This window comes from Equus przewalskii, chromosome 15, assembly GCF_037783145.1.
Source record: "Equus przewalskii isolate Varuska chromosome 15, EquPr2, whole genome shotgun sequence".
NCBI classification, from domain to species: Eukaryota; Metazoa; Chordata; class Mammalia; order Perissodactyla; family Equidae; genus Equus; species Equus przewalskii.
In genome coordinates this window covers 74,900,710-75,146,407 of record NC_091845.1, presented here as the reverse complement: position 1 = coordinate 75,146,407, position 245,698 = coordinate 74,900,710, and the positions used below count along the sequence as shown (strand labels likewise).

At 39.9% G+C, this 245,698-nt stretch overlaps 1 protein-coding gene, 1 non-coding gene and 1 pseudogene across 3 annotated transcripts; 2 read left to right on the top strand and 1 right to left on the bottom strand.

Annotated features, from left to right (window-relative positions):
• The first annotated feature begins 64,790 nt into the window (after window positions 1–64,790).
• Window positions 64,791–232,792, top strand: PIK3CB (phosphatidylinositol-4,5-bisphosphate 3-kinase catalytic subunit beta). Of its 2 annotated transcripts, none has more exons than XM_070577567.1 (23): window positions 64,791–65,140; window positions 132,906–133,092; window positions 136,256–136,481; window positions 142,318–142,541; window positions 149,045–149,224; window positions 152,582–152,752; window positions 153,649–153,726; window positions 166,315–166,566; window positions 167,998–168,094; window positions 171,566–171,696; window positions 173,826–173,876; window positions 189,026–189,214; window positions 194,649–194,770; window positions 197,594–197,737; window positions 198,953–199,052; window positions 210,392–210,570; window positions 211,406–211,515; window positions 212,685–212,763; window positions 224,424–224,591; window positions 226,112–226,235; window positions 229,559–229,704; window positions 230,823–230,955; window positions 231,347–232,792. In XM_070577567.1, the coding sequence occupies exons 2-23, from the start codon at window positions 132,922–132,924 to the stop codon at window positions 231,482–231,484; spliced, it is 3,213 nt and encodes a 1,070-aa protein (XP_070433668.1). In that variant the 5' UTR covers window positions 64,791–65,140; window positions 132,906–132,921; the 3' UTR covers window positions 231,485–232,792. The 2 variants fall into 2 exon arrangements, with proteins under 2 accessions (XP_070433668.1, XP_070433669.1); XM_070577568.1 differs by lacking the exon at window positions 64,791–65,140 and adding an exon at window positions 65,520–65,650.
• On the top strand, window positions 82,553–86,266 carry LOC139076263 (bolA-like protein 2 pseudogene; annotated as a pseudogene).
• On the bottom strand, window positions 209,720–209,843 carry LOC139076294 (small nucleolar RNA ACA64). Its single transcript, XR_011527705.1, has one exon. It is a non-coding gene; the product is annotated as a small nucleolar RNA ACA64 (small nucleolar RNA).
• Window positions 232,793–245,698: the final 12,906 nt, after the last annotated feature.

Below are 245,698 nucleotides of genomic sequence, written 5' to 3'. Positions count from 1 at the left end.
AGAGTCCCACTCTCAGAGCACAAAAGATCCACCCAGAAATCTGGGATTACCTTGTTCCGGGAGAGGAGTTTCCAGCCCCTGCTGACAACTATCTCCCTTTGCTGGAGACCAGGGGAGCTGGGGTGCTGGGAGAAACGTCTTGAAAGAAAGCAGGGACCAGCAATGTGTCTGAAGAGCGGCCCTGGCCTGCTTGTAGGACCCAAGCCTTGTATCCTCATCTGGCACACAGGAGGTGTCTGTGACCTGGGTTTCTGTGTGCAGTCTCTTGTAACAGTTAGAAGTCAAACATGCCTTCACTTGAATCCTGGATCTTCCCCTCAGAAGCTGTGTGACCTCAGAAAAGCTGATCAACCTCTCTAAACTTCATTCTAAAAATTGGAATAATAATGCTGCCACATCAAGCTTTTTAAAGTATTTAAATAATTCCATCTCTTAGCCTAGTGCCTGTACAAAGAAATCCTCAATACACAGTAGCTACTGCTCCTACTGCCTCTGCAGTTGCTCCTGCTGTTGCTTCTGGCATTAGCTGTGGTCTTGGGGATCAGTGCAATTGCCCTCTCCCTCAACTCCTGACCCTATTGCTGCTGCTAAACAGAAGCTTGGGGCCTGGCACTGAGCCAGCCCCAGGTTCTCAGGGCTGAAGGAGTCACTTCCAGCGCTCTGGTTGGACTGCTCAGGACCTACTGACAATCAGGCCTGGGCTTGGGCTGTTTATACTAGAACCGTTAAAACAGGAAAATATGCAAACCCTTCATTCACAGGAATCCGGCTATTGTTGAGTCAGAAATGATATTTTTGTTTCTAAAATGAAAGGTACATTTGCTGCTTTACTCACACACGCACTTTTTTTTTTTTTTTTTTTTTTTTTGGTTGTGGCTACAGAGCTAAAAAGGCAAAGCAAATGATCTGGTTCATTTGACCAGCTCAAGCAGCCAACCTGGAAGGTCCTTTGGCCTGACTGCTGGTTTGCAAGAGCTCCAACAAGCCCGAACTTCACTGGGGTCTATCTTGTATGTTCACAGACTAGGTTCTTATCCATCTCCCAGACTTGAGAGGGACACCACCTCCATCTAGAAAAGAGGCTAAAGAGGAATTTCATAAATTACATTAATTCAGCCAGTCTGATCCCAGTAGACTCAACCGAACATCAAAATCTCAGGGAGGAAGTTTTTAAAGCACAGATTTCAGGATCCTCTTCCAACTGTAAAGCTTCTGCCTCTGTGGGGCTGGTGCATGTGTAGCTGTAGGTCAGTTCCTCCAGGTGATTCTGATGAAGCCCATGGAGCCCCCATTAGGGAACCACTGCTGTTCCCAATTGAATTGAAAGCTAAGGTTTCTCTAAGTGGACTCCGGAAAATACAGATTCCAAAGAGTCTTCCATTGGGACCACATGGAGTTACAAAGAGCCTGGTTCCAGCACCGGATGTGGGTGAGTGTATGTGTTGGGGGGGGTGAGTGCATGTTTGTTTTTGTGTGCTGCTGTTGTCTGCACACGTGTCAGGCCTCTTTGGTCACAAGTAACATAAATCTACGAGAGCTGGCCTAAACCAAACAGTGGGGAGGGTTGTTATACGGATTTGTAGGTGAGCCCTGGAGCCCCAGGCAGGTGGCAGTCAGATTTCCTGAGGGGCTAGAATAGGGGCTGAGGGGATGGCAGGAACCCAGGTAGCTTCCCTCTGCAGGGGAGCAGGCCTCTCCTCTGCTCTGTTCCAGGGAGGAGCCCAGCTGTCACCATAATCTCTGAGTCCCTAGCCCAACCTCCTGTAAGAGAGAAACTGGTCCACCTGGGTCAGGTCCTGTCCTGGAACGACACCACTGGTCCTGTCAACTGAAGCTGTGGGGGAGGGGGAGGGTCTTGTAGTGGCTTCTGATGGCCCCTCCCTGTGAGGAGGGAGAAATCATGGCACTCATTGGAGGTCAAGCAGACACCCCCAAAGGTCTGACTTGCTTCACTTTAGCCCCTCCAGCCATGCAACCAGGCCCTCAGGGGTTCTTGATGCTAGCTGCAGGCCAAAACTCACCTGGGGAGTCTTAAAAAATATTGTGCCCAGGCTCCACATCTGGGGTGGAGCCAGGGCACCAGGATTTTTCAAAGCAACCCTGGTGATCACAATATACAACTGGGGTGGAGAATCATATCAATAACCAAATGGGGAACCTACAGCCAATTTAGCCATTTCCTAAACACACAGTCTCAAAGTACAATTAGTTAAGAGGAAAATTATTAAAACCTAATGGGTTGCACATGGCTTATTTTCATCTAAATTGGAGACTGACATACTAACCCAAATTTCAAATGCCATGATTATTCACATTTGACATTTTCTAAACCTCTTGATGTAAATGTTCCCTTAAATTCCTAAAGGAATTTGCCTCTTCCGGAGATCCTGAGGCACTAGAACAAACAATGTCTCCCTGTAGCCTTGTTGACCCCAGACCCCCATAGACCACCCTTCTTTTCCGAGGTCTCCAGCTTGCTGGAGCAATCTCAGCGCTCCCAACGCTGAATCACACTGACCCTGCTTGCTCGGCCACGGGCCTGTGCCTCAGGGTTCCCACCCAGGAGCCTCTGACACGGAGAGGAGAGACCCTGCCTCCTTAGCCGAGCTAACAACACTGAGCCAAACCTTGTCCTGGTCCACGGCAGCCTTGAGGATTGTCTTTCTTTTGTTTTGTTTCCCCTCCTGGTAGGTTTCCTCCAAACAATTAATCAGCCAATCAGCAAATAGTTCATGGGCAGCGATGCTCGGAGTAACACAAGAAGTATCGCCCTGAGAGAACCTGACCCTGGCGGAAGCGCAACAGCGGCCCCTCCAGGCCAGGCCTTGCGTGGATCCTAAGGAGCGTGTTAGAGAAATCCCTTCCTCAGCTTCCTGGGTTTTTGGTTTGGTTTGGTTTGGTTTAGAAAGATTAGCCCTTAGCTAACATCTGCCGCCAATCCTCCTCTTTTTTTGGCTGAGGAAGACTGGCCCTGAGCTAACATCCGTGCCCATCTTCCTCTACTTTACATGTGGGACGCCTGCCACAGCATGGCTTGCCAAGCCGTGCGTAGGTCCGCACCCGGGATCCCAACCGGCAACTCCGCCAACGAAGTGGAACGTGCAAACTTAACCGCTGTGCCACCAGCTGACCTGGCTTCCTGTTCTTTTCTGGCCTAGCCAAGGGCTGGGACTCAGGCAAACCTAGAGGGTGGTGGGTGACAGGAAGGAGAAGGGAGCTGTCTTGCCTCGTTAGGTGCAGGAATGGAGGTCGGGAGGCTGCTCTTCCCAAGCCTGAACAATCCTGAGCTGTTCCCTGCCCCCAGAACCAGGGAGCAGAGACGGCAAGACGAAATTGCCTTCTGAAGCCTGGGAAAGGCCGTCAACACAGAGACCAGCGACTAACGGAGGATGCACACGGGGTGGGGCTGGGCACACAGACCACGACCACTTTGAGGCTACACAAAGGGCTTGGAGATGCCAGATATAGCCTAGGGTAGTGGTTTTCAAAATGTGGAACCATCAGCATCACCTGGGACCTTATTGAAATGCAAATTCTCAGATCCACTGAATCAGCAACTCTGGGGTTGGGGACAGCACTTCAACGCCTTCAGGGGATTCCGATACGTGCTCAAGTTTGAGAACCAGTGGTCGACTCCAGGGAGCCCAGGGAGGGGAGGCGCGTCCCAGACACCCCACACCTACAACACGTGATGAGTCTGTCTTCCCTAAGTGGGTTCCAGGAAGCCAAGCAGGACCTCAGATGTCACCCCAGCAAGAATTACGGCCACTGTCCTCCCCACCATCCACCCCCTACACCCTCTCCCTTTGGCCCAGAGGCCGGGGACTCCACCTCCCCGCCCCAGTGGGCGAGCAGTCGTCGGTGCACCGTCCCTGCCAAGCGTCGCGGAGTCCACAGGCCCCCGGGCTGCCAGCAGTGACCTTGCGGGGAGGAATGACGGCCGTGAGACTCCACTCTGACTTATTTTGTTCCATTCCGGGAGGAATAATTTGTTTCGTATTGGAATCAAAGCGCCTCTCGCGGCGCTTCCGTTTTATCTCGGCCGCCGCGGGGCCGGGGCGCGGCGGCTGCTTCCCATTAGGCGGGCCTGGTCCCCATTACGCGGCCGGCTCCGCGAACCGGGCGCAGCCCACCCGCCTCCGCCCGCGACACCCGAGCCCCACTCCTCCTCGCCCCAGAGACGAGCGGGACTGGGGGGCTGGAGGCGGCCCGGGGGTCCACACAGCTCCCCTCCGCTGCTTGGCTGTCGCCGTGCCTGCCATCACACCGTTAGCGGCGCTCCTTAGGGTCAGACGCGGCTCCTACAAGGACACTTTTAGGTCCCCATCTCTTCAGTGGAAGTAGGTCCCCAGGGCTCTCGGCTTTAGGCCCTGGGCCCACCAAAAGCCGCACCCACGGAGGAGAGCAGCGAGGGACCCCTCAACCCGGAGAGGAAAAGGTGTCCCCTCCACCTGCCCACAGAACCCCGGAGCCGGGCCCTCACGGCGGCGCAGGGAGCGCGGGAGACCTGCTTCTCTCCTAGTCCGGCATCCACTTCACAGACAGTGTAGACCGTCAATAGGGAGTACTGAACAGAAGAGCCACACCCAATCCCCCTGCAGACAAGGGGCCCGCTGAAAGCAGACCACCTCCCACCGGGGAAGGGCGGTCTGCACGCGCTGGCCAAAGCAAGGAGCTGGCCTTCCACGTGCTGCCTTCCCCAGGGCGGCAAAGGGTCTGCGCCCACCTGCACGGCTGGGAGAAACAGCCAGACGCCCCCACAACCGCCAGAGCAAAAAACATTAACACAAAGGCCCTCATGTTCTCGTCACATTTCACACTTCCTTTGATTTCATTAATTTTGTTTTTGCACAAACAATATTCTAATAATTATGGCGACTTAGAAATGGGACTGATGATGGCTCTGCTTCCATCCAAAACAAGAGAAATTCCACGCAGCTTCTATTACCCGGGATGATGAAGCCACAGGGGAAGGCAGAGTGCTGGTTCACTGCATTCTTGTGATAAATGTGAGAAAACACAATGTATTTTGTATGTCAAATCTTATAATTGAAGATAAAGTACAATTCCAGATTTTTGCCTAAGGGGGAAGAAAAATGGATGGAAAGCCACCCAATCACCCAAAGTCTGACCACCAATAAACCAATTAATTTCATTTTTCCGTGTTGCTACACAGTTTATAACTATTTAACAACTACACAGTTCATAACTATTTAACAACTACACAGTTCATAACTATTTAACAACTACACAGTTCATAACTATTTAACAACTACACAGTTCATAACTATTTAACAACTGCATGACATCTAGTCTTCTGGATGTGGCCTGATTTATTTAACTTCCCCATTTAGAGTGTTTCCAAGGTTTTCACTTATTTTTTTTAAAAATTGCAATGAGCATTTCTGATATTTTGCTGTTTCTTTCCTTTAAATTATTTGTTGAGGAGTGTAGACCATATTTTAGTAACGTTTATGTGATTATCTAGACAATAGATTTTTTTCCAGGGAATCTGAAAAATTCAGAATATTATAAAAATCAACTATAATCCCCAGACCCCTTTTGCCGCTCATCAGCTTTTCTCCCCTCCAGCCTCGCAGCCCGTGCACCTGTACACCTAGGACTTCAGTCACCTTCCTGCATCAGATCTTGCTCTGCATTTCATGGCTGTCTGTCTTTTCCATTATCTTTGATTGTAATATTATTGAAGGCAAAGATCACACCTTTGTCATCTGGATAATAACCGTAATAGCTAGTTTTTACTGGCTGCCTAGTCTGTGCCAGACATAATACAGCCTTATCTCACTGAATTCCCACAAACTATATTTTATTTCCTTTTACTATATGAGGAAAGTGAGCCTCAGCAAGATTAACTTCTGCAGGGCCACCCAGCTTGTAAACTGCAGCCCTGGGACAGAAGCTGACTCCACATTCATGCCCTTTCCACTGTAGGAACTTAGAGTAGAATTGCATTGATAGATAACTTCTAAAATCTTTTCTCGTCAGGCCAGCCAGGTGGCACAGTGGTTAAATTCGCATGCTCCGCTTCGGTGGCCCAGAGTTCCTGGGTTTGGATCCCAGGCCTGGACCTATGCACTTCTCATCAAGCCACGCTGTGGTGGTGTCCCACATACAAGATAGAGGAAGATTGGCACAGGTGTTAGATCAGGCACAATCTTCCTCAAGCAAAAAAAGGAAGATTGGCAACAGACATTAGCTCAGGGCTAATCATCCTCATTAAAAAAATAAAAAATAAAATCTCTTCTGATTCAGGATTATATTAATCTAGTTGGCATTAATCACCTGCTGTCTCTTTGCATCAACTACCTTATGCAGGACTTTATTATCTCACAAAAGAGAAGACTCGGGTTAGTGGCTCCGGGCTATGGATACAGTCACTCAAAGGCTTGGGCATGAGCTGTACTACTTGTCATCTTCCACCTCTGTGGACTGTAGCAGATCCAAGCATCACACTCAGATTTTAAAATGTCCAATGGGAAAAGGAACCATTTCTTCCAGGTTCTTTTTTTTTAAAAGATAGGCACCTGAGCTAACATCTGTTGCCAATCTTCTTTTTTTTCTTCTTCTTCTTCTCCCCGAAGCCCCGCAGTACATAGTTGTATATTCTAGTTGTAGGTCCTTCTAGTTGTGGCATGTGGGACGCTGCCTCAGCATGGCCTGATGAGTGGTGCCATGTCTGTGCCCAGGATCCGAACCGGCAAAACCCCAGACTGCAGAAGCAGAGTGGGCAAACTTAACCACTCAGCCACGGGGCCAGCCCCTCTTCCAGGTTCTTTTTCAGGAGTCTGGACCACTTTCCCAGAAGCCACAGAAGACCTCCCCAGTCATCTCATGGGCCAGGCCTGAGCCACATGCTTGTTTCTATTTGCTGCAAAAGGATGAGACCACCATGGCTGGCTCAGACTCACTGGGGTCTGGGTCTGCCCAGGAGGGAGGCCAGGTTTTCTGTGGTATCTGACTTATCTGCCTCCCTGAACAAAATCAGGGTTCTCTGAAGAAGGAAGAGAGGGGACAATGGTTGTTAGAGAGGCAGCTAACACCATAATCTAAAAGGAAATGTACCAAAAACATTAAAGGATGTGAGCTACGAGTGAAAGCAATTTGAAAATTTCCTCCCCCTTCTTGGAATATTATTGTCTTTAAACCTGTCTATAGTTGTCAATAAATCAGTTAAACGTAAATTGTCAAAGGATTGTCATTTAGTTAGACTATGAAGTTTCTCTGGGGAAAAGAAACAGGGGCTCCACTGTATGGCCCCGGGACTGGACTGCCGTCAGGGTCAGTGGCTTCTCTGCGTCTGGCCCCGTCTCTCTCCCAGACTGCCTGCTCCCTCCCAGGGCCTCCCTGCTTCTCTTGCACGTGCCCCTGGTCTCTGCTTTATCAACCGCTCCATCCAACCACAGGTTCCCTCCTGGCTTTGGTGCACACATGGCCACCACGGCCCCTCCAGCCCCCGCTCCCTCTGCAAATTGACAACCTCTCTGGAAATTCTTTTTTTTTTCTTCAGATTTTATTTTTTCCTTTTTCTCCCCAAAGCCCCCCGGTACATAGTTGTATATTCTTCGTTGTGGGTCCTTCTAGTTGTGGCATGTGGGATGCTGCCTCAGCGTGGTTTGATGCCATGTCCGCGCCCAGGATTCAAACCAACGAAACACTTGGGCCGCCTGCAGCGGAGCGTGTGAACTTAACCACTCGGCCACAGGGCCAGCCCCATCTCTGGAAATTCTTGATCCCAATCTCCAAGCGAGGTGACTCTGTTTGGAGCTGCTCATCCTGTCAAGACGAGCCACCTCAGAGGGCAAGGCCTAGCTGGCATCTGAAGCGGCTGCCCTGGGATCACGAGCTACCCCAGGTCCAGTCAGCTCTGACCAAGGAGGGGAGCTGGGTCGCTTGTCACAGAGCCTGACTGCTGAGAGCTGCCCCTGTGGAGGGCCAGAGGGGGCGGGGCGGGGCACTTCCCAGGAGAAGGGCTGATGCTGGGAGTTGATTTTGCTTTTCCAGAGCCAAACCTCTACTCCAGGTAAGTCAACTCCTCCCCTAATTCAAATCTGAGCATACCATAGGTGCTCGGTAAATACAAGCTGTCAACCTGTTGGTCAACCTGTCTCACGAACTTGTCATAGGCCAGTGTTTATCCAAATGTAACATGCATGCAGATCAGTCACCTGGATCTTGTTAAAATGCAGATTTTAATTCCCAAGGCCTGGGTGGGGCCTGAGCTCTGCATTTCTAACAGGCTCGCAGGTGGCACAGATGCAGCTCACAGGAGCACACTTTCAGCAGCAAGGCTGTAGGTGACCCTTGGGCTTTCTTCCAACCCAAGGTATTTCTGGTTGTAAGATTCTGTCAGCATGCGCCCTCCCCACCTGCCAGGCTGCCTCTGCCCTGCCCCATCAACTAGATACTTCTTCCTCCTTTGGTACCTTCGCTTGGGCACTTCCTCTGCTTGGCACATCCTCCCTTTGTTCCAAGCTCTCCAGACTACCGCAGCACTATTGACGTTTGGACCAGATAATCGTTCGTTCTGAAGTCAAGTATACCGTAGGATGTTTGGCAGCATTCCTGGCCTCGACCCATTAGATGCCAGCAGCCCCTCTCCCCCTAGTTGTGACAACCAAAAATGCGTCCAGACGCTGCCAAATGTCTCCTGAGGGACAAAGTCACCCCTGGTTGAGAACCACTGCTCAAAGACCTTGAGTGAGAATCGACATTTTCACAAGATCCCAGTGATTCACATGCACATTAAAATCTGAGCAGTGTTGCTCTAAAATACAGCTCCGGTCCAGACACTCACCCTCCCCTCTGGACTCTCACCGCCCTCACATCTGCGCCTCTCACCTAACAGGCCCTCGCCTCTCTTCTGTACTGGCATTCAGCAGTGGCTGGGATCCCAGTTTGAGCCTCACTTGCTCTCAGCGCAGGATGCAGGTGTGCCCGGAGGTAACACACACCCGAAGTTTTGCTCCTGCCTGGTGCCTCTTCTCCTCTCTTCCGCTGAGCACCTTCATTTTCTTTGGGGGAACGACCTCTCCCTCACTCTCAGTCCAGTAGTTCAGATGAGCCATACACACCCACCTCCACTCTCACGGGAGAGGGTGTATATTTCACCCCATCTTCCACAAGGATTGCTTCAGTGGCAGACAAGTGAATTAAGCGAAAGAGATCCAATTCCAGAACTTTTGTAGGGACGAAAGGCAAAGAGAAGCTCTCTTTCCGCTGAGACTGATAGCTATAGGGAAGACATAAGCCTGGAACTTTTGGAGGCACCCACATGGAGAAAGCCTGCGAGAGTGAAGCCAACGAAAAGGAAAGCAGAACAGACAGGAGAGAGACTGAGTTCTGACCACAGTGTTTGAGCTCCTGGTTCCAGCCATACCTGAAGACTTGCCATGAATTTTCAGTGATATAAACCAACAAATTTCCTTAAAAAAAAAATTGTAAGCAGCTTAAGTTGAATTTCCATCACGTGCAAACAGCAGACTCCTGACTAATAGGTGGGGCCTGTCTGAGGAGTTAGGTCGTCATAGCTGTATGTCTGGGTCCTATGGAGCCACAGGCTGAAGCACAAGTCTTTGTCATTGTGCCAGATCACCGGGTGTAACCCTGAGCAAGAGAGGGGGGCATCCTCCCACCTCTGCTGAGGTCACAGCCGGGCTCCAGGGAGACCACAACTATGTGGCCCCTCTGGATCCTCAAGGACTGCTGCCTTGAGAGGCTGGCAGATCCCCCGGACAGGAGAATAGTCTCAGCCATCACAGGCCTGAGCAGCAATGGAAGTGAAGAACCCTCAAGCGGCTTCACAGGCAGCCAAATTCCACAAGGGGGCGGGGCAGTCCAGAGCAGAAGGTGAGAGACATGCCTGTGAGCTCCCACGGAACGTTCCCTGGCAGCTCCGGCAGCCCACGGGGGCGGGGCAGTTTTGCAGTCAGTTGAGGTCTTGCATTCGGCGCACGGAGACTGAAGTCAGGGTAAGACCTGGGCAGCCTAAGCACCCACAGACAGGAAAGACTCTGTGGATCTCAGTTTCAGTAAGTTTTCCTGCAGATGTCCTGAGGAGGTAGCAGATGCTCAGAGGGGATGACCACAGGCTACACCTGTGACCCGGGCACTGGGTTTCCCAGCTTCGCCAGCAGGCCAACGGTCCTGGCAGGATCGAGGAGCGAGAACCAGCAAGCCTACCCTTTCAGGGAAGTGGAGGGCTTCCAACAGAAACCATAAGATATATTTTTTTTTCCAAAATGATTATATATTCCTTTTATAATCACACATATGTCTTGTCAAATCCAGAATAAAAAGAACAATATAGATTGGGGGAGGGGGAGTAGACAGGAGGGAGGGCCACTTGGAGCGCTCACACCATCCACGAAGGCAGGAAACTTAAGTGCCAACACCAAGAGGCACCATCCTGTTTTTGTCATTCCTTGGCCCTTCAAAACCTGATCCCAGCTTATCGTGCATATTTCCAGTGATCCAGACCCCCAACCATTAAGTGAAATTGACCAGGATGCTGCGTTAGGGGCAGGGCCTGAGAGCGGACTCCCAATACCTGGATCCCGCAGGCCAAGTGGCCCCTAAAGCGCGTCCGCGTCGCGGGCCGCGGCCACCAGGTGGCGCCCTGACTTCTGCTCGGGCGGCCGCCAAGTCTCGGCTCCGGCCGGTCCCTGGGCAGGGCGGCCACCCTCCCCGCGCCCGAGGGGACGTGCCAGGGCCGCGGGCCGTGGAGAAGCTCGATGCCAACACGAAAGTGCCGCCTGCTATGACCCCAAAGCCCCAGTACAGGGCCCGAGGGGCCTCGGGTCCCATGGAGGACCCTAGCCTGGCCCTCGCCTCCGCCTTCCGACCTGGCCGCCCCTCGCCCCCCGGGGTAGGAGGCGCGGACGATGAGACTCGAGCTGGGCCGGGGGAAAAACAAGGCCGTTCCCAAATGAGGGACCTCGCACTGGAGTAAGCACCCCGTCTTGCGGCTGACGCCGTGGGAGCAGGCGCCAGCACTCTGACCCTCCTCCCGCTTCCCCGCCGGCCGCCTACGCCCCTCCCTCCCGCAGCCCTCCTTCCTCTTCCCGCCCGGACGAAAGGAGAAGTGCCCAAAAGTCCGGAGGAAGCGGGACGGGAGCTCCTGGGGTTTCCAGCGCGCCCGCGGGAGGGCGGAGGCGTGCCCGGCGCGGCGCCGACTCGGGCCGCCAGGGGGCGCTGCGGGGGTGGGCGCCGGCGGGGCGCGCTCAGACTTCCTTAGGAGGGGCCGGGGACTGCAGCCCAGGGCCGGGGCGCCCCCCCCGCTCCCGCCCCCGCTCCCGCCCCGGCGGGCTTCGTCTCGGGCCCTGAGGCCGCTGCGCCCGCAGTCCCTGGAACGGGGAGTAATAGGAGCCTTCTCCAGCGAATAAGGCGTAATCTCCTGCTGACGCCGGGCACTGCTGATAAATGAGCAAAGAAAACAGACTCAGCCCCGCCCTTGTGAGGTTTATCTTGTGTTGTGGGGCAATGAACAGAACAGAAGTCATCTAAAGTAGCAATCGCTGTCAGAAGCGGGTAGACGCTATGGAGAAAAACAGAGCGGAGTAAGGCGGACGCGGAATTGTAGGGTGAGGGGTGCTTATTTCATGCAGGAGGTCAGGGGGGCCTCTCTTAGGGGAGGAGGACACTTCACAAATACCTAAAGGACGGGCCGAGGGGAGCCCAGCCTCTCTCTGAGGGAAGAGCAGAAAAATAAGGAACGCTTCACATGTGTGTTAAATAAACGAATTTTCGAGGCAGGACACCACACTGTGCTGGGGCGCCTCTGATGGTGCCAGGTGCCCTCTTCCAAACCTGTCTGTCCCCTTCCTTCCATCCATCCAACCATCCGACCAGCCCTGTGGTCAGCGGGCCTCAGGCACCTACTTGTTCTGTGCTGCACCTTACCCTGGGTACACTTCATTCCCATATCCCCTGCACCCAGGATATGGAAATGGGAAAGACATACTCCTTGGAGGGAGAGGCCCTCACTCTCACTCTGGTGGGACCAGAGAATGGCATGGCCTGCCTGGGAGAGTAAGTTGACAGCATCTCACTTTTAAAAATGGGCATCTTTTGATGCAAAAGCCTGTGTGGGATTCCAGGCCAGGCATTTCAGTATGGTGGCCATTACTCTGACTGGAGCAAGAGTGGCTGGGTTTTAACTCCAGCCCCATCCATTACCAACTCTGGGACCCTGGAATTATTCTTTACCTGTGTGCCTCAGCTTTCACATTTGTAAAATTAGGCTAATAATAATACCTAAGTTAGGGTTTTTGAGAAAATATATTGCAAAGGGCTTAGAGCAGTGCCTGGCCAATAGCGAGTGCTCATTAGATGTTAGATATTATTATTAACTTGGCCAACTGTCTGCACAAAAGTGCAAGCTGACCTGTTCACCAAATGCTCTTTGCAAGGTTACCTGCATAGCTCCATGCTGGAGCAACCTCAATAAAGATCCAGCAATAGGGAGATGACTGAGCAGATTGTGGTGCACCCATACTATAGAATAAAGCATAATTTTAGAAAGATTGTGCCAATGAGAGACATCTTGAGACCCATATCAGCAAGTCAAACCAAATGTCAAAAAGTGGTGAATCCTGTGGAACATTGGGATGTGTGTCATGGCGCTCTGAGGACCTCAATTCCTCCTCTGATAAGAGCTAATTTGACCTATTATCTGAATAGTTAGTCAATATCAATCAAAACTTTAAAGTCCACATATCCTCTGACCCAGCAATTGTACTTCTAGGAGCTTATCCTAAAGATATACTTGCGCATTTGAACAAAGAGTCATGAACAGGCAGGTTTGTGGCAGCAGTAGCAAAGACGGAAACAACCTAAGCGTCCGTCAACAGAGGAACAGTTAAATAAATGATGATGGCTCCATCCCGTGGAAGATTGCGCAGCCGTTAAGGTTAATGAAGCAGATCTCTATGTGCTGATGTGGAAAAATCTCCCCGGTGCATTTAGTTAAAAACGCAACAGGACCACAATGAGATACCACTTTATACCCATTAAAATGGCTAAAATTAAAAAGACTGACAACACCAAACATTTGTAAAACTGTGGAGCAACTGGAACTCTTATACGCTGCCAGTGGTCCTGTAAAACGGCACAACCATTTTGGAAGACATTTTGGCAGGCTGTGTTTGTTTTTGTTTTTCATAAAGTTAAACGTACACCCAAGTGAAGACCTAGCAAATCCCCTCCTAAGCATTACCCAAGAGAAATAAAAATATATGTCCTCACGTATTGTACAAAACGTTGATAGCAACTCTATCTGTAATAGCTCAAAACAGGAAACATCTCGAATGTCCATGAGCAGATGAGGGATAAACAAATTGTGGTATAACTGTTCAGTGATTCACACAGGGTTCTGCCTCCGGGGTTCTGCTCACTACTGTGAACTTAATCTCCCAGCCAACAATAAAAATAAATGCACTACTGATATGCCACCACATGAATGAGTCTCAAAAATGCTCTCTGAGTGAAAGAAGCTAGCACGAAAAGAGTTCCGTTGTTTGAAGTTCTATAACAGGCAATGCTAAGCTGAGGTGGTAGAAAGCAGACCAGTGGATTGGGGGAGCCAGGGCAGTAGGCAATAACTGGAAGAGGTCACCAGGGAACTTTCAGTGGGGACTGAGAGTTTCCATATCTTTTTATATATTTTTTTCTTTTCTTTTTGAGGAAGATTAGCCCTGAGCTAACATCTGCTGCCAATCCTCCTCTTTTAGCTGAGGAAGACTGGCCCTGAGCTAACATCCGTGCCCATCTTCCTCTACTTTATATGTGGGATGCCTGCCACAGCATGGCTTGCCAAGCAGTGCCGTGTCCGCACCTGGGATCCAACAGGCAAACCCGGGGCCACAGAAGCGGAACGTGCGCACTTAACTGAGCCACGGGGCCAGCCCCTAGTTTCCATATCTTATTTGGGGTTTAGGTTATAAGGGTATATGCATTATAAAAAGTCAGAAAACTCTTAAGATTGGTGCATTTTATCATATGTAAAATATTCCTCAATTTAAAAAAAGGAAATAAAAGCCCCAGCCCTGACAGTAAGAGCCAGGAAGGACTTGAGAGGGGAGGGCCCCTGAGGAGGAGCTGCACTGTCATGCTGGAACTCCTGGAGGCAGAAGCCCGTCGGATTCTGCTTTGTTCTTCTCTCCACGCTCAATGCCCAGTACAGGACGGAGCATGACGAGTATTTACTGAACACCATAGGGAAAGAGGAGACGGTGGGACATGCCCCCGGTCCTCCAAGGCTCACAACAAGCAGAAAGGACGGAATGTGACGGGGCAGACCCTTGGAGCGATGCTCGGGAGGACGGCGAGCTCCGTGGGTCTGCAAGGCTGTTGGATGTGCAGAGCCCGGGGCTCCCATCCTTTGGTCCCTGCTGGGGCTCCAGGCTGGGCCGCAGCGCTTGTTCTGGTAGATTTGGAACAAACGCAGGAGTTGGCAGGGGCCTGCTAAGACCTGTTCGTCCTCGTGTGGCTAGCTGAGCCCAAGAGCTTCCTAGATTTGTCCCGTCAACATACCCTGTGAGGCTTCTTATCTGGTTCCATAAATCTCGGCCCCCAGCCCATCTCCCTGCAGAGGGTCATCTTAATCCCGAACACCCAGAACCTTCCCCCTCCATGTCCTGAAGTCCACAGAGTTTAAATGAAAAGAGGCAGATTCCTTGCTGCTGAGGTTTCCTGTCCAAGAGCAGCCCGTTGGTGAAATGACTGACAGCAGACCTGACTTCACCATTACACCTGCCCCAATAGGAGAAGAAGTCACAGTGAAATTCCTATATAATCTTGGAGGCAAAAAAAAGGCATTTCCAACTATGGCTTGAATACAGAACCCATAAAATAAAAGACTGAAATAATTAACTAAATAAAAACTTTTTAAATTCTTGATTACAAAAACCACCGTAAACAAATTCAGAAGACAACAAACTGGGAAAACATTTTTCAATTCACATAACAAAAAAAAGAGCTGAATTTCTCTAATATAAAAAAAGGTCCTATAAATCAATAAAGACCAACCCCCAAATTAAAAAATGACAAAAGCTCTGAAAAGCAAATTATAGGTAAATAACTCTTAAACTTAAAAAATTCTCGGGGCCAGCCCGGTGGTGCAGCAGTTAAGTGCCCACGTTCCACTTCAGCAACCTGGGGTTCGATGGTTGGGATCCCGGGTGTGGACATGGCACTGCTTGGCAAGCCACGCTGAGGTGGGCGTCCCACATAAAAAGTAGAGGGAGATGGGCACAGATGTTAGCTCAGGGCCAGCCTTCCTCAGCAAAAAGAGGAGGATTGGCAGCAGACGTTAGCTCAGAGCTGATCTTCCTCAAAAAAAAAAAAAAATTCTCAATCTCACAACAAGAAAAATAAAATCACATAAAATTGTATTCAACAATAATTTTTACCAAAAAACCCCAGCAATTTCATAATGGCTAATGTTAACACAAATTAAAACAACATTGAGATACTGGTTTCATCCTTTCATATTGACAAAGATTAAAAAGGTTTTTTTAACACCTTGCGTTGGTGAAACTCTGGAGAAACAGGGACACTGAGGACAGAAGGCTACTTGTTCAATCTCTATGGAAGGTGATTTGGCAATTGTCTCTCAAATGACAAATGTGAATACCCTTTGACCCAGCTCATCCACCACTAGGAGATTATTATACAGGTGTATTCACATACAACTGGAATGTACACAGTTAGTCACCACAACATTGTAACATTGTCATCTCAAACCATTAGAAAAAACTGAAACACCCATGAATATTTAAACTAGTAGACTGGTTAAATAAATTATGGTACATTCACACACATATACACACACAGACACACACATACATACACACACTCACAACAAAGCGTCAGTAAAAACAGGATGATTAATCTCTTTAGGTACCGATTTGAAATGATCTCTGAGATACACTGTTAGATTTTTTTAAACCAAACACTCAAGGTTCAGAACAATGTGTATAGTTTGTTACCATCTGGGTAAACAAACATAATTGTGTGTTACGGTATCCGGAAAAATGGAAAACATTTGCTGTGCCCAGAAAGGGGAGCTTGGGTGGCTGGAAAATAGAGGTAAGAGGAAAACATTCCACTGAACAGTGTCCTGTGCCTTTTGAATTTTGAACCCTGTGAATAATTACTCAAACAACGAACGAAAGAGCCAGCCCTAGCAGGGCTCTCTGTGCATCCTATCCAAGTGCCACACTCTAACCAAAGCACTTGCATAATGAGACTTAGACAAATAAACTCAGCAATGAGGGTCCCTCCTCCAAAGGTCGGCCCCATTCTTGTTCTGTGTGTTGTCTCAGGGCGTTCCGTCTGGGCAGAGATCTGCGGAGGATTTGGTAACACTAGACCTCAGGTCTTACACAGGTGCTGGTCTGAGCTTCCTGAGCTCCTGCTGGGCTGGCCCTGGCCCTGCGGAATCAATGAGGCTCCCCAGAGAGGGAGGCCAAGGACCTGGTGGCAGGAGCTTAGAGGCTCCTAAGGAGGCAAAACTAATCCAGGTGGGAGAGTGAGTTGAGAGACAAGGCAAGAGAGCCTCGAAGTGAGCCTGGAGTGCAGACTGCCAAGAGAGGAAGGTGCCCCACAGTGGACCAGGAAGTTCTCCTGATCTGGGAACCAGAGGGTGGAAGCAGGAGTGGCCCCGTTTACCATCACTCCTATGACCCACATTTGTGCTTCCCATGCCTGCAACTCTGGGCTCTGCAAGGCTGGAGGTTCTAGTCCACAAATAGGCTGCATCTTGTCAGGGGACATGACAAGGGTCCCCTCAAACTACGAGCTACAGCTCCTCACCAGGATCTCACCAGTGAGAGGAGGAGTCACGCTCCTGGCAAGGGTAGTTGACCCTAATCAACAGAAGGAGGTAGGGCTGCTTTTCCACAGTGGACAAGAGGAACACATGTGGAACTCCGAGATCCGCTTCAGTGCCCCCTGGTACTCCCTTGCCACCTAATTGTGAGTGGACATGTGTAGAATCCCAGCCTGAGATGGGCGTGATTGCAAAGGGTCACGCCACCCAGTAAGCTACAGCCTGCAGAGGGGGTGGAGGGTGAGGGGAATTTAGGAGGAGGGAGGGGAAGGTGGAGGAGGGAGAGGATGAGTGCCAGTGCAACCCAAGATCAGCTGCAGCAATGGAGGCTGTAGCAGTCCAGTAACCTCCCTTTTCTGTGTCCCCTCAGAAAGAGAGGCTCCTGGAACCAAGGGGGGACTAACTGCTCCCTGGACCTGTATTTGTGCAGTGCAAAGGAGGGACCGAAGCAGCCGAGAGAACGTGCCTCTCAGAGCTCCACCTGCAGGAATGTGTTTGACCATCACGACTTCCCACAGGCTGCTCCCAGCCAATGACAGCACAACAGGGACACTAAGGCAGGCCTGTGCCCAGGAGAAGCGGGACTCCTCTGACAGATGACTTTGGCTCAAGGACTCCTCATCAGTACAGCCAGAACTTTCGGAGAACTGCGCTACATTCTAAGACTCCCTGTCTAAACTTCCTTCCTCTCCCTTTCCTCCGCAGAGGTCAGACCCGCATCACAGCTATGCTCTCCCGACCTCCTCTGGCTTTCTCACTGTTTCCCCTCTCAGGTCTTTTCCCTGAAAATCTCCTGGGGTCTAATCTCATCTTGGCATCTACACCTTGGAAGACCTGAAGAGAACCTGTTGCTATTGTGTATAAAACTCACTTCTGAGCTTCCTGGCAATCAAAGGGAAAATATTGTGTATGTTAATCATTAGTGCTCTTCATCAAATACTTCCAGTCCCCCTACTTCCAAGCACACTAGCATTACCCATCCAGGTTCATTTTTGCCTGCTGCCCGGAAAGCTAAACACCAAGACGACGAGATTGCAGCAGAGAAAGGGTTTACTCACAAGGCAGCCACGTGAGTAAGTGAGAGAATGAGTCTCAAATCTGCCTTCCTGAAAATGGAGACTCAGGGATATTTATGGGGTAGGAGGCAAGGTGGTCTAAAATGTAGAGACAGATGTTTGGAGGTGAGGAGAAGTGAGGTAATTGATGACCTGTGCAAGCGTAGTCAGACTCCATGCCTCTTCCTAGGACGCATGTTCACAAAGTGGCAGCGTGAGCTGGATCGGGGGGTGGAGTTTTGAGCCTCTTGATGTCAAAAGGTAGCTTATGGGACATCTGCATGGGCCCAGTTGATGAGTTCGTGGTCTCAACAGGCCTGAAGTGGACAAGGGGGTTTTAATTCCTGAAAACCAGCTCAAACACCCATTACCCTGGTGACCCAGGCTCCAGGGAGATGCTATCTGTAGGAGCCTACTAGGAGTCAGATAGCACATTGCCTGAGCAGCACAGTTAACAATGGGTGGGTAAACAGCTAAAAGCTATAATTAGTCATTGCAAAAAGGAAAAAGAACTTCAGTTCCTACTACCTAACCATCAATGGCTAACTGTTTGCCCATTTCACTAGGAGGACTGCTTCCTTGAATTGGGTGGGGCCATGTGACAGAGGAGTTGCTCTAAGTTAATATTTGGGGGATCCTTTTTATAACCATAACCCAGCCTTTTCTGACTAATATATATTGGATCTTATTATCTAATTGAGAGTTTGCCAATAGTGGCATGTGATATTATGATTTATAATGAGAAACATATATTTGGTCTTCATCCACTGTTTCTGGCATAGAGCCCCTAAAACTTTTGGAATTTCCTAGGTGCTGAGAGCCCAAAAGGTACCTTTTGTTATGTCAATGAGGCGGCTTTTGGAAAGCCCCTGGGGAAGGGAGCTGGCTGCCAGGGGAACCAACCATGTGGTTAGAGAGCTGGGACTTTCAGTGCCATCCCTAGCCTCCAGGGAAGGGAAGGGGCTGGAGATTGAGTCCAATCACGAACGGCAGATGATTTAATCAATCATGCCCACGTAATGAATCCCCCACAAAAACCCAAAAGGAAAAGGTCGGAGAGCTGCCAAGTTAGTGAAGCAAACACGGCCATGTGCCAAGGTGCTGTGCCCCAGACTCCACAGGGACAGGAGCTCCTTTGTTCAGGACCTTGCCCTATGTATCTCTTTACCTGGCTATTGATTCGTACCCTTTAATATCCTTTGTAATAAACAGGAAATCTAGTGAGCTCTGTGATCCGCTCTAGCAAACTGATCAAACCCAAGTAGGGGCTTGTGCAACCCCTGATTTATCGCCACCCAGTCAGAAGCAGAAGTGACACCTGTGATTGGCATCTGAAGTGGAGGAAGGGCAGCCTTGTGGACTGAGCCCTTAACCTGTGGAATCTGATGCTCTCTCTGGATAGATAGTGCCAGAGTTAAGTTGAATTGTAGGACACCCAAGTGGTGTCAAAGAACTCCTTGGTGGTGTGGGGAAAAAAACCCACACACATCAGAATTGGAGTTAGAATTGCCTAACTCCACTGTCGACATTTTGGATCAGATCACTCTTTGCTGTGGGAGACAGTACTATGCATTATAGGATGTTTGGCAGCATCCCTGCCCTCTACCTACTGGATACCAGTAACACTCCCTCAGTGTCACAACCAAAAATGTCTCCAGACATTGCAAAATGTCACTTAGGAGCGAAATCACAGCCAGGTGAGAACCACTAACGTAACTAATCAACTAATCGCAGCAAAACTTCACTTCAGAAAGAGAGCGAGTTTACAACGGAATCACAGAAAATGCTCAGTTAAAACCAGAGAAGGCAGAAAGAAGGGGGAGGAAAGAAACAAAGAACAAGTACAACAAATAGAAAACGGTTGCAAACACAATAATCACTTTAAATGTGAATTGTCTCAAGAGAATGGGAAGGCAAGCCGCAGACTGGGAGAAAATATCTGGGAACTCTGTACTTCCTGCTCAATTTTGCTATAAGCCTAAAATTGCTCTAAAAAATAAAATCGATTTTAAAAATAGGTTTAAAAGATGAATGGTCTAAACACACAGATTAAAAGACAGAGATTGTTAGAATGGGGGGGGGGGACCTACAGCTGATATTGTGCTTAATTGTGAGAAACTGGATGCTTTCACCCTAAAATTGGGAACATGGCAAGGATGCCCCCTGTGACCACTCTTATTCAACATATTCTGAGAGTCCTAGCTACCACGATAAGACAAGAAAAAGAAATGAAACGTATGCAGATTGGGAAGGAGTTACAGATGACAGGATTGGCTACATAGAAAATCCCAAAACAACTTCTGGAGCTAATAAACAAGTATAGCAAAGTGCTGTTCATGCCGATATAAATGAATGATTAAATAAATAAAGAGGGGGGAAGTGATGCATCTCCTATGCAGAGGAATTCCAAATAGTCTATGTTAACACTCTCCCATTGTTACCAGCTGAATTGTGTCCTTCAAAAAGATGTGTTAAAGTCCTAAACCCACACACTTATGACTGTGATCTTGCTTGAAACAGGGCCTTTGCAAATGAAATCAGTTTAAGATGAGGTCATTAGGTATACCCTAGTCCAATATGACTGCCGTCCTTATAAGAAGAGGAAAAGGGGGCGGCGAGGTGGTGCAGCAGTTAAGTGCACACGTTCCACTTTGGCAGCCTGGGGTTCACCAGTTCAGATCCCGGGTGCAGATATGGCACCGCATGGCATGCCATGCTGTGGCAGGCATCCCACATATAAAGTAGAGAAAGATGGGCACAGATGTTAGCTCAGGGCCAGTCTTCCTCAGCAAAAAGAGGAGAATTGGCAGTAGTTAGCTGAGGGCTAACCTTGCTCAAAAAAAAAAAAAAAGAAGAAGAAGAGGAGAAGGACACAGACAAAGGCAACAGGGGAGATGACTTTGTGCCAATGGAGGCAGACATCAGAGGGATGCATCTAGAAGCAAAGGAACACCAAGGATTGCTGGCAGCTCCAGAAGCTGGGAGAAAGGCATGGATCAAATTCTCCCCGAGAAGCTTCAGAGAGAACATGGCCCAGCTGACACCTCGATTTCAGACTTCCAGCCTCCAGAGCTGTGAGAGAATAGATTTCTGTCATTTTAAGCCCCCCAGTTGGTGGGACTTCATTATGGCAGTCCTAGGAAACCAACACACTCCTCGAGGGGCTGGGGCATAACTTCCCACTCCTCCAGTGTGTTGGGTATAGTGACTTCCTTCCAAAGAGTACAGTATGGAGAGGGGGGAAAAGAGTCACTTTACCGTGGAGGAAGCTGACAACACTACCTCAGCCGGGAGATCATGGTGGGTATCCACAGTGATAACTCAGGTTGATAGCATGCATCTTGATATGATGTGGTGAATATGGGACTTTATCTTTATGGTCTTCCTCCCCAAAACCTATAACCCCATTTAACCACGAGAAAAACCTCAGACAAATTCCAACAGAAGAGCACTGTACAAAAGGGTTTAGTACTCCTCAAAACACTCAAGGTCGTCAAGACCAAGGAGAGTCTAAGAAACCGTCACAGGGGGCTGGCCCAGTGGCACAGCAGTTAAATTCACATGTGCTGCTTTGGCAGCCTGGGGTTGGCTGGTTCAGAACCCAGGTGTGGACCTATGCCCTGCTTGTCAAGCCATGCTGTGGTAGGCATCCCACGTGAAATAGAAGAAGATGGGCACGGATGTTAGCTCAGGGCCAGTCTTCCTCAGCAAAAAGAGGAGGACTGGCAGCAGCTGTTAGCTAATCTTCCTCAAAAAAAAAAAAAAAGAAAGAAAGAAACTGTCACAACCAAGAGGAACCTAAGGAGGCATGACAACTAAATGTAATCTGGTGTCCTGAATGGGAGCCTGGATCAGAAAAAGGACATTAGGTAAAAATTAAGGAAATCTGGGTAAACCATGGACTTTAGTTAATAATTATTTATCTGTATTGGTTCATTAACTGAAACAGATGTACCACACTAACATAAGATGCTAATTGGAGAGGACACTGGGAGTGGGTGTACGGGAACTCTCTGTGCTAGCTCCTCAATTTTTATGTAAGTCTGAAACCGTTCTAAAAAATAAGGTCTAGTTAATTTCTTAAAAAAGATAACAAAAACACCAGTGCTACAAAGGTGTCAATATTCTCCCCAAAATGCTATAAAAATACACAGAATTTTTTTTTTTTTTGAGGAAGATTAGCCCTGAGCCAACATCTGCTGCCAATCCTCCTCTTTTTGCTGAGGAAGACTGGCCCTGAGCTAACATCCATGCCCATCTTCCTCTACTTTATATGTGGGACACCTGCCACAGCATGGCTTACCAAGTGGTGCCATGTCCGCACTGGGGATTTGAACTGGCAAATCCCAGGCTGCCAAAGTGGAACATGTGCACGTAACCACTGCGCCACTGGGCCGGCCCCATGAACAGAATTTTTTAAAGAGATCAAGTTTATTCCAGCATTTACTCTAAGAAAATTTGCCATTTAATCTTTATATCAGTGCTGATGGGCACTGTAAGGAGCCATTTGCTTTCTACTGAAGTCTTGTGTTCTTTGTAGCAGGATTGTTCCCCGTGTGACTGCTTCACTGGGTGACTGTGGATAAAGATGAGGGCGTGGGGTTAGGGCTTTATTCCCTGGAGTCACGTCTGCAGTGGACTGCACTTGGAGACATTCAGGATGGAGATGTCCTCCAGGGAGGCCCTCAGGTTTCCTGAGCAGGACCCCACAGAGGGTCTGCACCTCAGTGGGCTCACCAAGGACCCCGATCTGGAACCTACCTCTGCAAATTCAGATCCTCAATTCCGTGCCCTTTGCCCAGAGCTGATCCTCCTCCAGAAGGCTGGTCCCCCTGCCTGAGCTCCCCAGGCAGATGTGCAAGCCAGAATCTTTATGCATTTTTATACCAAGAGCCAAACCTGGAAGGGGCCAGAAAGCCAATCTGGCCTGGTGATCCCTTAGGAATATACAGAAATAATAATAATCCTGGCTAATACCGAGCGCTTGCTATGCAAGCATTTTAATTATAACAACTCCTTATCTTCACAACATCCTTGTGAGGTAGATACTATTATTTCCCCACATTAAATTTGGAAAATGAGGCACAGAGAACTTTAATAACTTGCCCTAATCATATAGCCTCAATGGCCTAGGCAGAATTTGAGCCTAAGCCAGCTGGCTCGAGACTCTTGATCTAGACACTATAGGGACACTATAGGGATCTAGACACTGTGGGAAGCCAACTGTAACCGAGAATTTCATGATACTCTATGAAATCGAGGAAGAGGGAAGCTGGAGGGATGTCTTGTGCAAGTCATAATAAACTATCCCAACCCCACTACTTAATACATTTGTAGAGAAAGAATAGCATAGGGATTAAAAAAGTACATCCTGGGGACCAGCCCCATGGCCTAAGTAGTTGAGATTGGCTCGCTCCAATTTGGCAGCCAGAGTTCAGTTCCCAGGTGTGGATCTACACCACTCATCAGCAGTCATGCTGTGGCAGCAACCCACATACAAAATAGAGGAAGATTGGCACAGATGTTAGCTTAGGGTGAATCTTCCTCAGCAGGGAAAAAAAAAGTGTGTGTCCTGGATCCAGACTTCCAGAGACCAAATCCCAGCTCTGCTGCTGACTTGCTGTGTGCCCAGGTCAAGTTACTTACCTTCTGTGGTTGGCAGAATAATGGCCCCTCCAAAGATGTCCATGTCCTAAGCCCCAGAACCCATGAATGTATTAGCTTATATCACAAAGGAGGATTAAGGTTGCAGATGGAATTAAGGTGACTAATCAGCTGACTTTAAGATAGGGAGATTGTTCTGGGTTATCTGGGTGGCCCCAATGTAATCACAAGGGTCCTTAAAAGTGGATGAGGGGGGCCACCCAGTAGCGTAGTGGTTAAGTTTGTGCACTCTGCGTCGGCAGCCCACTGTTTGAGGTTTGGATCCTGGGCACAGATCTACACACTGCTCATCAAGCCATGATGTGGTGGTGTCCCACATACAACATAGAGGAAGATTGCCACAGATGTTAGCTCAGCGACAATCTTCCTCAAGCAAAAAAGAGGAATATTGGCAACAGATGTTAGCCCAGGGCCAATCTTCCTCACCAAAAAAAAAGTGGATGAGGGAGGCAGAGAGAGATTCAGTCAGCATCAGAGAAGGAGATGTGACAATAGAAGCAAGATCAGAGTGATACTATATGAGAAGAACTTGACCCACCATTGCTGGCTTTGAACCTGGAAGGGGACCATGAGGCAAGGAATACAGGTGGCCTCTAAAAGCTGGAAAAAGCAAGGAACTGGATTTTTCCCTAGAGCCTTCAGAAGGAGCACAACCCTGCTTACACCTTGATTTCAGTCCAGTGAGACCCATTTCACACTGCTGACCTCCAGAACTTCAAGCTAATAAATCTGTGTTGTTTGAAGCCCCTGAGTTTTTGGTGTTTTATTATAGCAGCAATGGAAAACTAATGCACCTTCTCTGTGCTTCAATTTCCTCCCTTATAAAATGGGGAAAATAAAATGATCTCATAGGGTCATTGTGATGATTAAAGGAGAAAATACAGGTAAACCCTATGTGCCCAGTACATAGCAAGTTGCTCAACAAATGCCAGAAAAATGGTAAATCTAAACAGTTGGGGGAAGGAACCACAATGGATTCTAAAAACATCAGGTGAAATGTTGTTTAGGAATGGGATGCTAGAATGGTGACCAAGGTTACCCCATCGTTTACATACTAATTGCAAAAGGGGGAAGTGCCTTTACAGTGGAGAAACCTAGCAACCAGCATCTGGACTCCGCTTCAAACGTAACATCACCAAAGGTGGAACAACCTGACATTGACGTCCTTCCTGATTTGATGCAGATGATAAAGTACAGCATCACCTTTGAAATACTTCTTACCAAAAAAGTTAACGTGAATCTAATCAAGCTATGGAGCTGACTTTCAGTTTGCAGGAAATTCAAGGAATAGAGGAAGAAGTTAAATAACAACATGAAGAAACACTGTCATGTCACATTGTCCTCCAGGAGCCCAGGAGTCTCCCATCTATGGCGCTGCCATTGTTAGCACACCTCCTGCGAGGAAGGGGATGGGAGCATGCAGGATCTTGTAAGACGGCTTTGAATAGGCCACGCCTGAAAGTGGTGTACATCAGCTTCCACTTACCCTTCTTTGGCCATAACAGCCTGACTGCAAGAGAGCTAGGAAAGGTGCCTGGGAGCTTGGGAAGGAGAGGAAAGGAGTGTGGTGAGCATCTAGCAGATTCGCTGCACACGTAACACCACTTACCCCCCAAGTCGTGTGGGTCTCAGCATGGCCTCTGCCAGGCAATCCAGAGCCACGCACACCCTCAGTCCCGTGCGATTCCTCGGTCTGAGATGGACCAGCAGCCCAGTGTCCTCCTTTCTCCCCACATCCCCCACAGCCAGTCAATCACCAAATACCAACGTCTGCATCCTTACATGTCTCTAAATAGCCACCACTTCCAATTGCAACTGCCAGAGTGCAACAGCCTCCCATGGGGCTCCCTTCCTGCAAGGCTCCTGCTCTCAGGGGGCTTATCTTCTTTGTAAGGCTGCAAGTGAGCAAATAAATAAATGGACAAGAAAAGATAATTACGGGTGCTTAAAGGAACCACAGGCTGAAATGGTAAAGAATGACTATCTGGGTTGAGGAGGAAGAGCTGATTTACGCAGGGCTGTCAGTGAAGGCTGCACTGAGGAGGCAGCTGTGGCAGACAGTATTATCCAGAAAAGCAGCATTTCCATTTCTGTGTGCTGTTGCAAAACCCTGCCACTCCTCCTTCCAGTGGTAGACTCTATGCTCCCTCCACTTGAATTTGGACAGGTCTTTTGACCTGAAAAATTAATAAGATAACAACAGAAGTGATGCTATGTGACTTCCGAGGCTAGATCATGAAAGACAATAGAGCTTCCACCTGACTCTTTTGGGACACTTTCCCAGGAACCCAAACTATGTGAACAACCAAGGCCCCCAGCCTTCAACCCTGGTTTAGCTGATAGACAACTGCCAGCAGCAGCTTGCCGGTCATGTGAGTCAGCCATCTTGGGAACAGATCCTCAGTTCTCACTTGATTTGCCCCAGCTGATATTGCGTGAAACAAACGTGTGTCTTCCCCATCAAGCCCTGCTCCAATTAGAGATATATGAGCAAAATAGATGACTGCTGTTTTGAAGCCACTAAGTGTTGGGGTGTTTGAATATGGAGCGATAGTACTGAACTGAGGCCTAAACCCTAAGAAGCCAGCCGTGAGAAAAGCTTCCCAGAGCATTGTTCAGCATCGCCAACAACAAATCCCCCAGCTCTAAGACAGGAACATGCTTGGCACGCTGAAGGGACAGGGCTATGTGGCTGAGGGGGAGAGCAGTAGGAGATGTGACAGGAGAGAAAGGCTGGAGCCACACTGTGCAGAGCCTCAGGCATCAGAAAAGGATGTTTGAAAAGTATTAAAAGTTCATGAGGCTGGCCTGGTGGTGCAGCGGTTAAGTGCGCACGTTCTGCTTTTGCGGCCTGGGGTTCGCCGGTTCGGATCCCGGGTGCAGACGTGGCACCGCTTGACAAGCCATGCTGTGGTAGGTGTCCCACATATAAAGTAGAGGAAGATGGACACGGATGTTAGCTCAGGGCCAGCCTTCCTCAGCAAAAAGAGGAGGATTGGCAGCAGATGTTAGCTCAGGGCTAATCTTCCTCAAAAAAAAAAAAACGGTTCAGTGGGAGCCTTTGGAGGGTCTGAAGAGGGGGATGGTGGGATTTGGCTTGTCCTTGAAGGATGGCTCTGGCTGCTATGAGGGGGCATTTGACAGGACAAGAGTGGAAGCAGGGAGACCAGTTAGCGGACCCCTGCCGTGTCCAAGATGAACACAATTGTCACTAAGTGGTGGAGAGCGGAAGACAGATTCTGGCCATATTCAGTACAGGCAACAGGCCTTGCTGATAGATAGGGTAAGGGGTGAGGGATAAGGAAAAATAAACGCAAGCTTCTCGGTTTTTTCCTCAAGCAGCAGGTGAGTAATGGTGCTACTGTCTGGATGGGGCAGGCTTGGGGAGGAGCAGGGTTGGGGTGGGGGAAACTTCCTTTTCCCTACAATATCCGATTTCAGGGTGGTTATAGAAAGAATTCCAGCTGGTTAAATAACTCTCACTACGCAGTTACGGGCAGGCGAACGCAGAGCTTCTGAGTCTGGTGGGGGCGAAGATTCTGATAACTACTTGGCTTTCCTTAAGAATTCTTTTCTATTTATTTGTTTGTCTTTGTAGCTTTAAGAGCCGTGCAGTGTGAGGTTATTATAATTACTATGGCAAAGATCCCAGTTGGAAGCTAAAACACACCCGAAGGAGGAAATGGAGCTCAACATGTAGGGGACCCAGCCAAGCACTTTCCCCAAACCACACTCCATTCGCCAGTCTGGAGAAGAGCCCCTGAGTAACAAAGAAGAGGGAAGGAGGCCACAGGCGCTTACTGAAAGAATGGCTAAAAAGAGTCAGGGGATGGGGGTCGGTCCCGTGGCCCAGTGGTTAAGTTCGTGCACTCCGCTTGGGCGGCCCAGGGTTTCACCAGTTCAAATCTCGCGCGCGGACAGCACCACTCATCAGGCCATGCTGAGGCGGCCTCCCACATGCCACAACTAGAAGGACCCACAGCTAAAATATATATACAACTATGTACTGGGGGGCTTTGGGGAGAAAAAGGAAAAATAAAATCTTTAAAAAAAAAAAAAGAGTCAGGGGAAAGAACTAGACTGCCAGAAGGACTCTGAGAGCAGGCAGAAGGCAGAGGCCATTGGAAGCAGCTGCTGGGTCTCCTACAGGGAGAGGGAGAAGGAGGGGCATGGGGCGCCCAAGAGGACAGGGAGGGATTCCAGCCCATGCCACACCTGGACGCCTTCCTGCTCTTTCCTCTCCAGCCCCAGTTCCAGGAGTTTACCCAATCCATTCAATGCCCTCCCTCCCCAGGATGCACCCCCAAAGCTCAGAAGGAAGCTACTCTCTTCACCTGGGCTTCAGCAAGGCTCACGCACCTGTCAGGGCTTCTGGGCGATCACCTCACAGGAGCCCAGGTGGGACTGGCCAGCAGAGGGAAGCAGGGTCTCCAGCCAGGCTCTGTAGGAGCAAAGGACGGGCCGTCACAACACGACTCACTGACCGGGAGCACCTCTGCTAATTCCCACTCAGCCCAATTCCACTGACTCTGCTCTCCTGCATTTTCACGTTGTTTCATCTTTCCTCCCCGTTGTCTCCTCCAGGGGACCATAGTATTTTTGTGTGTGTGTGTTTGAGGAAGATTGGCCCTGAGCTAACGTCTGTTGCCAATCCTCCTCTTTTTGCTTGAGGAAGATTGTCACTGAGCTAACATCTATGCTAAAGTTCCTCTGTTTTATGTGGGATGCTGCCAGAGCATGGCGCGACAAGCAGAGCTAGGTCTGCGCCTGGGATCTGAACCTGCACACCCCAGGCTGCTGAAGCAGATCACGCAAACCTAACCACTATGCCACCAGGCTGACCCTGGGGGCCCACAGTATTTGCTATCCAAGTACTGCTTCTTCCCACTCCCTCCCCCCAAAAAGGTAAGGGGTCTCAAGCTTAACCATGAGCTACCAGAGCTACCAAAGAGTCAATGATAAACCATACCTGGGTGTTACTTCACTTATTCACTCAATTATTTATTGAATTTATTTATTGAAATTTATTGAATTTGTTTATTTATTGAATTTATTTATTCATTCGATTATTTATTGAGCTCCTACCAAGTATGATCATTAAGAAAGCTTCTGCAGGGGCTGGTCCAGTGGTGCAGCAGTTAAGTTCACACATTGCATTTCTGGGGCCCAGTGTTTGCCGGTTCGGATCCCGGGTGTAGACCTATGCTCTGCTTGGCAAGCCATGCTGTGGTAGGCGTCCCACATATAAAGCAGAGGAAGATGGGCATGGATGTTAGCTCAGGGTTAGTCTTCCTCAGCAAAAAGAGGAGGATTTGTGGTAGATGTTAGCTCAGGGCTAATCTTCCTCAGAAAAAAAAAAGAAGGCTACTGCAGTAATCCAAGTAAGAGATGATGGAGATTTGGACCAGTGTGGTAGCAGTGGGGGTGACGAGAGGTGGTTGGATTCTGGATGTATTTTGAAAGGTAGAGTGAACAGGTTTCCCTGACAGATTGGATGTGAGGTACAAGGGAAGAAAGAAGAGAAGGATGCTTCCAAGGCTGTTGGCCTAAGTATCTGAAAGGGTGGTGTTGCCATTTTCTGAAATAGGACACACTGCAAAACAAGCAAATTGAAAGAACTATGGGCCAGCCCAGTGGCGTAAGTGGTTAAGTTTGTGTGCTCTGCTTTGGTGGCCCAGGGTTCACAGGTTCCAATCCCAGGCTCGGACATAGGACCGCTCATCAAGCCATGCTGTGGCAGTGTCCCACATAGAAAATAGAGGAAGACTGGCACAGATGTTAGCTCACCAACAATCTTCCTCAAGCAAAAAGAGGAAGATGGGCAACAGATGTTAGCTCAGGGCTGATCTTCCTCACCAAAAAAAAAAAAAAAAGAAGAAGAAGAAGAAGAGAAAGAAATAACTACATCAAGAACTTCATTTTTGTACATATTAAGTTTGAGATGCTCATTTAGACATTCCAGGAGCAATATTCAGTTAGCAGTCTGGAGTTCCTGAAAAAGGTCCAGGCTGGAGGTAAAAGTTTTCAAAACCTTAGCCTGCCTTTCTCTGCTCATAAGCAAAAAGAAATGTTGGAATCAGAGGGAGCTGGCAGAACTTCAACGAACAAACATCAGAAAGTGGTTGGCACTGCCCCGCAGAGTTGGAGAGTGACCTCTGTCAGAGACTAAACCAGATAATGTATCTAAGTGTACTTTAGAGCTTCCTCTAAGCTTCTGTACAGATGGACACCATCACTGAAAGTGTCTGCAGTTGTCCCCTGCCCCACAGAGACTGATGTGGGAATAATCTTACGCCCTTGTAAAATGGAAATGGACCAATGGCCGTCCTAGACCCCTTCCCTCCTCAGGGGTCCGTATTACTATTGAAAACCAAATCTTTTAAACATTTTATTTTTTCCTTTTTCTCCCCAAAGCCCCCCAGTACGTAGTTGTATATTCTAGTCCTGGGTCCTTCTGGTTGTGCTATGTGGGACGCTGCCTCAGCATGGCCTGATGAGCAGTGCCATGTCCGCGCCCAGGATCCGAACTGGTGAAACCCTGGGCGGCTGAAGCAGAGCGAGCGAACTTAACCACTCGGCCACAGGGCCAGCCCCGAAAACCAAATCTTTACCCTTTCCTCCTTCAATAAACTTCCTTTCTCTCTCTTCCTTCACTTGGCCTATCCCTTCTAGTTACAAAACAAAAGCTGTCATTTGCAATAATGAAAATAGACAGAGGGTAGGGGGAAGGGAGTAGGGAAGAGGGTATGACCATACCTAGGAATGGCCAAACTCAAATTTCTTGTTCTGTGTATTTTTTTTAATTTTAAAAATTTGTTGTTTTGTTTTAAGATGTTTGCTGTCAGTATAATTATTGTTCTTTTGTAGGTTATTGGTTTAGGGGGATTTTTTTGTTTTTTTAATTTTTTAAAATTTTACCTTTATTTTATTTATTTATTTTTTTAAAGATTGGCACCTGAGCTAACAACTGTTGCCGACCTTCTTTTTCCTTTTCTTTTTTTTTTTCCTGCTTTTTCTCCCCAAATCCCCCCAGTGCATAGTTATATATTTTAGCTGCGGGTCCCTCTAGTTGTGGCATGTGGGACGCCACCTCAGCGTGGCCTGACAAGCGGTGCCATGTCCGCACCCAGGATCTGAACTGGCGAAACCCTGGGCAGCAGAAGGGGAGTGCGTGAACTTAACCACTCGGCCATGGGGCCGGCCCCTGGTTGTTAGTTTTTTTCTGTGTGGATGCTTGGGTGGGTTTTGTTTTTTGGGTTTTTCTTCTCAATGGACTATTTTAGAGTAATTTTAGGTTTACAGCAAAATTGAGTAGAAAGTACAGAGTTCCCATTTACCCCCTGACTCCTATACACACACAGCCTCTCTCGCCACCAATATCCCTCACCAGAGTGGTACATTTGTTATAATCGATGAACCTATATTAACACATCATTATCACTGTCAGTCCATAGCGTACATTAGGGGTCACTCTTGCCATTGTACATTCCATGGGTTTGGACAAATGTATAATGCTATGTATCCACCACTATAGTATCATACAGAATAGTTTCCCTGTCCTACAGACCCTGTGCCTGTTCCTCCCTCCCTCCTCAATAACCCCTGGCAACCACTGATCATTTTACCAGCTCCATAGTTTTACAAAATTTTGCATTTTTCCAGAATGTCATATACTTGGAATCATACAGTAGGTAGCCTTTTCAGACTGGCTACTTTCACTTAGTAATATGCATTTAAGTTTTCTCCATATCCTTTCATGACTGGATAGCTCATCTCTTTTTAGTGCCGAATATTCCATGCATTGCTGTGCAATGTATACGTTGTACTGATGTACAGTTTGTTTACCCATTCACCCACTGCCTTCAGTGGCTGGTTGTTGATCTCAGTTGCTCTCTGGCTGCTTCAGAGATAGTCTCGCTGTTTTTGATCCTCTGCAGTTTCCCTATGAAGAGTGTAGGTGTGGATTTATTTTTATTTTTTAATTTTTACTTATTTATTTTCATTCTTGAGATTCATTCTGATATCTGAATCAGAGGATTCATATTTTTCATCAATTCTGGAAAATTTTCTCAGGCATTTTCTCTTTGAATAATATCTCTTTTCCACTTTCTCTATTCTTTCCTTCTGGAACCCGGTTGTCTGTATGTTATATCTTCTCATTATATCATTCATGTTTCCTAACATCTCTTGGTCTTTCATACTTCATTCTGAATGATTTCTGCAAATCTATCTTCTAGCTTATCAATTCTCATTTCAATTATATCTAATTTGCTTTATGACATGTTCATTTAGTTTTTAATATTTTTAAATTGTAAAAAACACATAACAGAGGCTGGCCTGGTAGCATGGTGGTTAAGTTCATGCACTCCACTTTGGTGGCACAGAGTTCGCAGATTTGGATCCGCATTGTGGACCTATGCACCACTCAGAAAGCTAAGCTGCGGCGGTGTCCCATATACAAAATAGAGGAAAGTTGGCACAGATGTTAGCTCAGGGCCACTCTTCCTCAAGCAAAAAGAGGAAGATTGGCTACTGATGTTAGCTCAGGGCCAATCTTCCTCACCAAAAAAACCCACATAACATAAAATTTATCATCTTATCCCGCTTTTTTTTAAAGATTTTATTTTTCCTTTTTATTCCCAAAGACCCCCAGTACATAGTTGTATATTTGAGTTGTGGGTCCTTCTAGTTGTGGCATGTGAGATGTCGCCTCAGCATGGTTTGATGAGTGGTGCCATGTCAGCGCCCAGGATCTGAACCGGTGAAACCTTGGGCCGCCAAAGCGGGAGCGTGCAAACTTAGCCACTCACCCATGGGGCCCGTCCCCGACTTATCCATTTTTAACTGTCCACTTTGGTGGTGTTAAGTATATTCACATTGTTGTGCAACAAATCTCCAGAACTTTTTCATCTTGCAAAGCTGAAACTCTATACTCATTAAACAACTCCCCATTTTCCCCTCCCCCTGGCAACAACCATTCAACTTTCTGTTTCAGTAGAATCTAACTGCTCAAGATACCTCATATAAGTAGAATCATACAGTATTCATCTTTTTGTGACTGGCTTTTTCGCATAGCATGGTGTTCCCAAGGTGCATCCATGTTGTAGCATGTAACAGGATTTCTTTCTTTTTAAGGCTGAATAATAATCCATTATATGCATATACCACATTTTGTTTATCCATTCATTCATCGATGGACATTTGGGTTGCTTTCGTGTTTTTACTGTTGTGAATAGTGCTGCTATAAACATGGGTGTGAAAATGTCTCTTCAAGACCTTGTTTTCAGGGGCTGGCCCTGTGGCTGAGTGGTTAAGTTTGTGCCCTTTGCTTCGATGGCCCAGGGTTTCACTGGTTCAAATCCTGTGTGCGGACACGGCACCACTCATCAAGCCATGCTGAGGCAGCGTCCCACATGCCACAACTAGAAGGACCCACAACTGAGAATACACGACTAGGTACTGGGGGCTTTCTGAGAAAAAGGAAAAATAAAATCTTTAAAAAAAAAAGAGACCTTGTTTTCAGTTTTGGGGGCTATGTAACCAGGAGTGGAACTGTTGAATCATATGGTACTTCTATTTTTAATTTTTTGAGGAAGTGCCATGCAGTTTTCTGCAGCAGCTGAAACATTTTACATTCCCACCAATAATGCACAAAGGTTCCAATTTCTCCACATCCTCACCAACACTTGTTATTTTCTGCATTTAGGGTTGCATGAGGTTTGTTCGGGACAGAATAAAGCACACATATCCTGGATCAACAAACATCGACCCCTCAGTGTTGAAGTTCCTCATTTTGGAGGGAAGTTCCCAACCACCCCACTTGTGGCTAATTGTTCCCTGGCCAACCTGAGATCCCGACTCCCAAAGGGGCAGTTCTGTGGATGTGTGACAGTAAGTTGTGGGGCAGTGTTTCTCACAGCTTCTGGAGATCAGTCCCCAGAGAAACTTGAAAATAGAACTCTGGAGGAAATTTGGGGGGAGAGAAGGACCCCTGAGCAGCTGAGGACCACAGCTACTTCCTCAGGGTGACCACAGACAAGCTTGTTCTTCCCCTCCAAGGACGAGAAATCCTCTGCCATCCTCAGAGATGGGGCCCATCTGGAGGAGGACCCTAATCAGAGAATACACTCAGCCTTTAGAAAATGGTGACTTTCTTTGACGGAAAAAAGGCTGCACTGGGAGTCTAGAGCTCAGAACCCTTTGGCTCAGAGGCTGTGTGATGTTAAGTGAACTTCCTCCAGGAGTTTCCCTTTTCAGGGAATACAGCTAATTCACCTGCTCTGGACGCAAGGCTGAGACGACAGCTCTCAGAGCTCTCTGAACGCCCGTTCGGATTCAGCTGTGTCTTGCTTTTTTATCATCTTTATAGAGCAGTGAAAAATCCAGTTTTATGAGATATCTTTGCATTACTATGTGGTTCTTTCCACCACAGCAAGCCAGGCAAAATATGACTGTGTGTGAGCCCCACTCAGGGAAGTATGTAGAAGCAAAATGACTCTTGTGCTATGGTAGTGAGACTCCTGGGTGGGAAGAGGGAAAGGTGTGCAGGGCACGAGAGTTTCTTTTTTAAAAGTTAGCTCAACGTTATTGTTATATTTTCCATTTAATGGTAATATTTAGGCACAAATTTAAAACTATACAACAGATTCTTATCAATTATTCAGGTTTACATAAGAGAGCAAAATACGAAAAACTCACCAGTCTATCCTCCACCACCCAACAATTTGTCGCGTAGTGTTGTAGGCCAGGTACTCCAGGAAACACACTCTGCGACAAATTTGTGTGCAGGTGGTTTATTGGGAAGTACGCTCAGAAACACTGTCTGTAAGGGGGTAAGAGAAGCCAAATGAGGCGCAGAGAGAAGTTAGGTTGCAAAGCAGTTGGTGTTGCAACAAAGGCTGCATGTGGCATTCTTTTGGGGCGCTCTGAAGCTAGGATGGCTCTCTGTAACTGTCCCAAATTGGGGCAAAGGGGACATGCATTTGTACTGCATAATAATCAGTCATTGGATGCAATCTGCCCCAGGGAGGGCCTTAAACTTGGCAGAGCAGCTACATGCAGCCAAGGGCGATGCCTGGAGAGGCACCCTGCATAAGCTGTCAGCAAGCAGCACTCCTGGCAACTGGATGAAGGGCCTTGGTCCCAAGGAAGGGCATCTGGATAACACCCCACAGTATCCAGGACACCCCTACATTCCTATTCTCCTCCCCAGAAACAAAAACCATGACAGTTACATGTGTATCCCTCCAGACCTGTGTTTTTTTAACTCATATACATATATTTTTTCAAACACAGGCATATACGTATGTACGTTTTCTTTTTCTACTTCAAGAGACTCATAAGATACGCATTGTTCTATTGCTTTGTTCACTTCTTCGGGGATCTTCCCATTGGGTACATATAGCTCTCTCTCTCCCTTTTTTTAAACAACTGTGTAAAATTCCATATTGTGGATGTTTACCTTCCTCAAACGTTTTTTGACATCTATTGGAACAATCATATAGTCATTTTTTTTTAAGATTTTATTTTTCCTTTTTTCTTCCCAAAGCCCCCCAGTACACAGTTGTATATATTTTAGTGGTGGGTCCTTCTGGTTGTGGTACGTGGGACGCTGCCTCAACGTGGCCTGACAAGCAGCGCCATGTCCATGCCCAGGACTGGAACTGGCAAAACCCTAGGCGGCTGAAGCAGAGCGCGCGAACTTAACCACTCGTCCCAGGGCTGGCCCCCATGTAGTAATCTTTAAGTTTATCTGATTCTCAAGATTGTTTGAACTGAAAATGCATGAACATGGCAAAGAACATTTTTTTAAATAGACAATAATGAGGAGAGTTGCCTTATCAAATAGCAAAGCATAATAAAATGCAATAGTAATGGAGACGATGTGGTATGATTGCTGGAATAGACAAATAGATAACAGAATTAATAGAAAATCCAAAACCAGACTGCATGTATATATGAAAATGTATTCAGTTTGTAATAAAGGTGGCATTTTCAAAGCAGTGAAGTGCAATGAGTATTCAGTGCCTGGTATTGGGCAACTGAATATTTAGAAATTGTTATATTTTATTTCTTGCCATATACAAATAAAAATTCCAGACAGACTTAAGAGAGCAGTATAAAAAACCATTAAAGTATTAGAGGAAAATATGAAAATATTACACAAACTCAGTTTATAATGGAAGGTTTTCCCTAAGTATGAAATGAAACCCAGAAACAATGAAGGAAAAATTTGACTGTTTTTATTGCATAAAATTTAAAACCTTCTATGCAACGAAAGACACGCACAGCAAACAAAACACAAGATTAAAAGAAAGTGATAAATTGAGAAAATATATTTGAAATGCATGTAATCATCCAAATCACTAATACACAAGACATATAATCAATAAAGTAGAGATAGTGACGAATTGTAAAAGACAATAAAGATGTAATTTATAGAAGAGATACAAACATCCAACAAAGAAATGAAAAGTTACTCATCCTTGCTAGCAATCAGAGAAACGTGAATTAAAACAACATAATACAATTTTGGGGGGCAGAATTATCAAGAATGTAAACATCAGTAATATCTATCACTGGCAAGGCTACAGAAGAATGGGTGCTCTCTTTTATTGTTGAGCAGAAAATAAACTGGTAAAGCCTTTTGGAAGGGCAGTTTAGCAAGTTCTATGCAGAATTTAAATGGATATATCTTTGGCCCATAAATTCTATTTCTCTGAATTGAGCCTAAAGAGATACACCTACACAAGGAAGTACATGCAATAATCTTGAATGCAGCATAGTTTATAACTGCAAAAGATTTGAAATGATCTAAATATCCTTAATGAGAACATTTAGTCAAATTACAAATAGATTTATGCTATAAAATACTAAACTGTAGTTTAAAATGATGTAGAGATAGAGCTGACATTGAAAAGTCTTCAATGCATAGTGTTAAGAGGAAAAAACCTGAGCATATGTTTAAACATATGTACCCTTATTGAAATATATGTATGCATGCACACATACACATACAATAAACTCTTATCAGTGGTTATCAACTTGGGAGGGACCAGCATTGGCCCTCGGGTGAGATGGCACTTTCACCTTTTACATGTATTTTTCTCTGCGATTTGAAGATTTTACCGTAAGCCTACATTATTTTTGTGATTTAAAAAACAATTTCCTTGGGGGCTGGCCCCGTGGCCGAGTGGTTAAGTTCACGCGCTCTGCTGCAGGCGGCCCAGTGTTTCGTTGGTTCGAATCCTGGGCGCGGACATGGCACTGCTCATCAAACCACGCTGAGGCATCGTCCCACATTCCACAACTAGAAGAACCCACAACGAAGAATATACAACTATGTACGGGGGGCTTTGGGGAGAAAAAGGAAAAAATTAAAAAATCTTAAAAAAATGATTTCTTTAAAAAATAAAAAATAAAAAACAATTTCCAAAACGAAAAGGTAATATTGACTGGCAGGATACTACAAAGGATACAAAGAAGAAAAATCAGCTGTAATCCCATCATTAAGAGAAAACCTCTGTCGACATTTTAATGTAAATCTTTTCAGTTACTTTTCTTTGTATAACTAATTTTTTAACCTAGGAGATACAGACTGAACAGTATTTAAATTCCGTTTATCCTTCTTTCTTCACTTTAACTTTCTTTAGTTATCTAGTCTGGAATTCTTCCTCCCCCATTGAACTCACTATATTCATTCAGACTCCGCCTCTGGGTCACAGTCAAAGGCACTTCTCCTGCTGATCACGAGGCTTGAAATCCAGATCCTAGCCCCAGCGCACAGGTATGGCCCTGGGGGAGCCACTATCTCCTGGTGCTGTGAGCTCCAGACTACTTTGGCTCTCATAGGAAGGCTCGGGGATCAGATTAGGCGGCTGGGGAGCCCCTGGCTGTGGCTGACCTTGATTGTTGAAAAGAACTACTCAAAAGATAACAATTAGTAAAAGAAGTATCCCTGTGATGAAGCTGAGGTGAGGCTGGGCACTGCTGCTGCCGAGAATCAGGACCCACACAGATGAACTTTGCTCCCTTCATCCAGGTTGCAAAACAGTGCGAGCTGCAATGAGGAAGTTTTCTGCACAACGTGCTCTCCGCAGTGGAGATACTTGACCCTTGAGCCTAGTTCAATGGGGACAGTGTTTACATGGACACCAACAGCAAATCTACACTGGGACCCTTGAACAACTCTTCTCTAGACTTCAACAATGACCACTAGGAGCAGGCCAACCTTGCGTAGGCCTTAGCTGCAAAACTATTCGCAGCGTCCTCCCAGGTCGAAGCCGTGGCTGCGCAGAACTCTTGGCGCTGGGTGAGCCAAACTGCGCATGAGTGAGCCGGCCCTTGAGTCTGGGGAAGGAGCCGCCGGTTGGATTACTCTCTGAATCTAATCTGATTGTGATCTTGCACAGTATGGGAGAATCCACAGTATCAAGAAGCTGTTGATAAATTTATAATCAGAGGAAATTAACATTTAGTATACAGGAGTCAAGAAGGGGACAAAAGCAGATTACAGAACCGAAAATGAGGGGGCTGGCGCCATGGCCGAGTGGTTGAGTTCGCACACTCTTCTTCGGGGCCCAGGGTTTCCCTGGTTTGGATCCTGGGCGAGAACGTGGGTCCACTTGGCAAGCCATGCTGTGGCGGGCGTCCCACATAGAAAGTAGAGGAAGATGAGGGCATGGCCCTGTGGCCGAGTGGTTGGATTCGCGCGCTCTGCTTGGGTGGCCCAGAGTTTCTGGAGTTCCGATCCTGGGCACGGACATGGCCACTAATCCAGCCATGTTGAGGCCCACGTCCCACATGACACAACTGGAAGGACCCACAACTAAAAATACGCCACTATGTACAGGGAGGCTTTGGAGAGAAAAAGGAAAAATAAAATCTTTAGGGGAAAAAAAAGAAAGAAAGTAGAGGAAGATGGGCATGAAGGTTAGCTCAGGGCCAGTCTTCCTCAGCAAAAAGAGGATGATTGGCAGCAGATGTTAGCTCAGGGCTAATCTTCCTCCAAAAAAAAAAAAAAAAGAACCGAAAAGGCAAGTTACCAAGATGAAGTGTTTTAAAATCCCTTTCCAGTAATCATGTTGCAATAAATATATATGATAGACATATATATATATCTCGTATATATATTTGCTGTATGTATATCAAATTATTATGTTGTACACCAACTACAATGTTATATATCAGTTATATCTCAAAAAAACAGGGAAAAATAAAAAATAAAATCCCTTTCCATAAAGTAAAATGGTCCTCTGCCCTCTCAATCTGGACCCTAAAAGGTTGTAGAGGTGCTTTTAGCAAACATGCTTGTGGGTTTGTGCAGGAACACTTCTGCAGTGCTTGTCTTCGCAATGGCCAAGGTCTTCATGATTAAGGTCCAGACCTGCTACCTTTGTACATCGCCAGCTCTTCTACCATAGTGAGGAGTTTCGTAAATGTTTTTGGTTGATGGCAAAGTTGTTGAGTTTCTGCAGTCAAACCTGATTATTCCCCCAAAGAAGTGAGGAAAAGGTGCAAATAACCCAAAATAATTGGCTTTGTCGACGAAAATAATCCATAACCAGTCTATAAGTGAAAATTTGGGTCAGTTTATTCTGAGCTGAAATCTGAGGACCATGGCCCGGGGCCTTTCTTTCCAAAGGAAGAAAGGGCACCAAAGAAGTGAGGTGTACAGAGTGGTCATATACCCCCAAGCAGGACGTTTCACATGTGATTGAAATGTCCCTCCCACAATAGTCACAAGATTGCCCTGTCGGCACAGCGCTTGATGGACACAGCAGGTACTGGGTCTGCTCTCTCCGAGGGCGTAGCAGCAGGCAAGCCTATTGTCTTGAGCTGGGGGGTCACAAGTGAGTGCAGCAATCAGTTTCTAGCCTAAGGGAAGATGCTTAATCCTTAAAGAAATGCCAACCTTGGGAGGGGGAGGGAAGTTGCACTTTTATCTCAAGGGCCTTTGCTCTTGCCATAGGGAATACCTAAAGCAGATATACAATGCATGCTCAACGCCTCGGTCAGGCCCTTTTAGAAAGACAAGGTCAGGCGGAATTAGGTTTACACCAAATGGCTTCCTCATATATTCCCTATATCCTATTACTTGCCATTTTTATTTGTCAGCTTCATGAATATATTTGGTTTTGAAGTATGTTGTGATAATTTTATGGCAAATTAGTCTTTGTATTCACTTTATTAGTAGTTCCTGAGCATGAGTTAATTAGTTAATCCAGGAATCTGTCCTCTCACTAAGGAAACTACAAGTGTCCCGAGAGGTTCCTTCCAACAGAAACTTCCGCTCACTGCCCCCTTGGGCAAATGTTCTCTCCTAGGGCTTTGACACTGGAACAAACTGAAAGGAGAAGTATGACCTTTGGTCTTAGGGGGCTAAGAATACGGTAGGGCTCTAAAGACCAAAGGGAACTTATTGTCCATGTATTAGACTCAAAAAGGGACACTGGGATTCAATTCCTTCATTAAATTATTCCTTTAACAAACATTTGCTGAGCACGCACAGTGTACTAGGCACTGTGCTAGATGCTTGCACATATTCATTTTATTCCACAGATGAGGACAAATTCAGAAAGTTTCAAGAAATTTGTTCAAGGTCACACAGCAAGGCCACAAGAACTAGGATTCCAGCCCCTGGGTCCTGACTCCAGTTCTAGTGCTTTATTTACTATTCCGCAGTTGACTCCAAGGCTTACCCACACCCAGTTTTAGGGATAAATGGAAAGAAAAAAAAAAGATTATTTTTAAACAGATGAGGTTGACTCAAAAAGTGGAACTAACTTTATTTCAACTGAGTATTAAAACTTATTGATAGTTCCTGAGAACATTGCTGATAAGGGTGCAGACTGGAAAGGAGGGAGACTTCTTAAGAGAGAATGGGTGGGGGGACACACACCCCAACACACACACAACAGAATTCTCCCTGGACTGGAGAGGATGAACCTCAAACAGCCAATAGAAAGCTGATGGTTGAGGTGTTTGGAATGAATAAGATAAACACTCAGATTCTTGGCTGCAAGTGAAAGAAACCCAACTCAACCAGCTTGGACAACCACAGAGAGAGCCCCAAGGGCAACTGCAACTAAGACTGGCTCTCTCTTTTTCTCCTTCCTTCTCTTGTCTGTGCATCTCTCTATGTCAACTCCTCTCTCTTCCAGACAAGTTCCTACAAGTCAATGGAAAAATAGCTGCTGGCACTTTTCAGACCACATCTCCCAATTACCCCACTCAAGAACTGCACTCCTTCCCTTGGTGTCAGTTCAAACATTCTGGTGCAGGACTGGGGAGGTGGGGAGGCCGAAGAGGGAGGCATCCAGTGGCTTTGATTATCCAGAAGAAATGGAGAGATATGAGCCTGCAATGGAAAGATTAAATATCCTCCACATGGAGTTATAATTCTAATTGGCCTCGGTTCTTTCTGGTATAATTGCATTGTTGTTTCCACAAATTCAGAAAAGATGTGGATTAAACAGGAGGTTAATAAGCTCAATTGTATCCCTCATCTACATTAACAGCATCTTTATTTTCATTTAAGGGTATATTCTGTGGATTAGCTTTTATGCCTATTAGCTTTTGACAGAATATGACACATGGAAATTTGAGCATGCTGATCATCTTTGATAACCATGCTACATTTTTCTGTAGATTTTTTCTTTCTATGCTGACTCTTACCTTCTGTGTGGCCCTTTAACAAGAATAAATCCAAAGATTTAAATATAACATTTCAGAATTTGTTAAGTATTGTATACCCTAGTAGATAGATTCAAAGCAATGTTTGCTCGCAAAGGATTCATTACAGCCCCAGATTTGCATTGTTTTCCCTCACTTAGCATAGATAAAGAAAAAGGGCCCAAACTGGGGTGGGGGTGGGGGCTAGACAGACTCTCTGCCTTATCATGCACCCTGTGACTTCGGTCCTTTAGTCATTTAAATTTCCATTTCATTCTCTCTGAAATGGAGATTACCTACTTCACTGGGATATTGGAAGGAGTAGAGACAACAGATGGTTAGCACAGGGTTTGAGAGGCTTCATAAATGGTGCTTACCGATTTTGGCAAAAGCCATTCTCCTATAGATGCCCTGAAAGACCTTTATCCCAGTTTGGGAGGAATCAACAGTGCTCCACCACACACTCACCTGTCCAAGGTACACAGAAAGCCATCAATTCAATAGTTTACAGGGTCTTCCCTCTCTGAGCCCAAATTGCCCTGCACCGCTCATGGTCCATTTGATCTTCCTATGGCACTGCCGTAGGACATGTCTTGCATTGTTAACTCAGACTACTACCTCCCACATTGTTCAATGTTTCACCATCTGTTGCCAAACTGACCTCATTTCCTGCCAAGCTAACCTCATTTCCGTTTTTGATAGGGTTACTAAACTGGATGGGTTCCGAGAATACTGCAGACACAGTATATCTGGATTCTGCAAGGGGAATGATAAAGTCGCGTGGTCTCTCTGTGACCACAATGGCCAAAAAAAAAAGTGGGACACAGGGTAAATAGCAGGAGTCATAACTGGCTGAATAATTCCTCCCAAAGCCGTTTGATCAGACCAAGCAGGAGAAGTTTGGCTGTGGGAAGCAGGTAGGAACAGAGAGGTTAACCTGGGAGTGAGAAGAGCTGATGTGGTCATGAAAGATATCCTCCAAGATCTGGAGTAGGAAGCCCATTCACATAGCAAATAGTTCTTGAGTGCCTGTGCTGAGCACTGTGTGAGGCTCTGGAGATAGAAGAGAACAAAACAGACAAGACTCGTGTCTTCTTTGGCACTTACACTCTAGTGTTGGGGAGAAAGTCAAAGAACACAGAAACCATTTGGAAATTTCTAAAACTGATAAGTGTTACCAAGAAAATAGCATGACGGGGCAGGAGAGGGGCGCTTCTTCAGGTGTGGAAGTCTAGTGATCTGAAGAATGAGTAGCCAGCTGTGTGAACTTCTGGGGCCACAGCAATCTAGGCAGAGGGAACAGCAAAGGCCTAAAATGAGAATGTGCTTGGTATATTTGAGGTCTAGAAAGAATTGAGGTCCTGGTAGCCGAAATGAAGGGAATGGGGTACAGAGGGGCAAGGAGTGGACCCTCTACAGAAGAGCCTCCCAGGTGATGTGCCCCAGGGGGGTCCCATAGGCCCAGCTGTTGATCTCCTCAGCCCTCAAGTCAGCAGAAGTAGGGCCTAGAGTAACCTAATTTTCTCCCTACCACCACCACCACCTTGGACCTCAAAAGTTCATCTACGGGCTGGCCCTGTGGCCGAGTGGTTAAGTTCTCTTGCTCCGCTTCAGTGGCCCAGGGTTTCACCGATTGAGATCCTGGGCGCAGAACTAGCAATGTTCATCAAGCCACGCTGAGGCAGCGTCCACACAGCACAACTAGAAGGACCTACAAGGAGAATATACAACTATGTACTGGGGAGATTTGGGGAGAATAAGAAGAAGAAAAAGAAGAAGAAGAATGGCAACAGATGTTAGCTCAGGGCCCAATCTTTAAAAAAAAAAATGTTCACCTACTTACTGCAGTGTTCCGTGCACAGATTTCATTTCCCTCACGCTCCATGATATGGGAAGCTGGGAAGCTCTGATGTAGGTTTTTGTAGGTTTTAAACACTTTAAAATTTAACTCCTGTATAGTTTCAAAGGGCAAAATTGGAAGCATTGCCTAGAAAATACAGAGAAAGAGATGGACTTCAAAACAAGGGAGAGAGAGGGGGCTGGCCCTGTGCCCGAGTGGTTAAGTTCGCACGCTCTGCTGCGGCAGCTGAGGGTTTTGCTGGTTCGGATCCTGGTGCGGACATGGCACTGCTCATCAAACCACGCTGAGGCAGCATCCCACATGCCACAACTAGAAGGACCCACAACGAAGAATATGCAACTAGGTACTGGGGGGCTTTGGGGAGAAAAAGGAAAAAAAATTTTTTAAAAATCTTAAAAAAAAAAAAAAATACAACTATATACCCTGGGGGCTTTGGGGAGAAGAAGGAAAAATAAAATCTTAAAAGAAAAACAAGCAAGGGAGAGCTTTAAAAACTATCGGAACCACCCAATGATGGAATGAATGGCTTGCCTCAAAAAATGGTCTGGTCAGAAGAGGAAAATATACATACTGGATAAGAAGACTCACTGTCATGAGGATGTCAATTCGCAATAAATTAATCCATACATTCAAGATAACCAGGAGTAAAACGTCAACTTTTACCTAGATAATTTTAAAATTTGTATTCTAAGAATATCTTGGAAAATTCTGAAAAATAATTCTGAAAAAAAAAGGGAGCCCACCTCTTCTAGGTATTAAACATATTAAACACAGAATAATTAAAACCATACAGTACAGGGACATGACTAGGCAGATAGAGCAACGAAACAACAGTAAAAGCCCAGAAAAATATATGTATAAAATTTTATATATAATTTCTCTGTGTACATAGTATAAGGATGGTATTCTAAATCAGTTGGGAAAAGATGGGTTATTCAATAAAAGGTGTTGGGGGAAGCTGGAGAGCAATCTAGAAAAAAATAAAATTGGAGCATGACCTCAGACTTTATAGCAAAATAAATTCCAGGCGGAGGAAACATTGAAATGTGAAAAGTGAAAGAAAGAAGATCCTAGAAGGAAACATGTGAGAATTTTTGTATATGTACAATCTCGCTGTGGACAAGCCTTCCTCAGTATGATAAAACAAACACACGAATAAATAAAACAAGAAACTAAAAAAAAGAAAATACAGTACTAATAAATTCCAGTGTTTTTCTCCCCAGCTTTACTGAAGTATGATTGAAAATTGAAATTGTATGTATTTAAGGAGTACACGGTGGTGTTTTGATATACATATACATCGTGAAATGCTTGCCACAATCAAGCCACTTAATATATCTATCACCTCATCTACTTACTTTTTTTTGGTGGTGGTAAGAACCCTTGAGATCTACTCTCAGCAAATTTCAAGTATACGAAACATTATTGTTAACTCTGCTCGCCGTACTATACATTAAGTCTCCAGAACTTATTCATCTTATAACTGAAAATCTCTACACTTTGACCAACATCTTCCCATTTCTCCCTGCCCCCAGCCTCTGGTAATCACCACTCTACTCTCTGTTACTATGTATTCCACTTTTTCAGATTCCACATATAAGTGAGTTCATGCAGTATTTGTCTTCCTGTGTCTGGTTTATTTCACTTAAACTCACTAAATTCAACTATTTAAAACGTATTTTTTGGGCCGGCTTGGTGGCACAGCGTTTAAGTGCGCACGTTCCACTTGGGCAGCCAGGGATTCACTGGTAGCGATCCTGGGTGCGGACATGGCATCGCTTGGCAAGCCATGCTGTGGCAGGTGTCCCACATTTAAAGTAGAGGAACATGTGCACGGATATTAGCTCAGGGCCAGTCTTCCTCAGCAAAAAGAGGAGGATTGGCAGCAGATGTTAGCTCAGGGCTAATCTTCCTCCAAAAAAAATTATATATGTATATATATTAAAAGTCTAGATATTGACAAGAAAAGCAATAAAAAGAAAAAGCAAATAGAAAAATAGGTAAAGGATAGGAATAGAACACACACAGAAAAATAAACAGAAATGGCCCTCATATATATGAAAAGATGTTCAACTTCATTTATAGTGAGAAGCGGAAGTGAAAACAGCTAGGGGTAATTATTTTTGACCTACCGAGTTGGCAAAAGTTAAAAAAAGAAGTCATTAACATCCTGGTAAGAGCATGGGGAAAAAGAACTCTCATAACTGATGAAAGGAATGCAAATTTTTTTTTTAATTCTTTTTTTTTTTAAAGATTTTATTTTTCCTTTTTCTCCCAAAGCCCCCTGGTACATAGTTGTGTATTTTTAGTTATGGGTCCTTCTAGTTGTGGCATGTGGGACGCCACCTCAGCATGGCTTGATGAGTGGTGCCGTGCCCGCACCCAGGATTCGAACTGGTGAAACCCTGGACTGTCGAAGCAGGGTGCACGAACTTAATCACTCGGCCACGGGGCCGGCCCCTAGGAATGCAAATTGATACAATCTCTACTGAGAGCAAATGGCAGTAGCTATCAAAATAGCAAATGCATATGCCCTTTGATCCAGTAATTCTGCTTTTAGACACAGTAGTCCCCTCTTATCCTTGGGGGAAATGTTCCAAGACCCCCAGCGGATGCCTGAAACCACGGATTGTACCAAACCATATATAGGCTATGTTTTTTCCTATGTACACATACCTACGATAAAGTTTAATTTATAAATTATGCACAGTAAGAGATTAACAATAACTAATACTAAAATAGAACAATTATAAGAACATACCGTAATAAAAGTTACCATAGATCTTAGCAACCTCAGCATACAATTATTTTTCTTTCCTTATTAATTTGAGAGCTTTCACATTTTCACTTAAAAGTAGCACTTTATGGCTTGTCTTTGGCATAACCGAATTGCCAGCATCACTACTCTTGTGTTTTGGAGCCATTATTAAGTCAAATAAGGGTGACTTGAACACAAACACTGTGATACTGTGACTGGCATCTGATAACAGAGAGGACTACTAAGTGACTAAGGGGCGGGTAGTGTATACAGTGTGGATACGCTGGACAAAGGGATGATTCACCTCCCAGGTGGGATGAAGCAGGACAGCACGACATTTCATCGTGCTACTCATAATTGCTTATTTCTAGAATTTTCCATTTAATATTTTTGAACCTTGGTTGACCGTGGGTAACTGAAACCAAGGATAGTGAGCCCCAGGATGAGGGGAGACTACTGTATTTAGCCTACAAATTTCTGTGCATGTGAAAAAAGATGTACATTCAAAGTTATTCACTGCAGCCTTGTTTGTAGTAACAAAAAGTTGGAAACATCAAAATATTCATAAATTGATTTAATAAATTATGACATATCTGTACAATGAAATGCTATGCACCTGTTAAAAGGAATAAAACTGCTCTAATTAATGGTATGGTAAAGGTCTAAGATATGTTATTAAGTGGAAAATATTGTATATAGTATGCTAACACATGTTAAATAAAGAATATTAACATATATGCTTGTGAAATGCATAGACTATCTCTGGAAGGAGTCACATGAAAGTAGTAACAGTGGCTGCCTCTGGGGAGGAAAAGTGAGGGGCTAGAGGGAGAGGGATGGGGATAGAAGAGAGACTTCCTCTTCATTGTATATTCTTTTTTTTTGAGGAAGATTAGCCCTGAGCTAACATCTGCTGCCAGTCCTCCTCTTTTTGCTGAGGAAGACTGGCCCTGAGCTAACATCCGTGCCCATCTTCCTCTACTTTGTATATGGGACGCCTGCCACAGCATGGCTTATCAAGCAGTGGCGTGTCCACACCCAGGATCGGAACCGGTGAACCCCAGACCGCCGAGAAGCAGAACATGTACACTTAACCGCTGCGCCACTGGGCTGGCCCCTGTATGTTCTTTTATACCATTTGATTTTTACATTATACACATGTCATCTAATTTAAAAAATAGAGTACAATTGAAAGTATGGGGTGAAATGTTCATAGATGTGTTTGCACAAGTATAGAAAATAGCCATTCTCATCATCCCATAACAGATGGTGGGGAGGTGGGAGATTTTGGGTGAGGTTTGACTTTTTACTTTTATACTCTGTCGTATTGTTTCAATGTGTTACATTAAGCATATATTGTGGAGTCGGCCTGGTGGCACGGTGGTTAAGTTTGTGCACTCTGCTTCTGTGGCCCTGGGTTGGTGGGTTCGGATCCCGGGCGCGGACCTACACACTGCTCATCAAACCATGCTGTGGCGGTGTCCCATATACAAAATATAGGAAGATAGGCACAGATGTTAGCTCAGGGTCAATCTTCCTCACAAAACAAACAAAAAAGCATATATTGCTTTTCTAATCAAAAAATTAATAATAGTTTCATCACCAGAGAAGTGTTGATATAAAGCTGAAAAGACTATTGCAGAGTATTTTGCAGGAGGAGTTACATCCTGGTGGAGAATTTCAGACCAGATGGGTTTTTAGGCAGCCTTCAACATAAAACATTCCTTAGGCCTATGACCTATAACTCTATGTGGACTGGGCTTATTTCTCCAACTGGATTACAAGCTCCTTAAAGACAGGTAATCTGAATTTCGCTTCTTAAAAAAATACCCTTCATCCTTTAGCACAAAAGTACATAAACTTGCCAAATAAAGTCTGTCACTTGAATGCAGAGACAGCAGTTTTTCAACAGCTAACATAGTGTAGACTCAGTGCCCAGAGCTGTAAGGTCACATATCATTCTAACCTTTCCTATCACAAAAAGAAATGTAATACAATTTTCCTGGTAAGGAAGTCTCAGTCAGCACATTTTGCTTTTGGTTTGGTAAAACAAGAGTTTATTTGTTCAGAGTCAGTGGAACAAGAAGGCTTGGCCAGCACATTGCCATGATCTCCATTTACACGACACCAACCACGTGGCTGCAGGTCTGGAGCCTAGAACCTCTCCCTGGGCACCTACTTGGGTCTCTAATTTATTATCATTCATCCCTCTGCTGCAAATCTTGTACTTAATTAATGTGCACTGAATGAATGAATGCATTAACGTGTAAATACATGCCCAAACGAATAGATGGGTAGATTATTGGACAAATAAATGTGTAAATACATGCACTAATTAATGAATGAAACACTTTCTCATAAGGCAGACAGACATACTACGTGCAGGTCATGGACACTGAGCCTACCGGTACTGACTGGCCTAGAAAGTAGAAATAGATGCAATGAGCCCAAGACTGGGGCCTTTTCTCTTAGGATCAAAAGTGGCCCTGCCTCCTGGTCAGTGCCCAAGAGTATACCCAGCCAAGCAGAGCACACAACACAGCGTCAGAACCACACATGGCTGGATGGGCCCCCACCAAGGAAACTTTTATCCCTCCCAAGGGCCACGATTCAGCCGCTGCTCAAAGAAATCCCTACCTAAACCCACCGATTTAAAATATTTGGTTTCCTCCGTATTGGTCCTTTACAACTCCAGATATTTTATCCTTAATTTTTTTCACACCAGGAAACATAGATATGTCAAAGTATGATCATACCCAGATTTTTTTTCTGCTACTTAATCTCTCTCTCCCTCTCTCCTGTTCTTCCTCTCTCTCTCTCTCTCTCTCTCTCACACACACACACACACACACACATACACACACACACACACACACACAACCCAGAGCAACAGAAAATAGCAATCATCACAGCTCAAAAACTTAAAAGATTGAAGTGGTCAAGGTAAATGACTACATAAAATGCTGTCTTGACAAAAGGGATCCAGCCTCACCTATCAAATTGACAAAGGTTTCTTTTGTAATAAGAATGCTCAGTGTTACTACAGTCAAAGCAGCAGAGCTGGCAAACTCCTGCTGGTGTTGGCATAAATTGGCAAGCCCTTAGGAGAACAACTGAGCAATGCATTTTGAAAGGTTTAACAATGTTCCTGTCCTATGTGCCAGTGATTTCACTTCTTACAAGGATGTAAGGCTGAAGAGATAATCCTTTATTCTTAGAACATAACCCAAAAACACTTTTTCAAAAGATTTAAAATAGCAAACCCTACTCCTCCACTCCCCAGGCTCTAATCTCTGTTCCCTGCTTGCTTTCCATAGTGCATGTTACATAGTCATGTATTTGTCTGCATTTCCTCCCCCTCCCCCCACTGAAGAATCTAAGCAAAGAGTGTCCCTAGTGACTTTGAATAATTCCTTACACATAGTGGGTACTCAATAAATATCTGTTTAATAGTGAAAATTAAAACAAATGCAAAAAATAGAGTAATAGTACATTTTGGCATAAGCCTTTGATTGACTATTGTATAGTCATTACAAATGTAATTATGATAATTATATCAACTTAGAAAATTGGATAGACTGTTAAGGGGGAAAGCAAAATACAAAATAGTATGTAGGTGTAGTAGATTGTGACAGTAATGGCCCCAGTGAACCACACCTGCCTGTATCTGGACTTTCAGGAAGTCCCCTCTCACATCAACTCTGGGCTGTGACCTGCTCTGGGCAATGAGACATTAGCAAAGATCATTCAGGTAGCCACTTGAAACTGCAGTTGGTCTTGACCTCTCTCTCTTGCTGCTTTTGGAACCCAGCTGCCCAGGTAGTATGCTGGAAATATACCACCCAGCCCACTGCTAGCGCCAGACACAGAAAGTCTCACGCACAGAATGAGGCCGTATTATAGCATCCAGCCCCAGCGGAGCCACCAGAAGACTGCAGTGGCATGAATGACCCTCTCTGATAATAGCAGAAGAAATGCCCAGTTGAGCTCTGCCCAAATTGATGATTCAGAATTGTGAGCAAGTAAAAAGGTTGTAGTTTGAAGCACTAAGTTTTGGGGTAGTTTGATATAATATCTACTTTGTTAAAATAAGTGTGCATATGTAGAAGGAAAGTAGGAGTGCTGTTTACATGGAAAAGAACGCATGGCAATCTGTGATGAAAGAAACTCTGGGGAAGAGACCTCTTGACTAGGCCCGACTTTACACGGCCCTACCTACCAGCACAGAGACCAACATATTCTATAGAAAAAGTTATTTAAACAACAACAAAAACAAGCACACAAACCAGGATAGAGGTTCTGTTTAGAGCGATGGAAAAGTTTTGGAAATAGATAGTGGTGATGGTTGTACAACAGTGTGAATGCAATTAATATTGTTGAATTGTCTTTTTTAAAATGGTCAAAATGGCAAATTTTATGATACATATTTTTTTACCACAATTCTACAGACACAAAACCATATAATCAAAATCACCTCTGGCAAACTTCCTCCCAAAGATGGAAATCTTTCTCTAACGGGCAGTACAAATGGTTGCTCAGCCACCATGAACTAAGAGCTTGTATAGCGGGCCCTATCTGCTCTGGGCCACTTTCTCTGCTTCCATGCAGACTTAGACCAAGCGATGCAACCCCATCCTGCCATCCCTTCAAAGGCCATGAATGTCAGGATGGGGGTGGGTGGAGCTTACCTTCCTCAAAGGAACCCGACTCTAGTTGGCCAGCTCCTTACACAGTTTCTCACTGTCTCCCGTGAGGCACCAAGGCACACTGTACATTTACAGCCACGCCCATGACCAAGAATGTCTTTTAGTTTCAAAGCACCCTTCCTTGCCTCCTGCAGCAAGATGTGACATTCAGGGGCCGGCCGGTGGCACAGCAGTTAAGTGCACACGTTCCGCTTCGGCGGCCTGGGGTTCACTGGTTCAGATTCTGGGTGTGGATATGGCACCAGTTGGCAAGCCATGCTGTGGCAGGCGTCCCACATATAAAGTAGAGGAAGATGGGCACGGATGTCAGCTCAGGGCCAGTCTTCCTCAGCAAAAAGAGGAGGACTGGCAGTAGTTAGCTCAGGGCTAATCTTCCTAAAAAAAAAAAAAAAAAAGATGTGACATGTGACATTCACAACCATAATCTGGCATTTATTTCTGTCATCTGCTCTATGCCAACCCTGGCTTTAGACAATTCTATGAAAGTGAACAGGTGGTGGCATATCTGGCTGACACCTCCTGGCTGAAGAAGGGAAGGGAGAAACAGCACCTCACTCTCAATCTCCATGCAAATAAGCCCTTCGGGCAGGGTCCAGGGCCTCCTTAGCTTCCTGGATCAGGCTGAGATTCCTCATTGGAATGGTCAACTAACCCTCTCCCCAGAGAGGTGTTTGCCCGGTGACTTCCCAGTGGCTCTTTTATCCTGAACTTGGATCTGCTGGGACTGACTCATCCCTCCCTTGCGGCACCGATACTTAATATTAGGCCACGGCAGCCGCTTTGAAATCCCCGCCTGGCTTGTGGCTTTCTCTCCTCCTCTTCCGACCCTGCCCCAGACCAGTCCTTGTGCCTATCTCAGGTTTTCCCAGCGCCTGTCCAATTCAGCACTGAGGTTTGTACTTTGCTTCCCCACACAAAGGAAGATTTGTTACTAATTTCCCCACTTGTCATCTTTGTGTGCTGTTCTTAGTCCTCCTTTCTGGGAGCTTCTTTCCCTCTGCTCTTGGGTCCTGGTAATTACCCCTTCTAACTCAATTACATGACCTTATTTTTTCCCACTTCCTCTTTCCTTGCATTGTTATGCAGAGGGAGGGAGAGGCAGCAAACGTGCAAAGAGAATTGGATTAGGCAGCAGGATGTCTCAGCAGCTCTCTTCCTGATTCTGCCTCTGCCCTTGAGGTCTCACTTCCAACCAGCCCCACACCCGCTCACACTGTCTTCCCACCTGCAAAACCGCCCACTGGCCGGCAGTGTGGGAGAAATCTACAAGGGTGCCTTGGCTGAGGCCGTGCAGGGGAGCTTCTGGGAGAATTCAGGGGATTGTATCGGAAGGGAGGAAGACGTTTCCCTCCCGCCCCTGACTGGGTCTGAAAATTAAACGGACAAAGATTAACAGGAGAAAAGCATAAAATTTTATTAAACTTTTACACGTACATGGGAACCTTCACAAGGGAATGAAGACCTGAAGAACTGACCAGAGCAGGGAACTTTTATATCTTTTAGACAAATAATAGATTTGTGAAGGATTGAAAAGACAAAGGGGTTTGGGCTAGGAGTAGTAAATAGTGAATAAGTAACTTAGAAGATAAAGGTTAGTTTAACAAGCTTTGTTTATAAAGCCTCAGCCCCCAATTTCCTGACCCCGGTGACAGGAATGTCCTCCCTCCTGGTACACGGAGGGTACCTTTCACATGGAAGTGTGATGACCTGCTTCAGGAAGAAGGGGAAGGAGGTCAGAGTGACCCTCTGCTTCTGCCGCTCTTTAAAATTCCTCAGCTTCAGATATTTCATGTGGACGGTGCCATATTTGGGGGCCGTGCGTCCTGAACTCCATCAGTATCTGTTACCATTTATTCACGTGAACGGGAGACCCTGACAGAACCAAAGAACAAACTCAAGAGATCATATACAGGAAGAAAGCAGTAGTGTTGGGAAGAAACGTAATCTGGTTCAGGGAAATCAACACTGAGAAAATGTATATAAAATCTCCATCCTGGAACTATTTTCTCAAATGATTATTCTTATCCTTCCTGGAGGACAGACACCCCTTTGAAAATCTGATAAATGATATAGATTCATATCCCCAGGGAAACGCACATGAGCACAGAAGCCAAACCTTCGGGCTCACGGGCTCCTTGAATCCTGGAGGCACTCGAAAGCCTGGGTCAGTGGTCTAAGGAGGAGAGCAGCAATCAGGCCTTTCCTGCTTTGTGAATCCCCGTCTAGAGTTCAGCCCAGTTGAGAGAAAGCATTCATTTGTTCATTCATTCAACAAGTAACTCTTTGAGAAACTTCCAAGTGTCAGGCCCCACGCTGGGCCACATTGTGAGGCAGAAAGAGGTGGATCAGACATAGTGCCTGCTCCCGAGACGCTCACGGTCTGGCGGAGGAGACCTACGGAGAACAGACAATGAGTGTACAGTGATGGAAGAGGCAGCCCCGTGAACGGTGGGAGCCTGGAGGAGAGGGGGCAGAACTACTTCCCACAGCTCCCCCTTCCCACAGCAGTCAGTTCCTGTACCTCTGAGTACAAAGCAGAGGGTTTCAAAAAGCCCAAGTATTCCCTGAGGGGCTGGCTGAGCAGTCCGGCTCAGAGCTCTCGCCCCCGACCCCCACCCCAGCCCCAACTAACTTTCACACCTCCCCTGGGATGGAGCCAGTTTTCCTCTCTCCCCCTAGGCTCCCAGGATGCTGTCACCTTCACAGCCACCTCCCACCCCCACCTCATCAGGGGCTGTCTGGCTCTCTAGGCCAGCTTTTAAATAAGTAACTAATCCCCCTTGCGCCTCCTCCTTTCTCTGCTTAAACCCTATTCATTTTACTAGTTGAGCTGCAGGAAAACAAGGAGTAACAAAAATAACTAACTTTAAGGAAGTTACAGATTTGCAAGTAACCTGGGGAGTCCTGCTATGAGCTGGTCCTCAGGCTGTTCTGCTCAGGGCCAGGCCAGGCTTCCTCTCACCCCTCCCTGAATTCTCCCTTCTTGGGGGCCCTAGGGAAAGTCCCACTGGCTCCAAGTTCAGGTGTCAGCAATCCTGCCTGTCTGGGTTGGATGCTAGGGTGCAGCTGCATATCCTAGCTGCTTCCCTATCACACCTTTGGCCACTGGCCACGAGCACCCCCTGGAAGGCTCTGGCTGCTCCTCTTCCCTTCCCAGGTCCAGCACATGACTCCTGGGGGAGAAAGTCCCTTTCCTCTTTGGTCTTTGAAGAGTCCTCCCCAGGGCCTCAGGCCCTGTCATCGCTCCCAGCAGTTGCTCTGACTTAGACACCTGCAAGTCCTACTGTAATGTGCATTGGCTTCACAGACCATTGGATTCTATTTGGAAAATGAGTGAGTTTATAGTTTGTAAGAGAAAGGTAAAACCTTTTATAAATTTGTTAAGTAAAGATAACAAGTACAAGATGTTTGTGTTAAACACAGAAAGGATAGAAGGACCAAGAAATTCCTAATATTCTTGAGGCACTGGAACTCTAAATATCCGTGACACCCTAAATATACATGAGACACTATATATTCATGCATAAGCCTTTTTCTTTTCTTTTTTTTTTTTTTTGCTGAGGAAGATTAGCCCTGAGCTAACATCTGAGACAATTGTCCTCTATTTTTTGTATGTGGAATGCTGCCACAGAGTGGCTGATGAGCCGAGGAGGTCCACACCCGGGATGTGAACGCGAGAACTGGGGCCACTGAAATGGCACTCATGGAACTTTGACCACTCGGCCACGGGGCCAGCCTCATTTCTGTTCTTTTTTAAAAAAAGAAATTAATTGACTTTCTACTCTTCCTTTCACACTTGTAATCAGTTGCCAATGTCAACCTACAAAAACAGAAGGCAGTTTCACAGGCAAAGCATTTATTTGGGATCAAAGAATTACAATTCAGGGAGCACAGATTCAGGTAGAAATCCAAATAGTATCCTGATTACAGGAGAGGGGCTCAGAGGTTTTATGGGGAAAAGCGAGGAAGATGAAGTAATTTGTATTAAGGAAGAGTTCATTGGTGCTAGATGAGGTAAGGCTAGGTTTGTATTTCATAGGGTGGCTTGAGATTCGGTCATCAGATAAAAGGCTAGACGTGCACTTCATTGATTGGTTAGCGATTCGGTCATCAGCAAAGTCCAGTTTTGTCAGTCCTTACAAACAGGATATTCTCATCTTTACTGATTTCTTGGAATGTTGGTGGTTTGGTCCTGTTTGGAAGATAAAGAAAGCAAGACATGCAAGGCAATTCCTCTGAAATGGCTGCTCTGGCTCTGTTTTAATATGGCTCCACTCATGTCATCTTTCACAGAAATAGCAGAGAACCCACTAAAACCAGCACTAGGGAAGAGCGGAGTTATGATGTCAAACACGTGTGAAGTGTTGCTGATCTGCTGGCTTTAGGCCATTCTGGACCCAGAGTTTCAAATGATGTTCTTGCTCCTACTCTTGCTCCTGCTCTTAGCTCTCTTTTTCTCAGTACTTGTTTCATTTCCTGACCCACTCTCTTCACACAGCAGAATAGATCTTACATCTTGATCTTACATCTGCAGTCTCAGAGAAAAAGAGATCCTTTCCATATACCAATTATATGGATGACTCTGATTGGTCCAGTTGAGGTCACCTGTTCCTCCCTGAACCAATCACATTCATCACTGTGGCCAGGGAGATAGATGGAGAGCTCTGATTGGCCAGCCTGGGCTTCCCACTCTTGCCTGTGGGGTAAGGGTAGAGCTCCCACTAAGCAGTCCCACTGGGCAGGCCCATGTGGAGTAGGGGATTGGGGCTTCCAAAGGAAAAGTGGGGACAGAAGCAAAAGAGTCCTAGGCCCTTTTTCACAGAGTGGGGATGGGGAGGGATTTTCATGTGCCAAAGTTCTTGCTTCTTTCTATTCATTGGCATGGATGCTCTTTCCTCTGCCTGCCATGCTCTTCCCACTCCCTTGCCTCTCAAATTCAACGTGGCTAACTCCTACTTGGACTTTAGGTCTCAGCTTAAATGTCGCCTACTCCGAGAGATGCCTCCCCTGACCCCACACATTAAGTTACATCTATCTGACTGACATTCTCATAGCAATTTTGTAATTAAAAAATAGTTTTTAATTTAATTTAATGTTGGTTGAAACTCTGTCTCCCTCAACAGGCTGTAAGCTCCACCAGGACAAGCACCCACACAGCTTTGCCTCTAGTTTTGCATTCCTAGCTTCTAGTTCACTTGTACGTGGTAGGTATTCACTCCCTCATTTATTAAGAAAAAAAGGGAGGGGCAGTGACAGATGCTAAATAAATAGGTAAATAAGGTAAATAAACAGGTAAATAAGATATATGTGTCTCTGCATTCAAGGAGTAGCAGCTTCTGCACAAGCATTGGTCCTGTCCTTTTCAAATTGGGAGATTCGACGGGTGGTGAAAGCAACTTGGTAGATTGCAACTACAATTCTTTTTTTTTCCCTAAAGATTGGCACCTGAGTTAACAGTTGCCGATCTTTTTTTTTTTTTTTGAGGAAGATTAGCCCTGAGCTGACTGCTGCCAATCCTCCTCTTTATGCTGAGGAAGACTGGCCCTGAGCTAACATCCATGCCCATCTTCCTCTACTTTTTATATGTGGGACACCTACCACAGCATGGCTTGCCAAGCGGTGCCATGTCCACACCCTGGATCCAAACTGGCAAAACCCTGGGCCGCCAAGAAGCGGAATGTGTGCACCTAACTGCTGCACCACCGTGCCCACTCCTCTTTTTTTTTTTTGCTTTTTCTCCCCAAATGCCCCCAGTACATAGTTGTATATTTTTAGTTGTGGGTCCTTCTAGTTGTGGCATGTAGGACACCACCTCAACATGGCCTGATGTGCGGTGTCAGGTCTGCGCCCAGGATCCAAACTGGTGAAACCCTGGGCCGCTGAAGCAGAGCGCGTGAACTTAATCACTCAGCCACGGGGCCAGCCCTGCAACTGTAATTCTTTTTTTTTTTTTTTAGAGATTTTATTTTTTTCCTTTTTTCTCCCCAAAGCCCCCTGGTACATAGTTGTATATTCTTCATTGTGGGTCCTTCTAGTTGTGGCATGTGGGACGCTGCCTCAGCGTGGTTTGATGAGCAGTGCCATGTCTGCGCCCAGGATTCGAACCAATGAAACACTGGGCCGCCTGCAGTGGAGCGAGCGAACTTAACCACTGGGCCACGGTGCCAGCCCCTATAATTCTTAAAACATGAAATAGACTAGCATAGGAAATAGAAATGGACTAGAAAACATCAGAGTGCATCATACATAATCAGGGTGTTATTCCATCACCTTTTTGTTTCAGTATATAATATTATAAATATATACACACACCCCACTATGTACTAGGTTGCCGTGTAAAATGCATCTTATACTGGGAATTTGCTCAAAAAATTTCAGAAACCCTGCATTAAGTTGCCTGGAGTGAAATGTGATAAGATAGTCTCCTTCCAGTTCAGAGCAACCCAGAGCTCCAGATATTGACTCATGTCATCACTGGGAAATAACACCTGGGAAGCTCGTTCAAAGAACCAGAGTGGAAGTGGAGACACAATTTCAGGATGCTGTTGCAGGGTGAACTCTGGATTTTTGTGCTTTGGTTGGCTTGTGTTACATCCTCAAGGCCATTTCATCATATGTACAGTCAGGTGTGTTTTCTTTTTTTTTTTCTTTAAATAACAGATGACTTAATGGTTTTCAAAGTTGAATACAAAATTAGAAAAAATATTGTATTGCTGCCATGTGTGGTTGGGCCATAAATTGCATATTCCTAGAAAATATTGAATTAACTAAAATCCTGGAGGAATAGAACTGAGGGAGGTTGCAGGACAGGAGTTAGTACGGTGTGGAAGGAACTGGGCTCTGGTCCAGGACAGATGGGATTCAAATCCCTGTTTCAATACCTGCTGGCTATGTGGATTCAAGTGAAGGGACCTAAAACATATTTGCTGAAGACTCACTCAGAGCAAGTCCCTGTGTCAACTGTGGGAGGTACAAAAATAAACACTATATCATACCCTGTCTCCAAGGAATTTACAATCTGGTAGGAGATAAGAGGACAACTGAGCCTCAGTTTCCTGATCTGGAAAATGCATATAATAGTAGATCTACTTCCTTTGGCAATTAAAAAGATTCAGTGGGGGCTGGCCCAGTGGCGCAGCGGTTAAGTGTGCACATTCCTCTTCAGCGGCCCAGGGTTCACTGGTTTGGATCCCTGGTGCAGACATGGCACTGCTTGTCAGGCCATGCTGTGGTAGGCGTCCCACATATAAAGTAGAGGAAGATGGGCAGGGATGTTAGCTTAGGGCCAGTGTTCCTCAGCAAAAAGAGGAGGATTGGCAGCAGATGTTAGCTCAGCACTAATCTTCCTTAAAAAAAAAAAAGAAAGAAAAGAAAAGATTCAGGGAACGAATTCATATACTTACCCCTGTGTTAACAGATAGTAGAGAAGCACTTGATAAATGTTTTCTGTTCGACTTTATAAAATGAAAAAACACTCTTCTTCATTGTTTAAGACTTCAAAGGGGCTGGCCCGGCGCTGAGTGGTTAAGTTTGTGCGCTCCACTTGGGCGGCCCAGGGTTTCAGCGGTTCGGATCCTGGGTGGGGACATGGCATCACTCGTCAGGCCATGCTGAGGTGGCATCCCACATGTAACAACCAGAAGGACCCACAACTAAAATATACAACTAGGTACTGGGGGGATTTGGGAAGAAAAAGCAATAAAAAAAAAAAAGACTTCACATAGAAAATCAGATGCAGTTTTGAAAAACTAGATATTGAAATTCATGATGAATAAATGTCTGTGAATACAGATGATATCTAGATATAGTTGTAGATGAAAGAAATTCTTTCTGGTTAAATTCTGGATTCTTTCAGTTTTTTTCCATTGTTATCTGTTTTCTCTGTGGAGTTTCTCAAATTTGGGTCTATATCAGTAGCGTAGGCTAGATTTGCTGCAGTTACAAACAACTCCTAAATCTCAGTGGTTTAACATGGCAAAGGCTGGTTCTAGTTCATGCACAGTCTGCCCCAGCTCCGGTCAGCAATCCGGGGTAGCCGTCCTTCACGTGTTGGCTCAGAGAGCCAGAGCACTGCTGCTTTCTTGTACCTCCGCATCAGCATGTGGGAAGAGAGGACCTGGAGAAAAGCACACTCCACCTGTAAAATGCTTCCACCAGGACGTAACAGATGCCACTTCTGCTCACAATTCATTGGCCAAAGCAAGTCTCGTGACTCCACCCAACTTCAAGATTCCACCTAACTTCAAGGGAGCAGGCAAATACAATCCTGCCAAGTGCTCCGGCAGGGAAGAGAATTGGATATATGAGCGAGCGGCAGTAATGACTACCCAGGGTCTCATACCGTGCTTCCTGCACTCCAGCTGGTCTTTTTTGTTTTTTCAAATGGCTATGTTCCCTCCTATCACAGGGCCCTGGCCTGGCTGTTCTCTCTGATTGTGACACTTTTTGCCCCACTCTTTGCACGGTCTAAATTTCACACTAAGGCAAGCTTTCCCTTCCTTAGGGAAACTTTTGCTTTCCTCTCTCAGTGAATTCTCCCATTATTATTTACTTTCACAGCATCAGACGCCCCCACCTCATAGCACTTAGCTGTAATTTGCAGTTAATCATGTGATGACTTCACTAACGACTGCTTCTTCCTCTGCAGCATATGCTGTAGGAATCACGTTGTTTTGTTCACCCCCATATCTCCACCACTTAGCCCAGGGCCTGGAACTGTCGCTGAGTGAAAGAAGTGAACGGTCTCAAGAGTCTGGGAACATTTTTTGTACCCTCCAAAGAGTCTGAGTATTATTGGAATTTGAGAAATACTGCCTTTACGAATTTCTCTTGGTAGCTGTTAGGGAGATACTTGACAAATACTTGCTGATTTCATTCTGAAAGTTTAGTCTAGATGGAACATCCCTGAACCCTCTGAATTTGTGAAGTCTTGATCTTGTAAGAGGAACAATATTTATCTGCCCCTTGACCAATCTAGGGAATTGAGGACTAGGGAAGTCATTTCACATTTCGTTTTGGTCCCCACCCTTTCAGATTGAGCAATCCAGGTTTTTGTTATCGAGACCCAGCCTGTACCTGTAAACTTCCCCATTCATTTGCATAGGTATTTCAAGACTGCTCTAGATCTGTGAGCTTGATTTAAGGACCAAAAGTTGGTACAAAAAGCCAAACTGCCTTATCTACCTACATTTTGAAATAGACCTGATTAAGAAGCAGAAGTTAAAGAAAGTCAACTCTTCAGTTTGGTGTTTGCTTCAAGAAAAAGGCTGTGATGGAGCCCATTTTTTAACTAAAGGAACTTCTCTTTGAAGTTAGGGCTTTGTTTTGCAAATACAAGGCCTAGTGAGCTGCCTAGGGAGCTGTATACAGGCTCTTCAATAAAAACTCAGTAATAGGTGAATCAGGGTGAAACTGCAAATGGACCACTGGCATCACAGTTTGAGGCATTTCTGCCTCTGACACCTTCTTGATGGGCCAGAAAGTTCTTGATTTAAGCTCTTCAAGGTAGCAGATCATTTAAACGTTAATTTAATTACACTACATTATCTTCTTTATTTATAAAAACAGGTTAAATTGGAGTCTCGGGTGGCTTGTCTGCAACAACAAACAGGGCAGTGCCTTTGTTGATAAATAGCTCACATTCCACGGGGCAGAGTCATACCCAAACCCCTTGGGAACCAGGGCTACAATCTTTGATCTAACTAGTTCTGCATACCAGTGCTAATTGGTTTTGAAAGTGCCTGATTTATTATTTTTCAGCATTCAACTTATATTTCTTTAGTGGATGACTCCACTAGAGAGTTGCAAGTTAATGGTATTGAAGACTAATTGTGCTTAAAATACATGTGATTGGGCTTCTCAATTTGCAAGGCTGGTCCCTGAGCCTGCTTCCTGTCCTTCTGGTGCCCTCGTTGCCACACCATCTCCCTCCCTAGGCTCCACCCTTTCCTCTCTTGCTTCTTGCCTCTCTTTCCTCAATGAGGATCATATTTCTCGCTAAATTACAGACTTTTATATGTTTTCTTTATATACATGTAATAGGTATACGTGAGCATGACAAAAATTTCAAACAGCATAAAAGAGCATAACTGTAAAAATTTATTCTCTCTTCCACCGTTTTTTCCGAATCTCTAGTTCTCCTTCCAGGCACCCACTGTCAGTTTCTTCTGTCTTTCTGATTATAATCTATGCATATCCAAGTGGTGGCATACTTCACTGTTCTGCATCTTGTCTAGTTCACTAAATAATATTTTGGAGATTGTTTTAGATCAATTCATATAGAAAGGGCTCATTCTTTTTAAAGTTGTACCATATCACATAATTCAGGTATAATTTCTGAGTCTGTATGTCTATGTGTGCTTGGGTGTGTGTGCGTATTTTATAAAATTTTCCTCTAAAGCCTTACATATCTCTTCCTTTGCTTTCCAGGAGAATGTAGTGTCTGGTCCTCCTTGAGTCCCAGTGCTTGGCATTCTCCTCCTTTTCAGAATGCCCTCCTTATTCCTACAGGCTCCAGGCCTGCGGGTTCTACCTCCGTGTATCTGAACTCTGAATCCTTTCCTAAAACAATGCTGTTAAAAATGTGAATAGAGCAGAGAAGTTGGTTCTTTAAAAGAAATTCTTCAGTTAAAACCAAATGACGCTTGTGGCTTGGACCTGGCGATGTAGAAGGGAACAAGAAGACTTCCAGCCCTCAAGTTTCTCGTGGCCCACTGGGGAGACAGGCAGGAAAGCCAGTGATTACCCAACAGACAGGTGCAAGTCTCACAGTGGAGCGCTCGTCACCAGAGGAGCAGAGAGAGGCCAGCAGTCACAAGGAAGTGAAATTACGGCAGATGTGGCATGGATTGTAGGGGGTGGTAGGGAAACTTTAAGAAACTGAACCTGAATTCTCCCAGGCTTTCAGCATCAAAGTAGATACACCCTAGGAAGGAAGGCAGGAAAGATGTCACCATGCAGGATAAACCTTCTCTCTGGCTCCTCTAAAAATGTACCTTGACTCTTCTCACAAACCTATGAAGGTTTTATCAGTCCCAACAGCCCAGGAGTGGTCCCTCAGTATTCCTAGAGAATTTCCCATTCAGCTGGGAATGTTGGCATTAGCAGTGATTGGGAACCTAAGATGCATGGCGAGGCCATTTCAGTGGGTCATGAGGAGCAGCTGGCAGGCACTTCAGCAATGTTAGGAGCCTAGAAGATCTGGGTTTCCACTGCCTCTGTGACCTTAAGGAAGCCCCTTAAGCTCTCTGGGCCTCAATTTCTTCAGCTACATGATTCATTCATTGAGAAATATTTAATAAGCATCTATTATATGTTAGGCACAAATCGTGGTCTTAGGGAAGCAGTAGATAAAAGAGACAAATATGAGGACGCTGGATAATTTTACTTCAGATATCTTGTTTAAAGCCATCATTTTATTTTATTTATTTATTTATTTTGATGAGGAAGATTAGCCCCAAGCTCACATCCGCTGACAATCTTCCTCTTTTTGCTTGAGGAAGACTGTTGCTGAGCTAACATCTGTGCCAATCTTCTTCTATTTTGTATCTGGGATGTTGCCACAGCATGGCTTGATGAGTGGTGCTCAGGTCTGTGCCTGGCATCTGAACCCGTGAACTCTAGGCCGCCTAAGCGGAGCCGTGAACTTAACCACTACACCACTGGGCCAGCCCCTAAAGCCAGCATTTTATATTTGTTAGCGATATTACTGATCATCAAGCATTTGTGAAAATGTTTTTCTTGCCTGGAGAAAAGACAGAAATCCATGCCTTCTTGCCTCCCCCTCTCCCTCCAATATCACTGCCCCCTTGTCTGCTCCCCAAGTTTCATTTTCTATTGCAGAGTTTGTCTTTCCTCAAGTGGCTGCTGCTCACCCTTCCACTTTCCCTTCTGTCCTCCATCTGACTGTCCCTTTCTGTCCTCTTCCTTCCGTGGTTGGTGGCCCCGGGTGTGGGTGGCTGGGCCTTTTTTATGCTCGTCTTTGAAGGCAGTTGGGGAAGAGGAGGGGAGCGAGGGCAGCATGCCAATAGCTGTGGGCAGGACAGGATGTTTGAGGTTTTGTTGGCTCTCTCTGATATGTGAGACCAGCATCCAGGCCGCCTCCTTCAGAATTTGGGGATGATAACTAACTTGCTCTATGGCTTTGTGAAAGTCTTTTCACCCTAAAGGGCTTTGATTCCTCTCTGTGTAAGATGAGTGGGCTCTACAATGCGATTTCCAAGTCTCTAAGCTCCAAGCTCTGAAACTCTAGGAAAATAAGCTCTCAAATACTCTCCTGGTGGGACTGTAAACGGTACATCCCATATGAAGGATAATTTGGTAATATCCTACAAAATTACAAATACCTATACCTGTTGACCCAGTAATTCTACTTCAAGGAATTTCTTCTTCTTTTTTTTTCTTTCTGCTTTTTTTTTTCTTCCCAAATCCCCCCGGTACATAGTTGTATGTTTTAGTTGTGGGTCCTTCTAGTTGTGGCATGTGGGATGCCACCTCAGCATGGCCTGATGAGTGGTGCCATGTCCATGCCCAGGATCCGAACCAGCGAAACCTCGGCCGGCCGAAGTGGAGCGCGAGAACTTAACTACTGGGCCTCGGGGCTGGCCCCCATACCACTCTTTATACTCTGAAATTTGCATTTTCCACTTTAGCAATTTATCACGTATATCAATACAAATAGGTTTAATCCATTTTCATAATTGCATAGTATTCCATAGTAGGGAGGCAGTATAATTGATTCATGGATTTCATTACCTACAGACAATCAGGTTGTTTTCAGTTTGTTTGTGCTTGTTTTGCACTACAAACAATACAATAAGCATCTGTATTGGTTTCCTGTGGCTACTTTAACAAATTACAACAAACTACGTGGCTTAAAACAACAGAAATTTATTTTCTCACAGTTATAGAGCCCAGAAGTCTGAAATCAAGTGTTAGCAGTGTTGGTTCCTTCTAGAGGCTCTGAGGGAGAATCTGTACTATGCTCCTCTCCTAGCTTCTGGCAGCTGCCAGCATTCCTGGGCATTCTTTGGCTTGTAGGTGCATCCCTCCCATCCCTGCCTTGTTCTTCACGTGACCATTGTCTCTATCTCAAATCTCCCTCTGCCTTTCTCTTATAAAGACACCTGTCATTGGATTTAGGGCCCTCCCTAAATCTAGAATGATCTCATTTCAAGATCCTTAACTTAATTACATCTGCTAAGATCTTTTTTCCAAATAAGGCTATGTTCACAGGTTCTAGGTGGACTCATCTTTTGGAGGACCAACATTCAACCCACTACAGCAAGCATTCAAACCACTACTACCTCCTTACAACTGATATTTTCTTTAGTTTTTCTACAGGGCAGAGTTAATATTTTTTTGGTCAATGGGTAGGCATGTGTATTTTAAATTTTAATAGATGACTCCTAGAAAGTTTGTGGCAATTTACACTCCCATCAGAGATGTACCAGGGCTTGTTTCCCCATGTATTGTTGACTGCTCTTGTTAATGTTTGCTAATTCAATGAGTGAAAAATGGATTATTGTTTCAACCTTTTCCATGACTATTAGTGAAATAAGCATCTTTTTAATGGGCCATTTGGATTTTTTTCTTCCATTAATTACCTGCTCCTATACTTTGGCCATATTTTTAAAACATTGAGCTACTTAGCTTTACAAAAAAAATCTATTTATAGAAACTCTTTTATGTCAGAGATACAATGTGTTCGCCATGTTTTGTGGAGTTCTATTCCATCTATTGTTTATTTTCTTTTTTTAACTTGTCATTATGATGTCATGCAAAAGTTTCAAAATATTTATGTAGACAAATGTTTTCATTTTTTCTTTAATGATCCTGGACTTCCTGTCTTGAGTTATGTTACTATTCTTTGAAAAGTTTCCTCTTAGTTTCTGTTTTGTATATTTTTATATCTTTAATTCTTCTGGAACTTATCTTTGAATATGGCACGATTCTAGCTTTGGCTTGTTATAAATAGTCAACTAAACCAGGATCATTTATCAAATAAACTCTTCCTGTATTACTGGCTTGTTGACCACCTTTGCTGTATTAGCTTCTACTACTAGATTCTGTCTCAGACTTCTCAACTGTTTGCCTGAGCTATTATAGTAGGAAAAAGTTTACAATAACTTTACAACATAGTAGTTTTACAATAAGTTAAAATTTGGTTTTCAGTAAGTGAAATTCAAGTGTGCCATGAAATTTCCTGGTTGAGGTCAAAGATCACAAAAGACAAGGTATGAGAAAAAGGCTGGGTAAATTGTAAGGCTCTGCAGACAAATGTTAGTTGTTGCTATTGGAAAAATGAACCCAGAGAAAGAATCTTGGGCTCAGGAGGCGGGACTTTTGCTTTTATGACCACTAACAGTGCAGAGATTGAAGGGCCATCTGTGGGGCGGCCGACCCTGCGCCCCCACCCCCAGAACTGCAGCGACAGAAGGGAAGGGAGGAAGCGAAGTGCTGCGCCCAGGAACCGCGGAGAATGACCAAAGCTGCAGAATGGAATTACGGAGAGAAGAACTGCAAAGAGGAGGCCAGCAAGGAAACCTAGGAACAGAGGGCTCCCTCGGGAGGCGGGTAGGAAGGCCGGGGCAGGTGGTGGCTCTTTCCTGCAGGCGGCTTGCTGGGGATTCCCGATCCCCTGGTCCGCCGGGAGCCGCAAAGAGGAGCGGCACGGCCGCGCAGGGCCGGGGCTACCGCTTCAGCAGCCGCAGGGGACTAGTCGGCCGTGCTGCCCTTCTCCCCGTTCGGCCCGATCCGGCCCGGCCCGCAGGTCTGGCGGCTGCCGCCGCGGGGTCTGAGATTGGCTCGCGCGGCGCGCGGGGTGGGGCGAGGGCTGCCGGGAGGCCGGCCCGGGAGGCGCGCGCGCGCACACGGCGGCGGCGCGCGCGTGCTCCGTCGGTCGGTGCGGCGCCGGAGGAGCGGGCCATGGCAGTGGGCGGCGGGCTGGTGTAGCGCCGCGCGGGCCAGGCAGGGGGGTGACTGAGAGGGGCGGGATGGGGGCGGCGCAGCCGGACGGGCGCGGGGGCCTGGGCTGCTGACCGCGCAGCCGGAGCCTGGAGCTGGCGGCGGCGGAGCGCCGGGCAGGTGAGTGCGGCGGCGCGGGACCCGGATGCGGCGCGGCTGAGGGGCGGCGCGGTGGCGGCGGCCGGCTGAGGTGCCCCGGCGCTGCCCGGCGGCGCGCTCTTGCGCCACAGCCGGCGGCGCCGGCCACTCGGGTGCCCGCGCCGCGCTTCCTGCCGGCGGGGAGGACACCCGCCCCCTGGCTCGCCTGCGGCCCTCCCGGGGCTCTCCTGGGGCCGGCGCTTTCGGTCGCGGCCCGAGGGCGCTGTGTGGGGAGGCGGCGTCCTCGCCCCCGGGGTCTCTGCGCACCCCTCCGAGCTGCCCGACCCTTAGGTGGCTCTTTCCGCAGAAGTGTGTTTTAGGGGCGGGGATCCCGGACTGTTGGGCTGTGGTCGTGGTTTCAAATCGCAGCGCCGCCGCGGACCCTCTGGGGGCCTTGGGCCAGAGTGTCTTGATTTGTGAAGGGGAGTGATAGATGATCCGTGCTTCCCAGGCTGGCGGTGAGGACCCGACGGGCGGATTGGCAGGACCGAACTGCAGATGCTCGGGAAGCGGCGGCTGTGAGGGGCAGCCCTGGTGCAGCGTCTCCTCTTAGCATGGCCGATGCCCGTGCGCGTGTACGTTTGGGGGCACATTCATTTCCGAACTGCTCTGGAGTTGCCATAACCCCCGCTGGAGTCGCTTGATATCGGAGTCTGTTATCCTCCAGTGGCCGCAGTAGAATCCTGTGGTCTCATCTTAGTACCCTATGATCTCTTTCTTGCTACGGCTGACTTGGAATACCTGTCTCAGGTGCCGAGTGGGAATTGCCTTTGAAATAAACCTGAGCGAATTTAGGATTCGCTTAGGATGGAAGACGGTGAGACTCACAAACTTGAAGGGCTTTGCTGTTTAAATAATCTTAAGTGACACTTAAAACGCTGTCACTTGTTACAGAGTATAAACACGGAGAATATGGAAACAGACTCCTTTTTCTGCATTGCTACATCCGAAGGGAGTGACAAGTGCTTTTGTAAACATCGTTGTGGGCAGTGTTCCTGTCTGGTGAAGTCATCACAATTAAATTAGATGAGTACTTATTTTGAAGCGCTCAATGGCTGTTTGGAAATAGGATTCCTAATAAAATCGTCTCCAACGAGTCAGAATTCTCAGCAGTTCATTAATCACTTGGGGATTTTTATGCTACGCTGTGAGATATTTATGGTAAAAGCAGAACTGTTTAGGTCATGATAGTGTAGCATAGGAGACGGCGGTCAGGGTAAGGTTCTTAACCTCGTTTTAGAAGGCGAGTGTGGAACAGAGTAAAAATCGTAACCTTTAAAACTGGAATGGTAATCACTAACCAAACATGACTAAAACCAAAAAACTTTGTTTTACACCCCCTGATTCACCTCTGCTGAGGGTCTTTCACCGTCAGGATGTTTTTTAGAAGTGGAGAAAATTGAGTTGGGTTTTGATTTACTGCTACTTTGCACCTCTTGCCTGCATTTCCTGCTTTTCTTAGAGACTCATCCTTTAAAGGCTTCTGATCCGACATGCTGTGTGAATGTGAACAAAATCCATAGAAAAAAATTAAAAGTGAACTTCGTAAACTAAATTATGTTGTCTCTTGTAGTGTCATTATGTTCTTCCTGTCTTGTGATCGTCCCTGTTGTCTATGAACCCAACAGAAGCCCTGCTAGCCGCTGTCAGAAGGCTAGAGGTCAGAAGTCACATTTTGGTTCTAGGGCTGGACCTGGGTCCCAAAGAGCTGAGGATTTGGGGGTGTCACTCAGTCTTTCTGGGCCTCAGTCTTTTCATTTATAGGATTTGAGTTTGTCTGTGTGGCTGGCAGGTTGGGAGGTAGGTGGTGGACTAAAGAATCACATTGTATAAAGGAACGTTCCAAGATATTATACTTTTTTGATTTTCCTTTTCTTCACTCTTTCTCTCTCTTGTGTTGACTTTTCCTTGTTTTCCTGAATTCAGAACATCCTGATGCCTCCCGGCTTCTAAGCCAGTCCCTCTGCTTTTTTCTACCTGTATTCTTTGTGAGTGATCTCATCATGTCCTGTGGTTTAAATACTATTAATGTGCTGTTGACTCTCAGGTTTTTATCTCCAGTCCTGAGCTTCAGATTTCTTCTACCTGCCTCCGTGACATCTTCACTTCATTTGTCTATAGGCACCTTAAACTTCATATGTCCAAAGTGGAGTTCTTGATTTTCATTCCCTAACCTAGGCCTTCCCCAGCAGCAAACCCTCTCACTTTTACCTCCAGACTGTATCTACTTCACTTTATTTTTATTGCCACCATCCCACTTTTTCCTCGGTAGTGCCTCCCTAACTGTCTCCTTGCCTCTGGTCTACAGTCCATTCATTTTCGAACAGCAGAGTGATCTTTACTTACTTTCCTGCTCCCGTGGCCTCTCATTACAGTAAGAAGTAAATCCAGACTCTTTACCTGCATTATCAACTAATTATCTTGCTTATTTTCTTGTTCATTTGTTCATGGTGCTTTTCCTCCAACATACTATAAGCTCTCTGACATCAAGGCCCTTGTCTGTCTTCCCTGGTATTCTCAGTAATCAGAACAGTGTCTGGAATATTTAACTAATGTCGAATGAGTGAATATGTGAATGAAATAAGTTATGAAGTCTTCTGATTCCAAGTATAACATGTGCAGAACACACTTTACCCTTTTTTGGTCCCAGATTTGAGCAAATGAGGAAGTAATCAGAAGGCCTAGAGTTATTCTCTTAGGCGTCCTTACTCCCTCAGTCTTCATTAGGGTGCTGAAAAGGCTAAGCATTTAGACGTTAAGCCATTGATAACAAAAACAAATGTGAATTTTGTTCATTGTGTACTGGATTATTAGTATTTTTGCAAATAAGGAACCAAACAAGCTTTCCAGCCTTGTTTTGTCCTTTTGAGACATTGAATTTTGGTTTTGATTGGAGGGGATTAGTTCTAGAATGTGGTAGTTTGATTAAGTGTTGCATACTAATTCCTATAGGGTAGCAGTTGGAATTTTTACAGAGAGCAGGTGTTTTTATTTCACTTATGCTATTTTTTTGAATCTGAGATTACCCCATCGCGTGTGTGCATGTGCGCGTCTGTATGTCTGTATCCTCTGAACCATTTGCTCTTTTTTTTTTTAAAGATTGACACCTGAGCTAACAACTGTTGCCAATCTTTTTCTTTTCTGATTTTTCTCCCCAAATCCCCCCAGTACACGATTGCATATTTTAATTGTGGGTCCTTGTAGTTGTGGCATGTGGGACGCTACCCCAGCATGGCCCAACAAGCAGTGCCATGTCTGCGCCCAGGACCTGAACCAGCAAAACCCTGGGCTGCTGAAGCAGAGCGTGTGAACTTAACCACTTGTTAACCGCTTGGCCACAGGCTGGCCCTGAACCATTTGATTTTGTGTTATCTTTTTTTATTTTTTGAGGAAGGTTAGCCCTGAGCTAACATCTGATGCCAATCCTCCTCTTTTTGCTGAGGACGACTGGCCCTGAGCTAACATCCGTGCCCATCTTCCTCCACTTTATACGTGGCACACCTACCACAGAATGGCTTGCCAAGTGGTGCCATGTCCGCACCTGGGATTGGAACCAGAGAACCCAGGGCCACCAAAGCAGAACGTGCGAACTTAACCGCTGCGCCTCTGGGCCGGCCCCTTGATTTTGTGTTATCTTATATTACTGTATCTTGGGAATAAATCCTTATCATTTGGTTTCTATTAACTGCTCATTTGAGAGCTTTGTCATATTGTAGAAAGAGGCAAATAAGTTAGGATTTTTTTCTCCGCCTGAGACCAAGTCTGTAGCCCTGAAGACTGTCTGGCAGGTATGTGAACAAAGAAGGGTATGAAAAATCAGAAGTGTACAGTTCCATTGTCAGAGCAGGAATATAGGGAAAAAATACATTGGAGGAGGAAATCCTAGACCAGAAGATTAATGCTGACTGAACATTTAGTAGAAGCAAAGGAAGATGAGGGAGAATATCATAGATTTTCCGGCTTGTGTGGGTCAACTTCCCTTCTCTTACCTCTCACCCCACTCCTCAAATTCTAACACTTGGGTTGTTTTCCTTCTGCCCTCCCGCCATTCCCTGATTGTATGGGCTATTTTTCTAAGGAGTGCCTGTGAGCCTTCGGTAGCCTAATGTCTGCTAGAACACCTTGTGAGAGAGGAAACTAACCTTTTCTTGAAGAGGTCTTTTTACTTTTTCATAATCAAGGTTTGTCTTCTTGGATTTTCCAGCCATTGGTCCAGCTTTACCCCTTAGAGTGACTTCAAACTGGTGCACTTCCTTTTTAGAAAAACCTGTTGTTCTCCCATATATTCCATGGTAGCCTTTATGGTATCATCTCCAGGTTAAATAATTCTGAGTCATAAGCTTTAGTTGAGAGAGGGAAAATGAAAGGGATTAGATGTATGGTTGGGTGTGTATAGTATGTTAGCTACCAGTTGCTCTAATAATGCAGACTGCATATTTCTTTTTTCCTTTTTTTTAGCGAGGAAGATTGACACTGAGCTAACATCTATTGCCAATCTTGCTCTTTTTTTTCCCTTCCCAAAGCCCCCCAGGACATAGCTGTATATTCTAGTTGTATGTTCTTCTAGTTCTTCTATGTGGGACGCTGCCTCAGCATGGCTTGATGAGTGGTGCCATGTCCGTTCCCAGGATCCGAACTGGTGAAACCCTGGGCCCCCAAAGCGGAGCACGAGAACTTAACCACTCGGCCACGGGGCTGGCCCCTTACTTGGTTTTTAAAGAGAAAATTTCTCATAGATAGAATATATCAGAACTGGAATGAGTAGATAGTTGATCAACCTAATTGTTGGTTTTCTTTTCAATATATAAGTGAGAGAAGTCCAGTCTTCAACATAATGAGTTTACATACGATAAAGTATTTAACGTTGTAGATGGAGAAATGGTTATAAAGGCTTTAAATTAAGAAAAGTTATTGTATAACTTCTGTAACATGTTATGTGAGGCAAATCCCATAATGTCGGGTTACAATAGGGGCTGTCTAACAAAGAAATTTGGGGCCAAGTCCGTGATAAAATCGTAATGGATGGCATCACGTATCTTCTCATCTCTCTTTGGTAAACCCAGAATTCCCATTTTCTGCTACCACATGGTAAGCTAGAAATTAATTTTGCCAAGGATTGTGTTATAAAGTCTGAGCTTTTCTCCCTGGTCTCTCTCTAGCATTGTCACTTTCTGCTAGCCTGTCCATTTTATTCCAGCACTTAACAGTTGTTTTAGGTATTCAGCTTTCCTAGGGATTGAAGGAAGGATATGCTATCTGTATAGCTAAGAGGTGTGGTTAGTGTAGCTTTTCATTCTCCTGTTAACTTGGTTCTAGGCTAAGGCAGTTAATAATCTAGAAATTCCATCATTTCCTCAGAAAATTCACAAATCCTTACCCTGAGTCCTGGCTCCAGAATCTATCTTTTCCCCACCTCTTTACCAAGAATGTACATCTCCTCATTTCCTCAAATATTTAAAGCAGGTCACCTGAGGTTATTATCAGTTGGCCCTTTAGCCAGGAGTAGTTACTGCTAAAATATAGAATGTTAATCTGGACAGTCCCCTGTATTGTGGATGTTGCTAGAGCCAGGTCTGCAGCTCAGAATCCCCTAGTGCAAACCTAAGAAGGGCTGCCACATCCCTGACCCTGTAGCGTGTCATCCCATGGTGCTCTGGCCACTTGGGAGACCACCTGACAAATGCTCATTTGCCTTCAAGGGAAATGCGATCCTGATTATCCATGCCTTCAGGAGGAGGATTATGTGGATTAAAAGAAATCCATTGGTAATCCAGAAGCTTTATGTAAACTGCAGTTTAACCACATTCCTGACCATAGTTTTTCCTTGCATTTCTAATAACTAATTTATAATATTTACTAATTTCATATCTATCTCCTCCTACCATTGAGAAATAATGGCAGTTGTGAAGTAGAGAAAAGATGGGAGGAGTCAAAGGAGTTGGATAATGAGCAGGCATTGCCCCACATAATTTGGTGTTGACTGGGTGGTTTAACCACAGTGCTTACTAGACCTTGAAGACCTGAATTCCATGAATTCCTTACCTGCTGAGCCACTGGAAGAAATCTGAGGTGACTGTCAACAAGAGGTCAAACTCCATTTTGAGACATTTATACTTTACTAACTTGAATGATTAAGCTTTTGTGATGTAAATAATGAGCATATCAGATTGTCAGAATTATAAGTTTAATACAATTTAAAGTTTTCTTTAATGTTTCTTTAATACTTTAACCTATTGACAATTTTTTTAGGAATTAAACTGAAGACCTGCTCTTTGAAATAGAGATGCTCAGTTTTTGTAGCCAGGCCACCAACTACCTCCGACAAGTTATTTACATGTAGTTACACAGTAATTAATTTTTATTAAATAGTTGAAATATGGTCATTTAAAATAGTTTATTCTTGAACTACTGATTTAGTATAGGTCTTGTATTTAGATGGTGGTAAAATCAGTGTTTTCCTCTAGCTTTATAAAGCATTACAAATTGCTGCTGTTATGTTATCTGAACAAAAATTATAATTTGTTAGCTAAAACTTATCTCTCTGGTTGTATATTTTCAAAAGTTAGGTTCCATATTTATCAGTTATATAGATATCCTTTCCTTTAATATATATATTTTTTAATATTTTATATTTTTTAAGATTTTATTTTTCCTTTTTCTCCCCAAAGCCCCGTAGTACATAGTTGTGTATTTTTAGTTGTGGGTCCTTCTAGTCGTGGCATGTGGGATGCCGCCTCAGCATGGCCTGATGAGCAGTGCCATGTCTGCACCCAGGATCCGAACCGGCGAAACCCTGGGCCACTGCTGCAGAGCACGCGAACTTAACCACTCGGCCACAGGGCTGGCCCCTAGATATCATTCCCTTTAATTAAGATTCATTATAGTTAATTTTGGGGAGAGTATCATGGGTAGAAACAGCTGGATTTTTTCTTCTTTTTTTGGTGAGGAAGATTGGCCCTGAGCTAACACCTGTTGCCAATCTTCCTCTTTTTGCTTGAGGAAAATTGTCCCTGAGCTAACATCTGTGCCAGTTTTCCTGTTTCTTGTATATGGGAGGCTGCCACAGCTTGGTTTGATGAGAGGTGGGTAGGACTGTGCCTGGGATCTGAACCTGTGAACCCCAGGCCACTGCCGAAGTGGATCACGTTAACTTGACCACTATACTACTGGGCCAGCCCCCTGGAATTTTCTTAACACGCTTGGTTTTTGCACTGTGAGCCTAAGGAAACATCCATAGGAGTAGAGTAGATGGTGGTTGATTTTGGACAAGGTTGTGATCAATTGAAATTATTTTATTTTTGTTGTTTGGATGGCTGTAGAAATTTCACATTTTTATTGGAAATCATTAGTTGTCTTAACTCTTTATATTCTTCACCCGCCATTTCATTATTAATATTTTTCCTAACTGAGATGCTTCTGGGTTTTAGGTTCTCATTCTACCTACAAGGAGTGTTATACACACACACACACACACACACATAATTCTGTATATAAAATAGCTATGTGTGCCATAGTAACCAGAAACAATTATTTTACCTTTAATTTATGAAGAATTCACTGTCTTTTTTTGAGCCACAGGCAATTATTTTATTTATTTGTTGAGGAAGCTTAGCCCTGAGCTAACATCTGCTGCCAATCCTCCTCTTTTTCCTTAGGAAGACTGGCCCTGAGCTAGCATCCATGCGCATCTTCCTCTACTTTATGTGGGACGCCTGCCACAGCATGGCTTGCCAAACAGTGCCATGTCCGCACCCGGGATCCGAACTGGTGAACCCCAGGCTGCCAAAGTGGAATATGCGCACTTAACCCCTGCACCACTGGGCCAGCCCCTATTTATTTATTTTTATTATTTTTTTTAAAGATTGGCACCTGAGCTAACACGTGTTCCCAATCTTCTTTTCTCTTTTCTTCTTCTTCTTCTCCCCAAAGTCCCCCAGTAGATAGTTGTATATTCTAGTTGTAGGTCCTTCTAGCTGTGACATGTGGGATGCCGCCGCAGCATGGCCTGATGAATGGTACCATGTCTGTGCCCAGGATCTGAACCAGTGAAACCCAGGGCCACCAAAGTGGAGCGTGGGAATTTAACCACTCTGCAACAGGGCCGGCCCCCTTGGCAGTTATATTTAATCAGTGATTTTAAAATTCTGTGTATTCTTTGTGTTGTTTTATGTTCTTTTGTTATTTAAAACTATGGCTGTCAATATAGCCTATTAGAAAAATTGTGTGGCTTACTGTACGGAATTAGACAGACTATAACAATAGTTAACATTTATTGGATACTTATGTGTCAGATTATGCCAAGTGCTCTTTTTATATTATTTTATCTTCATAACAAACTTGTAATGAAGTACTAATGATATCCTCATTTAAGAGATGAGGAAACTGAAGTTTGGGAGGTAACATGCCAAGTGGCAAACAGCTTTCAAGTGGAAGAGTCATGTTTCAAACTCAGGTCTTTCTGACTCTAGAGTTTGTGCTTTTAACTGATTACCTCATACAGTTCTTTATTTTTTGGTCCTTCCAAGGAAGGTTGAAAGAGACTGTATAGGTTTAAAGTGTTATGTTTTTTATCCAGTTGTATGGATAAGAGTTAAGATTTAGTGAATTAGTTATTTGATGGATTATGCCTTTGCTTTGAATGTATGATAAGCTTTTCTTTTTGCCTTGGCTTTACAGTTAGAAAGACTTGTTTGTGGTTGGTCATATATATGTAACTAACAAAAATGCTTAATGTATGACCTAATGTAGTTAGGTGTTCTAGTAAGCTTGTGTAGATCATCTTTACAGAGTTTTCAAGTAAGAAAACTCAGAATATTTTTCCCCCTTCTGCTCAGGTAATTTGTTTGTATGGTATATTGAAACTTGTTACTAAGCTTGATCCTAAAGTACTGGGAATAGAGGAAGATAGACATAAGCTTACTTTTGAGTAAACGAGCCAATAGACTACAGTTATTAATCTTTTAACCAAAAAAAAAAAAACCCAAATAGAGAAGCATTTGTACTGTTTCGCCTTTTTTGTCATATTCACATGAGAAAGAAAAGAAATGTGAACATTAACATTATATCTACCGTGAATAGTACTTAGACGCATAGAAGGAGACACATAGGACACACAGATTTTCTGACTAACTTTGGGGCCCAGGCAGCTTGTTTCAGGCAAGTATATGGTTGTGTGTCATTACAAACCCTTATGACAGAGTGACTCTGCACGTGGGGGATTTAGGATTATTTTCTTTATTGCTGAATAGTTGAGCTCTTAATGAGTGTGCCTCTTCCTGTAGAAAAGCTGTGAGTGGACGTACATTGGGGCAGGGTGACTTTTCCCTCTCAGTAGTCTAAACTTTTGCTTTTAACAGAAATCTCAGTAACTCCCAAATCTTATTTTAGTTACCTAATTCTCGTTTCATGTTATTTCCCAAACCATGTATTATTTTACAAAATAAAAAGCAAGCACTTAAAACAAGAAAATCTGAGCCAACCCTGATGGCCTAGTGGTTAAAGTTTGGCACGCTCCCCCCTTTGGCATCCTGGGTTCTGTTCCCGGGTGCAGAACCACGCCACTCGTCTGCCAATAGCCATGCTGTGGTGGTGGTTTACATAGAAGAACTACAAGGACTTAGAACTAAAATATACACCTATGTACTGGGACTTTGAGGAGGAAAAACACCTACAAAAGCAAGAAAATCCTATCTTGTCAGTTCCCTAAGAGTTATTTTGACCTAACCACTAATTTTGAATTCATTTATAAGCAGTGATTTCTCTAGATGAGGACTTTAGTTTTAAAATTACAGGGCTGGCCCCGTGGCCGAGTGGTTAAGTTCACGCGCTCCGCTGAGGGCGTCCTAGTGTTTCGTTGGTTCGAATCCTGGGCGCGGACATGGCACTGCTCATCAAACCATGTTGAGGCAGCGTCCCACATGCCACAACTAGAAGGACCCACAATGAAGAATATACAACTATGTACCAGGGGGCTTTGGGGAGAAAAAGGAAAAAAATAAAATCTTTAAAATTACAAATAGTATTTCTTCATTATTGGGCATGGAGAGTAAAATCCAATGTAGTATTGTCTATTTTGAAAATGAACTATTTAGTAAATTAGAGAAGTTTTGCATTTGACTGCATCTAGTTGGATGCTAAAGTTGGGATCTGTTTTAAGTAAAGGAAAATATTTTTAAGGAGCCCAGTCCTTTCTGAAGTCTTCATATATTATTGTCAGTGTCAGTAATGTTTGCTTTAAAATATAATCTTAAAAAAGAGAAAATTTTTTTGGTGGATTTACGTAGTGAAGTACTTTACCTTTAAGAGAAACCCAAATTATTTAAAATTTAAATTATTTAAAATTAAATTATTTTAGGGGCTGGCCCCATGGCCGAGTGGTTAAGTTCACGCGCTCTGCTGCAGGCGGCCCAGTGTTTTGTTGGTTCGAATCCTGGGCACGGACAGTGCACTGCTCACCAAACCACGCTGAGGCAGTGTCCCACATGCCACAACTAGAAGGACCCACAACGAAGAATATACAACTATGTACTGGGGGGCTTTGGGGAGAAAAAGGAAAAAAAAAATCTTTAAAATTAAATTATTTTAATTATTTTTTATTTATTTTAAAATTTATTATTAAATAATAAAAATTAAATTACTTAAAATGACATGAACTTTCACCTATCAACTTGGCAAAGATAAAATATTTTAATACTTTTGAATAGGATTGGGGGGAAGATATTTTCATACGTTGTTCCTGAAAGTATAAATTGTTGCAACTTCTAAGGAGAGTGTTTTTGCAATATCTATTAAAATTATGAATGCACATACTCTTGGACCCATTAATAGTTTTGGTAGGAATTATCCTTTAGCTAAACTCACATATGCAAAATGATGCATGGACAAGGTTATTTGTTGCGTTGTTTTTAATAGCAAAATTCTTTTTTTAAAGATTGGCACCTGAGCAAATATCTGTTGCCAATCTTTTTTTTTCTTCTTCTCCCCAAAACCCTCCAGCATGTAGTTGTATATTCTAGTTGTGAGTCCCTCTGGTTGTGCTATGTGAGACACTGCCTCAGCATGGCCTGATGAGCAGTGCCATGTCTGTGCCTGGGATCCGAACTGGCGAAACCCGGGCTACCAAAGCGGAGTGGCTGAACTTAACCACTTAACCACTTGGCCATGGGGCCAGCCCCACAAAGTTCTTGAAGTAACTTAAATGTTCATTAGTAGGGAATTTACTTTATTTTTTTCTGAGAAAGATTCTCCCTGAACTAACATCTATTGCCAGTCTTCCTCTTTTTGCTGAGGAAGATTTGTCTTGAGGTAACATTTGTTGTCAGTCTTCCTCTGTATGTGAGCCGCTGTGCCAGCATGGCCACTGACGGACGAGTGGTGTAGGTCCATGCCCAGGAACTGAACCCAGGCCGCCGAAGTGGAGCGTGCCAAACTTAAGTGGAAGCAGTAGGCCACCGGGGCTGGCCTAGGGATTGACTTTAAAAAATAATATACATCCATATGCTTGAATGCTCTGTAGCCGTAAAACAGAGTGAAGAAAGTTTTTACGTTCTGATGTGGAATGATTTCACCACATAAATGGGTAAAGTTAGAAAAAAAAAGTATGGTCACAGTATGTATAGATTTCTACCATTACATTTTTTAAAAAAGAAGGCAATAGAATATATCTATTTGCTTGCTTATAAATGCAGTATTTCTGAAAGGATGCCCAATAAACTGGTATATGTTGGTTGCCTCTGGAGAGAGGAACCTGAGTTACTGAGGGACCTGGGTGGTGGGAGACTTTATTGTATATCCTTTTGTGCTTTTGAATTTTGAGTGTCGTATTCACCATGAAAGGTGACTATAATAAATGCGTATAATGAAAAAGTAGAGAAATTCAGCTATTTTGAACATTAAAAGGTAACCTTATGTAACTATTAGAAAATTAAACAAAATGGACACTAACTATAATGTTTAAAGTATCATTAAAGTAAAACTTTAAAAAATTGTATTTACTCAGTTTTCTACCTTGGCTAGTGTTACACTGATAGTGCAGTTAATGCATAGGTGAATAAGATGGAGGTGTCTATTCACATGCATTCATTTTTGATTGAAAACTATGCCCCCTCTGCCACCATCCCTTCCTGGAAGTTTTTACGTTATAGAAATAGCTCTGGGCTTAGCATCAGGAACAAAACAAAACAAAATGGATGATCTTAGCTTTACCACTTAGCAGTCACTGTATTATTTTGAGCAGGGAATTTAACACTGGATGTGAAGTAATATTTGTTGAGCTCCTGCTTGGGTACGACCCTGTGTTAGGCATATTAATAGTGATAGCCAAAGTTTATGGAATGCTTATAGTGTGTGTACCAGGCACTATGCTAAATCTTTCTATGCTTTATCTCTTAATCCTTTCAAAAAGTCTGTGAAGTAGGTGGTGTTATCTCCAGTTTATAGGAGTAAACTTGGATTTTATTTTGTTTTATTTTTTTGAGGAAGATTAGCCCTGAGCTAACATCTGCTACCAATCCTTCTCTTTTTGCTGAGGAAGACTGGCCCTGAGCTCACATCCATGCCCATCTTCCTCTACTTTATATGTGGGACATCTGTCACAGCATGGCTTGCCAAGCAGTGCCATGTCCGCACCCAGGATCTGAACCTGCGAACCCCGGGCCGCTGATGTGGAACATGCAAACTTAACTGCTGTGCCACTGGGCTGGCCCTGTAAACTTGGATTTTAAAAAGTGGATTATCCAAGGGGCCTGCCCTTGGCCGAGTGGTTTGGTGTGCGTGCTCTGCTTTGGTGGCCTGGGGTTTCGCCAGTTCGGATCCTGGGTGTGAACCTGGCACTAATTGTCAAACCATGCTGAGGCGGCGTCCCACATAGCAGAACCAGAAGGACCTACAACTAGAATATACAACTATGTACTGGGGGGCTTTGGGGAGAAGAAGAAGAAGAAGAAGAAGAAGAAAAGATTGGCAACAGATGTTAGCTCAGATGCCAATCTGAAAAAAAGAATTATCCAAGATTACAAAATTTGTTAGTGGCAGAGCTGGAATTCAGACTGCTTTGCCTGACGGTAAAGCCTCCTGCTTTGCTATATACAGATCATTATTGGCTTATATTGGTTCTACTTTTGTGTAGCGTATACTTTTGTCTGTTTACATGCTGTCATCATAATCTACTTTTAAGTAAAGTCAGCCTTCAGTACATTGCCTGATGATTTGGAGCTCTTGCATGGTGGCATTGATGGCTTGCCACTAGCCCTATGGGGGAAAGGCTACTATCAAGAATATTAATTTGGGGCCGGCCTGGTGGCACATTGGTTAAGTGTGCATGTTCCGCTTCGGCAGCCCAGGGCTCACCGGTTCAGATCCTGGGTGTGGACATGGCACTGTGTGTCAAGCCATGCTGTGGTAGGCGTCCCACATAGAAAGTGGAGGAAGATGGGCATGGATGTTAGCTCAGGGCCAGCCTTCCTCAGCAAAAAGAGGAGGATTGGCAGCAGATGTTAGCTCAGGGTTAATCTTCCTCAAAAAGAAACCAACAAAACTTTAAAAAAAATGGGCAAAGGACACACACACAAAAAAAGAAAAGTATTAATTTGGTTACTCCTAAACATAAAATTATTTGGAGAATTGCTCAGGTGTCCTATTGATTGCTTTTGTACAAGAAACCCAACATCCTTGGAGTAGAATTATAAAATATATTTCTGTGATCTGAGGGCAGACTTGGAACGATTCCCTTCAAAGACTGGGAAACAAGGAGGGGGAGGTGTTAGAATAGTCCAGAAGAGCAGTGAGGGATGCTTAACTATGACAGTGGGTGTGGGAAAGGGAAATTTGCATTAGAGAGATACTGAACATTTTGCAAGTTAACTGGGTTTCTAGGAAGAAGAGACACATCAGGAGGAACAGGAAAACTGCCTTAATTTTGTTTAAAAGGGCTGTGTATGTACATATGTGTATATGGTTTGTGAGAGATTCAAATTTTGGCTAATTTCTTCTGTGAGGAAAAATATGCTTCTCTTTTAGAAAAAGATAACAGGGCTGGCCCTGTGGCCAAGTGGTTAAGTTCGCGCCTTTCGAAGCCCGAGGTTTCGCTGGTTCAGATCCTGGGTGTAGACATGGCACTGCTTCTCTGGCCATGCTCGGGCTGCGTCCCACATGCCACAACTAGAAGGACCCACAACTAAAATATACAACTGTGTACTGGGGGGATTTGGAGAGAAAAAAAGCGGGGAAAAAAAAAAAGATTGGCAACAGTTGATAGCTCAGGTGCCAATCTTTAAGAGAAAAACCAAAACAAAACAAAAAAGAAAAAGATAACACTCCTGCTATTTTCTAAAAGAAAAGTTAATAGGAATTAGCGTTAAGGTAGATTTTTGCCTTCCCTGAGATGTCCTTAGTTAGTCAGTAACCATATGCTAGTTGTAAAAAATTCAAATAAAGAAGGAAAATAGAGTAAAAAGTGAAACGTCCCCTTTCAGACCTTCTCACTCCAGCCTCCTCTGTTCTCCCCATTTCCATTGCCTTCCTCCAAGATAACTACTGTTATACTCAGGCATATAGCCTGTGTACCTTTCTCTGTACATTTTTGTATATAAAATTTATTTTAATTGGGGTCATTTTACATTTAAGTATCTCTTTTACTTTTCATTGAAGTTCTCAAAGTGAGTTGTCATTTTTCAATTTAACACTTCTTTTCCAAACACTTATTATATGTTCAGGTCTGTGCTACACAGACTTTTTTCCTTAAAGAGATTCTTTGATATCTAGTCATATTGGGGAAGAGCTATGTGGAGATTCAGGGGGAGCCTAGACACACACATGTGCTTGCAGAAATAGAATAATTATTATTTAATTATCTTGTAGAATCTCAGAATTTAAAGAGGAGACTTAGGGACAGCTTAGTTGTTAGACTAGGAAATGGGGTCTCTTGGGTCTCTGTTTAGTGTTCAGGATGAGTATTTCCAGTGTTCTGTGTTTCCACTTGCATAGAGTTTCAGTCTTTGGAAGTCTTTGGAAGAAGATAGAGATATGAGAATGGATGATTGTGTCATCACGTGGTTTTAGGGCATGTTTTTTTAACCAGCCATAAATTATTTGCTTAATGAATCTGTGTCAAGCTGGAGGGCCATCAGACTTATTGAAAGATAATTTTTGAATTTAACTTTTTTCGATGTTTTCAAATAGATAACATAGCCATTCAAAATTTGAAGTTACCAAAGGCTTCTTTCCTCCAGCCACGCTGTTCTCTTCCCCACAGGCAACCAAAGCCATCACTTTCTTGTATGCCCTTCAGAGATTTTTTCCTTTTTCAAACAAATGTATATGTGTGTATATATTCTACTTTTCTACTATTTACCATATATATATATATGTATGTATGTATGTTAGTATAGTCTGTACACTTTTCTGCATACTGCTTTTTGAGGACAGTTTTATAATTTAGTGATTAGGACCAATATTGAAGAAGTCCTTGTAAAATTTTGAGGTGATATAACTGTGAGCCGTGGCTGAGATTAATTCTTTATGTCGAATAATAGGATCTAAGTTCTTTTTTTTCCCTTTAAAGATTGGTACCTGCGCTAACATCTGTTGCCAATCTTTTTTTTTTTCTTCTTTTCCCCAAAGCCCCCCAGTACATAGTTGTATATTCTAGTTGTGAGTGCCTCTGGTTGTGCTGTATGGGATGCCATCTCAACATGACCTGTTGAGCGGTGCCATGTCCGCGCCCAGAATCCGAACTAGCGAAACCCTGGGCCACTGAAGCGGAGCACATGAATTTATTTATTTATTTTTATTTTTATTTTTTTATTTTTTTTAAGATTTTATTTTTTCCTCTTTCTCCTCAAAGCCCCCCGTACATAGTTGTATATTCTTCGTTGTGGGTCCCTCTAGTTGTGCATGTGGGACGCTGCCTCAGCATGGTTTGATGAGCAGTGCCATGTCCGCACCCAGGATTCGAACCAACGAAACACTGGGCCGCCTGCAGCGGAGTGCGCGAACTTAACCACTCGGCCACGGGGCCAGCCCCAGGATCCAAGTTCTAAAAGAGTTCAACAGACCAGACTAAAACTAACAAAATGAAATTTAACACATCTAACAATTAACTTTTGAGTTTAAAATTCCAAGTCATTTTCTGGAAGATGGCAGAGATTTTTCTTTCCTTCCTTCCATTTTGTGTCTTTCCAATTTTGTGTTGTTTTTGTTTTTAATGCCTCCCTTTGAAGCTTTTTTTTTTTGAGGAAGATTAGCCCTGAACTAACATCTGCTGCCAATCCTCCTCTTTTTTGCTGAGGAAGACTGGCCCTGAGCTAACGTCCATGCCCATCTTCCTCTACTTTATATGTGGGATGCCTGCCACAGTGTGGCTTAACAAGTGGTACATAGGTCAGCACCCGGGATCTGAACTGGCAAACCCCGGGCTGCTGAAGCAGAATGTGGAAACTTAACCACTGTACCACCAGGCTGGCCCCTCCAATTTCGTTTTTATGTATGTTTTTAAAAGGCAAAATTGGGATCATGTTACACCTACGGTTCTGCCACCAGTTTTCTTTCCTTAATATAGTAACATTTTTCAAGTCATTAAATACTCTTTTACAACATGATTTTTAAAGTCTCTATAGTATTCCATCATATGGATATAACACAATTTAATCAATCTTTTGTTAGATACTTTTGTTATTAATTAATTTACTTTTCCTTTGGGAATAACTTTATAGTGAGTGTCTATGAACTAAATCTTTACACAACCATTATTTGTTAGGGATGACACGTTAGGACTTGGAACTATTGAGTCACAGTGTTTGAATATCATAGTCTCTTCTTTTAAATTACCTAAATAATTAGCAGAGGTTGGAATTACATAGGGAAAGGGAAATTGATGTATATTGTACCATGAATGGTAGATAGTCCTAACCTACACATATAATATGCATAGCTCTTTAGTTCATCTGCATAAAAGTATTCTAAGACCAATCATTTCTTCCTTCTTCTATTTCTACTCAATAGACGATTCAGTTTTGCTTCCGCATCTCAGCTACTAAGTGTATGTGAAAAAATTCTGTACTTTTTCTATATAAGCATTTTATCTATTTTCATTTTATTTACTTTTTGTTATATATTTAATAAACATTTATTGTCTACTGTCTGTGGAGTCTACTCCTGTTTCCTTTTTTCGCATTCTTTTTGCAACAGCTTTATTTATACATAATTCATATACCATACAATCAATCCATTTAAAGTGTACAATTCAGAGATTTTTAGCATATTCAGAGTTGTACAACCATACCAAAATCAATTGCAGAAAATTTTCATTACCTCAAAAAGAAACCTTTTAGCTATTAGTGTCCAATCCCATCCCTACTCCCTGCCCTAACAAATGACTAATCTACTTTATGCCTCTCTAGAGTTGCCTACTGGGGACATTTCATATAAATGGAATCATGTAATATGCAATCTTTTGTGACTGACTTCTTTCACTTAGCATAATGTTTTCAAGGTTCATCTGTATTGTAGCATGTCAGTACTTCCTTTTCATTTCTGAATAATTCTGTTTCCTTTTTCAGTTCCATTAATAAATGTGTTTTGTTAAGTATTGGGCCTGTTAATCAGATTATCCATGTGCTAGGTTTTCCTTTTGTGTATCACTTGGTTGTCAACATTTTGCTGTGTATTTCTTAATCTCTAAGAGTTGGCATAGAGAGGGAAAAGATGTGAACCTCAAAGCAGTCAGTTTAGCTGTTTGTTAGTATCATTGGTAAGAATTTTATTTTAAAAGGAGTTTGAAACTATGGGATAAAATTAAGTGAAACTTGGGAATTACTCCTAGATTTTACTTTTCATGTTCTTTCCTCAACTCCTATTATTTATTACTTTTATTTGAGCTAATAAATACTGTCTATAATATCTACACTTGAACTTAAATTAAGGAGAAAGATAGTCAGATGAAAAATTGGAGCATCAGAAAAGAGACAGTTTCATATTCAGAGTGCTGCTACCCTGAAACCCAGTCCCGACAGTTTCCCACAAAGGGTTTCCCAGAACACCTTGAGTTGCCTTCCTGTCATCTCAGGTGTGTGATTTGCAGTGTGTATATTTTAAAGAATGATTTCTTAGTTAGTCTATCAAGGCTTAAAAGAACATCTAACTTTCTTTTATAAAGAGATTGGTTCCTGAAGTGTTTTGTTTGTTTTTTTGGCTCTGATGGGCTTTTTCATGAATATATGGGAGGGTTTTTTCCACACGTAAGTATTTTTCATAAACGTGGGAAGTATCTCTTTAGTCAAATGATGGCTGTGTGTTGAATGTTCGGGAGATAGAACTGGTGTGCTAAGAATTTATGAGTAGGCTTAGTTGTCTTGATGCGTCACTACTCAAAAGTGTGATCCTTGTGCTGATTGCCGTGTCTACTATGACATCCCACAGAAATTGAGAGTTAATAATAAAATGTGGGCTTGCATTTTGTCTTTACTTTTCTATTAATTATTTTAATTGTATTTTAGGAAAATATTGGATTACTACAATTAGGGGGAAAAACCCCCACTAGACCCCTACTACTGACAGTTTGAAAAGCACAGAGGACCATCAAATGCCCTGATTCCAGCTTTAAGGAGCCTCTAGCCCAGTGGATTTAGGTTTTTAGGCTTTTTTTAACTGAAATTTTAATTGCGATAACAGTAGATTCATGTGCAGTCTTAAGAAATAATATAAAGAGGGGCTGGCCCCGTGGCTGAGTGGTTATGTTCGCACACTCTACTTCGATGGCCCAGGGTTTCCCCGATTTGGATCCTGGGTACGGACGTGGCACCACTCAGCAAGCCATGCTGAGGCGGCATCCCACATGCCACAACTAGAAGGACCCACAACTAAAAATACACAACTATGTACTGGGGAGCTTTGGGGAGAAAAAGGAAAAATAAAATCTTTAAAGAAAAAAAGAAGAAATAAACAGTTCCTTTGTATACTTGACTGGGTTTCCCCCAATGGTAACATTTTATAAAACTGTAGTATAGTATCACAGCCAGGATATTGACATTTATACAGTCCACTAACGTTATTCAGATTTCCCCAGTTTTACTTGTGTGTGTGTGTATTAAGTTCTATACAATTTTATCACCTGTGTAGGTTTTTTATGCACCGCTGCAGTCAAGGTAATGAACAGTTCCAACACTACAACGATCCCTTGTGTTACATCTTTATAACCACACCTACCTCTAGCACCCACCCCTCCCACCTTCCACTCTCCTCTGCTATCTCTAACCTCTGGCAACAGCCAATCTGTCTTCCATTTTGTCATTTCAAAACTGTTTGAAAATGGAATCACACAATAATATGTTACCGTTTGAGATTGTCGCTTTTCACTTGGCTTAATTCCCTGAAGATTCATCCAAATGTTGCTTTTACTAATAGTTTGTTCCTTTTTATTGCTGAGTAGAATTCCATAATATGGATGAACCACAGTTTGTTTAACCAGTCACTTGTTGAAAGATTTGGATTTTTTCCAGTTTTTGGCTGTTACAAATAAAGCAAGTATGAGCATTTGTTTTTTGTGTGAACACAGGTTTTTGTGTGAACACGTTTTTGTTTCTCTGGGATTAATGCCCAAGAGTGCAATTGCTGGGGCCAGCCCCGTGGCCGAGTGGTTAAATTCGCACACTCCGCTGCAGTGGTCCAGGGTTTTGCTGGTTCGAATCCTGGGCGCCGACATGGCACATGCTGAGGCGGCGTCCCATATGCCACAACTGGAAGGACCCACAACTAAAAATATACAGCTATGTACTGGAGGGCTTTGGGGAGAAAAAGGAAAAGAATAAAATCTTTAAAAAAAAAACAGAGTGCAGGGGCTGGCCCCGTGGCCGAGTGGTTAAGTTCACGCGCTCCGCTGCAGGTGGCCCAGTGTTTTGTTGGTTCGAATCCTGGGTGCGGACATGGCACTGCTCATCAAACCATGCTGAGGCAGCGTCCCACGTGCCACAACTAGAAGGACCCACAACGAAGAATATACAACTATGTACCAGGGGGCTTTGGGGAGAAAAAGGAAAAAAAAAAATAAAATCTTTAAAAGAAAAAACAAAACAGAGTGCAATTGTTGAGTTGTATGGTAATTGCATGTTTGGTTTTATAAGAAGTTGTCACAGTCCTTTTTATCATACAAGGAATAACAGAGAAGCCTTATATAAACAGATGCTAGGTGGCTGGGGTCTGAGCTGGGGTTCTATCCTGGCTGGGCTGCTGCAGTGGAACTCAGCACTGAGTACCTCTGGGAGAAGCTGCAGCAGGACCTGCAGGTGGAGCATGTGCAAGTGGAGGACATGACTCCCAATTGTTGTGCGTCTAGCTTCCAAGTCCTGGTGGTGTCAGCCAAGTTCCAGAGGGAGCTGCAGCTTCAGAGACGCCAGCTGGTGAACACGTGCCTAGCCAAAGAGCTTCTGGACATCCATGCCTTTGAGCAGAAAACCCTGACCCCAAGGCAGTGGGCCTGTGAGTGGCAGAAATAAGGGACAGGGACCTGCACAGCCATTAAATTATGAATCAGGCGCCCCCTGCCTCCCCCACAAAAAAAGAAAAAACCAGATGCTAGCTGTAGTATATAAACAAATCCTAGCTGAGCTGCTGTTCTGGTTGAAGTAAGCTTGGACTTGGAGTTCCACCTGCTTGGTCACCACCCAGGGACTGTGCTGCCTTTATTCAGCGCTCTTTACTTAGGCTGGAACTGAAGGTGAGACAGGTGAAGTGACTTTAAAAAATTAAAAGAAAATATTTAGAAGTGATTTTAGGCTTGTACTGGCAAAGCTGGTATTGGAACTCAGCTTTCTTGATTCCTAGTTTTTTGTTGTTTTTATAACTCAGAGTTATACTTTCGTATGTATAGTTTGAATGGTCAAATAGTCCTCCAAGCTTTGTTAAGAAAAACAGTAGTATTCTGTTGCTTCACTCCCTTTTAATGTAATTGTACCAGAGCATTTACTATTAGCATAATTATTATTTTATACTGAATTATGTTCCTGTTATTTCTCCTTTATAATATAGTTAAGACTCTGCATAACATATACATATATGTAATCATTTAAAATTATGTTTAGTTTGTATTATCTATAAATTTTGTTTCAGAATGGTAAAGGGATGTTATGAAATATTTATTTTAAAAAAGAGAGCATTGAGTCTGACCTGACTGAGAACCCCGAGGATAGGTGGGATGTGGTGGTGCTGCACATGGGAAAACTCTTTGGTGGTAGGAAGGCTGCATCTTGGAGAAACTGAAAGAAGGCCCTATATAGTGTGAGAGGAGAGAGTGAAGGGGAAATGTGCAGGATAGGGGGTGTGTATGATGAGTCTAGGAGGGAGGCAGGGGCTGTGCAGAACCTCGTAGGAAGAAGCTTGGAGAATTATTTGGCTAGAACAAAAGCTGAGGGGTTGTGAGGTATAGATTTGCTTGACCAAGTGGAATCTATAGCTGAAATGGAGTTTAAAGATCATATAATTTAACTATCCCATTTTGCGAATAAGACATTGGAAGTTAAGGGAATTTTCCCAAAGTTAAACAGTTAGTGTATGATGAGCTGGATCTAGAACTTGATGGTGCTAGTTCATTGTCTGCACTAGACTGCCAGGTTAAATTTTAGATAGTTGGGAACATTTCGGGTTTTGAGCAAGAGAATTCCAAGATGGACATGGCTGGATGGCTGGTATGCAGGCTGGAGGCAGTGGGTAACAGGAAACCACAAAATCAGGGCCGCCATGATTTTATCCTCTAGTCAAACTGAGTCACTAAATGTGAGTTCTGATCTTGACTTATGCTCAATTATTTAATAGTTTTTGTGTTAGTGTCCTTGTCTCCCCTTCTAGATAGTAAGCCCTTTACTTTTTACTTTCTATACATTCTGTCTCAATACTTTATTCATGAGTAATAAGTTTTTGCTTATAAGTTCCCCCAGCATCAGGATTTGAATTGGGTCAGCTACTTACTAGAATCTTCATTTCCTTTTCCTGCATTGGCTTTTTTTTTTTTTTTTTTTTCCTGAGGAAGATTTGCCCCGAGCTAACATCTGTGCCAGTCTTCCTCTATTTTTCAGTATGTGGGCTGCCAGCACAGCATGGCCGCTAACAGTGGTGTAGGTCTGTGCCCAGGAACAAACCCAGGCTGCCCAACTGGAGTGCACCAAACTTAACTAGGCAACCAGGGCTGGCCCTGCGTTGACTTTTTACCTGGTTATGTATTTTGGTTCTCTAGACTTAGGGTTGCCTGCAAAGATTAGTTCATGTTCTCTGTAGCAAAGCTTTTATCCAGCAACATACTTTGATGACTGTACTTGTAAGTAATATTGAACATAAGGAAATAGGAGCTCTGTGGTTTAGATCTTGTTCAGAAGATTATCTTTAAAAAGAGTTTGTGTATACTCAGTTCCCTGTAGTATTAGCCATGGATTGGTCCTATACTGGTACATTATCTGCTCACCCAGGTGAGGTGAATAAGCTCTCGAGTCCCACGTACCATTTGGTGACTCACAGTGAGGGCAGGCCCATTGTTACTAGTAAGTAAATAACAGTCTCCAGGGAGACTACTTCCTTCTGGTTTTCAAACTATTTTATTTAAATATATATTTATTTTTAATAGTTGATACATGCCTATTATTTAAAATTTAAAACGGATGTAGTGAAATATAAGTTTTCTACCAGCTACCCAATTTTCTCTTGGGAGGTAATCACTCTTTTGTGTGTGTGTGTGTTGTTCCTTAGATAACCTATGCATTTATGAATATGTGCACACGTAAACCCTCACCCTCACAAATGGTAGCATTATTCTTTGCTCTTTTTGTCTTTTATCACTTCATAATATATTTGATACTGTGTATCTGTAGGTATAGAACTACTTTATTCTTTTTCATGGCTTCTTAGTACAGTCATGTGTCACTTAGCAACGGGGATATGTTCTGAGAAATATGTCGTTAGATGATTTCACCATTGTGCCAACATCGTAGAGTGTACTGAAGGGGAACAAAATTTGCCACCCCAAAATGTGTCTCTTTAACATGAGGATTATTTTAGGAGCTGTCACCTTAGTGTAACACTGAACTAGGTGGTAGACAGGGAGGAACCTCAAAAACTTGTTTATTGGACTGCCCTTTGTTTCTCTGTGGCCAAACATTTGTTTTCCAAACGTTTGCTCCTTTTCACCTACCTGTGAATTGCCTGCCTTCCCTTTGAAGTCCCTGACTCGCCGCACCCCCCATCTTCTTTTGTCTTTAGCTGAGGATGGTGTTTAAGGTGAGGGCTTTGGCCTTTAAGGTGAGTTACTCAGTTTTCCTGGGTTTCTCCCATGTATACATGTTATTAAACTTTTGTTTGTTTTCTCCTCTTAATCTGTCTCATGTCAGTTTAATTCTTAGACCAGGTGGAAGAACCTAGAACAGGAGAGGAAAATTTCTTCCTGTCCTACAGTACTTACATAAACTAGATGGTATAGCCTATTACACATCGACGCTGTATGGTGCAAATCTTAGGGGACTACTGTCCTATGTTCGGTCAGTTGTTGACTGAAACATCATGATGCGGCACATGATTGCATTCTATTGTGTCAATATAATTTTCCTCTATTTGTATGTGAATAGATGCTTAAATTGTTTCTCATCTTTTGCAATAGTTTTGACTAGTTTTAAAGTGGCCAGATTTGCAGCTAACCTGTGCAAGGTATGTATGGAGACAGAGAGAGAGAAAGGCCATTATAATGATTTTGTCAAGGAAGGAAGTTGAGCAGGAGAAAATCTAGAGAGAGCTAGAAGGAGAATGAAGGGAAGAGAAAAAGTTAAGGAGAGAGGAATAAAAGATAGGAGTGAAATATCCCTGGTCTTCCCAAGACGGGTACTGAAACCCAAGACTCAACTTTTCTATTACTGTCTTGGAATCAGACTGAGTTCATAGTTATTAGCCATGTGATCTTGGGCACATTATCTGTTCTCTCTGTGCTTCCGTTTCCTCATCTGTAAAATGAGATAAACAGGGTAATAACTCCTCATCATGTGTTAATTCACATAGAGCTGTTAATATAGCACCCGTCCACTTTGAGAAAGCTTTCTGCTTCCCTCCCCTCCCCAGACATTGCTCTTTTTCCCCCCTCCCCAAAGCCCCAGTACACAGTTGTATGTTCTAGTTCTAAGTCCTAGTTCTTCTTTTTTTTTTTTAAAGGTTGGCACCTGAGCTAACGTCTGTTGCCAATCTTCTTTTTTTTTCTTCTTTCCCCCAAAGGGCCCCCTTACCCTCCTTACCTAGTTGTATATTCTAGTTGTAGGTTCTTTTGGTTGTTGTATGTGGGAGGCCTCCTCAGCATGGCCTGACGAGTGGTGCCATGTCCCCACCCAGGATCCGAACCGCCGAAACCCTGGGCTGCTCAAGTGGAGTGCACGAACTTAACCACTCGGCCATGGGGCCGGCCCCAGTCCTAGTTCTTCTATGTGAGCCACTGCCAAAGCATGGCTACTGACAGACGAGTTGGTGTGGTTCTACACCTAGGAACTAAACCTGGGCTGCTGAAGCAGAGCATGCCAAACTTTAACTGTTAGGCCATCAGGGCTGGCTCCCCAAACTTTGCTCTTATTCGGCTTGTCAGCTCAGGTGTACTCCTCCCTGAAACCATCTAGGTTGCGCTAAGCCTCACTTCTGTATCCTATACTTTTGTCTTAGCTTTCATCCCATTCCTTTGAAATTCCCATATCTAATAATTTACCCTATTTGAGGGTGAGGAACCGTCTCTTGTAATGTCTTGTATAATTTAGTTTCACCCTGCAACCACTACTAAAATACTCAGCACACTGCCAGGCATATAGTAGGCACTTGATAATGTTAGACTTATACTGAAGAAAGCCTTGGGCATTAGGAACATTGGACCTAGAGAAATAACTATCCTTTCCATCCTTTCCCCAGCCACCCAGTTTTCATTCCCTGAGGCAACCAATGTTTAAAAAGGCATTTTTCCTGAGTTTTTATATAAATAAATACATACATATAAATACAAATATGTATTTATATATTCTCCCTAACCCCCTTTTAAAAAATAAAACAATAGCATACTCTGAACATTATTCTGCACATTGTAGTCACACCAACATAGGAATGATGTTCAGTTCTAGGCACTGGTAAATTTATTTTTTCTTATTTTGAGATAATTGAAGATTCGCCTGTAGTTGTAAGAAATCATACAGAGGAATCTTGGTTACCCTTTACTCCTATTTCCCCAGTGGTAATGTCTTGCATAACTATAGAAAAATATCACAGCCAGGAAATTGACTGTGGTTCAGTCCATCTACCTCATTCAGATTTCACCAGTTTTACGTGGCCTTATTTGTGTGTGTTTAGTTTTATGCAGTTTTATTACCTGTAGATTTGTGTGGTGATGACCACAGTCAAGATATAAGTTACATCACAAGAATCTCTCATGCTACATTTATGGCTCCAGCTACCTCCCTCCCACTCTTTCTAATCTCTGGCAACCACTAATCTAATCTCCATCACTATGATTTTGTCATTTTAAGAGTGCTATGTAAATGGAATCGTCCAGTATATGATCTTTGAGATTGGCAATTGTAATTAAGCGTAATTCCCTGAAGATCCATCTAAGTTGTTGCGTGTATCAGTAGACATTCTCTTGTATAGCCATAGTACATTTAAGAAATTTACTATTTATCAAATTTAAGAAATTTGCTGTTTATCAAGTTTAGGAAATTTAACATTGATACAATATTATTAGCATCTAATATATATCCATGTTCCAGTTTTACCAGTTGTACTAATCATATTCTTTACACCACCACTACCCAATTCACTATCACATAATGCGTGTGATTGTCAGGGTTCTCTAATTTCCTTTAATCTAACAATCCCTTTACCTTTTTTGTCTTTAATAACTTTGATATGTTTGGATAGTATAGGTCAGTTTATGTTGTAGAATGTTCCTCAATTTGGGTTTGTCTGTTGTTCTTCATAATTAGATCCAAGTTCTGCATTTTTGGCAGGAAATGCAGAAGTGATGTTCTATGCCCCTCAGCATACACATGATGGCAGTTCATGCCTTTATTGGTCATTTTATCTTTCATCACTTGATTAAAATGGTATCAGCCTGGTTTCTCCACTTAGAGTTATTAGTTTTTGCTTTTGTCATTAGTAAATGTTTTTGTGGGAAGATACGGTCATGCACCGCTTAACGACGAGGAATGTGTCGTTAGGCAATTTTGTCATTGTGTGAACATCATAGAGTGTACGTAAACCTAGATGGTATAGCCTACTACAGACCTAGGCTATGGCACTAATCTTATGGAACCACCATCATGTGTGTGTGGCACTGTTGACAGAAATGTCATTATGCAGACATGACTGTACTTTGAGTCTAAGTAAAGATCCTGTTCCTTATCAAACTTTCACCAAGTTTACCATCTCTTGAGCTTTTTTATTTTGGTGCCTGTATCAGTTATTATTATTATCCTGGTTGCAAAATGGTGATAAACTTTTATGGCCAGCAAAAAGGCAAAGCTAAGTTCTATTTCAGCATTGATTTAATAAGTAGAAAAAACCAATTCTTTCATATGTAGTAAGAATATAAAACCAAGCCTAAAAAAGCAAAGGTTAAATTGTATAGAAAAGGATAATAATTTTAGAGCCTCCCCAAAGTATAATATTTAAGAGAAAAATGTTGATCTAAGGGGTAGTTCTCAAGAAGTTAAGATTTGCTTGTGAACTATGAAATGATAAAAGTATGTTTGAGAATCTGAAGGCAGAGGTAGTTTAAAACATTTTTTTAAAACAGTTTTAGGTTTACAGAAAAATTACAAAGTCCAGGATTCCCATGTACTTTGCACCCAATTTCTCCTATTGACATTAGTATGTTACATTGGTTTCAACGAACCAATGTTGATAGATTGTTATTAACTAAAGTCCATATTTTATTCAGATTTCTTTAGTTTTTACCAAATGTCTTTTTTCTGTTCTACGAGCTCATCCAGGATACTACAGTGCATTTAGTTGTCATGTTTCCTTAAAGGTCTTCTAAACTGTGACAGTTTCTCAGATATTCTTTGTGTTTGAAGACCTTGACAGTTCTGAGGAATACTGATGGGATATTTTTCATAATATCCTTCAATTGGATTTCTCTGGTGATTTTTTTAAATGATTAGACTGGAGTTACAGATTTTGGGGAGGAAGATCATGGAGCTAAAGTTCCATTTTCATTGCATTATATCAAAGTACGTACTATCAACATGACTTATCACTGTGGATGTTGACCATGATCACCTGGCTGAGGTAGTGTTTGTCAGATTTCTCTATCGTAAAGTTACTCTTTTCCTCCACTTTTCATGTTATACTCTTTGAAAGAAAGGCACTATATGCAGCCCACACTTAAAAAGTGGAGAGTTATGCTCTATCTCCTCGAGGGGGAAGTATCTACATAAGTTACTTGGAGTTCTTTTGCATGGGGAGTTTGTCTTCTTCCCCACCCCCCCGTTTATTTGTTTATTTTAATTATTTATTTATGTTAGTATGTACTTATGGATATTTATACTTTAGGTTATAATCTAATAGTGCTTTATTTTCTTGTTCAAAATGTTCCAGCTTAGGCCATTGGGAGCTTTTTCAGTTGGCTCCGGTGCCCTTTTGACACACCCCCATCATTGCAGGGGTTTTTTTTTCTCCTTTTTTAGAGCACTTCTTACTTTCTAGTACTACAAGATGTTCAGGGCTTTTCTTGTTTATTTCCTGACTCAATCCTAGGATCAGTCATTTATCCAAGGAGCCCTGGTTCCTTTTATTGGAGTATGGTTTTAGAAACTAAGATCTGGGCATTAGATGTGCTCGTTATTACTGGGATATCATTGGTTCTTGGCCTTCTTGGCTGACAGAACAAGGAAACGTGAGTATATTAACCTGTGAATGTACCTATGTCTGTAAATATTTCTATATTTAACCTCCTCTCTCTATGATAAGCTAAACATGAGTTTATACTGATATTTCCAACTATAATCCATTCTAGCCTCCTCTTGTTCCTTAACTGTCCCATTCCAGTGGTGAGAAACCTGGCTTTTGATTTTTTATTCACTTCTTCATATATTTTTTTGATTTTTTAAATTAAGATTATGATAGTTTACGACCTTGTGAAATTTCAGTTGTACATTATTGTTAGTCATGTTGTAGGTACACCACTTCACCCTTTGTGCCCTCCCCCACCCCCCCTTTCCCTGGTAACCACCAATCAGTTCTCTTTGTCTATATGTTAACTTCCACCTATGAGTGGAGTCATACAGAGTTCGTCTTTCTCTGTCTGGCTTATTTCACTCAACATAATACCCTCAAGGTCCATCCACGTTGTTGTGAATGGAATGATTTTGTCCTATTTTATGGCTGAGTAGTATTCCATTGTATATATATATATACCATATCTTCTTTATCCAATCATCAATTGCTGGGCACTTAGGTTGCTTCCACGTCTTGGCTATTGTAAATAATGCTGCGATGAACATAGAGGTGCATGGGACTTTTGGAATTGCTGATTTCAGGTTCTTAGGATAGATACCCAGTAGTGGGATGACTGGATCATAAAGTATTTCTATTTTTAACTTTTTGAGAAATCTTCATACTGTTTTCCATAGTGGCTGCACCAGTTTGCATTCCCACCAACAGTGTATGAGGGTTCCTTTTTCTCCACAACCTCTCCAACATTTGTCACTTTTTGTTTTGGTTATTTTTGCCATTCTAACAGGTGTAAGGTGATATCTTAGTGTAGTTTTGATTTGCATTTCCCTGATGATTAATGATGATGAGCATCTTTTCATGTGTCTATTGGCCATCCTTATATCTTCTTTGGAGAAATGTCTGCTCATGTCCCCTGCCCATTTTTTGATCGAGTTGTTTGATTTTTTGTTGTTGAGCCTGGCTTTTGATTTTTTTAAGTGCCTTTCACAGAACAGAAGTTTTGAATTTAACTTTTGCTAACCTGTTCTGATGGAGAGCTGCTACTTTCTGTTATTGTCCTTCTACTTATCTCCTTTGCTCTGGGTTTTGTAACCCCTTTCCTTTTTTTTTTTTTGAGAAAGAAACAGAAATTTAATAGAATACCCAAACTTAGCATTTTTCATTGACAACAAAAACATGGCCCCTCCAAAGAGGGAAATAGGCACTGGGGAAAAGGTGTGAGGGAGATGAGGGGGGTCGTCCACTCCCTTGTGGCCTTCAAGGGACCCCAGGAAATGGATCACAAAGTTTTCATTCATATCTGCATCTGAGAGGTGGCCCCGTGCACCTGAGTGTCCCTGCTGTGTCCCTGCTGTAGTTCAGCTGGTCTCAGGAGCGTCATCTGCCACCACCACTGGGTTCTTTTTTGGTGTTCAGCCCTGGGCGGGAAGATAAGTAGCTCTTCTTGTCTTTGAAGAAGAGTCGAATCTTTCTGGTCCACTGGTATGGGGGCTCTAGCTGACAGGACAGGCTGTAGCTCGCCTCCTCGCTCAGGGGCTCCACGGCCTGGAACCAGGCCCCAAATTGCTTGTCAGGCGGCACGGTGTACAGATTTGCAGCCTTCTGGACCAACTTGATGTCCTTGATGAATTTGAATTCCTCATTCTGACAGCTGAGCACATTGCCCTCCACATAATAATCCATCTCATCATGCAGCAGCTCCAGGTAACTGAAGATCATCTCGAGGGAGAGGATGACACCCTACTGCTGCCGCCTCTCCCAGGCTCCATGGCGGGCCCTCTGTGCAGTGGCCAACACGGAGGTCGCCTCCTACAGGAACAGTCTCTTGCTCACGTGCTGCTCTCCCCTGCACCACTTCTTAAAGGTGTACCCCTTTCCTTTTTTTGATTTTTCTGGTATGGGGTCTTCCTGAGCATTTCTTGAAGAGGAGGTCTTGTGGCAATGAACTCCCTTAGCTTTTATTTATCTGGGAAAGTTTTTATTTGTCCATCATATTTGAAGGATATTTTTGCTGGGTAGAGTATTCTTGGCTGAGGGTTTTTGTCCTTCAGAGTTTTGAATATATCATTCCACTCTCTTCTAGCCTGTCAGGTATCTGCTGAGAAATCTGCTGACAGCCTTATGGAGGTTCCTTTGTAGGTTATTTTCTTCTGCCTTGCTGCCCTTAGTATTTTCTCTTTGTCATTGACTTTTGCTAGCTTCACTACTGTATGCCTTGGGGTTGGTCTTCTTACATTGATAAAGTTTGGAGGTCTATTGGCTTCTGTCACATGAAGTTCCATCTCTCTCCCCAGGTTTGGAAAGTTCTCAGCCATTATTTCTTTCAACAGGCTTTCTGTCCCCTTCTCCTTCTATTCTCCCTCTGGTATACCTATAATCCTTATGTTGCATCTCCTCATTGAGTCAGATAATTCTCGGAGAGTTTCTTCATTTCTTTTTAGTCTTAGTTCTCTCTCCTCTTCTGTCTGCAGCATTTCTATATTCCTATCCTCCAAATTGTTAATTCTGTCCTCCATATTATTGACCCTACTGTTCAGAGAGTCCAGACCTTTCTTAATCTCTTCCATTGTATTCTTCATCTCCAGTATTTCTGATTGGTTCTTCTTTATAGTATCAAGCTCTTTTGTGACGTACCTCCTGAACTCGTTGAGTTGTCTATCTGTATTCACTTTTAACTCGTTGAGTTTTTTAATAATGGCTGTTTTGAAGTCATCGTCATTTAGGTTATAGATTTCATTGTCTTTGGGATTGTTTTCTGGGTACTTGTCATTTTCCTTCTGTTCTGGAGATTTAATATATTTTTTCATACTGCTTGATGGCGTGTATTTGTGCCTCCACATAGAGATAGAGTTTAGTTCCTGCTTTCACTTGTTTCTACTGGTGTGGAGGGGGAGCAGCTGTTTAGACTGCACTCACCAGGAACCCTGTCAGCTGTTGCTAACTGGACCTGGGCCCCTCCTCGTAGTCACAGTGGTCTTGTATGGTCCCTCATCAGCTGTGGGGGCAATTGCAGGGGGCTTCAGGCTGCTGGTGCCTAGTGTTGCAGACCACCTAGATGTGCTCCTTCCTTGGGGTCTGCAGCAGTGTTATGGGCTTTCCCAGTGGCTGGGAGCAGGATCACCTATATTCGCAGCTCTGTCGCTGTCAGAGCCCACAAAATCTCACTTGTCCACTATAGAGCTATGGGTATCTTCTGCAGTCTGTGGTTAGTTCACCTAGCTATGCTACTTTTGCCCCAGGGCCTTCCAGCCTTGTGATTGCCGGATGGGGCCTCTCCACTAGTGCTGTGCAGAGGCTTTCACTGAGGCTGCTGTGGGACTGTAGAGTTTCCCCCTGGGCCACGGAGCCGGGTTGCTGGAGCTCCACCCAGCCTCCGACCACCCCCACGGGATCTCCGGGAGCCCCTTGCACCCTCTGGGACACAGCCGGAGTCCGTGAGTCCGGCGGCAGCTGGTGGGCTGCCGCCCCGCCCAGGATCCTCCTCTTTGGGAGCCTTCTGGCGTTCTGAATGCTGGATGGGGCCTCTCTGCTAATGGCGAGTAGAGGCTTTCCCTGCCGCTGGTGCAGGACCCTGGAGTTTCCCCCTGGGCTGCGGAGCCAGGCCACTGGAGCTCCACCAAGCCCCAGTCCACTCCCACGGGATCTCTGGGAGCCCCTTGCCCCATCTGGGAGACAGCGGGGAGTCTGGGAGTCTGGCAGTGGCTGGTGGGCTGCTGCCCTGCCTGGGATTCTCGTCTTCGGGAGCCTCCCAGAGTTCTGAATGCTGGGCGAGGCCTCTCCGCTAATGGCGAGTAGAGGCTTTCCCTGCTGCCGGTGCGGGACCCTGGCGTTTCCCCCTGGGCTTAGGTGTAATCGCGGGGGGGCTTAGGTAGGGCTGTAGTCACCTGTTTCCACCGTCGCTCCACCGGTGCATGCACACTCCTGCCCTTGCTGCATGGAGATGCTATGGGGGAGTCCGCTAGGAGAAAGCCGCTTGCAGGTACTAGGCTGTCTGGGGGTCGGGGGTCAGAGTTTTCACCTATGTCCACCTCCTCCCAGGGGGAAGTCTGTCCACCTTCTGATGTATAGCAGCACAGGTCTCTCAGGCGTCCTGAGATGCTATATGGATATCCTTTGTTAACCGATGAATGTCCAATTAGTTGTAGATTCGAAGGGGGAGAGACAAAGAAGACTACTCACACCGCCATCTTGGTGACGTCCGGAAGTTTTGAATTTTAGTAAAGTCCAACGTGCTGTTTTTTTCCTCCATGGATCTGGCTTTTGGTGTTGTCTAAAAAACTCATCGCCAAACCCAAGGTCACCTAGATTTTCTCCTGCAAGTTTTATGATTTTTAAAAAAGTTATTTATTTATTTATTTTCGAGGAAGATTAGCCCTGAGCTAACATCTGCTGCCAATCTTCCTCTTTTTGCTGAGGAAGACTGGCCATGAGCTAACATCTGTGCCCATCTTCCTCTGTTTTATGTGGGATGCCTGCCACAGCATGGCTTGACAAGTCGTGTGTAGATCCGTACCTGGGATCTAAACCAGCAAACCCCGGGCTGCCGAAGCGGAACATGTGAACTTAACCATGCTGCACCACTGTGCTGGCCTCAATTAATTTATTTTATTGTGGTCACATTGGTTTGTAACATTATATAAATTTCAAGTGTACGTCATTATATTTCAACTTCTATATAGACTGCATCGTGTTCACCACCAAAAGTCTTAATTGCCATAGAAGTTTTATAGTCTTAACATTTTACATCAGAGATAGCTTTTTCAACTTCTTTTAGCCGAGAGGATTTTGACTGTTTCAATAAGTAATATATTTTGGTTATTTTTCGCCCTTTAGTTTTTTGGATGAGACATAGATTTTAGTCATAAGTTTCATAGGAAAAGAAATGGTGAGATAAAATTTAGAACTTCTTGAGTGATGAATGAAAAGTTATAATAATGTCAGAATTGAAATAACATATGTCATATGGAGAAAATAAAGCCACCACCACAGCATGGCTACTGACAGACAAGTGGTGTAGGTTTGGGCCTGGGAACTTAAACCAGGCCATCAAAGTGGATTGCGCCGAACTTAACCACTAGGCCACTGGGGCTGGCCCTCTTTCTAAAATTTTTTTAAGACCTTTTTTTTAATAGCTGCAGAGCATTCCATTATGTGGATATACCATGATATATCTAACCAGTCTTCTATTGATGGATTTTTAGGTTTACAGTCTTTTGTCATTACAAGCAGTTGTGAAATGAATAAATAAGATTTAGATTTTACTTTGAAACATTTGATTCAGATTCTCTATGGCCCAAGATATAGTTTTTGTTTTTTTTTTTTAAAGATTTTATTTTTTTCCTTTTTCTCCCCAACGCCCCCCGGTACATAGTTGTGTATTCTTCGTTGTGGGTTCTTCTAGTTGTGGCATGTGGGACGCTGCCTCAGCGTGGTCTGATGAGCAGTGCCATGTCCGTGCCCAGGATTTGAACCAATGAAACACTGGGCCGCCTGCAGCGGAGCGCGCGAACTTAACCACTCGGCCACGGGGCCAGCCCCCAAGATATAGATTTTGGCCAGTGAAAGAAACAAGGTAAACTGCCATACTGCAAATAAATGGCTCAAACTCAGAACAGTGATCAACACATCGATATGTATGCATATAATTTATGTAGTTGAGGGCACTTCCACAAAAAGCTGGAGGAGTTGTGGAATGCTTGCACACAGTATAAAGCTTAAAAGTACAAAAGTTTATTGTGAAAAGTAAGCCTCTCTTCCCTTGCCTGCAATGTCCCAGTTTCTTGTGTTTTTATGATAGTGTTCTTCCAGCCATGTGCAGCATTACCACTGGCCAATCGACTTATCTTCCAGGATGATCTCAGAAATCTCCTATCTTCTCTCTATTCCCCTAATGTGAGCTCATATTTCTGGGGGCCATTCTAGCTCTTTACCTCCTCTTGGTCTCTTTTCAAGTCTAACTTAGTCCAGAGTAATTCTCAATAAACAGGCTCCAGGTTCCCTGGAGTTCAGAGCCTTCTCTCTTCAATCCCAGCCTTGACCAGATAGGGTGTCAACGCAGTCATTCCTGGAACTCCTCTTTCTGCTGAGCATGTTTCGTTATCTTGTGGCTGAATGATTATAACAGTGATGGTCCTTTGTAATGTTTCTTTTCAAGTCTGAAAAATCACTGAAGATTTTATAAACAAACCACTGATGTGTTTATAATTGTGTGTTAACACACCTTTCTTTTAATCTATATAGAAACTGCTGCTCTGCTGATCTAATTAAGGAAATCCTGATTCTTTTTGTAAGGGGAAGAAACTTTTTTTTTCTGTTCTGTGAAATTAAATAAATTTTTTTTATTGAGGTCATAATAGTTTATAATGTTGTGAAATTTCACTTGTACATTATTATTTGTCAGTCACCATATAAATGTGCCCCTTCACCTCTTGTGCCCACCCCCAACCCCCTTGTAACCACTAAACTGATCTCTTTGTGTGTTTATCTTCCACATATGAGGGTGTCTGGCTTATTTTGCTTAACATAATACACTCAAGCTCCGTCCATGTTGTTGTGAATGGGATGATTTTGTCTTTTTTTATGGCTGGATATTATTCCATTGTATACATATACCATATCTTCTTTATTCAATCATCACTTGATGGGTACTTGGGCTGCTTCCATGTCTTGGCTACTGTGAATAATGCTGCATTGAACATAGGGGTGCATAAGTCTCTTTGTATTGTTGATTTCAAGTTCTTTGGATAAATACCCAGTAGTGGAATAGCTGGGTCATATGGTATTTCTATTTTTAATTTTTTGAGAAATCTCCATACTGTTTTCCATAGTGACTGTGCTAATTTTCACTCCCACCAGCATTGTAACTAAGGGTTCCCTTTTCTCCACAACCTCTCCAACATTTGTTATTTCTTGCCTTGGAGTTATAGCCATTCTAACGGGCGTAAGGTGGTATGTCAGTGTAGTTTTGATTTGCATTTCCCTGATGATTAGTGATGTTGAACTTCTTTTCATACGCCTGTTGGCCATCTGTATATCTTCTTTGGAAAAATGTCTGTTCATATCCTGGGGAAGAAACTGTTTAAGATGGGAAGTGGGCTTCCTAATGCTGATTTTAATACTTACTGAGTTTTCTAAAGGCTGCTTACAGTATACCTAGAAATGAAGAATTCTTAAGCAATTGTATGTCTCATATTTAATGACACTATTTTACCTTATTTTGTAGGGATGTTCCTAACAGTTGGTGAGAATATTAAATGAGAATAATAAACATTGTTGTACCCACTTAGTTTTAAGGCCATAGGACACTTTTTGAAATAGGTAACAAAAAATAAATAACATTGAGAATATGGTGAAATTTTAGTGAACATAATGGATAATAGTTTCTCTCCCCTTCACAAGAAAAGCCTGTTTTCGGGGCTGGCCCGGTGGCTCAGTGGTCAAGTTCACACATTCCGCATCTCAGCGGCCTAGGGTTCGCTGGTTCGGATCCCGGGTGTGGACATGGCACCACTTGGCACACCATGCTGTGGTAGGTGTTCCACATATAAAGTAGAGGAAGATGGGCACGGATGTTAGCTCAGGGCCAGGCTTCCTCAGCAAAAAGAGGAGGACTAGCAGTAGTTAGCTCACGGCTAATCTTCCTCAAAAAAAAAAAAAAAAAAAAAAAAGAGAAAAGGCTGTTTTCCAAACTCTGACATTATTATAGTTCTTTGAACCTTGTTGTATGGGTATGCCAAAGTGAATGACTTTGTATGGTGCCATATTTACAAGTTGTGGTGTCAATGAAAAATATGTTGTGATTTTAACTACTAAAAGTTTAAGTGATTGGCTTTTATAAAACATAATAGGAGCTTGGAAATTATTTTGATGATGATTATTTTTCAAAGTATTCACATGGCCTTTTCTCTGTAAGAGGTGAAGTAATTTGTCAGCTTGCTTCTGTTTGAATTTCCTTATCTAGAAAATGTGGTAACAGTATTAACCTGTTGTAAGTGATCTAACAGTAATTGAATGCTTTGCCAATATGATGTGGAATACAAGTGAGCTGACTCTGTTCATAATTCAGACCTTTGGAATGTCACATTTGTTCTGCCAAGAAGTTGGGGCTTTCCTGGGCATTCAAACTACAGAGATTTCCTGAAAATTGTGGCAAAGAGCCTCTGTGTTTTAGAGCTTTATTTTATTTATTTATTTACTTATTTATTTTTAAAGATTTTATTTTCCCTTTTTCTCCCAAAGCACCCCGGTACATAGTTCTGTATTTTTAGTTGTGGATCCTTCTAGTTGTGGCATGTGGGACGCCACCTCAGCAGGGCTTGATGAGCGGCGCCATGTCCTTGCCCAGGATTTGAACTGGTGAAACCCTTGGCCGCCAAAGCAGAGTGTGCAAACTTAACCACTGGGCCACGGGGCCGGCCTCTAGAGCTTAATTTTACAATTGAGAGTGGAGACTAGAGAAAGAGGCCATCAGCTCTGAGTGTTCAGGCTGTAGTGGCTCCCGTAGAGCCCCGGGCTCCTTTAACTCTGCGCTGAATTTCCCCAGCACTCCTGAGAATTGTTCCAAGAGCTTTTCTCATTGTCTTGGTTAGCATGACATCCCACCCGAACCCCATCTCAGGCCTTACTGCAAAAGGGTTTCTTTTTCCTTGGCACAAGTTCTTCTTCAGATATCCAATTAACGAAGAAACCTGGACCTGTAGGTTGAGTATCAAGGTACCGGGCTAGCATAAGTGAAAGAGGTTGTGTGTCCTATTTTCAGCAGTGTTGTAATGTTGGTGTTTAATTGGATTGGGAGGGTGATATTCATTCATAGAAATGTAAGGAGGCACTGATTTGAAAAAAAAATGCAGTAAAAATAGGAAAATACATATTTTCATATTCTGATTTGACAAAATTTTGAGACATTCGTAAGCTGAGAATACCTGTTTGATTTTAGTCATCAGTCTCTGGCACTCTCATTACACTCTCCCCTCTCCTTTTGTTTAAACAGTGGTTTAATTGTCTTGTTGCAGAGGTGGATACTTTTATTTAGTCAGGAGACTGGAGCAATGTGTGTATTTACAGTCTAAGATGCTTTTTAGGATCTGCTTTCCTTGTTCCCTCAGGGCTGAACTTTGAAAAGGTCTAATCTAGTGTGGTCATGCCAGGTCTGAATGTATCCTTTAATGTACTTCTGGCACTGCTAGAAAAAAAAGATTTTTATTTTTTTTAAACTTTATTTTATAGAGGTCATATTGGCTTATAACATTGTGTAATTTCAGGTGTACGTTATTATGTGTCAGTTTCTGTATAGACTGCATCATGCTCACCACTAATAGTCTAGTTTTTATCTGTTACCATACATATGAGCCCCTTTACCCCTTCGCCCTCCCCTCAAGATTTTTCTTTTATAAATTTCTGTTAGCTAAAGAGTTGGCCATCAGACAATCGACTTCTTTCACATATACTTTTGTATATTAGGGTGTGTGAATATTTTCCTGTATTTGCCATTTATTCATGGAATATTTATTGAGAAGATATTTACTATTTGCTGTCTGAGGCCCTGAGGTTGCAAAGTTGAAGAAAGCTCATGGCTTTAAGGAACTTTAAGAGCGACAGATAATTCTGGTTCTGTGTGGTAAGTGCAAATGATAGAGCCTATCCAGAGTATTGTGGGAGTACAGAATGGAGCAGTTCTCAAAGTATTGTCTGGGGACCCCTGGAGGTCCCTAAGCTCTTTCTTAGAAATCTGCAAGGTTAAAACTATTTTCATGACGTAAGACATTATTTGCTTTATTGACTTTCCTTTGCTTACAAATATACGATGGAGTTTTCTAGAGGCTATATAACTTGTGATATTGCAATAGATTGAATGCAGAAGCAGAGAGGAGAATCCAGCTGTCTTCTGTTAAGCCAGACATTAAGGAAATTTGTAGGTATGTAAAACACAGTATCACTCTTCTCAGTAAAGGTTTTGTTTTGAAAAAACGGGTTTAAAAACTAAAATGTGTTTATAAATAAAATGTTTTAAAGTAAATATTTAATAGGTTTATTATTTTTACATGAAGTAAATATTTTAAAATCCTCGGTTTTAATTTGAAGTTCAGTAAATATTCATAGTTATAACCTACATAGATAAGAGCTTTTGAGTCCTCAGTAATTTTTAAGAGTGCGAAGGAGATCTGAAACCAAAAAGTTTGAGAACCACTGAAATAGAAGTTTCTAAGGTCCTCAGGAGAGAGGTGGCCAAGGAAGGATTCCTTAGGAGGTGATACCAGGCTTTAATTGTAGTTTGGTTTTTTTTTTTTGATGAAGATTAGCCCTGAGTTAACATCAGCCACCAGTCCACCTCTTTTTGCTGAGGAAGACTGGCCCTGAGCTAACATTGGTGCCTATCTTCCTCTACTTTTTATGTGGGACGCCTGCCACAGCATTGGCCCAACAAGCAGTATGTAGGTCCACACCTGGGATCTGAACTGGTGAATCCCGGGCCAACAAAGCAGAATGTGCAAATTTAACTGGTGCGGCACCGGGCTGACCCCCAATCATAGGTTTTTAAATAACTGCCAGGAGAAGTGTAAAGTGGGAGGGAGTTTCAGAAGATAGATAGGAAGAGGTGGAGGCTTAAGGCCTTGTATGCCAGACTGAGAAGTTTGTTCCTGCTCCTATAGGCAGGAATAATAAAGAGTTTCTAAAATGTTTTAATTTCTACCCTTACATATGAAATAGTATTGGAAGCTATTTTACTATGATATATGTATTTTTAAATATAAGGAGATTAGAAGATTGTGTTTTTGATTTTGTATGATTTGCTAAATTGGCTTTCAGCATTTTGTATGTCAAAAGCGTATTCTATACACTACTATTTAGCATTGAACAATGAACATTTGAATAATCTGTGACTTCAAGTCCTCATGCTGTCTAAATGAAGTTGTTGTATTTCCTATAAAATGTAGGTTTCAAGTAACCATTTTTCAGTGATACCAAATTTTTGTAAATTGTTTTTAATATGCTAATTATAGTTATAAGCTAATACTGACAGAGATCTTCTGAACCTGGAGGTTAAGTTGATAGGAAAACTCAGATCCTAACCTTCAAGTAGAGGGCCACTGAGAAATATTAGCAAAGCATATATCTGACGAAGAATGTATATAAAGAACATTTACAACTCAATAATAAAAATTTAAATAACCCAATTTAAAAATTGGCAGAGTTTGAATAAATATTTTTCCAAGGAAGATATACAAATGGCTAATAAGCACATGAACACTTGCTCAGTCTCATTATTCATGAGGGAAATGCAAATCAAAACCATAATGAGATACCACTTCACACCTGCTATAGGATGGCTGGAATCATAAGATGGACAATAATAGTGTTGCATGTTACATCAGAACCCTCATAGGTTGCTGGTTGGATTGTAAAACAGTGTAGCCACTTTGGAAAAACAGTTTGTCAGTTCATCAAAAAGTTAAACATAGTTACCATATGACCCAGCAGTTTCACTCCTAGTTATATACCCGAGAGATTTGAAACAGATGTCCATACAAAAACTTGTGTATGAATGTTCAAAGCAGAATTATGCATAATATATTGTCAAAAAGTGGAAACAGCCCAAATGTCCATCAACTGATGAATGGATAAACAAAATGCTGTTTATCTATACAGTGGGATAGGATTCAGCCTTAAAAGGGAATGGAGTTCTTACATATGCTACAATATGGATGAACCTTGAAAACATTATGCTAAGTTAAAGAGGTCAGTCACAAAAGACTATGTATTGTATGATTCTAATTATATGAAATGTCCAGAATGGGCAATTCCATGGAGAATTATTTAAAGATTTTATTTTTTTCCTTTTTCTCCCCAAAACCCCCCAGTACATAGTTGTATATTCTTAGTTGTGGGTCCTTCTAGTTGTGGCATGTGGGATGTCACCTCAACATGGTTTGATGAGCGGTGCCCTGTCTGCACCCAGGATTCAAACCAACGAAACACTGGGCCGCCTGCAGCGGAGTGCGCAAACTTAACCACTCGGCCACGGGGCCAGCCCCATGGAGAATTACTTGAAATAATTGCAGAATTGTAGAAAAGTTTAAAAAATTATGGAGTTAAAGTTGTATGGATTAAAAGCTATCCTCAAGACTTTCCCTCTTTCCCAGTGGAAGAAACAAATATGTAAATAATAAATGAGAATCACAAGTACTAATAAGTGTTAGGAAGGTGATAAAATGGTAGAGAATGACCCAGATTACTTTCTTAACTGTGGTGGTATACAGAAAACCTCAGAAGAGGTAACTTTTGTGTTGAGACGTGAATGTTAGAAGGTGGCAGATGACCTGGACCAGAGCATTCCAAGCTGAAAGAACACCAAGTACAAAAGCCCTAAGTAAGGAACAAAGTGCATGAGGGACAGAAAGCAAACCAGTATGGCTAGAGAACAGTGAATGAGGAAGAAAGTGCAAGATGAGGGCCAAGGTAGACAGATACCAGATCATATAGGGTCTTTGAAGGTCATAGTTGCAACTGAAGTAGAGTTACAGTGGGAAGGTTTTGGAAAGTTTTAAGCAGGGAGTTGGAGTGATCTGATTCATGCTCTACATGGTACATTCTGGTTGCTCTGGCCCAGGTGAGTTGCAGGGAGGCTCAAGTGGAGAGTGGAGGCAGAGATACTGATTAGGAGGTGTTGGAGCAAAACAGACAAGAAATGCTGATGGAGGCTTAAGACTGAGGCTGTGTCAGGGACAGTGGGAGTGTTGGGTGAGTTTGGTGTGTTTTGGAGGTAGAGCCAGTTTTTTTGTTTTTGTCTGAGATGACGTTTGAGGGGGAACAGAACGGGAGGATATTGATAGTTTACTTTGTAGCATTGTAAAAATATTGGAACTACTAAATACTCATAAACAATAGTACATCTACACAAGGGGGTACAGTACAGATATAGAAAAAGACTGAGGAATATCTCTGTGAACTGATATAAAGTAATTTCTCAGACATATTGTTATGTCTGGAAAAAAAGCACAGTGCAAAAGAGTAACTATAGTATGCTATCTTTTATGTAAGAAAAAGAGAGAAACAAGAATACAGATAGGTATTTGCACATTTGTGCAAAAATAAACACAGGAAAGATAAGCCAGAAACTAATTGAGATTGGTTTCCTCCAGTATTTGGGTGGGAACAGTGTGGAAAGGATGAAGGGGATCAGAAGGGGGTAGTAAAGATGGAGAGAGTGATGCTTTTATGAGTCTATTTTTTGTATGAATCTGACTTTTAGAACTATATTAATGTTTCACATAATCATAAATACGTAAGATCTATCAGGATGGGAATTAAAATCCCAACTGAAATAAAGACACTAATGAACCTAACTGGATATCTAATGAATAACAACCACATTGAAAGGGAGAATGACAAACTAAAACAATTAACTACACAAAATTTTGACTATAAAGCCCAGGCTAAAAACAAAAAATCTGCAAACACTGAACTCTAGTTAGTAGGATTATTTTTCATAGTAGTTTAAGTTAGGAATTCCATAACTACTTTATGTGAATTTTAGGATTGAGTGAGTTTGTCAGTATATTGAAGGTAATGAGAATTAGGTTTATCACTGTGGTAAAGAGAGTTATGAATATGACTTGAATGAACATTGTGGTGTTGGATTGGGATCTGAGATATCAGTATGAATTCCTGGTCTTTTTAGATAGATTGGCACAGAAATAAATATGGATGTGTGTATGCATGGGTCAGTATATATATGCATATAATTCCTAGTTCTGTCTGTTGTTCCTTATCATTTTCTGATAGAAAATATAAAGCTACTGAATTCCTGGATATAGAGGGCAGGCTCAGGGTTAAAACTGTGATGTATTTAAGAGGCATTCTTAAAATTTGTCTTTCTAGGGGCCGGCCCTGTGCCCGAGTGGTTAAGTTTGCATGCTCCACTTTGGCAGCCTAGCATTTTGCTGGTTTGGATCCTGGGCGTGGACCGTGGCACCACTCATCAAGCCATGCTGAGGCGGCGTCCCACATAGCAGAGCCAGAAGGACCTACAACTAGAATATACAGCTATGTACTAGAGGGCTTAGGGGAGAAGAAGGAAAAAAAAAAAGATTGGCAACAGATGTTAGCTCAGGTGCCAATCTTTAAAAAAAAAAAAGAATGTTTTTCAAGAAATTTTACAGAATATATAGCATGAAAATAGAATGTTTTTGAAGAAATTTGTGCAGGAAGTGAGACAGTGATCATTTTGAGGAGTTAGCCACATAGAACATATTTTAGCATTAGCACCTAGTATATTTTAGGTAAAAGGAAATGATCCATTAGAGTAGTTTAAATATTAGAGTGATTAATTGCCCAGAGGAGGTGAGAAGGTTTGAGATCAAGGACATGGGCACAGGGCTTAACTCTTACAAAAGAGTAGCAACCTTTCTGCTTGGAAACTAGAGGAATGGGAAGAGTGGATGAATCCAGGAAGTTTTAGTCAAAGAGGGAGAAAAGTGTAGAATTCTTTATCCTACTTTTTTAATAAGACAGAGATTGAGGTTATCTGCTAGGCATATAGTTAATTACTGTGGGGTTGGGATCCTGGGAGAAGAAAATGTTTAAGGAAAAATTATAGAGTAATTGCCAAATTCACCAGATATTTATTGAACACCTGCATTGTGACAGCCACTCTTATAGACAAGATCAGTGTTCTCATGGAGCCAATCGTTGAAATGAAAAAGAAAAATGACAAATCATAATGTGCTATGGAGAGAATTAAAACAGGGCAATTGATAGAGGGACTGGGTGGCTATTTTTTTTTTTTTTTGAGGAAGATCAGCCCTGAGCTAACATCTGCTGCCAATCCTCCTCTTTTTGCTGAGAAAGACTGGCCCTGAGCTTACATCTGTGCCTATCTTGCTCTACTTTATACGTGGGACGCCTGCCACAGTATGGCTTGCCAAGCGGTGCCATGTCTGCACCCGGGATCCCAACCAGCAAACCCCGGGCTGTGCTGGAATGTGCGCACTTAACCACTGCGCCACCGGGCTGGTCCCTGGGTGGCTACTTTTGAGGAGGTGACATTAAAGGAAGGTATGAAAGTTAAGAATTTCAGTCGCTTGAAAATCTCAAGCTGGTGTAAAAACCTCAAGGTGGAAATGTGCTTGATGTATTTGAGGAATGGAAAGGAGTCCAGTACTCTGGAACAGAGTGGATGAGGACTATAGTGTCATGAGGTGAAGTTAAAGTAGGCAGGGCCAGGCCACGTTGGTCCCTGTGGCCATGGAAAGGAGTTTGGACTCAAGGAAGTCCTTTAAGGATGGTTTTAAGCAGAAAAGTGTCATGATTTGGTACATGTTTTAAAGATTCCTCTGGCTTCTTTATGTAAGATGAATTACAGGAGTAGAGGGGAAGCAGGAAGGTCATTCAAGAGGCTTTTGGAATTGACCAGGCCAGAGATGATGGTGGAGAAGCTTATATGATCACCAGGGTAGAATAGAAAGGATTGCTGAGCAATAGTAAGAGCTCAGTTTAAGATAAACTAGCATGACACGGCAGGCAGTGTGAACTTAGGTAGCATAACCTTTTAGATGGAAATGAAGAGTTTGACATTAATGTTTCTTGAAATAACCGTCTATGGGATACAGGCTTGGTGAAAGGGAATGCATTAAAGGACAAGAGGCTTTGATTGATTCAATACATATTTATATATGAGCACCTACAATACTAATATACCAAGAACTGTGCTAGCTGCTAGGGTTACCATAGTGAACAAAAACAGGCCCCTTTCTCATGGAATTGATATTCTCATTGTGGGATGTGGGACGCTGCCTCAACGTGGCCTGACGAGCAGTGCCATGTCCGCGCCCAGGATCCAAACCCTGGGCCGCCGCAGCGGAGTGCGCGAACTTAACCACTCAGCCATGGAGCCGGCCCCTGGATTGGATATTCTAATGAGAGTGGGGAAGGTAAACAATAAGTAAATATATACTGTGTTGGGTGATGGTGAATAGTATTAAGAAAAATATATTAGGGAAATATATTAGTGAAAGGTAGACGTTGATGGGAGAAGGGTAGGCTTACTATTTTATAAGGCGTGGTTAGGGAAGCCCTGTCTGATTAGGTAACATTTGAGCTGATAGTGCTAAATGAAGTGAGGGAGCAGACCAGGGAAATATTTGGGTTAGGGATCGGGGGAACATTTCAGGCTGAAGGAACTTAAATACAAAGGCTCTGAGACTGGACTGTGCTTGATGTGTTCTAGGAGCAGTGAGAGGGCCAGTGTGGCTGGATTGGAGTAAGTGAGGGAGGAGGTAGTGGAAGTTGACACTGTGAAGGTAGAGGAGACTCGAGTCAAGTTGTAGACCAGGGTTAGGCCTTTGGGTTTTCTTCTGTGCGATGATGGCGATGTGAAGATTCAGGGATGAGGACGTGAGAGGAGTGAAAGGCAGGGCTGTAGCTGAAAGGTGTAATTTGGGGCTGAGGACTCACGGGGAAGGTGTTCGAAGTATCTAAAGGTGATGATAAGAGAGGGGGATGTGCAATAAAGTGGTTTTGAATACCACAGGGAGGTAGGAAGAGTAGAGAAAGATAAGTTGAAGGCATGGAAGGCTTGTATACAAGTTCCTGATGAATAAGTTTATTTGGATTTGATTTTTTTTTAATAATTGTAAAATATACATAACAAAATTGGCCATTTTAGGGGCTGGCCCCATGGCCTAATGGTTGAGTCCAGGGTGCTCTGCTTTGGCAGCCCAGGTTCAGTTCCCAGGTGTGGACCTACACCACTTGTTGGTGGCCATGCTGTGGTGGCAACCTACATGCAAAATAGAGGAAGATTGGTACAGATGTTAGCTCATGGCGAATCTTCCTCGGGGAAAAAAAAACATTGACCATTTTAACAGTTTTTAAGTGTACAGTTCACTGGCATTAAATACATTCACAATGTTGTGCAACCATCATAACTATCCATCTCCAGAACTTTTTTAGAGTTTCTCCAAACTGAAATCTGTACCCATTACACACTAACTCTCCATTGCCCTCTCACCCCAGTCACTAATAACCACTATTCTACTTTCTGTCTCTGTGAATTTGCCTATTCTAGATATCTCGTGTAAGTGGAATCATAAAATATTTGTGCTTTTGTGACTGGTTTATTTCACTTAGCATAATGTCCTCAAGGTTCATCTGTGTTGTAGCATGTATCATAATGTTCTTTTTAAAGCTGAATAATATTCCACTGTATGTATATGCCGTATTTTGTTTATCTGTTCATCCATTGATGGACGTTTGGGTTCTTTCCACCTTTTGGCTGTTGTTAATAATACTGCTGTGAACATGGCTTTATAAATACCTGTTGGAGTCCCTGCTTTTAATTCTTTTAGGTATATATCCAGAAGTGGAATTGCTGGATCGTACGGTGATTCTGTGTTTACATTTTTGAGGAACTACCACACTCTTCTACAGTGGTTACACCATTTACAGTCCCGCCAGAAATACACAAGGTTACAATCTCTCTACATCTTCGCCTGGATTTAGTTTATACTCTACCTTTGGTTTTGAGCAGTGGAATGTTAAGCATATTAATTTCCTTAAAAGAATGTTTATCATAGATTGTTTTCTAGTGGTTTTAGAAGTAATACAAATCCTCACGCTCTGCTATAAGGTCAGAACTGGTAAGAAAGTTGTCTTGTAGTTAAATTTTAGTGAGAGATCTTCGTGGGAATTAAAATTCTGGGGCCTTAAAAAGAATACGTTACCAGAAACTTATGGTTACTGTGTCTGTGTAACTTGGCTGTGATTTCTAATGTCCTAAGTACTTCACTTGGCTCAGGAGAAAGCTATGTGTTTTGATTACTAGGCAGGAATAACTGATCTTCCAGGATTGGACCAGATGATTAAATGAGCTAGAATGATTTTTTTCAAAGAGTACACTTGTTAACCTCTGAGACTGGAAATTTTATAAGGAGCTGGAGAAATTTTTATCTGCTGTTTACTGATACATTGTCTGTTTAACAGTTGGGAAAAGACATTCCTTCTGTGATGGATAATAGACAATAAAAGTTATTGAAGGAAAAAAATGTTGATGAGATTACTGCTTCTGCAGAGAGGTTTTTGAAGCTTTGTACCTTGTTTGCAGTTGTCAGCAAGTTTTGGAAATTTTTAAGTAAATCATATTCATTGTCTTCAACGTTGTTACAATAATTATGCTTTTCCTCGGTAAATGACATCTTTTAATTTGAAAAAGTTTACTTTAGAAGCTTCGTATGTTTTATGAACGTTATGAATAAACCGAGCGGTTTGTACTTGCCTTCCAGTTCTTGCTAGTTCCTCTTCCTCCAGTTCTTTGTCTTTGCCTGAGGGTTCTTTTTCTTTAGTATGCATTGAATGTTTACGCAGTTGAAAAAATGTTCATAAAGATTATATTGTTGAGTGCTTACTGTTTCTGGTACTTTGATAACATGCTTTTTGGTTTTACTCAGAAAATAACTGGTCAGATTGTCATATAGTCTGCCGTAGACAGTAAAGATATTGTGAAAGAAATTCTGGCTGTCTGCGTAGCGTGACCTTTCAAAACTGTTTTCTTTGCTGCAAGCATCTCACTTAGCCTTTTGACTGCCACATGACAGAGGAAGTAGTATATAAAGGGCAATATAAATGGCTGCCTTGTTGATCTCAATACAGTTTTCCAATATAAGAGCATGCTGAACAGTCACATACGTTAGTAAATATGGTTGTTTTATGTATGTGGAGGATGAACTAGTTTTATGTATAATACATAGAGTACATTTTAAGTATAATTTTATAAAATTTATAATGTCTAAAATTTAAATAGAAAATCATTTATGTTACTTAGAAAAAGGATATACTTTTTTTATTCAAAGTTTTAAGAATTATTGGTGAACAGAGATTATTATATACAGCTATGTCTACAAATCCACCTTTTTTTTTGATGAGGAAGTTTGGTCCTGAGCTAACATCCATTGCCAGTCTTGCTCTTTTTGCTGAAGAAGATTGTCACTGAGGTAACATCTGTGTCAGTCTTCCTCTATTTTATGTGGGATGCCACCACAGCGTGGCCTGACAGGTGCTAGGTCCGTGCCCTGGATCTGAACCTCCAAACCCCGGGCTACTGAAGCAGAGCATGCGAACTTAACGACTATGCCACTGGCTGGCCCCCAAATCCTCCATTTTTGTGGGCAAAGATTTTAAAGCAACTTTGGAGGCATCTTTCTGCTGTTCCTGAGCAGCAAAAAGAGGCTTCTTTAAAACTGTGAAGGGGCCTGGGGAACATGAGTAAACACCAGCCCGATTTTAAACTTTAATCTTATTTTCCACTAGTAGCTTGGCTCTATAATGTGTGTATGCATGTATTTATTCGCCATTCAGCACATAGTTAGTGAGGACATGTATCAGGCACTGTGTGGAACCCTGAAGATGAAAGAGCCTGTGCTTGTTATTCAGGAACTTACTATCTAGATGTCAGCAAGGGTGGCAAGAATAGAGTTTAGCAGGATCACAACTCCTAGCTCTACGTGCTAATGTTACTTCCCTCCTAGAACCTGGAGGTAGAGGCAAAGGTTAAAAGGAAAAGCAGTAGGGGCATGAGGATGGTCAGGATTCTTAGGTGGGAACAGTGCTGGAGGAGCAGCAACTGCAGGTGATAGGAAGAATCTGGAACTTTGATTTGGAAATTGCCTACACTAAGATCAGAGGAAGAGTGAAATGAGGAACGGGTCTCCGTTAAATGGGTTCTTCATGCCAGGTGCTGCCTAGGGGCTTTATATATGTTACCACTGTTAATCCATTAAAAAAGTGTGAAATTTAGCCTATATAGGAGAGCATATGTAGAAGCATATATAGAAGCTTCTATAGCATTTATAGAAGAGCACGTGAAAACTTAAATTTATAATTTAGAGAACAATAAAAAATAAAACCTCTCTGCATAACAGCCAGGACAATCGTATGTGTCTTCCTCTATCATTTCTCCCTCCCCCTCCCCAAGCTACACTTTGTTGCCTTTTTATTTTTTTGCTTTTCTTTATAACTTACCGTTTCTGTTTATTATCTCTGAATAGTATTTAACTTTGTATTTTTATTTAAGTAAATGGAATCTATTGTATATATTCTTTTTTGATTTTTTTCTCTTGCATTGTAAGGTTTATTCATTGTGATGTGCATAGCTATATTTTGTTAATTTTCCATATTGTAAAATAGTCATACATTTATTGATTCATTCTATAAATGTGTATTTAGATTATATCTAGCTTTTAGATATGAAAAATTCCACAATGAGCATTCATGCACCTGTGACATCATCAGATGAGAGTTTTCCATGTATACCTAGTAATGGAATTTTTGATGCCAGACTCTTTGGAAGAGGTTGAATCCGTTTATTCTCCCACCAGCAGTGATCTATGAAAAGGCATATCATTGTGGTTTTCATTTACATTTCCTTGGTGACTGATGAGGTTGAAGATTTTTTCCTGGTATATCTATGGGTTTTTTTGGCTTCTGTGAAATTTCTGTTTAATTATTTTGCCCATTGTTCTGTTGGGTTTGTGTTCTTTACATAATTCATTTTCTCACTATAACTTATAAAAATAGTTTATTTGATCAGTTTTTATTCACCTATTTATTTTTTTATTTTGTTTGTTTACTTATTTTTGGAAGATTAGTCCTGAGCTAACATCTGCTGCCAGTCCTCCTCTTGTTGCTGAGGAAGACTGACCCTGAGCTAACATCTGTGCCCATCTTCCTCTCCTTTATATGTGGATTGCTTACCACAGCATGGCTTGCCAAGCTGTGCCATGTCTGTACGTGGGAGCTGAACCTGCAAACCCCGGGCCACTGCAGCGGAATGTGCAAACTTAACTGCTGCGTCACTGGGCTGGTCCTTATTCACCTATTGAACATTCTTCATTGGATTTTTTCTTATTTTTTGCATCAACAGCAGCTCTTTAAAATGGCCTACCAGAATCTGGATCTAGCCAGCCTCTTCAGTACCATTCTGCCTCTGTTTTCTGCCTCTCTCTGTTCTTAATGGGCATCTTTGAATTCCCCAAATGCGTAAGATTTCTTAGGTCTTTGTATATGTTCTTTCTTCCTTTGCCTAGATAATTTCCTTTGTTCCTTCAAGTCTGTATTAAAGTATCCCCTTTCCTTGGAAAGCACTCTTGGCTTTACCTGACTCAAATTCATGTATTTTGTGCCTCTACATTTATTTATGAAAAATATAGTAGTTCTAGTCAGATGACTAGTCAGAAGGAGAAAGAGAGCTGTCAATATGTTTATTTCTACCAGGAGATTAAAAAATGCATTGCACAAAGTGATAAACAAGGGTAAAAACTGTTGAGTTTAAATGAGTGAATGATTTGCTGGTGTCATAATGGTCTCATCAATGTTGTCCCCCCACTACACTTCATAATTCTGTTTTCTGTTCGGATGGAGAAGGGTGATAAGGAACACACAGTGGTAGAGTAGACGGGGCAGTGGTCTGAATGTGACTGAGGAAGGATACGTGGGTTTTAATCATGGCCTTGCAGCTACCTAAGCTGTGTGTTTGACTACATTAATGAAGTACAAATTGCTGTAACAGACTGAAAATGAATAATGGCTCAAACACAATAAATGTCTATCTTTTACTCATGAAACATTCTAGGGTGGATGGTCCTTTTTGGTGGGTGGTTCTCTTTTAGGTGGTTCTTTCCATCTCATGACTCTTTCATCTGTGACCAGTGGAAGAGGAAAGAGAAGCTAGGCAGCACACCAACTTTCTTAAAGACCTCACCTGAAGTGGCACAGATCATTTCCACTCAACATTCCACTGGAGAGAACTTAGTACATGACCACTTCTTACTGCATAGGAGGTTGGAATGTCTGGTCTGCCGAGTGCCCAGCCACAATCCCATAACTGTGGAAGGAGAAAAACAGTCTCTGCCACAGTGGCCTTGGGAAAGTCATCCTATTTCTGTAGCTCTAAGGTCTCAAGGTATAAATAAGGGATCTATACTGAGAAGATTTATAACACACACACCCTTCTTCCTTAGAGATTAAATTTAAAAAAGGCACAAGGAAAGCGTTTCCGTTGTGTCTCCATTCACCGTGTTCCAATGTAATTTTGAAGAAACGTGAGATGCTAAAGCTGGTTTCCATCACTGTTGGCTCCTTGTTGTCACAATCAGACTACTCATAGCTCTGTAGCTTTATCTAGGTCCTGGGTACAAACTGCATCGTGGTCTTATAGTGAATGGAAGCTTCTTATGTGAGATAAAATAATTCTGAGGTTATGTGTTTGTGCCAAGTTATAGGTAAATATATTAGTTGGTTTTGAAAAATTAAGAGCTTGTTTAAATATTCTACATTTTCTTTGGAACATATAAGGATTTTAAATATACTTATAAACATCTAATTAAGGAAGCTAACTAGAGGTTACATCATTTATTCATAAATTTGGACTCAAGTTTCAGCAGTTATGATTTCAAGGAAGTTGTCTTGATAGTTTTTGTAACTGAAGTTTGATATGTCAAAGTTGGGTAATGGAAGTTTCATTTTTATATAAAGACATTTTTAAAAAACTCATTTAACATATACCTCTCTCTTTTTTGAAACGATAGCAGCATTAAGATTATCATAGGTAATTTAATTTTAGCTTTTAGTTCTCAGTTCTATTTAAATTTCAGTAAAATTTTGGTCTGAGTGATTCTTATTTCAGAAGTTAACTTGTTTGCTAATATACTGAAGGTGTTTGTATATAAGAAGGAAATATTTCTTATGAGAAAGCCCTTGAGAAAAATCTATATTTAAGAAAATGTATGTATGTGTGTGTAACGTTTTTTTTAAAGAAGTGAATTAACTTTTGGCTGTAGTAGTTGCATGATTTGATCTTGTAATCTAATAGATCATGCTCCAGTTACCTATTGCTGTAACAAACTAACCCCAAACTTAGTGGTGTAAAACGTCCATTTTGTTATGCCCTTGGTATGTAGTCAGGAATTTGGACAAAGCACAGCAGGGTCACCTTATCTCTGGTCCCTGATGTCTGGGCCTCAGTGGAGAAACTCAAAGCCTGAGGACAGGAGTCATGAAGGCTTCTTCACTCAGAAGTCTGGCTTTTGGTGCCGGTAGTCAGTTGAAGTTGGTCAGAACACCTACACATGGCTCATAGAATGAGCATTTCACAAGCAAGTGCTGTAAGATGTGGCAAGTGGAAGATATCAGTTTCTTAAACTTGGATCCAGAAACTAGTAGAGTGTTACTTCTGCTTTATTAAATTGGTCAAGCAGTCACAGAGCTCAGATTCAAGGGGAGGGAGCATAGGCTTCACTTCTCAATAGGGGGAGTGTAAAAGAACTTGGGGGTCTGCTTTAAAATTCTTCCAGGTCATTAGGAAAAACTCTTTTATCGGGTAATTACAAGTCTTTTGGAGCTAGTTTTCAGTACTCTATTAAATTATTTGCATTCTTAAACCTGTCTCTCATTGCTAATGTTTTAGCCAATACGTTTTAAATTCCTTGAGAGTACCCCTTCAGTTTCCGGATGGTGTCAGTTTTGAAGCTGAGAAGTAAAACCAAATGGACCTCTAGTAGTAGCTCTTACTTAAAAACAAAAAAACAAGAGAAAACATATAGGTTGGTTTTAATAGCTGCATTCAATCAGGAAACGTATTTTTAATTGTTTAGCTGTTGTGTTAGTGGTATGAAATTGATACTAATGACTTTTCTAATTTATTTGCTCTGTTAGTCAGTAATTCATTTGTGACAGTAGGTGATGTGAGTGGAATGAATGAGTAAAATGAAAATCCCCAACAAAGCAATATTTTAAATGGTATATTAAAAATTAAAGGAGAGATAAAAATAATGCTGTCTTAATGCCAACAAATTGGACCACCTAAAAGAAATGGATATATTCCTAGAAACATAGAACCTACCACAACTGAATCACGAGGAAATAAAATATCTGAACAGACCGTTTACTAGTAAGGAGATTGAATCAGTAATCAAAAACAAACAAACAAACAAAAGTCCAGGACAGATAACTTCACTGGTGAATTCTATCAAACTTTTCAAGAAGACTTATTGCCAGTCCTTCTCGAACTCTTCCAAAAAATTGAAGAGGAGAGAATACTTCCAAACTCATTTAACAAGACCAACACTACCCTGTTACCAAAATCAGACAAGGAAATCACAAGAAAAGAAAACCACACGCCAGTAGCTCTGATGAACATAGATGCATAAGTTCTCAACAAAATATTAGCAAACCAAATTCAACAGTGTATTAAAAAGATCATACACCATGACCAATGGGATTTATTCCAAGGATGAGAGATGGTTCAACACCCGTAAATCAATCAATGTGAAACACCACATCAACAATATGAAGGTTGAAGATCATGTGATCATCTCAAAAGATGCAGAAAAACCATTTGACAAAATTCAATATCCATTCATGATAAAAACTCTCTACAAAGTAGGTATAGAGGGAATGTACCTCAACATAATAAAGGCCGTATATGACAAGCCCACAGATAACATCATACTCAATGGTGAAAATCTGAAAGCTTTTCCTCTTAAGATTAGGAACAAGACAAGGATGCCCACTCTTGCCACTTTTTTTAGCGTAGTTTTGAAAGTCCTAGCCTAGAGTATTTAGGCAAGAAAAAGAAAAGGTATTCAAATGAGAAGTGGTAAAATTGTCACTATTTGCAGATGACATGATATTATATGTAGAAAACTCGGAAGACTCCACCAAAAACCTGTTAGAATTAACAAATGAATTGAGTAAAGTTGGAGGGTACAAAAATCTGTTGTGTTTCTATACACTGTTGACAAACTATCAGAGGGAGAAATTAAGGAAACAATCCCATTTACAATTGCATTAAAAAGAATAAAATACCTAGGAATAAATTTAACCAAGGAAGTGAAACCCTGTACACCAAAAACTATAAGACGTTTATGAAAGAAATTGAAGAAGACAAAAGTAACTGGAAAGATACCTCATGCTAATTGATTGGAAGAATTAATGTCGTTAAAATGTCTGTACTACCCAAAGTAGTCTACAGAGTCAATGCAATCCCTATCAATCCCAGTGGCATTTTTCACAGAAATAGAACAAATAATTTTAAAATTTGTATGGGACCTTGAAAGCCTCCAGATAACCAAAGCAATCTTAAGATAGAAGAACAAAGCTGGAGGCATCATACTTCCTGATTTCAAACTATATACAAAGCTATAGTGATCAAAACATTATGGTATTGCCATAAAAACAGAGACATAGATCAATGGATTAGAATAGAGAGCTCAGAAATAAACCCATGCGTATGTGTTCAATTAATTTACGACAAAGGAGCCAAGAATATATAATGGGGAACGGACAGTCTCTTCAATAGATGGTGTAGGGAAAACTGGAAAGCTACATGAGAAACAGTGAAACTGGACCCACTATCTTATACCATATGCAAAAATTAACTCAATGGGTTAAATACTTGAGCATAAGAAGCCATATACTGAAACCATAAACTCCTAGAAGAAAACATAGACAGTAAGCTCCTTCACGTTGGTCTTGGTGATGATGTTTTGGATTTGACACCAAAAGCAAAGGCAACAAAAGCAAAAATAAACAAGTGGGACTACATCAAACTGAAAAGCTTCTGCACAGCAAAGGAAACCATCAACAAAATCAAAAGACAACCTAATGAATGAGAGAAAATATTTGCAAGTCATATATCTGATTAGTGGTTAATATCCAAAATATATAAAGAACTCATACAACCTAATAGCAAAAAAAAAAAAAAAAAAAAAATTCGATTAAAAAATGAGCAGAGGTTCTGAACAGACAGTTTTCCAAAAGAGACATACAGATGACCAACAGGTAAATGAAAAGGTGCTCAACATTGTTAATCATCAGGGAAGTGCAAATTAAAACCACAATGAGATAGCACCTCACACCTGTTAGAATGACTGTTATCAAAAAGACAAGAAATAATTACTGGCAAGGATGTGGAGAAAAGCGAACCTTTGGGCACTGTTGGTAGGAATGTAAATTGGTGCAGCCACTGTGCAAAAGTGGAGGTTTCTCAAACAATTAAAAATAGAACTACCATATCATCCAGGAATTCCACTTCTCAGTGTATATGGTAAGGAAACAAAAACACTACCTTGAAAAGATATCTGCACCCCATGTTCATTGCAGCATTATTTACAACAGCCAAGATGTGGAAGCAGCCTAAGTTTCCATTGATGGATGAATGGATAAAGACAATGTGGGGCATATATACAATGGAATAATATCTAGCTATATAAAAGAAGGAAACCTTGCCATTTACGATAATATGGATGGAAATTGAGGGTATTATGCTAAGTGAAGTAAGACAGAGAAAGACAAATACCATAAGATCTCATTTATATGTGGAATCTAAACGCCCCTCCCCAAAACCAAACCCCCCTGAACTCATAGATACAGTGAACACTTGGTGCCACAGGCAGGGGGTGGGGATGGGCAAAATGGGTGAAGGTGGTCAAAAGGTACAAACTTATAAAATAAGTCATGGGGATGTAACGTACAGCATAGTGACTATAGTTTATAATACTATGTATTTGAAAGTAATAGAGTAGATCCTAAAAGTTCTCATCAGAAGAAAAAAAATGCTTTAAAAATAATGTTTTATTTGAGGTTTTCTAAACAAAATATGATTTATAGATTAAGTAATGTTATAAATTAAATATGGGATAATATCTGAAAGCTGAGTTTGAAGCATAAATGAAGATTTCAGATCTTTTGGGAACCTAGACATAGTGACCTGTGATGATTTGTTCTACTCCAAACCATGTAGCTCCCAGTACTCGTTCTGTTGTGCACAGGTCATAGGCTGGGGCAGTGAGGCACTGAAATGGTTTCATGACAGTGATACAGTGGTGCTGACTTAACTTTTCAGGTGAGGTCTCCTGATACCCAGGCACTACCTTCCAAACCCCTTTGTGAAGTTCAAGCAGGTACTCCATACTTCCCTTTCCCACTATTTTGGCCTTGTCTCGTGTGGTTGAGGCTATGTGGGGGTTGAGGTGGAAAACGCAACCTGCCTTATAAGCCTTCACTATCTTTCTCTGTTTTATTCTCCCCAGTGGCCTAAGAAGGAGCATCATCTCAATGAAACAGCAGACATATCTCCCATCTATCTCAACAGACCTGTGTGCTCTGACTCAGACTGGGTTGCAAACTGCTCTGTTTTATTTTTGAAATCCCCTTTTCCTCAAATCAAGTGTGTGATATGGTGTCTTAAACAGAATGAGTACTTACTTATTAACCTGAAGTCCAATCATTTTTTTCTGTCTTCCTCTCTTGATCAAGGTCTAGCACTGAGATGACACTATCAGCCTGCCTCTCCTGACTTATAGTGTTTTCTAGAGAGAAAAGGCAGTGAAAGAAGAGTTAGGCACCAGGACAGATCTCTTTTCCTAGGTGTTTATTTCTTTTTTTTAATTCCCAGTTTATGTCACTAGTGAAGGGGAAATGAAAGCTACACACAGAAGCATTTTGTCATTCATGGCTGGATAGCTTAGGAGGAAAATTGGTCTCCAGGGAGAAGCTTTAAAACAGACAAACAAATACTTCATAGACCTAACTTAAACCAGTGTGTGATGGAGTAATCCTGAAATGGCTTGGGAGAAATGCCAGCTTTATAGGCTGCTTCTTTAATTTTTATGTATAACTTATCTTAAAATGATGGCAGACAGAAATAACTAAAAGGTTCAGAGCCTGGAATAGTGCTTTTTCTATAGCTGTAAGCTATTTAAAATTCTTCTCATGTTACTGCTTGCCATCCAGAAGGCATTCTGGCACTTGTTCAGTTCCTAGATGTGAGAGCTGTTGGTTGATTACTCACCAGCATCACCATACACTTGTACAGTTTGGCTCATGACTCAGCCTCACAGCACTTACTTGTGGGTACCCTTTGCTATATAGTCATTCCTGATTGTCATGATGTCGCTTGTTATAAAACAAGTACCAGAATTGATTGGTTACCATTTCTGGGATGAAGGTTTGTTGACGTTCAAAAGAACACTGCAGTTAGTCTGTTGGATCTCGTGCCACTGAAGTGAGAAAGAGAAGCTGTCGTCTAGACAATAAAACTTTTGTTTAAAATATATACGTGCATGATAGGTACAAAAGTGTATCCAATAAGCCAGAAGTATTTGCTTGACTCCTCTACTATTAACTAAAATGATTAAAAAAGCAAAAAGGGCTTACCCCAGAAGTCAGAGCTGTGGAGAGAAGTTGAGGAGAGGGAGGGGAGTACTGTCTGGTAGGAACACCCAAGGAGACTCGGAGATGCTGGCAGTGTTGTGTTTCTTGACCTGGGCAGTGGTTTGCTTTACAATAGGTATTTTCTTTTCAATAATTCATTGGGTACTTTTTTATGTATTATTTTAAACAATAAAAATGTTTAAAAATAGGAAATACTTGGCCATCATGTAGGAGAATTCCCTCAACTGTATCTTCAAAGGCGGAGATCACCATATTTTGTACTAGTTATCAGTAGTAAGTCTCTGTCCTATTAATTTTGTCTATTTAGGAAAATAAGCACTTTTACTGTAAAATATGGTTATGGTCAACCAGCGATTGAAATAGGCTTAACAGTTAGTTCCTGTGCCCAAATACTATTCATTTGGGCTTCAGGAAGAGAAGGCACAGGGTGGTGGGCGAATGTAGTAGGGATGAAAAATATCATTCTTGGAAATATATATCCAGTTAGAATAACTTTATCTCTTGTTGATAAGCATGATTGAACATTTAGATTAGAAGAGAAGATGGCAGACTGAAAACTAGAACACTGAAAAATTAGCATTACTTAATAAAAAACTATTTAAATTAAGACTATTTAAACTTAAATGGAATATCTTAAAGAGGATAGTAGTGTAGTTTGGAATAATGAGGTGATGACTTTTATTTTTTATAATCTTTTTAGGAAGATTATTAACATTCTTTAGACCTGGGAATCTGCTGAATTAAAATTTCTTCATCAGCCCATTTGGTCTGAAGAAATAATACCAATAATGTTCCCCTTCCCCATTGGAGTACTGTTGTTATGGATTATGTATCTAAATTTCTGTTTTTCTTTTTCTTTTTCTTTTTTTTTGAGGAAGATTAGCCCTGAGCTAACATCTGCTGCCAATCCTCCTCTTTTTGCTGAGGAAGATTGGCCCTGAGCTAACATCCATGCCCATCTTCCTCTACTTTATACGTGGGACACCTACTACAGCCTGGCTTAACAAGCAGTGTGTAGGTCCGCACTTGGGATTCAAACTGGCGAACTCCGGGCCACCGAAGCAGACTGTGCAAACTTAACCATTGCGCCCCCGGGTGGGCCCCTAAATTTCTGTTTATCTGACTGTAGTGATTTTTAAAAAGCTGTTGGGAGTGTGGGTGTTACCTGAAATTCTCTGATACCTTTTAAGTAAATAATGCTAATTTATATGACTTGTTTCAAATCTTAATGTTTGTTTAGTGATTATCAGTAGAAAGAGCAAGAAAAAAGTAGGATAAAAGTATGAATTGCAGAGCACCCTGTGGTGTGATGTTCCCTCTGCATTTTGAGATTCATTGCATTTCCAAACCTGTCCTAAGGCATAGATTCCTGCTGAGATTCTCCTGCTCTGGATCACCTTCAAAATTTAATCTGGAGTGAAAATCGTCTAGAAACCTCAGTGTAGAAAAACTGGGTTGCATTCCTCAGACCTCAGAGAGACGTCAGGCCTCTAGAATTAGCCTTGACTGTCACTGATTTTGGAGAGTCCTAAATCATTACCACATAGAAATCCTCAATAGAGAAAGACATGTTACCAATTAGAAATGAAAACGCTGATGCTCCAGAATCGGCAATGAATAGCAATAGTTAATTAAGTTAAATTAATTAATTTTTTAAACATAATGCCTTTTGGGGCCAGCCCGGTAGCGCCGCAGTGAAGTTCACACATTCCGCTTCTCGGTGGCCCGGGGTTCGCCGATTCGGATCCCGGGTGCAGACATGGCACTGCTTGGCATGCCATGCTGTGGTAGGCGTCCCACATATAAAGTAGAGGAAGATGGGCACGGATGTTAGCTCAGGGCCAGGCTTCCTCAGCAAAAAAAGAGCAGGATTAGCAGATGTTAGGTCAGGGTTAATCTTCCTCAAAAAGAAAAAACCAAGATAAAAAAATAAACACAATGCCTTTTATTTGAATACCGAATACATTCTGTCAGTGCACAGAGTATGCTGAGAATGGAATTTTTTTTTAATAGTTCCTTTATTTTATTTTTCTTATTGTAGTAACATGAGAATGGAATTTTTTAATAGAAAAAATAATGGCAGCAATACAATTAAAATAGAAAAAATATAATTTCTAATATAATACAAATGACAGATACGTTAGCATTCTGTGAAGGCCATGTAGGGCATTCCATTGTCTGATAAGCTGTAGTTTAATTTAAAATTATTTCAGATAAGTATTTGGAATTGGAATTTTTTTTCCTTGGAAAACAAGATTTTATTGCAATGTGTCTTAGAAATTTAAGTGCTCCATTTTATCACAATGAAAATTATTCTCAAAGCAGATATTCTCTAAGATAACAAAGTATTCAGTTTATTTGTATACCATAGTATATTAAAAGTTACAAAGCCTAAGATAAGCAAGAAACAGGTCAGGAAAACACAACTCAGAATTCTAACATTTTTACATGGTATCATTCATTATGAAATGCAAAAAGGCTATTAATGTTTAAGTGGAATGATCTCTAACCTATAAATTATACTCGTGTGACCAAACACATACAGAAATATAGATTCCAGTAAATATTAAAAGTTTGATTTTATAAGTAATCAGAGAAATGCAAATTAACTCATGAGAACGTTTTTACTTTTAGATAATTAACTAAGATTAAAAAACTCTAGGGGGCCAGCCTGGTGGCATAGTGGTTAAGTTTGCATGCTCCACTTCGACGGCCCAGCGTTTGCAGGTTTGGATCCCTGGCGCAGACCTACACACTGCTTATCAAGCCATACTGTGGCAGCATCCCACATACAAAAAACAGGAAGATTGGCACAGATGTTAGTTCAGGGACAGAGTTCCTCAAGCAAAAAGAGGAGGATTTTCAACAGATATTAGATCAGGGCCAATTTTCCTCACCAGAAATAACAAAAAAGCTCTATTATAATCCTGCTAATGGACACTTTGTACATCCATTAATGCAGTGGGAATACAAATTGGTAAAACCTTTCTAGAAAGTACCTTTCTAGGAAGTTTGCCAATATGTATGAAGAAGCTTAAGGAAGTTTATACCAGTGATTCTAAACCTTATTCGATCCAAACCCCTTTTTTGTGGTATGTTTTGTAATACTTGTTTTACTATATTAAAATGAAATTCTTTTCTTTTCTTTTAAAGATTTTATTTTTTTTCCTTTTTCTTCCAAAGCCCCCCGCTACATAATTGTGTATTTTTAGTTGTGGGTCCTTCTAGTTGTGGCATGTGGGATGCCGCCTCAGCATGACTTAATGAGCCGTGCCATGTCCGCACCCAGGATCAGAACTGGCGAAACTCTGGTCCAGCGAAGCAGAGCGTGGGAACTTAACCACTCGGCCACGGGGCTGGCTCCCTCCTTAAAATGAAATTTATAGATAATATAATCTACCTGCACATATAATAAGAGAAATATAATGCTTTAACTGTAATTTAAAGGAAGGTGAGTTGTGATGAAAAGATAATATGCTTTTCAATATGTAAATACTCAGGTGGGACTGTAGTAGAGCAGAGTCAGATGCTCATATCTACATAGATCACTGTGACTGCAGTGACTGCAAGTAAAGACTGACACAGGGATGTTGTGTTGGCAACTTAAATTCCGTAAGTAGTACATGTAGCTGCTGCTTTTGATTGTATCTCCTGGCTCACAACATAAACTAAATGAAAAGTCCTTGCTCTGGTTACACGGCTTTTCATTCATAAACAGAACAGAAGGTCATTGAGCACTTCTCCCTCAGGAACCATGATAGATGCTCCAGGTGTTTTGGCCTTCATAAAACGAAATTTCTACTAATATACACACATAGTAGGAATTGCTCTGTCATATTGTATGTTATTGATATGATGCAGTGTCCGGTATTGTAATTTGATAAAGGAATATTCCAGTAGCTCATTTTGCTTTCTCTCTGAGCATTGTCATTAACCTTATCATTGGTTTTAGAACCTTTTTAGTAGTTGTGTAAATTGTATTTGTTTTGCCACAAGGGATGTAACTTTGAATTTTGCCCCTCTAATTTTGGTAACTTCTGTGAATTGTTTTTGAGCCATTGATCCTAAGATGAATGATGCAACACAATAGTAACAATAAATATTTAACAAAAGTGAACTTTCTAACAAAAATGAAGTAAAAATACATTTGCTAAGACTAGAAATTAAGAGAAATTAAACAACATAGCTTTGCTAATACAAGACTCTTTTGTAGGATTTCTGTAGAAACTATAATTGATTTTTGGAAAAGTATGTGAGCAAACCACCTGGTAGGTCACTAGAGACCACCTTTTGAGGAACACTGCTCTAATTCCTTTCACACCAAGCAATCAGGGCTCATGATTGTTTGCTGTGAATAGGAGGCATGGCTGCTCCTTTCATTGGAAAGAAACAGGTCTTATTGTAAATTAATGTTACTCATCAATTATTGAGTACTTTTTATATGTCAAGTGCTTTGCAAGGTACTTTTCTGTATGTGCTGTTTTATTTAATCCTTACCTAACTCTGCAAGGTAGATATTACCAATCTTGTTCGTAAATTAGGAAGCTGAGGGTCAGAGAGGTTAAGTAAGTTATCTACGTTTATACAGTCTACGCTGTACAACAAAACGCATAGGTGAGACTATGTTATGTAAAGGACCTCTTAGTGTTTCAATAATAAAATCTCTGTATGTCTCGTCCAATGTTGGTGAGCCTTATACTAGATTACAGTGAATGATAGAATGAAAAATTAAATACTTGAGAACTATTTTATAAAATTAGAGATTTTAAACCATTCAAAATTAGGAAAAGTAACATTTATATAGTGAATAATTTTATCTGAGGTGATTCATTTAATTGGATTTTAAATTTTGTTTGGGAACTTGTCTTTTAAGACCCAAAGACAATAATCTGTCTTTTGGAGGGGAAACTTTAGTAACAATATATATTTTATTTAAATTTGGTACTATTTTAATTTTAGATATATAATTTCTTCTTCAGGATATTTGCTGTGATGGGTACCAGCTGTTTGTGCATTGTAGACTGCTTGTTGGAAAAAGTTTTAAAAGAGAGGAATGCCTTAAGCAAGACAGGAGTTAGTTTTGTCTGTGTCTAGATTAGCCACGGAAGTCATTTTGGTATATATATGTATATTTAAAACACTTTTTTTTTTTTTAAGATTTTATTTTTTCCTTTTTCTCTCCAAAGCACCCCTGGTACATAGTTGTGTATTTTTAGTTGTGGGTCCCTCTAGTTGTGGCATGTGGGACGCCACCTCAGCATGGCCTGATGAGCGGTGCCATGTCCACGCCCAGGATCCGAACCGGCGAAACCCTGGCTGCCGAAGTGGAGTGTGAGAACTTAACCACTCGGCCATGGGGCTGGCCCCTATTTTGGCATATTAAGTGTATGTGTTGTGGTTTTAAAAAACTGCTTGGCATTCATGGACATTGAAATAAATCTGGCTTATAATAAACTTGTTTCACAGAGGCATACTAAATATTTATGAATGTATTCTGTTTATAGTTAGGTTAAGTACTAAGAATCCAAATCTGCAGTTTAGAAATACTAACGAACACATACATATTAAGAATAGATAGACTAGCTCTAACCTGAGTCTGTCCTTTGGACTATTGAAAGTGTCCTCAGTAATAGAACTTTTAAAGAAGTATATAAGCTGTATGCCCTCATTAATGAAACATTGAAAAAAGGAAATATTTATTTATAACTATTTTTGAACTACATTAGTGTATTTCTTTCCAGTCTTTAATTTTTGTACATTAGGTTGTACTCAATGGTTTTTTTCCTTTTTACAGTAAATAGAATTCTAATTATACTTTTGGACTGTTTTCTATTTTGCTTTTTTCATGTCATTTATAGACATTTCCATAGTATTGTACACGCTTGACAAGCTTCAGTTTACATGGCTGCTTAATATGCCATCAAGTGGATATATCATTGTTTATCTAAATATTTCTTCATGTTTGGACAATTAGGTTAGTTGCAAGTTTGTCATATTTGTATATTTTGCTTTGTACATAAAAGTTTTTTTGTGTTGAAGTTTTCTTTTTCTGAGGAAGAGCCGCCTTGAGCTAACATCTGTTGCCAATCTTCCTCTTTATGCTTGAGGAAGATTTTCCCTGAGCTAACATCTGTGCTGATCTCCCTCTGTTTTGTATGTGGGATGCGGCCACAGCATGGGCACTGCCAAGTGGTATAGGTCTGCACCTGGGAACTGAACACGGGCTCCCAAAGCAGAACATGCTGAATTCAACCACTCAACCAGGGTCACGGGGCTGGACCCCATTTTCAAGTTTTTAAATGCGTAAGTTATATAATTGAAATTACTGAGTTAGTAGGTATAAAATTTTTCAAGGCTTAGTACATATTTGCAAATATTTTCTAAAAGCAGTTTAGAGTGCTGTGTTCTATTCGAAAGGATAAATTTAAATGTTATTTCAGTATAAATGATAGAGATATATAATGTTTAGCAATTGTTCCTTAGTAATTTGTAGAATTACTTTAGAGATATCTCCTATATATAATTGCAGTGATTCAGATAAAATAACCATCTTTAAAAAATGAAGTGATAGATTGTTCAGTTTTTCAGTGCTCAGTATAATGCATACTTCACTGTAAACAAATCAGTAGTTAAGGCTGATTTGTTGTCTTTGAACAATGGAGGCAGGAAGACTAAAGCCCAGATGAATCAAGATCCCATCGCTTAAGTTGTTTGATTGAATCCTAAAGGTTGAGATAGTAAATGCAGTGCTCGTCATAGTGCATGGGCCCTTCCAGTGCTAATGTTCTGTTCTTTTATGACCATTCACTTTTCTTCTAGCTATATATTGTATAATAGGAAAGAGAGAAATACTAGGTAAATACTATTGCATTTAATTTTTAAAAAATTCCCTGTCAATTTCTCTTAAAATTTCTTCCGTTATTTCCAAAGTAGTTTTTAGTTGAACTTGTTTATCTGTCTAACAAGTTTATGTTGGTTTCTGCTCATCATTTGATGTAAAGAGAGAAAAATCCAGTGACTCTGCTGGCACATTACTAGAAAAGCTGAGAACATTTTATTTTTTAGTTTTTTTGCTGAGGAAGATTGGCTGTGAGCTAACATCTGTTGTCAGTCTTCCTCTTTTTGCTGAGGAAGATTGTCCCTGTGCTTACATCTGTGCCCATCTTCCTCTATTTTGTATGTGGGACACTGCCACAGCATGGGTTCATGAGCTGTGCATAGGTCTGCACCCAGGATCTGAACCTGCGAACCCTGGGCTACTGAAGCAGAGCACAAGAACTTAACCACTGTGCTACTGGGCCTGCCCCACTGAGAATGTTTAAACCCTTTCCTCTCTTTCTGCCAGTTAACAAGTGACAGGATATGGGTTTGTAATTATAGTCTAAAGGTTTAGTTTGAGCTAATTGTCACTGCCGAAGTTCCTTTGCCCTTTGATAGCTTCCTTGGAAAGTTGTTATAGTCATTTTGTGCTTGTCCTCAGCCTTTGATCATTTGCTTAGATGCTCAAACAAAAGAGTGATAAAAGACTGAGGATCTTTTGGGCTAGGTAACCCTGTGAAGAATATTTCCTTTAAAGAGAAAAGAAAGAAAAAAAATAAAGGTAAAAATGAGTTAAAAAATATGCTAATTGGCTTGGGAAAAAATCTGACTTTTGGTCCTGGGTCTGCCTATGTGTCATCCTAGATAATTTATTCAATCTCTCTGGGCCTTAGTTTTCTTATCTTTAAAATGGGAAGGGTCTGCAACTCCTCAGGCACCTCCCAATCTGAAACTCTGAGTTACTTCTCAGGCTGGACTCTTGTGTGTGGTGCTCCTTACAAAATAAGGGTAACCAAGGGAAATAGTAACCAGAATATATTTTATTTTCAATTGTGTGTCAGTAATTTTATTTTCTTCAAAATATCTCTACAAAAGATTTATCCTTTAGCAGTTGGTTTCGTTACTCATTTGTTTAGCAACTGTGCCACAGTTTTAGGTCTGACAAAGGACATGCTTTTTTCATTACAGTACAGCACATTTTGTGAGTATGCCCTCCTCTTGATATCTACCTTAAAGTGTTGTGCGTGACGCTCTGAAGAGCTACAAGTTACCCAGTGGTTTTAGTTAAACCACCTCATCAGTAAGTTTGTTTTCTAAGGGTCTTGCAGACTAAGAGCTAGTTATACTGGCCTTAATTTCTCTGATCAGTTAAGGGGCTAAAGATTTCTTGACTTAGAGCTTCTTTTACCTCTCAAGAACTAGCCAAAGACAATGTAGTCAAATACAAGAAACCATTGATTGGCAAGTAGAAATGTATGCTAAGTTATGTTCTTTACTATTTTAAGTACATACTATAATTAGGTCTGGATAAATTATGGAGACTCCATTACTAATTTGCTTGTCTTTTCATATTATAAAGTGTCTTCCTAAGGGCAGCAGTTTTCAGTTTTGACGATATTCAACTTATCAATTTTCTATTTTATGAATTGTGCTTATGATGTTATATTTAAGAACTCTGCCTAATACAAGATCACAAGATTTTTTTTTCCCGAGGAAGATTAGCCCTGAGCTAACTGCTGCCAATCCTCCTCTTTTTGCTGAGGAAGACTGGCCCTGAGCTAACATCCGTGCCCATCTTCCTCTACTTTATATGTGGGACGCCTACCACAGCATGGCTGTTGCCAAGCGGAGCCATGTCCGCACCCGGGATCTGAACCGGCGAACCCTGGGCTGCCGAAGTGGAACGTGCGCACTTAACTGCTGTGCCATTGAGCCGGCCCCAAGATTACAAGATTTTCTTCTCTGTTTTCTTCTAGAGTTTTTGGGTTTACATTTAGACGTATGATCCAGTTTGAGTTAACTTTTATTTTTGGTGTGAGATGGATTGAGGTTCATTTTCTTAACATATGGATGTCTAGTTATTCCAACACCATTTGTTGAAAAGACTGTCCTTTTTCTCATCAAATTACCTTTACATCTTTGAAATCAGCTGTTCATTCTCTTTTTCAAAAGTGAAATAATTTAGGGGCTGGCCCGGTGGAGCAGTGGTTAAGTTCACACGTTCTGCTTTGGTGGCCCGGGGTTTGCCAGTTCAGATCCCTGGTGTGGACATGGCACTGCTTGGGAAGCCATGCTTTTGGCAGGTGTCCCACATATAAAGTAAAGGAAAATGGGCATGGATGTTAGCTCAGGGCCAGTCTTCCTAAGGAAAAAGAGGAGGATTGGCAGCAGATGTTAGCTCAAGGCTAAGCTTCCTCAAGAAAAAAAAAAAGGGATAATTTAAAGCAAATACCAAAAATAATGTTATTTTACCTCTACATATACTTTCATTATGCATCTCTAACTGATAAGGACTGATTTTTAGAAACATAACAAACATTCCATTATTGTAGGCCACAAAGTTAACAATACATCCTTAAAATTATCTAGTATTCAATACATATTTAAGTTTCCCTAATTGCTTCAAAGATGGTTTTTTATAGTTGATTTGTTCAAATCAGCATTGGCTTTGGCTATGTCTCCCATGTGTTCTTTTATTCTTTAACAGTCCTTCCACCACCTTCTTTCTTTCTTTTCCTGTTATTGTTTTATCGATGATCCCACATTTTGGGATCATCAACTGATTGCTTCCTTGAAGTGTAAAACTCGCTCCTCTATTCCCTATAAACTGGTCGATAGATTAGATCTAGACACTTGATTAGGTTCAAGTTCAGTTTGTTTTTTTTTAAGCCAAGTATACCGTATAGATGGTGGTTAGTATTCCCTGTTGTATTATAGGAGGAGACACATAGTGTTTGGATTATTCAGAGGGTTTAGGTGGTGTCAACCTCATATGTTAGTTGTAAAGTTCCTCATCATCCTTTCACCATATTTTGTAAGTTATTTTAGCATACATTAATGACTGTTGCCTAGATTATTTCATTAGAGGTTGTAAAATGGCAATTTCCTAATTTTATCATTCTTTTTGCATTTACTATCTAAAGTTCTAAAAATTAAGAAAAAAAGAAAAGAACTTGCCCTCATCACTTATTTGGTTATCCTGGAATAGTTTGTACAAGCAGATTAAATGTTTGATTTACTTCCCCATTCTTTACCAATTTTCAAAATAATTAGTTGGTCTTAGCAGTCTCCAGTGGTGACCAATAACGGATTGGTTTGTTTTTTGTATCATTATTAAGTTACATATTTGTATATATTTGATGTATTTCAATCCATGCATGATATTATTTTTGATGCTCAAAAATGCTTCAAGTTGGTTCCTGTCTCTTTTGGCATGACACTTTCATTCTTTGAATAAATGAGATTTGAACCTTGGTTCATTTAACTTCAATGCCTATGTTCTTCCCATTAGTATTGTTTGCCTTTTTGAAAGAAGCCCTTAAGGAATAGATGAGACTTAAACGGCACAGTTGAAGGGTGCATTTGTTGGGATAGGGGTTTGATACCAGGAGTGTCAACATATATATGAACATAGGTGTAGCAGCAGTAAGGCAAAAGGCACTTGTGGCACAAGGGGCTGGGCTGTGGAGTGGTAGGCCAATCCGAGGAAGATAGGCCAGAGACATAGCACAGAGAGCCCTGCCAGCTGGGCTGAGGGATTTCGTCTTTTTAATACTTAGGTGGTGGGTCATGGGACTAAGTTCATGACATTTTGTTTCTCACATAAGATTGATAGAAAATTATTTTTGAAAGAAGGCCCTCTTAATTGCCATTTTCATTGAAGTTGGCAGAGAAAAACTCAGCCAAAGAGGCCATTATCATCTAAGTAAACTCTGGAAAGTATTACCTGTTATGTGGTTGGTAACTGAATTTCTCAGGACCTATAATCCTTGAAGCTTTTCATTTTTCACATGTGATATACTTTTGTTGAATCTGAGTCAGTGTGGTGTATACGTATAATTTATGTAGTTATAATCAAAAGTATATATAAATGATTTCTGGTCACTTACTCCTGCTTGATTTAATTGGTCTCCTGTTACATTATTGACTATATTAAAATCCAAGGACTAATTATGGATTGGTGGGCTTTATCATATTTTAGTATAAAATTTGGCTGATTATCTGTCTGACTTAGTTTTACTTACGATTCTAGGGCCCCATGGTTATGAATGTGCTTCAACTTCATGATGCCTCCTGCTATGGCAGACAGCCTTGACATCTGGTCAGTGGATTCACAGATAGTATCTGATGGCTCCATACGTGTGGATTTCCTTTTACCCACTGGGATTTATATCCAGTTGGACGTACCTCGGGAAGCTCCCATTTCCTATATTAAACAGGTATGTTAATAGTTGGAATTTCTATAAATGTAGTTAACTTACTATATCACTTAGAGGAACATGTTCTTCTGTTATAGAAAATGTTATTAATGTAAATCATGTGGTAAATTTGAGGGAAGTTTAACCTTTAGGTCATTGCATTTTAAAGATTTTGATATGTGCTTTGTGTTATGTGACATAAAACATAGGCATTCTCCCACTTTTAACTAATTTTCTCTGAGGAACCTTTGCCCTGAGCTAACATCTGTGCCAATCTTCCTCTATTTTGTATGTAGGTTGTCACCAGAGCATGGCTGCCAGTGAGTGGTGTTGGCCCACACCCGGGACCTACCTGTGCCGAAGCAGAGTGCCAAACTTAACCACTAGGCCAGGGGACCCACCCCTTAATTTTTTTTTTTTTTTTTAAGATTTTATTGTTTTTATTTTTCCTTCTTCTTCCCAAAGTCCCCCAGTACATAGTTGTGTAATTTAGTTGTGAGTCTTCCTAGTTGTGGCATGTGAGACGCTGTCTCAGTGTCGCCTGATGAGTGATGCTAGGTTCGTGCCCAGGATCTGAACTGGCGAAACCCTGGGCCGCCAAAGCAGAGTGTGTGAACTTAATCACTCTGCCATGGGGCCGGCCCCTTAATTTTCTTTTTTGAACTATATGTGATACCTGAATTAAGAACAATTGGCTTCTGTTAGCTAGTTTGTAATGCTTTTCAGGTTATTAAAAGGAATTTGGCATTGTCAAAGAAGATTTTATTTTGAATTAAAATCTTTATAATTACTGTCTTTGAACTTGTTATATTTTTTCCATGTGATTTTTGGTTACTTGTCTCTTCTTCTTCTTCCCTTCCCACCCCCACTACTTTTCATGGTGACTGGGGGAAGAAAAAGTTTTCTACCATTCACTAGATTTTTCCTCCCAGTAATGAATGGTATGTCCCCATTTGGAAGCAAATTCTTTTAAATATCAAGGCTTGACTGTTATGTTTTGTTGGATTATTTTTTCAAGTGAATTAATGAGTGCCATTGGTTTGTGAAGACTATGATATATAAATAAAATTGTTTTTCTAAGCTTTCTCTTTAATGTTTTCCAAATAACTAGACCCAATATGAAAATCAGGGGTTATGATATTTTTAAGAGAACGTATTTATGGTAAACTTTTTTAAAGCTCTTGACTTTGGACAGCCTCTTAACTCTTTTCCAGTCTTCTTTTTCAGGGAGACATAAGAATTCGAAAACTGCATGATCCTTGAAGTAAAAAAAAAAGAGAGAGAATTGTTTTATGCACCCCACATGTGCAGAGAATACTTAGGTTTATAGTCACCAGTGACAGCTGTGGAGCCTGTGGCTATACCTGAAGCTGGATTAACCATTGATACCCGCCCCCCCTTTTGTTTTTTATTGTTATAGAATAGGCACAACATAAAATTTACCATTGGAGTTGTTTTTAGGTGCACAGTTTTGTGGCATTAAGTACATTCACAGTGTTGCCCAGCCATCACCACTGTACACTTCTGGCACTTTTCATTAAATAATAAACTCTGTACTCATTAAATAATAAACTTCCCCTTCTCCCAGTCCCTGGTAATCTCTAGTCTAGTTCCTGTCTCAATGAATTTGTCTTTTCTAGCTACTTCATGTAAGTGGAATCATACAATGGTTGTCCTTTTGTGTCTGGCTTGTTTGACTTAGCATAATATTTTAAAAGTTCATCCATGTTGTAACATGTATCCAAACTGCATTCCTTTAAAAGACTGAATAATATTGCATTGTATGGATATTCCACATTTTGTTTATCTGTTCATCTTTTGATGGACATTTTGGTTGTACCCGTCTTTTGACTATTATGAATAATACTGCTGTGAATATTGGTGTACAAGTGTCTGTTTGAATCCCTGCTTTCTGTGTTTTTGTATATATACCTAGAAGTGGAATTGTTGGATCGTATGGTAATTCTGTTTTAACTTTTTAAGAAACTGTCAAACTGTTTTCTGCAGTGACCGTATACCACTTACATTCCCACCAGCAATGCACAAGGGTTCCACTTTCTCCACATCGTGGCTAACACTTGTTATTATTATTATTTTTTTGATAATAACCATCCTTATGGCCGTGAAGTGGTATGTCATTGTAGTTTTCAGTTGTATTTCTCTTATCACTAATGATGTCAAGCATCTTTTCATGTGCTTCTTGGCCATTTGTAGAATTATCTATGCAAGACCATTGCCCATTTTTGAATTCAGTTGTTTTTTTTGTTGTTGAGTTATAGGAGTTCTTTATCTGTTCTGGATATTAGCCTCTTATTAAATATATAATTTGCAAATATATTCTTCTATTTTGTGGGTTGCCTTCTCACTGTCTTGATAGTGTCCTTTGATGCACAAAAGTTTTTAATTTTGGTGAAGTCCAATTTACCTATTTTTTTCTTTTGTTGCCTAGCACTGCTTTCTTTTGTTTTATGTAGCTGAATCTGAGGACTGGCCATGATTTTTACCCAGCTCTGTTATCCTCAGCTCTTGGCTTTTGCACGTGCTGCAGTTAAAATATGTAATCCCACCTTGCGTTTGTATAGTGATCTTCTTTTATGTGATCTCATCCAGGATACCTGGGGGAGATGATGAGAGCTTAATTCTGCTCATGCTGACAGGGCAATGTTAGTTAATAAAGGTACCCCTGGTGAATAGAAAAGAATGCAGGGCAAAAATAGTATAAATTTTGTTTGGGAGTAATGATACATACTTTAAATTTTTAATTTTTTTCTGATTAGAAGTTATGTTCACAGGAATGTTAAATACGGAAGTCTTGATTCTTACTCTTCATAGATATTCACTTTTAATAATTTTTTTATACAAATGCATTTTTTGTGCATTATGCCATTGTATTACTTTACAATAATGCGTTAATGCCATACATGTTCTCTTGCAATTTGCTATTTAATAAAAGACAACAACCTTAACACATCTTGGATAGCTTTCCATGTTATAGTGTATTTCTCTTTTATTTTCGCTGTTCTATAATATTCTGTAATTCATTTAACCAGTGCTTTACTGGTAAACATTTGGCTTGTTCTCAGTTTTATAAACAGTGCTACAATGAACGTACCTGTAGATATATCTTTGTTCACTTACGCAAGTGTTTCCATTCCAGAAAATCTCTTATTATTTTTTCCTTCAGATGTTATGGAAGCAAGTTTGCGATTACCCAATGTTTAACCTTCTTATGGAAATTGACTCCTATATGTTTGCATGTGTGAATCAAACTGCTGTGTATGAGGAGCTTGAAGATGAAACAAGAAGACTGTGTGATGTCCGACCTTTTCTTCCAGTTCTCAAATTAGTGACAAGAAGTTGTGACCCAGGGGAAAAATTAGACTCAAAAATTGGAGTCCTTATAGGAAAAGGTAATTAAAAATATTCTTAGTATGACTTCTTAATATCTCTATTGCTATATGTATAAACATGTGCAAATATAATCTAAGATATTGCTTCGCAAAGTGTGGTCCATGGACTAATGCTGGTTTGTAAATTGTTATCAGTCTGAGATAAGGTAAGTACAGAAATTGAGAGTAAATGTTTAGAAAGTCCTCTAGCAATGTGACATTACCACAATATCCAAGGGCTAATGTTTTGTATATCTTCTTCTTTTCTGGTGACTTACTTTTATTTTACAAAAGTATTTGACAGATTGGAGAGAGCGAAGTTGTTCCTTTGCCTCAGATAGTTTGAGAAGTGCTTTTCTAAGAGATACATGCTTAGTTTCTTGTGAACTGCCCTTCTTGCTATAGTAATCATAAGTGTCTCAAGGGCCAGTGGTATATCAATATCCTGCCTTAGACAAGATACTAACTTGAACTAGGTACAAGGAGTTACTGAGGAGGAGACTTTGAAGTTTAAATACAAAACCCGAAAAATCCATTGGAGAATTTTGGATGTGGGTTGGCTACCTGTATTGATTAAATTTACTATTATAGGTTAATATAGTACCATCCTCTTTAAAATAGTAAGTATCTTTAAGATAATATGTATATATTATATATGTATAAGTATGGTTCTTGTCTAAGAACCATCCCCTTTAAGATAGTATTCTATGATCTTGGCCTGTAGTAATTCAGGCTAGCGTATGATTATACTGTGGGACTAAACTCTTTTCCCTTGGAGTATTTAGAACAGAACCTTATTCATTTACTAAATGACACCCTGGTCTTTAAAAATGTTTGATTACTTCACAGGATAACTTTCCCCCCGTTAAATAGATTCATAATTATATACCATACACATTTTTTCCCTTATACAGTCATGTGTAGCATAATGACATTTTGGTCAATGATATACAATGGTGATCCCATAAGATTAGTACCATATAGTCTAGGTGTGTGGCAGGCTGTACTATGTAGATTTGTGTAAGTACACTCTATGATGTTCGCACAATGATGAAATCGCCTAATGATGCATTTCTCAGAACATATCCTGTTGTTAAGTGATGCATGACTATATTAATGGCCTCAGTAGAAAGCATTCCCTTCTTTTTTCTAGAGCTCCAAAGATATTTTTTAGTAGATTTTTATTTCTTCTCCATTAAAAAACATTTTTCCTTGGTTTGAATTGAAGAATTATATGGAAAAGTAGAAAGAATAAAAAATCACATATAGTCTTATCATCCAGGACAAAAATATCCACTGATAATGTTTTGATGTAGTTCTTTCCAAGCAATTTGTGTGTGTGTGTGTGTGTGTGTGAAAATAGATAGCTTATGTGTATTAATGCTGACGGAAGGATGCAGACTAAAACCATGTTGATTGTTAGGGAAGTTAAAATATTTGGTAATGCATAAGGTTAGCACGATAGAGAGAGCTATTCATTAGGATATCGTTATCTTTTTGAGATTTACTATCTTTTCTAAACTTAGATCACTGAGCTGTCTTCGGGTCTTGATTTCCAAAACATGGATTCATTAGCCACCGTTACTGCTCCCTAAGCTTGCCAGATTTAGCAAATAAAAATACAAGCAATGCAAACATGAGCTATACTTAGGCTAAAAAATCATTCATTGTTTATCTAAAATTCACCTAGAACTGGGCATGCTGTTTTTTTATTTGGCAACCCTAACTTTACCCTACCACAGCATAGGGATCTAATGTATGTACTAGAATTGATTTCTCTTTCTATAAACAATACGCTGTATTTCATTATCATAAAGCTTATTGTACAGAATTTTTTTATGCAGTGCGCTCTACCTTTTGAATGATCAAGATGTAAGGAGTATTTTATTGCATTAAATTATGCAGTTTATAAGCTCTTAACTATTTATAAATTGTATTTTAGCTCTTCAGCATATCTAGAAAAGCTGGTATTATGATCATATACACAAATTCAAATGTTATCATTCACTTAGGAAGTTGAGTAAGTTTGTTTTAACATTTTAGAATGAATTTTCACTTTAAATATCTAACAAGTCAGTTTTTGCAGTTACTGATTTGTATGTAATGACTACAACCGGGGCTTGATGAGGTCATGCCTCCTGGGAAAACAATAAACAATTATTTCAATTTAACTTCAGGAAGAAGGTTGCTGCCTCCTCCTCTCCAAAGGAAACAATAGAACTTTTACAGATATGACTGCCCTGACGTATCTTAAAATTCCTTCTTCTCAAAGATGATGTGACTGACCATTTCAGTTTCTATGTTTATTTTAAATAATTATTTACAGAGCTGCTGTGCAGGTTCTGATTATTGTCTATAGTGAAAGTACGTGTCACTTCTGCATTAATTTCTCCAAACACCCGGTAGTAAATCTTTTTTCTTTTTTTCAAAAGATTGGCACCTGAGCTAACATCTGTTGCCAATCTTATTCATTTTTTTTCCTTCTTCTCCCTGATGCCCCCCAGTACATAGTTGTATATTCTAGTTGTAGGTCCTCCTGGCTGTGCTATGTGGGACGCCACCTCAGCGTGGCTTGATGAGCGGTGCCATGTCCGCACCCAGGATCCGAACCAGCGAAACCCTGGGCTGCAGAAGAGGAGTGCGCAAACTTAACCACTTGGCTACAGGGCCGGCCCATCCAGTAGTAAATCTTGATAGCAGGATTTTGTCAGCATCCTGAAAAAAGTATTTGAAAACTCCCTTGTTTCCTCTTGCTTGTCTAAAGCTGTGGCATATCTTAAAGTGAAGGAAATATATAGTCTGCAGGATTTTAACAATGTCTTTAATATGAAGAAATTGTTTACTCCCTATTTTTTTAATATCCAAAAATATTTGACTGTAAACTATACAGTATAGTTATCTTACAGTTTAAGCTTTGCTATCAGATTTTTTTTACCAGAAGACATGTAGGAAATTAACTAGATTTGAAATTAAATTACTTAGCCTAAAGTCTTATTTTTGGCAAAGTTTCTATTTTTAAGAAACCTCTGTTGTTTCCAGATTCAAGCCTCATCAGTTTCTTAAAAACAGCAGATTCTCAGAGATTGAGATTCAGTGAGTCTGGGATAAATTAAAAAAATCTGTACTTTTCAGTTGATTCTAACAGTTATATGAACAGTCCCTTATTTATAATATACTGAAAAAAATTACCATACAGTAGTGATTGCAGTTAAACAGTGTATGTTGAGTGTTTATACTGGGGAATACAGCAGTAAATGTGCGTGATGTGGTCTTTGTCTGCTTGGAGCTCACAGTCCAGGGGGAAATATGGATCAGTAAACAGACAATTACAGTACAATGTGTGAGCTGCTATAAGTCAAGGAGGGTCACTTCAATCTACTGGGTGATTCAGAGGACACCATGGCTAACTGAACCTTCAGTCCTGATTAGGAGTTGATAGGTGAAAGCAATTGGAAGAAGGAAAGCAAAAGGGTGTATGAAGCATGGCTTATTCAAGGAATAAAAGAAATGGATTATGGTTTTTTTAAGAGGATAGCAAGGACAAGCAGGAAGACTGGAGAGGCATCCAGCTTCAGAGCATGCAGGGCCATCTAGGCCATATAAAAAGTAAAGACTTACTCCTAAGAGCACTTGGGAAGCTGTTGAAGGATTAAGTAGAGGAGTACCATGATTAGATTTGCATTTTAGAAAGATTTGGGTTGGAGAATGGGTTGGAGGGATTAAGACTGGGAGTAGAGAAATTAGTGAAAAAACTGATGTCGTAATCCAAGGGAGGGATAGTGACTGTATTAAGTTAATGGCTGCAGGAGCTAGAAGTAGAGAGAGATGAGAAACATTTACAAAGTGGATTAGACGTGACTTTTAGTGGATAAAGGGAGATAAAGAGTTTGATTTTTGTTAGATGTACTTGTTATTAGGTACTGATTGCCCTTTCGTTACCTGTAATACCTATTATCTGTGAATAGAAGGAGTCTGAACAGTGCTAGGAAGAAGCTCTAAGATGCTTCAGCTGCTCTACCTAATTTACAGTCCATTCATAGCTAATTTAGAGTAATGTATTTTTATTCCAGATCTAAAACTATCCAGGCAATCATATTGTACCCTCAAGATTGTGCCTTTGCTGTGATATGCAACTTAGACATTTAAATTTTTTTATATTTAATACCACAAATTGATTCTGATATTTATTTTTTAAATAATAATTGTTTTAATACATAAAAGTAAGTAGACAATGCAGATAAGTCCACTCTCCAGCTCACTCTTATTGACACACATATATTCAAATAGTATAGATCCAAATGATGTAGTATTGATTGGCTTTATGGAACAAAAAGCAACAGCTTGCCTAACTGTGCTCTTCTATCCAACACTATAAAATGCTGTTAAATTGTCATCTCAAGTATCTTTCCAAAACAAAAATTTATACATATTCTATATTCTTTCTTTTGGATTTGTATGAAAGGAATCTTTTGAGACCTATTTTGTCCCTGCTTTTAAAATTTAATATATTGGGCTTTTAACATAATGCATAGATCTATTTTATTCATTTTATTACTTGTACCACTATATAATGGTATATGGATGTATCTTAATATTTCTAACGAGGTCTTAATGATTAACTTTAGATTTTTTCCAGTATTTATATTATTATAAACAAAACTACAGTGAACATTCTTGTACTGATATCATGTTATTTGTATAATTATTTCCATAAGTTTGGGGAAATAAACAAAGACCACCCTTATGAGAATAGACTGTTTACTCAGAGCTTGCCGTAGTAACAGAACTTGGTGTTTGGCACTGACTCAAAGGCAGGCAAGGGAGTGAGAAAGTTTTATATTGAGAAACGGGGAAGGCTTCAGGTGTGCCTGGTTGAAAGTTGTTGGCAGGGGGAAGCTGGAGAGGGGCTCACTAGAAGCTGGGCATCTTCTGTGATTGGTTTGGGGAACATATTTGGCTTTCTCTGGTTGGTCCTGAGTCTCTCAGGTTGAAATTCCTGTTGGTGAATTTTGAGATCGAACGATGTATATATATGTGTCTGTGTTTATATAAAATTTTAAATAACTATTCTATAAATTCTAATAAATATTCAATAAATATTCCTCTCTCTCTCTATCCCATCCAGCATAGTGTACAGTCAAATTTTAAAATGTCTGCCAATCTGATAGGTAAAAATTAATGCACATATAAAAATTTATACATGTTCATTTATTGTTTTAGATTTCTAGCATTATTTATTAGAATAATCATAAGTTTATGAAAAAGTTCTCATATACGGTTGTCTTGGCAGAAGTGGTTCATAATTAAGCACAATAAAGAATAATTTTATGTTTATGAGATTTTTGACTAATTGATGTAACTGTTGAAAAATCACAGTGAACTGAAAGTTTAATCTATAAAATTTGTTTACTGAGTTTTAAATTAAGTTATAACTTGACTTTTAGGCTCATAATAATTTCAGTATGTAGTATTCTATTACAGCATTTGAAAAGTTCTCAGATTCTTAGTCTTTCTCAGATATTTTAAATGTGGTTTACTTGGTTTGTAAAGAAAAACTGTAGATCTTTTTGTATTGTAGTGTGAATGTCAGTGATGATTTTTATAAAACTGCTAATCAACTACATTTCTTTAGACGGTTTCAAGTTTGTATTCTTTAGAAATCTAATCATGTGTTCTTCTAGTCATGAAATTTATTATTTTATCTCACTATTCTTTTGCTCTTTCGTAATATTTTCTTGCCCAGTTTTGTTTGCTTGATGAAGACCAAACGTCCAAATTAGTTTTTGTTGAATATATTTTGTATTGTCTTTTATTCTTATTAGCTACTCAAAATGACACCTTTGAAAAATGTGTTTAGGTCTGCATGAATTTGATGCCTTGAAGGATCCTGAGGTGAATGAATTCCGAGTAAAAATGCGAAAATTCAGTGAGGAAAAGATTCAGTCGCTTGTGGGATTGTCTTGGATGGATTGGCTACAGCAGACATATCCACCAGAGCATGAACCCTCTAACCTTGAAAACTTAGAAGATAAACTTTATGGAGGAAAGCTCATTGTGGCTGTTCATTTTGAAAATTGTCAGGTAGTATTATATTATTTTAAGAAATACTTTTGTCATAAGTTTGTGCTATTTACCTGAATGCAGCTCAAATCTTAGAGGAGGCTCTTGCTTACCTAGTAAACACTATTACAAAGAACATTTTTAGATTTAAGATGGAAATAAATTTAGGATTATGTCTAACAATCTAACTTGACATATCCCTTGCTCATATATGATTTTTGATGCAGTGGTATGTTAGTTTACATCGGGGTCAGCAAACGGCACTGTTTTTGATTGGTTTTTATATTTTTAAAGGGATGTAAAAAAAATCACAGAATTTTTAAAAAAAAGGTAAAGAAAGAAGGATATGCAACAGAGACCCATATGTTTCAGCAAACCCTGATCCTTACAGGAAAAGTTTGCCAATCTCTGGTCTAGATAATGTTCTTTAGTGTATATATTATTGTGTTTCTCATGTGATTTTTCTTTTGTCTATAAAATGAGAGATTTGATCAAATGATCTCTTTTCTTCCATATTACATTCATGTTGTATGAATATGTGAATTAAGTGCTGATATGGAATTGGGCATTATAATTCAGTGTATACACAGTTAATCCATATCTGAATGTTCACAGCAATTTTACAAACTAGATTATGCTCCCACCTTTGTATCAAGTATGGTCATTTTATCATCTGGAGTCTGGCCTTAGAATTAGGGTAGGAATTCAAGGATATTTTATTTTGTTCTTCAATTACTATGATGACAACAGTGACAAAAACAGTGTATCAGTAGCCATTCTATGTTACACACTTATACGGCCAGCAACTGTGAAAGGTGTTTTTTATGTATTCTCCACTTCTCCCAACAACCCTGTAAAGTGTTGATGTCTTATCCCCATTTTACAGTGAAGAAACTGAAAGGGAGAGAAGTTTGATATTTTTTGTGTCAACCCTATAGCTGGTCTATGGTAGCCAGAATTTTTTCCAGGTGTTTCTGGTTTTATCCAGTTCTGCCTCCTTCCCAACAACATGTTATTAATTATTTCTTAGGACACATGTGAAAAAGAAATTATACCTTCTGGCATATTACAAAGGAAGTTTGTCTAGGGAAAAAAAAATTTGTTACTCGATCCTGAGATATGTTGAGACTAAAGGTCAGTTTAAGCCAAGATTTGGATATCATAGAGTGTCAAGATCAAATTTAAAACACTGTTTAGGGAATTCTTCACTGTTGTAAGAGCTGAACCAGGGAATTTTACTGTTAAAAGGTGATTAGAATTCAACTTGAAAACACTGGTTCAGAACAATTTGCCCATCTAGGTCAGTTTGAATTTTATTACATATGGGTCACGTCTCTACTGGATGTACAAATTTTGATGTAATCATCATTGTAACAAAGTATTTGTGGAAAGAGGTGTTTTGAAGTTAAAAGAGAAATGGAGATATTTTGAAATCTTATTGGATTTTAAGCAGTCCTAGAATTTAATGCTGAAAGGAGTTTGGAGATCATCTAGCTAGACTCTTTATATAACGTAATAATTCTTTTCACTGTCCCTTATATCCTGTGTCTCTGACCAAAAACGTCCATTGCTAGGGGGAGTGCTCTGCCTCCTGAAGTGGCATGTTTTAACTGTGGGCAAGCACACATTTAAATTTTGAATTAAAAAAATTTTTTAAATTAAAACTAGCCTTCTGTGACTTCTGCCCATCTGGTTATACTTCCTATTTTCCTTAAGTATTCATTCAATCTTTGCTTCATTCTACATGCCAAATATTCAGATAGTTGAAATATAGCTATTGTGTCTCTCCCTAGTCTCCTTTTCTTCTGACTAAATATTTACCCAGGGATTAAACCAAAAGTTCCTACACTTTTGGATTGTATAGATCAGTAAAATTATTGTTATTAAACAATTTTGGGAAGTCACGTCGAGTTTATAGCTTTTTATTTAGGCAAGTAGGGCCATTTAAAAAAGTGCAAAACCATAATTTACCATCACTATTTCATAAATGAATAAATGTTTTACCACCAAAAAAAAAAACGGAATGACAGAATCTCAGAATAAAGGATGATTGGCAACCTACTCTGTCATATATTCATTTCTCTCTTTCGCCTCTCTCATTTCTATAAAATTCTCATTTGGCCATTTCTCTGTCACTGCTGGTGACCAACATTGGGAAGCAGCATGTGGGAACACCAAACTAAAAGTGAGGGGAAATATAACAAGGTATTTACTTAGGTTAAAAAATGATTTTCCAGGATTGGTAGGGGAAAAGCTAGAGAGCAATTTCTGTGAAAAACATGCAAAATTTTAAATGACCACATAGTCAGTATCGGCCAACTGTAGAACATGGCTTTTAAGAAGCAAGATAAATATAATCATGGAACTATTGTGTCTCAATTTTACAGAATAGTCCCAGAGGCCAGATCACAGATGCTTTATTATTATTATTATTGTTATTATTATTTTATTTTATTTTATTTTTCCTGAGGAAGAGTCACTCTGAGCTAGCTAACATCCATTGCCAATCCTCCTCTTTTTGTTTTTGCTTGAGGAAGATTAGCTCTGAGCTAACATCCATGCTGATCTTCCTCTACTTTTTAGTATGTGGGATACCACCACAGTGTGGTTGGTGAGTAGATTAGGTCTGTGCCTGGAATCCGAACCCACGAACCTGGACTGCCAATGCGGAGCGTGCAGAACTTTAACCAGTCAGCCACGGGACTGGGCCCCGACAAATGTGTTATTTTTGATTCCAAGAATCATAGTTTGTAAAGAATACCAATAAACCTGAGCAGCACTTTTAAAGGTTTTTAAATTTTTTTTTTTTTACCTCAGCCTGCATAAGATATATGAAATAATTTTATCAATAAAGAGAGGGGCACATGTAATTTGAAATAGTCGCCTGTGTATTGGGGGATGGGGAGAGGAGAGTAGAAGGGGTAGGAGGTGGAGAGTGTGTTTTTTGGGGAATTCCAGAGAATATGTCGAAGCAAGGGCAGAAATGTGAGAAACAGTAGTACGGAAGGATGTAGAGTAAGACTATCAAGAATAAATATTTCCTCACCTGTGTAGTCATTATACGAATAACTACGGTTGTCAGAGTATAGATATAGTCACTAATGAACTGCATCCCTCCCTGCTGGAGAGAAGTATCTGTCCCCAGCCGTATGCGCAGTGTCCTTGTTGGATAGTCTCTCATTTATAGCTTTTTGTAAGCATTGAGCAATATAATACAAATTCATTTGCCAGGAAAATTACAAATCTTTGAGAAGATGCAATATTTTGTGAAGTATCTGAAAGTGATGTTGAAAAATTGATTGAAATACAGGAAAAGCCAGTCAAGTTGAGTTCTGACCAGTCAGTCAGTCAGTTTATGTAGAGAAAATTAAGAAGAGTGATGATGACACACGAGTAGTTCTTTAGAAGACATAAATGTAATTATCAAGGGATTAAGATGCTTTTGGAGAAAAGTTTGGAGCCCTTGATGCTAAATACGATTCCATTATATAAATGTATATCCATTATTGTCTTGATTGCATGTCCCTCATCACTGATAAGGATGAATCTCTTTTCACATATTTATGAAACATTTGTATTTCTGTTGTGTTTTTTTTTGTCTAGTTTTTATTATTTTGATTCTTTCTTTCTTTTTGAGGAAGATTAGCCCTCAGCTAACTACTGCCAATCCTCCTCTTTTTGCTGAGGAAGACTGGCCCTGAGCTAACATCCATGCCCATCTTCCTCTACTTTATACATGGGACGCCTACCACAGCACGGCTTTTGCCAGGCGGTGCCATGTCTGCACCCAGGATCTGAGCTGGTGAACCCCAGGCTGCTGAGAAGCAGAACGTGGGCACTTAACTGCTGCGCGGCTGGCCCGGCCCTTTCTTGTCTATTTTTTAATCAGGTTGCATTTTCATACTGATTTGTAGATTTGGAGTTAGTGATCCTTTGTCATTAACATGTGCTGTGAATGTATTCTCCCAATATATGCCTTATCTTTTTATTCTTTGTTGCGTTTGTTCTGTTTTGCTTGCTTTTTATCCTTAAGTTCTAGTCATTGTTAAGATTTCCTCAGTTGTCGTATGTTATATATGTATATGCATGTATGCATACACACAGAGCATATCAAGTTCAACATTGCTGTTGCATGGAAAGTGCTGCTTTATGTGTTTCTGTTGGTATATACCTAGGAACAGAATTAATGTCAAGTGTATGTACATAATCAGTTTTTAATAGATACTGCAGAATAGTTTTTCAAATTTACATTCCTACCCAGTAGTATTTTGAGAGCTTGTTTTCCCACATTTTTGCCAGCACTTGTTATTATCAATAATCTTTTTAAATTTGCCAGTTTTCTTTTCATTGAATTTTAAGTTTCACTTAACACATTTTATTCCTTGGAGTTCTCTTTGATTCTTCTTCAGATATACGTGCTCTTTATTCATTTTCGAGCTGCTCTTAAATCTTGAAACATAATAACCATACTTGTTTTATTTTCTGATAACTAGTTAACAGTATGTGCAGTTTTCCAAGCCCAGTTGTGTTTTCTGTGCTGTCTGCAGGTTCATGCTATCTGATGATGAGAGAGTCTTCTAGGTTGTATTTCTGAAGAGTTTATGTATGAAATAGAGAGTATATAGGGATCATAGAATAATTTTATGATATATGAAAGAGCCTGGGCTCCTTATCTTTCATACCTGTGCTATTTAATACAGTAGCCACTATCCACATGTGTATATTTAAATTTAAATTTAAGTTAATTAAATAAAATTGAAAATTCGGTTCTTTACACTAAGCCACATGTCAAGTTCTCAAGAGCCACTTGTGGCTAGTGGCTGTTGTATTGGAAGCACAGAATAGAATATTTACATTATCATCATCATCATTATTATTTTTGGTGAGAAAGCTTGTCCCTGAGCTAACATCTGTGTCAGTCTTCCTCTATTTTATATATGGGATGCTGCCACAGCATGGCTTGATGAATGTTGTGTAGATCCGTGCCCAGGATCCGAACCTACAAACTGCAGGCTGCCGAAGTGGAGCATGCGAGCTTAACCACTACGTCACCGGGCTGGCCCTCAACATTGCATTATTAAAGAAAGTTCTTTTGAGTAGCACTGCATTAGATAGTTGTGACCATTTGTATTATGTTAAAAAAGAGTATCACATCTCTTTGTGACTCTCTTTTTAAAGATAGATTACTTTCTAAGCTGGGTGAGGGTTAGTTTTGAGGTGGATAGTATAAGAGGTAGGGAGATCAAATTGAAAGCTATGTTGCACTTTAGGCGAGATATAAAGAATCACTGAAGTTGTAGAAGAGTGTTACTAGAAATGGAGAGAAGGTGACAATTGGCATCAGGATATAAGATCATTGGTATCTTATTGGGAATTGAGATGAGGGAGAAAAGGGGAGTCAGGCGCTTCTCAAATGACTCTGTGGATCCTAGCTTGTGTGCTTTGATGCATATGACACCAACTCATTGAAAAAAGGGAGAAGAAGGGCCAAAATGCTAGAGAAAATAGATTGGAACACTCCAGTCTATTGGAGTGTTTTTAAACTAAGAAAGTTTAGGTTTCGAAAGTTGGAATTTGAGGGCCAGCCCTGGTGGCCTAGTGGTTAAGTTTGGCATGCTCTGCTGTAGTGGCCCAGGTTTGGTTCCTGGGTGTGGATGTACACCGCTCTATTAGCAGCCATCCTGTGCTGGCGGCCCACATACTAAACAATAGAGGACGATTGGCATGGATGTTAGCTCAGGAGTCTTCCTCAGCAACAACAACAAAAAATTTTGAGATACTTTGTGGGAAAGGGAGGTGACTTAACTTAATTTGGTGGAAAATATTGCAAAATCAATTTCAGGTTAGTGTAGAGAATTTTCTAGCAATCACAGTTGTCCAGAGTAGCAGTTGGCTGTCTTGGGAAATAATGAGCTTTCTTCTGTCTTTGATATGTGATCATATGGTGAGAAATTACTTTGCTAGATTATGAGAGGATTCAGGTATTTTAAATAATTGTTACTATCTGTACCTTTGAGATTTACAATGAACATGTTTAATAATATTCCATCTCACCTTTCTTCCTTTTTCATTAAAATTTTTATGTTTTTTTTTTACATGTTTGTAAAATTGGACAGAATTTTTAATTTATGGTCCAACTGATATATAGATCTCCCATGAGTAGACAACCTATAATTCTTTTCTTAATATGAACTAAATTTGAACAAATACAGGTTTTTTTGTACCTTTTTAAGAAAGATATTCACTGGGAAATGCATGTGATAAACTACCTGTTGATAAACTTTAGTTAAATATTAGTAAACTTTAGTTAAATATTAATCTGACCTGTGGGAGCTCTGGCAGCCTGTATAGTTTAAGACTATGTTTAGAAAGTAGGAAAATTTACTGGAATATTAAATGTAAAGGATGTACATGCATGAATATTACGTATGGATGTATATAATATATAGGAAGTATGAATGTAAAGAGTGATTTTTTTTCAGCACAAATATAAATTTGCATCTTTTTCTTATTCCTCTTTTTAGGATGTGTTTAGCTTTCAAGTATCTCCTAATATGAATCCTATCAAAATAAATGAATTGGCAATCCAAAAACGTTTGACTATTCGTGGGAAAGAAGATGAAGTCAGCCCTTGTGACTATGTGTTGCAAGTCAGTGGGAGAGTAGAATATGTGTTTGGTGACCACCCATTAATTCAGTTCCAGGTATGTGTATTAACTATCAATTCACCAAGGAAGTATGTGTGTATTTAACAATTTGAATTTATCATCAAAAACATGTATTGCCCTAGTAGAACATTTGGAACCTACAGAAAATTATACAGGATTAATAATAGATATCTGTAATACTAATATATAGTAATAAATATCCATAGTCTGGGATAACCATTGTTAATATTTTGGCATGTTTTTATTGTTTTACTTGCAGTTATATATATTTTTGGTGTAAAGATTATATACGTCTATTTGCGTATCTGTATGTTTGCATTCTTCTCTTTTGATTATTGTTATATCATAATTTCCAATAACATTATCAATTCTTAATACAATTTATTATAGCTGCATACTGTTTTATCATGTTGACATAATGATTTAGATATGAAATATTCTGGGGGAAGTAAAATATAAAATATTTTGATTAAATGATTATTAGTTGAATTGTATAAAAACTTACTTGTGATTATTAATTAGGTAAAATAATATTATAAATTTTCATTGTGATTTAGAAAACTTTTCAATTTCAGTCTAATATTTATATATGTAATCTCCCTTCCACCCTTTGTCTGTTACTTCCATATGTGGTAAGTATTTTGTGAACATTAGGTATCACCATCCTCAAAAGCCTTCCTTAATCTTTGAGATATTTATTTTCATTTAGTCATGAGTTCTTTGAGTATATACTTTATGCAAGACACTGAAGTACCTCAGATTATTTTTGGAGTAAAAAGGAGTTTAAATAAGATATGTGCAGTGTAACATCCCTTCTCCCACCATAAGGTATGCTATTTAAGAATAGAATCCTGGCTTAGCCTTCAAGGAACTTGAAGATATTTTTGTTGAAATTACATTTGAAGACTAAAAAATGGTCATTACATAAAGAATAATAGGCTAAGTGCCAATATAAATAGGTAAATAGTAACAGGATTTTTAGAAAAATATGTGATCACTGCTATTTATAATGTTTTCTTTTTCCTGGGAAAGATTCGCCCTGGGAAAGATTCTGTTGCCAGTCTTCTCTCTTTTTTTTCCCTCCCCAAAGCCCCAGTAAGTCCTTCTCGTTCTTTTGTGTGAGCTGCTGCCGCAACATGGCTGCTGACAGATGAGTGGTGTGGTTCCATGCCAGGGAACTGCACCTGGGGACCGAACCTGGGCCGCCAAAGCGGAGCACGTGGAACTTTAACCATTAGGCCATCAGGACTGGCTCTTGTTTTGTTTTAAGCAAAAGGGATATAGGCATGCCAAATATTAAGTTATGTCTGTTTGAGAATAAGGTGCTATGATTTATTAGCAGGGAACAAGGGATTTTATACTTTTCTTTTCAGACTTTTTGGTGTGGTCCTTAATCCTTGTGGTTTAGTAGATAGGAAGTCTAGTAGCAGGTATAACTTTTGTGCGTAGCTTTGCCAGCTGTGGCGTTCTACAGTAAGTTCTTGAACTCTAGCCCAGGAGAGGAAGAACAAAGATGAAAAGTGCTTGGTGGTAGCATAGAAGAACTGACTTCTTCCCTTCTTGTTGTGCCATTTTTTAAGTAGCCTCCTGCTTCTTTAACACTTTTGTCTTTTATCTTGATGCGGCGAAGGTCCATTGTTTTGTCAAAACCTAGAATTTGTCATTGTAAAATAAAATAAAGGCATGTGTGCGTTTTTGTACAAGGTCGTATGCGAGAGAAAATATAGAACATAAACAAAGGGATGTGAAGGGAATGGAATGATATAATTTTCATAGTGAAAAGTTTTTGAATCAATACATTTATCATAATGTTATGTAATGCCCACTTATAGGCCATTCTGGATATTTTTTTTTTTTATTAATGTTATGATAGATTACAACCTTGTGAGATTTCAGTTGTACATTATTGTTAGTCATGTTGTGGGTACACCACTTCCCCCTTTGTGCCCTCTGGATATTTTTTTATTTCAAAAAATTGTATTTTTAATGATTCTGAATTGAATACGATACATTGACTCCCACTTTGTATGGGAAATTTATTCTTCTGAGGAATATCTGGAGTTCTGTTCACCTTGTTAGGAATCTTTGGTAATGTGAAGAACCACCCCTTTTCTTATATGCCTCTGGAGAGTTTTCTTGGTTTCTTGGAAATAAAACAGAACATCAGTCAAGCTGGGATGGCCAGTAGGTTCTTTTCTGGGAAGACAGTACTGGTTGCCTGGATCCGTGTGCTGAAAAGGTACCAGGTCTACCTCAGGGATCTATGGGAAAGTGTGAATTGGCTACCTCAGGACTTAAGAAATGGCCACATGTGTACTGCATGTTCACCTTCCCTGACTGACTGGTCAGACCTTACACTGTGACATCACAGTCTATGATGGTCAAGTTTGCACCCTGGAAAGGTGCACCAGTTGGTTAAACTGTCAGGTCTTAAGTGCAGAAAAGGGAAGACAAAACATTTAGACTGAGGGACGTATTTCTTCAAAGTTTAGCAAACAAGCAAACAAAAAAGTGAGACAGGTGGATTTAAATCCAAGTTTTAGAGATGCTAGGCTTGTAGCTTAACCCTTCTGACTGTCAGTTCTTTTATCTATTAAATGGGGGATAAATCTCTCTTATAGAATTGTTATGAAGATTAACTGTAACTATAAGAAGTGTCTGGCTCAGTTCTTAGATACTTAGGTGTTCAATTAGTGGTAGCTATTTTATGTTGTGTTTTAATTTTATATTTTTTTTTTTGTGGTGAGAAAGATTGGCCCTGAGCTAACATCTGTTGCCAACCTTCCTCTTTTTGCTTGAGGAAGATGGTGCTGAGCTAACATCTGTGCCAATCTTCCTCTATTTTTTTTTTAAATTATTTATTATTTTTTTTTCTGAGGAAGATTAGCCCTGAGCTAACATCTGTCTATCCTCCTCTTTTTTCTGAGGAAGACTGGCCCTGAGCTAACGTCTGTGCCCACCTTCCTCTACTTTATATGTGGGACGCCTATCACAGCATGGGTTTTGCCAAGCAATGCCGTGTCCACACCTGGGATCTGAATCGGTGAACTTGGGGCTGCCGAAGCAGAATGTGCACACTTAACCACTGCGCCACTGGGCCAGCCCCAATCTTCCTCTATTTTGTATGTGGGACACTGCCACTGCGTGACTTTGTTGAGTGATGCATAGGTCTGTGCCCGGGATCCCAACCCAAGAACCCTGGGCCACTGAAGCAGAACGTGCAAACTTAACTACTGCACCACTGGGCCAGCCCCGAATTTTTATATTCTTGACATTGAGTTAAGATATACTTTCACAGTGCATTTGGTATAATATTTTTCAGCCTAATTTTATTCTAATATTGTTTTAATTATTTGCTTGACTACTTTACCTTATTCTTTCTTGCCACTGTAGTATATCCGGAACTGTGTAATGAATAGGACCTTGCCCCATTTTATACTTGTGGAATGTTGCAAGATCAAAAAGATGTATGAACAGGAAATGATTGCCATAGAGGCTGCCATAAATCGAAATTCATCTAACCTTCCCCTTCCTTTACCACCAAAGAAAACGCGAGTTATTTCTGTAAGTTTCATGTGTGAACTGTTGGTAACCGTAAAAGACATGTGATTTTGTTAAGTTGTATGCTTAAGCCTCACGTGGATTTTCTTTGCTCACTCCTCCCTCTGTGAAAAGCAATGCATATCTGCCAAAGAGCATCATCATTTATTAATAATTATTTTTCTAGCTACTATTCTTTTTCTTTACTCAAGCTATATGTAATTGTAAATATGCCATTTATATTTTTGGTGTTCTTTTGGTGCCAAAGAAAAGTGCGATTAAATTAGAGATTTTTTTGAGGTTAAAGTTAAAATAGTACTTCAGTGAGCAGTTTGAGATGTTGTAGTAGAAAAGTTAGATGTGCAGAAATAGTTGATTTACCAGTATATTCATTTCTATCAGCTTAGCTGTGATAGTGTTTTTGATACACTTTGCTTGTCTTTTTCTTATTGAATACGTTTAGACTTTAAATGTATCAGAGGCATCATTTTCTCCAGAATGTAATATATTTGTATAAAGCAAATCTTAAGTTTGTGTTCATTGGAACTGTTAACATTTTTTTAAAGGTATTCACTCTTAGCAAATTGTTTGTTTAACTGCTCCTTGTTAAGATATTATTTGTGTGTTAATTTGTGATCATTTCTTTATTTAGCCAGAGCTTTTAGTACTGTTTGTTTATGGTGTTTAATTTATTGAATCTCTTAGAAGTACTGGAATACTGCCTGTGTTTTGCCATGAGAACTAAGTGCTAGTGGTTACGATGCTTAATTTACTGTATGTGATTTTCCGTTGTTGGTTCAGAGGTCTGTTTTCACTATTATACCAATGGACATAAGAACTGATAAGACGATTTCATTGCTAGTACAAAATATTCATTTCTTTCATTAAAATACTCTTATGTTTATTTCATTCTTTTGCAGCACGTTTGGGAAAATAACAACCCTTTCCAAATTGTCTTGGTTAAGGGAAATAAACTTAACACAGAAGAAACTGTAAAAGTGAGTACTTGCTAAGATTTGAATTTGTCATCTGCTCCATTATTTGAACAATTCACTGATATGCTCAGTGAACATTACATTAAAGATTAAATTTTACCCATATTGGTCAATTACACAAAGATAGAATATGGCAGTTTATTATAAGACAATCAAGAATTTTTGTTTTAAAGTATTTTTTGAATAGCTGGAGATGTACTGGATAGATTGACATTTTTCCGGTATATGCTATGTAAAAGAAATTGTGTTAGATCATGAATTCAGCAAGTAAAATTTAAGCCAAAACTATAGATCACGTGTTTCTATGCAAACTTAGTCTCCTTTCTCAGTCTTGCTTACAGCTGCACTCAGCTTCCTCTCTCAGCCCTTTTTTTCTTTTAAACTTGCTGATCACAAAGAAAATGTAATAGCATTTCCTGGAAGAAAATAGATGACTGCATTATAGACCACAGGTTGTTAGCACATGGGACTTTATTGCACAACCCCATACACTTAAGTAAAGACTTAACAAGGCATTTGGTCTCAAAGTGTAAAGCATGCATTTTCCCCTATTTTGCTTGGCAGGAAATTAAGTGAATAGTTTTGTGATCCAAAAAAGAGATTCAGTTAGTTTGAGATGTTTGCTGGCATGAGGTTGTATTCAGGAGCACCTTGCCAAAGATTACCAATGGCTTGCTTTTGTAAATGGACATTAAAGATTCTTTGGTTAGCTCTCATTAAAATAAGGGCCTTTTTGCTCTTATATTCTCAGCTAGATTTTAATTTTTAATGAGCGTGTTTATGCCAATTAGCCTTTATTTTCTAGTTTAGTCATAATTCTACTTTTCCCTTTAATGTAAATTTTCCTTATTTTTTTTCCAGTTGCAAAAGTGTAATATAATTGTTGCAACAGGTAAAAAAGTCCAAACATGATTAAAGAAAAAGTTACTGATCTCTCCTCCCTGTCTCTTTACTATCATATGGAATTCAAGGTCAGTGAGCCTTGTGAAGGACCCTCAGGTTTTTAATTTTTTTTATTATTATTATTATTTCTTTTGGTGAGGAAGATTGTCCCTGAGCTAACATCTGTTGCCAGTGTTTCCCCTTTTGCTTGAGGAAGATTGTCCCTGAGCTAACATCTGTGCCAGCCTTCCTCTATTTTGTATGTGGGTTCCCACCACAACCTGGCTTGATGAGCAGTGTATAGGTCTGTGTCCAGGATCCAAACCTGTGAACCCCAGGCCACCCAGTTGGTGCACACAAAGTTAACCATTATGCCATTAGACTGGCTCCGTGACCTCCATGTTTATACAAATATTTATGAACATAGGATGTGGGGGTTGAAGGAGATTTGGTTGTGTTTATTTTGTTGATTGGTTGGTTTGTGAAACAAAAAGAGATGGCATTATATACATTATTCTACAACTTGATATATTCATTTTATAATATGTCTTGGACTGTTCTCTGGATTAGTAAATATTCAGTAGAGTTCTTTGTGTATTGTATTCCCAAAGGCAGAAATCGCATATAGGCACATCTCCCCTCAAGTAATATGGAGTATAATGTATGTATGGTTTTGATCAGTGATTTGTGTATTTAGATGTGTAATTTACATTGTAAAAATTGGAATCTCTACTTGTTCTTCTCATTTGTAGGTTATTGTATTTGCCTTCTGTAGATAATTTATCAGTTAATTCTTTTGTAGTTATTATTTCTCTGCAGCTTTTTGTTATTACTCAATTTCTTCCTGAAGAAGACCAAAGAATCCTTCACTATATGCTTTATTCTCTGGAGCATTATGCTTTATGTCTTTGTCGATGACGGAAGAAATTATTTTTTTCTCAGTGACATTTTATTTAGATTTTGCCAACTTCCGTCAGCTTTTTCAAGCTGATTGATTCTATTATTTGTGATTATATGTTCCTAGGACTAATAGGCTTAATGATATGCACCATTTAAAGTATCTGTCCCTCCCCAACTCTTTTGTTTTTCCAGTGGGGTTATATAGTTGAATTTAAGTAAGTTAGTGCTAATATGACATAACTTTCTTTAGATACACCTCATTCTTTTTTCTTTTTTTATTGAGGTATAATTGACATATAACTTTGTACTAGTTTCAGGTATACAACATAATGATTCAATGTTTGTATATCTTGCGAAATGATCACCTCAGTAAGTCTAGTTAACATTTGTCACTATATATAGTTACAGAATTTCTTTGTGATGAGAACTTTTCACATGTACTCTTAGCAGCTTCCAAATATGCAGTACAGTATTAGCTATAGTCGCCATGCTGTGTATTATATCCCCATGACATTTATTTTATAACTAGAAGTTTGTACCTTTTGACTACTGTCACCCATTTTGCCCACTCCCAGACCTCATTCTTTTTCTTTATTTTTATTGAGGTTATGATAGTTTACAACATTGTGAAATCTCAGTTGTATGTTATTATTTGTCAGTCACCATATAGCTACGCCCCTTCACCCTTCATGCCCACCCTGCACCCCTCTTCCCCCTGGTAACCACTAAATAGTTCTGTTTGTCCATGTGTTTGTTTATCTTCTACGTATGTGTAAAATCATACAATTTTTATCTTTCTCTGTCTGGGTTACTTTGCTTAGCATAATATCCTCAAGGTCCATCCATGTTGTTGCGGGTATGACGATTTTGTCATTTGTTTATGGCTGAGTAGTATTCCATTGTGTATATATACACCATATCTTCTTTATCCAATCATCAGTCAGTGGGCACTTGTGTTGCTTCCACATCTTGGCTATTGTGAATAATGCTGCAGTGAATGTAGGGGTGCATAAGTCTCTTTGACTTGTTGATTTCAAGTTCTTTGGATAGATAACCAGTAGTGGGATAGCTAGGACATATGGTATTTCTATTTTTAATTTTTGGAGTAATCTCCATACTATTTTTCATAGTGGCTGCATCAGTTTGCATTCCCACCAGCAGTGTATGATGGGTCTCTTTTCTCCACAACCTTTCCTACATTTGTTAATTTTTGTCTTGGTAATTCTAGCCATTCTAACGGGTGTAAGGTGATATTTTAGCATTTCCCTGATGATCAGTGATATTTAGCATCTTTTTATGTGCCTGTTGGCCATCTGTATATCTTCTTTGGAGAAATGTCTGTTCATATCCTCTTCCCATCTTTTGATCGGGTTGTTTGACTTTTTTGTTGTTGAGTTGTGTGAGTCTTTATATATTATGTATTATGGAGATTAACCCCTTGTCACATATATGATTTGCAACTATTTTTTCCCAGTTCGTAGGTTGTCTTTTCATTATGATCCTGATTTCCCTTGCCTTATAGAAGCTCTTTAGTCTGATGAAGTCCCACTTGTTTATTTTTTCTTTTGTTTCCCTTGTCCATAAGACATGGTGTTCAAAAAGATCCTTTTAATACTGATATCAAAGAGTGTACTGCCTATATTTTCATCTAGAAGTTTTATGGTTTCAAGTCTTACCTTCAAGTCTTTGATCCATTTTGAGTTTATTTTTCACACCTCATTCTTTTTAATTGCTACACAGGAGCTCCAGTATAACATTAAAGAGAAATTTGAGAAAACAAAAAAGGTAGGGGAGGAGGGACAGCTTTACTTTTTTCCTTCTAAACTTTTTCTGGCTAGGAGCTTCAGTATGATGTTAAATAGAAGTGGTGAGTGTAGATGTATTAGTCAGGAGTCTCCAGAGAAACAAACAGAACCAATAGGATGTGTGTGTGTGTGTTTATTTAAAGAATTGGCCCACATGATTATGGAGTTGGTGAAGTCTCATAATCTGCAGGGTTACTTGGCAAACTTGGAGACCCAGGAGAGCTGTTAGCTTAGTTCTAGTCTAAGTCTAAAAGCCTGAGAACCAGGAAAGCCTTTTATGCAATTCCTGTTGAAGGTCAGCAGGCTCAAGACCCAGGAAGAACTGATGTTTCAGTTTGAATGGAAGGCAGGAGCTGATGTCTCAGTTAGACATCCAGGCAGGAAGAATTCTTTCTTAATCTGAGGTGGGTCAGCCTTTTTGTTCTGTTCAGTTCTTCAACTGATTGCATTAGGGAGGGCACTCAGCCTTAGTCAGTCTGCTATTCAAGTGCTAATCTTATCGAAAAACACCCAGAATATCTGGACACCCCAAGGCCCAGTTAAGTTGACACATGAAATTAACCATCAAAGTAGACATCATTGTTTTCTTCTTAATCTGAAAAGAAAGCATTCAGTCTTTCAACTTTAACTATAATGTTAGCTGTAGGTTTTTCATAGATGCCCTTTATTCAAGAAATCTTCTTTCTACTTTGCTGAGAGTTTTTATTCTGAAAAGGATAAAAAAGGTGCACTTTGCCAAATGCTTTTTCTATTTATTGAGATGATCATATGGTGTTTATTTTTTTGTCTGTTAATTTGATTGATTTTCAAGAGTGGAAACCAATGTTGTGTTTCTGAAATATGCTCCACGTGGTGAAAATGTAGCAGCCTTTTTATATTTTGCTGGATTCAATTTATTAGTATTTTGTTATGGATTTTTGTGTCTATGCTCATGGGGAGTATTGGTCTGCACTTTTCTTTACATATAATGTTTTTTGCTGATTTTGGTATCGGAATAATGTTGGCCTTATAAATTGAGTTGAGAAGGCTTCCCCTTCTCAGTTTTCTGAACAAGTTTATGTAGGATTGGTATTATTTCTTCCTTAAATGTTTGGTGGTATTTACTCTCAGCCACCTGAGCTTGGAGTTTCCTTTGTGGGAAGGTTTTTAATTAGATATTTAATTTCTTTAATGGATGTATGTAGAGAAGGATTTTCTGTTTCTTTTGTGTAAGTTTGGTAATTTTTGTCTTTTGAAGAATTTGTTTTAAGTTGTTAAATTTATTGGCCTTAAGTTCATAATAGCCCCTTAAATTAGTTTTCTATTGCTGTGTAACAAATTACCACAAACCTAGGCGCTTAAAACAAGATTTGTTTATTAGCTCACATTTCTTTGGTCAGAAGTCTGAGCATGGTCTCGCTGGGTTCCTGCTTATGCTCTTACTAGATTGAAATCCAGGTGTTAGTTGGGCTGCATTCCTTCCTGAAGGCTCTGGGGAAGAATCTACTTCCAAGGTGATTCAAGTTACTGGCGAAGTTCAGTTCCTTGCAGTTGTAGGACTGAAGCTCTCATTTCCTTGCTGGCTGTTTGCTGGTGATTATTCTTAGTTACTAGAGTCGTTTTTCAGCAGCTGGCTCTGTGGCTCTCTCCATTTTTAAATGTGGAAACAGGATTTCCCCAGCATCTAATCTTTATGCTTTGAATCTCTTGCAAAGAGAGCCTGGTTCCTTTTAAGGGCTCACCAATGGGTCGGGCCCATGAAAGACAATCTCCCTTCCTTAAAGTCAACTATACCACATAGTATAACCTAATCACAGCAATGAAACCATTATCTTTACAGTTCCAGAGATTTTACAGGGCACATAATTCTCTGGAGTATGTAATGAAAAGCCTAGGTGGTCAATGAAGATTCATTACTCTGCCTGACTGGCACTTGACGGTCTTTCAATCCTGTGAGAGTGCTTACACTTCTGTAGCATACAGCTTCTTGGTTAGTCTTTTCCCAGCCTTGTGGCATTTCACTTTTCAGGTGTACATCTTAATATTCAGCAGAAGCCTGAACTCAGTGCTGTCCCAAAACTAGAAGATGGCATTAGTGTAGTCAGAGCTCAAAATGCCTTCTAATTATAGCTTTTGTGGGAAAGGGGTCTTGTACCTCAGAAAGAGAATGAGGATCTCCCTCTCCACTTTTTTTTTTGTGGTTATTTTCTCTGTTCTCATTTGCCCCAGTCTCTAAGAAGTCCTGTGGCAAGAGCAATGGGGACAGACCTAAAATGTAGAGAGTTGAACCTTCCTCTCTTAGGAAGTTAGGGGAGTTGTAGCTCCAAGAGAATGGGGTAAATCCTCCTTGGCTTCCTCCCTACCCCCCTTTCTGTTCTTCTGCTGTTTGGCATAGTTGCAGGAAGTGCACGTGAATAAAACCTTAGCTTTCTGGCTGAATGACAAGAAAAGAAGAGCCCCAGGCAACCAGACATACGTGGATGATTGCAGAGTGGGAAGAGCTCAGGAAAACAACCCCTTAAAGTTGTTTATGCTTATAGGTTTCTTCCTGAGCTGTACATATGTGGATCTGAGTTTTAACTGCCTACATACTTTCAGAACTGAACTGTGGTGTGGACTACCACCCAAGTCTCAGACTGGTCATTGTATGGTGCACACATAGGACAAATCCAAATAGGCCTGCAGAGGATTTGAATAGTGAACCGGTATTGGAACCACTGCGTACAAGAAGGCTTGTTGGAACTTGCAGCCTGAACCTAACCATTGTCTCCTAAAACAAACATATTAACGTTCTCTGTAGGATATAAACAAGACCCAGAATTTTATACCATAATGGTCAAAATGTCTAGGATGCAATACAAAATTAGTTGGCTTATAAAGAACTAGGAAAATCTCAAGTCATATGTAATGATAATCAACAGATATCAATGCTGAGATGACATAGATATTGAAATTATCTCACAAAGATGTCAAAGCAGTTATTATTAAAAATGTTCCAACAATTAAGGGCAAACATAATTGAAAGGAGTGGCAAAATAGAAAGTCTCAGGCAAGAAATAGAAAATATAAGGAGGAACCAAGTGGAAAATTTAGAGCTGAAAAATAATAACTAATTAAAAAACTGAACTAGTGGAATGATAATGAGAAAGGAAGGAGTTGGTGAACTTGAAGATTAATCAATAAAAAACTTCCAGTTTGAACAATAGAGAGAAAAATTGGGGAGAGAAAACTCTACAGAGCCTCAGATACCTGTGCAGCAATATCAGAAGATCTAACATTTGTGTTATCTGAGTCCCAGAAAGAAAAGAGAAAGAGTACAGTTCATAAAAACTGTTTAAGGAAATTATTACTGGAACCTCTCCAAAGCAGGCAAAAGACATAAATAGAACAGATTTAAGAATCTTAGCAGACCCCAAAGAGGATAAACCCATAGAATTCCAAGCCCAGATACATACCATAATGCACTTATTAGTCATAAATCATAACACCTCATAGTCTTGTTGTATGCCTCAGCACTCCTAACCTGTTAAAATATTTATAACCTGAGGAAAGAAAGAAACTGTATCTTAATCTTTTTATCTCAATGCCTGGAACACTAATTAAATATTTGGGCAATGAATTAATACATTTCAATGTAACTATCTCCTAACATCTTTGTGTGCTTAGTTAAAGGTAGCAGATGACTCCTCCCATAAGCCAGAACAAATCTGCCACTTTACAAAGTGATACTTGATGAAACCATGGGAATTTCAGCCTAGTCATGCTACTGATCTTTTTTGTGTTCATCAAAGGCAAAGTATAGTGGATTTTCGCAGTATTGTTGAACAAGAAGGAAATTAGGTGTCAAAGCCCAACAGAGAACCTTTTTTTTTTTTGAGTACTTTATTTTTATTTATTTATTTTATTGAGGTCATAATCGTTTATAACATTGTGAAATTTCAGTTATACATTGTTATTTATCAGTAACCATGTGTATGTGCCCCTTTACCCCTTATGCCTACCCTCCAACTCCCTTACCCTCTGGTGACCACTAATCAGTTCTCTTTGTCCGTGTGTGTATCTTCTACATACGAGTGAAATTGCACAGTGTTTGTCTTTCTCTGTTTGGCTTATTTCACTTAACGTAATACCCTCAGGGTCCATCCACGTTGTTGCAAATGGGACAACTTTGTCACTTTTTATGGCTGAGTAGTATTCTATTGTATATAAACACCACATCTTCTTTATCCATTCATCAGTTGATGGGCACTTGGGTTGCTTCCATGTCTTGGCTTTTGTGAATAATGCTGCAGTGAACATAGGGGCACATAAATCTCTTTGAATTGTTGACTTCAAGTTCTTTGGATAGATACCCAGTAGTGGGATACCTGGGTCGTATGGTATTTCTATTTTCAGTATTTTGAGAAATCTTCATACTGTTTTCCATAGTGGCTATACCAGTTTGCATTCCCACTAGCAGTGTATGACAGTTCCCTTTTTTCCACATCCTCTCCAACATTTGTTATTTTTTGTCTTGATGATTATAGCCATTCTAATGGGTGTAAGGTGATATCTCAATGTAGTTTTTATTTGCATTTCCCTCACAATTAGTGATTCATGTGCCTGTTGGCCATCTGTATATCTTCTCTGGAAAAATGTCTGTTCATATCCTCTGCCCATCTTTTGATCGGGTTAGTTGTTTTTTTCTTGTTGAGTTGTATGAATTCTTTATATATTTTGGAAATTAACCCCTTGTTAGGTATATGATTTGCAAATATTTTCTCCCAGTTGGTGAGTTATTTTTTGTTTTGTTGATGGTTTCCTTTGCTGTGCAGAAGCTTTTTAGTCTGATGTGGTCTCATTGTTTATTTTTTCTTTTGTTTCTCTTGCCTTGAGTAGACATGGTATTTGAAAAGCTACTGCTAAGACCAACGTCAAAGAGCATGCTGCCTGTGTTTCTTGAAGGAGTTTTATGGTTTCGAGTCTTACCTTCAAGTCTGTAATCCATTTTGAGTTAATTTTTGTGTATGCTGTTGCTGCCAGGGGCCTGGGTTCTTGTACTGGTAGAGCTGTTGTTGGGGCTGCTGCTGCTGAGGGCTAGGCCACAGGTTCTGCTCTGATTTCTGAAGCCTCAGGTCACAGGTGCCACCTGCCACTGCTAGGGTAGGGACTAAGCCACAAATGTTGTTGCTGGTCCTGTAGCGTCTGGCCAGTGTGCTTTGTGAGACCGCAAGTCAGGGCACCCTGTTCCTGCTGGGAATATCTGAGTTTTGGTTGCTGTCCCCACTGCTGGAAAGACCAGCGCCACTGCCAGGGCAGTAGAAGGGGGCTGGGTTGCTGGCACTGCTCTGTGTGTGTCCTGAAGCCTGAGGACATGTGTGGCACTTGCCATGCTGAGGAGGGGCAGGGGCCAAGCCATAAATAAGTGCCTTTGCATCCTGTGGTTGCTGGCGTGTGTGCTAGTATGAGGATCCCCATTTTGGATCGCCACTTCCGGAGGAGGGAGAGGGAGCTGGTCTCCTAGTTCCACTGCCTCCTAGAGATCCAGTCCACCAACCTTTAGATATATTGAGGCATGGATCCCTCAGGCGTTCTCGTGTGCTGTTCAGGGAGTCCTTTGTTGGTCCATAGATGTCAGACTGGTTGGAACTTAGAGGAGAGAGACAAAGGGAACAACTCACTCTGCCGTGATGCTAATATCGCTATCCTGTTGAACTCCTTTTAAGATAAGATTTGGTACAATGGGGGCGAACCTTTCCTAACCTCCTGATACATTAAAACTCCCATCTGTAGTGTGTTTTCAAACTGATGCTCAGTCTTCCTGAGATATATTAGGAAGGAAAAGAAGACTTGGAAATCTGGGTTTTGCGCTCTTTCTTCCTACCTTCCATTTAATTTTACTAACACTAAATGCCATTTATTGAGCATTTCCTGATGGGGCTATTTCTTAATTGCTGAGCAAATAATTGTTTTATAGTTCTTACAGGCAACTGAAATTTTCTTTAGAGAATAAAGTAATTATGAAAATAAACAGTTGTGTATCAATATGCTTTCTCTTATTCTGTCTTGGCTGTTATAAATACTAGTATTGTTGGTTGCTCATAGTTTAGATACTTTGGGTATAGCATAAAGATAGATACAAAGATTTCCTAAATGTGCTGTTATATGTAAGTCCATCTTTGTAATTATCCTTATCATCTTTACAAACTAAAAATGAAAGTCCCCAGACTTTTTGCCTAATTTCTGTGAACACAAGGAAATATCATTTAAAGTGGTTTAGAGACATGGACTTAAAAGTTGCCTAGGCTATGGCTATTCAGTCTTGAAACTGTTTGTTTAAAAATGGGAACACAAACCTAAATGATTGTTTTTAAAAAGGAATACCAAAAAAAAATTTCCGTTTCCTTCTTACTTTTGTTACTTTGAATGAGTTTTGGGTTGATTGTGGGCATTTGGTCGTATATCTGTTTATAGGATCTTAAATTTAGATCATCCAGCTATTTTATGTGATGCTTTGTAGAATATTAATTATTAAATATTTTAAAGATAACATTATAAAATAAAATCCAAGATCACTTAAGACAATGACAAATCACCAATATTCTTGCTATCCTACTACTTTTATTTGTATTCTTTTCTTTACACACTCAACATGTGAATATGCTTTTGATGAGTATATATAATATTTTATTTCATGTTTTATTTGATTACATCATAAATAATTTTCCCCTTTTATACAGTGTAGGTTTCATGATACATTGAAAGTAAGAGACATAGAGTATCTAAGTAGATGCTGGTACCATTCTCGTTGTGGTAGAGAAAATAGGTGATTATGGTTAGTTAGTTTCTAAGGAAGAGTTTTGTTTGAGTTTTATATGGGAGAGACTTGCATAGGTTTATAACCTGCTGGGGAGAGAGATTTTTTCCCCAGTGCAGCGGAGCAAAGGAGCAAGGTCTAAGTACTTGGAAAGTTGGAACAAGGTGGAACCAGGAACCCTGACTAGAAGGAATGCCCTTTTTCTTGTGAAGTTGAATGGAATCAGTTCTGTGTTCAGATAAAAATTCCTGGTGGCATGAGAGTTTACTGTATTTTTAGTAATCCTGTGTAATCCCTATTACTTACTTTACTGTGTTAAATAATCCATATGTATTTGAAATAATCAATTTTCTTCTTTTAGCTTCATTCTTTTTAAAGATTTTATTTTTCCTTTTTCTCCCCAAAGCCCCACAGTACATAGTTGTAGATCTTCTTTTTTAGTTGTGGGTCCTTCTGGTTGTGGCATGTGGGATGCCACCTGAGCATGGCTTGATAAGTGGTGCCATATCCGCACCCAGGATCCGAACCAGCAAAACCCTGGGCCACCGTAGTGGAGTGCACAAGCTTAACCACTCGGCCACGGGGCCGGCCCCTTAAAATTTTTTTAAAGGAAAATTTCAAACATACACAAAAGTAGAGAGATAGTATAATCAACTTCTATGAACCCATCACTTGGCTTCAGTAGTTATTCTGACAGCTTTTTAATAATTTTTCTTTTTAATTATCTTTTTAATGATTTTGAAATATTTAACCCTTTAATCCATCTATGTTTATTTTGCAGGAGTTAGATTACTGAATACTATTTATTAAAGTAAGCCATCCTTACCCTGTTATATTATGAAGTATTTAGTTTACTAGCCTGTAGTTCTTTTTATGCCAGTATAACATCATTTAAATTATCTTAATAGGTTTTAAACTCATATAATTGTAATATATTATGAATATTTATAATAATTTAAAAAATTAATGGTATCAATATTTAAAATTTTGTATTACAATTTACTGTGTTTTAATATCTTTGGATAAGAGATTCTTGGGTTTAGCTTCATTTTCAAAATTAGGATAGTCACTCTTTTAACAAGTCAAAATTTTTATTGATAAGCTTTTTTAAAGATTTTATTTTTTCCTTTTTCTCCCCAAAGCCCCCCGGTACATAGTTGTGTATTCTTCGTTGTGGGTTCTTCTAGTTGTGGCATGTGGGACGCTGCCTCAGCGTGGTCTGATGAGCAGTGCCATGTCCACGCCCAGGATTCGAACCAACGAAACACTGGGCCGCCTGCAGCGGAGCGCGCGAACTTAACCACTCGGCCACGGGGCCAGCCCCTTGATAAGTTTTTTTAAATTAAAGAAAGACAAACCTAGTAATTGCACATATGTATTCATTCGTTCAGTAAATATTTATTGAGTACTACTGTGTGCTCTGATTCTAATTCTAATTCAGAGTTCTAACTCTAGTTTTAGAATTCTAATTCTAATTCAGATGTGACTGGTTGACTAATGTCACATCTGAATAAATCAATATAAAAACCTTTTACCTTAAAATGCTTTTACCTTAAAGTATGTCATTGAGTTAGTTTCTGTGCTTTAGTACTGTTTTTAGTTCTACTTTTACTGCTCATTTTTAAATTGGAGATTATTAGTCATGTCTTTTAAAAAAACTATATAAATGACTGAGTAAAATTTTCTGGGACATTTTACATATGTCATGCTTCACTCTGGACCTGAGTCTTTAGGAAAAAATGAAAGACAGCGATTTGTAGCATAATTGTAACTATGGCTAGAATAGCTTTAGTTGGCTCTAGGCTTATAATGACAAATTCATAAATTATTAAGAAGTAGAGAGAGACTTTGGAGACATTTTGTCTGCATCTGCTTTCTCAACTATACATAAGAGTAAGACAAGGCCCCGAGTAAATGAAGTCAGTGGAAGCAAGCATATGATAGTAGTTTTTATACTTATAGTTTTGGTTTCTTTAGACCCATTTATACCATTGAGACCCCTGGTATTTTTTAGATGGCCTACGCAGTAAGTGAAAAATAGGTAAAGCTAACAGTTTAAAATGTGAATAATTTACTGATTAATTTCAGTCTGATGGTTCTGTGGACAGGTAGGCTTTTTTAGAGTTGGTGTGCTTCTCCCAGTATATGTTTCTTCATTCTCCAAAATAGAGGTGTTTCAGTGGTGCAATATTCATGATTCTGTGTTTGTTTTTGTCTCTCTCGTTACAGGTTCACGTCAGAGCTGGCCTTTTTCATGGTACTGAACTTCTGTGTAAAACCATCGTAAGCTCAGAGATATCAGGGAAAAATGATCACATTTGGAATGAACCACTGGAATTTGATATTAATACTTGTGACCTGCCACGAATGGCTCGATTATGTTTTGCAGTTTATGCAGTTTTGGATAAAGTGAAAACAAAGAAATCAACTAAAACTATTAATCCCTCTAAATATCAGACCATCAGGAAATCTGGGAAAGTGGTAATTATATACTTATATACTAACATCTGAAAAAATTTTTATAATGGAATAATTTTAAGACCCTTTGAAAAAATTGAATAATAGAAGTAAAATTAAATCATATAACTTTGATCCCTAAGAACTGATTTCAAAAAGACAATAAATCTCCATTTTTATGTCCTGTTCATTCGTTTCTTCTTTTGGCAAATTTATTTTAGTAAATATACTATAAGTGTTATAAATGTAATACTTTTTAGCATATATAGTTAAAAAAGAATGAGGAGATTTAAAAAATTACAGATCTATAGTCCCTTCACAAAAATCCCAGGTGCCGGATGTGTACAGGTCCACAGTCCCTTCATGAAAATTCCACGTGCCAGATATGTTTCAAAATTCAGAATTTTGGACATTTTAGAAAGGTCATTGATTTCTCACTCAACACACCTTGGAGGGTCTGGGACACAAATCTGTAGTCAAACACATCAATATCTACCAGTGAAATACATGGAAATTCAAAATAAATGAGACAAATGACTATTAATTAGCTTCATGTTATTTCTGTCCATGTTTTACTGTCAAATGAGTTACGAAAAAAACTTTAATTTTCAGAGTTTCTTGGATTTTGAAAATGTGGATAAAAGATGGTGGATCTTTTCTGATATTCTCATCTTCCATTTTATATTTTTAGTCTAGTCTTTTTCATTTTCTTCGTAGTTTATAAAAAGTTTTTTTAGGGGATGGGGACATGAGTTTTATACGTTTAAGAAAAATTGGTTACTATGTTTATCTATGTGAATTTGTATTCTTTCATTCTTAACATGAGAATGAAAGCATTTCCTCTGGTAATTATCATAGGTTTTTTAAAAAAATAAATTTTAATGTCTAAAAAGTCACAGAAGAGTTGCTTCCTTAGTGTTTTTCTTCCACTGATACAGAATTTTACTCAAAGCATTCGAGTATTTATAAGGTTTTTTGATAAACTGTGATCAAGTTAATTAGTCTGAGTGTCTGAGCGTCTACATAAAAGTCCCATTAGCTTGGTGCTTCCTTTTTAGAAATAGAAATAAATTCTGTAATACCTGAAGAATTGGCCTTCTCTTATGTTAAGATTTGTATACTTTGAAAGCTTATAAAACATACAACCTGACATTATATCACACATATTTTCTTGAATCATTAAAAATTTCTCACTGTTGTCAATGGCTATACAATTCTGTTTTTTGGATATACTATTTTATTGTGAGACATTAATTGACTTTTGGGTTTTCTGGAATCATTATAAAGATGTTGAACATTTCCCTATGGATATCTTTTTATTTTCACTGGTGTTTTGGGAATCATCTAGAACTGTAGAAATTTGTAGAACTAACATTATTGAACACAAAGCATGTACATGTTCACACCTTAAAGTTCATTCTTAACATATTTGTGCAATGTTATCTTTTTCAACAGCATTATCCAGTAGCATGGGTAAATACGATGGTTTTTGACTTTAAAGGACAATTGAGATCTGGAGACGTAATATTGCACAGCTGGTCTTCATTTCCTGGTAAGAATTACATCTGAATCCTTAGTGTTAAAGAGTAACTTTTGGCATGTGGAGTAGCTAATGTTTCTTTATGACTCACTCTTTTTTCCATTTAGTAAAGAAACCATTATTTCGTGTCTTTATTGTTTATTCTAAAACAGGTTTCCATGAATACTGTAATGTATTCAAAAGTGATTTGTATTTGAGTATATTTGTTATGTCAATGCATGTGTTCTCTCTTTAAACATTTTGTTTTTATAGGTTTTTGAGAAATTTTCCTAAGAAATAATGTCTTCTTTATAACAACCTGTATTGCTCCTAATTGTACTAAATTTCTACACTAATAGAATGAACATGCACCACTGTGGGAGGAATAGACAAAACACTTGTTCTTTAGTTGACTTTAGCCTGAAATTTGAGCTAAGAGGAGCAACATCCACATGCTACATTTCTCAAATACTAATCAGAGTACACTCAGGGAGAGATGGTTTTATCCCCATTTTACAAATGAGGAAAGTGAAGCTCAGAGATAAGAAATTAGTCATTGTTATATAATTGGTTCAAGCTTAAGATTTGTACAAAAAACTGCTTGACTCATTCCATTATCACATATTGCTTTCCCAAATGTTGGAAATTTTAGTGTAAACTGTGCGTTATAATAGTTGTTTTCTTTTTTTTCCTGTCTTCATGGTTGGTTGGTTAGTAAAATTGTGTACTTGCATTTTTAAATTATTTTGTGGGTGACAGGCGTTTGAAAATGTTCATCTGTTAGTGGTTGCTACATGAGAAAGTGTTCTTGGATAATCAGTTATCCGTGAACATATTTATAAACTCCTCACATTCTAATACTTTGTGTGAGTGTATATTGTTTTATTCCTACCCTTTCCTGCATATACCTCCAATAATTTTCACTAATCACATTATTCTCCAAATATAGAAGAGCAGTGTGCATTTACACATTTCTTAAGAGGAACTGTCGTTTTACTGAGTAAAAATTATGCATTTCACCAGTATACTTTTTTGAAAATCTTAATTTAGATTCACACATGTTTTCCACAACACCAAGCAACTTGACTTGTATTTTTAGAAAAATTTTTGGTGGTATTCACTTGGCATGCCGTGAACCTGACTTAGTCTTTAGCAAAATGTAAGATGAAAAATAATAAATGAACACATTTGCCCTGCATGTATCAACTCTAGAATTATCATATTTATCTCAATAGGATCAAGCCAGAAACAAAGGAACTACTCTATAATCTAGAGTCCCTATGTCATCATTAAAAGATATGTAACCACTTTTATTGGTTGCTTTTGTATCTTTCCAGAATTCTTCATGTATACGGTAGGAAATACAAATGTAGATTTCTGTTTTTCTCCCTATTCTTCCGCAAAATACCACGTTTTGTGCCATGTTCTGCTCTTTGCACTTTTAACCTTGTCTATCTACATAGAGTCTTACTGCTGCTGCTTAAAGCAGAGTTATCTTTTGATGTTATAAACAGTGTTATAATGAATAACCTCGCTTATGTGTGGGTATATATCTAAGATAAATTTCCAGAGGTGGATTTATTGAGTCTAAGAATACATATTTTTTTTTTTTTTTAAAGATTTTTATTTTTTGCTTTAGTACATAGTTGTATATTTCTCGTTGTGGGTTCCTCTAGTTGTGGTATGTGGGACGCTGCCTCAGCGTGGTTTGATGAGCAGTGCCATGTCCGCGCCCAGGATTCGAACCAACGAAACACTGGGCCGCCTGCAGCGGAGCGCACAAACTTAACCACTCGGCCACGGGGCCAGCCCCTGAATACATACAGTTTTAATTTTGATCAGTAATCACAAATTGCTCTCCAATAGAGATTGTACCAATTTGTACTCTCCAAAAGTGTCTTTATTTGTGATCACTTTTAACCAAGATTACCTTTACATGTTTGGGGCTGATAGGAATACAAAAATGCTAACATTTGACTTCAGGTAGGTTACATTTGAAGGACAAATAAGTATAATGCTATTGGATAGCAAGTATAGGATTATAATTTGCTGAGATATCAGCCTTAGAGGTGTATAAATTAGGAGAATTGCTTCTGTTCAGGTGAAAATGGAATCTGTGAGATGTGAGAATATTAAACAAGAGCAGCAAAGGATTGATTATGGAGCTGAAACTTGTAAATACTTTGTAAAGACTTTCTAGCTTTGGGAGATAATTATGAGTGCGCATACTATCTGGACGTTAAACCTAGACCGAATGGACTTTTGTCTTTTATTTCCTCAGGAAGTACAGAGAGAGCAGCTGTGCTAAAAATCAGTAAAGGGAAAGAGAATTTAGTTTGGAGAGGGCAGACTTGAGATTGTAATGCTAACTGTTCTCTCTTCTTGTGTTTATGTCTCTTCACAGTTTACTTATCTGTGAAATGAGAAAGTTATATGAGCTCCAGGGTTTTACGACAACATTGAAATTTTTAGATTCCCGTGCACAGTCCTATGAATGGACCATGTTTCGAGTGGTAGAGAAGAAGAGGGAGGGCACTGAAGAGAGAAGCAGTTGGCGAGATTAAAGGAGTTCCACTTGAATAGAGTGTTACAGAAACTACCAGAGAAGGTTACAGAAATTACCAGAAAAGGTTAACTGTATCAGCAGCTACGGGATAATAAAGGAACATTAACAACATTAGATTTATTAAAAGGAGTGTCATTGATGATTGTCAACATATCAGTTTGGGTATTGTGATGACGGTGGAAATCAGATTACATGTGATTAAGAAATCTATATATGGTGATGTGTCACTTAACGCTGGGGTACGTTCTGAGAAATGCATTCTTGGGTGATTTTGTTGTGTGAACTATAGTAGCGTAGCCTACTACACACTATATATACTAAATTTTTTTGTGAGGAAGATTGGCCCTGAGCTAACATCTGTGCCAATCTTCCTCTGTTTCTTGTATGTGGGATGCTGCTACAGCATGGCCTGATGAGCGGTGTGTAGGTCCACGCCTAAGATCTGCACCTATGAACTCCGGTCTGCTAAAGCAGAGCATGTGAACTTACCCACTACGCCAGCAGGCTGGCCTCTGTGTGGTCCTAGTATTAGGGGGCCATCATCATATATGTGGTCCGTCATTAACCCAAATGTCGTTATGTGGTGCATGACTGTACAGTAATGAAATAATAACATTTTCTATGGGCCACCTAATTTTGATGGAGGGAGAGCAGTTCCAATTAAGTTTTTTCCAAGATTGAGAATACGTAACAGATTTAAAGAGGTGAGGTAGCCATTAATTTTTGTTAACTTTCTAGTTGCAAAGATGTATATAAACTTATATTCAAATTTTGTGCCAAGCATTAACAGAAAATTCAAGGCTTACTGATATAAATGTCTACTAAACTTCCTTAGATGACACACTTTTTAAGTAATTTTTGTGGTTGGAGTACATTAAATTTCTTAGTTAAGTTTCAAAAACATTTTCTTAAGCATCAAAATTATTTGCATTTTTTAGATGAACTTGAAGAAATGTTGAATCCAATGGGAACTGTTCAAACAAATCCATATACTGAAAATGCAACAGCTTTGCATATCAAATTCCCAGAGAATAAAAAACAACCTTATTATTACCCTCCCTTCGATAAGGTAAGCTGATTATTTAAAGGGCCATTATGCATGAAATAATTGAATTATTAGTTTCTGGCTCTGTGTTTATAGTTTAAGCTCTCTATTTCTCTTTCAAAATGTCAAATACATTGACAGCTGGGTTCACTGGAAAGATCACTGAACAGGGAGCCAACTCTGTTTAGTCCTGGCTTTGTCTCTGACCAGGGGAGACATGGCATCTCTGGAGTTCAGGTTTCTCATTTATAAAATGAGGACATCATAGTTGTTCTCTGAGGGTCCTTTTCAACTTAAAAGGGCTATACACGCATTCATATGTAACTCTGAACATGTGGATACAGTAAAACATGCCCAGCATGTTGGTTCAGAGACTAAAGACATAATCACTGCTGTGTTAGAGCTGGTATTCGAAGATGATTTTTGTTGAATATTAATATTAGTATGACTTCCTAAGGTACTGTTATTTTTGTAGAATCTACAGCAAGGACTTTTGTTTGTAAAACACATTTCCTTAGTATACAAACTACCTGTCTTGGGAATGAGGAGAGTATCTGTTAGGGGCTGAAAATAGGGCTTTGATAATTTACATGCTAAGAGGGCTAAGCGTTGTGTATCTTCATTTTTGGCATCTTTGTTTCTGCTGTGATTGATACTGATTTTTGTGAGGAAATCTTTGGGCAAATTCTCAGATAATAAACAAGAAGTTTCTTTTATTTCTTTAATCCATTTGAGAACAAGCTAGCTTTAAAATTTGGTATTATACTAAGTAATATTTAAATTAATCTACCTGTTCACTTAATTGTATTTTAACGTTCAGCACTACCAGACCTGTATAGAGTAGATTTTTAAGGTTGTATGTAAATTAAATTTATGTGACTCAATGTTTCTTCCTTTACTTTCATTTTAATTGAATTTTACTCACCTAAGAAGTAGCTTTTTGTTTAAAGTTCTTCTAAATTGTTTTTCTGATCAATAATATACAACCAAATTAAATTTTGTGATTATTACAATAGAAATCTCAAATATGTCAGGAGCCGTATACTTTAGTGTACATTGAGTAGAAAAATGTACCTTTTGATTCATCAATTACATTTATGCCATGGCTTTCTTCCTTAGAATAAAAGTTTTCCATGATGCGTAGCTATCTGTGATACATTTAATAGTTCTAGCTCTGACTATTTTTGTGTTTAATTATGTCAACAATCAGGTATAGTTCATTTTGGATCAAATGAGATGCTTTTTGAGGTATTTTTATAATATAACATACTGTGAAATTATAAGTATTTCAATCTAATACTTCAAGAAAAGTCCAGTTTCTTTAAAATGTTTTATTTCAGCTTTGCTTAATCTACAATGGTCACTAAACTTTCCTTTTGCCTTTATAAAATCCTTTGGAGAGTCTGTCTTTGAAGATCAACTTGGGATGGAGATTTTAGTCTTTAAATATGTATAAATATGTTTATACTTAGTCATTTTCCTTTAATTGTACAATTTATATATTATCTTTGTAAAAACAAATCAAATAATACAGATATAGAGTGAAATTTCTCATTCGTTTTATTTAATGTAACTTTTTTTGTTGTACTCACTTGCAAACATTTTGCTTTTCAAATCAATTTTAATGGTTATTGCTTAATTATTCAAGAATTTGCTTCATTCTTTTCAAGAATCAGAGTCCCTTTTGAACTTAATGAATTTTAAAAATATTTTTAGGCTCTCTCTTGACATTCCTTCTACTTTTGATATCTGTTAATTCAGAAAAAAACATAATGACAAATGACAAAAACATTCTATTTTTAGTAACTCTTACATAGCTGCATTTTCTTAACCAGAATACATTTATCTATATTAAAATACTTTTTTCATGTACATGTGCTAGCCACTACTTATTCTATGTACAGACAGTCTTAGTGCATCCTATGAATCACAGTCCCTTTTAGTAATACCATGGTTTACCAGTGGTCAAGAGTGTGAACATTGGGAATCACTGCATAATATTGTTTTGCATTAGAAATTCATGTTTACATTATAAAGAGTGGAAATGACAGACCATATTACTTCCTTGTAGTCTAAGTACAAGTGTAGTGATTTACACTTAAAATTTTACAAATATGCGGCCAAAATTTAATTAAAAATTTTTTTTTAAACAGATTATCGAAAAGGCAGCTGAGATTGCAAGCAGTGATAGTGCTAATGTATCAGTAAGTATCAAGGTTTGAAAATGGCCCTTTCTTATTATAAAGTTGTGCTCATTATTAGTTACCTTCATCTCCTTTATGGTAATGAACTTTCAGAAGACCATAGTCATATGCAAGAACAGTCGGTGAGTGTGCATATGTACATGCTAATGTTTTGTTAAGTAGCACCTGTGTGTAGGTGGTGTGTGTTCAGTGGTAAGCCGTTTTCTGATACAGGCACGCGTTCAATAGCTAGTGTGTAAGAGATGTTAGACACCTCATAGATTAACTGTTGTTATTCAGTTGAAGGAGGAAGCTCTAATTTTATTTATTTCTCTCATGTAACAGCAGATATAATCAGGCCAGGCTTCTCAGTGGTGGGGACCCAGGTTTCTTCCATCTTGGTGCTTTGCCATGTTTAACATGTAGTGTCTATCTCATGGTTTAATATTGGCACTTGAGCTTCCTACATTGCTCCATCCCAGCCAGCAGGAACAGGAAAAGCACGACTAGAGACCACACACATTCTTTTTGAGAATATCATTAATGTGTCTCATTTCTGTCACATATCGTTAGCCAGAACTTAGTCACATGGCCATACCTAACAACAAGTGAGCCTGGGAATTGTAGTCTTTAGCTGGGCAGTCATGTGCTTGGCTAAGAGTAACAGATTCTAGTTACTAAAGCAAGAGGAGGAGAATGCATATTCAGGGAGAAACAGCAGTCTCTGCCACTCACACTGTTCCCATTGTTTCTGCCCAGAGACTACAAAATAGTTACTTTATTTACCTTGCTTGCAATATATATATTATTTCTACTATCTGTACTTTTTAATTTAAAATTTTTTCTAGTTTAAAACGTTGCTGAGTTCTAATCTGATATTCTCTCTTTGTGTCATCAGTTTACAACTTTTAAGTGTCTTCAGTAAAGCCATTCTACATAGAATGGTAATTATATAGGGGCCAGGAGGCAAGATGGAGATGATGTATATGTTTTTGTCGTTTGCACAAAATCACAGCACTGTTTCACGTTGGCTAGTTCAGAAATGTCTGGCCTAGTCTGTTCTTCTGCTTTGCCATTAGAGTTCTCAGAAACTTCCATAGCCCCGCAGGGCAAGTCATCTGCTACTACAAATACTTTGAGTGGTTCTCTTTAATGAAACAAAAGAAGTTGATAACGACTATACACTTATCAGCTTGTCAGGCAATTAGTGAAACAGATCATATAGTTTAAGTTTAAGAGGTAACAGTTATATAGGGATATCTTCATTCTAATGCCTCTTTTTAGTTACCTTTTATTAGTCTTAATATTGCTTGTTGAACATCAGAAACATAAATTAAGTTTTACTATTTCTACTGGAATCCACTACTAGATTACAGGGTTTTCTCCTTGCTGAGGATGCAGTATTTTTACCCAGGTTTGATGTACTTTTGTTTTTGCTGAGGAAGATTTACCCTGAGCTAACATCCATGCTTATCTTCCTCTATTTTTTAGTATGTGGGCCACCAGCACAGCATGACTGCCAGCAGAGCAGTGTAGGTCTGCGCCCAGGCCGCTGAAGTGGGGTGGCGCTAAACTTAACCATTAGGCCACTGGGGCTGGCCCTACTTTTTTTTTTTTTTTTCCATTGGGCACATAGTACAATTAATGAATTGTGAAACCAAAAATGAAAGTTTTTTTTCTGTAATCCCCACCTGCTTTCCTCCTCAGAGATAGCTGTGTAAATAGCTAGCTAATAGATAGCTACAAGCTATCCAACTTAATACTATATATGCACTTAGATACCTTTATGTGTAAATATGTATGTCTTTTTTTTTTAAATAAATGAGATCTTTATGTATATAATTTTTCCCTTTTTCTTTTAATGCATTTTGTGGATCTTGTCGTGTCTTCATGAAGAGGTCCACTTCTCTCTTTTTAAAGCCTTCTTAACATTCCATGGGATTAATTATTAGTAACCATTAGTTATTAAACATACATACTCCTACTCATGGATGTTTTGCTTATGTCCAAATATTCTCTACTAAAACAGTGTTGCAATGAATATTTTGTACATTCTTCCTTTTACATTTGTGTATTTTGTAGGATGTATTCCTAGAAATGAAATTATTAGATCAAAAGATATGTGCCTTTTTCATAAGAATTTTGCCAAATTGCATAGCCTGAAAGATGTAAAATTTACAGCCCTGCCCACATTGTGGAAGAGTTCCTATATTTTTGCATTTCTGCCAACCCTTTTAATATGTCAATCTGGTGGATAAGAAAATGGTGTCACATAACTTTAACCTGCATTCCCTTGTTACTAGTCAGGTTCGGGTTTGTTTGCTTTTTAAATTTCAGTAATCTTTTAAAAGATTTCTGATTATTTCTTTTTTGTGACTATAAAGTCACCTTAGTTCTCTCTGAGGAATTAAATAATCTTGTTTTTAAAGTGGTCTTGCTTCTTTTGGCATCTGTCTTTCTTCATATTGGTTTTTCTCAAATGTTGGATGATTCTTAGTTGAGCTCTTTTTATATTTCTGACTCTCTGGTTGTCTGCCTACTCCCTGTAACCTACTTTCAGTAACTGTAGGAGTTAGAGTAGACTGTGTTGACTGCTGGGGTCTCCTGTATGTGAAGATTTCTATACCTTCTGGGATTAAGTGGTTCCCTAGGTCTCAGTACCATGCTCCTCACTTCAGTCTGGGGCCAGTGCCGTTGCTGTTTCAGCTCAGCACAGAGGAAGGGGCATGCCTGATCAAAGCTGCTGCTCCACCTGCTGATCCCTTGATGATCTTCCTGATAATTCTCCCTGGCCTCCTCTCACCTCTTGTATCCTTTGATTCTGAGCTGTGTTCCCCTAGAGCTGTGTTTCTTACTACTACATGGATCTTAGCAGATCTGATCCCTGGTTCTATCTACTTTCTTTCATTGAAGGATTCCTGTGTTAGATACTCTTTCTCTTTTCCAGAGCTGTTACTGATTAGTATTTTTTAAAAGATATATCTTTTCTGACACTTGTTTCTTTTGAATGAGAGGAATGAAGAGAACTTGTTCTCATTCCACTGTTATAGTCCACTATTCATGTACATGCCAAGAGCAGGTTACATTCCTTAATAAGATCATGGTAAGTTGACTTATTGAATTGTTTGTGTGTGTGTGTGTACATTTATAGGTATATATATTAAAGATATATTATGTGTATATATATATATATTATGTGCATGTACAATTCCTCAGGCAACTTTACCATCATCTTACTAAGGGACTTAAATCTGCTCTTGGAATTAAAAAAAAAACTTAATTGTAGTAAAATACACATAACATAAAATTTACCATCATTTTTAAGTGTACAGGTCAGTGTACACTTAAAGTACACTAAGTATATTGTGAATATACTTAACACATTAAGTGCAACTGATCTTCAGAACTTTTTTATCTTGCAAAACTGAGACTCTACATCCATTAAACAATTCCCCATTTTCCCCTTCCCTCAGCCCTTGACATCCACTATTCTAATTTCTGTCTCTATGAATTTAACAATACCTCATAAATGGAATCATACATTATTTTATCTTGTTGTGACTGACTGAGTTCACTTAGCAAAGTGTCTAGAGATTTTCTTGGTTGTTACAACTCAGGGGAGGGTGCTTTTGGTATCTATTGAGTAGAGCTCAGGGCTGCTGCTCAACTCTCTACAATGCACAAGAACATCCTCCTACAACAAAATATCGATAGCACCGAGGCTGAAAAATGCTGCTCTAATCTAAAACATCTGTGTTGTAAATAAAGTTTGTCTTATTTTCATACTGCAGAATCTCAGGCACAAAATCTTCATGGCTGGCTTTGGAGAATGCAGAGGAGAATGCAGTCTTTAGTGCAGAGGTTCTAGGGATCTACCTAGAGTGTTTTCTTAGTAGAATGATTCAGAATCTTGACAGCCTTCAGTTTTAGGGAAAGGAAATATCAAACGTTTAAAAAAGTATTTCAAAGTTACTGAAAACTTGCGAGAAGAGTACAAAGAATTCCCATATGGCCTTCTTTCAGCTTCCCCAACTGTTGACATTTTACCACATTTGTTTTATCAATTTATGTGTGTGTGTGTATGCATTTTTTTCTGAATCATTTGAGATTAAGTGGTATACATCATGCCCTTTTACCCCTTATTTCTTCAGTATGTATCTCTTAAAAACAAGAACATTCCCACACTTAACCAGAATCCATTCATAAAAATCAGGGAAATAATATTGATACACTTCTATTGTCTAATCCACACATTACATTCAAATTTAGCGAATTGTCTCAGTAATGTCCTTTATAGGTCCAGGATCCAACTGAGGATTACTTTCATTGCCATGTGTCTTTAGTTTTCTTTGTTCTAAAACAGCTCCTCAGTCTTTTCTTATCTTTGACTTTCACATTTTTTAAGAATATAGGCCAGTTACTTTGTAGAATGTCACTCAATTTGGATTTGCCTAATGTTTTGTCATGATCAGATTCTAGCTATGCATTTTTAGCATGAATACCGTAGAAGTGGTGGAGTGTTCTTACTGCATTTTATCAGGAGGTGAGCTGTGTCAGTTTGTCTCATTACTATTGATGTTAATTGTTATTACTTGATTAGGATAGTGTCTACTAGGTTTTTCTACTATAAAGTTAATGAGTATTTTATGGGAGGATATTTTACGTCAAACTTTCACCCACTTGTTCTAATATTTATTAATCCATCTTGCCTGAATCAGTATTATTACAATAGTTTGCTAAGTGCTGATTTTCAAATTTGTTTTTCCTGTTGGATTTATTAGTTGGCTGATGCCATAGGGTAGAGGTTTCTTGACTACCTCATTTATTTACTTAACTCATTTTTTTTTAACTTATAGTAGTATGGATTCATGATTTCTATTTTTTTTTTTTAAAGATTTTATTTTTTCCTTTTTCTCCCCAAAGCCTCCCGGTACATAGTTGTATATTCTTCGTTGTGGGTCCTTCTAGTTGTGGCATGTGGGACGCTGCCCCAGCGTGGCTTGATGAGCAGTGCCATGTCCGCGCCCAGGATTCGAACCAGTGAAACCCTGGGCTGCCGGCAGCGGAGGGCGTGAACTTAACCACTCGGCCCCGGGGCCAGCCCCCATGATTTCTGTTTTATTGAATGACTTATAATTGGTTACTATCATTTATTTTGATGTTCAAAATGACCCAGATTTGGCCAGTGACAGCCCATTCAAGCTCTCTCCTGTCATTTTGACATGTCTCTATCATTCTTTGAGCATTTCCTTCTTGCTGGTACAACAGAGTGTTCCAGGCTCCTCTAACATTTTCCCTGCCCCAGCTTTGGAATCAACCATTTCTCCAGGGAGTCCAGATTCCTTTTATTTGTGAAAAGTATTCAGAATCTGAGAGCTAGGCACTGGGTATGCTCATATATAACCCCAGAGATAGATTTCTCTATCTTTCTATTAAAAGCCATGAGTTCTTATCAATGCCTCTAATTTGGATCCACCACCACAGGATTTTTTTCTAAGAGTTGCCTTTCCATATTTTTAATTCCCTTTTCTGACAGACATCTGGATTCCTATTAACCTCAATATATTTATTTACTTCATCTCCTATTTGTAATCAATCTCCCAATCATGTAACCATCTTCTTAGTCCCTGTCCCACGAGCCCTGACTTCCTGTGCTGTCTCATTCCCAGCTGCGTGTTGGTGAAGTCCCTATCCTAGCCAACATGTAGTTAATTCTTTCCTTGGCAAGCACACTGCTAACATGCTGCCTGAGTCTCCAGCCCCTTTGGTTATGACATATGAGTTTTCCAGTGCTTTCCATAGGGAAGGGTAAGGAGCCATAGTATATTTCTCATGTGCTTATAGCAAGTTATATATGTTTTGTTTTATTTTGGTGAGTACTCTTATATTCTAACATGTGTATGATTTTGAAAAAGGTAAACGTAAAGAAAAATACAGTAGAGAATATGGGTGTTAATTTTCTTTGCTTCCCACTGTTATCTTCCATTATCTTATTTTATTTCAAGTATTTGAACATGTGTATAAGTACACCAGTTATGCTGTACAATATAATTTTTCATTACTGTTTGTTTTGGGTTTTGTAAAAGAATGTATGATTCTGTGTTTTCTTGGGCTTCCTGCCACATTTCTGATAGTTGATTGTTTTCACCTTGGCATTATTCGGTGCTGTGCTGTTCATAGCTCAGTAAACAATCACACTACAATTATACAGCTAACCCCCTGCTCTTCCCTCTTAGTTTACTCCTAGGTCTTCAGGATATTTACTTACAGTAGGTCTATAAAGTCTAATTTTGATCCACAAAATTACAGTATGTCTGCTAGCTTTTTGCAGTATTGAACTTAATAGCAGTCTGCCTTTCTTTGACATGAAGAAGTTATACTCTGTGTTATTTGCAGTAACAGGTTTCATTTTAAGACGTAAGTGTAGTAGTTTGATTTTCAAATTCTGATGACTTTTCATGATCATTTTTCAGAGAAACCCAGTCATACCTATAAAATAGAGGATATCCTTTTTAAGTTGAGGCTCTGAATATAAAACCACTATAATCATATATAAAGTCTTTGTGTGTGTGTGTGTGTGTGTCTGTGTGTTTAAATAAGACTATTTTTTAAAGAGCATTTTTAGATTCACAACAAAATTGGGAGAAAGGGAACAGAGATTTCCCATATGTCCCTTGCCCATACACGTGCATAGCCTCTGCCGTTATCAGTATGACTCACCAGAATGGTACATTTGTTACCAAGGATGAACCTACATTGACACATCATAATCACCCAAAGTCCATAGTTTATGTTAGGTTTCACATTGTTGTTTTGCATTCTATGGGTTGGGACAAATGTTTAACAACATACATTTATCATTATAATATCATACAGAGTGTTTTCACTGCCCTGCAAATCCTTTATGCTCTGCCTGTTCATTCTCCTACCTGACAACCACTGGTCTTTTTACAGTCTCCATAGTGTTTGCCTTTTCCAGATGTTGTATAGTTGGAATCATACGGTATCTGGCCTTTTCAGATTGGCTTCTTTTACTTAGTCGTATGCATTTAAGGTTCCTCCATGTCTTCTTGTGGCATGATAGCTCACTTCCTTTTAGTGCTAAATATTCCATTGTCTGTACGTATTACAGTTTATCCATTCACCCACTGAAGGACATCTTTGTTGCTTCCAAATTTTGGCAGTTTTGAATAAAGCTGCTATAAACATCTATGTGCAAGTTTTTGTGGAGGCCTAAGTTTTCACCTCCTTTTGGTAAATACCAAGGAGTGTGATTACTGGATTGCCTGGTAAGAGTATGTTTAGTTTTGTAAGAAACCACTAAACTGTCTCCCTAAGTGGTTGTAGTATTTTATATTCCTACCAGCAGTGAATGAGCGTTGCTTTACATCCTTGACAGCATTTAGTGTTGTTGGTGTTCTGAATTTTGGCCATTCTGATGGATGTGTAGTTATATCTCATTGTTGTTTTAAATTGCATTTCCCTGATGACATATAATGTTAAGCATCTTTTCATATGCTTATTTCCCATTTGTAGATCTTATTTCGTGAGGTGTCTGTTCAGGTTTTGACCTATGTTTTTGTCTGGTGGTTTATTTTCTTATTTTTGAGGTTTAGGAGTTCTTTGTATATGTTGGATACCAATCCTTTATCATATATGTCATTTTGCAAATATTTTGTCCCAGTCTATGGCTTGTCTTTTTATTCTCATGACAGTGTCTTTCACAGAGCAGATAATTTTAAATTTAATGAAGTCCAGCTTATCAGTTCTTTCTTTGAGGGTTCATGCATTTAGCGTTATATATTTAAAGTCATTGCCAAACCTGAGGTCATCTAGATTTTCTCTTGTTATCCTTGAGGAGTTTTATACTTTTGCTTTTCATGCTTATTTTTACATAAGTCTGGTAGTATCAATTCTTCACCTTTGTTCTTCTTTAGTATTGTATTGGCTATTCTGGGTCTTTTGCCTTTCCATGTAAACTTTAGTATCAGTTTGTTGATATTCACAAAATAACTTACTGGAATTTTGATTGGGTTTACATTGAATCTATTGATTTAGTGGAAAGAACTGACATTTTGACAATATTGAGTTTTCCTATCTTGGGAATATCTCTCCATTTATTTAGATCTTTGAGTTCTTTCATTAGAATTCTCTAGTTTTCCTCATGTAGGACTTGTATATGTTTTATACCTGAGTTTTCATATTTTTGGATGCTAATGTAAATGGTATTGTGTTTTTAATTTCAAATTCCACTTTTTATTGCTGATAAGTAGGAAAGCGATATACTTTTGCATATTGACCTCTGCATATTGACCAAGGTTGTATCCTGCAACCTTGCTTTAATTTCCTATTAGTTCCAATAGTGTTTTTATTGATTCTTTCAGATTTTCTACATAGATAATCATGTCATCCCCATTCTTTTTTACATATGCATACACTATTCTGAATCTCACTACTTTAGGAAATTTGTAATATGACTATTTTATGTATTTATTTATTTTTTATTGAGTTAATGATAGGTTACAATCTTGTGAAATTTCAGTTGTACATTAATGTTTGTCAGTCGTATTGTAGGTGCACCACTTCACCCTTTGTGCCCCCCCCCCCACCTTTCCCCTGGTAGCCACTCATCTGTTCTCTTTGTCTACATTTTTAAATTCCTCATATGAGTGGAGTCATACAGAGATTATCCTTCTCTAACTGGCTTATTTCACTTAACATAATTCCCTCAAGGTCCATCCATTTTATTGTAAATGGAATGATTTTGTTCTGTTTTACAGCTGAGTAGTATTCCATTGTATATATATACCACATCTTCTTTATCCATCCATCTGTTGATGGGCACTTAGGTTGCTTCCATGTCTTGGCAGTTGTACATAATGCTGCAATGAACATTGGGGTGCATAGGACTTTTGGAATTGCTGACTTCAAGCTCTTTGGATGGATACCCAGTAGTGGAATAGCTGGGTCGTATGGTTGCTCTATTTTTAATTTTTTGAGGAATCTCCATACTGTTTTCCATAGTGGCTGCACCAGTTTGCATTCCCACTAGCAGTGTATGAGGGTTCCTTTTTCTCCACAACCTCTCCAACATTTGTTACTATTAGTTTTAGATATTTTTGTCATTCTAACAAGTGTAAGGTGATATCTTAGTGTAGTTTTGATTTGCACTTCCCTGATGATCAGCGATGATGAGCATCTTTTCATGTGCCTATTGGCCATCCGTATATCTTCTTTGGAGAAATGTCTGTTCATGTCTCCAGCCCATTTTTTGATCGGGTCGTTTGATTTTTTGTTGTTGAGTTGTGAGAGTTCTTTATATATTATGGATATTAAGCCTTTGTCAGATATATGACTTGCAAATATTTTTTCCCAGTTAGTGGGTTGCTTTTTTGTTTCAATCCTGTTTTCATTTGCCTTGAAGAAGCTCTTTAGTCTGATGAAGTCCCATTTGTTTATTCTTTCTATTGTTTCCCTTCTCTGAGAAGACATGGTGTCCAAAAAGATCCTTTTAATACTGATGTCAAAGAGTGTACTGCCTACGTTTTCTTCTAGAAGCATTATGGTTTCAGGTCTCCCTTTAGGTCTTTGATCCATTTTGAGTTTATTTTGGTGAATGGTGAGAAAGAATGGTCAATTTTCATTCTTTTACATATGGCTTTCCAGTTTTCCGAGCACCATTTGTTGAAAAGACTTTCTTTTCTCCATTGTATGCCCTCAGCTCCTTTGTCGAAGATAAGCTGTCCATAGATGTGTGGTTTTATTTCTGGGCTTTCAATTCTGTTCCATTGATCTGTGCACCTGTTTTTGTACCAGAACCATGCTGTTTTGATTACTGTAGCTTTGTAGTACGTTTTAAAGTCAGGGATTGTGATGCCTCCCGTTTTGTTCTTTTTTCTCAGGATTGCTTTAGCAATTCGGGTCTTTTGTTGCCCCATATGAATTTTATGATTCTTTGTTCTAATTCTGTAAAGAATGTCATTGGGATTCTGATTGGGATAGTGTTGAATCTGTAGATTGCTTTAGGTAGAACGGACATTTTAACTATGTTTATTCTTCCAATCCATGTACATGGAATGTCTTTCCATCTCCTTATGTCATCATCCAGTTCTCTCAGAAAGGCCTTGTAATTTTCATTGTATAGGTCCTTCACTTCCTTAGTTAAATTTACCCTGAGGTATTTTATTCTTTTTGTTGTGATTGTGAGTGGTATTGTGTTCTTGAGTTCTTTTTCTGTTAGCTCGTTATTAGAATATAGAAATGCTACTGATTTATGCAAATTGATTTTATACCCTGCATCTTTGCTGTAGTTGTTGATTACTTCTCAGAGTTTCCCATGGATTCTCTGGGGTTTTCTATATATAAGATCATGTCGTCTGCAAACAGTGAGAGTTTCACTTCTTCCCTCCCTATTTGGATTCCTTTTATTCCTTTTTCTTGCCTCATTGCTCTGGCCAGGACCTCCAGTACTATGTTAAATAAGAGTGGTGATACAGGGCATCCTTATCTCGTTCCTGTTTTCAGGGGGATGGCGCTCAGCTTTTGCCCATTGAGTATGATGTTGGCTGTGGGTTTGTCATATATGGCCCTTATTGTGTTGAAGTAGTTACCTTCTCTGCCCATTTTGTTCAGAGTTTTTATCATAAATGGCTGTTGGATCTTGTCAAATGCTTTCTCTGCATCTATTGAGATGATCATGTGGTTTTTATTCCTCAGTTTGTTGATGTGGTATATCACGTTGATTGATTTGTGGATGTTGAACCATCCCTGTGTCCCTGGTATGAATCCCACCTGATCATGATGTATGATCCTTTTGATGAATTGCTGAATTCTGGTTGCCAAAATTTTGTTTAGAATTTTTGCATCTATGTTCATCAGTGATATTGGCCTGTAGTTCTCTTTTTTTGTGGTGTCCTTGTCAGGCTTTGGTATCAGCCTGATGTTGGCCTCATAGAATGTGTTAGGAAGTGTTCCATCCTCCCTAATATTTTGGAATAGCTTGAAAAGGATAGGTATTAAATCCTCTCTGAAAGTTTGGTAGAATTCCCCAGGAAAGCCATCTGGTCCTGGGGTTTTATTCTTTGGGATGTTTTTGATTGCTGTTTCAATCTCTTTCCTTGTGATTAGTCTGTTCAAATTGTCTGCTTCTTCTTGAGTGAGCTTTGGGAGATTGTAGGAGTCCAAGAATTTATCCATTTCCTCTAGGTTATCCATTTTGTTTTCATATAATTTTTCGTAGTATTCTCTTATAATCTGTTGTATTTCTGCAGAGTGTGTTGTTATTTCTCCGCTTTCATTTCTGATTTTGTTTATTTGAGCTTTCTCCCTTTTTGTCTTTGTAAGTTTGGCTAGGGGTTTGTCAATTTTATTTATCTTCTCAAAGAACCAGCTCTTTGTTTCATTGATCCTTTCTACCGCCTTTTTAGTTTCAACAGCATTTATTTTCTGCTCTGATTTTTATTATTTCTCTCCTTCTGCTTACTTTGGGCTCTGTTTGTTCTTCTTTCTGTAATTCAGTTCGGTGTAGTTTAAGATTGCTTATTTGGGATTTTTCTTGTTTGTTAAGATGTGCGTGTATTGCGATGAATTTTCCTCTTAATACAGCTTTTGCTGTATCCCATATGAGTTGGTATGGCATGTTATCATTTTCATTTGTTTCCAGGTTTTTTTTGATTTCTTTAATGTCTTCAATGATCCATTGCTTGGTCAGTAGCGTATGGTTTAGTCTCCACATCCATGTGCCTTTCTCAGCTTTTTTCTTGTAATTAATTTCTAGCCTTATAGCATTATGATCGGAGAAGATGCTTGTTATTATTTCAATTTTTTTAAATTTGTAGAGGCTTGCCTTGTTTCCCAACATATGGTCTATCCTTCAGAATGTTCCACGTGCACTTGAGAAGAACGTGTATTCTGCTGTTTTAGGATGAAGTGATCTATATATGTCTATTAAGTCCACTTGTTTTAGTTTTTTCTTTAGCTCCACTATTTCCTTGTTGATTTTCTATCTGGATGATCTGTCCATCGATGTGAGTGGGGTGTTGAGGTCCCCTACTATTATTGTGTTGTTTTTAACATCTTCCTTTAGTCTGTTAATAGTTGCTTTATTAACTTTGGTGCTCCTATGTTGGGTGCATAGATATTTGTGAGCGTTATTTCTTCTTGATGAAGTGTCTCTTTGACCATTATATATTGTCCCTCTGTGTCTCTCTTTACCAGCCTTATTTTGAAATCTGTTTCGTCTGCTATAAGTATTGCCACACCTGCTTTCTTTTGCTTGCTATTAGCTTGAAGTATTGTCTTCCACCCCTTCACTCTGAGCCTGTGTTTGTCGTCGGGGCTGAGGTGTGTTTCCTGGAGGCAACAAATTGTTGGATCTTGTTCTTTAATCCATTTTGTCACTCTGTGTCTTTTTATTGGCGAGTTCAATCCGTTTACATTGAGGGTGATTATTGATGCATGTGGACTTAATGCTGTCAATCTGTCACTCGTTATCTGGTTTTCCTGCATTACCTTTGTTTCTCGTCCTGTGTGTTTTAGCCTACCCATTGACTACAGCAGTGTCTTATGCTGGGTTTCTTAGATTTTTCCTTATTTATGCTTTGTGGCTCTGTTCTGTTTTTTAGTTTAGTGGCTACCTTGAAGTTTGTATTTAGAATGTCGTGTATAATATAGTCTATTCTCTGGTGGTCTCTTACTTACTTGGCCTAGACTGATTTAGTCCCTTTGCTCTTCCCCTCCTAAATTATTATTTTCATTTCTTATTCCAACTCGTGTTGTGAGTTTGTAGTTAGAGTGAGAAGATCGTCTTTGCTGTGGTGGTTTCCTTCCCTTTATCCTAATGCTATAGTTGAACATTTGCTATCCTATTCTGGTTCTATCTCTCTGTCTCCTTACTTTGTGGTTTGTGACCCCTTTCTCCCTTTTTCTTTTTTCAGGTATGAGAGCCTTCTTGAGGATTTCTTGTAGTGGAGGACTTTTGGTTACAAATTCCCTTAACTTTTGTTTGTCTGGAAAAGATTTAATTTCTCCCTCATATCTGAAGGATATTTTTGCTGGCTAGAGTAGTCTTGGCTGAAGATTTTTATCTCTCAAAGTTTTGAATATGTCACTCCATTCTCTCCTAGCTTGTAAGGTTTCTGTAGAGAAATCCGCTGAAAGTCTGATAGGAGTTCCTTTGTAGGTTATTTTCTTCTGTCTTGCTGCCCTGAGTATTCTTTCTTTGTCTTTCCTTTTTGGCCATTTTTACTACTATATGCCTTGCAGTAGGTCTTTTTACATTGACAAATCTAGAAGATCTGAAAACTTCCTTCACACGCATTTCTCCCTCAATCCCTAGATTTGGGAAGTTGTCTTCTATAATTTCATTAAGCACACTTTCTGCTCCATTTTCCTTTTCCACATTCTCATGAATTCCTATGATCCTTAAATTCTTTCTCCTCATTGAATCCGCTGTTTCTCTGATATTTTCCTCATTCTTTTTAATCCTTAGTTCTCTTTCTTCCTCTGTCTGGAGCCAGTCAGCCTGTTTATCTTCTTTTATGCTAATTTTCTCCTCTATGGTGTCTACACGCGCATTCAGGGAATCCATCTTCTGTTTTATCTGGTCCATTTTATTTTTCATCTCTAGTATTTCTGTTTGATTCTTCTTTATAGTTTCAATCTCCTTTGTGAAGTAACTCCAGAACTCATTGACTTGTTTCTCTATCTTTCCCTGTACCTCATTGAGTTTTTTGATGATAGCTACTCTGAACTCATTTTCACTTAGTTTACCTAATTCCAAGTCCTCAGGACTTTCTTCTGTGTTTTTATTGTTTTCCTTCTGATCTGGAGCTTTTATAAATTGCTGAATGGTAGAGGAGCGGTTTTTGTGCATGATGGTAGTATTCGGTTGCAGTTACAGCCTGTCGCCACTAGATGGGGGTCGAGTGCCACGCTTTCTGAGCTCTCTGCGTTCAGCCAAGATGGCGGCACCCAGTGCTGGTTGGAGCCGGTGGAGGGGCAGTTTCTCTCTAGCGCCAATCTGCATTTCGATCAGCTGTTGCTCTCTGGTCTTCCCGGGCCCTGGCTTGATGGGATCCCCGCACACGGAAGCTTTCCCCTTCAGCAGGTTTCCACTGCACCAGTGGCGGTTGTCCTGGATGATCCCCTGGTCGCGTGGCTCCTCTCCCGCTTGTTCCCTCACCAGCAGCCGCAATCCCACCCTCTAGGAGAGGGAGCGAAGTTCTCTCTTACCCCTTCCAGCTCCTCCGAGGGCGGCTACAGCCTCTCGATCTCTGTCTTGTTACTCTGTAGGTCTCTTTCGGTCTTGGCATTAGGGGTCATTGGTTGAAATTCAGTTTTTCTGTTTCTTTGGTTGTATTTTGGAGGGGAGAGAGTCTGGGGTCAGCTCACCCCGCCATTTTGCTCCGCCTCCTCCTATTTTATTTATTTTAATGTTTATATGAAATCCCAGTTAAAATAATGTCAAGTACAAAATAATACAGCAATAGAATATAAATCCTTACAGAATCAAAGTGGTTTTGCCAAAATGGTATAGTTTTTCAAGTATAGGGAAATGCACCTCTTTCTTTTAATGTTAGTGCAGTTCAGAATCTAGATTTAAAAAAGTAGCGTGGACCATTTTCTTTGTTTTAGTATATTCTTAAAAGCATCGGGAAGGAAAATAAGTTAACTGTATTTTTTTAATGTTCAATTTTAGCCGGATTCAATTCTTAATCTAAATAGTTTTATGTCTGTGAGCCAAGAAGGTACCTATAACCCTTTTTTTATACTATATATGTTTGGTTCATCTCTGTTTTTTGTTTGTTTATAGAAATTGAAAATTAAAGAAGGAAGGAAAGAAAATTCAGTTCAAATGATAAATGACTTTTAAATCCAAGTGGCAATTCTGCCACCTAGTGTTTGCACATGGATTTTTAAAAAAACAGTATTCTTTTTTCTTTTTTAGAACCAGTTGTGAATAATTCTTTCCTTCATCCTTAGCTTAGAAATTTAATATTCAGAAATAAAAGCTTTAAGAAGAGGATCAACATTTATTAATTATTTTTAAGAAATTGGATTTTTTTAAAGCTCATAAATATTTAATAAGTTTATTGTATGTAAGTTTGCTACATGTTTGCCAGTGATGTTTACACTGTGTAGTTCTATAATGAGTAATTTTGCTTTCTTAGAGTCGAGGTGGAAAAAAGTTTCTTGCTGTACTCAAAGAAATCTTGGACAGGGATCCCCTGTCTCAACTGTGTGAGAATGAAATGGATCTTATTTGGACTTTGAGACAAGACTGCAGAGAGAATTTCCCACAGTCACTGCCAAAATTATTGCTGTCAATCAAGTGGAATAAACTTGAGGATGTTGCTCAGGTAACAAAATATCATTTCTGTAACTCCTGTTTGGAGTATATACTACTTTGCTGATTTCATGTAAGTTGTCCTTTTGTACATAGGTATATTTCTATAGATTGGATAATTTTCTGCAGGAGAAATGTTGAGATTTTAAACTGTTACATATACTCTTAAATGATACATCAGAACGTTTTAAGATTTAAAAATCCCATCTTTGGGGCCAGCCCAGTGGCATAGCGGTTAAGTTTGTGGGCTCTGCTTTGCTGGCCCAGGGTTCACTGTTCAGATCCTGAGAGCAGACCTATGCACCGCTTAACAAGCCATGCTGTGGTAGGCATCCCACATATAAAGTAGAGGAAGATAGGCATGGATGTTAGCTCAGGGACCATCTTCCTTTAAAAAAAAAAAAGGAAATCCCAGATTCTGGGATTCTGGGATTTAGAGCATAAATCATTCAGATCAATTTTGACATTCATTTCAGTTGGGCAGTGTTGATGAATGTTTGCCTCTAGGCAGAATAGAGAAAGGAAAAGAATTTTGCTCCAGAAAGACTGCTAAGTTTTAGCTCCTTGATTCACTTTTTCAATTAAATTGAAGAAAGCACTGGCCTGTTAAAATTCAGTTGATCATCAGTGCTCTATAGAAAGATCCTTGAAATTGTTTTTAATTAGAATGATGACGTTTGGCTTATTAAGATAACCAAGTTGTTTACTTATTTGAATTGAACTTTTACAATTTAAAAGTTTTCTTGGTAAATCTTAATGACTTTAAAAATTTTGTCAAGAAAGACATTTATTTTAAATCTTTGATTTTATTTTACTTCTCAAATTTAGTGTAGAAAGGATTTCTTTTGAGTTTATTTCTAGTGTCTTAATTTTTTGAATCATGTTACATAATTATATTATGTCCTTCATTTAAACTATTTCCATAGTTAGATTACATGAATGTACTTACCCTGAAAAGGAACTACTTTTGTCATTTAGATTGGTTTTAATTGTTCTGACATAATCTTCTAACCACTTATTTATTTAAATTCAGGCTTAGTCTTCTGTGAACCTCGGTAAGGTGAAATATAAAATATAAGCATTGTTTAGTTCGCACATTTGCTTCCATCCTTTGGGTCCTGTGCAGTTAGTTCTAAGTGCCTCCCAAACGCACCCTCCACCAAGAAATGCATCATGTTATTTTGTATAGAATTAAAATAGAAAAAATTTCTGGCTGTACTCTTAAATGATACCTGAGATTGAGGTTTATTATGTGAACTGTCAGAAAATAGAATGAGCTAATTTATGCTTAATATTTCTTTATTTAACCCTATGGATAGAAATTTTTACGTTCAGAAATTTAGCACACTTCTGTTATTTCCATGAGGGAATCTAAAGCCTTGTCAGATCTAACTCAACATCCTCCATTTGGTAGAAGAAAGCCACTAGTGTAACTTAATACTACGTAGTATCAGCTCAATGTGTGTGAGCAAGTGTAGGGATGTGTGAATTTCACAATCCTAATTCTTCTTTTTAGTAGTCTAGAAGAAAAGTTAATGGAATGAAAAGTAATACGTTTTTGGCTTGTTCACCAACCCTATCCCATTGCTAGTTTAGTGAACTGGTCTGAAAGAATATAAACTGTGTCTTCAATAAATTGACCACCTTGAGAAGCAGAGTGCTTCTGTGCAAAGTTTGTACTCTGATTCTACAGGCACAAGCTGTGGGTGGAAATTTATAGAAGAGTAGCCTCCTGTTAATCCACAGGAAAACACTCTGTCGGCATGTGAAATACATAGAATGTAAAAACGCAGAAGGGATTTCAGTAGTCTTGGCAGCAGGCAGGCAATTAATTAGTCAGCACTGCTTTCATTATTTATAAGGCTGAGTCAGGTTTCCCTCCTCTATTTACTTTCATAGCTTTCCCCAACCTAAAGGGATGAGTTTTGGTAATTTATTTAATTTTACATTTATATAATAGATTTTTAAATAATTGTAAATAATCTTACCCAAGGTAATTACTTTCCAATAGTAGAGCTGTTTTTAAACCATAACATAGTTGAACCTCTAGTATTACAGGATGGTATCTATCCTTTACAGTGTTATTTTTGTGAAGCAATGTATTCCAAGTGTTAACTGGAGATGCTAGGAGTTGGTTTTTTTTTTTTTTACTATTGTTTCAGACCCTCAGGAAATGGTCCTCCCTAACTCCTCTATGCATAATGAGGACTACTGGTCCTTCAGGGCCTTGGGCAAAGCAGGGTGGGGGCCCCATCATTGATAAAAACTGGGATGAGGCAGGTGTTCCATAACTTTTTTTTTTCTTTTGAGGAAGATTAGCCCTGAGCTAACTAGTGCCAATCCTCCTCTTTTTTGCTGAGGAAGACTGGCTCTGAGCTAACATCCATGCCCATCTTCCTCTACTTTATACATGGTTTGCCTACCACAGCATGACTTTTGCCAAGTGATGCCATGTCTGCACCCAGGATCCGAACCAGCGAACCCTGGGCTGCTGAGAAGCAGAACATGCGAACTTAACCACTGTGCCACCAGGCTGGCCCCTGGTGTTCCATATCTTTAAACCCGTATTTCTGCAACTTTTTTCGTTATTATACTCCTTAGGAGCCTTTTTAGATTTTCTTTCCCCTAATAGCCCCATCTGCATGGTATTTTGAAACCACAGATAAGTGTATGTCTGTTTGTATACTTTGTGTACATATGTGCTTTATACATAAAAAGAGCAAGTACGAAGCTTATTCTTTTTATTGAATGCAGTTTAAGAATAGTTAACCAGGGACTGGCCTGGGGGCGCAGTGGTTAAGGGCACACGTTTCACTTTGGTGGCCTGCGGTTCTCTGGTTTGGATCCCAGGTGTGGACATGGCACCCTGTGACAAGCCATGCTGTGGTGGGCGTCCCACATATAAGGTGGAGGAAGATGGGCACGGATGTTAGCTCAGGGCCGGTCTTCCTTAGTAAAAGGAGGAGGATTAGCGGATGTTAGCTTAGGGCTAATCTTTCTCAGAAAAAAAAAAAAGAATAATTAACCAAAAATTTAAGGTAGAAGTTAAAATTTAAAATCTAACATTTCATTGTACTTGTTGAATAACTTTGATGTTATTTATTATGCTAATTGCACTGTATCAAATTTCATATCTACATTAACATATAAATGTATACTAACAATAGCAATGTAATCAAGTTTTAAAAAATTATTCAGAAGTATTTTTTTCTGCAAATGTAAAACAATTGAAAAATTTTTAATTTCTTAAAAATTATCTTTAGTAAACTTAACTTTTTTTTTATTAAGGTTATGAAAGTTAACATCCTTGTGAAATTACAGTTGTACATCATTATTAGTCATGTTGTAGGTACACCACTTCACCCCTAGTGCCCTCCCTCTTACCCCCTTTTCCCTGGCAACCACCAGTCAGTTCTCTTTGTCCATGTGTTAACTACCACCTATGAGTGGAGTCATACAGAGTTCGTCTTTCTCTGTCTGGCTTATTTCACTCAACATAATACCCTCAAGGTCTATCCATGTTGTTGTGAATGGGACAACTTTATCCTTTTTTATGGCTGAGTAGTATTCTAGTAAACTTAACTTTTAAATTTACTTGATATGAGAAAACACCTTTTAACTTAGCTAATGGATATTCATTCAGATATTATTGACTTTTTTGGTGCACTTGACATAATAATGTGGAGTTGAATAATTTGTGGAATTAAAATAATAAAATATAAACTATTTTTATTTAATTCTCAAAGCTCAAGTCTCACACCAAAGCTTAAATGAGATACACGGGCAGCTAGCAGATACTCACAGGCTACCTCTCATAACATGACTTCGAGATTGAGCAATCATTTGAGAGAAAGTCTGCCAGTCATTGCTATGTGTTTGCCATAGTTTTGTGCTCTGTAGGCTCTGATCTTGCATACATTTTGTATATCTTCCTTGGACTCGGTGTCAGTGATACCCAAGAAAACCCAAAAAGATAAATATTAAGGAATAAGATTTTGGCAGATAGGATTGAGCTTTGGAGGGTTACAAATCATAATTATCAAGATTTTTTCGCTTTCCTCCATAACCAATTTTCTTCCCACTTAGCATCTCTGTTAAGAGTCCACTCAGGGGCCAGCCCCATGGCTAAGTGGTTAAGTGCGTGCACTCCGTTTCAGTGGCGCAGGGTTTCACTGGTGTGGATCCTGGGCACGGACATCGCACCACTCATCAAGCCATGCTGAGGCAGTGTCCCACGAGCCACAAGTGGAAGGATCTGTAACTAGAATATACAGCTGTGTACAGGGGGGCTTTGAGGAGAAAAAGGAAAAATAAAATCTTAAAAAAATAAATAAAAGAGTGCATGCTATATATATCAAAACTATGAGGAGGATAGGACTCTTGCCAGGAGCAATCCTGATGAGTCTCATGGTGCTCTCTGATGGGAAGGAGATAGGAGTCCTTTCTAGAGATTTGGGCTCTCTGCAACTAGAGTTTCCAAAGATGTGGCCATGCCTACCTGAACCCATCCCACACCTGCAGTTTCAGCTCATCCCCCCAAGGGATTCTTTTTTTATCCTACTTCTAGATCATTTCTAAGTGACATCTGTAAATAGAAGACTGGCTGTATTTGTCTTGTTTATAGGAAATAAACAACTAGGTACTATTTCTTCCTTCCTTTCTTTTTTTTTTTGAGGAAGATTAGCCCTGAGCTAACTACTGCCAGTCCTCCTCTTTTTTGCTGAGGAAGCCTGGCCCTGAGCTAACATCCGTGCCCATCTTCCTCTACTTTATATGTGGGACGCCTACCACAGCATGGCGTGCCAAGTGGTGCCATGTCCCCACCCAGGATCCAAACTGGTGAACCCCAGGCCGCCAAGAAGCGGAACGTGTGAACTTAACTGCTGCGCCACCGGGCCAGCCCTTATTTATTTCTTATAGATTACTTATTATGACTCAAAGAGTTTAAACATGTTATGGTAAATAAAAAGTTCTGTTAAGTTATATATACTCTTAAAAATATTAAGAACTAAAAGTGAACTCCTTCAAGATAATTTTATGTTGAATTATTAGTGAGCTTTTAATATCTAAGTTGACTGTCATTAGCTTGAGCCTTGCAGCTTATATTTGTACCTTGGATTTTACCTTTAAGTATTTCTTGATCATTTCTCTCTCTTTCTTTCCATTTAAAAATTATTTAACTGGTTAATGTTTATAGAATCCAAGTATACAGTGTATCACTCTATTTCCAGGTAAGTACTTAATAGCTTTTTTTTACTTGCTTATCTATAGAATATTTCAACAAAGACCGTCTTTATTAATCCATATTAACAGGAATGGATTTCTGAGGTCTCAGTAAGTATGTATACTTCTCCTTTCTTTTGACCCATCTCTGCTCCTGTATGCCAAGGAAAAATAGATTACTTTTTTCCCCTGTAATTTCTGAACTAGTTTCAATTTTTAAACAGCTTCAGGCACTACTTCAGATTTGGCCTAAACTACCCCCCCGGGAGGCCCTGGAGCTTCTAGATTTCAACTATCCAGATCAGTACGTGCGGGAATATGCTGTGAACTGCCTGCGACAGATGAGGTACCTCCTGCAGGTGGCCTTCTTTGGGGCAAGGAATACCTTGGGGGTGGGCCGGGAGGGTGATATCTGCTTAAATGTCTCATAAGAAAAGAAAAGGCTAGGAATTATTCAGAGTTCAAAGCATTTGTCCCTCCTGCTCTCTTTGCTCACACTCTTATGTTTATTCTGTATTGTAAAACAAAAACCAAATGGAGACATACTGAGTCAGGATGTCCTCAAGATCACCTCAGGTTCCAGGACTCCCTGGGAGGACTCATAGGACTCGGCATATAGTCATACTCTTGGCTATGACTTATTACAGGCAAAAGGTACAGAGCAGAATTGGCAAAGGGAAAAGATTCATGGGGCGAAGTCTGGAGGAAAGCAGGCAGAAGCTTCTGAGGGTTTTGTTCCCAGTTGAGTCACACAGAATACACTTAATTCCCCCAGCAACGAGTTGTGACAACATATCTGAAATATTGTCTACCAGGGAAGCTTGTTTAGAGACTTGATGGCCAGGGTTTTTATTGGGGGCTAGTCACATAAGCACCCTGTGCCTGGCATGTACCAAAATTCTAGACTTCCAGAAGGAAAAAGGGATGTTCAGCATAAACCATACTGTTTGCACAGTTTAGACACAGTGAGCCACTCTCATCGTTAGGGAGGTGGGAAGCCTTGTGAAATCTATACTCCCAGGTGCCAGCCAAGCGCCAATGTGTAAGCAGGCTTTTTCAAAGGATAGCAGTCACACCTGCTAAGTTATCCTTTTCTGCCCACCACCCAGAATTTAAAAATGGTAGTATTTTGTTGTGTTTTTTAAAATTTATATTTTTAAGCAAATAGCATTATAGTTAAAGATGAAGTTCTTACAGTTTCCTTACCCAGTCTCAAAAGTCTTCTTTCACTTTCCAGAGGCAACCATTATCATGAATTGGGTGTGTATCCTTCTATACCATATTTTTCTGTTTTCACCACATTTTTGTATCTATAAAAATGTAGGATAATGTACATTTGAAAATTATACCAGTGTGTCTTGCTATATGTATCATTTTATATCTTGCTTTTTTTTAATTCAACATTAGGATTTTGAGGTCACTCTCTCCTGTTACATATCAATGTAGCTTTTTCCTTTTACTACTACATTATAATACTCCGTCATAGAGATGTATCTTATTTATTCCATTTCTCTATCCAGGAACATTTTGAGTTTTCTCCACATTTCCCTATTACAGACAGTGCTTCAGCGAACATGCTTGTACAGTCCCATTTGCACAATATATGTGCGAGAGTCTAGGGAGTTTATTTGGAGAAACGTCATTATTGAGACACTCTCAGGCAATGGGCATTTTCGGGTTTATCCATTTTGTTTCTAGCTTAAAATGAGGGTTATACTGTATAATTACTTGAAAAATAAAAGTTATGTGTGATATCCATAAGAAATTACACAAATTCTTCAATAGTGGTTATTTTGGGGGAGTGAAATTAGAAGTGTAAGGGAAGAGGAAGCCTCTTTCTATTTCATACCGCCTTTCTATCTTTTGCACTATTTGTAGGTTTTATAATGGGCATGGATTTTATAATAAACTTAACTAAGATTGTTTTATAGATAGTTTTTAAAAATGAGGCTGCCAGTTGTTCCTCAAATGCCCTAAGTTTGCTTTGGAGACCTGAGGAGAAGGGGCTATCTAGCTCCCCTGGGCCAAGTCAAGTGGTTTTCTTAAATGTATTGTTCCCCCAGGAAGAGATTACTATGATCCCCATGTTCCATATCAGTACTTCTGATACATTTTCCTGTGTTCAAGTTTTTGGTTATAAGGTTTTTTCTTGATATATAGTACCCTGGGTTTCAGTCCCAGATCTGCCTTAGACTACTTTCTGAATCGTTTTTTGTCCAAGATTATATAGTCAGTAAGTAGAGGACTTAAAATTCATACCTTACCTGATTACTGGAATTGCCTCTTTATGTGAATGGTTTGGAGATGGACACAAAATATAGAGAACCACTAACTTTACTTAATTCAGCTCAGTTAATTATAATATTATGTTATATTAATTCAGTGAATCAATCCCCAATTACAGATTCACTCATTTCCTTATCCTTCAACTGATCTGAAGTCAAGATTTTAATTGTTCATTGGTTATCTGGGCAAAGGAATTACTGAACCGTAATGATAGGAAGGGAAAATAAATTGCTAAAGTACTGATGAAATTTTTATTTTATAAAACTGATTGCAGGGGCCGGCCCGGTCGCGTCGTGGTTAAGTTCTTGCACTCTGCTTCCATGGCTTGGTGTTTCCCAGTTCGGATCCAGGGTGCAGATCTACAGACTGCTTATCAAGCCATGCCGTGGCAGGTGTCCCACATATAAAATAGAGCAAAATGGGCACAGATATTAGCTCAGGGCCAGTCTTCCTCAGCAAGATGAGGAGGATTGGCGGCAGATCTTAGCTCAGGGCTAATCGTCCTCCAAAAAACAAACAAACAAACTGATTGATTGACTGAGTATCTCACATTTTCAGCATGATCAGAAATCAGTATTAAAGTACTTAATTTTATTGTAACTCTGGACTGATTGTAAATACAATCATCAATTGTATCAACCTATTTAATTTGATAAAAATGCCCCCTATATCTGTTCTTTGCTCCTTTCCACTCCCCCTCCCACCCACCGAAATCCTCTTATTTTCTTGTGTTGTTCTAACAGTGGAACTGTGAATGTAAGAATGCAACAAGCCTGACCTAAAAGAAGCATTGTATGTCACTAAGTTAGTATTTGGTAGTTTGATAGGAAGGGATGTTTCCCTTGCACAGGTTGTTGAGTGACTCACTCTTTGTTTCTTTCAGCGATGAAGAACTCTCTCAATATCTTTTACAACTGGTGCAAGTTTTAAAATATGAGCCTTTTTTGGATTGTGCCCTCTCTAGATTCCTATTAGAAAGAGCACTTGCCAATCGGAGGATAGGGCAGTTTCTATTTTGGCACCTCAGGTAAGTCTTTATATTTCGATATGAGTACACCTTGTGCTTTTGTAAATATAAATCAGCATGATGCAGGACATTAAGGAAAACAGTCAGCTGCTTTAGTTGTTTCTGAGCCATTTATATCATTGATACTCATGGTGTCTTCTCCTGTTTCTTGATACCCAAACTTAATTTTCATGATTGGCAAAGTAATTCAAATAAGTGTCCTTCTATGCCTCCTTGATTTTTAACTGAAACTAGTAATTAACGGATTGCTATTTTTCAGTAAAGTGTACTTATCATGTTAATATATTTGGACTAAAAACAGACTTACTGGTTCTTCTAGAAGGTTGTAGGTATTAGTATCATCATTGCTACTATTGGGTAAAGATTTTAAAGTTTTCCTATAACAACAGCAAGTTTATTTTCAGCTTTTTTATTAACTAGGTCATTTTCAGAAATACATGAAACTTATTTCACCACGTTTATATAGGAGTAAAATCAGGAAAGAGAACTAAAGTTCTTTTGTTTCCTGGGAAAATTGTTGATTTCTAATTTTTGACTCTGTACTCAGATATTTTTATTTTTTTCATCTGACTTCAGAGTAGTGAAACCAATGATTATCAGAAAAAAATCTTTCGGTATTTTTGGCTAAGCTTCTTCAGGAAAATAAGCTGTATAATATTTTTATGTTAATTTTAGGGGTTATATTTCTGTATCTTGATTTCCTTATATTCCTAGAGTTTTTCCTTTATTATTTTTTTGTCTTCTCATCCAGCTCATTTTTAAACCTTTTAGGGAATAACAAAATAAGTCATTTATTCCTTTTTCAAATGTGTATACTATTCTTTAAGTGAGAAAAATTGAATAGAAGCTAATTGAGGGATTAGTCAATTGTGTGATGTGAGGATGTGAGTCAGATCTGTCTTTCATCTTAATTATCTGTAATTTGGTTAATATTACCTTTTTATTCCAAAAAGCAAATAAGTTGTGAAAATGAGTTGTGAAAATTTTGGATTCTTGGAATAATTAACTAATTATACAGTCTTGTATCTTTTTGAACTATGGGGTTTAAAGAATTGGAAAATTGACCATCCCACTAAAAATTATGCAGAAGATGATGTGTTCTTTTCTTTGATTGGCATTATAAGTTAATTTCATAATAGAATAAAAAAGTCAGTATCGCTATTTGGTGATCTGAAGTGTTTGATAAACCGTCTTAATATTATTAACTTTCTGCAGGTCAGAAGTGCACATTCCTGCTGTCTCTGTGCAATTTGGTGTCATTCTTGAAGCATACTGCCGGGGGAGCGTAGGGCACATGAAAGTGCTTTCCAAGCAGGTACCAGCTTGTTTTCATCTTCATATTCAATTCGCCACATGGTATTTGATCAGCTGTATCATATGCTATTCTCTCATCACATTATTTCATAGAGGTTTCAGTAACTGAATCTGATTAATACATTTTTTTAATCAAATTTTAAGTCAGACTTAGCAGAAGAATGTTAATTGAGTGCTGCCTGAAAAGTTAGTCAGGATTTCTCATAGTAATACCATGCCTTAAATTTTAATAGGAGGTACTTTTTTAGACATGCTTAACAAGGGGTTTGTTGGTGATAGTGACAATGATCATGAAATATTTAGACCCTGTTATTTCATATCCCTGAGTTACTCTTTCCAGTTAGTATAGTATTTATGATTCATATCCTTTGCCATTTGTTTTAGACTGAGATATTTTAACACCGAAGTCCGTAAGGGTTATAGCTTCTAGGATTCAGAATCCTTAAGCTGCTTTTTGAAACTATATATACCTGCCTGAAATTGTGATACTCTCCCATCATGTTACAGTCCCTCATCTTCTTCCCAGGCCCTCATTTTCTAAGTCTTCTAGATGATGAGATACTAGTGATATTACTAGGTCAGACATTACATGCTTACTGAATGCCAGGAGCCCTACTGACTGTTTTAAGTATGCCATCTTATTTTACCCTCTCAATAATGCACCACAATAGTTACCAATACTTTCTGGATTTAACAAGGGAGAACACTGAGGCTCCAAGAGATAAAGTAACTTGCCTAAAAACCCACAACTATCAAATGACAGGAGTAATTTTCAAACTTAGATCTGTTGAGCTATAAAACTAAAGTTTTAAAAAAGTTATACTCGGGGGCCTGCCCTGTGGCCAACTGGTTAAGTTTGCGTGCTCTGCTTCGGCAGCCCAGGTTTTCGCTGGTTCGGATCCTGGGCACGGACATGGCACTGCTCATCAGGCCACATTGAGGTGACGTCCCACATCCCACAACTAGAAGGACCCACAACTAAAATATACAACTATGTACTGGGAGGATTTGGGGAGAAAAAGCAGAAAAACAAAATTTATACTGGGAGTTTTCAAACCTTTTTAGCAGCACAACTCTCTTTTTAAAATCAAAACTTAGAGATAGATCCCATATATCAAATAGACAACAATATCATTTTAGCAGTCTAAATATATTTTTGAAGCTAAATAAAGCAAGCCATTTAACAGAACCATGAAGCTGTTCTATTGAACACAGAATTTCAAAATCAGGGGTTATTGTTGACAGTTGTCTCTCAGTATCCAGTTATTTCTGTGTTTTGTTTTGGAGATAATCTTGATTTATACAGCTAAGTATTACAAATAGTAATAGCTTTTGAATAGGTTGTTTGCAAATGAGAAACATAACTATGGTCCAGGCTTGATTTGCTAGTGGGGAATGAAGCAACACTGTATTCCAGCTTCTTCATGCTGGAATCCTTCATTGACACCAGTACACCGTTCTCTAGCAGAAATTTTTCCTGAATTTAGTATTATCTAACCTAACACAAGAAGGTTTTCTTAATGGTTTAATTTAAATTTACTCAGAACCTACTATATGTCAGGGTTTGTGTTAGGTATTGGTGAGGTGAAGTTAAATTAGCTATGTCGCTTTTGGCAAGGAGTTTATCTTCCATAGCGTAGGTATACAAATCAATGATTAAGTATTGATGGAAGTATTGTTATAGGAGTATTAGGGAAGCACAAAAGAGAGGCATGTAACCTAACTTAGGGCATTAGGGAAGAGTTCACAGTGGAGGTAACACATGTGTTGGGTTTTGATGGTCTGCTTGGTATTAGCTGGATGGAGAGTGTGTTGGTCAGTGTTCTACAGAGAAACAGAACCAATAAGATGTTTGAATGTGTATGTATAGAGAGAGAGACTGAAGGGAGGGGGTATGGAGGCTGAGAAGTCCCAAGATCTGCAGTCAAACAAGCTGGAAACCAGGAGAGCTGATGCTGGTGTTCCAGTCTGAGTCCAAAGCCCTGAGCACCAGGAGAGTCAGTGGTATGTAAATTCCAGTCTGAAAGCAAACAAACTTGACATCTAAGAAGAGCTGATGTTTCGGTTCAAGTCCAAAGGCAGGAAAAGACTACGTCCAAGCTCAAGGCAGTCAGGCAGGTGGAATTCCTTCTTACTTGCAGGAACGTCTGCCTTTTTGTTCTATTCAGGACTTCACATGTTTGGATGAGGCCCACCCACATTAGGGAGAGCAATCTGCTTTACTTAGTATACTGATTCAAATGTTAATCTCATCCAAAAACACCCTCACAGACACACCTAGAATAATGTTGGACCAAATATCAGGACACCCCATGGGCCAGTCAAGTTAATATGTAAGATTAACCATCACAGCTCAACTTGGCATCCATATTACAGCTCCTTAAGTCATACTTAATTTCCAAATAAAGACAATAACAAGGTCAAAATTCCACCTAACATGATACAGTACCCTGAGTGTAATCAAAAATGCCCCAACCTCTTTCCCAGAAGAGGAGGTAGTGTCCTTGAGTGGTGTTTAGTCTTTTCCTTGATATCCTGTAAATTAGATACTATGATGTAAAATTAACAAGCTTAAAAACTATGATATAAAGTCAATACATCTTTTGTTACATGATAAGGGAGCAAGAGCAGGAAGAAAGACTTTGGAGATACACACATGTGCATGCACATACATACACACACACACAAACACATATTTATAACAAAATAAGGAGGGGTTGCTCATGGTTTTTAGTCCTGATTTTTGTAACTGGTCAGCGGGTCATAGCTGACATTTATTACTACCTTCTTCCAATGCATTTTGTATTCCCATTGCTTTTAGCAAGCCCTCCAGTTGGTTGTGGTTCTTTACCTGATGGGATGACCCAAACCTTCATTTGTTTTTCCTTCTTCTTTACTTTGTTTTATTGAGGTCATTATAGTTTATAACATTGTGAAATTTCAGTTGTACATTGTTATTTGTCAGTCACCATATAAATGTCACCTTTATTCCTTATGCCCACCCTCCCCCCGATAACCACTAATCTGTTCTCTTTGTCCATGTGTTTGTTTATCTTCCAAATATGAGTGAAATCATACAGAGTTCGTCTTTCTCTGTCTGGCTTATTTCACTTAACATAATACCCTCCAGGCCCATCCATATTATTGCGAATGGGATGATTTTGCTTTTTTTATGGCTGAGTAGTGTTCCATTCTGTGTGTCTATATATACATATATATATATATAGACACACACCACATCTTCTTTATCCATTTATCAGTCAGTGGGCACTTGGGTTGCTTCCATGTCTTGGCTACTGTGAATAATGCTGCGATGAACATAGGGGTGTAAGTCTCTTTGAATTGTTGATTTCAAGTTCTTTGCATAAATACTCAGTAGTGGGATAGCTGGGTCATATGGTATTTCTGTTTTTAATTTTTTGAGAAATCCCCATACTGTTTTTCGTAGTGGCTACACCAGTTTTCATTCCCACCAGCAATGTATAAGGGTTCCCTTTTCTCCACATCATCTCCAACATTTGTTATGTTTTGTCTTGATGATTGTAGCCATTCTAATGGATGTAAGGTGGTATCTCATTGTAGTTTTGATTTGCATTTCCCTGATCATTAGTGATGTTGAACTTCTTTTCGTGTACCTATTGGCCATCTGCATATCTTCTTTGGAAAAATGTCTGTTCATATCCTCTGCCCAACTTTTGATTGGGTTGTTTGTTTTTGAGTTGTGTGAGTTCTCTTTATATTTTGGAGATTAATTCCTTGTCAAATATATGATTTGCAAATATTTTCTCCCAGTTGGTGAGTTGTCTTACTGTTTTATTCCTGGTTTCCTTTGTCTTGCAGAAGCTTTGTAGTCTGATGAAGTCCCACTTGTTTATTTTTTCTTTTGTTTCCCTTGCCTCAGTAGACATGGTATTCGAAAAGATCCTTCTAAGACAATGTCAAAGAGTATACTGCCTATATTTTCTTCTAGAAGTTTTATGGTTTCATGTGTTACCTTCAAGTCTCTTTGATCCATTTTGAGTTAATTTTTGTGTATGGTGAAAGATAATGGCCTACTTTCATTCTTTTGCATGTGGCTGTCCAGTTTTCCCAGCACCATTTATTGAAGGAGACTTTCCTTTCTCTGTTATATGTTTTTGGCTCTTTTGTTGAAGATTAGCTGTCTGTAGATGTGTTTCTGGGCTTTCAGTTCTGTTCCATTGATCTGTGTGTTGGTTTTTGTACCAATACCATGCTATTTTGATTGCTATAGCTTTGTAATTTGAAGTCAGGGATTGTGATGCCTCCCTCTTTGTTTGTTCTCAGGATTGCTTTAGCTGTTCGGCATCTTTTGTTGCCCCATATGTATTTTAGGATTGTGCTCTGTTTCTGTACAGAATGTCATTGGGGTTCTAATTGGGATTGCATTAAATCTGTAGATTGCTTTAGGTGGTATGGACATTTTAACTATGTTAATTCTTTTGATCCACATGCATGGATTATCTTTCCATTTCTTTGTGTCATCATCGATTTCTTTCAATAGTGTCTTATAATTTTCATTGTATAGGTCTTTCACCTCTTTGGTTAAATTTATTCCTAGATACTTTATTCTTTTTGTTGTGATTGTAAATGGGATTGTATTCTTGAGTTCTGCTTCTGTTAGTTTGCTATTAGAGTATAGAAATGCAACTGATTGTGTGTGTGTGTGTGTGTGTGTGTGTGTGTGTGTGAGGCAGATTGGCCCTGAGCTAATATCTGTTACCAATCTTCCTCTTTTTGCTTGAGGAAGATGGTCCCTGAGCTAACATCCATGCCAATCTTTCTCTACTTTATATAAGGGACGCTTCCACAGCGTGGCTTGAAAAGTAGTGTGTCGGTCTGTACCTGGGATCCAAACCTGCAAACCATGGGCTGACGAAGTGGAGCATGCAAACTTAACCACTACACCCCTGGGCTGGCCCCAGAAATGCAACTGACTTTTGTGTGTTGATTTTGTACCCTGCAACTTTGCTCTAGTTGTTGATTATTTCTAATAGTTGTCTGAGGGATTCTTTAGGGTTTTCTCTATATAAAATCATGTCATCTGGAAACAGCAAGTTTCACTTCTTCATTGCCAATTTGGATACCCTTTATTTCTTTTTCTTGCCTAATTGCTCTGGCCAAAACCTCCAGTACTTTATTGAATAAGAGTGGTGAGAGTGGGCACCCTTGTCTTGTTCCCATTCGCAGAGGGATGACTTTTAGTTTTTCCCCATGGAGTATGATGTTGGCTGTAGGTTTGTCATATATGGCCTTTATTATGTTGAAGTACTTTCCTTCTATGCCCATTTTATTGAGAGTTTTTAAATTATAAATGGATGTTGGATATTGTCAAATGCTTTTTCTGTGTCTATTGATATGATCATGTGGTTTTCAGCCCTCATTTTGTTGATGTGGTGTATCACATTGATTGATTTGCAGATGTTGAAACATCTCTGCATCCCTGGTATAAACCCCACTTGATCGTGGTTTATGATCCTTTTAATGTATTGCTGTATTCCGTTTGCCAATATTTTGTTGTGGATTTTTGCATCTATGTTCATCAGAGACATTGGCATGTAATTTTCCTTCTTTGTGTTGTCCTTGTCTGGCTTTGGGATCAGGGCAGTTGGAAAATGTGTTAGGAAGTGTTCCATCGTCTTCAGTTTTTTGGAGTAGTTTGAGAAGGATAGGTATTAAATCTTCTTTGAATATTTGGTAGAATTCTCCAGAGAAGCCATCTGGCCCTGGACTTTTATTTTTTGGGAGGTTTTTGATTACTGTTTCAATCTCTTTACTTGTGATTGGTCTATTCTGTTTCTTCTTTATTCAGTTTTGGGAGGTTGTATGAATCTATGAATTTATCCATTTCTTCTAGATTGTCCAATTTGTTGGCATATAGTTTTTCATAGTATTCTCTTATAATCCTTTGTATTTTTGTGGTATCTGTTGTAATTTCTCCTCTTCAACTTCTAATTCTATTTATTTGAGGCTTCTCTCTTTTTTTCTTTGTGAGTCTGACTGAGGGTTTCTCAATTTTGTTTATCTTCTCAAAGAATCAGCTCTTAGTTTCGTTGATCCTTTCTACTGATTTTTTGGTTTCAATTTCATTTATTTCTGCTTTAATTTTTATTATTTCCCTCCTTGTGTTGACTTTGGGCTATGTTTGTTCTTTTTCTAATTCTGTTAGGTGTTGTTTAAGATTGCTTATTTGAGATTTTTCTTGTTTGTTAAGATGGGCCTGTATTACTGTGAATTTCCTTAGCCCAAACCTTCATTTTTGAAGGGTCTATGCCATTCATAGTCCCACCTGCACTGGCTTATAATTTTCCATTGATTTTTATCACAGGGCATAGTAATACTAAGAGGTCTTCTATATTTTAGGCATATTCTTCCTTATCTCGTGTTGTAGAGTAGTAGGCTGATTTTCCCTTGGCAGTCAGGATCAGTCAGTCCAGGTAACACCGTAACACCCTTCTTTGCTTGCTGACAAGAGGCATAAAGAGCCCAAAGTGGCTGGGAGAGAGTCTTAACTTCCAGTTCAGTGGAATCAGTGGAAGCATTCCTCCCTCTGTAACTGAGACAATTATCCAGCAGAGCATAAGGTCACAGGAACAGGAAGCAAAAAGTTTGTTAGTGACCACTAGGGGTAATAGTGAGTAGTACCACTTTCATTTCCACACCTTGATTTCTGGACCCATGTATCCTCCTGTAGGAGAAACAGAATCATGTATTGGACACTGGTTCAGAACATATTCAACCTTCTGGAGAATTTTACCCCAATCCTGCAAGGTATTGCCACCTAGCTGGAACTGTAACTAAGTATTCAAAAGGCCATTCCAGGGGCTGGCCCTGTGGCCTAGTGGTTAAGTTCAGCGCACTCCACTTTAGTGGCCCGGGTTCGGTTCCTGGGCACAGACCTACACCACTCATCAGCGGCCATGTTGTGGCAGCAACCCACATACAAAATAGAGGAAGATTGGTGACAGATGTTAATTCAGGGTCAATCTTCCTCAGAAAGAAAAAAAAAAAAGACATTCTGCTGTTCTGTCAAGCCAGCTATTTCAGGGTGATGGGGACCCTGGTAAGACCAGTGAATTCCATGAGCATGAGCCCGTTGCCATCCTTGATAAGAAATAATGCTGCGTGGCATACCATGACAGTGGATAAAGGTGTTTTGTAAGTGCATGGATGGTGGTTTTGGTAGAAGCATTGAGTACAGGGAAAGCAAATCTGTATCCAAAGTAAATGTCTATTCCACTAAGAAAACAAAACACTTCCCCTTCACTAATGGAAGCAGTACAGTGTAATCAACCTGTTACCAGATAAGCTGGCTGACCACCCTTTGGAAATGGTGCCACATGAGGGACTCAGTGTTGGCCTCTGCTGCTCGCACATCGGGCACCCAGTGGTGGCCATAGCCAGGCAGGCTTTGGTGAGTGGAGGTCCATTTGCTAAGCCCATGCGTAACTTCCATCCCTGCCACCTTGGCCACTTTGTTCATGGACCCGTTGGGTGATGACAGACATAGCTGGGGAAAGGGACTGACTGGTATCCACAGAATGTGTCATCCTATCCACCTGATTATAAAAATCCTCCTCTTCCGAGGTCACTGTTTGGTAAGCATCCAGTGGGACACAAATATCTTTATGTTTTTGCCCATTCAGAGAGGTCTATCACTTACCTCTTCCCCAAATTTCCTTGTCACTACTTTTCCAATCATATGCGTTCTAAAACCATCAGCCAAACATTGGTCACAGCTCATGAACTGGTATATAATTTCACATATGGACATTTCTCCTTCCAAGCAAAGTGAACAACCAAATGCACTTTCCAAAATGCTGCCCACTGGGAAGATTTTCCATCACCACTGTCCTTTAGGAATGTTCCAGAAAGAAGTTTAGTACCACAGTTATTCACTTTCATATGGTGTCTACATATCATGTGGAATCACCTGTAAACCATGCTTGAGTCTTCTCATGTCAATTGATCATAGGGAACTCTCCGTGAGGCCATAGGTGCAAACTGGAGGAGAGAAAGTGGTGTAGCAAGAGTGGGGATCATGGGCATTTGGGTCACTTCTTCATGTAACTTACTGTGTCTGGTGGCCACTCGTTAAACATTTAGTCTCTATTAAGGCTTAGTAGCAAACTAAGAGCTGTTTCTCAAGAGGAAAGTCGTTATCGTGAGGGGGTGGCAGGCATTTTTTTCAAAACCTAAGGACCTCTGCTATGATTCACTTATATAGGGGTGTTTATTATTGTCATGGTGTAAACAACAGACTATAAGCTGTATATGACTAGTACTAGCAGAGTAGTTTCATCTAGCCGGTATAATCTGAAATCAGTATATTCAGTCTACTTAGCTGAAGTTTTCTCTAGTATTAAAAATTCTCTCCCAGACTTTGCTTTTTGGTACATTATTTTTTCCTTGTGGCAAAGACTCACCTACCTTGTTACCTTTTCTAACCTCTCTTTCTCATTTGAAGGCAGTTTGTTTCTCTGTTCCCAACCATCTGCTCATTCCTATACCTCTCTGCTATCCCACCCTATTTTTCTATCAGATCCCTGTAGTAATTCCCAGTTCACTGCACTTTTCTAACTCATTTGCATTGCCATAGGAAATCCCGTAAGTTTTCATAGATGATTTTAATATTTATGGTTTTCCGTTCATGTTAAAACAAACTGTATTTGATCCCTCCCTTTTGGGAAGCCCATTAATGTGTTATTAAGAGCTAACACTTGTTTATCACTTTTTATAGGCCATTTATTCTTCACAACATGAGATATATACTATTAATCCACTTAATTTTATAGTCCTCTTAAATATATCTCATACCAGTCAACCTCTCTTGTATTCATGGCTACCATCTCAGTCCAATCCATTATCCTCTCTCACCTGGATATCTTCATTAACGTCCTAAATTGTGCCCTTTCTTTCCATTCTCTACACAGAAGATAAAGTGATCTCTTAAGAATGTAGATGTATTATGTCACTTCCCTTTTTAAAGTCCCTACAGTAATTTTCATTGAATGGGGAATAAAATCCAAACTCCTTATCAAAGCTTATAAGGCCCCACTTGGTGAGGTCCTTTCTTCTTTGACCTCAGTCATATGATCAAACTGTACTGGACATTTTCTTGGTTCTCTGGGACCCTCAGCTTGACTTTTATAATAGCAAACATATGACATGTGTATGATCACATTATTCTTACTCTTTTTCTTGACGGATAAATAGCAAGAGGAGGACTGCACTTTACATGGCAGTTCTTGTTGTCACTGTAAACCTACAAAAAGACAAGGTGTTGAAACACTTAAGAAGTCTTTGACTTATGTGAGTATTCAGGACACTGTTGCAGGAAATGGATATCAACACAATTAGTGATGGAGCATGGAAATTTGCAACTGTACAAACATGGACGAAATTCAAATTTGAAGTACTTCAAAAAGTTCCTGTTTGCATAGCAAGTCTTTCGGCTGGTTCTCCTTTCACCAGTGTTTGTACAGCTCCTGAAATTGTTGAGAAATGGAGTGTCTGTGGTTTTGACAGATGGCTAATTTGGCAAGCTTCAGCCATCTCGATTTTATCATCAAGTTACATAGAACTTTCCCAGTTTCCTGTGAGCAAGCCTTCAGCCTGTCTATAGAAACTTCACGCCTGAATTCACCTCCCTACTGAGTCTTAGTGGTTTCCTGGCATAGAAGCAGAGTTCAAAAATGAAAATATGATGTAAAATAAATCTGTGGTCCATGGACATTCCAGCCATGGTGTTCATGATGTTTGTTGTATACATATTTTATATGCTTGTTATATACAACTTATGTGTTACTTTGTTTTATCATTTGTTGTTTCCAGTTTTAATGACATAATGAGAAGACAAAATAAAATATTCCATCAGATTTTTGATTGTTCAAGGCTCTGTCTTACGGAATTTTACATAATATGGCAGGGAAAGACCCTCAGTTATTAAATAATAAAATTGACTTTTTTTTTCTTTTCTTTTTTTTTTTGCTGAGGAAGATAGCCCTGAGCTAACATCTGTGCCAGTCTTCCTTGACTGTATATGTGGGTTGCCACCACAGCATGGCTGACAAGTAGTATAGGTCAGCGCCCAGCATCTGAATCTGTGAACCTGGGCCACCAAAGCAGAATGTGCTGAACTTAACCACTTTGCCGCAGGGTTAGCCCCATAGTTGACTTTTTTTTTTTGTTGAGGAAGATTAGCCTGAGCTAACATCTGCTGCTAATCCTCCTCTTTTTGCTGAGGAAGATTGGCCCTGAGCTAACATCCATACCCATCTTCCTCTACTTTGTATGTGGGACACCTACAACAGCATGGCTTGCCACACAGTGCCATGTCCACACCCGGGATCCCAACTGGTGAACTCTGGGACGCTGAAGGAGAAGGTGCGCACTTAACCACTGCGCCACCGGGCCGGCCCCCCAAAGTTGAGTTTTAAACACAGTGGTTTTGATTCAGTTGGCCATTGTTGAGACACCTTGTGCTAGTTGTGTAAGTTTTTTTTTTTGTTTACCTAAGATTTGATAGCCAAAGTTACCTCATAAAAACAAGTAAATAAAAACAAGTAATTTACTCTTGGGACAACAAATACTGTGTCTATATTCATAGTTGTTTTATTACACAAAAATCATGCGTGTGAGTGTGTGTGTGTGTTTTGGGGCTGGGTTTCACCTCACCATACCAAGGGTAGGTGGTGAGCTAAGGCCCCTGGCGGCTCGGGGCACCGCATCTCACCCATGCCACAGCCAAAGCTGCAAGTGGTTTTCAACCAACACTGACACAAGAATCGATTTTAACTTACTGTTAGTGGAAAGAGAATACACTGAGAAGTCATATAAGAGTGGTGACAAGAAGTAGATATTAAGGTTGAATGTCAGGAAGCCCAAGGTTACTTGTACATAGATTTTCCTCTTATACTATGGAGTTGGCTAAGTGGAATGGTTCAGATTGTTTGTTTTTCAAATTCTATTACTCAGTGAGCTGCAGAGTTCTGAATACTTTAGGTTTCATACTTATTACCCACAATCTATGCCCCTTTTCTCTAATTTATAAGATTTCATTTAAGAAAAGGGTTAAAGTTTAAAAAATGGTGCTTTAAGTAACAAGTAAATAAAATGAAAATACGTTTTTCAGTTTCTTGTATCTAATATGTTTGTCATAAGCCAAGCACTGTTGTTATTTTAGCTGCCTGTTGTGTGTATGTGTCAGGGGTGAGGAAGGGAGGGAACAGTTATTGATTAATATGATCACTTGGTATTATAGTACTTTATATTATTTTTAACCATAAATGAATTTTGGTGATGGGAAAACTTGTTTTTCAGGTTGAAGCACTCAATAAGTTAAAAACTTTAAATAGTTTAATCAAACTGAATGCAGTGAAGCTAAACAGAGCCAAAGGGAAAGAGGCCATGCACACCTGTTTAAAACAGAATGCTTACCGGGAGGCCCTCTCTGACCTGCAGTCACCTCTGAACCCGTGTGTCATCCTCTCAGAACTCTAGTAAGTGACCGTCTGTGCTGTGCTCAGTGAATCTCCCATGAAAATAGCATTGCAGAAAGGATTCCTGAGTGACTGCCTTGGGGGAACAGTAGGGCCAGCTGTTAGCCCCAGTAAGTGGAATAAAATTAAAGAAGGACGATCTCAAAGTCCTCAGGGGTTATTCTTGTGTATAGTGGGAGGGATGCCTACCAGCTAAATTTATCTGTGGGGTTAGTGAAAATTATTAAAAGTTAATTTCTTTTTAATTGTATGTAATTAAATTGTACGTGTGTTACTGGTTTCTAAGAGTTAAAAATGCCATGCAAGCAAAATGTTGGCAACTGTCATAAATTATTTACTAATTAACTTTCCTTTTTCAAAATGAGATCTTGAATGAATTTGGAAAATTATTTCTTACTTTTTCATTTCCTACAAAAGTAATAGCAGAAAAGTAATAATGTGTACTCAGTATGTCAGTGTTCAAAATCGATCCCTCTTTAATAAATCTATAATGAACTCATAATATTCCTGATTTTAATCCAGCGATATTGGTATTGTTACATATAATAACATAAAGTTAAAGAAGAATAAGAAAGGAAAGGAGGAATTTTAAATGTAGGTAGTGAGACAGGCAAAGCTAGATTTTCAGTCCAGCGCATCTGGCATCATTACATGCCAACCAAGGCTGTGATCCCTGTTTGTTTTCTACCAAGAGGAAATGTTCTAGTTCTGACTTCTGCAGACCTTGAGTGGAACAGGTGAGAGGTTCTCTCAAGCCTAGTATATCACAGCAAAATGACAATATTGCCATTTCTTTACGTTGAAGTGGGCTAATTTTCATCTTGTTCGATTTCAGTGTTGAAAAGTGTAAATACATGGATTCCAAAATGAAGCCTTTGTGGCTGGTGTACACCAACAAGGTGTTTGGGGAAGATTCAGTTGGAGTGATTTTTAAAAATGGTGATGGTAGGTACTGAGGTTTTTATAGTGCCATCTCCCTTAGTATTTTTCATTTGTTGTCACTTTGCTTTATCTGGAAGGTGATATGTAAATGTGTAAGCAGGGGCAGCCTAGAGGTAGCTATCAAGGGTCATTAGGTTGAATTCGGCATGTCTTAAATCCCTTTTATTTTCATCTTGGAAAATGACTTCTACAGCTTACATACATACCTTGTTGTAATACACTTTCCCTTTTTTCCTACAAAATATAAAGTCTGTCTATCCTTTGGTAAAAAGCTTGTGAAATACAAGAGAATATTTTTAATAATGTGTTCATATATCCTGTTTCAGTGATGGCAATTTTGATATTGCTGCCATAGTTTTGTATTTTAATTAAAATATCTTACTGACCCATACTTTATAAATGCCATGCCTCTGAAGTAATCACACCAACCAGAATGCAGTCATGAGTGCCACCGCTTGCCAGTTGTCTGACTACAGGCAAGTCTTGCACAATTCATTGAGCTTCAAGTTCTTCATGTCCGTGATGATTATAGCATCTGTATTTTGGGTTTCTTAAAAGGAATTAAGGGAGATAACATAAGTAAATGGGTTTAATATAATACATGCCTAAAACTATTTTGAAAAGAGCTTGTAGTGTTTAGCTAGACATTTAACCCCATTTGACCACACGAATGTCATTATGTGGAAGTCAATAGTTTCGGAGCCTCTGTTACCTGAAAATTACCCTTAGACGTGATAATTAATTAAGTTTTACAGTTTTACAAACCCGTCATGCAATTAGTTATGTGATTCTTAAGAACTTTCTGTGCATCCCTAAAAGCAAACAAGAAGGAAAAAATTTAGCAACGTGAATTGTGTGTTTGCTGTAATACGTCATTCCTGTGTATAACAGTATTACAGCATCCATGCAGTTCGTATAGTACCTTACGCATGGTGAAGAATTAAAAACATTTTTTAATGTAATTTCTGAAATAGTGTTATAAGTACATGCTAAACAACAAATATAATATTTCACATAATGAATATGGTCAACATTAAAATTTAGGGGAAAAATTAGTACAACGGTAGTCAGTGGTTTTAGTTAATTCTGGCTGAATTACCTCATCTGGAATTAACGTTATTAGGTATAAAATGGGAAGCATTTATAATAAAGCAGGGTTTTTTCCCCCTTAGATTTACGACAGGATATGTTGACACTCCAGATGCTGCGCTTGATGGATTTGCTCTGGAAAGAAGCTGGTCTGGATCTTCGGTGAGATTTCTAGTGAATTTATTTTTGTCTCCTATTGTATTCCTTCCATGGCAAAAATTTTAAAACTTTTTGTTGATTCCTTCCCTTCTGCTACTGATTGTTGTTAACAATAATATTTGTGTTGCACTTTACAGTTTACAGTGTGCTCTTAAATGCATTATCTTATTTAAACCTCATCAGGTGTAAAACTGTATATGTGACAGAGATTCCAGAAAGAAGAAATAGGTTTGAACTTGCAGTAAAAGTAAAGCCTGAACAGACAATAGTGGAGTCACATTCGAACCTGTGGTTTTGAAGGTGCTCTCAGGGAGGATTCACTGGTGGTCATGGGAGTGACGAGGCCTGAGACAGGCCTGCCCCTCTCCTTACTTAGCCTCGTAACATCGATTCCTCTACCTTCCTGGGAGGGAAGTGTTTAGTAGGGATCTCGGGGATTTCAGCTTGCCATCATTATTAGGGGTAGACAGTGAGCAGGACAGGTTTATGGAAACAGAAACAGATAAAATGGAAATCTAGTGGATTTTAAAAGTTTTAATTATTATCAAATGTTTTGAGGTGAAGAGCAGATGAAGGTAATTACAAACAAAATATTGATATATTTAACTGCATAAAAATAAAAGATTTGATGTCAACCAACAAAATTAAAAGTTAGGCCTCATGCTAGACATTATATTCATAATGAACAGGACAGGAGGATAATAATCGTAAATATTTAAAGAGCTCATAGATATAAATATATGGGAAAAAGCTGTGAAATATTCATACAAGATATAAAATAAATAAACTAATAATTATATGACGCTGTCAGTTCCAATGTAGAAGTATAAATTACAAGAACAATTGAGGGGGCTGGCCTGTGGTGCAGTGGTTGGGTTTGCTTGTTCCTCTTCGGTGGCCCAGGGTTTCGCCGGTTTGGATCCTGGGTGTGGACATGGCACTGCTCATCAAGCCATGCTGAGGCGGCATCCCACATGCCACAGCTAAAATATACAACTAGGTACCAGGGGTGCTTTAGGGAGAAAAAGGAAAAATAAAATCTTTAAAATATACTACTGTGTGCTGGGGGGATTTGGAGAGAAAAAATCAGGAAAAAAAAAGAAAAAGATCGGTAACAGTTGTTAGCTCAAGTGCTATCTTTAAGAAACAACTAAACAATTGAGGGGCCGGCCCGGTGGCCCAGCGGTTAAGTTCGCATGTTCCGCTTCTCAGCGGCCCAGGGTTCGCCGGTTCGAATCCTGGGTGTGGACACGGCACCGCTTGGCACACCATGCTGTGGTAGGAGTCCCACATAAGGTAAAGTAGAGGAAGATGGGCACGGATGTTAGCTCATGGCCAGGTTTCCTCAGCAAAAAGAGGAGGACTGGCAGTAGTTAGCTCAGGGCTAATTGTCCTCAAAAAAAAAAAAAAAAAAAAAAAGAAAGAAAACCAAACAATTGAATACTGTTGATTTCCTAGAAAAGATTTTATTCAGTGATAATCTAGTCTAGGACACGATTGAAGCAACAAAAACATAAGTATTTTCGTATACCATTGTAAGTTAATATAAACCTCTCTGTATCAAGTTTTTTTATATCCTGTGTCCAATATTTCCAGAATTTACTTAAAAATTAGAAATATTAACAGATTTATGCACAAAGATATTCATCCTTGCTTTATGTACAATTTAAAAAATTGGACCAGTCTTTTGAACATTTGCTCAATGGTAGAATAATGGTTTTAAAAAATGATTAGTTTTTCCCTGTGACCAAATATCTCAGGTATTTTAAAATATTTTTTATAGAATTTGGAGAAAGTGCTTATCTTCACATATCAAATGAAATAAGTGAGATGCAAATGTGTTTTTGTATAATTATTTCAACCATATTAAAAATTCACTGGAAAATGACACTAAAATATTGACAGAAACTAAAATGGTAATAGACATTATTTCTGGGTGGTGAAATTAAAGGTGATTTCCCCCCTACCTCCTTTGTGTACCTGTTTATCTAGTATTCTACAATGAGCATGTGCTCCTTTTTTAATCAAGGCGAAAAAAACCATTAAGCATATTTCACGATATAATACAGGTCCATACAATTTTTAAACTTTTCTTCTACTCTAGTTGATGATGATTAACTTTCTTTTTTTACCTAATCCTTTCTATTTTATTTTTTTTATTTGTGGACTATTTCAAACATGAAACTATAGGAGATAATTTACAACAATTTTATGTTCTAACAGCAAGATTTAAAAAATATATAATTAACAATTAATTGACAGATATTAGCATGTTTCCATATTTACTTTTTTAAAAAACAAGAAATAAGCAGATAAAGTTAATGCATTATCATCCTACTCTCTTGCTTCACATCTCGGAATTAACCGCTATTATAAAGCTGTAATACATATATTTTCATGCTTTAAGTATATATTATATATCCATTGTATGCTTTGAACTTTAAATAAATGCTGTCACATCACACGTAACTTTTTGCAGTTTACTTTTTTCTTACAACATTTTTTGAGATTTGTCAAGATTAGTATGTGAAGTTCTAATTCATTATGTTCACTTCTGTATTAATTCTTTGAATAAATGTAAAAATTTATCCATTCCCCTATAAGTAGCTATTTGCCCCCTCCCCCACTTTGCCCCCTGCAAACCCAAACGAACTGTACAGTTTACACGCTTCTAAATATCTCTCTATTCACATAGGAAAGAGTCTTTTAGTTTATATAGCCAGAAGTGGAATTGCTGGGTCATAAAGCATGTGCATTTTCAACTTTGCTACCATTGCCCAAATACTTTCCAGAATAGTTGTACCACTATTGTTTCCACACAGAAATGTCTGCCTGCACTTGTTAATTTTTTGCAGTTCTGGTGGATATAACAAAGTATCCCATAGAATTTTAATTTGCATTTCTTTTATTAGTAGTTTGGGTGAGTATGCTTCAGTGTTTATAAGTATTGTGTTTTCTCTCCTATGAATTACCTAGGTTCCTTTAAGGTTTAAAATGCTTTTTCTTATATTATTTTAAAAATTCCTTCCCTGTACAATTGTCTTAAAGATGTTCTTTTATGTTTTACTTTGCTAATTTTAAACTTGGTATACTTAAAGATATTCTTTTGTGTTTTATTTTGCTAATTTTAAACTTGCTGTACTTTCCCTTCTTTTTCTCTCTCTGCAAAAGTTTGATCCTGGTGTTGATTTTTTGGAGTCTAGGTTGTTTTGTTTTGCTTTGTTTCTGCTGTGGAAGATTCACCCTGAGCTCACATCTGTTACCAATTTTCCTCTTTTTCCTGAAGGAGATTTGCCCTGAGCTAACAGCTGTGCTAGTCTTCCTCTATTTTATATGTGAGTTGCTGCCACAGCATGGCTGCTGATAAGTAGTTTAGGTCCACGTGAGCCTGGGGCACCAAAGCAGAGCATGCAGAACTTAACCACTAGACTAAGGGGCTGGCCCTTGGAGTCTAGGTTTTTTTTTACTAATTATTTTCCTTAATGGTTTTTGGACTCTTCAGATTGTTTTCCTGCTTGAGTCAGTTTTGAGGCTAAGAATTTTCCAGTTCATTAATTGAATACTGTATATTTTTTATAACATCTTCTTGTAATTTAAAATCTCTATGTTTAATCTTTTCTTCTTTTGCATGTGTAAAATTATTTTATATGCAATGTTTTTTCCTTATTAGAGGTTTGCTGCTTAGTATTGTAAAAGAATGAGCTTCTTGTTTTGTGGTTTTTTTTGTTTGTTTTCTGTTTTATCATTGATTACCTCTTTATGGTTTCCTTCCTTTTACCTGTGTTTGTTCTGTTCTTTGGATTTTTTTAGTTGAATGTTTAGAACATTAATTTTCACTCTTTTTCATATATACAATTAAAACCATAAATTTCCTCTAACTACTGCCTTAGCTGCATCTCAAAGGTCTTAGCATGTACTTACTTATGTACTTTCATAATGCATCAAACTATATAGAATTCAAGGCTGACTACCTGTGTGCCTGTTGGGGGCCTGCCCTTGGCAGCCAGCCAGGTAGTTCAGAACTGTGCCTTAGCTATAACTTGTGTAAAGCCTCAAAGTTGCAAGGGGTGAGAGCTCAGTTCTTGTAAGTTCTTTCCTGTACATGTGCACAGCCCTGGGCATGCACACGACCTTCTAGATTCCTACAAATATGTTGGAGTTTTTCACCGTACCCTGTGGACATCTCGCTCCCCAGCTTTTCCTTTTAAGCTTTTTTGGTAGCATGTTGTTTGCCTCAGCTATTATTTATGCCTTAGCTGCAGTATTAAACAATTGATTTTGAACATTCTCTAGAAACATCCCCAGGTAAAAGGCATCTCACACCAGATGAGGTCTGAGCCAAGTCAAAGAAACAGACTTGCAAGTGGGATCTTCCTGTGAAGCACTAGAGAGTTCAAAGAATGACAACTGTGTTAGATGGGGCTTTGGAGGAACTCTAGCCCCATTTTTGTCCCTTGTAGGAGATAGCAAATTGCTATATTCCCTATGATTGTGGGCTGTTCATTGTCAAGTCTACTGTAGAACTGGGAAGGAGGAGGATGGGTCTTGGTAAAGTATGACTGAGATTTAGCTGTTTCCTTCAATAAACACTCCCTAGATGGCTGCAAGCCTTTCTTGTGTTTCCGTATTACTGAAATAGTTGATTCTGGCAATTTTTTGCCAGTGTTCTTGTTGCTTTTATGGAAGAGTGGATTTTCAGAGGTCCTTAACTCCCTGTTTTTGCTGACATCACCTGGTTATAGAATTTTTAAATCTAAATTGATAGCTGCTTTCCTTAGAAAACTTAGAAAACTTCCATTGTATTCTAACCTCTGTTATTTTTTAAAAATCTGTGAGTGTAAATAATCAGTTTTTTACCTCACTGCAGAAAAAACTTTCTCTTTGCCTTTGGTTTCTGCAGTTTTACTAAAATTTATCTGTGTATGAATTTCTTTTTATTTTTCCTTATTCTCATTATATCTTTTCAATCAAAGAAAATCACATCTTTTAGTTTCTACAAAATATATCCATATTCTTCAATATTGCAGTTCTCCCACTCTCATAGACTTCTCCTGCTCCTTTAGTAGATGTATGTTGGACTTCTCTGTTCTGTCCTGTCTGTCTCTTAACCTATCTTTCCTATTTCCTACCTTTTTATTTTTATGTGACAGTCTCTCTATTTCCTTTTACTCTATCTTCCAGTTCACAAATTCTCTCTTCAACATTGTCTAATCTCTTTTGTATTCAATGTAGTGTGTTTATTTCAATGACAATTAAAAAATTTTTTTTTAAAATTTTTTGATGAGGAAGATTGTCCCTGAGTTAACATCTTCGCCAGTCTTCCTCTACTTTGTATGTGGGACACTGCCACAGCATGGCTTGATGAGTGGTGTGTAGGTCTGCACCCAGGATCCAAACCTGCGAACCCTGAGCCGCTGAGGCAGAGCACACAAACTTAACCACTATGCCACTGGGCCGGCCCCTCAACGACCATTTTTATGTAGGAGTTGTATTTGATTTTGTTTTTGTATGCCTGGTCTTTTAAAAAATACTGTAATTACCTATTTCTTTTCATGTCTTTCATAATTTCAGAGTCTCTTTCATTTCGTTCTGTTTTATCTCTTGGGGTGCCACCTTTTTGTTTATCTGCTTAATCTTATTCATTTCCTTGTGTAGTTAATAATATTTGGTTTTGAATTCATTTTGGGTGGAGATTGTGTTTTCTGTGAGGGTCTTTTGTTCCTTAGGGTGTGAAAGTATCTCCCAAAAATGAATTTGTGTTTTGTTTGTGCTGTTCCCAAGATCTTTACACACAATCAACCAGTTTTTATGTTAACTCTTTGCCTTCAGGCTTTTATACCTCATATTTAGTTTATATTTGCATCTCATGAGAATGTGGGAAGGCTTAAGTCTGTGCACTTTCACGAAACATTTTTTATTGCCCACCCAGTGCCCAGGATAGATGGCAGACTTTCATGGCACATCCTCTAGTCCGTGAGCAGATATTTCCTAGTTCCCTTTTCATACACTTGACAGTGCTTTGAGAGCCCCAGCTTTGTGCAAGATCTCAGCTCCAGAGCCTCGGTCTCATGGGCTCAAGACCATGTGTTTTTTTCTCATGGGCATTAAAATGTCAACCAAGTCAGTAACTTCCTGAGCCACTACTATGAATAATCTCTATATTTCTGGGACCTACAGATCTCCTTTTCTTTCTTTATTAACCATAACTATTTATAAAACCTTTTTGACTTTATCTGTTACTTTTTATGTGTTTTAGTACATACAGCAACTTAGTCCACAAGGTTGCTGGAAACAGTTGTACTTGTGATTGACTTTATTCCTGCAAGATTATAAGTATTTCCTGATTAATTTTTTAAGTTTGAGTTATGCTCTGTTCATTACTAAATATATTTTAATTTTTCAAAAACTTAAAAAGTTGCTGTTGATTGACTGAACCAGGCATTGTATTAGGTTCTTCACACGTACAATGTCATGTAATCTCTACAACTCTGTGAGGTCGTCTTATTCCTTTTTAACAGATGAAAAAATTAAGGCTCAAAGTATTTAAACAATTTGTCAAAGATTATAAGAATATTAAGTAGCTCATTAGCCAGATTCACATCCAGGTCTGTCAGGCTCAAAAACTTGATGACTTTCTGTTATTTTACCAGTCTTGAATGAGAAAACAGTTATGGTAAGATATATCTAGTGACCCTTTGTTTATTTATCAAAGTGTTCTGGTGCCCCAAATATTCAATTTTCCATTGTTTTTTTTTTTTTTAAGAAAAGAGTTTTCTACTCTTAGATCCTTCCAGGGTAAATATTTCCAGTGCTGTTGAGGTAGAAAGAGCAGTTTGCTGTGGGTGTTGTTCCTTTCATGGGACCTGTAGATGTGATTGGAATAAGGACAAGAGATAATAGTTCATATACAAAGGACTCTTTGAGGTCCATAAATGACACAGTTTTGCTTTTAAATTAGGAGGAATTTCTAATACAGTGTGTGAAAACAGCATTAGTAGTTTTGAATAGGTAGCAAGTTTTTGGGTCACCTACCCAGTTATAAGACGTACTGCATGGATAAGAGGATGGGTAATTATGAGAAACTCTGCCTGAGGAACATAAACCCAGAAGCGTCTGGGCTGCCTTTTTTTTTTTTTTTTTTTTTGGTGAGTAAAGTTTTATTGGCACACAGCCACAACCCGTTTGTTTACATGTTGTCTGTGCCTGCTTTTATGCTGTAACTGCAGAATTAAGTAGTGACCTAGTAGTCTGCAGCACCTCAAATATTTACTATCTGGCTCCTTCCCGTAAAAGTAAACCCTGACGAAAATGTTCTTATTTGAGTTATCCCACAGAAAATGGGGGAAACTTTTCAACCTTAGGCTAGTAACTCATTGGTTCTTTGCAGTGTTAGCACATAAGCTACATAGTGGTCTCCTTTACTAAGAGCAGATTCAGGCCATATGATGAGTCTTGTTTAGTTATGAAAGGCTGAACTGAAGACTGTCCTTAGTTCGTCAGCCTAGTTGAAAACCCCAACCAAGTTCTTTTCTGTTAGTTTTGATTTTACCCATTCTATTCAGATGTAAAGCACATTTAGCATCCAATGAAGTTCATTGTGAGCTGAGGCGAAGGGAGGCAGCCACATGTGGGAGTACCAGAAATAAACCTGGTGTCTGTCTGATGGGAAGCAATGTGTGTCTAACAAGGAAAAGGAACTTGTCTATCCAGTGAGATCTGTGCTGACTTTTTGTACTCTGACCCCATGTTAAAAAAATATGCAGGACTTTAATTCTTTTGAGTTCATTTCAAACTAATACCTTTTTCTCACCAAACGTTTTTTACTGTTTCTATAAATATATGTGCTCCAGTGTTCCTGCTGTGTTTGTTTTTCTTTTGGCCAGCTGTTCAGGTTAAACTGGGTCATGTAGCACACACTCTTTTAAGTTCAATCTCAAATCTTCAGGTACCTTCTATACATTACTACTTTGATCAGAATATTTTAGTACTTGTGCCACTGTCTTGTTAACATGAATAAAGTGCATATTTCTCATTTTGATTTTTCTCTGATGTCTCAAAATACTCTTTTGGTATCTTTCATTCTAAATTAGAACATTCGTAAGCCTTCAATATGTGAGAACACCCTGACCTCCTTTGGTCAATAAATAATAAGCCTTTTCTGTCAAGTCTAATAGGTTGTCCTCATGTGGAAATCTCTCTGGCCTTTGGTAGATTTGACTGTCCTCTACCACCCCTCCTCCCCCAAAAATATGTGTGATGTTGAATTTTGGGCAGTTGTCTTCATTGTGACTTTACATCTGAGTTACGCTAATGAGGTTTACTTCCCTTTTAAGAGAGTTACACAACAGTTCTTTGATGACACTCGTATCCTTAGTCTTGGAAGGATGCAGTAATGCAAGCGTTAGGTAAAAGAGTTACACTTCACTCCTTTGGAGGCAATGAGCTAAGGTACCATTCAGACTTGGGTTGATGTGTCAGAGTCAAAGCCAGAGAAAACTTTCTACGTATCCATTCAGAGTAAGATTATGGGGCTGCCACCCCTACTGCTATAGAATTTATTTTGGTTTTTAACGCTTGCTTTGGTGGAAGGGTAACAATTGTTCCTTGAGTCAGGGAGTCTGAGAAAGGAAGGTAAACATTACTAATTGTTTTCAAGGCCTTTATAAGAAGTGTAGAAGTTGAGTGCAAAGGGGGCCCGTGTAAGATGGTCAGGGCTCCAAGAGTTTGTCCCCAGCTTGACTTCTGTCAAACTGTCTCTCTGACAAGGATGTTTTTTCCTTCCCATTGTGAGCGTTCCATCCTCAAGACACTGAATGCTTTCATCGTTGCCTGCTTTTGACAGGAAGTTATTGGACTTTTGCCCAGTTTGGCTACAAGTGGGGTGGGAGGAGATGCAGGAAAGTGAGCCAAAGTGCACTTTAACCAGGCAGTGTTTACCTCACATGTGTTGTGTCACGATAAGGATAGGGGTGTTTCATTCTCCATAGCTACCCTTCTTACTGAGGGGGAAGTTTTAAAAGGAGAAATAATATTGCAGATGTAAAGCAGTCTATTGGTATATCAGGATGCCAGTATGCAGTTTGACAATTCTGCTTCCAACCTTATTTGCTGTAACTAGGAAAGTGCTTAAAGAGGCATAAAATAATTGAATTGTTAGACGGAAGGAAATTTAGGAACTACTTAATAAAACTCTTCTATCTGATTGTTACACGTACTAACAAACTCATGCGTTTCCCCAGTACACACACACACACGTTCTTTCTCTTTCATGAAATCCTTCAAAGGCTTTCTCAGTGCTTTTAGGAGAGTGACAGAGTCCCTCTATGGCCTATGGGCCCTGCGTGGTCTTTCCAACACTGACCATTTCTTCTCCTCACCTTGTTTTTGTGCTCCCCCTTGCCTTCTCCTCCAGTTCTGCTGTCCTTCCTCCTCACAGAGCTCTTGCCTAACCCTTGACATGTTTTCATGGCATTTGTCATTCACACAGAGATCACATGTACATTGTGCATTTGTGCTTTGTCCCCTCAGTGAGACCAGGGATTGCTGTTTTTGCTCATTTCTGTATCACCAGCAGCTAACACAATGCTTGGCACATAGCTGCACCCAAATATTTATTGAATCCATGAATTCCATCCGATGCATGGATGTAGTCGCCTGACTTTTATTTGAAATTTCCAAGGTATTTCATTTCAGAGTTACTCTCAAGATAATACAGTTTTGAGAAAATGTTTACAACCAAAATGAGAAAGGATAATATTAGTATGTAAGGAACTCATTTAAGTCACTAAGGAAAATGTTTAAAAGCCCAATAAACAGGCAAAGGATGTGAATAGCTAATTCACAAAAGAAATTCTTCTTGGGGCCAGCCTAGGGGCATAGCGGTTAAAGTTTGGACGTTCTGCTTCTGCAGCTGGGGGTTCACTGGTTCACATCCCAGGTGCGGACCTACGCACCACTTGTCAAGCCATGCTGTGGCAGGTGTCCCACATATAAAATAGAGGAAGATGGGCACAGATGTTAGCTCAGGGCCAGTCTTCCTCAGAAAAAGAGGAAGATTGGTGGCAGATGTTGGCTCAGGGCTAATCTTGCTCAAAACAAGAAAAAAGAAAGAAAGAAATTATTAACAAAAAATTCTTAAAATGGCTAAAAGAGATCTGAGAGTTTTTATTTTCACTGGGAATCATATAAATGCAAATGAAGCAAACTGCAACCTATCAATTTGGCAAAAATTGTTTTGCATAAGAAGCATTCTGTGAAGCCTCTATGTAGTTAGTGACTCTCGAAACTGTTTTAGGTTAAAAAGATAGTTTTAGAGGCACTCAGACCTAGTTTTAAGTCTTGGATCTTCCACTTGGTTAAATATGTAACTTTTTGCAAATTTCTTTTTCCTTATTTGTAAAATTTGGAATTTACCTTATAGAGATTTTGTTGTTAAATTTGTTTATTCATTCAAAAATATTTATTTAGTGCCTGCTTTGTGCCAGGCACATTCTCAGGCATTGAGGATATAGCAGGGAAGAAATCAGCCCTGCCTGATGGAACTTACATCCCAATGGTAGAGACAGACAATAATCAAATAAATAAAATGTCCAGGATGTTGTATAGTGTTGAGTGCTAGAGAGGAAAATAAAGCAGGGAAGAGATAGCAACTATTGTGTCACAGATAGTGTTGCAATTTTAAATAGGATGAGTCAGGAATTTCTCACTGAGATGGTGACATTTCAGCAGATTTCAAAGAGATAAGGAAGTAAGCCCTGTAGATGTCTTGGGGAAGAATGTTTCAGGCAGAGAAAATAACATATATAAAGAAATGAGGGAGTATTGTGCCTGATATGTTTGAGGACTGGCAAGGAAGCCGCTGTAGTAGGAACGAAGTGAGCAAGGGGAGGGTCCTAGGAGAGGTGAAGGGGCACTAGATCGAAAGGCTTGTGGGCGATGGCAGGCATGCTGGCTTTCACTCTAAGGTGGGAAGCCGTTGCGGAAATTTTGATCAGGGGAGTGACATAACATGAGTATATTTTAAGTGAATTATGTTGCTGTTGCGTTTAGAACAGACTGTGATGTAGGGAGACTAGTTAGGAAACTTTAATAATTGAGTAAGGGTTGATGGTGACTTGGACTAGGGTGGGAGCAGAAGGAAGGGTGGAGGCAGAGAAGTACTTAGACTCTGTATACATTTTCAAGATAGGTAAATACCCACGCATGAGAGAAGAGTCAAAGATGACTTTCAGGTTGTGGGCTTGAACACATGGAAGGATGGAGTTGCTGTTAGCCAAGGTGATGTGTAAAGTGCTTCGCCCACTATGTGGCACCTATTAGGTGCTCTGTAAAGGGTGGTTTCAAAATTTAGAGTTAAAATGAAAGACTTTCATCTGATGTGCTTCTGTCCACCTACACAAACAATAGAATATTTCACCAGAATAACTAGATAACAAATTATACGTTTAGATGGCACATTGGATTTTTAGTAAATTATCTGTTAGCCAAGAGATTTACTCCCTAATAGAAGGTAGAACTCATATTTTTCTGTATGACAATAATAAAATAATGGCAAGGGTATCAATAGTAATAAAACTTTCATAAAATCAAAGAAAAAACTCCATTAATGTCTCATTTTATGGATAATATACACATGTGACTATGCCCGTTTTTTTCCCTTTCAGGATGCTGCCTTATGGCTGTTTAGCAACAGGAGACCGCTCTGGCCTCATTGAAGTTGTGAGCACCTCTGAAACAATTGCTGACATTCAGCTGAACAGTAGCAATGTGGCTGCTGCAGCAGCCTTCAATAAAGATGCCCTTCTGAACTGGCTTAAAGAATACAATTCTGGGTTAGTTTATTTTGTTTGATTATCATTTTTCTGAACAAACAGTCAAATAACTGGGGTCGGCCTAGTGGCACAGTGGTTAAGTTTGCATGTTCTGCTTTGGTGGCCTGGGGTTCCTGGGCTCTGGTCCTGGGTGCAGACCTACACACCTCTCATCAAGCCAGGCTGTGGCAGTGTCCCACATACAAAAAAATAGAAGAAGATTGTCACAGAGTTAGCTCAGGGCCAATCTTCCTCACCAAAAACAAAAACCGAAAACAAAACCAAAAAACAGTCAAATAACTATAACAAATTCTAATTTTGCCAATTAGAATCATTAGTGTCCTAGAGGAAATATTAGTCTTATTTATTGCTTCGTTTCAGATTAGATCAAAATGACAAATAGCCCTTCCTAAAGTCTGTCAGGTAGTTAGCATTGAATTCTGCAGTTATCTAGATCAAATTTCAGAGGCCTACCGTAGATAGAATCTAAGAATTTAAGTATTTTTTAAATAACATATAAATTTTTGTGTAAGTATATCAACTTCTGTAATTATGTGAATGTATGAACTTAAGTAAGTTTTCAGTAGGTTTTTAAAATAGAATTAAATGAGTTTGTAGTCTCTGATCTCTCCAAACTAAAAAATACAGTGCTAGAAATTGTGTTATTTATGGTTATTGTGTTGGAAAAGTCCTAATACATAGGAGATTAAGGAATTTCACAGTGAGGGGAAAACACTGTGTAAGTATTTTTGGCTGAAGACTTCAAAGTCAAACTTAAATTTTATCATTGGCAAAATCCAAGGACTTGTATGTGAGAATCAGTTTCCAAATTTTGATCTAAGGGCCTTGTCTCTAAAAGGTCTATATTACTCACTTCTGATTTTAAGTCAGTGATTTAAATGGTTGGAACTGCTGTACGTTGACTATTAAATGTGGAATTCTAATATGTTCCAAAGCTGAGGCCGGCCCGGTGGCGCAGCAGTTAAGTGCGCACATTCCGCTTCGGCAGCCCGGGGTTTGCCGGTCTGGATCCCAGGTGCAGACATGGCACCACTTGGCAAGCCATTCTGTGGTTAAAGTAGAGGAAGATGGTCACGGATGTTAGCTCAGGGCCAGTCTTCCTCAGAAAAAGAGGAGGATTGACAGCAGTTAGCTCAGGGCTTATCTTCCTCAAAAAAAAAAAAGGTATTAAAATGTTCCAAAGCCCCAGCGTCATCCAGCAAAGCTGATGGTGCCCTCTCATTTCTGTGCATGTGAACCTGTCCCTCCCTCCTGAAACACAGCTCTCAGGACACAGCTGTTTGAATGGCGAGGTCCAGTTATCTGAGCTTTTGAGCCAGTCTGCCATCCCTCTCTGCCCTGCTCCTGTGATGATCATTCTCGCTCTTGGCTCATCCAGCATGTTCTGCTCATATGGTTTCGGCAACTCTGTGTTGCAGTTCTCCTCACAATTAAAAAGGAAACAGAAGTGTGAATTGCATCTCATCCTACACATTTGGAGGCTAAAAACCTTTGTTGCTTCTATTTTTCCTCTTGTTCAGGGATGACCTGGACCGAGCCATTGAAGAGTTTACCCTGTCCTGTGCCGGCTACTGTGTAGCTTCTTATGTCCTTGGAATTGGTGACAGACATAGCGACAACATCATGGTCAAAAAAACTGGCCAGGTGAGCTGTTCCCCAGAGTCGGCCAAGGCCCTCAGTGATGTTATTACTTATGTACAGCACAGTCTCTTGTGAAACTCAGGCAGATTCTTTAGTGAACCTCGGAATCATGTCTTTGTCTTTCCTTTTATGTTCTGCTCATTTCATATACTATCTGCTTCATATATTTATTGGTTTGTTTGCTTCAAGTTAGGTGATAAGCATTTATTTAAACGTTTAAAAAGTTATTGCAGTTAGTTAAAAGTCACCTATTCTTTCATTCTAAGAAATTGTATTTGGGAGGAGAAGGAGCAGATGATGTGCAGGATGTATTAGCTGTAAAGAAGAGAGCTAATGCTAAAAAAAAAGTGAAGATGAACCCCACTTGAGCCGTTTTCTCTTTTAGAACATCAAGTCTAATTATATATGGGAGTAGGGAGAAATGGAGTATGAGTAATACCATTTTTGGGGTAACTAGAGAACTAGACTCAGATATTTATGAAGAAGTTCTTAGTTTTCAAATGAAAAGTTTCTCCTTTTTTGGAATGGCTTATATTTGTTTGTAAATGCTTTTATATGAAGCAAAGACAGATGAGGTATTTGGGATAATTTTTCAGTTTAGCCACCCTTGCAATTCCTTGCCACTAGAGATATTCCAGAGTGAAAATTTGGGGGTCACTGTGTAAGCTCTGGCTCTAGGTGAGACCCAGAGTTTTAAACTCCTGGGAGATCCAGGTAGTTCTGGCTTGGGGCTTTTAGAGTTGAACCTGTGTTCATACTGAAAGGATTCCCTCAGACTTCTTGTCAAATTGAACACATAGGTTTTTCTCCATTCTTTCCTGACACTCTTCTAATATATATTAAGGAATAAGAAATATATAAATCCAAGAAGTCAAAGATAATAGGAGAAGGGGCCACGGTGGGTGAAAGACATCAACAGATTTGGGGATGATAGATAACAAAATGGAAAAGCAGCAATGATTAGCATAGCTGAGTAAATGGAAACCTGCATACTTGTAGAGGGGTATGTCAGTCCAAGAAAAGCTCTGGAATCAGAGGCACTAGGTAAGGCTGAAGGTGGTGATAGGGGATGAGGATGCAAATAGGATTGATTGGCAGTTTACAAATGGAGCATTTAGGTGCTCAAGTCTCCTTCCCAACTCTGAGAAGGAAATAGAAGATTTACTCCCTGAAGAAACTGATTCTTCTGACTCAGGGACACCAGGTTCTGCAGAGGCTGAACCAAAGGTACCATATTAAAAATGGGCATGAAATGAAAATACTAAATGGTATGATCCTCAGCCACTTCTGCTTGCTTTGCTCACTAGAAACTGGGTGTGTATCCACGCTCTCAGCAAGAGACTAGATGGTTTTTCTCAAGAGAATCTGAGTGGTTCTAGTGGAAAGACCTACAGATCCTGACAGTTGAGGTCTCTCCCTAGTCATTCTGCTAGTAAACCCACCAATCAACAATCCTACCAGGTACACAGAATTTCCCTTCAACTTTTTAGTGACCCATTCTTAAGTATGAATGGTCGGCCAAGGATTAGCAGGTGCTTGAGGGGAGCCTCCACCGTGAAAGACGGAGACCAAAACAAGGAAAATGGGGAGAAAGAGAACTCTGGGAAAGAAGTGTAACTGCAGTAAACAGAGGATGATTTAAAAAATCAAAACAAAAAGACATGGCATTTATGAAGTAATAATGGGATTTTATTTTTTAAAAACCAGAAAGTAGAATTCTTGGAAATTAAAAAAAGAAACAAAAAGTTAAAAGAGAAGTAATGTAAACTAAAGATCAGCTAATATTTATTGAACTCAACTTGTAGAAGGCACAGTTCTAAGTTCTTTAGTTAACTTCTTCAGTCTTCATGAAAACCTTGTAGTGGTAGCAGTATTCCCATTTACAGATGAGAAAATTGAAGTAATAGAGTGGACATACCAGGATTTAAATCCTGGCAGTTTGGCTCAGATTCTGTTTTTTAGCCACCATGCTATATATTGCCCTTTAATATCCCCCAAAGAACAAAATATCTGATAAATAGAAAAAAGAGGATCTAGAAATGGTAGAGAATCAGTCCAGGGAGGCTTACCACCAGCCTAATAGGAATTCCTGGAAGAAGTAACAGAGAATAGGAAGGGAAGGAACTTACCAAATAACATAAAATAATGTTTTATATTATATATAATAGCAAATAATATAAAAACATTTTCCAAAGCGGATGTTCACAAAATTCAGTAAAAAGAGCATAAAAGTTCCCTCATGGTGGATGAAAAGACACTAAAAGGCCCTCTGCCACGACATTTCAGTGCATCAAGCACAAAGAGATGGTCTTACAACTTTCCCAGAGACCGGGCAGGCCACACACCAGGGTTCAGGAGTCAGATTTGGCTTCTCAGTAGCAACATTGGAAACTATAAGACAGTGGAAGTTAGCCTTCATAAATACGAGAAAAAATGATTTCTAACCTAGAATTCTATAACCAAACTATCAGTCAAATGTAAAGGTGGAATAAAAACATTGTCAAACATACCAGTTCTCAAAAGTCATATCTCCTCTGCATTTTTTCTCAGGAGGCTGCCAGAATAAGGGCATCCACCAAAACAAGGGTCTACACTCATAGTTATAGTTCTCAACTGGGGTGCTTTTGCCCTCGGGACATTTCTCAGTGTCTGAAGACATTTCTGGTTGTCATAACTGGAGAGGGCTGTGTCTACTGGCATCTAATGGCTGTAGGCTAGGAATACTGCTAAATATCTTACAGCATACAGGACAGAACCTCACAACAAAGAATTATGGGTCCCTAAATGTCAGCAGTGCCAATATTGAGAAACTCTGGTCTAAATCAAAAGAGAATATGATGTGGGACTCCAAATGGGAGAATAGTGAAGGGAGAGCCCAGGATGATGGTTCTGTGGCAGGCTAAGTATAAACCTACTGTTTAGAAAAATGGAGGCACATACCAGGAAAAACACATGAAAGAGTGGGGAGAAGTTACCTCTAAGTAGCAGCACTCAAGGTGGTGAGGGAGCTGGTGGGGCAAGGATGTCTTCTCTTTTTGTTATGTTTCTTTGTGTGTATGTTTATTATTTGGATGTATTTTTCTTTTTAAAGATTTGTCTTTCCCACAGGGTATATGCAGGTTAATGTCAGGGTTATTACTGAGTATAAAAGACCTAGGAATGTTAGAAACTCTCTCTTCCCAAGTGGCCTAGTAGGCTGTGAAAACAGAAGGGCTCAGATGAGGTGGGTGTAGTGCATGGGGGTCTAGGACTGCTGAGATCTTGCCTTTCTATTTGGAACTCACCAGAAAAACAAGGGAAATTAAATCCCTTTTTTCCCCCCCCAGCTCTTCCACATTGACTTTGGACATATTCTTGGAAATTTCAAGTCTAAATTTGGCATTAAAAGGGAGCGAGTGCCTTTTATTCTTACCTATGATTTCATTCATGTGATTCAACAAGGAAAAACAGGAAACACAGAAAAGTTTGGCCGGTGAGTCTTGCCCTGTGTCAGAGGTCTGCACATCTAATGTTTCCTCATCTGATCAGCTGAACTGAGAGTCCAACTGATTTCTGAAATGAGGCATACTTAGATCTGAGAGATATTCAGTCTGCTAATAGGAGGTTTTTGGGGAGTTTGCCTGTCAGATCCACATTCTGGTTCTGAAATAGAGAAGAGAAACAGAATGCTAGAAATCTAAAATAAGTTACCGTGTTTTATTCCAGTAGTATACCACCTTTTACCTGTCTTAGAAAATTCTCTGAAATTAAGACGTTTGATAGTGAGATGCTGAGAGGGGCAGACATTTTGCTCTCATTCTGTGTGGAGTGCAGTAAGGGAGCTAGGGTTCAGGGACAGACTTTATAATCTCTGATCTATTCCTTGCTATTTGGATCTTTCAAAGTACATTACTTGTCTTCTTATCTTTATTTCTTCATCTTGGAATGGGGACAAGAATAATTCAATTTCAAGGCTATTATGATCATGAGAGAGATGTTATGTGCTGTGACCAACTCATACTATAGGCTTACCAAATAATTTCTGTTATTTCTGATTCTGCCAGGTTTCTGCAGAATATACCTCTGGGTCCGTTTTTCTCTTTGGCAAAATTAGGGAGATAGGATTGGGTGGTCCTCTTGAATGAGAGAGAGGGAAGGCAGATGACGGGGAGGCGTAATGCAAAAGCATTGACACTGATTTGGGGGACATTAAAGAAATTAATCTCTGGAGTCAGACCGTAAATCTAGAATCTAGAATTATGTTCAGAAATCCTCATGGATTATAATTATCACTTGTTTTATAATCATTTTTTGTGTCTTATAAGATATAAAAGCCTAGATTGTGTTATATTGCCTTTTATCTTAGAATTTCAATTTAGTTTTGTTTTTGAAAAGGATATGTGTGATTTTAGAGAGCATGACTTATTTTATGTAAATTTTAGTCATGGGACAATTTTCAAAGAAGTAAAAAATCAGAAATGAACCTTTAGTTCAGTAGAAATTTTCCAACTCTTATGGAAAGTCTAGATATGTCTCTCTTGTTTTCCTTTATGAAATTTACTATCTCCCCTCTAACATCATGCTTTTGGGATTTGCTGCATCAACTAAAAGGTTCCGCCAATGTTGTGAGGATGCGTATCTGATTTTACGACGACATGGGAATCTCTTCATCACTCTCTTTGCACTGATGTTGACTGCAGGGCTTCCTGAGCTCACATCAGTCAAGGATATACAGTATCTTAAGGTACAAACCTCTTTTTTTGTATATTGGACTTTGTGGGCGTAGAGCTCAGCAATACCTGCCTATTTCATTCAGATGTTCAAAGGGAATGGCACAAAGTCATTTCCTGTGAGACAGTTCTTACCTGGGAGCGATAGTGGCAAGCAGCTGAGTAGTTATCTTGCAGTAATCATAAATTCATTTCATCTTCAGAAACCCTTTGGTAGAGGTCATATTATCACCCTACCTTGGTGTTCATTCTCCCTCCTGCAAACAGCATTTCAATGAGAAGATGAGGCACACTGCTGCATGGTGGCTGGGGAGGCATGGCTGAGCCAGCCTCCTGCAGACTTTGTTATTTGTATGTCACTACAGAGGATGTATAAAGTCTGATTTTCTTTTCCTTCATTTTTAGGACTCTCTTGCCCTAGGGAAGAGTGAAGAAGAAGCACTCAAGCAATTTAAGCAAAAATTTGATGAGGCACTCAGGGAAAGCTGGACTACTAAAGTAAACTGGATGGCCCACACAGTCCGGAAAGACTACCGATCTTAACGATCAGCCTTTGCTCCTAATGTATTTGTTGGTTTTGTTTAGTTTTCCTTTTGCACTTGCACTAAATTGTACGTGACCCTGCCAGAGATGTTATAAAGGGAATGGAATCCTGGAACTCAGAGTTAAATTAAGAACAAGGCATCCCACAGAACCTAATCTGAACACTCCCTCATGACCACCCTCTGCTTTTTGAATGCTTCCAAGATTCGTCATGAAAACTGTCAACATTATGGATAATCATTTTCTGCTGACTTTGCACGCCAAGGAATGCTACTAGAGATTGTTTTTTGTCTTTCTGTCTTTTTTTTTTTTTTTTTTACTTGGTACTTGTCTGGAAAGGTGTAAATACTTCTTCATCATATTGTGACCAAGTGTTATCACTCAGCCAACTTATCCACACCTGGGGACAGGTGGCTGTTCTTACTTTCCAAATGAGGCTTAAAAGAAAGGTATCTTTCTTCCCTTTTTCAATTGTGTAAACTACAAATTATAATATAATTTGAAATTATGATTATTTTTCAAAAGAAATCTTTTAAATCTGTGGAAACATTAATTCTTTTGATATTTATCTACCACGATAGCATCATTGCAACCAGACTTGCTGAAAATCTGCTGGTGAGGCAAATATAATATATATGCTGCATATATATTTATAAAATTTCTAGTGGGAGTTCTATATAAAAAGATGTTTCTTTGGTTTTCTTCATCCTGTGTTTTAAAATTTTACAAAAAGCAGAGCTTTTTCCTTTGTTACTTTTTAGTTAACTATGTGATCCAGTTCTTCCAGCTGCTTCTGTAATGAGGCGCATATTAATAGTTTTTACATGGTATCTATGAGAGTTCACTTCATAGAGCATAATACTTGAGCAAACGTACCCAAAACAGAAAGCAAATGAAAAGGAAATTTTATGGAATAAACTCCAGATCTGAAATTCAGTATTTTAGTAAAATGCCAGCTGTTCTTACTATATTTATTAAAACTTGTGATAATGTGATTTTTCAAGGATATTCGTTCAAATTGAAATGGTTTCATGCCACATGGAATTCTTTAATTTATTTGTTGAGGTACCGTATATTTAGGGTGCTAGGTGGCAAATAATGTTAATATGTGCAATAGGAACTACTGGTTTGAATGTGTAAATGGATGCTCTTTCTGAGTACTGACAACATCCAGCAAAACTACTGCTTATTCTCCAAAGACTGTTGGGAGCTCTCAATCCTCAAAGACATGGGAAAGAGAACTGAGTATTTGCCCTGTGACTGAGTTTTCTATAGGAATTTTATTAAAGATTGTTTCATTCTGTTGTCCTCCTTGATGTTCTCAGTCAAATCAATGGGTGGGCTGGTTTGGCTGCTCTTGGGATGTGGGGGCCTCTTCTTTATAGGCAGCACAGGCCTTCGGACCTTGGCACTGGGACTCTAAGAAGTGGCCAAGTCGAGACTCACCAACCTCAGGAGCAGGCTAAGGCTCATGTCTCTTGCCTAACTTCTCTCCTTGCTTCCCTTCCCCATCAGGCATTGTAGGAGGCCTCTTGGAGTTTGGTGGGAACCGGAGGCAAGAGGGTGCCCTCATCAAGTTTCCATACCTCTGGGAGGTAACTTTAGGTCTGGGAGAATGCCCCCTCAGTTATTCTGTACCCAGGCCAAGGCCAGACCACTTGTTTCCAGAGCGCCACTGTTTCTGGAGAGGTCTCCTCAGCCTGTAGGGGACCTTGGTAAATAGGTACCAAATCAGTGAATGTGAACGTCTTTGAGAGCAAGAAAGGGAAATGAACCTCCTCAGACCTTGCTGGACTTGAGCCAAGGATGGCTCTTGACACCCCCATCTGCTGTAGGCCCCCCAAAGATGCCACGGCACTGTGGTACAGTAGCCCTCAATAGCTGCTGAGCACTCCTAGCAGGTGGTCCCTGCATACTTGCTAAATTGCATGCCTCTGATTCTCAGAGACTCTGGCTAAGTCAGAGAGGAGGAAGTGGGAGGCAGAGGATAGCCAGCCTCTGGGATGGGTTAAGGGTTTGGGCTACAGGATCAGCTGCTTGCGTGGAGGCTGGTTACCTAATGCCTTGGCTGTTAAGTGCTCCGGTCTACCAAAACACTTGGCTCCCTATCTTTTGGTCCTTTCCCAAGTTTCCCCAAAACAAGGTTTTGAAAACTCTGGACATTTCCATGCTTGAGGACAGCATCTGCTTCTCCCCCAGTCTAGGAAAACAAAGGATGAGTTTGTTGAACAAGTAACTCCTGAGTCTCCATTTCATGTTGATAGGCAGATCCTGGGATGCAGCAGCCAGAATTTACCATCCAGCTCTGCCTTTGTGATCCTTGAGTAAGGTATTTATTTTATTTCTCAGGGTCTGAGCTTCCTAGTTTGTAAAATGGGACTGATAATAACTGCTCCATTCACTTCTGTGGGGTGGGGAGAGGCTAGGTTAAGACTATGCATGGAAACGTGCTGAGTCCCAACTCAGAGGCAAACTCATTTCTTTCCCTGCTTCCTCCTCTTGAAGGCCACTGAAGGGAGGAATCTCAGGGAAGGAAAGCCCTTCCAGAGCTCTGTCTCTGTCACCTGTCTGGGGAGACCCCTCCAGTGCATTTTCAGTTCTGCCTTGTTCAGCCCATAGCCTTGACTGTCAGCACCAGACCTCAGCCAGGCAGCCAGTAATGCAGGTGTCATTTGTCTGCAGAAGGTGAAAGATTGGTCCATGGGGTGGAAAACAGAGAGGTACTGGGCCATGTGACCCTGACTACTGGGGGCTGGGCAGCTCTTAGAAAGGAGCAGGCAGGGGGTGGGATTTCTTGGAGGAGAGGGTCTCAGAGCTGAGTTCTCAAGGACAGATATGAGGTAGGTGAAGGGATGATGGAAGAGCAGACTAGGCATGAAGGTGCAACATATATATGAAGGCCTGGAGGTGAGAAAAAGCAGGATTCGTGGGCATTAAAGGCTCAGCAATTGTTTCTTTCCACCTGCCTCTTCCCCTTCCTCCACTCCAGAATGCTGCTTCGCTTCTCGGGGATCCAGGTAGGATCTAAACACCAGTCCTGTCATCCTGTAGCCTCTTCCTCTTTTAGTATCTGTGGCCGTTATAATTATCCCCTTTTCTGATGACAGAAAAACTTTCTATCACCTTCTGGATTACTCTCCTCTAAAATGTATAACTAATGGATTTTTGGAATTCATGATTCCTTTCCACTTTTAACAAAGCCCAGATTCAACACTCAGCGAAGTTTGACCTCTCAAACCCTCCGTACCTTCCTCTCTTCTCCCTTTTTTTATTGTGAAAAATGGCACATAGAGAAAAGTGCATAAAACAATAACATATAAATGACATCAGTATATTATAGAGCAAACACCCAGGTAACCACAACACAGGTCAAGAAAGGACATTGCCAGCACCTCAGAAGCCCCACAACTTACCCTTCCTGGTCAGGACTCCCTCCGTCTCTGCCAAGGTAATCACTCTCTCTTCTTTTATGGCAATCATCTATTTCCCTACTTGAGAGTTAACTGCCTATTTTTTGGGTCAGGCATCTTTCACTCAACATTGTGTTTTTAAGATTCAGCCACACCGTTGCATGTATCTCTAATTCATTCATTCTGTATCACCATTGTATAGTATTCCATGTTGTGGATGTTTCATCATTTGTATGTTCTTTCTACCGTTGGGACATATACAGGTTGTTTCTAGTTTGAGGCTATTACAAATGATGCTGCTATGGTAATTATAACTTATGCGCTGGTTTGCATATGTAAATATTTCTTTGGATGTGTATATTTAAGATTAAAATCGATGGATTATAGGATTATGCATATCTTTATTTTGACTAAGTAATGCTAAAATAAGTAGTACCAATTTATTCTTACTCCAATACTTACTTCTTGTTGCTCCACATTCTCACCAATACCCAGTTAACCAACATTTAAAAAATTTTAGCCATTCTGGTATGTAGTCAACTAATTTGCATTTCAAAATTAGTAATGAGATTAAGTTGCTTTTTCATATTTGTTTTTGGCCATTTGGATTTTCTCCTTTGTGAAATGCCTGCTAAAGTCCTTTGTCCATTTATGTGGTTACACGTCATTTTGGTTTTTTGTTTTGTTTTGAGGAAGGGTTTTTTGTTTTGTTTTTATGTGAAATTCTATATAATTTTGTATACAAGCCTTTTTGTCAGTCAAAGTTGAAAATGTCTTTTCCAGTCAGTGTGACGTTCTCATTCTCATAATGGTTTCCTCTAATAACATAAGAGCTTAATTTTAATGTCAAATTTATCATTATTTTCCTTTATGGCTAATATCCCCTGTGTAGTATTTAAATGAAATGTTTCCCTATCCCAGGGTCATGAAGATCTCTGCTAGATTATCCTCTAAAAGCTTTATTTTTTACCTATTCCATTTAGATCTATAATCTACGTGGAATTGCTTTTTATAAATAGTGTGAAGTGCGAGTCAGATTTTGTTTTTTCCCATGTGGGCACCAGTTGCCCCAGTATCTTTCATTGTAAAGATAATCTTTCCTCACTGTTGTATTCCTTTGTCATAAACCAAGTGTCCATATGTGCATGAGTTCCCTTCTGGACTCTAGAAAATACCCAGTAGATTTCATCTGCCTATTTTTCTTCTAATTTACTTATTTATCAAACTCACATAGCACTTAGTTTGTGCTAGGCACACATCTAAACTGTATATATTTAGTCCTTATAATAATCTTATGTAATAGGGACAGCTGTTCTTCCCCAATTTACACATGAGAAAACTGAGGCACAGCTTAAGTAATTTGTCCACAGCCACAAAGTGGGAGCCAGTATTCAAACTAAGGGGGTCTGCCTTAAGTGTCCATGATCTTTACTTACAATTACCAATGATGCCTCAGTATACGTTTCAGAATCTGCTTGCTGAGATCCACAAAAAGAAACCTAAGGAAATTTTGAATGGGATTGCATTAAATTATAGATTAGGTTGAGGCAAATTGACATCTTCAGAATATTGACTCTTCCAACCTATGACAATGGAGTATCCTTTATTTAGATGCTCTTTAATTTATATCCACAGTGATTTCTCGTTTTCTTTGTAGAATCTTGTGTATCTTTTGTTAGATTCCTGGGTAAGTGACTTTAAGTTTCATTGTTGCCAATCTGTGGCAGTGGTTGTCAAAATGTGGTCCTCTGACTAGGAGTGTTAGCATCACCTGGGAACTGATTAGAAATGCAAATTATTGAGCGCCACCCCAGGCTTATGGAATCTGAAACTCTGGAGATGGAATCCAGCACCCTGTGTTTTGATAAAGTTTTAACTAAAGTTTCAGAGCGATCGATAGAAATACAATTGACATTTGTATTTAGCAGACTTAGTAAACATTGTTATTAATCCTAACTATTTATAGAAATTATTTTGATTTTGCTTATATCATCTACAAACAATTATAGCTTTATTTTTTTCTTTCTATTCCCTTCAACATTTTTTTGTTTTTCTCACCCTTCTGCACTGGTTACGAATTCCAATAAAAGGTTGAATAGAAGCAAGAGTCAACCTTTTTCTGATCTCAAAGGGAAAGTTTTCAATATTAAGTATGGTAAATTTGCTCTGGAATCTGGTTTTTTACCAGATTAAGGAAGCATGCTTCTATTCCCAAGGGATTTTTTTAAAAAAATCGTGAAAGGATGCTGAATTTTATGAAATTATTGATATGTCATCTTGACAGGATAAGTTATCTTGACTGATGTTGATATATTAAACCAAGTTAACATTCCTGGAATGAGTGCAACTTGTGACATATTCTCTTTTTTATATGTTGCTGGACTCGATTGCCAGCAGTTCATTTGGGATTTTTGTATCTATTTTCATCAATGGGATTGGATTAGCCCATAAATTTCTTTTAAGGTCTGTGTCAGGTTGTGTTATCAAGGTTTTTGTGACCTTATAACACACGTAACATTGGCATTATTTCGTACTTAAAAGTTTGATAGAATTTTGCCAGTGACTGTATGAGGTATGGATTTCATTTCTTTACTAGCTAGAGGAATATTCAGACTTTTGTTTCTTCCTGCATCTGTCTAGTGAGTTGTAATTTTCTAGGAATGTGTCCATTTCATCTACATTTTCAAATTTATTTTTATAAAGTAAACAATGTGTTAAGAGTTTGTTAATGTTGCAGGATCAGTAGTGACATCCTCTTTTTCTTTCTTGGTATTGGTTAACGCCTTTTCTATTGATTAGTCGCACCAGGTTTTTAATTGTATTGATCTTTACAAAGAATCAGCCTTTGGCTTTTTTTATTCTCTGTTCTATGTTTGTTTTCTACTCTCCTTTTATCCTTATTATTTCCTTTCTTCTACTTTATTTGGATTTATTTCACTGTTATTCCCCCCTCCAGTTTTATAAGATGGTTGCTTAGCTGGTCAATTTTAGCCTTTATAATAGCCATATTTATCTGCATCCCATAAGTTTTGATATGAAGTCTTTTCATCACCATTAAGTACAAAATATTTTCTAATTTCCATTTTGATTTCTTCATGACCTTCTGGTTATTTAGAAATATATTTGTTAGTTTCTAAATCACGTGGATTTTCTCATTGCTGTTTTGTTGTTGATTTCTAGATTGATTGCATGGCATTCAGAGAATATGTTTTGTATGATTTCAATTCTTTCAAATTTGTGGGACTTACAAATCTTCAGTGTGTGCATGAAAAAAATTCATATTCTGCAGTTAGTAGATTGTGTTCTACATATGTTCATTAGATCAATTCTGCTAATTGTGTTGCTTCAATTTCTGTATCTTTACTGAGTTTTTGCCTAGCATTTATAAGACAGAGAAGTTAAAATATCCCACTATGATTTTGGATTTGCTGGTTCTAGTTATGTTAATTTTTATTTTGTAGAGTTTGAGGCAATATTATTAGGTACATACAAATTTAGAATTGATTTATATCCCTGGTGAACTGAACCATTTTTTAAAAAATTATTTTAAAGTGTTCTCTGTGTTTCTGGTAATGCTTTTTGCCTTACTCTCTACTTTAACTGTTATTAATATAGTTATACCAGCTTTCCTTTGGTTGGTGTTTGCATGGTGTACTTTTTTCTTTCAACGTTTTGGAGTCCTTATGTTATAAATGTTTCTCTTGTAAAAAGCATATAGTTGGATTTTTCTTTTTTTAAAAAACATCCATTCTGAGGGGCTGGCCCCATGGCCAAGTGGTTAAGTTTGCACAGTCTGCTGCAGGCGGCCCAGTGTTTCGTTGGTTCGAATCCTGGGCGCAGACATGACACTGCTCATCAAACCACACTGAGGCAGCGTCCCACATGCCACAACTAGAAGGACCCACAACGAAGAATATACAACTATGTACTGGGGGGCTTTGGGGAGAAAAAGGAAAAAAATAAAATCTTAAAAAAAAATCCATTCTGGGGGCTGGCCCCGTGGCCGAGTGGTTAAGTTCGCGCACTCCGCTGCAGGCGGCCCGGTGTTTCCTTAGTTCGAATCCTGGGCGCAGACATGGCACTGCTCGTCAGACCACGCTGAGGCAGCGTCCCACATGCCACAACTAGAAGAACCCACAACGAAGAATACACAACTATGTACCGGGGGGCTTTGGGGAGAAAAAGGAAAAAATAAAATCTTTAAAAAAAAAAAAAAATCCATTCTGACAATCTTTACCTATTAATTGAAATATTTAGTCAATTTACATTTAGTGTAATTCCATCTACTTGAGGTTAAGTGAACCATATTGCTATATAGTTTTATTTTTCCTAGCCTTCCTTTCTGTGTTCTTTTTCCCATCATTTTTATTTATGGTTTTAATGGAATTCTAAAATAATTTTCCTATTAATTTGGAAATCATACACTCTTCTACCATTTTTTATTGATTACACCAGATTACAACTGCATACTAGACTTATCCGGGTCTAATGTTAACTGGTACTTTTATCGTCTTCCCAGACAATGTAAGAACCTTAGAACTCTTTAAATATGTTTACTTCTCTCCCAACCTGTATGCTATTGTTGTTGGATTTTAATTCTATATCAATATTAAATCCCACAAGAAAGTATTATTTTATACAGCCACTGTTCATTTAGATAAATATACATTTTTTACTGTTATCATTGCTTTTCATCTTTTTTCCTGCATTTTCAAGTTTTCATCTGGGATCATTTTTTCTTAGACCAGAGAGCACCCTTTCATATTTCTTCTAGTTGTTCTACTCTTGAGTAATTCCCTCAACTCTGTTTGCCTGATAATAAATGGTAGTTTTACTGGGTACAGAAATTTAGGTTGGTAGTTACTTATTTCAGCACTTGGAAGGGATTTTTCCATTGTCTTTTTGTTTCTATTATTTCTATTGAAAAGTTAACATTATAGTGTGTTTTTTTTCCACTGGTTACTTTTAAAGATTTTCTGTTTGTATTTGGGTTTTAGCAGTTTTACTGTGATATACCCAGGGGTGGTTTTTTTTGTATTCTTCCTGCTTGGTGTCTGCAGAGCTTCTTGAATCTATAGCTTGCTACCTTTCATCATTTGGAAAATGCTCTTCAAATCTGCTTCTGCATAATTCTCTCCTTTTGTAACTCCGGTTACACATATTTGACCTTTAACTATGTTGTCTATATTTATTACTCTGTTCTCTATATCTTTTTGTATTTTTCTCTCTAGATAATTTCTTTTCACCTATTTTACAGTTTACTGTTTCTCTGATTTTGAGTTATTAATTTCATTATTGTATTTTTTAATTCTGTACTTTGTATTTGGTTCTTTTTGAATTCTGCTATGTCTTTTTAAATTTTCCTATTCCCTCTGAAATTCTGAGTTGTCTTTTATTACCTTGAACATTTTATATATAGTTATGTTTAGCTCTACATCTAATGAACTCTGAATCTGCAGCCCCTGTGAGTCTGTTTCTATTGTTGGTTATTTCTGCTTCACCCATGTATGTTGCCCTATCTCATTTGCTTGTGTATTTATTTATGTTGGATGGTCATATCCAAGATAACTCTAATATCAAGAATAGATCGATTCTCTGTTTATTCTTATTTCTTAAGTTATGCTCTTTGGGGTCCCAGCCGAAAATGTGGGAGTTTTGCTGGAGTCCCCCAAGATTGGCATTCCTGGACCCCAAGTTTAGCTTTGCAGCTATGCAAGACTATCAAGGGCTGGCCTGGTGGCACAGTAGTTAAGTTCGCACATTCCACTTCTCAGTGGTCTGGGGTTTGCCGGTTCAGATCCTGGGTGTGGACATGGCACCGCTTGGCAAAAAGCCATGCTGTGGTGGGCGTCCCATGTATAAAGTAGAGGAAGATGGGCGTGGATGTTAGCTCAGGCCAGTCTTCCTCAGCAAAAAAAAGGAGGATTGGCAGTAGTTAGCTCAGGGCTAATCTTCCTCAAAAAAAAAAAAAAAAAAAAACTATCAGAAGTTCTGCTCAGACTCTTGACCTTCTGTTGTGGAATCAGTAAACATTCCCAGGGTTAAATGGTTCCAAATACCTGGCTCCCCTCTCTGGGATTCCATCTTCTCCTACACCTTGGCATGGAAATTCATCACTGCCTTTTTAGCTTTCTGGTGCCTTCAAGAAGACATATTTTATATTTTGACCCATTCTTTTAGTGGTCATTAGCAGGAGGGTTGTCAGCATTATCTTCTCCATCTTTACTCCTTCCCCTGCTAACTCTTCACCCACTTGAATATGGCTTTTGGCTTCATTGAGACGGATCTTGTTAATTTTGTCACCAACATCCTGAGTGTTCCCAAGTCTAATGGACACTGTTCAGTTCTCGTGCTTCTCATCTTCTCAGCAGCAAGTTGACATAGTTAACTATTTCTGTTTTACAATACTTTCTACATCTTAGGATTTTCTACCATCTCAAAACACTCCTTTACTAACACTTTCTTCTCTGTCCAATCTGTTTTTCCTTTGTACATTTCTTATAAAAAATTTGCATAAATGTGGTAAGTGCTTAGTTTTTAAAAGTGAAATCTTATTTTTTCTCTTGAATTTTGATTGGTTACCCCCCCCCCCCCCCGCCATCATCAACCTCATTCCCCATCCCCACTAGGTAGCTCATGTTACCTGTTTGTAACCTTCCATATTTCTCTCCATGCTTATATAAGCACATACAGGGGGAAAAAAGAGGCATGCACACAAATATTATAGACTGTGTCTGTCTTTTTTTTTTTTTTTTAAATAATTGGTCTATATTATACCCAAGTTTCTGCAAGCTGCTTTTCTCTTACTCAAAAATATCTCACGGAAATCTCTCCAGTTCATCTTCTGAATGGTTGGATTGTAGTTCATGGCATATGTTAATTTATTCAATCATTTCTTTGTAGATGGGCATTCACAATGTCCAGTTTCTTTTTTTCCCCACTATGAACAATGCTACAATAAACATCCTTGTGTATATATATCCTTATCCTTATATACTGATACTGATGGCTCTGTTTTTATGGGATAGATTCCCAAGAGAAGAGAGTGTGTGTGTGTGTGTGTGTGTGTGTCTAGGGGTGGGGTGTTATGCTTTTAAAAGCTTTATTGTAAGTGCACTTTAAAATCTTTATCAAAATTTAACATTTGTACAAAACATAACATACAAAAAGGTAAAAATCATATAGATATATAGCTTCATTAATTTTCACAATGTGAGCACATCTTTGTAACCAGCACCAGATCAAAAATAGAAAATTACCATCATCCCAGAAATTCCTCTCATGTGCCTAGTTGCTAACTCCCCCCCAAGTGAGCGTTATGGACTTCTAAGACTGTTTATTAGTTTGAACTTTATATAAATGGAATTTTTAATTTAATAAATGTCAGATTGCTTTCCTAAAAACTTAAAATATTTATTTTCACCACCAAAACATTAAGGGGTACCCTTTCTTGCACGTCTCAGACAGTAACATGTCACCGCTCCTTTTAGGTTTTGTTGCTGTTTTCATTATTACAATAATCTCTTACTACAAATTAATTTGAGCATTTCAAAATCTATTTATTGGCTGTTTGGATTTCCTTATCTGTAGATAGCCTATCCATATCCTTTATCCATTTTACAATTTTGTGTGTGTGAGAGGAAGATTCACCACTGCCAATCCTCCTCTTTTTCTGCTTGAGGAAGATTAGCCCTGAGCTAACATCTGTGCCAATCTTCCTCTACTTTGTATGTAGGATGCCGCCACAGCATGGCTGATGAGTGGAGTAGGTCCGCACCCGGGATCCGAACCTGTGAACCCCAGGCTGCCAAAGCAGAGTGTGTAGAACTTTAACCACATAGTTACTGGGCTAGTGCCCAATTTTTAAGAGCTCTTTATATATATGTTGACCCTTGTCATCTACATTACATATATTTTCCCCAAATCTATTGTTTGTATATTGCCTTTGTTTATGGTACCTTTTACCATATGACTTTAAAATTTCTAGATAGTCAAATATGTCTTGTCTTTTGTTTTACAGCTTCAGTATTTCCTTCCTTAATGAAGATCTCCCTTGCCCTTAGCCAGTCTCAAACGCTGTAGCTCTTCATGGTTTAATCTTCCACTCTCTTCTTGTTTTTCTCTACAAGGTCCCTAGTTGATGTTATCCATTCCCATTGCTTTAAATTTCCTCTATATGCTGACGATGCCCACATGTGTATCTCCAGACAAGACCTCTCCTCTGAGCTGCGGTAATGTGAGTCTCACTGCCTACCAGCTGTGAGGGGCTTGCTAGGTCCTGGGGGATACTCGGCATGAGGTCCCCACCCTCAGGGCTCACTGGAGGAAGTAGATATTGTGTTCAAGTCAAGGGATGACTGGGAGCGTTGTTGATCTAGTGCATGTTTTTACCCACTACAAGGCAAAGGCTACCGTCAAAGGAATGATTTTAGTTGTGGAATGTATGTAGAACTACTACAAATTGATTAGAAAATGTCAACTCAATAGAAAAACAGGCAAAAGAAATGAAAATGTAATTCTTGGCAAAGGAAACCTGAATGGCCAATAAACATGTTAAGACATTCAACTTCACTAGTAATCAGAGAAAATAAAATTATGATGAGATAACTATATTTTAAAAACCATCAAACTGGCAAAGCTTTAAAATCCTGACTAATCAAATGTTGAAGATCTGAGGAAAGAACTGTCCTGGGTGGTCAGAGTTTCTAATGGTGCAGCCACCTTCGAGAGCAATTTGGCAAACATCTGCTAACACTGAAGATGCACGTACCCTCTGATTTAGCAGTTCACTTCTGACTAGACCTCTCACAGTGCCTCTCAATCTTTGACGTGCATGCAAATCACCATGGGGTCTTGTTAAAACGCACTCAGGTTCTGTAGGCCTGGGGAAGGACCTGAGATTCTTAATTTCTAACAAGCTCCTAGGTGACATCATTGCTGCTGGTCCAGGGACACACTTTAAATACCAAGGCCCAAGAGAAACTCTTGAGCATATCCTCAAGGGGCATACGCGAAGATGTTCATTAGAGCACTGATGGTACTAACGATCCTCTGGAAACCACCGAGGCGTGTGGATGGCTACATTCGTGTGGGTGAATGCAAGAGTTACGGGAACTGGAGTTAGACATACCAACCTAGGTGAGTCTCTCAAACTGCTGAGTGGGGAAAAAGCAAGTTGCAAAAAGGATATGTAGAATATGATATTTAAAATTTAAAATAATACTGTATATTGTTTAGGGATATATACCTATATAGAAAAACAATACAGACTTGCATGGGAATGATGAACATGAAATTCACAGCAGTTATTACTTGGGCAAGAGAGGAGAATGGGAACAGGGAGGTCCATGGCACTTCAGTTGTCCTCTAATGCTTCAAACTGGGTGATAGGTACATCCAGTTGAATAATACAACTGTTTGTTATTTTCTATTTTTTGTATGTCTGAAATATCTCATTAAACAATCAAAACAAAATAGCCTCATTTTTTAAGATGGGGAAACGGAGGCTCAAGAACTTAACCTGCTCTGCCAAACTTCAAGCCCAGGCTGTACTCCTCCCACACTGCCATGCTGCTTTGAATTAACAGAACAAAACAAGGGTTCACCAGTCAAAGGCAAGGCTGCGTTCCCAAGGGTGGGTCTCACAAAGACCCAACAAACTGTGTCCCCAAGTGTTTGCTGAGGTACCTGACACACACTGGAAAGCACATGTTTTGACCTCTAATAACCAGATTTCAAAACAAAGTGCCTGAAATTAATGGCTTTGCTTTTGGACATGGCACAAAACCCTTTTTGTACCAGATAAAATATGACCATTAAAAGAAGCCCTTTATTCAAGAGAAATGAAAACAAACCACAACACTCAAACCCTTGAAAACAAACCCAAATGTGAGTTTTACACGCTTCAGCAGAGTTCCCCTTAGCGCCTCTCCCGGTCTTCCAGGGGCAATGAAGCAGAGCTGGGGGGTGGAACGGGGAGAGCAGAGGGAGAGTTTCTGTAAAGGTAGTCTGCTGACCTGCCGGGTGGGAAGACTTCAAAATAAAAAGATGTTGCAGGAAGCAAGTAGTCAAGGCAAATTTTCATACGCTCTCTCTGCCATCAAGCACGTTGCCTGCCTGGCCTTGGCCTGTCTGAGCCATCTTCTCTCTGCTGTCCTGCCCCTCAGTTGCTCTTTCCTGGTGGTAGAACCTGGTTGTGCCTCTGTTCAGCCCCAAATCTCTTAGAAATATGTTAGTGGCAGGGAGATGGTAGTAAAGGGCATGGGTTTTAGTGTCAGGAAAACCTGGGTTTAAAATCTTGCCTATGCCAGTACTGAGCAACTCACTAAACTTGAGACAAAGTATCCAGGCCAGTGCTGTCTAAGAGAACTTGGTACGAGGATGGAAATGTTCTGTATCTGCACTGTCCAATATGGTAGCCACTAGCCTGTGACTACTGAGCACTTGAAATGTGGTTAGCGTGATAGAGGAATTGAATTTTTCATAGTATTTAATTCTAATTAATTTAACTTAAATAGCCACATGACTAATGGCTACCCCATTGGACAGAGAAAGTCTAGAAAATGGAGAATTCTCCTCTCATGGAGGATTACGTGATAATAGATATGAAATGCTCCAATAAAAGACTCTACTATTGAACCATATCCTGCCTTGAAAGACCTTCAGACAAGAGTACCGAAACCAACGATCTCGGGCACTTACCGTACTGACTTGGCATCTCAGCGAGTCTGCCTGGGTGGGCATGCTTTAGTCAAAGAGCACTGACACGGGTGCTATTTCCAGACAGAAGAATGCAGCTCTGACT

Coding starts and splice junctions, on each gene's coding strand:
- PIK3CB (XM_070577567.1), top strand. CDS start 132,922: ATGTGCTTCAACTTCATGATGCCTCCTGCTATGGCAGACAGCCTTGAC. Junction 133,093..136,255: donor CCATTTCCTATATTAAACAG/GTATGTTAATAG, acceptor TTTTTCCTTCAG/ATGTTATGGAAGCAAGTTTG. Junction 224,592..226,111: donor CTTAAAGAATACAATTCTGG/GTTAGTTTATTT, acceptor CCTCTTGTTCAG/GGATGACCTGGACCGAGCCA.